The sequence below is a fragment of the Papio anubis genome, chromosome 11 (assembly GCF_008728515.1).
Source record: "Papio anubis isolate 15944 chromosome 11, Panubis1.0, whole genome shotgun sequence".
Classification (NCBI taxonomy): Eukaryota; Metazoa; Chordata; class Mammalia; order Primates; family Cercopithecidae; genus Papio; species Papio anubis.
This window is the reverse complement of record NC_044986.1, coordinates 8480266-8767012: the sequence shown is the minus strand read 5'-3', so window position 1 is coordinate 8767012 and position 286747 is coordinate 8480266. Positions and strand designations below refer to the sequence as shown.

At 49.4% G+C, this 286747-nt stretch overlaps 4 protein-coding genes across 16 annotated transcripts in view; 2 read left to right on the top strand and 2 right to left on the bottom strand.

The window, feature by feature from the left end:
• Positions 1 to 53819, top strand: part of LHPP (phospholysine phosphohistidine inorganic pyrophosphate phosphatase) — a 150105-nt gene extending 96286 nt beyond the window's left edge. For 2 of the 3 annotated variants that reach the window (XM_003904380.1, XM_009215576.3), the window contains one exon: positions 53024 to 53819. In XM_003904380.1, the coding sequence (XP_003904429.1) occupies positions 53024 to 53120 (97 nt within the window). In that variant the 3' untranslated portion in view covers positions 53121 to 53819. Of the gene's footprint in view, positions 1 to 35962; positions 36085 to 53023 lie in introns of all 3 variants that reach the window. The other variant, XM_031652005.1, reaches the window with a different exon arrangement.
• Positions 53820 to 58335: 4516 nt separating this feature from the next.
• FAM53B (family with sequence similarity 53 member B) lies at positions 58336 to 183201 on the bottom strand. 6 transcript variants are annotated; one of them, XM_009215585.4, is made up of 5 exons: positions 182844 to 183195; positions 145342 to 145593; positions 134563 to 134617; positions 120068 to 120840; positions 58336 to 62690 (listed from the first exon to the last, which is right to left on the bottom strand). In XM_009215585.4, exons 2-5 carry the CDS (start codon positions 145417 to 145419, stop codon positions 62328 to 62330), a joined length of 1269 nt encoding a protein of 422 aa, XP_009213849.1. In that variant the 5' UTR covers positions 145420 to 145593; positions 182844 to 183195; the 3' UTR covers positions 58336 to 62327. The 6 variants fall into 6 exon arrangements, with proteins under 6 accessions (XP_009213849.1, XP_021799512.1, XP_009213847.1 ...); XM_021943820.2 differs by lacking the exon at positions 58336 to 62690 and adding an exon at positions 144733 to 144954 and having other exon boundaries at positions 116501 to 120840; positions 182844 to 183201; XM_009215583.4 differs by lacking the exon at positions 58336 to 62690 and having other exon boundaries at positions 116501 to 120840; positions 182844 to 183199.
• A 16175-nt stretch (positions 183202 to 199376) lies between these two features.
• EEF1AKMT2 (EEF1A lysine methyltransferase 2) lies at positions 199377 to 234355 on the bottom strand. 6 transcript variants are annotated; one of them, XM_021943825.1, is made up of 6 exons: positions 234143 to 234355; positions 232692 to 232757; positions 231766 to 231884; positions 214710 to 214817; positions 205623 to 205839; positions 199377 to 199919 (listed from the first exon to the last, which is right to left on the bottom strand). In XM_021943825.1, the coding sequence occupies exons 3-6, from the start codon at positions 231820 to 231822 to the stop codon at positions 199825 to 199827; spliced, it is 477 nt and encodes a 158-aa protein (XP_021799517.1). In that variant the 5' UTR covers positions 231823 to 231884; positions 232692 to 232757; positions 234143 to 234355; the 3' UTR covers positions 199377 to 199824. The 6 variants fall into 6 exon arrangements, with proteins under 6 accessions (XP_021799517.1, XP_021799515.1, XP_021799514.1 ...); XM_021943823.1 differs by having other exon boundaries at positions 205623 to 205809; positions 231770 to 231884; positions 234143 to 234315; XM_021943822.1 differs by having other exon boundaries at positions 231770 to 231884; positions 234143 to 234312.
• An 8235-nt stretch (positions 234356 to 242590) lies between these two features.
• ABRAXAS2 (abraxas 2, BRISC complex subunit) lies at positions 242591 to 271280 on the top strand. The gene is made up of 9 exons (XM_003904383.4): positions 242591 to 242714; positions 247037 to 247127; positions 252893 to 252929; positions 255689 to 255755; positions 260195 to 260385; positions 262532 to 262651; positions 263163 to 263247; positions 265121 to 265235; positions 269127 to 271280. Exons 1-9 carry the CDS (start codon positions 242616 to 242618, stop codon positions 269594 to 269596), a joined length of 1275 nt encoding a protein of 424 aa, XP_003904432.1. The 5' UTR covers positions 242591 to 242615; the 3' UTR covers positions 269597 to 271280.
• The last annotated feature ends 15467 nt before the right edge of the window (positions 271281 to 286747 follow it).

Genomic DNA, 286747 nt, shown 5'->3' with positions numbered 1-286747 from the left:
GTCCAGCTTGTGGTACAAAATCACCTGTCATGCTAAGAACTAAGGAAACCTCAACATGAATGAGAAGAGAAGACCAACAGACACCAGCACTGAGATGACCCAGATGTCAGGGCAAAGACTTTAAAACAGCTACTGGAAAAATGCTTCTATCAGCAATTGCAAATATGCTTGAAACAAATGACAGAGTAGAAAGTCTCAGCAAAGAAATAGAAAATATAGGGCCAGGTACGGTGGCTCACACCTGGGATCCCAGCACTTTGGGAGGCTGAGGTTGGTGGATCGTTTGAGCCCAGGAGGTTGAGACCAGACCTGGGCAATACAGAGAGACCCTGTCTCTACAAAAATTTAAAAATTAGCTGAGCATGGTGGCGCACACCTGTAGTCTCAGCTACTTAGGAGGCTGAGGTGGGAGGATCACCTGAGCCTGAAAGGTCAAGGTTGTAGTGAGCTGAGATCGTGCCACTGCACTCCAGTCTGGCAACAGGGTGAGACCCTGTCTCAAACAAACAAACAAATAAATAGAAGATACAATGAAGAGCCGAATGAAAATTTTAGAACTGAAAAATACAGTAGCCAAAATAGAAAACTCCATGGGTGGGTTTGACAGCAGAATCCAGAGGACAGAGGAAAGAGTCTGTGAACTTGAAGGCAGGAAAATAGAGATGACCCAATCAGAACAGAGAAAAAATAGACTGAAAAGAATGAACAGACATGTCACCAAAGATGATATCCAAATAGCAAATAAGCACATAAAAAGATGTCACGAGTCACTAGGGTAACGCAATTTAAAGCTGCAATGAGATATCACTACACACCTATCAGAATGGCTAAAATAGGCCATTTTGGAAGGCTAAGGTGGGTGGATCACTTGAGGCCAGGAGTTCGAGACCAGCCTGGCCAACATGGCAAAACCCTGTCTCTACTAAAAATACAAAAATTACCTAGGCATGATGGTGCCTACCTGTAATTCCAGCTACTTGGGAGGCTGAGGTGGGAAGATCACTTGAACCGGGGAGGCAGAGATTGTAGTGAGCCAAGATCATGCCACTGCACCCCAGCCTGGGTGACAAAGCAAGAAAGACTCCATCTCAGAAAAAAAAAAAAAGAAAAAAAGAAAAAAGAAAGAATGACAAATTTTAAAAGCCAATGAGAACAATGAGAATCTGAATCACTCAGACATTGCTGGTGAGAAGGTAAAATGATACAAACACTCTGGAAAATAACTTGGCAGTGTCTTAAAACTCTAAATGTAAAACTGTCACATGACTCAGCCATGGTACTCCTGGGCAGTTATCAGAGAAGTGAACAATCATAATTTACACAAAAACCTAGGCCAGACGCGGTGGCTCACGCCTATAATCCCAGCACTCTGGGAGGCCGAGGCAGGCGGATCACTAGGTCAGGAGATCGAGACCATCCTGGCTAAGCCCCATCTCTACTAAAAATACAAAAAATTAACCGGGCATGGTGGCGGGCGCCTGTAGTCCCAGCTACTCCGGAGGCTGAGGCAGGAGAATGGCGGGAACCCGGGAGGTGGAGGTTACAGTGAGCCAAGATCGTGCCACTGCACTCCAGCCTGGGCGACAGAGCAAGACTCCATCTCAAAAAAAAAAAAAAACAAAAAGCAAAAAACAAAAAACCTATACACAAATGTTCACTGCAGTTTTCTTGATAATAGCCCCAAACTAGAAGCAACCCAGGTGCCCTTCAGTGGGTGACGAGAGGACCTGCATCCATGCCATGGAATAGTACTCAGCAATAAAAAGAAGCAAACTCTTTTTTTTTTTTTTTTGCATAAAATCCAGATCCTGCACAAAAAAGAAACAAACTTGATACCCACAATGACTTGGATGGACTCCCAGTGGAAAAAGCTTATCCCAAAAGGTTATGTACTTTCTAATTCCATGTATAGAACATTCTCAAAATGACAAAATTCGATCAAGCAAAACAGATACTGTTGGATGGGCGGGGCCGGAGGGCAGTGGGTGTGGCTATAAAGAGCAGCCTGAGGGGTCCTGGTGGTGATGGAAAGCTTCTTTATTTCACTGGATCAATGTCAATATGTTGACTTTGATATTGTTCTATAGTTTTGCAATATATTACTCTTGGGAGAAACTGAGTCACTTAGTGTCGTTCTTACAACTGCATGTGAATCTCCAATTATCCCCAAATTAAAAGTTTACTAAAACAACAATGGAACAAGAAAAAGAAAAGCCTTTGTACGTAGCAACCCAAAATGCGTATGGTAAGTGGCAGGAGCTGATGACAGGCGTTCTTGGTTCAGAGCAGTGACAACTCTGGGACAAGCATGCCGCTGGGAGAAAGAGACCAGGAGCTGCACACCCAGGCAGATGCTTTTGCAGTGGGATGGTGGTGGGGGGTTGGAGTGGATCGTCATTTACTTTTTATATTTAACACTTTTTTTTTTTTTTTTAAAGAGATGGAACGCTCTGTCACCCAGGCTGGAGTGCAGTGGTACAATCATGGCTCACTGCAACTTTGAACTCCTGGCCTCAAGCGATCCTCCCACCTCAGCCTCCTGAGTAGCTGGAACTACAGGTGCATATCGTAGCACCCAGCTGATTTTTAAAAAAATTTTTTCTTTTTTTCTTTTGAGACAGAGTCTCGCTCTGTTGCCGAGGCTGGAGTGCAGTGGCATGATCTTGGCTCACTGCAACCTCCACCTCCCAGGTTCAAGCGATTCTCCTGCTTCAGCTTCCCAAGTAGCTGGGACTACAGGCGCACACCACCATGCCCAGCTAATTTTTTGTATTTTTAATAGAGACGGTGTTTCACCGTGTTACCCAGGATGGTCTCAATCTCCTGACTTCATGATCCACCCATCTCGGCCTCCCAAAGTGCTGGGATTACAGGTGTGAGCCACCGCATCCAGCCAATTTTTAAATTTTTTTATAGAGACGAGTCTCACTGTGGTGCCCAGGCTGGTCTTGAACTCCTGGACTCAAGTGATCCTTCCACTTCAGCCTCTCAAAGTGCTGGGATTACAGGTGTGCCCCACTGTTCCCAGCCTTGGATTGTCATTTAGCAGTCTGTCTATCTGTTGGAACATCAGTCTCCTACAAATATGAACAGAGCCCCTGTTAGGCATGAGTACTCGGAGCATAAGCTCCTGGTTCCCCAGTGGGAGACGGATGTGAAGGAGGCAGTCTCAGGGAAGGATGTTGAGTCTGGGCTGGGGACAGTGCACTGTGCTGTGGAATTATGGAAAGTTTTTCCTCATATCTCTATGTTCCAATGTGTGGCATGGTTATATTACATTTTTATGATGGAAAAGTTATACCGTATATTTAAATGAATTAACAGCATTTACAATGACCTGGATGAGATTGGAGACTATTATTCTAAGTGAAGTAACTCAGGAACAGAAAAACCAAACATCGTATGTTCTCACTGATACATAGGAGGTAAGCTATGAGGACACAAATCCGTAAGAATGATACAATGGACTTTGGGTATTTGGGGGAAGAGTGGGAGGGAGTGAGGGATAAAAGACTACAAATAGGGTGCAGGGTATATACTGCTTGGGTGATGGGTGCGGCAAGATCTCACAAATCACCGCTAAAGAACTGACTCATGTAACCAAATACCACCTGTACCCTAATAGCTTATAGAAAAATAAAATAAAAGTTATAGCATATATTTAAAAAGGAAATCACATAAGCGAAGTCAGGCTCCTCAGCTAGCCATTCCCAAGGAGCTCATAGGGTACACCGAGTTTCTAGAAAGTCACTTGACAGCCGCTCTGGGTTCTGGGGTCTGACTTGCTAGGGTGGAAGGAAACTGTTTCTGGCCACTTTGTGCTAGGGCTCTGCCCTGCGCTTCTCTGACACCTGCATCCTCAGCTGGGCCAGACCCACCTGTTCTAGCCTGTCCTCCCACCAGGCAATAAACCAGGAGGCTGTGTCCATGCGGGAGTGAGGGGGAGGCTGTCACAGGAGCCCGTGTGTCCGTCCAGCAGTGGTGTCCTTGTCCAGCAGGCGCTCCGTGTGAGCCTCCATGCGTCTTTATGCACTCTGCTCTGATGTCTGCAAACACAATGCCCGGCAATAAGTGAGGCCCCCATGAGATACTCAAGGGGTTCCATTCGCCGAAGCTCCCCTCCCCACAGCAACCTGAGCTGCTGCGAAAGCTGAGAAACACGCGTGAGAAGGGCACTTCCTCTGCTTGGAAATAATTGTTTTGGTTGCAATAGGGGGTTTTGTTTATTGGTTGTTTCTTGCTAGCTTGTTCTGGCAGAAGGAAGAGCTGGTCTCCTTTGCCGTCCCTTACTGAGGGTCGAGAAATACAGGCAGGTGTGTTCGGGCTCTCTGTGCAGGCCACAGTCCCCAAGAATTCACTTGTGAGCCTCTGCGGCACTTTATGTTGAGGATTAGGTTTAGTTTAGGGGGAGGAGGATCCATGGAGCTGAGGTTCCAGATTTGATGTCTAATTTTAGAAAGGACACTATTTTTAAATCAATAGCTGTGCAGCCTAGGGTATCAGTCTGACCCTGTGCCCTTCAGGGACACAATGGGGAGGACATTGTTCAGGACACAGCCTGACAAGGAAGGAATGCTATCCCACGCCCTGCGCCCCAGGCGGCCACTGTCGTCCAAGAATTTCCAGGTCTTTTCTGGTATCACTTCTTGGCACGGGCGGAAGAAGCCTCGTTCCCATCGTCCCAACATGCAGCTGGGGACCTAGAGAGCATTTTGGCCTCGCTGAAGGTCACAGGAAGGCAGGGGGAAGGCTGGCGAGGGCCCTGTGGATCCGCCCTGCTCCAGCCCAGCGTCAGGTTACAGCAGCGGGGCTGGGAGGGGAGGGGTGTCACTGCAGGAGCTAAGGAGAAATCGGGGGTTGACACCCTCAGAAACTGGAGAAGACCAAGGAAGCAGAGCAGAGGTTGCCCCCTGCAGTCCGAGGAGGGCCTGTGCCGAGATGGGCCTGGAGCCGTCTCCCTGCCCCTGGGTGGCCCGCAGAGCCAGTCTTGGCCGCCTGGCAGTGTTTGTTGTGGGCAGTTGCCATGCCACTCCGGCGGCAGCAAGAGCAGGGACAGGTGTGGCAGAGCCCGGTGGTTCCAGCCGAGCCTGGCCTCCCAGCCGCACCTTCTCCAGTTACTCGAAGCAGGCCAGGTCCTGGAGACCAGGCGTGTGGTTATGTGCTCTCCAGATTCTCGGCGCCTTCCCGATTGCAGGAGTCTGGTTAGCATCATGGGACCCCTGGGAGACCCACTGTCAGGAGGGGTTGTCCTTCCCCCCTGGGGGACACACTGCTTACTTGTCCCCTGGGAGCGCTGGGCAGGGAGACTGCAGGTGCCAGCCACTCCTGCAGCTTCTGTCCAGCCTCCTCTGGTGCCCCCTGCACTGTCACCAAGCCGTGGCCTCGAGCAACTTGTGGGTGCCTGTGATTTAGGCCTTGGGGTATTGAAGCCTGCTTGGACCAGCTGGCAGGAGTCAGTTATGACGTCTTTTGCCAACTCTGTTCTGTAGCTTGAAATTGGCCACGGTGGAAGTATTTATACCATGAAAGTTGGCAAATGCACAGACCAGGGTTCCCCCAGCCCCCACTGGAGAGCCAGTTACCAGCCTTTTGTGCAGGGCTGATGGATGGAGCCCCAGCAGACACTTGGCCTGGCCACTGACAGGCTGTGCAGTTGGAGGTCAGGGGCACCTGAGACAGAGGGAGGAGGCTGAGAGTCTGAGCGGGCAGCCAGGCCTGGAAGGCCGTTTGGGGTTCCGTTGGATTTCCCTGCACTTTGTCCAGGGGCAGGAGCCTCCCTCCCAAGGTCAGACCCCATTTCTAGCCGTGCTGGTCACACACCCCTGTGAGCAGGGGTGCCGAGGAGAAGTGGTCCCTCAGGAGCCCCACACCCATTCCCATCCAGCTCTCCTCCAGATGGCACCTCCAGGCACCGGGACCCCACAGAGGCAGGCCCTGTTCAGCCTGCAGATATCCTGGTGGAGAGGGAGGGCGGGGTCCAAGTGGCCTGAGGAGAGGGGTGCAGGCCAGCTGAGGGGCTCCCGGAACTCCAGGAGCTCAGAGATGGGCTCTCACCCTTGCAGCCCATCCTTAGGATGTCCCAGCCCTTCGTCCAGACCTCTGCTGTGATTGTGTCGGGACCTGTCCCTGCAGTGGACTGGAAGCTCCAGGTGGGCAGTCCTTGCCGTGATCACCTGTGTCCACAGGCCTGGGCAGAGCAAACTGATGAGCGTTTACTAAATCAGAGAGAAGACCCAACCAGGGAGCAAGTGCACGCCCAGGCCAACCAGGGCTGTGGGCATCACATCCCACTCAGCTGCTGCCTGCCCTCCACGTGCCCCTGGCTGCCCCTGTCAGCCTCGGCCCCCTCCACTCATGAGTGGGAATAAATAAGAGAGTAGAAAACATAAGTGAGGTTCTTGGCTGACCGCCCAGCTCATAGCAATGCTTAATTGATAGTAACTGGTGTTATGAGTGAAGACGTCCTTTGTGGGCTGTTGGAGTTCTTAATATCCCCGAGTAACCACACAGCAATGCTCTGGCTTGACAAGGGACGGCACTGCTGGTCAGTGGCCCAGCCAGCCTAAGCGGCTACTTGTGTTCCCAGCTGTGGCTTGTGATCTGTGGTTGACTGAGCTGTTACTCTCCTCGGTTAGACACGCATGTGCACACACGCACACTCACGTACTTACACATGTGCACGTGCGTGCAGTGCACAAGCAAGCACATGGACATGCACATGCACGCACACACTGTACACACGTGCACACACATGAGTGCACAGACACGGGGGCGCACTGTGATCTGCTCTAATGCATGGTCTTTTTTTTTTTTTTTTTTCCATGGTTCTTTTTTATTTCTTTCCTTTTTAAGACGGAGTCTCGCTGTCGCCAGGCTGGAGTGCAGTAACGTGATCTCGCCTCACTGCAACCTCTGCCTCCTGGGTTCAAGCGATTCTCCTGCCTCAGCCAACTTGGTAGCTGGGACTACAGGCGCGTGCCACCACGCCCGGCTAATTTTTTGTATTTTTTAGTAGAGACAGGGTTTCACCATGCTGGCCAGGATGGTCTCCATCTCTCGACCTCATGATCCACCCACCTCAGCCTCCCAAAGTGCTGGGATGACAGGTGTGAGCCACCGTGCCCGGCTGGTTATTTCTTTAATTTTATTAAAGAATAACATACCTACAGAGGCGTGTGCATATCATAAGGGTACAATTTGATGTATTTTCAGAGGGAAGTACATGCCTGAAACCAGCTCCGGATCGAGAAGCAGGACATTTCCCACCCCCTTGCCCTTTTCCTGCAACCCCCACCCGGGGGGAACCATTCCCCGGCCTCTGCCCCTGGGACAGTTTTGTTCGCTCCTTTGCTTTGCGCGCGATGAGGACCCTTTCGAGTCTGGTTGCTTTTGCTCGGCCCTGCGCTTGTGAGATCCCTCCGCGGTGCTGTGGGAGGTGTGGCTTCTTCCCGCTCCCTGGCGAGTCGTGTTCTGCCATTTCTCTGTATACCGATAGCAGTTTACAGTGCTGGACCGCGGCTTACAGTGCCGGACCGTGAAATGGGGTCTGGAATGTTCTCATACAGGTCTCGTGGGGCAATGGGCGTGTGCTGGCACTGGGATTCTGTGTCTGACGCTCTTCATCCTAGACCCGTGAGAGGAGACTGTTGTCCCCAGGGCAGTGAGGAGGCGGCCAGCTTTGGAGTCGTCACCCTCACCTCGCCTTTACATACCTCACTTCATTTATTTTTTAAACAGCAGTCCTGCTGCCGGTGGCCTTTTCTGTGTTCTATAGAAGTGAAAGCAGGTGCCTGGGGACACCGGGAGGCCCCCCTAGGTTTGTCTGTAAGAGTTTGTGCTGGAGACCGGCATGTTCTGTTCCCCCCACGGCTCCCAGCGCCCTCCCACAGCTTCGGGCAGTTAAGACACGGGCTTGGAGTGGCCAGCGCAGGACCTGCTGGTAATGGGGGTGAGGGGTAAGCCTTGTTTCCAAGGCAGGTCTGTGCCTTGGGGTCTTGTCCCCCTCCACATGCACACTGCCTGGCTGGGGCTCATTCCTGCGGGCAAGGCCCGGGATCAGGAATGGCTGTCTTTCTTCTGCCCAGAGGGAGCTGCTTGTGGCTTGACGTGGCCCTGAGACTGTGAGACAGGCCACTGGGAAGCCCAGGCTTTTGCAAAAGTGGGGATTTTTTTTCTCTCCCTAGTTTTGGTTCGGGTTTTTGAGGTTGTGCAAACGTAGGAATGAGGCCTTTCACCCCGTCAGTTGTCTGTGACAGCACAGTGGCCCCTCGGGACAGCTTACAGAGCAGCTGTCTCTTGCAGGCATTGCTGCAGGGCCTGCTGTCTCTGCTGTCCTGGGCCGAGCGTGAGTTCTGTGGCGGAAAGTCTGAGGGCAGAGCTGGGAGGGCAGCGTTTCCAAAGCAAACAGAAAAGGCGACCGGGAACGTGGCGGACAGGGTGAGCAGGGCAGCCTGGACACACACCCTTTGTCCCATGCAACTCATTCACTCGACCGGGATTTGCTGAGTGGCTTGCTGCACTTTGCGGCCCTGAACCAGGGCTGGGGGATCTCGGGGACATGTGTGTCCACAGAGCACACAGCCTGGAGGGGAGACAGGCACCTGCCACCTCCACCATCACAGATGCCGTGAAGGCTGTGAAGGGAAACAGACCTGGCAGGCAGCGGAGCCAAGATGGGGTTGATGAGTGTCGCTAGTCACAAGCAAGGTGTGCCGTTCTTTCTTCTTCACGTTTATCGAGGTAGAACACCCAGGAAAGGACATCAAGTGTACAGTTTGAATTTTTGCACACACGTACACCCATGTAACCCCCACACAGATCAAGATGTGGAACATTCCAGCACCCGGAAGTTTCCCCGTACCCCTTCCCAGTCAGATCCCCCAACCCCAGGTCACTCCTGCCCTGACTCGCAGGGTAGAGCTCACCGGCCACTTCCTCTTTTGCTCACAGCAGGTAGGAGGGCCTTTTAGCGGGAAAAACTGTGACTATTACTTTAGGTTTAAAATGTATTGGTAACAGGCAGGTCTGGCTAGTGCCTCCCTGGCTTCAATCTCTTTGGTGGCTTCCAGGATTAATCTTAGGAGGGACTGGAGGAAAAGCCCCTCTGTGTCCCCATGGCACCCACGGTGACCGTCACAGCCCTCCTCTGGGATCTCACTGCTACCACTGGACTCACTGTCTCCACCCACCCTGTGCACAGCTCCTTAATTTGGGTCCCTCTGGTTTAGCTCAGTGCAGCCAGAATTCACCCAGTGCCTAGGGGAGTTGGGCACTGGGCTGGCCCAGGGGCCTCTGGGATGAAGGGGACAGTCGTTGAGCTGGGGTTATCCCCAAATCAGACGTGTGACCCTAAGAGCAGCCAGGTTTTTAATTTTGTAATTGAGATATTCACATGCCATAAAATTCCTCTTCAAATACACAATTGAGTGGTCTTTAGGTTTTTAATATATTCACAATGCTGTGCAACTATCACCTCTAATTCCAGAACATTCTGTCACTCCAAAGAGAAACCCTGTACCCATTAGCAGTGACTTCCCACTCCCCACACCCCCAGCCCCCAGCAGCCTCTAGCCTCTTTCAATCTCTGTGGATTCACCTGCTCTGGGCATTTCATATAAATGGAATCAGACGATACGTGGCCTTTTGTGTCTGGCTCCATTCACTTTGCTTAATGTCTTGACCGTTCATCTGTTCTGGTGTGTGTCAGAGTTTCACTTCTTTTTGTGGCTGAGTACTATTCCACTGTGTGGACAGGCCACATTTTGTTGATCTGTTATCAGCTGATGGACATCTGGGTTGCTTCCTGATATGGTCTGGCTGCATCCCCACACAAATCTCATCTTGAATTCCCACGTGTTGTGGGAGGTCATTGAATCTTGGGGGCAGGTCTTTCCCATGCTGTGCTGTTCTGGTGATAGTGAATGAGTCTCACAAGATCTGATGGTTTTAAAAAGGGGCGTTTCCCTGCACAAACTCTCTTCTCTTGTCTGCCGCCATGTGAGACATGCCTTTCACCTTCTGCCATGATGCTGAGGCCTCCCCAGCCACATGGAACTGTAAGTCCATTAAACCTCTTGCTTTTGTAAACTGCCCAGTCTCTCTGGTATGTCTTTATCAGCAGCATGAAAACGGACTAATACACTTCTACTTTTTGGCTGTTGGGAATAGTGGTGCCGTGAATGCTAATGTACAGGTTTTTGTGTGGACACGTTTCCAGTTGTCTTGGATATATACCTAGTTGTGGAATTCCTGGCTCATGTGGTAATTCATGATTAACTTTTTGAGGAATGAGTGGCCATTTTTAAAGACTGGATAAGAATATGTAAGGAAGAAAGTAAATTTATGGGAACCTTTAGGGGCTTGGCTGAATGGCCCTGCACAAGGCGTGCAGGATGCACTGCCTGAAAGCTGTGGACCCTGTGCCTGGGAGGAGGACCAGCGAAAGGCAGAGGCCCCCATGTTTCAGACGGAAAGGTTAAGTAATATGACTCTGGTAATGCAGTCCAGTTCATTTATGAGATCATGGGCCTCTTATACCACAGATGTTTTTGTGTTTTTTGCTGAGTCTTTTGCTCCTTAACCACGTTCCCTGGGTGGCCACCCTGCCAGCTGGCCCTCAGGAAGCATCGTCAGCCAGAGACACAGGCCTTTGCTGGGGCCTCACATGCCAGCAGAGGAAGACAGGCAACATGGCGGTGGATGAGGAAGTCGGGTTGTCTGTAAGAGGATGAGAAGGGCTGTCATTAAACAGGTGGGTTCAGGTGGGTCTCATTGAACCGTGAGATTTGAACCAAGACCTGGGGGAGTGAGTGAGGGGTTGGGGAAGGGAGATTAATGCGAGTTCTGGGGAAGGAATATTCCAGGTGAGGAAACAGCCGCTGCACAGCCCCTCGGGTGTTGGAGAAAGACACTCAGGTGGATGGAGGGGTGGAGAAAGCATCGGGCAGGGAGAGGGCTGCCAAAAGCTTTGCTTCTCTTCTGCCAGGCCGGCCATCACGAGCCTTGCACAGAGGAGAGCAATGACCTGCCTTTGGGTTTCAAAAGGTCCCTCTGGCCGCTGTTTGAGAGAAGGTCACAGTGGGATGAGGGCAGAGCAGGGGGACTGCTCAGGAGGCTTTCGCAGTAACCCATGGCGTGGTGGCGGTCACTGGCACCGAGTAGTGTATGTGCTGCAAAGAAAATACTCTGTTCAGGAGGCCGGGCATGGTGGCTCACGCCTGTAATCCCAGCACTTTGGGAGGCCGAGGTGGGCGGATCACTTGAGGGCAGGAATTCGAGACCAGCCTGGCCAATATGGTGAAACCCTGTCAATACTAAAAATACAAAAATTAGCTGGGCGTGGTGGTGGGTGCCTGTAATCCCAGCTACTCGGGAGGCTGAGGCAGGAGAATCGCCTGAACCCAGGAGGCAGAGGTTGCAGTGAGCCAGATCGTGCCATTGCACTCCAGCCTGGGTGACGGAGCAAGACTCCATCTCAAAAAAAAAAAAAAAAAAAAAAGAAGGAGGGAGGGAGGTTGGGAGGAAGGAAGGAAGGAGAAAATGCTCTGTTCACATAAAAAAGAAATGCAGACGTTTGACCACAGGTGTCATCTCATCGCTGCACTCGGCAGAGGTCATTGCTGCTGCTCCCGTCTGGCTCAGTCCTGTCGTCGGTCCCTGTTGTGTGTAGAAACACATACTCTGTACTTTGCCGGGATCGTAGCAGAATATCAGCTCCACCAATCGTGGTTCCCCGATGGCGACACCCACGCACTCAGGGCGTGTGTCCGTGAGCGTGGAGTTGCCTCGCGCTCGCCTGCGTGGTGTGTGTAACGCAGCTGTGCCATTGTGTGCCTCACAATTCCCACATGGGTCAACATTGTTGCTTCTAGTTTTTTGCAACTTAAGCAGTGTCACAGTGAATATTCTTATATAAACGTGTGTGTTTTTAAAATAAGCTTATTTTGGAATAATTTCATATGTACTGGAAAGTTATGGAGTTAGCATGTTTTCATCCACTCCTCATCCAGTTTCATCCGTGAACACCTCACACATCCATGGTACATTTGTCACAACCAAGAAATTGACATTGGTACCCACACTATTCATGAGACATCAGACTTTATTTGGATTTTTTTCTTTTTGAGATGGGGTCTCACTGTGTCACCCAGGCTGGAGTGCAGTGCCACAGATCATAGCTCACTACAGTCTCCACCTCAAGTGATCCTCCCACTTCAGCCTCCCAAGTAGCTGGGACTACAGGGGCACGCCCCCACGCCCAGCTCAATTTTTATTTTTTGTAGAGACAGGGTCTCACTGTTTTGCTCAGGCTGGTCTTGAACTCCTCACCTCAAAGGATCCTCCTACCTAAGCCTCCCAAAGTGCTGGGATTACAGGCGTGAACCACTATGTCCAGTCTTTATTTGGATTTTACTACAAACATACGCTTCTGTATACTTGTGTGACTATTTGTTTAAGGCGCAGTCCCTGAAGTGGGATTGCCCTGCCTGATCCTTGCTGCCACATCGTCATCCCACAGGGGACAGGGCCCCACTGTCCCCCATCACTGAGCAATGTGCCCAGGTGAGATCATGGACTTGGGCCCCCTAGGCCAGCCCAGTCTCTTTGTAGCCGAGAAAAGTGAGGCTTAGCTGTCGGGGGCTGTGGGGGGATGCAGCTTGCCACGCCTGACACCCAGACGCTGATTTTGTTTACATGAGACTCCGGTCCGAGCTCATGTCTGAGACCTGGGAATCAAAAAGCGGCCCCTGCAGCCTCCAGGGACACGGCTCCCCTGGAGCCACCGTGCTGCCCTGCGGTTGTCGCCCATGGAGGCTGTAGGAGCGCCTGGCGTGGCACAGGGGACGCAAAGCCCCGGCACTGGCTCCTCCCAACGCCCCTGTGAGTTCTGCCTCCCGTAGACCACGTGTGTCATCTGCGTGCACATGTGTGAAACCCGAAAGACAAGCAGATGAGACCCGCCTGCCAAAATATTTGCTGCCGCGCAAAACAGTAAGTCGTTTTTGACATATGGATCTCAGCGCGCAGCCACAGCAAACAGGCAGCGCGGCGCTGAGGGGCACAGGTTTGCTGGGGGATGTGAGCCGGGAGCGTCGCCAGCAGCAGGCTCACCCCCTTGCGAGGGCGCGCACGGATTCGCTTGCCACTGAGAGCAGGGCCCCGAGGGGGGTCCTCGGCATAGTCCCCTCAAGTCCCCAGAACTTCACAGGCAGAGAGCCTGGCTCGAGAGTGGGCGGGAGCTGGGCCGGCTTTGATCTGCAGGAGGTGTTGTGTGCAGAAGCCGTGGGTACCGGGGGTTACAGAGCTTCAGACCTGGAGCTGCTCCCGGGACCGACCCAAACCCAGCACCTGTGCTGACCCAAGGGTCAACCAAGTCCTGAGTTTGGTCGCGCCGAGGGAGGGGAGTGGTCACATCCCACCGGGCGTCTGGAATGGCTGGAGGAGGCAGTGTCTGATTTGGGCCCTGTAGGGCCAGAGAGGGGATTTGTAGGGACAGAGCAGGAGGGAGTGGAGCTGAGGCTGGGGGAGGGCATGGTCGGAGGTCCAGAGGTGGGAGAGGGGCCGCCATCCTGAAGCACACCCCTCCTGGTCTTCCTGCAGCCTCCATCCCTTCCTGATCTTCCATGTCATGGGCTCCAGAGGGGCTTGGTTGGGGCCCACAATGTCCTTCTCCACTGTCTCCCCAGGGGACCCACCTGGGTTGTGGCCTTAAACCCAGCCAGATGATGCTTCTCCAGCCTCTGCCTCTAGCCAGGCCCTCCCCTGAGCTCAGGAGCTGCCATCAGTAGCTGTGCGACCTCCCCCTTGCCATCATGAACTATCTCAAACTTGGCAGCTTCAAAACAGGGCCCTTTGGGAGTTTAAGCAGAAACAGAATATTTATGTATCATCTTAAAGTAATTCCCCCGACCTCCAAATATTTAGCAATTACAAAGGGCAAAATAGGGAGTTTACGGTGAAGAATCCTGGTAGACACAGCCTTGGCCAAGTGATCAAGGTTCATGTCACCAGTCATGAAGCGGCGTGTGCTCCTGGTGCGCTGAGACGGGCAGCTCACCTCCTGCGGGTGCCCTTCCCCCAACACACCACTCAGCCTAACCACGGGGAGCATCAGACAAAACCAAGCTGTCCGCATCTCCAAGGACAGGCACACTGGGGGTTAGGGTTTCAGCGGGGATGAGGGTAAAGTTTACTCCCTAATTTGCCCTTTACTTGGAGAAGCCCTTGCCAGCTGCCTGAGGCAGAAGCACCCGGTTCTGTCTCTGCAGGACCCCTGCTTTGTTCTTCCTGGGATGCATCAGCCCCTGATTTTCTGTGACAGTCCCCTGAGCCCACGTCCTACCGCCTCTCCTGGGGGCGGGAGTTACAGGGTTTCTTGACTCCTACCTCAGCCCTGGGTCCAAGCTCTGAGCAGAGACCTCTGTCTGCGTCTGCAGGACTGGCAGGCCGTTGTGTCTGTCTCTCCCCTCGTCCTGGCCCTGTTTGTCCACTCCTGCACCAGCTTCCCTGGACCGACCGCCACTGCGTCACCTGGTCGGATCTGTGTCCTCTGCACTCTCACCACCTCAAACTTGCATCCTGGTCCCCCACACCCTGGCCCCCAAAGGCATTGTGCACGTGGATGAGTGAGTGAAGGAAAGGCTGGCATGTTGGGTGTGCGAGCTCACAGGGGCGTGAGGTGCCTGGACGGCAGAGAGCCAGGGCAGGGTGAGGACCTGGGTGCCAGGTGGGGGGGTCCGGGCAGCCTGGTGACCCCTTGAAAGGTTCACACCCCTTGGGGTCTGCCGTGATACATACTAATCTGTGCTTCATGAGAAATGTATGAGCCAAAAGAAATGGGGGTTCCCATTGGATTGGTCGTTTCTGCATTGTCCGGAGCTCTTAGACCTGGTTTCTTAACCGCTGTGTTCACTGAACACCCCAGGTTTGATGATCAGCTGCTGAGGGCAACGTCACGTGAGATTGTAATCGTACCGCCTGATGAAGTGCTCACACATGTTAACAACCACCTGGCAGGCAGGAGTGAGAATACAGCTTTCCCAGAAACATGTTCAAAGAAAAACCCATCACCAACCTGGCAGAACATACAGCACTAGTGTGGGGTGTGAGGCAGCAAGTGGGGGCGCTGGGGCGGCAGCAGGACCCCCTTGTGGCACCCCCATACCCCACCCCCAGACTCCTTTACATGAGCTGCCCCCAGACCCCCTCATATCCATCCTGCCTCCAGAACCCCTATATCTTGCTCCCACCCCCTCCCATATGCTTCTCCCAGACCCCCCTCCATGGCCTCCCCCCAGATCCCCCTTAGCTACCCCCCCGTATCTTACCCCTAGACCCCCCCATATCTTGCCCCCAGACCCTCCTCCATGGCTTGCCTCCAGGCCGGCTGGTAATGTGGGATACAGAGGTCTCCTTGCTGCACACACAAAACTCCTTCCCTCAGCAAGGGATAAGCAGAGGTGAGAGCGGGGGGACTGGGGGCTGGGGTGGGGGGTTCTTTAGGGCAGGAGTTACCTGCCCTGTAGATGGGGAGACCACGTTAGTGTTTGTGCAAAGCCCTGCCCTCGTGCACCTGTCCTTCCATACCCCACGATACCCCATCCAGCCCGGGCCCTGGGTAGGCTGCTGGGCACCCGACCACAGCCAGGCCTCCACGTGCCACTGTCAAGGGGACTTGGCCAGCCATGATCCTGCGCACACAGGCACATTGCTCCACCCACCCAACAGCCACGACCCAGAAATAAAGCAGGCCCTGTCATTTGCATTTTGAGGATAAGGAAACTGAATAATAGAGTCTACTGAGCACATACTCAGTCTTTCCAGACCCTAGTGAGTAGGTACCACTGTCATCCCCATTTCAGAGCTAGGAGAGCAGAGGCCAGACAGGTTCCATAGCCTGCCCAAGTGGGTCCGTGCTGGACCAGGAGAAGAGCCAGGCGGGCTGATGGGTCCCGAGCTCGTGCTCCTGACCACCAGGCTGTGTGTCCTGATGGCCAAGGCCAGGGTGGCTCTGCCAAGCCCAGCCAGCCCAAGACTGGACCATCCCCAGAGTCCACTCCAGCCTCCTGGGCACAGGGGTCACCTCCCACCCCTACCCACCCATACAGCCTTTTCCCATCTAACCTTTTCTTTAAAGCAAGACATCCCTTGGAATGGGCCCACCCTGAGATTTTATGGATCCAAAGAAAAAACTTAATTAGCTTCATAAACTCACTTGAGACTCTCCAGGGGACACACCTCAGCTTTCAGGTTCCCCAGGGAGTCTGAGGCTCTGAGGCGGGTGCACAGTCAGGTCCCTCTTCACCCAGCACCAGGTGACCTGAGAGGCCTGGCCCTGCCTTCCTCATTTTGAAATGTCATCCTGTGGTCACCTCTCCTTCCCTGATGTGAAGCAGTGACCAGCTCTGCCCCATCCTACGCATGTGTGCACACACATACACGCACACACGTGTGTATACATGCACACACATGTAAATACACATACACGCACATGCATATGTTTGCACACATGCACATACCTTCACCTCCCTATCCCTCCTCAGGGAAGGCCTTCCTCGGGGCCGCCCCTCCTCCACTCTGGCAGCATTGGGGCTTGAGTCTTGTGGCCCCATCACAACTGTGCTTAGCTACTCCAGCTCCTCATGTGACCTCTCAGACCCCAGGCTCTGAGCTACCTGAGGTGAGGTGGGGCCACACTGGTCCCCGCCTCCGTGCAGCACACGCAGCCCCATCCTGGGAGTGCCACCCAGGTTCCCTCTAACTGTGCTTTCTAGGGGCTGGGAGGACCTCTTCCTCTGTGCCAGGTGTGGTGCCAGAGTGGCCCCAGCTGAGAACCTGGCTGGGACCAAGCCCCAGGAGAGTGGTCCGGCACATACCTGAGTCGCTCTTCCTTCCATAGACACATTTGGAGTTCCCACTGCCTTCCTAGGCCCCACCAGATGCTGTCACCTCCAGGAAGCCTTCACAGATTCCTCCCTGCTGATAGCCTCGACCTGGTTCCCAGGGCATTTGCAAGGGAGTAGAACAAATACCAAGTTCGTGCAGGGCCTGCTGGCTGTGTGCTGAGCATGAACCCCGTGACCACCTCAGGGGCAGCTCTGCAAGTCCCCACCTGGCAGGTGAGCCACAGGGCCACGGGCATGGCTGGGGGTACTCTGCAGAGCCTGATGTGTCACTGGCCCTCATGTGTCCTTCTCCGATCTGCTCATTCATTCATTCATTCATTTATTCAGCAGGGGTTCTTGAGTGCCTCTGAGGGGGAGCGTCTGCTGTAAAGGACTGGCGGGTGTGACGGGCTCTGATCAGGAGGCACAGGGTATCGGGGAGCTCAGAGGGTGACATCTCACCCTGCCTTGGCAGATGTGGGGAGGGAGAGGGGTCAGGAAGGACGTAACTGTGTGTGTGGCAGGCGCTGTGGTGGCAGAGCTGAGGGGACATAGACACAGTTGCTGGATGCAGGGCTCACACCGTGCCATACATCAGAAGCTGGCAGGGACTGAGCAGCATCTTTGCCCTCCCCCTTGCACCCTCACCACCCAGTGCAGCCCAGCACCTGGGGGGCATGGGTCAGTGCCTGGCACATTTTGTCCTGACTGTGGAAAACTCTTCACAGCCCTGAGTGCTGCTTTAGCTTTGGCCCCACCCATCTCAGGCTGCTTGGAGGCCTGAGGCCTCTCTGGAGGGCCAGAAGGGATTCCCAGTGGCAGGATAGCGTGGACAGGGGGATCTGCTGTGTAAGCCTGGGAAATGCTGGCTGCTTGAGGCTGGCACACTCCCCTGAGGCTGTTTAGGCACAATCACTGGGTCTCCCCGTTAAAGTGGCTCTAAGGCAGGTCTTCCCGGTTACCAGCAAGCAGATACATGTTGCAATGGGCTGAGAGTGGGTGTGTATCTCATATTGCCCAGAGGAGCTTAATGGCAGCCCCTCTTTAAGGAACATCTCCCGGACCCAGCGTTCTGAGCGCCCTCTGAGCAGGCAGCCCGCCACCGGGGAGCCGGCCAGTCTGAGTCAGTCCTGCCTGGGAGGCAGTCAACTCTGGGGAAGGCAGAAGAATCACAGCACTGAGCGCCGTCCAGTTTCCCCTCAACTACATTCGCGGACACGGCGCCAACAGGGGAAAACTTACATAGCACCTATTCATTCTGAGGCCTGGCCGGCCTCTGGAAATCAGCATTTCAGTGTTGGCCAGGAAGGAGGCCAGAACTGTGCTGTAGCATTTCAATGTATGGCTGTCCCACATTTTATATTCCAGTCCCCTGTTGATGGACACATAGGCCGTTTCCAGTTTTTTTCATGATCATAGATCATGCTACTGTGAACAGCTCTGGACGTGTCTCCTTGTGCAACTATGGTGCTAGGTGGTTTTCAGAGCATTTTTCTCCAAACTTGCCAGGTAATATGGTCACCTTGGGGAGCTTGTTAAATATACATATTTCCAGGTCTGCTCTGGTGGGTCTGATATTTGGAGCCAGGAATCTTTTCTTTCTTTTAACAGATACTTAAGTGATTCCTGTAGTCCAGGAAGTTTTGCAAGCCCTGATGCGGAAGAGCTCACTGGAGCAAACATGCATGTTCTGTTTTACTAATTAGATATACACTAGTGATGACGCCAAAGTGGACGTGCCGTTTCTATCCCCTCCAGCAGTAGGAAAGAATCCCATTATCCCACATCCTGGCCAATTCTTGGTATTGTGAGATTTTTTTAAACTTCTTCTCTGAAGACTGTGATGGTATTTTGTTGTAATATAATCCACATTTTCTATATTATTACTGTGCTTGAGCACTTCTTCAAATGTTTGATGACCTTGACCATTGAAACTTCCTTTTTGTGAATTACCTATTCATATCCTTTGTAGCTTCACTGTGGAATGCTTGTTAATGATTTGTAGCCATTCTTTATACATTTCACTCCCATTCCTTTGTCAGTTATGTGTGATGCACACGTCTGCTCCCAGTCTGTGGTTTGTCTTTCCACTTTGTTTATGGCCTCTTGTTGGGACACAGTTTTAAATTAAAATATAATCAGATGTATTAATCATGTTGTTGTAGTTTGTGCATTTTCTATCTTGTCTAAGAAATTCATCCCTCTCCTTGTTATACTTAGAAAGAAAGATATTTTACATTCTCCTTCAGGAATTCTAAAGATTTGCTTTGCACATTCAGGTTCCAAATCTACTTGAATTTGACTTGTGTATATGGTGTGAGGTAGGGATTTGATTTTATTTTCTACATGGATAACAGTTGTTCCATTATCACTTTTGAATAGTCCACCCTTTCTCTCACTGACTTATAATGCCACCTCTGTCATATGTCAACTTTTCATATTTGCTTTATCAGTTCCTGTTAAATGTGTTTTTAAAACTTTATTGAGACATAATTCACCTATGATACAATTTACCCATCTAAAGTGTATAATTAATGTTTTTCTTATAGTCATACAGCATTGCCATCAGTCAATTTTATAACATTTTCTTTTTCTTTTTTGTTTTTGTTTTTTTTGAGATGGAGTCTTGCTCTTGTCACCGAGGCTGGAGTGCCATGGCACCATCTTGGCTCACTGCAACCTCTGCCTCCCAGGTTTAAGTGATTCTCCTGCCTCACCCTCCTGAGTAGCTGGGATTACAGGTGCCTGCCACCACACCTGGCTAATTTTTGTATTTTTAGTAGAGACGGGGTTTCGCTGTGTTGACCAGGCTGGTCTTGAACTCCTGATCTCAGGATCCACCCTCCTTGGCCTCCCAAAGTGCTGGGATTACAGGTGTGAGCCACCACACTTGGCTATTTTCATTACCCCCAAATAAACCTTGTACCCTTTAGTTACCTCCTCATCTCCATAGCCCTAAGCAATCACTTACCTGCTTTCTGCCTCTGTGGGTTTCCCTATTCTGAACATTTTTTATGAATGGAATCGTATAGTATGTGGCCTTTTCTGTCTGTCTTCTTTTACTCTGCATGTTTTCAAGGTTCATCCATGTTGTAGCATGTATCAGGACTTCATTTCTTTTTATGGCTGAATAATACTCCACTGTATGGATGGACCAGTTATTTATTCATTCCTGTGTTGGTGTATATTTGGGTTGTTTCTGCCTTTGGCAGTAACATATAGTAATGCTGCTGTAAGGATTCATGGGCAAGTTTTCATGTGGACATAGGTCTTCATTTCTCTTGGATATATGCCTAAGGAGTGGAATTGCTGGGTCACGTGGTATCTATTTTTAATCACTTGAGGAATTGCCAGACTATTCAAAAGCAGCTGCACCATTTTACACCATTTTACATTCCCACCAGTAGTGTATGATGGCTGATTTATCCATGTCCTTACCAACGCTTCTTATCCGACTGTTTAATTCTAGCCATTCTAGTGGCTGGTGAAGTACTATCTCATTCAGATTTTGGTTTGCAGTTCTCTACAATGATGACTAGTGATGTCAGGCATCTTTTCTTGTACTTATTAGCCATCTGTATATCTTCCTTGGAGAAATGTCTATTCAGATTCTTTGCACATTTTAATTTCATTTATATGTATATATATATTTTAAAGTCAGCATCTCTGTCACCCAGGCTGGAGTGCAGTGGCACAGTTACAGCTCACTGCAACCTTGAACTCCTGGGCTCAAACCATCCTTCTGCCTCAGTCTCTCAAGTAGCTAGGACTACAGGTATGTACCACCATTCCTGGTGAATTTTTATTTTTATTTTTGTAGACATGGGATCTTGCTATGTTGCTCAAGCTGGTCTCAAACTCTTAGCTTCAAGCAATCATCCTGGCTAGGCCCCTCAAAGTATTGGGATTACAGGTGTGAGCCACCACATCTAGCCTCCTTTGCACATTTTAAAAGTGGATTAGTTGCCTTTTTATCATTGAGTTGTAAGAGTTATTTGCATATTCTGGATATAAGGCCTTTATCAAATATATGATTTACAGATACAGTTGACCCTTGAATAACATGGGGGTTAAGGGTGCTTGCTTCCTGTGCAGTAGAAAATCCGTATATAACCTTTGACTTCCCCAAAATTTAACTACAAATAGCCTGCTGTTGACCGGAAGATTTACTGAAAACATAAACTGTTGGTTAACACATATTTTGTATTTGCATTATACCCTATATTCTTACAATAAAGGAAGCCAGATAAAAGAAAATTTAAGAAAAGCATAAGGGGCTGGGTGTGGTGGCTCACACCTGTAATCCCAGCACTTTAGGAGGCCGAGGCAGGTGGATCGCTTGAGCTCAGGAGTTCGAGACCAGCCTGGGCAACATGGTGAAACCTTGTCTCTATTTAAAAAAAGAAAATATATTTACTGTTCATGAAGCAGAAGCGAATTATCACGAAGGTCTTTATCTTCATTGCCTTCACATTGAGTAGGATGTGAGTAGGCTGAGGAGGTGGAGGAAGAGGAGGGTTGGTCTTGCTGTCTCGGGGTGGCAGAGGTGAAAGAAAAACTGCATATAAGTGGGCCCATGCAGTTCAAACATGCAGTTAAGGGTCAACTGTATTTTCTCACATTTTGTGGGTTGTCTGTTCATTTTCTTGATGTTGTTTTTTAAAGCACACAAGTTTTTAAAGTTTTGATGAAGTCCATTTTACCTTTTCTTTTGTTGCTTATGGTTTTGGTGGCATATCTAAGAATCCTTTGATAAATCTGAAGCCATGAAGATTTACCCCTGTGTTTTCTCCTAAGAATTGTGTATTTTTAGCTGTAATAGATAGGTTTTTGATACATTGTTAATTCACTTTTGCATATGGTGTGAGGTAAGGGTACAACTTCTATTCTTTTGCATGCGGCTATCCAGTTTTCCCAGCAACATTTGTTGAAGGCTATTCTTTCCCCTTTGAATGGTTATGGCACACTTGTCAAAAATCAGTTGACCATTGTAGTAGGCTGTTCTTGCACTGCTATAAAGAAATGGCCTGGGTAATTTATAAGAAAAGAAACTTAATTGGCTTATAGTTCTGTAGGTTGCACAGGACGTATAGCAGCATCTGCTTCTGGGAGGCCTCAGGATGCTTCCAACCATAGTGGAAGGCAAAGCAGGAGTAGGCATCTCACATGGTGAAAATGGGAGCAAGGGTGGTGGGGGTGCCATATACTTTAAATGACCAGATCTCATGGTAACTCACTCACTATTGCAAATATGGCACCAAGCCCTGAGAGATCTGCCCCGTGACCAAAACACCTCCCACCATGCTGCACCTCCAGCATGGAAGATTACAATTTGACATGAGATTTGGGTGAGGACAAATATTCAAACTAAATCAACCATATACACAAAGTTTTATTTCTAGACTTTCAGTTCTATTCCGTTGATCACTGACATGATTACTGTTGCTTTGTAGTAAGTTTTGAAATTAGGAAGTATGAATCTTCCTACTTTGTACTTCTTTTTCTAGATTGTTTTGGCTATTCTGGGTCCTTTATAATTCCATATGAATTTTAGATTCAACTTGTCAATTTCAACAAAGAAGTCAGCTGGGATTCTGAAGGGGATTGTATCACATCTGTAGCTCAATTTGGGGAGTGTCTTAGTCCATTTGTTCTGATATAACAAAATACCTGAAACTGGGTAATCTATAAATAAGAGAAATTTAGCTTGGGCAACATAGGGAGACCCCATCTCCAAAAAAAAAAAAAAAAAAAAAATCAGGCATGGTGGCGTGCATCTGTAATCCCAGCTACTCAGGAGGCTGAGGTGGGAGAATCACTTGAGCCCAGGAGGTCACGGCAGCAGTGAGCCATGATCCACTATTGCATTCCAGCCTGGGCAACAGAGCACGACTCTGTCTCAAAAAAAAAAAAAAAAAAGAGAGAGAAAAAGAACAGCAGTTTATTTCCTCACAGTTCTGGAGTTGGGAATTCAAGATCAAGGCACCAGTAGGTTGGTGGCTGGTCAGGGCTACTTTCTGCTTTCAAGATGGTGCCTCTTGGTTTGTCCTCACGTGGTGAAGGAGGGAAAGGAGAAACAGGGACGAACAGTGTTCATAGCAGCTCTTTTATTTATGAATTGCTAATCCCACTCATGAGAGCAGAGCCCTCCTGACTGAATCACCTCCTAAAGGCCCCACTTCTAAATACTATCACGTTGCTGGTTTAGTTTCAACACATGAATTCTGGGGGACGTTCAGACTGTAGCGGGGAGCATTGCCATCTTAACAATATTAAGTCTTTTGCTCCACACACATGGGATGTTTTTCTGTTTATTTAGATCTTCTTTAATTTCTTTAAACAAGTACCATTAATCCAAAAATCTGAAATCTGGTATGTTCCAAAACCTGAAACTTTCTGAACACTAACATGACAGCAACAGTGGAAAATTCCACCCCTGTCCTCATGTGATGGGTCGCAGTCAAAACGCAATCAAACCTTGTTTCATGCACAAAATTATTTAAAATTTTGTATAATTACCCTCAGGCTATGTGTCTAAGCATATATGAAACACATATAAATTTTATGTTTAGACTTGGGTCCCATCCGCAAGACAATCTCATGTATATGCAAATATTCCAGAATCAAAAAATATATATAGAAATAAATTTGAAACACTTTTGGTCCCATGCATTTTGGATAAGGGATTCTTTACTTGTATTTTGTAGTGTTCACAATATAAACTATAATATAATACAAACAATATAAGCTTAAATATAAAATTTGCCCTTCTTTTGTCAGATTTACTACTGAGTATTTTATTCTTTTTGAGCTGCTATAAATGGGGCTGCATTCCTGTTAGATTTTTTTCTTTCTTTCTTTTTTAAGAAATGGAGACTTAGGCCAGGAGCGGTGGCTCACACCTGTAATCCCAACACTTTGGGATGCCGAGGCGGGCAGATTGCCTGAGCTCAGGAGTTTGAGACTAGCCTGGGCAACACAGTGAAACCCCGTCTCTACTAAAATACAAAAAATTAGCCAGACATGGCGGCATGCACCTGTAGTCCAAGCTACTTGGGAGGCTGAGGCAGGAGAATTGCTTGAACCCGGGAGGTGGAAGTTGCAGTGAGCCGAGATCATCATTTTTGGAGATAGAGTCTTGCTCTGTCCAGGCTGGAATGCAGTGACACAATCTTGGCTCACTGCAACCTCTGCCGCCTGGGTTTAAGTGATTCTCCTGCCTCAGCCTCCCGAGTAGCTGGGACTATAGCTGTGTGCCACCACACCCAGCTCATTTTTATATTTTTAGTAGAGGCAGGGTTTTGCCAGGTTGGTCAGGCTGGTCTCAAACTCCTGACCTCAAGTGATCTGCCTGCCTCGGCCTCCCAAAGTGCTGGGATTACAGACGTGAGCCACCGCGCCCAGCCTAGATGTGTTTTTAAAACAACATTGTGTAGTAAATTTTTCTTAGGCTGGTTCAAGGCTAACACGCTGAAGGTCCCAGGTAGTGAAGCAGGTGAGTCCTGAAGGACTGTGCCCCTCCCACACCCACCCTAGCAGCTGTTTCACGTTGTAGATGGGTCCCTGTGTCCCTGCATTGTCACCTTCCTGTCTAAATGAGAGGCGAGGAGAAGGAGGGGTGAAGACCAGTGAGCTTAGTCACCTCGAGGAGTGGGGCCGGTGCAGAGAAAGATGTGAACTGTTCCCCTAGTCCTCTTCCTTCTGGGGTTGGGAGGGGAAATAGCCCTGAGCCAGCATGGACTGTGGTCAGTTACAAATGTGAGGGGGCTGGGCCCCTGCCCTGAAGGATCTCCCAGGTTTGTGGGGAAGACACAAACTCAGCACAGAATGGAAAGGGGCCTGGGGACACATGCTATGCTGAGCTTGGAATTTGCTTCATGAAGGGACAGCTAGTAGTGTCTGTGCAGGTCCAGGGAGGCTCCACAGGGGAAGTGAGATGGGAGCTGAGGCTTGAAAGAAAGGCGGACCGAGAGGAGACGACTTTCCAGGGCAGGAAGTGGCCTGCAGAGAGGCCCCGAGGCGGGAAGGACCACAGCTCTCCTGTGGACCTCCTCTTAGTACTATCCATTTTAATTACTCAAAGAATTATATAATTAAAGGTTTGCTCATTTAAACAGACCTTCCCTGGATTAAGAGTAATTAAGTTTTATTGTCATTATCTTGGAAATTGCCTTGCCATGGACCTGTGAACACCGACTTATTTATGTATATGTGCAGAGAAATCATCTCATGGATTTTCTTTTCAACTGAGATGACCTTGGGCGATTATCAAGGTCAAGTGGTGCCCATTAAAGGTAACAAACAACCCTTCGGGCTGGTGTGGGGGAGCCCTAATTTGCAGTGCTTGCCACTTTCTTTTTGTTTTTTTTCTTTTTTGAGACAGAGTTTCACTCTTGTCACCCAGGCTGGAGTGCAGTGGTGTGATCTTCGCTCACTACAAAACCTCCGCCTCCCAGGTTCAAGTGATTCTCCTGCCTCAGCCTCCCGAGTAGCTGGGATTACAGGTACCCACCACCATGCCAGGCTAATTATTTTTGTATTTTTAGTAGAGATGAGGTTTTGCCATGTTGGCCATTCTGGTCTTGAACTCCTGGCCTGAAGTGAGCCGCCCGCCTCGGCCTCCCAAAGTGCTGGGATTACGAGCATGAGCCACCGTCCCCGGCCTCCACTTTCTATGGTGTAAATATTCCTACCATGGCTGATTTCCTCTGGGGGACCCATGTCCCCTCCACTTCTGCCTCCATGGTCTTTGCTTGTTTATTTTCAAATGTGGCCAAAATCCACCCTGAGGCTGGGTGCAGTGGCTCACGTCTGTAATCCCAGCACTTTGGGAGGCCAAGACAGGCGGATCACCTGAGGTCGAAAGTTTGAGCCAGCCTGACCAACAGGGGGAAACCCTGTCTCTACTAAAAATACAAAAATTAGCCGGGCATGGGGGCACACGCCTGTAATCCCAGCTACTTGGGAGGCTGAGGCAGGAGAATCACTGGAAACCAGGAGGTGGAGATTGCAGTGAGCTGAGATCACGCCACTGCACTCCAGCCTGGGTGATTCCATCAAAACAAACAAACAAACAAACAAAAAACCAAAAAAACCCACCCTGAGTTTAAAAGAAAAAAGCTAAGAAATGCTTGCTGGGCTGTCTCGGGGTGGCCACGGAACTCCCGTGCCTGCCACAGATGAGGACATGGAGGCCCTGGGTGAGTGTGGAATGCAGGTTGTGGGACAGGACTGCTGGCCTCTGTAAGGATGGGGACCCCAGACCCACCCGGTGGAGCTGGGGCTGACGACTGTGATAAACACAGCCTCACCCCGGCATTGCCCACCGCCACTGGCTGCCAGCTTTGACGGACGGCCCCACTGCCACTGCCCCTCTCCAGGCAGGCCACATTCACAGGTGCTCTGTACAGAGAGCAGAAGTTTGAGGAAACATGACCCCTGAACAGGCACTTGCTGAGGCCCAAGGGCTTCATGTGTCAGGCCCAGAGGTGGCCACAGGCACAGCACGCGTCCCTCAGCCTCGCCACCTCCGCTGCCTTCCAAAGTGCCCTGGGTCGAGCTGACTGGAAGCACTGCTTCCTGGAGCAGCCACTTATGCTTGTACTTTTTTCTTTTCTTTTCTTTTTTTAGACTGAGTCTCGCTCTGTTGCCCAGGCTGGAGTGCAGTGGCACGATCTCGGCTCACTGCATTTTCCAGTTCAGGTGATTCTCCTGCCTCAGCCTCCTGAGTAGCTGAGATTACGTGCATCCACCACCATGCCCGGCTAATTTTTGTATTTTTAGTAGAGATGGGATTTTGCCATGTTGACCAGACTAGTCTCGAACTCCTGACCCCAAGTGATCCGCCTGCCCAAAGTGCTGGGATTACAGGCAGGAGCCACAGTGCCCAGCCCTGCTTTTTCATTTTGAAATCAATACAAGTTTTTACAAATGTCTGCAAAAAAATATCCATATTGGTAGGTCCTGGCTCCTCAGAATCTGAGGTGACAGCAGCTTGCAGAGGACACTGCTCCCCCAACACTGCCTTCTAAGGGAGACATGCCCCAACCCAAGGCCTCCCTTGTCCCCTCCCTCCTCTGACAGTCAGGTCCAGGGGGCCCTGGAGAGGGCCCTGGCCCACCCTCCACACATGTTGCACAGTGCCCTGGGAGTGAGGAAGGAAGGGCAAAGGTTAGGGAAAACCAGACGTCAATTTCTTGACCAGCCGCAGCCGAAGCAGCGCGGTTATTTATAGCCCTGTTGGAGGGCCCTTAAATCAAGGCTTTCCCCAGCAGCGCGGCTGTGAGGGCTCCGCGATGATATCATGGTGCCCCTCCCTTGAACCATCCCAGAGAAAGCAGGCCTGTCACCTTCAAGGACCAATGCTTCTGCCGGGACTCGAGCAGAACCTGTTCCTGCTGCTGCAAGGTTTACAGGCAGCCTTGGGGACAGTCCGTGCAGAAACGTCAGGAGTCTTTTCCTGCATAAAGTATCTCAGAGCTTATAGCACCTCCTTGGCGGTGGCCGTGCCTGCAGTCTGATACATGGGACGTCTGACCTCTGTCTCACTTGGAGTGTGCACCGCAGGTCCTAATTCCTTATCTGTTCCAACCGCAAAAGCTTCCACTGCGGGATGGAGCCCTGCTATCATTCAGGCTTCTGAGCTACCTGGAAGGCAAAGGCCTCTCTGTGAAAATGCAAACTTGGCTTTAAAAAGCTGACACGGGGCCGGGCACGGTGGCTCAAGCCTGTAATCCCAGCACTTTGGGAGGCCGAGATGGGCGGATCACGAGGTCAGGAGATCGAGACCATCCTGGCTAACCCGGTGAAACCCCGTCTCTACTAAAAAATACAAAAAACTAGCCGGGCGAGGTGGCGGGCGCCTGTAGTCCCAGCTGCTCCGGAGGCTGAGGCAGGAGAATGGCATGAACCCGGGAGGCGGAGCTTGCAGTGAGCTGAGATCGCGCCACTGCACTCCAGCCTGGGCCACAGAGCGAGACTCCGCCTCAAAAAAAAAAGGAAAAAAAAAAGCTGACACGGGCTCAACCATGGAGTTGCTTAGATGCAGTTCACAATCTCGCAGGCCCACGGCAGGATTCCACCCAGGGGAAGGTCCTGGAGGTGGCCATGTGGCTCAGCAGAATGAGCTGGGAGGAGTGGGACTGTTGGCACAAGAGCAGGGGCCAGGCTCAGTGCACGGGTCCCAGTGTGCAGAGCTCACCGGCCCCAGCTTTCATCACCCATCTGAGATCGGCCTCCTTCACCCCCATTCTCTGGGACTTCCTTGCTGTGTTAGAGACTCGAGCAAGACCTTTCCTTGGCCATCCCCGGACGGACCTGCCTTTCCTGCATCTCTGGGGGTGAGGTCGGCTCTCGTTCAGGCCTGCAGGGTCCCTGGTGCCGCAGCCCCTCTGGTTGGAAGGCCCCCTGCGTGCAGCCCTGTTCTCCAGCCCTGCTCAGCTCTGAATGAGTTCATTATTTCTCAGCTCGCCCTGGCCGCCAGGCTGGCAGTTCTTCGGGCTGGCGGGGTTCGGGAGCTGTCAGCCTGCCAAATGCAGTTGTTTGACTTCATGTTTCAAGGCCAAGTCCTTTCAGGAAAGTTCTCTCCATCCCACCACTCCACCATCCCCCGCCCTTAGAAAAATAAATGCGTGACTGACTGGCTTTGCAGGTTTTTCATCCACGGTTCTTTCCAAAGAATAGTGTGAAGAGCTCATTTGGCTCGTTCATGTGACGTCCTCTCCCAGTCCCTGTCTCTCTCTCCTTCCACAGCCACATGAAACCGAAGTGGGAGAACAAGGTGTGGCGCATTGTTGGGGGTGGGGTGCGGAGCAGGCATCGGCTTTGGTCGAGGTCTGCAAAGGAAAGCACCACTGCTGCCAGGCTGCTCAGGAGTGGCTCCCACCCTCGACCTCGGGGAAGTGCTGGAACCCTCCGCACGAGGGCAACCTTCCTTGGGCTCTGAAGGCGCCTCTCATCCTCTGAGCCCAGAAGACTTCTCCTGACCCAGAATTCTGAGTTGAGTTCTGATGCAGGCATGGGCGATGGTGAGCAACTCCAGGCTGCCCCAAGAAAGCCACTGTGTGACCCCATTAGGGGACTTGGCTCCCCTGCCAAGCCCCCACCCAGCACCTGTCCTTTGTGTCATGACTAGACTTGTCACTTCTAGCCCAGGAGCTCCAGGTGAAGGGGACTGCGTTGGTCCTGTCTGCCCAGGGCTCTCCCCAGCCACACAGTGCACCTGTCCCACGGAGGCACCAACAAGGCTCAGCTGAGCCCCTGCCAGAGGAGACACGGTGGGCTGCAGCCCCAGCGCTGCCACCTGCCTGCCTGCTCTGCCACCAAGGGAAGCCACGTCCCCTTCCTGAGCCTGCTTCTCTGTCCACAAAACAAAGACCAGATAATTCGAGTGCACACTTGGAAGGACAGGATGGCTTTGTAACCATCTGGCTGTGCCCTGTAACTCCAGGGATGGGACTGTGTCGTTGGTAAACACTGCAACAGGCCTCCTTCCCAGGAAACAGGATCTCTGTCCCAGACAGAAGCGGTCTCGCCCATCCTGGGGCCTGAGAGCATCATTCCTTTGTGAAGTTTCCACCAGACTCAAACCTGAGGAATTCCTGTTTCCTCAAGTCTCTGTGTGGGGAGTGCAGAGCGGTCCTCTGAGCGGGGTGGAGTGTGCAGGAAATAAGCCAGGGGGAGGGGGCACGGCGGGTGGGTGTTAACTGCTGCTTCGGGGTCAGTCTTGTTAATGAAAGCGGGGGCGAGGCAAGGGGGGAAGACTCCCTGCACCTGACCAGTGGCGTGTGTGTGGCTCCAGCCGGCATGGCCTGAGCTGCCAGTGAGGGAGAGGGCCTCGGAGAAAAGACAAAAGCTGGGGTACCCCTGAAGGTGGGGCAGAGCTGGGGCAGTCGGGCTCTTCCACAAGTGCAGGCCTGGCGCTAGAGGACAGAGTCCATATCACCCCCCACCCCCACCATCTCCCCCACCATGGACAGTGTAGAGCAGGCTCCTGAGGATGAGGCAGCCTGACTCCTACCCCTGGGCTGTCCCCCTGACTTCTGCTTTCTCTGGAAGTCTGGGGTTCCAGGCCACGCAGGTAGAGAACATCAGGTTTAGGACAAAGTCATTGTGGGCACTGAGGCCCAGAAAAGGGACTTGCCCAAGGCCACATAGCAGGTGGCTGGCACTGTGCCCGTGTCTCTGTTATTCCTTCCTCTGCTTGCTTTGGGTTTATTTTGCTCCTCTTCTACTTCCTTAAGATGGGAGCTTCAATGATCAGTTTCAGACCTTTCCTCTCTTCTAACAAGCATTTGGTACTATGAATTTCCCTCTGAATCCTGCTTTAGCTGCATCCCAACTTCTGATACCAGGTAGGAGTAATTGTTCTAAGCTCCACAGCTCACTCCAGAGAGCGGCCACATTTGAGAAACGTTCTCATCTTCTCTCTGATCTTGGGTCTCTGACAATGGAACTAGCAACACTTCCTGGTTCTGAGGGCTCCGAGGAGCAAATTAGACTCTGTCTGGTGGTGAAGAACTTTGTTTAGGAACAATTTAAGACGTCAACAGGTTGATCTGCTCTCCTCCCTCCTTTTCCCCACCTTGTAACACACCCTAGACAAGTCAGCGCTCAAGTTTATATGAACAAATAAGCAAGTAAAATTAGTTAGGGAATCAAATCTTGGGCTTGGGGAACAATAAGAGGAGGCAAGCCCTATGGGACGGTAAACTGCAATGTAAAGCCCCATTTGCTGGCACAGTGTGGTCTGACATGTGACTAGGTGAGGGACAGTGCAGGGTGGCCTCCTGCATATGCCAGGCTCTGTGTACTGCATCTCTCACCAGGAAGGCAAAACCTGGCAGATGGCACCTGGGTCTGATGGATCCTCAACCCTCTCAGCACCCCAAAGAGGGAGGTCCTATTACCCTCGCTCACCCAGCCCCAGGCTGGCCCTGTCAGCTCTTGAATTGCAGCATACCCAAGCCCTTAAAGCACAGTGGACCTAAGGCTCAGGTTTGAGCTTTCATGGTGAGACCCTAAGGTCACCGGTGGGGAAAATGAGTCACTGGTGGGGAAAATGAGTCACTGGGGCATTCCCCGAACTTGGGAAAAGCCCTGGCCCCAGAATCTTGAGCCTACATTGCTGCCAAGTTCCCGATTTCCCTTCCAGTCCTCAGTTTCCCCTTCTCTCTGGCACCCTCCTGAGGACCACTGAGCCTCAACCATCACCATGGCCATGGCTGGTGCCCAGGAGGTGGGAGCTGTGGAGCTGCCTCCAGGCCTTCCCGGAGGCCCCATGGCTGTCTTACTTGGTTTATGGCTTCCCAGTAAATGGTGGGACAGGACCAGGGTCTGAGGAAAAGCAAAGCAGTGTTGACAGAGTGCCCTGGAGGGCGGCTTGTCTCCCTGGCCTGGAGAGGAAAACTGAAGAAAACAAGATTCCGTCTAGGAATCGTCCAGGGCGCGGCGGCCCGCCAGGAGCCTGGGCAACTTGGATGGGGTCCCTGTGGGCACAGTCGGCCCAGTGTGGGGTGCACCGCCCCGGGCAGGCTGGCGTCCCGGCGGCCAGAATGAATGGACCCTCACTGGGCCGCTTTGACAATTTATGAGGTGACGATGTTGCAGCTATGATTAATGAGGTGGCCTCAGTCAGCGTTTCGGGGAACCGGGTGCAAGTTGCTAGGTAACTACAGGGGGAGGGTGCTGCCCTCCACACTGGCCTGCTCCAGGTCCCTGTGCTATGCCTCAGTCTCCCCATCTGTGTGGAGGAACTGATGAAGACGGCACATGCCCCCTGCCCTGTCCCCTGGATTGCAAGTCCAGACAGGAGAGAGCGTCCTGGGAAGCCAGCCGAGAGTGCCTCTTTCTGTTCGGGTCCTGCAGCCCGTGGGTGGCAGGCAGGTAACCCTGTCTGCCCAGAGCCAGGTTGCGCTCTCAGGAGGGACACAGACTCTTATCCTCTTAGGTACAGCCTCCCTGGCCGCCTTGGGTGAGCATCTGCCCCTCCCAGGCCTCAGTTTCCACACCTGAGATGTGAAGGGTTGCACCCTAAAGGCCCTCCAGCTCTCAGGCTGGGGGAGCACTCTTCTTTCCCTGCAGTTGTTTCCAGCATTAGAGTCACACGGGGGTCCGCGTCCCAGCCCCCGCATGCTGGCTGCATGACCCAAACTTTACTCCCATGTCTTCCTCTTGGGGGTGTGACATGAGGTCTTCCCCAAGTGGCCCCGAGTGAGGCACCACCATGGACCTGCTGGGCAGACCCCCAGGGCACTCTATCCAGAGAGTGGCAGATCCAAACGTGACATCCCCAGGGGCCATGGCTGAGGAGAGGGGCTGGGGCGAGGACCAGCCTTGGGCAGTCTCCAGGTCATGTGTGTTTGACGCGGGAGGTTTCACTGGCTCCAGGGGCTCCCTCGGCTGACTGAAGCTGTCCCTTACTCCATAATTTACTGATATGGTCTGTGGAGCAGGTGGCATTTGCCATGCCTGCTCTGCTTGGGTATTTGGCCCCAGGGCCAGGGCTGGCCTGGATTTTCCCTCTCACAGCTATTGAGCACCAGGCCCTTGCTGCGTCTGGCTGCGCTGCAGAATGCCCTTGACCTTTCGGCATCCTCAGTACCTCTGTGGAATGGCACCATGACCAAACTAGAGACTTTGCTCTTGTCATGCACATTATTAAGACAGCATCGCCAGACATGGTGACTCACACCTGTAATCCCAGCACTTTGGGAGGTTGAGGCAGGCGGATCACTTGAGGTCAGGAGTTCGACACCAGCCTGGCCAACCTGGGGAAACCCTGTCTCTACTAAAAAATACAGAAGCTAGCAGGGCGTGGTGGCGTGCGCCTGTAATCCCAGCTACTCAGGAGGCTGAGGCAAGAGAATCGCTTGAACCTAGGAGGCAGAGGTTGTAGTGAGCTGAGATCATGCCATTGCACTCCAGCCTGGGCAACAGAGTGAGACTCCATCAAAAAAAGAAAAGAAAAGAAAAGAAAAAAAGCATCACTGTAGCCAAAGGAACTTAAAAGAAAAAAGTACATGTTTACACAGTTGTTCATTTCCTCCAGTTTCCTGCCAGCCCCCTTCTGTAGCTATGGGCACGTGCACATGTAAGTCTTGTCTTCTCTTTCTCACCCTGCTCATTGTTCATGGCTGCATAATATTTTACAGAGCAGATAAACTCTGCTGGCCTTAACTACTCCCCAGAGTCAAACGTCTCCTTTTCTGTTGTAAATATCTCTGCAATTCCTATAGCTTTTTCCCTTCAATTCAGTAAACTTGTATTTATTTATTTTTTAAATTTGAGACTGAATCTCACTCTGTCACCCAGGCTGGAGTGCAGCGGCGTGATCTCAGCTCACTGCAACCTCTGCCTCCCACATTCAAGCGATTATCCTGCCTCAGCCTCATGAGTAGCTGGGATTACCGGCGACTGCCACCACGCCTGGCTACTGTTTGTATTTTTAGTAGAGATGGGGTTTCACCATGTTGGCCAGGCTGGTCTAGAACTGACCTCAGGTGATCCACCCACATTTGCCTCCCGACGTGCTGAGATTACAGGTGTGAGCCACCGTGCCAGGCCAAATTCAGTAAACTTTTAAGTTAAAAACAAATGTATTTTTAATTGACAAATAATTGTATTAGTGAGACTTTATGGAAAACTTTCCACGTGCCAGGCTGTGGGTGGGGTCTCTTTAGAGCTGAGTCTCTGGGAAAGGCTTCCAGGAGGGGGGTTGAAGAGCAGGATCTCCTTGTGGAGTTAACAGCAACATTCGGATCGCCCCCGGCAGAAGCGCCGCCAGCCGGCACCTCTAGGGAGGGAGATCGCGGTGGAGAGCGGGTGTGCGAGCACATACAAGCCCTGCCGCATCACCAGCCAGGAGCCCATCACCAGCCAGTGCTTCCTACGTGGTGCCTAGTTGGTCCTCACACTGATGCGCCTCCGAAGGGAGCCACCTGTTCAGAGTGGGATTTGGATCTGGAGCATAGTCTGGAGCCTGTGCTGGAAATGCTACAGCCAGGCCCTCTGCACCAGGGTCCCGTGCACCCCAGGGGGCACAGTCACCTCCCTGGGCACATGGGGAGTTCCCGCTGGAGCCCAGTGATGGGTGGGAGCTGATGGAAGCTGACATCCTGAGAGGGTCACCAGTGGGCCGGATGCCGTTTCCTGTTCTCCCCACCCCTGCAGGGCTGGACTCCAGTGATGGTTAGCGTGTGCTGGGCCATCACCCGGGACCCTCACCACAGGGCATATGAGTGTGCAGAACTGGCATTAAAATATTTCATTCCATCAGTGTGGTGGCTCATGCCTGTAATCCCAGCACTTTGGGAGGCCAAGACAGGAGGATCACTTGAGGCCAGGAGTTTGAGACTAGCTTGGGCAACATAGCAAGACCTCATCTCTGCAAAAAAAAAAGAAAAAAAAGAAAAAAAATCAGCTGGGCGTGGAGTCGTGGAGTGGCTGTGGTGCTGTACACCTGTGGTCCCAGCTACTCAGGAGGCTGAGGTGGGAGGACCACTTGAGCCCAGAAATTCAAGGCAGCAGTGAGTTGTGATCACCACTGCACTCTAGCCTGGGTGACAGAGCAAGACCCTGTCTCTAAAATAAATAAACAAAATGTTTTGTTTACCATGCGATATGGTTTGGCTGTGTCCGCACCCAAATCTCATCTTGAATTGTAGCTCCCAGAATTCCCACTTATCATGGGAGGGACCTGGTGGGAGGTAATTGAATCATGGGGGCAGGTCCTGCCTGTGCTGTTCTCGTGATAGTGAGTAAGTCTCATGAGATCTGATAGTTTTATAAATGGGAGTTCCCCTGCACAAGCTCTGTTGCCCGCCACCACGTAAGATGTCCCTTTGCTCTTTTTTTTTGTTTTTTTGCTTTAGACAGAGTCTCACTCTGTTGCCCAGACTGTAGTGCAGTGGCATGATCTCTGCTCACTGCAACCTCTGCCTCCCAGGTTCAAGCATTTCTCCTGCCTCAGCCTCCCAAGTAGCTTGGAATACAGGCGTGCACCACCACACCCAGCTAATTTTTGTATTTTTTAGTAGAGAGGGGGTCTCACCATGTTGTCCAGGCTGGTCTTGAATGCCTGATCTCAAGTGATCCACCTGCCTCAGCTTCCCAAAGTGCTGGGATTACAGGCATGAGCCACTGCACCCAGCCCCTTTGCTTTTCCTTTGTCTTCCACCATGATTGTGAGGCCTCCCCAGCCATGTGGAGTTGTGAGTCCACTAAACCTCTTTCTTTTATGCATTACCCAGTCTCAGGTATGTCTTTTTTAGCAGCATGAAAACAGACTAGTACACCATGTCATTTAATGAGGTGGGCCTGCCTCTCTCTGATGGAATGACTCCTCCCCAGGTGACAGCCTCTGGTCCCCTCTGCCATCACACTGGCCTTTGGAGTGACTTCTTCTGCATGGGGATGCTGGGCGGGGTTGGGGGGTGAGCACTGGAGAGGGAACAGCCCCAGCTCTGTTCTTCCCCACCCGCTGCGACCTGGTTGGGGACACGAGGAGGGCACCCAGCAGGCTGCCAGGGGGAGGAGGAGGGACTGCAGTCTGGCCTCAGAACCTGGCTGTCCCCTGTGGTGCCACACAGCAGGGACCTCAAGAGTTTGCATCCATCGGAGATGGCCAGGGGTCTGCTCATGTGGGAAGCATGGCTTCTGAGCCCCCAGAGAGCCTGTGCTGGAGCCTTGGCTGCCATAGAAGGCCATTCACATCCCTCACGCCCTGGCCTGTGCTGCTGGGAAGGTTGTCACTCCTAAACAGTTATCTGCTTCTGTGTTAACCTACAGGGATTACTTCTTTGCTTTGGCTGCCAGGGAACTCAAAGCTAAGTTTTTTCACTCAAATTCCCAGGCCTCTGGTGTAGATATTTCCCTTCTTTCTTACTGTGGTTTCTGAGCCACCCTGCAAACTTCCTCTGGATCTGTCCCAGTACAAATATAACTGTGCCCTTCTAGGCTACCTGGGACACTTAAAAAGAAAAAGTAAAGATAACTCTTTGAGGCTTAACGTGCATACAGCGAAGTGCGTGAATCTGAAGTGTGTGGCTGATGAATCTGTACACATCACTGTCCCCACACAGCCACCCAGATGAAGACGAGGAGTACCTCCAACACCAAGCCCCCTCCACCCAGTCAACACCCTTCTCCAGAGGGAGCCAGCCCGTGCCTTCACCCGCCTCTTCTGCCTGATGGTAAACTTGAGGTGAATGGGCTCCTACACATGTACACCCACTCGTTCATTTCACGCGTGTTGTTCTGTGCAGCCAGACTCCGTTCTACGGCATCCGTGGGTGATGTTTCATCACGAGGCTGGACCACGATGTATTTGTCGTTTCACTGTTGCTGGATACGGGCTGTTTCTGGCTTGGGGTCCTTATGAACAGAGCTGATCAGAACATGCCTGTCCACGGCTCTTGGTGGACATAGCCTCATTTCACGTATGTGACTCAGGAGCGAGGCTGCCGGGTCCCGCGACATTTATGTGTTTAGTGTGGGAGATTCTCACCAAACATTTCCCCACAGTGTCTGATGCACCATATTGTGCTCCCGCCAGCCTCGCGTGAGTTCCCATAACACCATGTCTTCTGCAGCACACGGTGTGACTGGACCTCTCCACGCTGGCCATTCAGGTAGGCGTGGAGCGGTGTCATTTCCTTCCTGAAGGGCCTGCACGAGTCCCTTTTTTTTTTTTTTTTTGAGACTGAGCCTCGCTCTGTCGCCCAGGCTGGAGTGCTGTGGCCGGATCTCAGCTCACTGCAAGCTCCGCCTCCCGGGTTCCCGCCATTCTCCTGCCTCAGCCTCCCGAGCAGATGGGACTACAGGCGCCCGCCACCTTGCCCGGCTTATTTTTTTATATTTTTAGTAGACACGGGGTTTCACCGTGTTAGCCAGGATGGTTTCGATCTCCTGACCTCGTGATCCGCCCGTCTCGGCCTCCCAAAGTGCTGGGATTACAGGCTTGCGCCACCACGCCCGGCCACGAGTCCCTTTTAGGTGGAACACACGCAGAGTGGGCCGACACGCATAGGAAGTCCCGTGTGAAGCCTTGGAGAGCCATGGAGGTAGCACAGCCGCATCTCTAAGTTGGGGCTGCGCTTTTCTTGGAACAAGAGCCCTACACGTGGGACCCTAAACAACACCCGGGGAGGGGCAGCCTGGCCTGTGAGCAGGGGGGCACCATGAAGTTGGGTGGGCGGGTGGGGAGGCCTGTCCTTAAGGGACCTGCTTCCCAAGCAAACGGACCAGGACAGAGGCTGCAGGTGTGAGGCCTGCCGTGCCACCATGATGGTGAATGTGAGGTGTCAACTTGATTGGATTGAAGGATGTCTGGATGGCTGGTAAAGTATTGTTTCTGGCTGGTAAAGTGTGTCTGTGAGGGTGTTGCCAGAGGAGACTGATGTTTGTGTCGGTGGACCGGGAGAGGGAGACCCACCCTCAGTGTGGTGGGCACCATCTCATCGGCTGCCCACGTGACTGGAACAAAGCAGGTGGAGGAAGGTGGGAAGACTGTTTGCTGGGTCTTCTGGTTTTCCTCTGTCTCCCGTGCTGGGTGCTTCCTGCTCTTGGACATCAGCTTCCAGGTTCTTTGACCTTTGGACTCTGGGACTTGTACCAGTGTTTTAGCTGGAGCTCTCGGGCAGTGTCGGCTTCCCTGCTCTTGAGGATTTTGGACTCGGACTTAGCTGCTACCAGCGTGCGTACGGTCTATCGTGGGACCGCCTTGTGACTGTGTGAGCCAGTTCTCCCTAGTAAACTCCCTTTCATATATCGACATAGATATAGATCCTATGAGATATAGGACATAGATCCTATGAGTCTTGTGCCTTTCGGGGGCCCTGCCTAACACAGTGGCGTAGAGCTCCAGGCAGGCCCCTCGCCTGGCCTTCCGCTTCAGTTTCTTTGCCTACTGGGCCGAATATTGGTGTCACGACCCAGGATAGCAAGTCCCCATCAGTGTCACTGCCACCTGTCAAAAAGATCCCCCAGCGCAGCACTCAGGTCTGTGAGTGGCAGTGGAGATGACACTAGGCTCTGAAATAGTGGGGCTGAGTGGCTCCAGCACCCCTAGGACCCGCAAGGGCACCCTGAGCACTGGGGGAGGACTGGTGCCACCTCTCTGCACCCCTGCTTTCTCCTGGGCCACTGGGTTAGACATGGGGCCTCCCTGCCCCCATGTGGTTTGGCCTGAAAAGGAGGGGAGGTGGGGTGACACTTCTGAGGCGGCCCAGAGTGAGTGCCCTGCCGTGAGCCCAGCGTGGGCCCCGCCTGTGCCCCTGGGTGGGGGGTGCATGCAGACCTGGGGGGGTCTGGCCGTTGGAGTGCACGCTGGGAGGGGTGGAGTCAGGTCTTTTTAATCTAAACACACACCAGGTGCTTAACGTGTTTTTATCAAAATATTATGAACAGCTGCAAGAGGCTGCTCTGCTCTGAGGCCCTTCGCCCAGGCCTGTCCCTCTGCCAAAGCGAGCAGTTTAGGTGAGCCCTGCCGGGCACCTGCTAGCCCAGGCCCCGGCTCCTGGTGGGCCCTGGACCAGGCTGCAAGCATCTCCAAGCACACGGTGGCGAGGCATCCAGGCCTCCCAGCCCCGGCTCTGAGCCTCTGTTTGGTCAGCAGTAAGATGCGGCTGTGGCACCTACCTCCCCAGCTGCTGTGAAAACCAAGTGAGCGGAAGCATGACAGCCCCTCACCAGGTCCCCAGTGGGAGGACTCGGTGACTGGCACTGCCAGGAGTGATGTTATGACAGGAGCGTCCCATCAGCCTGGAGGGGTCACAGGCTGGGTCAGCACCCACAGGGGCTTCCACTTCTCTGTCTTGGGGAGTCCAGGGTGGCCCCTTGCCCTGGTCCCCAGGCACAGTCACACAGGTGCCTCTGCAGGGTCTGGGAGTCAGCTGTCCAGGGCCTGCTTGGTCACTGCGGGGCAGGAGTGCGGCGCCGTGAGCCTGGTGGCCTGGCTGGGCGCGGCCTTGAGGTTCTATTGAGAACCCCATGGGGAAGCCCCCTTGAGGTGTTTGGGCATCGGACCTCCCCGCCGTCTCCTGAGGCGGGGTCTGCTCTCCAGACAGTCACGTCAGCATGAGTTCCCATGAGCCCAGGGCCAGCACGAGGATCTGCTGTGAACGGTCCATCCACCCATCTGTCTGTCCATCCATCCATCCATCCCTGTCCACCTGTCCACCCCGATGCAGTTCCTGCCATCCACCCATCCATCTGTCTACCCATGCACCTGTCCATCCCCATGCATCCATCCCCCTGTCCATCCCTGTCCATTCGTCCACCCTGATGCAGTGCCTGCTGTCCACCCTTCTCTGTCCATCCCCGTCTATCCATCTCTGTCCATCCATCCGTCCACCTGTTGATCCCCATCCATCCATCCCCCGTCCGTCCCTGTCCATTCGTCCACCCATCCATCCTGATGCAGCACCTGCCATCTACCATTCTCTGTCCATCCCCATCCATCCATCTCTGTCCATCCATCTCCGTCCGTCCATCTGTCCATCCACCTGTCCATCCCCATCCATCCATCCCCCATCCATCTACCCTGATGCAGTGCCTGCCGTCCACCCTTCTCTGTCCATTCCCATCCATCCATCCGTCCATCCATCTGTCCATCCATTCATTTGTCATCCATCTGTCCACTCATCCATCCACTCATCCCACCCACCCTCCCATCCACCCATCCGTCCCCAGCCATCCATCCTCCTGTCCATCCCTGTGCATCCATCATCTTTCCAGCCGTCCATTTGTCCATCCCCATCCACCTGTCCACCCATCCACCCAGGTGAGCGCCTGCCATGCCCACCACCTGCACCATCTCGGTGAATCTCCACCATAGCCCCAGGAGGGGCTCTCTTCAGCCCCACTTTCGAGATGAGAGAAGGGAGGCTCTGAGTGGCCATTTGCCCAAGGTCACACAGAGCTCAGGGCCAGCCCTTCCCATGGCCAAAACCTAGGCCCCCTCCGCCAGCCCCGCCTCCGGGCTTGCAGGTGGAGCAGCCAGGGGTTCCGCACTCCCTGCCAGGCAGCCGCCAGCCCTGCCCGCTCCCCTCTCGGTTCCTCAGCCTGGCTGTGGGAGGCCCCAGTCCCTCCTGTTGTTGGGATTAGGGAGGCCTGGCTCTCAAAGCTTTCTATAAACAAGGAGAAAAAGTGAAGCCACTTTTCGTGTGGGGACGTGCTGTGGGCATCCTGGGGAATGTGCTGGCCCCTGCCTGGGGCCTGATTTGGAGTGCCCAGAGCTGTGTCTGCGCCGTCGCCTTGAACTGGGTGTCATGCTCTGTGGACAGAGCTGCCCACGCGGGGTGCTCTTCCCATGGCACCGTCAGCCCCCATTCTGGAAGGTCCCAACTGGGTCCCCCAGACCTGTGTCCCAGAGACCTTCCAGGTCTTCATTCATTGATCATGCATGTATTTGGGGGGTAGGATAGGTCCTGGAGACCACGGGGCAGGGATCTCTGAGTTGGGGCTGGCGCAGTGAGGGAAGTGAGAGGGTGTCCAGGCAGAGGAGGTGGCAGAGAAAGGTGCCAAGTGAGGCAGGGGCAGTTGAGGACATGAGTGCTGGGGAGCGGGGATGGGGGGCAGCTGGTGGGTAAGCAGCGGCCAGCTCCAGGGCCCCCTTGTGGGCCATATCAGGGAGACAGGGTCTGGCCTTGTTGGTAGTGAGGCCCCTTGCGGTGATGGGTCTCCCGTCAGACCTCCGGGATCCCGGGTTACTGGTTTGGCGCAGTCCCGGCTTCAAGAGCTTTCATTTCCATCACTGGCGTCTGCGGCTCTTCCTAGGCCCCTGCCCTGGGGCACTGGTGCCTGCTTCGCCAAAGGCACAGAGGGCTGCAGGTGGCCGGGGCAGGGTGGGGGGCTTGCCCCTTAGGGCTCAGCTTCACTGGCCAGAAACAGGGCTGGCCCGATCTGGGTGCTGGCCTGGGTGGAGTGGCCAGCATGCCCACACCCCTCAGTCTGGATGTGGGGAGAGGGTGTTCCAGCCAGGGCAGTTGGTCTCCAGAAGGAAATTCTCTGTAGCTGGGTGCCCGGGGTCTCACACGGTGGGGCCTCCCCTGAGGAGGTGAAGTGCATGCGGCCCCTCGTGCTGGAGCTGGACTCTAGGGAGGACCAGGAGGGTGAGCTTGGGCCAGGGCGCCAAGGCCCTGAGCCCCAGGGGCCTGCCCGTCTGCCCATCACTCCTCCACTCATGGGGAGGGACTGCCCCCCAGCCCAGATTTCTAGGAGGGCCGGGGCTCACAGGAAGCCAGTGCCGGGCAATCACCTACAGTCCCCAGTGGTCGGGAGGAAGGAGGCTGCCTGCTTGTCCGCTCAGGCAGTTGGCCAACTGCTCCTGTGCTCACTAGGATCCAAGGCCGTGAGGCCACTAACAGAATGTCCCTGATCTCAGGGATCTCAGTGTGGAGGGGGCAGCACACAGGTAACCAAACCACTGTAGCAGATGGATGGGTGCTGTGATGGGGTCCACACAGTTGCCGTGGAGTGCAGAGTGGGCACCTAACTGAGGAGGCGAGGGTTGGAGGGAGGAAGGCTTCAGGGAAGACTTCCTGGAGGAGGTGACTTGTTCTTGGGGAATGATGCCCAGGGAGCTAAAGCTTTAGGGCAGGGCAGCAGATTCAGAGACACCCACAGGGGCAGGGGGAAGTGCACTAGAGTGACGGCTGCCTGGTGTGGGAACAGGGAGACAGAGAATGGCGGGAGTGTGGCAGGCTGGGCCCACCTTGCCCCTTTCAAGGGAGCAGCTGCCATGTCACACCCTGCAGCACTCTCTGCTGCCCATGGTTTGTCAGCCCATATTGTGGGATCGTTCACATTTTCTCAAGAAGCCAGATTTCCAGCTCCTAGTTTTGAAAAGTTCTATGTGCGCTTGACTGGGGGCCCTATGTACGTGAATTGGGTGAGGGCCTGAGACAGGCGGGTGAGCACTTGCCGCACACTCCAGCCAGGGTCCGGAGTTCAAGGGACTGCATTTGCCACGTGAGGGAGTCTCTGGAGACCACCAACCAGCTGGTGGGCAGCCAAGCATCACCACCAGTCCCTCTCAGTGCGTCCCACCTCTGTTCTCAGCCGCTGCGGTGCCTGAAGTCAGTGGGGCAGCGAGAACCACGCAGGAAATAGCTGGCGCCATGGTGTCGGTTCTGGTTGACAAGGTGCCACCTGGCTAAACCCAGCTGTAAATAAGCCCCGTTTCCTCCCTGTGGAGAGAGACTGGTGGGTGCCAAGGTTCACGGCAAAAGCCCTTCTCCGCCAGCCCCACTGCTCTCTGCCTGCCTGGCACATGCCCTTGCCTCAGGCCTGGCCCCCCAGGTCCTGTTGACCACCAGGCTGCAGATCCCAAGGAACACAGGCATCTGGGTGGCCCCACACAGAGCACCGGCCAAGGGGAGGCGGTGGGCTACCAGGCCCCGCGTGCACTCCCAGCACGCACCGTTCCTCTTCTCCAGCTCCCGTCTGCCTCCACATATGCTGTGCCCCGCCCCCCGCTGCACTGCCTCTTCTTAGTGCCCCGGCTCCATCCGGGGGAGCTGGGTGGGAGAGAAGGCCCCTGCTTACAGGCCTCCGGGTCTAGCCAGAGTCAACCAGCCCACCAGAGACGCCCAGATGCAGGCTATGCCCCGTGTGCCCAGGGAGGATTCGCTGACGTGAGCCCAGATTTCGATTGTTGTGGGAGGGAGATGAACCGGGTTTAAACCCCAGCTCTGCTGCTTCTGGCTGTGACTCTGGGCATGGCCCTTCCTCTCTGGGGTCTCTCTCCTCATCTCAGAGAAGCGGATCGTGGTGCGCACCCCACGGTGCGCTGTGCAGAGCACATGGAGATGCCACCCGCAGCTGGCTCACTGCAGAGGCGTGGGCCGACTGTGGTATCGCTGATGTCCTGGAGGCCACACATCTGCTAGCTAGAGGAGCCTCGCCTGCATCCCGGGGCCTGCCCACTGGCTGGTGCAGAGCTCTGGGTTGTGGGCAGCAGGCAGGCCTATTGCCAGTGAGTCTGTGGCTCCTGGGGGTGTGTGAGACCTTGGGCAAGTCCCGTCCTGTGCCTCGGTTTACCCACTAGGGCTCAGAGTCCCAGGGGACTGGCTCAGTGAGTGCCTCCTTCTGCGAGGACAGACTTTGTCCTTACTAGCTAGAGGACAGGTCAGCCGGGGCAGGCTCTGGGCCCTGGGTACCACCCACTGGAAGGAAAGGGGGTTCAGTTAGCCCAGCCCTACCCCCCAATGGAATAAAATTGGGGTTCAGTTAGCCCAGCCCTGCCCCACCTCAGCTCTTCACACATCCAGATGGGGGCCAGACCACCAGGAGACTGTAGGGGTCCAAGGTCGTGCCCCTTTCCTATCTCTGGGTTGCACCCACCCACACATGTGCACACAGGGAAGGTGTCTCTCTTGGTTGGGGGCACAGGACCCCACCTCACTCTTAGCTCTGAGACACCGTTGTCAGGCCTCCTGGACAGGGAGTGACGGAGCAGGGTGGGGTGTGGCCAGCTGCAGTCCCTGGGAGCGGTACTGGGCCTGGGGCCAGGCCGGGGCAGGACAGAGTTGGGGAATGCAGGCTCCTCACCATTGCCCTGGCTGTCTTTGTACACAGTGCCGCCTGGGGGCCGCAGCCTCGCTGGATACCTGCAGTGCCCTCGTGCCCAGCCCTGTGGGTGTCTGGTTCACCCCAGGTGGAAGGCAGGCGGACGTTGGTGGTTTGGGCTGGGCAGGCCCGACCAGGGTGCACAGCTTTCTCATTCACGCACGGATTCCATGTGGAAGGGCTCAGGGGGAGGGGTCACCTCCTCCCTCTCCACCCCTCCTCGTTACAGAAGAGCAGATGGCCAAACGGATGGGGGATCGGCACCTGACCAGGCCGCTGCTCCTGCTCTCAGCTGGGCCAGTGGGAAAGGGAGCTTGGCACCTCCAAGGGAGGTCCCAGCCAGGGGAAGTGTGTCCCCATCCCTGCTCCTGGCCAGAGAGGTGAGGGACCCAGAGAGGCCCAGGATGAGGACTCCTCCAGGCCTGAGTTTTTCTTTGGATTTTATTTTCTGCCAAGTGGCTTTAAAGCAGCCCAAGAAGCTGCTGTATGTGTGAGCGGGTTGGGCAAGGGGAGGGCAGGTCTCCAGGCTGGGAGCCTCCCTGCGGCCCTCGCCTCAGGGCTGGTATGTGGCCCTGGACCCTCCGGTCCCTCCAGGCCACCCTTCCTGCCAGGACCCAGCTAACTTCAATGGTAGGAGGTGCCCTGGGCTGGAGGGTCCCCAGGCTGGGCTCCGGGGCTCCAGCTTGACTCACAGCAGTCCCCAGGCCGGTGGGCAGAGCTGGCCTAAGAGGAGTGAGAACAGGTAGCTGAGGCTGGAGCCTGTGTCCACCAGGCACCTGCTAAGGCCCGGGCCTGGGGCTGGAGTGCTGGGCTCGGGTGCCATGTGAGCTCTTTGCAGGCAGGGACCAGGTCAGAGTCCTCTGTGTGCCTCTTGACCCCCAGGCCCTGGGAGAAGAGGGGCTTGGGAGGCCTTGGCTGGATGCACAGGCTCCGTGGGAAGGAGCTCCTGCTCGGGTTTCTTTGTAAGCAGCAGGACATGGCACCTTCCCAGAGGTACATGGGTCTGGGCATGTCATCCCCCGACCCACTTCCAGAACCCAGGGCACAGAGGGCTCAGGGCCGCCTGCCTGAGATCTGCGGCCATCTCCACCCCACCACCCGACCATCCCATGAGGAGGCCACCGACCCTCGGGCACCTGCCAGGAGCCCAGCTCAGGCCAGGTCATGGTCTGGACTGGATGTGGGATGTTCTGGGCCTCCTGCCCACCTCACTGGGTCCCAGCAAGCTGCTGTCCTGAGGGTGGCCGTGCTGGGCCAGCACGTGAACAGCAGGGAACCCCGTGGCACAGGCCTAGTGTCCGTGACGTGCCAGTGTAGACCATCTGATAATCAGCCTTCAGAGAAGCTATGGGTGTCCAGGCGGAGGCAGGTCTCCCAGCCGCATCCTCCAGGCACTTGCCAGGGCCAGGCTCTGGTGAACACCCTTCTAGAAATAACCCCCCAGGCCTCCGGGGGTCTTGGGCTCCTGGGGTTCTGATGGAAGGATGCCCCTTGCCTGGCCTCACTACTTCCACCTCATGAATCACCCTCCGTCCTTGTCCTGCAAGTCTGTCAGCACAGCCGAACTGGCGTCACCCTCTGATGCTAGTGCCCGGATCCCTGAATTCACGAGGCAGTCGCTCCCAGCACCTGGCTCCCAGCACCTGGCTCCCAGCCACTGCCTTTCCAAAGCAAATGGGGACGGAGATGCCTGCCCCTCCCCAGGGGCAGCTATTGCGGCCTCCAGGCGTGAGAGCCTCTGCCCCACCCTGCCCCTTCCCCTGCCCCTGCAGGGTGAGGAGAAGGTGGAGGTGGGTGGGCCACCCACTGGGAGCCCTGGGCGGCGCAGGTCCCTCAAGAGCCCCTCCGGGAGAGGCCGCACCTGTCTCCCCTTGGTCAGCGTTCCCCAGGAGGCGGTGCTGGCCTGCGTGTGCCCCGGAGGCGGCGGCAGGGAGACTGCCCTCACCGGGCTCTTTTGTTGTGGCCCGGCCACCATTTTCCTTCGACTGGTACAAAGACTGTCCCTGTGAAGCTGGCCGGCGACAGGCACAGAACCGCCTTGTTTTCTGCCTGTCACTCACCCATTCCCTGCATTCGGCTGACAGGGCATGAGCGGGAGGAGTCACTGGGATGACAGGCGCTGGCCTGCCCAGCTGGGGCCTTTGTTCATTCATTTAGTGGGCACTTCCTGGGTGCCTGCTCTGGGTCAGGCCTGTGGGAGGACCACCGAGGGCAGGAAACCTGGCCTCTCCCTCCAGGAAGCGAAGTCAACACTGGCACCTGCAGGTGAAGTGGCAGAGCAGCCCCCAGCTGTGATGGCATGGAGTGGGCGGGGGGCGCATTCTGCATGCTCAGAAGAGACAGCAACTCGCCCTGTGGAAGGAGCTTAGAGTGGGAGATGGGGACAAGTGAGTGGGGTCTTAAAGCATGAGTAGGAGTTTGCAGGTGGAGCAGGTTTCGAGAGCATTCCAGGGCATGGCATGGGCAATGGCAGGGAGAGCTGGGATGTCTGAAGAGCAGCAGCCCAGGCACTGAGTGGCTGGCGTGGGGAGGGAGGTCCGCGGGTGGGGCCCAGTCAGGATGGACTCATGTGCCATGCTGAGGAACCAGGCTATGATGTGGGCAGTAGGGAGCCACAGCAGTTTACACAGGGGAGGCAGGAAGCAGGTGGGTGAGCTTTTGGGGAAGCTACTCTGGCTGCAAGAGAGGAGAGGGGACCAGGCTGGATGGAGGAGCCAGTGGAGGGGAAGGGGGAAAGGGAAGGGAGTAGGCTTTGGCAGAAGACCTCCTGTCCCCAGGGGCCCAGGTCACTCTGTGGGGCCCGGTGGAAGCCATGCTCTCTCCAGGCCGGCCTCCTGGTCCTGCGGCCCACACGCCTCCCAGCCGTATGCCTCCGCTTCCACCTCCAAAACCCGGGCAGCAGGACCCACCCTGCAGGCTGCTGCGCAAGGATGGGGGAGGTGCCTGGAGGGCCACCCCACACCAGAAGCAGGTCCTCAGCCAGAGACACCCAAATGCAGCCCGAGGGAGGCTGTACCCAGGAGAGGAGAGAACCCACGGCGGCCCTGCAGGTGCCTGGGGAAATCTCTCGCTGCGTCCACCTCCCAGCCAGGCCCCGAGGACCAGGCACTCTGGCTTAGCGAGGAAGCCGCCCTGCAAAGGCCTGGTGTCTCCACGCCATTCTCAGGAGGACAGCAGCAAGGACGATGGATGGGAGCAGTGCTTGGCCTTAACGTTCCTGTTTCCGGAAGCGTCCCTGCCCTGTTCCCTCTCCCATCAATGCCCTCAGACTCCAGGCCCTTTTCTTTCTTTCCCAGCAGTGCTGACAACTGAGTGTGGAACTGGACTGTGAACCCTGGAGGGCAGAGGGTGGAGGTGGGAGGGTGCAGGGGCCAGCGCCAGGGTGAGCTGCAGGGTCCCCAGGTGCAGGGGAAACGCCAGCTTTGTGTTCAGTCTTGCCTCGTTTCATCTGTTTCATCTCAGAGTGGCCCCCAGAGCCAGGCCCTATGCCACCTTACAGATGAGGAAACCGAGGCTCAGGCAGGTGAAGAGACCGGCCCTGGGTCATGCAGTTTGTTGGGGACAGAGCAGGGTGCTCAGCTGTCTGGGGGCCTGGGCTGGGCCTGGGGCAGGGGGAGGAGCAGTGCTGTGACCCCCACAGGGAGTCCTCAGCCAGGCCTGTAGGCCAGGGAAGGGCAGAGGGGCTTATGCAGGCCCACGTGGCCAGGACACAGAACCACGGGGGCAGCCCCAGCCCCTCCCTGTCTGTCGCAGGCCCCTTCCCCACACTTGGTGCTCTGTCTCTCTCTGTTCCTGTGTCCCGTGCCTGTCCCCTCCCTCCGTGTGTGGCCGTGTCCCTCTGTCTGTCTCTTCCTCCTCCTCTGGCTCTGTCCCAGCAGGGCCATTCAGGGCAGGATGGTCTGCAGCCCCTTCTGCTTCACCCCCTCCGCTCTGTCCCCACTGCCAAGGACGCACCTTTGCTGGGTTTCTTGGTTCAGCTTTTGTACCGTGACATCTCTGTGGTCCACAGGTCACAGAGCACTGGCCCGCATGGGGCAGGGACCCCTCCTGCCCAGGCCATTGGACAAAGCAGAGGTGCTTCAGGGGCTTGGGGCCACCAGGCCAGGAACAGGTCCCCTCCTGCCTACCCCAGCTCCCCGGGAGACACAGCCCACAGCAGCGTCACGTAATTAAGACATAAAAGTCCACCATTTCCGCTGTGTGTGGGCAAACACCAGCCGGGTGCTAATGCAATCCTTTCTTTTAGTGGATTCTTGAATTTAAATGATATGTAATTAAACATAATTAGCCACGGACGCCATTCGGCTAGGTACGTGTGCGGAGTGGGGCTGGCCGGATTCTCGTTATAAAGCGTCATCTTCTATGGGGAGAACTCTTGTTCCCTCTCGGGGCTGGTTTCTTTTGCCTGGACAGTAAGCGTGGCCCCAGGGCACCTAGGGTAGGTGTCCAAGGAGGGAGGTCCTGGGGGCCGCTCACCCGGGGCTTGGATGGTGACTCATGGGCGGTGTTTGCTGGGAGAATTTTTGTCCCGCTTTGGGCAGCAAGGAGCCCAAACCTCTCACTGTTGCGGGAGAAAAGCTGGGAATCGGACGGGAGAAAAGCTGGGAATCGGACAGGAGAAAAGCTGGGAATCAGATGGGAACAGGCTGCAGGACCAGAGAGGACGGCAGACCTGGGCCGCGGCCTCAGCCCCCGACTCCTCGTAAGTGTGGGCTGGGTGCACACATGGCGGTGGCGAGCAGTGCTTTGGAGCTCATGTCCTCAGACCCTAGTGGGAGCTGAGAGCAGCCCAGCAGCGCTGATCTGGGGCCATGCACACAGGCCAGGCAGAGGTGAGACCAGGGAGTAGCAGCGCCGCAGGTGCAGAGGGCAAGAGGGGGCAGAGCTGCAGCACAGGAGTGAGTCTGCTGGCCCTTCCCGCAGGCACCCTCCCTAGTGCCAGGTCTGCTGGGACTCCAGGCTGTTGGGATGCCCCCTAGGGTGCTGCTTGGAGCCTTCCTGACCCTCCCCCTCCAGTGCCTGTGCTGGGCTTCCTCTCCACTCACCCTGTCCTCCCTGTAGCCCACGTAGCCTACACATCAGCGTATGTCCGTCCGCCTGCCTATCTGCCCCCTCACCGGCCTGTGTGCCCAGGGGAAGGCTCAAGGCCGGTCACGCTCCACCTCCCTGACCAGCCCAGCCCTAGCCTATGGTGCATTTCCTGGACAGGACTGCTGAGTTTTCAGTTTTAGCCACAACAGCACCCACACCCGCACCAACCAACCTGTCCGTGCCACAAGTATCAGTTCCTGCCCTCCTCACGGGAGCCTGTGGCACATGCTATTATGACCTCGGTCTAGAGGCAGGGACACCAAGGCACAGGGGCTTAAGGAAGTTGCCTGAGGCCACGTGGCTGGTAGGGGGTGGAGCCAGGTTTATCCTCATGGCCAGATGAGGAAACTGAGGCAGAGAGCTGTTTTGCCAGGGGGCTAATTTACTGATCCAGCCAGCCGTCTGGTTCTGTCTCTGTCTCGCTCGGAGGGCCCCACCTGCCCAGCTTGCCGTGCCCTTGGCCAGGGCCAGCAGTCTCAGAGGCAGAGCTGCTGAGAGAAGCCTCTTCCCCTCATGACGTCTGTCCTCCAAGAGGGATCTGAGTAAGCAGGGGAGCATCAGCAGCCTCGAGGGGACCTTGGACTCCTGCCCACCCTTCATTCTGTACCAGGACAGGGTGTGTCTGCACAGCCTGGAGCCAGGCGTGGCTGGCAGCCCCAGGAAGACTGGGCCAGCCCTGCTGAGCCCAGAGCAGCCGCGTCTCCTGCAGCAGCAGGGCACTTGAGTGGAAGCACTCGCTTCCCAAGAGCAAGAACTTGCTCCCAGGAGGGCCTGTCCAGAGACCCGGGGGACGGTGGACAGCCCAGCCCAGGGCTCCAGGCCTTTCCTGTAGGGGCGGAACTGTTACCGCTTCAGGCTCTGCCAGCTTCCATTTGGTCCCTGTTGCATATTATTCTCTTCTTTTTACACCCTTTTAAAAATATAAAAACAGGCCGCAGGTAGGATTTGGCCCTCTGGCCTTTACAATAGCATCTGTGAGCATCACATGTGGCTTTTCTTTCTTTCTGAGACAGGGTCTCATCTGTCACCCAGGCTGGAGTGCAGCGGTGTGATCACGGCTCACCACAGCCTCCAGCTCCCAGGCTCAGGCGATCCTCCCACCTCAGCCTCCCAAGTAGCTGGGACTGCAGGCACCCACCACTACGCCTAGCTGATGTTTGTATTTTCTTTCTTTTTGTAGAGATGGGGTTTCACCATGTTGCCCAGGCTGGTCTCCACCTCCTGGGCTCAAGCAATCCTCCTGCCTTAGCCTCCCAAAGTGCTAGGATGACAGGCGTGAGCTACCACGCCTGGCCCATATGCGGCTTTTAAAATTTCTGAGGTATAACACTAGTAAAGTGCTCTAAAAGTGAAGAATAGGATGTTAGCCCCACCCAGGTAAGATCTAGAACATTCCCGGCACTCCTATTCACCTTTCCGTTGGGAAGCCGCCATCCCACCCTCTGTCTCTAGTCTGCCTTTGCCAGCTCTGAAGCTCTCTGTAAGTCAGTCCTGCTGTGTGTGTTCCTCGACCCTGGCCTCGGTTGCTCTTTAGGTCAGGGACTCACCCCCATTGCCGTGGCGGGAGCTCATCCCAGTTTGAGTCATTGTGGAGTATTCCAGTGTGCGATTCTGCCACTGTCTGTTTTCCCATCCTCCCCCGGCGGGCATTTGTCCAGTGTTTGACTTTTGCTATTGCAACTAAAGCTGTGTGGAACATTCTAGAATGTGCCTTTGGTGACTGTGAGGATGCATTTCTGCTGTGTACATACTTAGGAGTGGAACTGCAGGGTCGCAAGTGGATATCCACACGCAGTTTTCCAGCGTGACCCATACCATAGGCCTCATGGTGGTGCCGAGTCCCTACTCCAGCACTGAGGCAGGATCGCGCGGTGCCGAGTCCCTATTCCAGCACTGACAGGATCACGCACGCTTCAAAGCCCCTCTCCTAGATCGTGGACACCCTGTGTGCCATCACAGAATGGCCCACACAAGAGGCCTCTAAAGCCCCGACACTGACATGGGTTGTTCTTGCTGGGGCTGCTAATGGAGCGGGTGCAGGTGAGGGTGCGGTGAGGGCGCTGACGGGCGGGCGCGGGTGATGGAGTGGGTGCGGTGAGGGGCACCTGACGGGCGGGCGCTGGCAGGGCGCCTGGACGGGCGGGCGCGGGTGATGGAGTGGGTGCGGGTGAGGGCACTGACGGGGCGGGCGCGGGTGATGGAGTGGGTGCGGGTGAGGGCACTGACGGGCGGGCGCGGGTGAGGGCGGCCGGATGGGGCGGGCGCGGGTGAGGGCGCTGACGGGGCGGGCGCGGGTGAGGGCGCTGGCGGGGCGGGTGCGGGTGAGGGTGCTGCACACTCGTCCCCTTGCCTGGTCCCCCAGGCTCATACTTTGGTGTGTGCTCATTCAGGAGCAGCAGAGTGGCCACACTTGGGAGGGCCAGCCAAGTGATCCCCACTGGTACTGGCATCTGTGGGTGCCCCTGCTTGGAGCGGGTGCTGTCAACCACCCTTTGCTGGAAGGGGCAGGAATGTCCAGCAGTGGTGGAAGCTCTCGAAAGAACACGGGCTGGGAGTAGAACTCAGATCCCAGCTCTGCTCTCCCTGCTGTGTGACCTTCAGCAAGTCTCTGAACCTTTCTGAGCTGTTTCCTCACCTGTTCAAAATGGGGGTGACCATTTCTTCCTTGGAGGATGGAAGGGAGAGGGATGTGAGGCTCCTGAGTGCTGTGCTTGGAGACTGTGCAGGAGGGGAAGCAGCCGTAGCCCCACACAAGTGGGTGGGCGAGAAAGTGGGGGCACTGGAGGGGCTTGGGGGACAGGGTTCTGTCCTTGGGACCTGGACAAGAGCCAAAAGGTACACCCTCCCAGTCACAGGGGAGCCCACACTGCCATCCCCTCCCAGAGACTGCCCCTGTGGTCCCCGTCCAGGTCTATAGCCTCAGCAGTCCCTGAGGGCCAGGAGGTAGCCTCCAGGCCACTGGGCTGAGAACCCTTAAAAGAAAAAGCGCCCCACCCATGACGGTCATTTTAGGGTAAAGAAAGCCCTTTGCAGAAACCAAACCCTTTGAAAGGGATAACACGGCTTTTAGATGTGAGAACCAACTTCAAGCACTTCCTCTTAGACCAGGGTGGCAGCTTCCAAAGTGGGGGCGCTGCTGCCGGGAGGCTGCGGTTTCCCTGCTTCTCAGGGAGTTTAGGCCAGGCCGTGGGGTGATCCGAGCAACACGTCCCTTGGCAGTGGTAGGTTTGCAGATGGGCTGGTCCCCACTTCCTGCCAAGCTCCAGCAGCGCCTCTGTGGGTGCAAGGCTGTGGGGAGGGGCCTTCTGCTCACAGCCCTCCAGGCTGCCCACAGCCCCTAGGATGAGGTGCCACTTCCTCAGATGACAAGACTCTGGGATGTGGGCCGGGCAAGGTGGCTCACTACTGTAATTCCAGCACTTTGGGAGGCTGAGGCGGGCAAATCACTTGAGGTCAGGAGTTGGAGACCAGCCTGGCCAACATGGCGAAACCCCACCTCTACTAAAAAAATGCAAAAGTTAGCCGGGCATGGTGGCAGGTGCCTGTAGTCTCAGCTACTCACGAGCTGAGGCAGGAGAATCGCTTGAACCCAGGAGACAATGGTTGCAGTGAGCCAAGATCGCACCATTGCACTCCAGCCTGGGCAACAGAGTGACACTTGGTCCCAAAAAAAAAAAAAGACTCTGGGATGTCTGCGCCTGGGGCTCTCCTCTCCCACCCATGTGTCTACCCATAGCCCCTGCCTGCCTTCAGGACTCAGCCCACAGCCCCTTCCAGAAAGTCTCCTGGCAGGGAGGGCCCGGAGGCCTCTGCACTGTCTCATGGCCTCATTCCTGTGTCCTCAGCATCCAGTGAGACCTCGGGAGATGCCTGGGGAATGGTTGAAGGCTTTGGGAGGTTCCTGCCCCCAGAATCCCAGCCAGAAAGCAGCTTATCCAGGAGCCCGGTGCCTCCTCTGTTGGGTGGGCGTGGCCTCAGAGGGCACCAACCAGAAGGCATGTGCTGTCACTGACACGGGGGCCCCCAGCGTTAGGGCAGGCAGGAGCTCCGGGTCTCTACCCCCAGCTGTCCCCACAGTGCACATGTACTAGGCTCCCCCCATGGGCCACTAGGCCAGGCCAGGCGTGTGGGGTGAGCCCCTGGGGAGCCCAGAGCAGGGTACGTTCATGTCCCCACCATCCAAGGTGAGATGCCTGTGCTGGAGGCTCAGAGGGAGCTGGGCTGGCTGTCACTGCACCACAAGGCTGAGCAGGCTCCCAGTAGGAGACAGGTTTGGGGAGGTGTCCAGGTTGAGGGCACAGTGTGCCTGAGTAGGGCACGGGGAGGAGGGGGATGGCCAGTGGCCACGGGCCAGGCTGCCTGGCAGGACCTGGAGGTTTCCTCAAGCTAAGGCCAGGCCCGTGCTAGATGCTGCGAGGGTGGGTGTGGCTGCAGAGTGGTCAACGTGGGGGCACCTACTAACCTCCGGCCATCCTCTCCAGGCCCAGTGACGAGCACCATCCGGAAGTGAAGGCTGATGGGTACGTGGACAACCTCGCAGAGGCGGTGGACCTGCTGCTGCAGCACACGGACAAGTGACAGCCTCCTGGGAGAGCCCTGCTTCCTCCACCCCTGCCTCTCCTCCACCCACCCCAGTGCCCAGACCACCCAAGGCCCTGACAGCCCTGCCCTCTGCCCTCTGCCCTCTGCCCTGCTGCACGGGCAGGCATTTGTTCCCTGCCTGGGTGGCCTGCTCCCCTGCCTGGGCCCTGACTTCAGCTCACTGTAGTGAAGTCCAGGAGGGTGGGACAGAGCTGTCAGGCCTCTGGGAATCTCCCAAAGCCCAGAACTCACTCACCCACCATGCGCACCTGGTCCTTTAAATGCGGGAAACTCCACCTAACCGGATTCAGAGGCACCGGCCCCGCTGCCTCCTCTTCAGACTCTTTGCATTTCAGTGAAGAGCCTGGAAGAAACCCAGGGGCCTCCTATGCACAGATCTTGCAGCCCAGAACCAAGTCAGCCTCCTGCGACTGCCTAGGCACACTGCCCAGCACCCCACCCCCGAAACAATGCCAGCCCGCTGCTTTTCCTGTCCTCCCAGGCACCTTTGCAAAGACCAGGGGCAGCTCCTGAGGGAACTGTGAAGGCTCCCGTGCCACACAGCAAGAACTGCAGCCTCTGCGCCCAAGGCACACAGGGTACTTTCTGGAGCCATTGCTGGACAGACTTAAAGGTGTCATGCCTGGTGTGTGCAGGAGGAAACTAACAGTTCAATAAACTCCGCCTTGACCAGCAGCCTTTGACTGGGGCTTTGACTGCTAGGAAGAACTGTATGGGGGAGGCCACCAGCAGGGTCTGGGCCACTGTCTCTGGTCCTGCCTTATGCTTGAGCCACTGAATATCAGAGGTACGAGGGACAAGGGCCCTGAAACACCTCACCTGCTCCAGCCCCTTCACTTAGCAGATGGGGAAACTGAGGCCCAGGGGGCCAGTGAGCTGCTGTTGGCCCCATCTGGAACAAGGCAGTCCAGGGCAAACTTTGGCACTGCCTTTCCTAATGGAGCAGCCTGTGGCCTGGTAGTAGTGAGCGTTGCTTTCCCGACCAACGACATGGCGGCCTTCCCACAGGGCCCCTGGGAGCAAATCACCCATAACTCAAGTTTCAAGTTTCAGAATCAGTCAGCTCAACAGATGACTTGATTGCTCCATTTCTCCCCAGATCAGTTCAGAAGCTACTGATAACCCTTGAGAGACTGCTTCTTTATTTTATTTATTTAAGATGGAGTTTTGCTCTCATTGCCCAGGCTGGAGTGCAGTGATCTCAGCTCACCGCAACCTCTGCCTCCCAAGTTCAAGTGATTCTCCTGCCTCAGCCTCCTGAGTAGCTGGGACTACAGGCGCCCACCACCACGCCTGGCTAACTTTTTGTATTTTTACTAGAGACAGGGTTTCACCATGTTGGTCAGGCTGATCTCGAACTCCCGACCTCAGGCTATCCGCCCACCTCGGCCTCCCAAAGTGCTGGGATTACAGGCATGAGCCACCGCACCGGGCCTGGAGACCGCTTCTTATGAGAGAAGCCATGGGTCCCCGGAACAGGATTTCCATCATATGAAGGTGGATGATGAAAAAGTGTGGGACCCACGTGAGGGAGGGGCAAGTGCAGCTCCCGCAAGGCCGGCCACCATTAAATCAGGATTGGGGAAAACGGTGATAGTCTTTTCAGTAAGGTGAGAGGCCACCAGCCAGGCCAGTGTCACTGGATTTGAGGGAGGCCATTTGGCCCCTTCGTTGGAAAATACGCAGATGACTGGCCCCTTGACGGAGTCCCCTGATGGCAGCTCCTTAGGAGACAACACAGGATGTTCAGGCGGCGGCTACAGTTCAGTGGCAGCCTGGAGGGGCTGTGCGTGATGCTGGGTTTGTCTGTGGGTCTTTAGTTTTTTCTCCTTTCTTTTGTGTTTAATGGGGAAGCTTCCAGCCAAGACAGCGACCCCTCTGGGGGAAGGAGTTCAAGCTGAGACCTCCTCTTTCCAGCTGCTGCCCAGGACAGGGGTGCCCAGAGGGATAGCCCCTGGAGGTGCAGACCCCTGCTTTGTTGGTGCCGGGAGCATGCCGCCCTCTGAGCCTTGGTGGGCTCAGTGAAGTGGGCGTTGTCATCCTTCCCATTGCACAGGACTAGAGTCGGGTGCAGCGAGCTACAGTGGCTTGCTGAGGGCAAACAGTTAGTGAGGGGTGGAGCTGCAACTTGCAGGAAGGTCCAGCCCTGCCTCCCAGGCCCTTTCCAGCCCCTTCCACTTCCCACTCCTGCCTGGAATCCTCCCGTGGGGGAGGCATGTGGTGGCCCCTGTGGCTGACTGTCCGGCTGAGCTGGGGAACCGGTGTCCTCGCTCTAGAGATGAGCTCTTCTGAGGGGTGAGGTCCAGCCACACCTGTGGTGGGGTGGTGTAATCCCTGAGCCTGTTACCCCATCTATAAAATGGGGGGATTCACTTCTTTAACAGGCACTTCCTGGCCCTGCGGGGTGCCCTGTCCCCTGGCTGGAGCTGATGAGTTGTGATGCTTGCCTGGGGATCGGTGCTGCCCAGAAGTGAGGAATGACGTCCTTCCCCCCGGGTCCTTCTGGCAGCCTGGCCATTTCCAGCATGCTGAGGGGGGCCCGGGCCCTGGCAGGGACGGTGTGGAGCCACCGGCCACATGTGGGGCTGGAGTTCGGGGCTGGCAATGGGCTAAGGCCCTGTGTTCAGCACATGTCATGGAACAGCCATGAAAAAAGACTCAACACCCAGGGCCACAGCTCCGGGGCGCTCCCAGGCGTCTTTCCCCCCAAGGCCCGGAGTGAGCAGCAGCCTGGGCCCAGCCACACCTCCCAGGCTCCGGAGCTGCCAGGTCAGGCAACCGTGAGTAGCAGCAGGGTAGGGGGCGGAGGGGAGGGCAGGGAGAGCAGGTCTCTCACCCATCCTTGCACCTTCCAGCTCTAGGGCCCACACAGTACCAAGCCCTGGGCTCAATGTACCACCTATGAAAACTCAATTCAAATTGGCTTAGTCCAACAAGAGATTTGGTAGCCTCACAAGACTTCAAAGTCCAGGCCTAGCTGGGTCTGGGGTCCCAATCGCTGTCACAGGAACCCCATCTCTTCCCATCGCAGCTACTTGGCAGGTGGCAGGATGCCCCCCAGCCACCGACTTCCCCCTGCCTGCTCAGCAACCCCAGGGCCTGCCGAAAAGGCCCAGGAGATTCAGACTGGCAAAGAGACCAGGGCAGACCAGGAACAGGGGCGCAGTCTCCGTCCCACCCAAACCCTAACCAGAGAGAAGACGGCATGTTGTGTCGGACGGAGGACAGAGGCCAGCCAGTGTCCATGCCCTCATCGCTGACGAGGCTGGGAACTGGGCCAAGTGAGGCAGAGGCCTTCACGTCAGATGTGAGCACCACTGGCCCAGGTGACTGCAGTTCTTCCCTCCTTCCGTTCAGCTTGAGCCCTCTGGAGGATCGGAAAAGGCTGAGGCCTGACTTGGTGCCGCTGTCCTGGGTGGGCCTGTCCTGCTGGGCGGTTCCTGCCCCTCTCGGGGAGGCTGGCTGGCAGCTGGCAGGTGGAAAGACTCCTGTGTTCACCTCAGGGCAGAGGTGGGGACACAGGGCGGGATGGGCGAGGGTGGCGCACCTCTGGGGTGGGCGCTCTTGGGTCCGCCTTCCGTCCCAGAGTGCGTGTCAACAGTTCCATCTGCCCCTCTCAGAACTGTCCTGGTTTAGGTGGTAAACACACTGGGCAGCCTACATTCTACATGGCTTTTTTTTTTTTAACATTATAAAAGCAGTATGTGTTATTACGGGAAATTTAACAGAAGAGTATATAAAAAGAAACCAGAAGTCACTCGGGAGTCTGAGCACTGTGCTCTCTGGGGCCTTTCCTTCCGGCCTTCTTCCTTCCAGCCCTTTCCCTGCACACTGGACAGAGTGACTGTCCAGGGTGGCCGTGGGGTTTGCACTGATTCTCTCTCGTAAGCCCACAGGGTTATGATCGCTGTGCAGATAAGGAGACTACATGCGTATCTCATGTCAGAAGCACCTGCGCCTGGCCTGGAGTGAGGCCTGAGGCCAGGCCCCATGTGGGGGCAGAATGGAGCTGCTACCCAGCCAGGGACCTCATCTAGGGATTGGGGACGGCAAGGGGCTGGTAAGGGCCAGAGGTTCTTCCAGGGCCACTCTGTGCCCTACCCTCAGGTGGGAAACAACGGTGGGGGCACTGCGCTTGGTAGAAGCCCCCGGCTGGCCTCTGGCCTGCCAGTCATCCGTCAGATATGGAGGCAGGGGTGAGGTGTGCTGGGGAAGTCAATGCGCCCAGCCTCGCATCAGTGAGTCCCTGGGCCTTGGGTAAGGCAGGGCTGCAGAGATGGCAGTGAGGACGAGGGCCTCACCTCCCAGCAGCAGCCCTGTTTCACCTGTTTCTTAAGTTCAGTGTTCATAGACTAAAAAAAAAAAAAAAATCTTGCTAAAAGGAAAAACAAACCAAAAGAGAAGTGGGGGCTGCAGAGCCTCATTCCCAGAGGGCTGCTCTGGCCCTAACAAGCGTTCTAGGCCAGACTTCCATGGGCAGGTCATGTGGGCAAGTGCTGAGCTATGGAAATCAAGCAAACCTCTCCACGCCTGTCCTCCAGGCCACAAACACCCCCATCTCCTGAGTCCGGGTAAGCAGAGGGCCACGCACGGAGACGGTGGCCCACGCTGGGCTGGGCTCCGTGCTTCTGGGGCCCCGCAACTCACGCAGCAGAAGTCTGCACTGTGCTGCCTGCAGCGGGGGCAGAAGCCCGGAGCTGGTGAACCTGTCTATGCCACCTCAACCACCCTGGTGGGTGGGTGGCGGGGGCCATCCCAGGCCCCTCAGGGCTCCGGGCCAGGCTGGGCCCCTCTCCGCACACTGCCGTACGGCCTTACCTCCCAGCGCTGTCGAAGCCTGAGCTGATGTGCTCAGAAGGGCCGACTCCTCCATGGCTTCTAACTCAAGTGACACAAGGAGTGTCTCCCCACTGCTGTCCTGGGGCTCCTGGCCAGAGCCAGGAGAGCCCAGCCCTAGAAGGGCTCCCCATGATGCAGCTGTGACCACGGGCAGGCCTTCTCCCATCCCCCAGCCTCTCCATAGCTCTGTGATGTCTGTTAGCCCCATTTTATCGATTCAGACCCCGAAGCTTGGAGGGGACAGAAGGGTCCAATCTATGTCCCTCTCAGCCCAGAGCTAATGCTCCTGTGAGCAGGAGGGACCTGCCGGTTCACCACACCCCACAGAAACCACACAGCTGACGCTAGGCACTTGGGTATTGAACCAGGAAGCTTTATTTACACAGTAAAAGTAACAAGCAAATTCCTGAGAGACTAGAGCGGCTGGAGCGCAAGCCACGGCCTGTGCGGGGAGGCCAGGCTGCAGGGGCAGGCAGGCCCTGGGCCCCGGGTCTACGCTTTCTGGTCGCCACACTTCCTGAAGCTCTGCAACACCCACAACATCCAGCCCAGGGAAGGTCCTGCAACCCCAGAAACAGCCTATGTGCTATCTGTCACCCAAGCCCCCAGGACAGCTTCCCCACGCACTGAAAACACAAATCATTTGCCAAAGAGACTACGCTAGGTCAGACTATCCTATCTAGGCTACAAGATCTCCACTTCGTTCTGCCATTAAAAAACAAAACAAAACAAAACCTTTCTTTTTTCTCTTTAAAGAGGCATGACAGAGGGGTTTGACCAACAGCGTGGACATGACAAGGTGCGGCATCATTGCCAGTGTGGGGCCAGGGTGCCTGATCCCGGTGCGCGGCCAGCCTACTGCATCCCTGCCGGCTGACGTCTGGAATGACCATCATTCAAGTGACCACCCCCCAATAGTCACAGACGGCACGTCAGTGGAAACGGGGGTGCAGCAGGCATGACACCACGGCCGAGCCCGCAGCAGGGGCCCAGGGGTCCCGCAGCTAGGGGAGCTTGCTCAGACAGGCAGCACACCCAGTGCGTGGCCACTCACGCCCCTGCACCAGGAGACCCATTTGGAAGTTGGGGTTTGTTTTCTTTTTAATGTGGACTTCCCCTTTATTTAAATTTTCTTTCAGTGTACAAATTCACAAAACTGGCTACAAAAATTTGGTTGAAAAGTAAGGCTTTCTGAGAATGAAAATCTGTACGTCTGGTCAGAACAAGCTCCCCGTGGGCCTAGATGCACGTCTGTCCGTGCAACTCTGGCCTCCACCGTGAGTAAGGCAAGAGGGTGTGGCAACGAAAATGGCGAGGCTGTGGTCCCGGCCCCCAGGCCCCACAGGTGGACGGCAGCCCCTGGCAGTTTGGTGGCTTTGAAATGAGTGGGATGCACGTGGCGCTAAGCCCCTCCTCCCACTCGGCTTTCCTGTAGGCTTAGCCCGCTCTTCAGGGCCCACGAGCAGGCAGATGGCCTGGCACAGCTTGCTCCTGGCTCTGGCCTTCCTTGGTCTCCCCTCAGAGGCAGGGTTCGCGGGCAAGGCTGTGACAAAAGCGAGGCTCCTGCCGCTGCCCCCAGCTGGGGCCCTCATGCTGGTGGGGGTGAGCTGTCTGCCTGCTGCCCGGGGGGACACCAACGTGGGGGGCACCTCCTGGGCAAGCCTCCCTCCCAGAGGACTGAGATCAGAAGTCCTGGGGCCAGCAGGGTGGAGTGCAGGAACAGGCCGCTCTGGGCTGTGTGGCGGCTTGGATGATGGGGTGGCACCTTATAGACAGGGTCTACTCTCTCCAGTCAAGAGACAAACACGAAACCAGCTGAAGGCCATTTCTTTCTCTAAGCAGAAGGGACAGCCACCATCTTCTCCCGACTGCTGCGTGGTGGGCTCGGGCTAGGAGCAGTGGTGGCCCAGGACAGGCAGCTGGGCTAGGGGCGGCAGTGGCACAGGACAGGCAGGTGGAGTCTGAGGAGGCTGGGCCATTTCTGCCTAAGCGCCCGGAGGCTGGGCTTGCTGGTCAATGGGACCACCTTGCAGGGAGGTGGGGAGGTGGCTGTGACTCGGCCAGCTCCACAGCTTGTCCCTCCCTGCCACCAGGCCTGAGTGGGGAGGTGGCAGGCAGGGTTTGAGGGCAGGTCACCCACACCCCAGTCCCATGACACATACCTGTCACCATGTGCCTCCCACCTCTACCCTAAGCAAAGGTAGCTGGGGGCTGCTGCACGCCTTAGCCTCGGCTGGCACCGCCCGCCTCCCTCACTGCCTCTGCCTTCCACAGGAAGGCCTGCTTTAGAGGCTGTGTGCCCTCGGTGGCCACACCGGCTGTGTGACGCCAGGACCTCTCGTGCCCGGTGATACTCTGGGAGTGAGGCATGGCCATGTGCTCTCCACATTCACCCAGCAACTGCCCCGGTCTCCTCTAAGAAGGATTTGCTCTAAGAAGACATGGTCTCCATGACCCCCAGGTAGGGACAGGCCAAGATGTCTCTGCTCAGAGCCACCAGCTCTTGGGTTTGGCTGTCCAGGATCACAAGGAGATGTGCCTCTGGCAGGAGCTACAGTGACCAGAGGCGAGCTGGTTCCCCCGCTCTGGGACCTGCCCAGTGCCCGGCATACCCCCATGTGCCACCCACCCTGGGATGGCAACAGCCTCTCTCAGGGCCGTGGAGCTGGGGGCTTTCTGCCAGCTTCTTATAGCTGATTTGTAAGAAGTGCCACCCACATATTGGGAACCACCATCCTTTTGATGTAGTGAAAAAAAAAAGAAGGTTTAAACAAGGTTTCCCAAAAAGCAGCTTTCTTGAGGAGAAAGGCGAAAAGCATCTGGACTCGACCTGCAGAAGCAAGGCGTTCACTCGTCCATGGAAGACGAGTAAAAGCAAAATGACTACAAAAGTGCTTTTAACGCATGTCAGCTAACGCGAGGGAGCACACCAGTTATTTTTAGCCTTATGGGAAAATGAGCCACTTACTCCTAAGCCAGCCCAATTGCTATTGTCTGCAGAAGACGCCAAATTCACTAAAAGCCAGATTCCCATAGAGCAGAGCCCATGTGGTGGTATCTGCAAGGTGGCGGGAGAGCAGCTACAAACCCGGAGAGGACAGCAAACCCTCAGGGGGCTAGGCTCCTTGGATGCCCCAGGGTGAGAAGCCAGGGCGGGGTAGGGGCGGGGAGTATCAGTCCAGCTTTGGGCCCATGGCTGGGCCTACGACAGAGATGCAGCCCTCAGGACTGGGCTCCCCCTAAGCTGACAAGGGCGGGGGTTTGTCTTGAGGTGGGTGGTGTGCCCTGGTTACAGCCAGCAGTCCTCAAGGACACATGGGAGGTGTGTGGAATCCTGTAGGGGCCTCTGCAGATTGGTCAGCGGACGCCCTTCACCCCTGAATGGGCACAGGGCCTGCAGCTGTCCACCTGCCCCCAGCTCCTGTCTCCCAAGGCCATTTTCAAGAGGCTGCCCTGGTATCGTGCCATCCCTACACTCACCAGAACCAACCACACTTATCACTCAGTGACCAGTCAACCACAGAGAAGGGCTGCCATCTGCTAACCCTGCCCCAGCGGTGGCAGAGCGATGGGGTCAGGCTCTCCATGCTGCAGGAGAGGCAAGAGAGTCTGTTCAGAAAACAGACCCACCAAATTTCTGCCCAACATGGAAGGCCCTAACATGCACCCCTCCAAACTGTTCCTTGGGCCCGAGACTCCGGACATGGGCTTACCCTCTGGGGGGCCAGTCTAGCACCCCAGGGATTCTGTCTCTCACATTGGAATTAAGGCCAAATGGTTCTGGTGTTACAGAAGGAAACATCTCCCGAACCTTCCCAAGCCTGAAGCAGGGAGACCTGGGAGAGAAGGCACGGAGTAAAACTGAGTGAAAGAAGCTGCGGGACCGGCTCTCCAAAAGTGAACCTGAGCGAGGCCAAGAAGGGCCCTGACACAGCAGATGGCCCCTGGCCCCCACCCCAGGCCCTCCCTGACAGCCCCCATCAGGGGGATACAGAGCGGTGCCCAGCTCTGCCGGGGACAACAGAGACTGCCCAACATCCCAGGGGGAAAGAGGCAGAAAAGACGCAAACTCCAAAGCTGTCCTCTGGGCTGCAGTAGTTCTGTGGACCTGGTGGCTGCCACACTCGGGGAGCCGGTGAGAGGCTGACACACCCACTGGTGACGCGGCTAGGCCAGGCTCTCCCCAAGGCAGCGGGTGAGCTCCCTCTCTGGGACCCGACACCCCACTCAGGAAACTTTCATCAGGCCCACGAGCTGGGCTCCCCTTCCAGGGCCCACCTAGTGCCCAAAGGGAGGGCTGTCGATGCCAGCACACCCCAGCCCTGCCTGGGCCCACACGTCCCCTCAGTTCTTCTCTATCTGCTCGATGTCCAACTCGCCATCCAGGGAGCAGAGGCTGTTCCCGGGGACCCCGCGGTCCCGCCAGGCTGCGGCTGGCTCTGCTCTCCTGCCACAATCCTCATCCAGGGCACAGCCGTCTGACTCCTCACAGGACAGGTCCTCCTGGCAGGCGAGGTGGTCGTCGAAGGAAGAGGGAAGAGGTTCAGGGACCGGGGTCCCAGCGGGGGTCCTGCCCCCTGGGCCGGAGGCTGAGAGCAGGGCGGTCCAGGCCCTGGTGTTGCTGACGTGGCGGGCGAAGGGGCTCTGGGGACCGCAGTCCTCTGTCCCTGCGCTCAGGCAGCTGAGGCTGCTGAAGGTCTGACAGTTCTGTGGAGGGGCAGACACACAGGTTACTAAGGGTTACTCCCCTCCCGGAGCCCCAGGACTGCACACCCCACAAAGCGACTGGACCACCAGGCTGTGGCAAGACCAATCGAGTCCCGGGTTCCTCCCATCCAGGCAAGGACAGGGGCCATGAGCAACGCACTCATGAAGATGCACCTCCGGCCAATGAGCGCTCTGTGCTCATAAAGACACGCTCAATTCCATTCTTCACCTACTAACTCGGCAAAGCACACAAATTTGATGCAGGCCCAGTTCTGGGGAGCTGCAGTGAAACAGAAATGCTCCTAACACTTTGTCCACAGCCTTTCTGAAGCGCAACCTGGGAAAAATGTATCCAATTCCTTGATCAGGTAATTTCACTACTCGGATTTTTGTGTTAAGAAAACATTCTAAGATGTGTGTAAAACTTCGGCAACATACTGTTAAACAGAAAAGAAGACAGCAACCCAAACGCCCTACAATGGTGGTGAAATCAATGATGTTTTTCAGGCAGGACCTCTATGCAAACATAACTGATGCACCGCGATGCTCCCCTTGAGAAGAGATCTGACTCGGAGGAAACGCCAGGCTGTACTGCCAGACAGGGTGACACGACGCCCACTCTACCGCACTCTCCACAACCAGAGTGGGAGACACAGGCTAGAAGGGGCCGAGCTGAAGTCCTGAGCCTCGTGTGTAATAGAGTCATGCAGGGAGCTGGGGAAACATGAGTTCTCGGCCTCACCTGGAGACGCGGAGCCTCTAGAAAGAAGTGGCCCCATGCCCTCCACAGGTGCTGGGGCCTGGGGGGTCTGAGCTGCTGAGGAGAGGCCAAGCTCCAGGTTCTAGTGCTCACCAGCTCCCTGCCTGCCTTGCTGGGCCCCTTGAGGCCCCAGAGAGAGAGTAGGCTGCACAAAAGCTTCTCCGCCCACCAAGTGCTCCCTCCATGTGGGGCCTGGCCTGGGGCAGGAGGCAGCCTGGGGCCTTCTCCAGTGGCAGGTATAGCTTGAACAGGATGGATTTCAAGGGTATGCAAGCCGGTTCTGCCTGGCATCAGCTGCCAGCGATGGGGGCAGGGCTGACACTGTGCACAAGTGTGTGCAGTTCAACACCTGCTCCCAGGACAGAGCACAAAATCCAGCCTTCTCCTCAGAATGATGCACACTCCACGGTCCAGCCACAGACAGGACGGAGGCTGGGACAGTGAGGGGCACTCCCGGCCCAGTCCTGGATATCCCTAACAGGACTGCAGCAACAAGGTCACATACCAGAGGGGAGCGAGGGAAGAACTGCACACAGAGGGCAGGGGGGAATTCCAGCCTTTGGTCTTTTCCCGGCAGACGGGTGGACTGTGGGAGCAAAGCAGGGCTTGGAGCACCCGCCGCCTCCCTCGCTGCACGCCTGCCGACGCCAAGACCACAGACCTGTCCCGAGGGCCTGATCCTTTCAAAGGCTGCAGTGTTTGTGTGTCTCTTTGAAATACAGGTGACCACCGGCTGTCACAGCCAACAAGCTGTTGAACCAGCCTCAGCCAACGGGAAATCAAAGGTGCTCTCTCTGGAGGAAGGTGTATGTGCCTGCCATGGGCACGCTCATTGTTCCTGAACACTCCGTGGAGGAAGCCGTTCTGATGGGTTTGCTTTTCTTGACATCTTTTGATTAGCTGAGAAAGGTGAAGGCTGAGGTGCTGCAGGGAGCTCTGCACGGGGACTCAGGAGAGGGGCAGGGGCACCCATTAGACTGAAGATGCTGGCCCAGGCCGCTGAGGGAGCCCCGTCCCTGCAGCTGGCCCCCCACGGAGCCACAGGTCCACCCTCTGGGCCATGGTGGGATTTGACACAGCCCAGTGGTGTGCACACAGCACACTCCCCCAACCATAACAGAGGGCTAGAGACGGCAACCCCTGCACAACAGCCCCAGGATCATCGCCTGCCCCTGGTCAGGCCTTGGCGATGGACCAAGCACCCAGGATCCTCGCCTGTCCCCAGCCAGGCCTGGATGATGGACCAGCACCCAGGATCCTCACCTGCCCCCGGCCAGGCCTGGACAATGGACCAGCACCCAGGATCCTTGCCTGCCCCAGGCCAGGCCTGGGCGATGGACCAGCAGCTCCCAAGGCAAATCTGCCGCTTGTAAGGTGGAGGCCCCAGTGCTTTCGAGGGGGAGGGTCTCTGAGGCTCCTCCTGCTTCTCAGCCACCCTCTTGACTGGCCTAGACCTGAGCCAGGACAGAAGGAAAACTGAGTAGGGGGCACAAAACAGGGGCAAGAAGGCCCACCCTGGGTGACCTCAGCCATGTGTCCCAGGCTCTGCTGAGCCAGGCTGCCCCGACAGAGGAGGCCTAGGATGAGACCAGGATGCATCAGAGCCTGAGGTCCCCAGGGAGCCAGACCCACCCTCTCCCGACCCTGAGCAGTCTGTTTCTTGGCCTGTATAGAAGCCGTGGTATGTAAGAATAAATAATCACGTCCAGTCAAGGCCACAGCAGCCTGGATGATGTGCTGTGAACAGGTTCTAGGTGGGTGACGGGTACTGAGGCTGACTGCCTTGGGTGTCAGCCACATCTGTTGAGACCAGTGTGCTTGACACCCGAACGCGTGCTCGCGTTTTCTGCGAGCTGTCATGTGAAGGGCCTGGGACGCGGTCTGCTGCGAGTGTTTTCTGTGGCCTCTCACGTGAACAGAGCAGGAGCGCAGCCTGCGCACTCGGACAGAAGCCGCACAGCGCTTGTCTGTGCTCACCTTCTCGGTCCTGCTCGGAGCTTCCCACTGACCGCCTCTGGCATAAGGTGCAAGTGGCAGGGGTGTCTAACTTATGGCCACCATGACTGTGTGGGTCTGGGCACTAATCGTGGTGCTACGGTCTAAATGTGTGCCCCCCACCCCCGCCCCCCGCCCATTCCTATGTTGAAATCTAAGCCTCTGTGCAAAAGTATAAAGAGGTGGGGCCTCTGGGAGGTGATGAGGTCATGTAGGGGCCTTCACAGATGAGATGAGGGCTCATAACAGAGGGAGTGCAGGTGCCTCTCTCGCCAGGTAAGGATGTGAGAAAGTGCCAACTATGAAGAGCAAGCCCTCACAAGACCCCAAGCCTGCTGGCACCTGGATCTTGGACTTCCCAGCTTCTAAGTAAGAGAAACACATTTCTGTGGTTTGTAAGTTCCCCAGTCTAAGGCATCTTTGTCACAGCGGCCCAAACAAAGTAAGACATGTTATGCGTTAGCCACAGCCAGGCGCGGGCGCTGGGGACCCATTAGCTGGACCCGTCACAGACGTGTGGCTTTGGCCTCACTGTGCTCTGCAAGGGGCTAAGGTTAGACAGGCAACACGGAGGCAGACTCCGTCCGCATGGGCATCACGGCGCCAGGCAACTCTTCCACCTCTGGGCGGCGGCCGGCCTGCCTGCCAAGTCAGGGTGTTCAGGGCTCTCTGGACCAATTGGGCCCTTTCTGCTGTGATGCAGGGGGAGTCTACAAGGAAGGGCTGGTGAACCTCATCACAAGCAAACCCCAAAATGCCACTCAGCCCCTAATATCTTCAAATATAGCAGCTCCTTGGCCACAAAGCCAGCGAAACCTTGAGAACTCTGTTGACTCAAAACAGCCATTTCAGCCACAGTGAGAGAAAGCCAAGAACCACCCACTGTTTGCCCCAGCTGGTGGCGAGCCCCACCTGTCAGGAAGGAATGTGACTGCCACAATGGGGCGGTGTGTGTTCTGCCCAGAGCCCCACCCCTCGTGAACAACCCCCAGGCAGACACCCAGGGTGTCTGTGCCCTGTGCCCTCCGCACCCCGGGGACAAGGTCCCGCCGAGCATCTCCTAGCAGCTCCAGCTACCCCATGGAAGAACACTGCATAGGCAAGTTGGAAGCCTGGAGGCCTGCGTGCCCTCAAAAATGTCTGCAAAAAGCTGCAAAATGGCTAAGTTCAAAGTGCCGTATGAACACATTATTCCAAGGTGAAACTGCTGCTCCAGGACCAACTGTCCCCCAGCCCGCCGACTTCTGCTCTCTTGACACCCAGCCCCAGCTCTGGGCTGGGCCACCTACTCTGGCACAGGCCTGCCCAGGTAAAAAAGCTCAGTGGAAACTGTCCACATGGCCTCAGGCTAGTGGCCAGGGACATGCATCAAGACCTACTCCTAGAGTCTGCAAAAGGCAGACCACAGCAGCCTGCCAGAGAGGCAACTTTGGGATGGAGGCCCTGCCTTTTCCATCAGACCCCCCTAGACCTCAGCTCTAGACACGACAGAGGCCCTGGCCATTCCTTGGCCATTCCCACCGGCCCCAGCCGGGGTTTCCTGCTCAGCCCGCCCCAGCCGGCCTCCCCAGGGCTTCCCAGCTAGGAGCAATGACCCTTCTTCTGCAGGGCTCTTCTGTGCAGATATTTATTCCTATACTTTCTCCTGAGTGGGAGGTCCCTGGCTGGGCACGGGGATACAGACGAAGGTGGCCTGATCCTTGCCTTCTAGGTACAAGCTGAAATCCAGTTCCGCCTCAGCAAACTCATTGACTCAACATATCAGCTCTGTACTGCTGCCAGGCAGACCACCACTCACTCTGTCCAGCCTCAGCCCAACAAGTTCATTCCCTCTGCCAGGTGCTGCTGTTCCTGGGCCAGCAGGGTGAACACGTAGTAGAGACTCTAGAAACATCTCCTGAGCAGAACTAAACCACATGTTTTATCAGTAGTGACCGAGAACCCACTCTGGGCTGCGAAGGGCAAGGTCTGGGGAGTAGAGGGGAAACAGCCCCAGGATTTCTCCAGGGACTGCTGCCTGGGGCCTGGGAGTCCCCAGAACTCATGAACTACACCCCCACATGCAGGAGTGGGCATCCGGTGACAAAGACAAAGCTGGCTGGTCAGGTGATGTGTCTGGGAGCAGACAGTGACCACTCCCCTTTGTCCTGGTTGTCTCCTCCAAAGGAGGCCGGGGCATTCTCATCCCCTGGGCCCTGGCTCTCCCCAGAACCTGGAGGGTTCCGGAGAGGAGAGTGGGGAACTAGATTCTGCAGTTGGAGGCACTGAGTTCCTCCACTGACCAAGTGGCCTCACTTCCCGTTTCCTCTCCTGGGAAGCAGAACTGCTGTCTCTGGCCAGGCAAGGGCCACTGCAAGGATCCTAAGAGGAAAGCCAGGCTACTGGTGTCCCGCCTGGAGTCCCAAACCCACGGCAGTGCCCACTCTCCACTGCTGAGTGTTGGCTCTGACAGTTCATGGCTGCCCCTTCCAGAACTATTCTGGGCTGGGAGACCTAGGACAGGAAGGAGGTTACCCTTTCCCTTTAGGGTCACCTCCAGCCAACGACTGACAGGTGCAGGGACAGGAGCTGCCCCTCGCCTTGGGCAGGATCAAGTCCCACGTGCTAGTCACACTTCGCAGCTCCCGAAGCACCAGGCTGAGAAGCGACTTCAGCTGAGCCTACCTCTTTGCTGGGCCTCTGTTGGTCCAGGGGCTTCCCTCGCCTCCCTGAAGGTTCCTGCTGGGAGCATCCCTCTCGGTGTTACTGGCACAAGAATCTCCAGCTCAGGCCCTGCTTCTAGGGACCCAATCTAAAGCCACAGGTCAAAGCACCCTGGGTGTTAATGTAGTTAGAGGTTATGCACCTGCTTCTTAGTACTACTGTTCTTTCTAGAACAGGAATGTCAAGCCATGGTCAGAGACTGGCCACGGGGCCCTGTGGGGAGTCCAGTTCCTGGCCCCAGTCCGCCTGAGACGTGCTGGGGAGCAGCGGGTGCCGGGGACGCCTCTCCTGGGTTAGTCGGTGTCTTAAGCGTAGTGCCCACGAGGCTTCCTCTGGGCCCCTGCCTGCGCCAAGCCCGTCTCCCGGAGGTGCTCGAGTGCCTCTCTTTGGGCGAATGATGACCACTTCCCTCCTGTGTCACCGCTCCTCATGGCGGGCCCAGCTGTGTTTCCTCCTTCCCTTGCTCTCTCCCTCTTTTTAGTCCAGTTTTATGGCGCTCTGTGTTAGAGGTCTTCATGGAGCTACCTCAAGTCCCTCTAAGAAAGGGCCATCAACAAGCCCAGCTCACACGCCAGGAGCAGAGCCTGGCCTGGCAGCTGCCCTGCTAAAAGCTGCAAGGGCCCCGGCTCCGGCTGAGCGGACGCATTTCCTCCCCAAACATGCTTGCATGAGAACAGAATTCTCCAAGTATCAAGAAAACACCAGGCTATGAGAACGGATGGCCAACAGCCTGGAAATTTTCTAAGTCCCATTTGTGCTGGAAGCTGGCACAGAAACAACCAAGACGGCAAGGCATGTGGTTTCCTAGGCTCTTTAAAAAACTATTTCAGAAAAGAAAAAAAGGCACAAGCATATTTCTGGCCCATCTTTAATCCATCTTTGGTAAATCTGGATTTTGCATGAAGGCTGTACTCTTTCTCACAGGAAGCTGCTGCCCCTGCCCCTGGGGCCAGAGGGGTCAGGTGGCGGCGGCTTCTTTTCCTCAGAGGTGGCAGGTGCTAGAGATGCCTCGAAGGTCGTGGGCGTGGCCAACCTTTCCCTAGGGGCTGACTGCCCATGCTCTGCAGGGCCCTTCCCCCTGGGCATCTGGTCTGCTGCTGCTTCACAGCCACCTCCTGTGTAGGCCAGGCCAGCTGCTCGCCCAGGACCGTGTTGGTGCCCAGTCTTAAAAAGGGATAGCATCAGCCAGGTGGGGTGGGTCACACCTGTAATCCCACAACTTTGGGAGGCCAAGGCAGGTGGATTGCTTGAGCCCAGGAGTTCAAGATCAGCCTGGGCAACATGGCAAAACCCCATCTCTACCAAAAAAAACTAAAATTAGCCTGACACAGTGGTGCATGCCTGTGGTCCCCGCTACTCAGGAGGCTGAGGTGGGAGGATCACTTAAGCCCAGGTGGCAGAGGTCACAGTGAGCCGAGATCGCACCACTGCACTCTAGCCTGGGCGACAGAGCAAGACCCTGTCTCTCCAAAAAAAAAAAAAAAAAAGCGGGGGACAGCATCATGTCCAGCCCATTTTTGTGAAATGCTTACCACCTTTGGACCCCAAAAGAGGCAGCCCTTCTGAGTCTGGACTGCCCTCAGGAACCAGGGCAATACTGGCAGCAAAACCCAGATGGGGAAGCCAGGTTGCCAGGGCCTGAAAATAGGGAAATCAAGTTGCCAGGAGCGGGAAGGTCCTCCAGGGTCCTTGGAGCTCCACGGATTCGGCAATGGATATTCAAGGCTCTTCCCAGACCACAGGTTCTAGAAGCAAATGGCCCAGTGGGGGTGGTAAATATCTACGGGGTGGAAGGCTGGCCCTGGTCAGTTACTAGGGAAGTGCCCGCCTTCCTGTGACAGTTTCCTCAGCTCATTTCTGCAGAGGCCAAAAAACGTGTACTGAGCGCCTGCCACATGCCAGACAGATTGTGGTCACGCCGTTGCAGGAGCCAGTACCTCAGGGGACAGACTTTGGAGGCACTGACTCAGATTGGTCAGGTCCACAGGGCAGGCACCATTTTCCCTTTTCTGTGGACAAGGTATCTTGCCCCAAATCTGACATCCCCTCCAGGTCTGGGAGGCCCAGGTGGTGCCAGAGCCAGGTGTGCTGTGTGGCAGCCAGTCCAGGCCACCCTGAGTCACTTCGGGAAGGGTGGCACCAGTTTGGGGCTCTCTCCATGGTCTCCACACTCCCAGCCATCCCTGGGCCTTGCTGTCCCTGCTCTGGTGGCTCTCTTGGGGCCCCCATGCTGCGCATCGGGGGCACCCCTCCCACTGGATTCTTTACGCAGCGTGGCCTTGCCTCTGGTAACTTGAGGCCTAGGGCCCAGCTGGGGACGAGGACTATAAGGAAAATGACCTATGGCCTCCAGAGGCTGAAGGAATCGGGGAAGGAGGAATTAATCTTCGGGACAGCCCAACCCCAGCCCAGACACCTAAAAACCCGGGCCTCTGCAGACAGACCTAGGGCCAGCAGGCCCAGCCTACTATCTCCCCTGCCAGACCCGAGGAAGGCAAGCGCGGGCTCCAGCAGGTCCCCTGTGGACTCCAGCAACAGAAGGTTCCTCATAACGGAGCCCTGGAAAGTCACTCCATTGGTCTAGGGAGTTGTAAAGTTCACCGGAGTGGTGCTCATTGGGCTAAACCCGCCAAGCAGGCCAGAGCCTGGCCACCACTCTCGAATGGCCTTCCCCAAGTCCCCTCTTCCTCAGGCTCTGCTGCCTGGGCCCCTCCGCCCTTGCTGTTCCCACTCATGCTCTGGCTCCTTCTACAGCAAACCTCTTTCAGCCACATAAACACCCTCTACACCAGCCCTGGGTCAGCACCATCCTGACGGCCCCGCCCTATCTCCCTCTTCACTGGCAGATACCTTCTCTCCCACCAAAACCCACCTCTGCAGCAGCCAATCCGGAAGCAGGCCCAAGCTCCTGTGTGTACCCCGTTTCCTGCCAAGCGTGCAGGGAACCCTGACCCCACATGCCACGGCCTGGTTCACAGTGGGTGCGTCGTGCAGCCTGGGGGCAGAGGGTAGGTGGGAAGGAAGGGTCCACCCCGGTTGGCCCTCCCGGCTAGGCCTCTGTTTGCACAGCCCTGGGGTCCTGCGGCCTACACCCCAGGGTGCTGTGGGTAAGAACAGGCCTTGGAGGCCCAGAGCCACGCGTGTCCTCTGAATGGTGGCCAACCCAGTGGCCTCTCTGAGGGCACCCCACAGGCCACACGGTGGCGACGTTGTTTCTGCACCAGGCCCCAGATGGCAGATGGCCTGCCCGAACACAGAAGGTGTGGGAGCTGACGCCAAAGGGCCTCCCGGCGCTCTCACAATTGGAAAACAAACATTTTGTTTCTGTGGTGTACATTCCAGCCAGCACACACTCAGGACAGGACTTGTGAAACCACCTCGCTCGCAGCTTGGCGTGAAGAGAATTCTTTGCCTAACAAAAGTCGAGGAACCTTTCCAAAGCACACAGGGTCCTGGCGGGGGCTGAGGCCAGCACACTGCCTGCACCCACAGACCTTCAACAGAGCCGACCAGCAGGGCGCAGAGTGTCGGGGGTGGCTTCTGAGCAGGACTAGCGATGCAGAAGGTATGTCTGAGGCTCTCAGAGGGGCTGCTGGGCACTCGTTCGCATTCAGCTGCCTGGGGCCACGTCGGGGTGCTGAAGACAGGACTGCAGGGTACGGGGGCCTCTGGGCTCCACCCCAGCAGCTCACAGCTCTGTTGCAGATTATCGCCTTCCATGGAGGGCACACTGGGGAAAGGGGATCCTTCTTGGAGAAGTGAGCAAATCACCAACCGGTTTCGCCACTCTTGCAGATGAGCAGACAGAGGCTGAACGAGGAGAAGGGATGTGCCCCAGACTGCACAGCTGTGTGACGTGCAATCAGACCTCATCACTCCTGGGCTATGCTCAGGAAAGCATGCGGTCCTCCGGCAGGACGGTGGGGTAGTACAGGCTGGACAGGCCTGGGCTGGAATATCCCAGCTCGGGTGTGCCCTGAGGGACCTTGGCAAATCATTAAACTTCTGTGCCTCGGTTTCTCATGTGTACGAGGCTAATAAGAGCCTCAAAGCCTCAGAAGTGTTTGGAGGGATAAATAGAGACCACCAAGGAGGCCACGGAGAGTGCGATCCCCCCTTCCCACACTCCACCCCACAACTGTGCCTGTGACTCTCTCTGGACACAGCGAAGCCACAGCAAAGGGGTCTGGGAGCTCTGCTTATATCCAACTGCTCTTGCTAAAAAAAAACCTGCTTTCAAGAGCAAGAAGACACGCCAGCAACACAAAAGATAAAATACCTAGGAATGAACTTGTAAGAACTGGTAAAACTGATAGAAAACAAAAAAATACTTTAAAGAACAGAAAAGTAAGACTGAACAAATAGAAATAAATCTTGTGTCAAGTTAGATTCAACCTCAAGTAGGTGTAAAATCTCCCTGAATTAATTCATAAGTCTAATATGATCCCAATCTAAAATATCAACAGCACTCCCAATCCCCATGGTCTTAGGACAAACTAATTTTCAAGTTTTTAATGAAAAAATAAACAAGTGAGATTAGTCAGGAAACTCTGTAAAGAACAGTGGGGAAGCTAACCCTCCTAGACTAGTCCGTATCATATAATATGCCAAACACATTGCTAAGCCTCCAAAACTACAACAGCATATTAGTATGAACGTACATGCATACCTACAGAGACCAATGAAACAGAATGTTCTGAAACAGACCCAGTTTAGTATATGATAAAGGTAGAATCTCAAAGCAGAGAAGAAAAGATGGCATTCTCCACAGACAATACTGAAACAGACGGGCAGCTACATTAAAGAAAAGGTTGGCTCCATATTCACACCACATACAAGATAAACTCAACACAGACCAAAGAGTGTAATATAACCCATAAAAGTACTAGAAGAAAACAGGAGACTTCCTTTATCATCTTGAGAGAAAAAAAGGCCTTTCCAAAACTCAAAATCCAGAGCCATAAAACAAATAAGTAATAAATTTGGTAAAAACATTTTTTTTTTAACATGTCAAAAAACGCCAAATGCACTGGTAGGAATGTAAGATGGTGCAGTCACTGTGGAGAACAGTTTGGCAGCTTCTCAAAATGTTCAACACAGAGTTACCATCAGACCCAGCAATTCCACGTCTAAGAAATGAAAACATGTCTATGCAGAAACTTGCACACAAACATTTACAACAGCATTATTCATAATATCCAAAAAGTAGAAACAGCCCAAATGTCTATCAACTGGTGAATGGATACATAAAATGTGGTCTGGCCGTACAACAGAATATTATTTGGCCATAAAAAGAAAGGAGATACTGATACATGCTACGGTGTGGAAGACCCTTGAAAGCGTGATGCTAAGTGACAGAAGCCAGACGCAAAAGGCCACATATTGTGTGGATCCATTGATATGAAATGTCCAGAATAGGGAAACCCACTGATTCGGTTTGGCTGTGTCCCCACCCAAATCTCACCTTGAATTGTAGTTCCCATAATCCCCACGTGCCGTAGGAGGGATGCAGTGGAAGGCAACTGAATCATGGTGGCAGTTACCTTCATACTATTCTCGTGATAGTGAGTTAGTTCTCACGAGATCTGATGGTTTACTTTGTAAGAGGCTTTCCCTGCTTTGTTCAGCACTTCTCTCTCCTGCCACCATGTGAAGAAGGATGTGTTTGCTTCCCCTTCTGCCATGATTGTAAGTTTCCTGAGGCCTCCCCAGCCATGAGGAACTGTGAGTCAATTAAACCTCTTTCCTTTAAAATTACCCAGTCTCAAGTATTTCCTTATGGCAATGTAAGAACGCACTAATACACCCATCAAGACAGAATGAAGTTTTGTGGTTGCCTGTGGCTGGGAGTGGGGGTGGCTGAAGGGGATGGAGAGTGACTGCTAAGGGGTATGGACTTTCTTTTGAGGTGATAAAAATGTTCTAAAATTGATTGTGATGATGGCTGTGGAACTCTCTGAATATATTCAAGACCGCTAAGTTGTACACCTTAAATGGGTGAACTGTGTGGTATGTGAATTATATCTCAGTAAAGCTCAAGAATGTCAAAAGCAAAGTCAGAAAACAAAGAACAAATTAGTAATAAGTATTTGTAACTCATATCACAGGCAAAAATTAATCTCCCTAATATACAATTGAGAAGAAGAAGACCAAAGATACAATTATCTTGTATTTTTATTGTTTTTGGAGATGGAGTCTCACTCTGTTGCCCAGGCTGGAATGCAGTGGCATGATCTCGGCTCACTGAAACCTCCACCTCTTGGGTTCAAGTGCTTCTCCTGCCTCAGCCTCCCGAGTAGCTGGGACTACAGGCGCCCGCCACCACGCCCCGCTAACTTTTTATATTTTCAGTAGAGACGGGGTTTCACCACATTGGCCAGGCTGGTCTCAAACTCCTGACCTTGTGATCTGCCCGCCTCGGCCTCTCAAAGTGCTGGGATTACAGGTATGAGCCACCGCGCCTGACCGACACAATTATTTTAAAAGGGCAAATGAAAAGAACACAGAAAAGGACACAAGAATAGCCTTTACATATACAAAAAGATGTTCAACTGATCAGAAAACTGCAAACCAAAATGACAGAGAAACTGTTTTTTACCTATCTGGTTGTGAAAATGTCAAATGTTGGACGAGCCTCTGGGCAGTGGGGAAACTGAGATGCAGGGAGGAAGGGCTCCAATAATGTTAACCTGACAACATCCTCCAAGAGGCCAAAGGCACACGACGTGTGACCAAGCGATCCTGATGGGAATTAACCCAGCAGAAGACGGCTCTCCCATGTCCAAAGGGACTCATGCACTCGAAACTCACAGCTGAAGAAGCCCAGAAGAGTCAGCAGGGGACCCCGCAAAGTGGGCACATCCGAGCAGTGGAACACCACGCAGCCAAAAAAAGGGCATGAAAACACCTCCAGGGTTTACTGTTCAAGAAAACAAGGTACAGCAAGGTATGTATTGCATGCTGTTATCTGCTTTGTTATAAGAACAACTGAAATTCCTATTTGCTTGTATTTGTAAAAATGAGCACAGGAAACTAGCAGTCTGTCTGAGGGCATGGGGGATGGGAGAGATGGGGCAAGAGTTTACTCCATGTTGTTTTAATTTTCGAACACATGAAGGTACTATCCAAACATGAAATGCAATGTCTATCTCTATGTGTGTTTATTTACCTTAAGAGCAAAGGACACACTAAGTTAGAAAAGGCCAAAATCCTATTCACATGATCACTTGTATTTCCCAAAGGGGAATCCCCACCCCATCTCCATATTAAAATTTCCCAGTGTTTCTCTACCAAAGTTCTTTTCTTTCCTTTTCTCTTTATTGGTAGCAATAAAGCGTATGCATTTTTTTTTAACAGCACTTTGCAAAATTTGTGGACAAAAGAACTCTACCAGCCCCAGGTTCCTGCACTTAATAATCATGAAATTAAATGTGAGTTTCACACAAGGGGGACATGCAAACATCAGGAGGGGCCGACCCCTGAACGGCCAGTGTGCCACCCTGTGCCAGACACCTGCATGTGGGTGGTTAGCCAGGAGGCTTGTCACATGGCTGGTAGGTGCTTTCACAGAACAACAGGAAGAGGGAGATCCCAGGAAAACACTCACTGTTTTGCTGTTACAGAGGTTCAGGTGGCCTCCTGCCCGCCCACCCTGGGGCAGTTTTGCACCTGCAGCCTCAGCTGCACCTGCCTTGTCCACAGAGGCCCACGTTGGCCATTCAGGGCAGCTGCTGGGCTGGGCCCCATCCTGCGGAGGTTAGAGGAGAAGGCTGCCTGTTGGTCACCAATGGTTATGGGGGGGAATGGTCTCTCGTGTCTGTGAGCAGCCTCAATAGCCACAGGAGCATCAGGAGCATTCTGACACACACAGAACACGGACGCCTGGGCCAGGTGCCTGCAGTTCTGATGCTTGTGAAGCCGGCCGGAGCCCCGCTTCCACCGGCCGTATTTTTACACCCACTGAGCAGATGAGATGCAGAGGTGGAGTTCACAGAGTCAGATGCAGCTAGATTTCCTTTTGATTTGCTGGGAGTGAGACTTCTTTCCTCCCAACAATGAAACAGAAGTCACAAGGAGAAGGCAGGCAAGCGCTGCAGAAACACAACGGATTGATCTGCCCAAACAGGCCTCAGCACAGAAACCTCCAGAAGCAAGCAGTCACCACGACCCTCCAGAGGCTGCCCTTTCTGATAAAATGCTCCCTGCTCCCACTCGAGAGGGCCCCCTTGGAAATGGGGTCTAAATGCATCTCTGGGGACCTCCATCTGTCCTCCATTCTGACCAGGAGCTGGGTCACCCTTTCTGGTGCTGGGCCTCACAGGGTCCGCAGGTGGCAGGAGACAATGAGACGTGCCACGAGGCAGCGTGGGTCCAGGACGTACCTGGCAGGACCCGGGTGCCTGACTTTGGCTCCAGCCGCCTTGTGCTGGCCATGCCCTGGGAAAGTCTTGCTTGCTCTGGGCCCATCTGCACAATGAGGGTCTTCAGCTTGAGCCCCAGGTGTCCCTGCCCTACCCTGCAAGGCCACTGCACTGAGACTAGCTTCGATGCAACTTGAGACCGGGCACCAAATCCAACTCAGACCTGTACTGCTGACCACAGCGGCCCTAATGGCCACCTAAGGCCAGATCCCATCTCGAGCTCCAGACCCAATGAGCATGTCCCTGCTGATGTCCCACGGTCCTCTCAGCCCAACGTGTCTCAAACCTGATCCAGCACCTTCCTCCCCAAGCTCTCAGAATAAAAAGCAAATGCCTCACTCCAGGGCTAAAGGCCTGGTAACTCCAGTCCCATCTCACTCACACCCTCCCTGCCTACTCAGGCTCTCCTGGACACACAGAGTCCCTCCCACGGAGTGCCCTCCATAGGCCAAGATCACCCCCTTCCTAAACCTCTCTCTCCCTGAAAGACTCTTCCTCCGCACAGCCCAGCTGAAACAGCCACCCCAGTCCCATTAAAGCCTCTGTGGAGCCTCTCTGTCCAGGCAGAGGGAACTGCGCTCTCCATCCTGGAGCCTCCCACACCCATGAGCTGGTGGGCCCTTCCTGCCTGAGTACCTCTGTGGGCTGCATCCCTGATACCTGGAAAAGCAGGGCCAGGTGGCTGAATGAAGCAGTGAAATGACGATCCATTTGGGGTGGGATCCTGCCTCTCAACACTAGGAGCGGCCGGGCGCGGTGGCTCAAGCCTGTAATCCTGGCCCTGTGGGAGGCCGAGCTGGGCGGATCACGAGGTCAGGAGATCGAGACCATCCTGGCTAACACGGTGAAACCCCATCTCTACTAAAAATACAAAAAAATTAGCCAGGTGCGGTGGCTCACGCCTGTAATCCCAGCACTGGGGCGGGGTCAAGGCGGGCGGATCATGAGGTCAGGAGATCGAGACAATCCTGGCTAACACGGTGAAACCAACCCCGTCTCTACTAAAAATACAAAAAAATTAGCTGGGTGCCTGTAGTCCCAGCTACTCGGGATGCCAAGGCAAAAGAATGGCGAGAACCCGGGAGGCGGAGCTTGCAGTGAGCTGAGATCGCGTCACTGCACTCCAGCCTGGGCGACAGAGCAAGACTCCACTCAAAAACAAAACAAAACAAAACAAAACAAAACAAAACACTAGGACCGGTGTTTCCTTGGGCATGTTACGCAATCTGAGTTTCTCTTTTCCCATCTGTAAAATAGGGAAATAAAACTGCCCTAGAGGGGCCGCCTGGAGTTAAAATGAGATCATGAGCAGCACCAGGCTCAGAGGGGTTTGAACAGCAGCTGATGGTGCCAGCTGCACCGCGACAGAGGGAGGGGCCCACGTTGCCCACGAGCAGCCCCAGGCAGATGCAGCACAAGGAGAACCTCTGACCACCTCACCCCACCCACAAGCAGTCCGTGAAAGCAAAGATCCCAGGCATGCTGGGGACGGGAGAGGCCATGCTGGCCCTCACTGACTACTGGAGCCCTTCAGGGCCGAGGACAAGTGGCAGACCAGCAAGACTTGGCCAGCACGTCCCAGCACGTCCAGCAGGGCAGCTGGCCATGGACATGCCCGCTGGTGGTGGGTGTGGCAGGACATTCCTGGGCACATTCTGCCCCCACTTGCAGTGCCAGAAGTGAGTAGTGGGAACAAAATGTGTGGGGCCCTGGCGTTCCCTGAGCCCCAGAGGACCTGCTGGAAGACTACATTTGCTAAGGCTTTTCCCACCTGGAGGCAAACCAAACACTTGCTTAGCTATTGGGTGGAGATGTGGGGAGACTCACCCCAGACTTACCCACCAGGGACCCTTCCTGGGGTGGCTCAGCCTCTTGCCCATATAAGTCCCATCGCTCTAACCCAATGTGACGCCCTGACAGGGAGACCCTAGTTCAGGGCTTCTGGACCACAGGGATTCAGGGGTGGGCCATGGGGAGTGGGGTTCTGTATTCTCTACCAGACCTGGCCAGACCCACCCCAGCAGGAAGTCAGGATTCTGTGCCAGGTTCAGGCACTCAGGAAATGTTTCCTTAAAGGGCACTGGAAGTGTCAGGAGATCCCCAAGAGGGCTGACGACAGGGCCCATCCTCAGCAGTGGGCACGCAGCGCAGGGCATGCTGTTTGCCACCAAACAGACACAGAAATAGAGAATCTGCCCTGTCTAGCTGAGTGGCCTTGGGCAGGTCATGGTGGGCATCATGAGGCAGACCCCTCCAGGTGGCTGTGCAGGCTGGATCAGGAGGGATCCGGGGAAGGCCCAGCTCAAGGCCCAGGGTGCCTGGCAGGTGGCGCTCCCACTCAGAAGCCCAACTCAGGCTCCAGAAGTGTTGGCCGGGGTGGGTCTCTGTTCTTTTTACTTCCCCGGGGACACACCTCAACATAACTATGAATTTCCTGATAGGCTCCCCCTGCTTTCTATATTTTCCCCTTTTGTTCATTACTGTTTAAATGCTTGGCAGAATATACAAACACAGCACCCGCATCCCACAGCGCCTAGTTGCAGTCTGAGTGAAGGTGCTGGAGACAGATGCCTGGGGCGGGCATGGGGGGACCTCTCACCTCCATCAGCACATCATCCAGGCACGAGGAACAGGTTCTGCCAGCCTCCTGTTTATACCCGGAGAGACAGAGGTTGGTTTGGGCAAACTCCCACCAAGGGGCAGTGGCAGGGCCAGGTTCAAATCCGGATCTGTCTGTCAAAGCCTGCACCCACCCTTAACCACCACGCTTCACCTCACTGCTACCATAAACTCCAGAATTCAGGACGGCAGAAAATCACTTTCTACCCCTAGGTACCCCCAGCAATCCTTGCCTGCTGCTTGGGAAAAATTCCCAACTACAAGGCTGACGGCCCTTGGGCAGAGCCACCCCACCAACTGGAGCAGCAAAGAAGGAAATTCAGGGAGCCCTGACGGCTGCACCTTGCTACAGGTGCGTTCTCGGGTGCACCCCCTGGGCTTGTCTGTGAGTGTGAGGAGCAGCACAACCTCGGGCCCTCCACGCCTCTCTGGACAGCACCCTCAGCCTGCACAGCTCTGCATGGTGGGGAGGGATCATGTTCCTGAGCAGCCAAGCCTTGATCCCAGAAAATGGCAGGCAGGGGCTGGGATAACAAGGGGAGTAGGGGGGCGCACCAAGATGGCCCCTGAAGAATGTGCCGCCTTGGAGCACATTAGGCCTTGGAGCCGCCCTAAATCATTCTTAAATCCACGTTTCTTCCTGTGCAGAAAACCAACCCAAAGGTGGAGATGCCATAAATCCCATCAGTCTGTCATCCCCTAGAATCTTGTCTTGTCCTGGGAACAAAGGCAGGGCATTTCTGGAGGTCCATTCTGGTGTCCTAGCAGCTGCAGAGCCCCGAATGATGGCAGAGCTAATGTTTACTAAGAATTTACCCTGAGCTCCATGGGATCGTCCCACTAAACCTTCACCTCAACCTTGGGAGGGGGCGCTACTGTCATCAGAGGTTTGGAATCTTGCTGAGGCCACACGGGGAGTGAGTGGGGAGGATCTGAGCACCAGCAGTCCAAATCCGGGATCAAGTGCTGACCACCATGCAATACGGCCCCCAGCGCAGGATGAGAGGAGGAAAAAGACAGGCCTCCCTGCGGCAGAGCAGAGTGAGGCAACAGCCCGGCAAAGGCCGCAGAGGGCACGCCCCGCTGACCCCACACTAGGTAGAGCCCTCAGCCAGATGGGAGGAAGGGACAAAGGCTGTGGGTATTTTACTTTTCTCTGGAGCATACCCCGCCTAGGTGACAAATGATGTGTGGGGGAGAGGCTGAAAGCACCCAGAAGACAAAACCAGTAAGACAAAACAGGCAAGAAACCAGCACAGTGCCCAGAGCAGGCAGCCTCCGGGGGACCCCGATTGGCTCTCATCCAGTTCCTTCCCTTAAAGGTAAATGCTCACAGGTCATACACACACCTCTCGCTATGCTGGATTCACTTCAAGATGTTGCAGTTTCTACAGTGACCAATAATGCTGGGGCCAGTTTAACTCTGAGCCCCCAGTGACCCTTCCAGTGCAGATGTGAAGTGTGAGCTGTGGTATAGCAGTGAGAAGACGGGTGCCTACCACACTACCCCAAGACCAGCTTCAGGGCAGGGCCCCAGCCTCTGGCTAAGACCATCACTGAGCCCATCACTGGCTCAGCCCAAGTGGGGAGATGAGCCGACTCTGTCCTGGCACCAACATCTGGTGCTTCAGAGAAAGCACAGAACCCACTGGGAAGGTGCCTCTCCTTCTATCGGCAAGTGGCTACCACAAAAAGGAGCTGCCAGACACCACGTGTCATCACTGAGGCCCATGTTCACTAGAAAAGGGGAGTCAAGAGTCACAGGGAACTCAGAGAACTCAGAGGTAAGATTCTAAAATCCTCGAGGGAGCCACCACCATGGCCTAGCGGAAAAGCACCCCCCAGCAACACACTGGATCCCCTGTGCCTGCAAGAGGCCCCTTCTTGGGAGCCAGAGAGGAGCGCCTTCTTGACCCTCTGTCCGAGGTGTCAACAGGTGGGTGCTCAGGCTGGCTTGCAGGCATACCACTCAGCCACAGCAGCCAAACTGGTTAACATCCTTCGGCAGCAATGTCCCTGACTGAACACAGAACTTGAAATCCCTGTGAGCATCCCCAAGAAAAATGGGCACATGCAGCTGCCGATCACAGAAGCTTTATGACAGTGACTCCAGGCAGAAAGGGTGACCTTCTCTTCTTATACAGTTGGAATTTGTCCTCATTGTAAAATTAAATAGGAGCCAAGAAATGTCCCCGTAACTGTCCCTGCAGGGTGGAGGTTGGTCTAGGAGAAACCTCTTGAAGTCACAGCACACGGCTCTCTGGCGGTCCGGCGAGACTGTCTTTTTCCTTTCCATACTATGTGCACTCCCCTCCTTCCTTCATCTCCACTACTGTCTCCTCTAAGTGAGACCTCACAGTGTTTTCATGAAAGCAAGAAAAACGGACATTCCTGATGTATTGTGGGACCTGTCGAGGCGGAATCGCTCACATATGCCTTTTTTCTCACTGTTAGCTTGAGATGATCTTAAAGAAAGAAAAGAAAGAGCACAAAAAGGACACACAAAACACAAACAAAAAAGTCCCTTCCTCGATGGCCGACAGGAAATAAAGCCAGCTCTCTGTCTCTAGAGAGAAACATCAATTGTTGGAACACTCAGGTTAAGGGAGAATCACAGAATCAAGGATCCCACTCACCCAGCTGAAAGCAAGAAAGCAACTTCCAGTGGATTGAGGGAAAAAAATTAATTGCAGCTTTAGAAAAACCTCTTCTGCGAGGCTGGGCTGTGGGGCCATTGAAGCCCAGGCGGCTCGGCAGGGCCCTCAGCAGTTCTCCCTATTCACGACGCGCAGGTGGCTGATAAATTTCCCAGGGTTTCTCGGCGCGGTGATTGCGCCTGGCTCTTTCAGCGCGGCTGCAGGAATCTATACAGGTCCACTTAAATCAGTCTGAAGCTGTGAAAGGCTCCATCACTCGCCGCCCGGGCCCGGCCGCCCAAACAGAGCCCCGGGAGGGCCGGCGGGCGGGTGCAGGGCTGGGAGGACAGTGCCAATTAAAAATCTGAGCCTGTGGGCCTTTCTCTTTCTCGTTTTCATTCCTACAGCTACATTGTGTCCACTGGCAGCGGATTCCAAAGGCGAAGAGGCTGCATTCACAGCCTGGAGCTTTAGAGCCGCCATCCCGAACCAGGCTAATTAAAAACGTGATTTCCCTCACAGGGCTGCCCCGGGGAGCAGTGGGGATGGAAGGCTCAGAAGATGAGGCGCAACTGTGCATGCTGGGCAGCTCCTGGAGTGGCTGGCAGGCTAGGAATACAGGGCCCTTTCTGACCACCGCCCCATCCTCAGAGAGACACAGGGCATCTGGAGGTTGGAGTGGCCCATCTGCACATGGCATCTGTCCTCAGAAAAGGCTGGTCCCTTGGGTCTCTGGAACATTCTAGTGTTTCCTGCTAATGCCAGTGGCCTCCACACCTGCTCAGGAAGAAAGGGCAAAACTGGCAGGGTGGGGGAGAGCCATCTCACATAGCCTTGCTCCAACAAGGATATGACTCACCTGCTCCCAGGGCACCTGGTGGGCCACAAGGCACCAGGCCATTACTATTGAGCTGCTTACAGTTGGGGGAAGAGGGTACCCAGGCCTGGCCACTTTGCAGCTATTTGTCTACCACCTGGTCACTTGGCCCCTCCGAGCCTGCCTCCTCAATTGGAAAATGCCGATAAGGAGAGCTAGCTCACACGAGTCAGCTGGGCTAGCACAGTCACGGAACACAGCCCTTACCCAGTGACAGCTAAGACCGCAACCCATAGCACTACCAGTGGCTACAGCCCCTTCACGTCCTCTGCCAGCAAACCAAGGAGCTTTGGCTCTGCAAAGGCCAATTAAAACCCCCAGAGACACAGGACTGGCGCTACTCACTGCCCGCCCTCCTACCTTCCTTCCTTTTAGAATTCCAGGACAGCTCCTAGCCTAGAAATGGATGAAGATGTGGGTGGCAATTCTGTTCTTTCAGTGAAATGCACATCACTTCTGGCTGACCTGCCTGGCATTCAGCAACCCTTCTCCAAATTACCAGGGTTTCCTCCTGGCAGAAACCGCTCAGAAATGCACCACTCAAAGGGTTTTGCCACTGAGGGAGGCCTGAGAGGTGACCTTCCTGGGGTGCTCAGAGAAGCTTGGGATGTCAGTTTCCCAGATGGCTGTGGATAGGGGACCTGAGAGGGCAGATGGGTCCTGGGGATGGCAGCAGGTATGGGCATGGGGGAGGGAGGCAGACGAGGGCCATTTGGGCTGGCTTTTCCAGCCAGAGCCTGCTCTGACAGGTAGACTGGGAGACGGAAGGGGACAGCGCATCAGTCCCTCTGCTGCAGGACTTGGTGCTGCAAGAACATCTGTTCCTAAGTGGGTGATGGTGGCCCCTCCACATTCAAAATTCTGAGGAGCCTGCCTCTTGTTCTCCCCTTGAATGCCAGGAGGAGGAGCCACGTGACTGTCACCTGCAGGGCTGAAGCCAGGCCACAAGGCAAGGGCACCCAGCAGGGGTCACCTTGGGGACCGCAACAGAGTCATGACCAGGTTCAGCCTCAAGCAAGGGCCCAGAGTACCTGTGCCCACAAGGAGCTGGCCGGAGCCCTCAGCATAGGATGGGGTAGCCAGGGCAACTCAGGCTCTCTCTGGAGGCCTCAGGTGCAGAGTGGGCCCTGCCATCACCGCCATTCTGTGGTAAGACCACCTATCTGCTCTCTCAGCCTCTTCCTCAAGAGAGTAACTGGGAAATCCCTTCTTCTCTTTAATTAAAATTGAAAATGGAGAACAGTAACAATTGAGAGCAATAATAAAAATAACACTAATTTTGAGTGCCCCCTCAGGCCCTGCTGAGAGATGCAAAATCTTAGCCCCTGAGACAGGCTCTAGGGGCCCAAGAGGGGCCCACGCCAGCAGCGTTCCCCACCCCACCCCCATTCCACCAACAGCCTTCCCAGCCTCTGCTGAAGGCAGACAGGTGAGGGTAAATTGAGTAGGGATTTTGCCAGGCAGTTGCTAAGGTCACTCCAAGAATCCTGAAATCCTGATTAATGGGCAAGATGGCTCTGTGCTTTGGCAGTCGGTCTCAGGCGCCTTTTCTTATGGAAAGCAGCAACGCACACTGTTGGCGGCTGTCTGGCATAACGCCTGCTTGCCTGGCCTCATTCGAGGGGCTCAGGAGACCCCAGCATCACCCGGGAGCTGGCAGAAGTGCGCCAGGAAACCATCATGTGACCAACCTTCCCAGCTCCTGGGGACTTGGACTCAGGGATAGGGAGGATGGAAAACGTGGGGCCAATAAAGGTAAACAGCCTGTCCCAGGGGGCAGCAGGCCTCTGTGTCTACAGGTAACAGGATGCCCTGCCGCCCAGCTCCACCCCACACTGCATGGCATTTGAGCCGAGTGGGCATCAAGAAGGTGCGTCTCCTTTGCCACTGCCCAATTCAGAAGGATCAGCTTTCCTGTCTGAGGCCAAACAGGTAACAGGGACTCAGGACTGCAGCTACCAGAGAGGTCAAGGTCTTTCACTCCAGCCAGTGGTTCTCCACCACAGCAATGTTGCTCCCAGCTGATGATCACCTGTCATGACTGGGGGAGGGGGAACAATGAGCATCTAGTGGATGGAGTCAGGGATCCTCCCATGAAGAACAGCTCTCCAAAGACCCACAAGCCCCGTGTCCCTCTTCACATCACAGCGTCTCTCCCTCTGATCGCCTGTGCGAGTGCAGCTCGCTTTCTTTAGGCATTTGCTATGTGCCTTCAAGAATGTTGCCACTGTGGCTTCAATACAGATGGGCTATATCTGCTCTGGCCCTGCAATGGGCTCAAACGTCTTCTCCAGGTCTCTAATGCCTGACAGGCGAGGGAGGAGAAACATGCCATTCTCCAGCCAAGTGTGTACGGAATCCCAGAACAAACGGAACCGTTTTGTTACCATCTCCCCCAGGCCAAGCCCTCCCATTGCTGCACCGGTACCTTCTGTTTCCTCCCTGGTCTTTCTGCTCCCAGCCGGGAGCCTCTGGAATACATGACACGAGGTTCCCAATAGATGCAGGGCTTTACGGCTCCCTCGGTATCCCTGCCCTCCAGCTCAGATGGCCACCCTGTGACACTCTTTCGCCCAGTCTCCTCCTGCTGCTGGGAGACCTGGCCTCCACCCAACCCCCTTTTGTGAACTCTGACTTCCCTTCTTATCTAACTCCTGAGCCTGCAATACTGGGGTGATTCATTCCATTAAGGGGAGGCTGGAAGCAGCCATGATGGATGCCAGGGAATCTGGGAAAACTGCTGGCATCTCTTGCCCACTGCAGAAGCACCCAAGGCAAGCAAAGAGGCAAATGTGGCTATATGGGTGTCGACCTCTCCAGGTTCTAAGTGAGGCCCTATCCATGGAATCTCACACAGCCAGCCTCCTGGCTGGGCCATTCCTGGGCACCAAGCCCTCCCTTGGCAGACCCTGCACCAGGTGATGGGAACTGGGAGCAGAAGGAGAACAGCCTCCACCTCAGAGGAGCCCACACTCAGCGAAGAGGCGGGACTGGGAGCAGCACACACTGGGAAGGGGTGTGGAGCGAGGCATCAGGGCCACATGTGCTGATGGTCAGGCTGTGCTGGGCGCTCTGCCAAGCACATGGGAAATACCATCTCATTTAATGTGTATCACTGCCCTGCAGCACTCAGGTTTATTACTAGACCCATTTCATAAATGGGGACTCTAAGCCTAAGTGACTTGAATGAATGGTGCAGAAAGTCACTGCAAATCTCCCTGAGAAGTCTCCAGGCCTCAGGTGTTTCTCTTGCTCATAAACCCCACGCCCCAAGCAGTGACAATCAGGCTTTTCAGGGTCTCAAGCAGAGTGCTGATCTGTACATTGTGAAGTTCCTAAGGAACTGGAAGCTCCCTGTAGACAGGCAGGCAAGAGAAGAAAGGGAAAGCTGCTCACCGAGACCCCACCACATGCAGGAGCTTTACATTAGCAGGACTGTTCTCAGAACAAGTGTGGCAGAGATGCATGTCACAATGCACGCGTGTGGCAGCTGAGGCTCGGGGAGGAAGGTATGTGTCCAGTGTCACAGCTAGGAAGCAGCAGACGGCAGGGAAGGCCTGTACCCTTCCCATGTCACCCCACGGGGTTGGGGGGCTATGTGTCCCTTGGGGTCACCCCCTCCCCCAGGGCACCTCACTGAAGTGTTGAAGGCAGACCCAAGACGGCTGCTTGAGATGAGCCAAGGAAAATGTCTTTGGCTTCACCAGACACAGTAGGAGCTTTATAGCTCAAGGGATGACCCTGGCCTGTGGTCACTGTTTCCTACAAAGCCCAGAACAGCCCAGCGTACATGAAGCAGGTCAGTAGCCACATGGAGCTATCAGCCAGCAGAGGGCTCAGGGTGGAGCCAGGGATGGGAAAGGAAGTGGGTGTGGGCACGGGGAGAGTCAACAGGAAATGCACTGGGGATGCCATGGGGCTGGCTGAGGCCTCACCACCCCCAGACTTCTGCATTCTTGGTTCTTCCTAGGATGCTGAAAATCTGCTTGGCCCCGCAGGGCACAATGGCGCGCCCTGCCTCCTCCAAAAAACCCTGTCTCTGGGAACACTGCAGCAGCCAAGCTTCTGGGAGGAAACCAAGACACACCGAGGCTCCACGGCTCTGGGAGCATCTGCTGGAAAACCCCAAGCTCAAGACCACAGGCCTGGGCACAGCAGACGGCCAAGCCTTGGGCAGAACCTCCAGGATGGAGAGGGACAGATGGGCAGTGGCTGCCTCCAGCCCAGCGTGCCAGTGCCCACGAGCCTGCAGTCTCCATGGAGGGGAAGGTCTGGGACGCTGGGGGAGGATAGGCTGCGGCCTGCTGTCTCCTGGCCTGGCTCTCCACCACCTGCCATAAGGTCATCATACATCTCCCCTCCCTGGGAGCCTCCCCCATCTGTAAAATGGCAATAATGACCTCTGTCCTTCCTGCCTCACAGGAATGCCAGGAGACGGACCTCAAGAATCACTGCCGTGGGGCTTCACAAGGGAGAACCCACTAGAAATGCAATAGCAGAGCCCTCCACCGTGTCCTCACAATGGGCCAGGCACTGTGCGTGCACCAACGACAAGCCCCCAAAGGTGCTCTTTTTTTGCTTTGCAGATGAGCAAACAGGCTCAGAAAGATTAAGTAACTTGCCCAAGGTCCTACAGATGAAACAGAACTCAGACCTTGTCCACCTGTCCCGCCTGTTCGGGGCTCCTCTTGCTGCTAAGAGGCCTGGCCAGGATTAGCAATTGTGGGAAGCCGCCCTGAGAGGAGAAAGCACCGTCCCAGCCCTTAAGGAATGTGCAGTGTCACTGGAGAGACTGGTGGTGGAAAGTGCTTGCCACAACAAGCGAGCCACTTATGGGAGACAGGATGGAACTGGTAGAGGATGAGTGACAGCTGTCCTACTGACTTGCAGAAGCAGCTGCAGGCCTGCTGGGCAGACTGCAAAAGGCAGGCAACAGCAGCAGTGGAAGGCCAGGTCTGGTCACTGCCCCATCATCAGCTAACTTTTTAAGTGACCCAGGGCAAAGGACTGCAGCTCTCTAGGCCTCAGTTTCACCAGGTACATGACAGGTCCCTTCCAGCTCTGAAACTTATGGGCTCCAGCTAGAACCTTCTGCACCTACCTCTTCAACCTCTAACCTGGGAGTAAGGAAACGAGCCTGGATTATTTCAGTTTCCATGTCTTCCAAGAGAAAATATTGTTGTCTCAGTAGATGGCAGCAAACTAATCCTAGCAGAGGCCTTCCTGCTGTTGTTGGACCAGCTTGGCACCCTCTGACCACCCACTTGACCAAGTAGAATGGAGGATGGGGTAGAGAGGGTGCTACAGGGCAGGCTGCCCCAGGCATCAAAGCCATGGTGGGAAAGAGAAACAGCAGGCCTGGCTGGCCCCACCTCCAGGCAAGTCAGCAGCTGTTTCCCCCAACATGTCTGCCCTCCGTCGAATAACACAAGGTATTGCCAAAATCCCAACCACTGCAAGGATTTGGACAATGCCAGTTCTAAAAAAGCTTCCAGATCAAGCCTCAGTCTGCTTTCTCACAACTGGATAAAGGCCGCCTACCATGAAGAGCGTACCCCTGTAAGACGGAGGGCTTACTGCCAGCGAGCTGCCCTACCTAGAACTCAGGCTGGCAGTGTTCCTGGCCTCCCTCACACACTGGGAAGTGTGCACTTGATTCTTTGTACTCCTTCAGACCCCAAAAGCAACCAAATATACGTAAGTCCCCATAAGCAACCAAATATACATAAGTCCCAGGAAACGTGCCATTCATTTTAAGTCTCCATGGTGCCTTTAGGAAGGCACTACTGTTCCCATTTCTCAGATAAGAACTCTGAGGCCCAGGGCAGTCATTTGCCCAGGCCCTCTCCTCACAGGCTCAGTCCCTCTGCACTTTGCCTGCAGATTTCCGGCCATCCACTAGATACTTCTAGCAGTAAAAGCTAACATCATAACAAGATGAGCTGGCGACAGGTACAAATGGCATAATTATCTATCAGATGACTTTCTTCCTAATGGAGCCAGGATATTCTTAGTAATATTATTAAGTATAGGATAATTTTACAATACTGTAGGCTCTGCCCTGCTCCCGGAGTAAGCACTAAGGAGGCAGACCTCTCCCTCCAAGGAAGGACTCTACCAGTTGGAGGAGGCCAAAGGTAAAAGAGGCCCAGGTCATTGTGGGACAGGCGTCGTCTACCCTGAATCTGAGAACCAGGCATGAGCCTGGGTCTTCTAAGTGTTCCAGCTGGACCCTCCACACTGGAAAATGACAACGATGGTGGTTTTGGTAGTGGGGCTTGTGATGCTGAAAGTAACGGTGGTTATGGTGATGACAGCAGGTGCCATCTGCCAGGCACTCACAGTGTGGCCAGATGTGCTAGGTGCTCTACACCCTTTGGCCTATGTGATCTTCACACCAACCCTGTGAGTCAAGTTATTCTTCTCATCTCCTCTTTACAAATGAGGACGCTGCGGCTCAGAGCTTACCTAGCCAGAGCACAGCAAGGCCAAGAGCTGAACCCTAACCCCAGGACTCCAGAGGTGCTGTTTTCTTCCACCTAATGCCTCCCCAAGTGAGGCATTCCTCCTCCAGAAGGAAAACCACTTCTACAGATGACCAATTTCCAGACTATTTCCCCAGTACAAATGTCCCCAGCCCTGCTAGGAGGCCAACATTCCTCTGCCATCAGCCATTTGTTTTGAGAGAGAGATGTATTTGAAAAGAAATGGTTCATCCTAAGGTGGATTTTCTGTGCCCTAAACTCTGAACCCCCCTCTTGCCTTCAACAATGAGAATGAAAACAAACCTAAGACAAAAAAGGAAAAAGAAATGCGGGGACTCATGGGTGCCGGGTCACACCAAGGGGCTCCATGCATGTGAATTAGCCATGCCGGACACTGGGAGCCCCTAACCTCCCTTCAGAGGCCACTTCCTGCCCAAACCACCCCAAAGCCAAAGCCACTGCAGCAAAGGTGGTAGCAAGGCGGTGGTGGAGCAGGGCCAGCTGCACTCAGCATGGGGGCAAAGCCAAGCCTTCTGTCCTTGCTAGCCTCGGTTTCTCCCTTTGTGCCACAGGGAGACAGAGCCAGGTGGCCACCACCTTGCTCTCAGAGCCTCCGTTGTGGCCTTGCTGCCAGCCTTTTCCAGGAGCTGAGGCCACAGGGCCCTCACTCAGTTCCCTCGTGTTCCATTTCCCTCTGCACCTTCCCAAAGGTGCAGAAGGAGGCTGGAGGGGTGGAGCTGCGCAGAGGGTGCTGCCTGGCATCCTCCTGGGCCTGCTCTGTCCTCCCAGCTACACGGGACAGGCAGGGACGAAGCTGAGAGGGCTGCCAAGGGAGGCAGTATAAAGGCATGCTGTGGCCCCTCACTGCTGAACTGCAGGCACTGTAGCAGGAAGCCCGGCCGCTGGACAGAATCGCAAGCCCACACACGGGCACCAGGGACCTGGACTACGCACCCCACTCCTCCTGCTGCTCTCCCCTGCCGCCCCCACTCCCGTGACAGCAAGGCCCAGCGGCCTCATTTCCTCCTCAGGGGAGTACTGTGGAGACTGTCAGCTGACTTCTGGCCCTGGGCCCGGCCTGCTCTGGAGGGTCAAGGTCAGCGAAGCTCCACAGATGTCTAGCCCCTGCCTCAGGTCGGCAGTGACTAGGCACTGGCACATGGCAGGAACACGCCACCCCTGCTGTCTACTATGACTGGGCCTGGAATGTTCACGCCAGCCCCAGCATCAGGACAACTGCGACTGAGGGTGGTTCTCAACCCAGACAGCCTTTGCTTGCTGGTTCCTTTATTTGTCCCCCATCTGTGAAGCATCTGTGGTCCACCAGGTGCTATCCTGAGCAACGTGAACTCAGGGGCCAGGAAGCGAGGCCCCTGCCCTCCAGAAGCCCTTCCCAAAAGCATGCCTGGAGAATTTCAAAGCCAACATCAAAGTGTGATAAGAACGAGCATCCTTTTGACGCTGGAATTATCCCCTCTAGTTTTTCATTCACAGTCCTCTCTTCCGCTTGGGTCCCAAGACTTTCCCAAGTTTGTCCCTGCCGGTGTCCAGCGATGGTTATGAAAACCCGCAGAGGGAAAAGCTATCAATTCCCAACTGTTTGTACTCAGTAGGTGTGAACCATAACGCCAGGGCTTAGGACTAGCCAGGGTCTGTTTCTACTCAGTAGGTGTGAACGATACACCAGCGCTTAGGACTAGCCAGGGTCTTACCATGTGCACAATACGTCCACATCCAGCCCTGCCCAGGGGTGAACTGAGCAAGCAACTCATGCCCGATTCACAGATTGGAAACTGAGGCCCCGGGCAGCACCGTGATGGGCTGAGTTCATGCTGTTGTCAGGTGTCGGAGGAGGCTGTGGTCACAGCCTTGGGGAGAAGAAGGGGCCCGGCCCACAGGTGCACTCAGATCTGGTCCCAGCCTTTCACCCACAGTGATAACCCTGGGTGACCATGGCCAGCCACTTCCCTCCTCTGGGCCTCGGTGGCTTTACCCGCAGAGGCAAGGGGTCCAAGGAGGTGAGTGACATTCAGTGTTTCCTGGTGCTCACATTCCAGGGCTGTAACAAACACCAGTCCCAGAGGTCGTGGGAAAGGACAGTATGTATTTTAATGACACAAGGAAGCCTTGTGGTGGAGGGCCTGAAGCAGCAGCATTCTCCATCTGTCCTATCTGGCTCCAGTTTGGGGTCCCACTTCCTTCAATACGGAAGGTAGCAAGAGTACCCAGGGACTGGCCGAGCAAACCACAGAAAGGCAAAAATCTCCTCCTAGCTGGAACCCTCAGGCTTGTCCCCAGGACAGAGGAGCCTCTTGCCTCTCCAGCCCACACAGGCAGACGACACCTTGTGTTGGTGTGTGCTCGACCAATCAAAGGAGCTGTAGACAAAATGGCCCTACCTTCCCTTGGGAACTCAGACGCCTTGGCCAGGAGGAAACTGTGCTGTCAGGCCCTAAGAGGTAGGACCCATGTGCCCTTGAGGCCCGCACAGCATTTTTCAACCAGGTCCCCAAGGGCTCTGCAGATAACTAAGCTAAACGGAGCCTTCAGGGCTGCCTGCCTCACCTTACGTGCCCCAATGACACTGGTAGGGTCTTGCTCTTCAAAAACCATTTTGATACGACTTCTATCCCTGCTCAGTGAATGGGGAGAAGCCCATAGGCTTTGATATGTTTCTCTGATGAAGCCCCAAGCTCAAGGCCAGCCAGGAGGTAATGTCCTCCAGATTTCCGGAAGAGCTGTGCCTCAGGCTGGGACAACCAGCTTCCTTTATGCCAGGAGGGTTGGAGTAAAGCAGAGGCTTGCCAGAAGGGCTCTGGCTTGGGAACCCTGATGCTGACTCAATAGGGGCATCTCACAGAGCTGAAAATACCCAGGCACTGCCAGGGTTCTGGATGGCCAGGCCTCACTCTCCATGTTACACTTTCAAGAGGTCTTACAAGAGCAAGATGGGCTGCCAGCCCCTGCCAGGGCACTGGCCCAGCTGATGGCACTCGTCTGTAGGGCAAAGAGGCCCAGCTGGGTCTCGCTGGCACAGTGGGGTCAGACTCATGAGCCAGACAGACTTGGGTCAAAGCCCTCTCTTAACCACTTCTTCTCAGGGTAACCTTGGCCAGGACCCTCCCAGTCTGAGCTTGCTTTCCTCATCCACATGGCGCAAGCAGAGCCTATCTCAGAGGGATCTTGCAAGAAAGAAATGAACAGGGTGCAAGAACACACTTTGGGACCTCCAAGGTGCTGGGCAGATGGGGGGGTCCACATATGGCCACGTCTGGAACACGTGCTGCCCAGTTCAGGGTTGATGCCAGCTGGATTCTCCAGCTTCTTTATACTGACCAGTGCTGTGCAGAAACTCAATTGGAAAGCCCCAGGAGCCCGGTCCCACCTGGCAGCGTTCTGCAAGCCGATCAGGCAGCTCCCATCAGTACTCTTCCTGGGCCGAAGTCTGCCAGGTTGCTGAGGGCGCAGGAAGGACGGGCATTTAGAGCCATTAAGGGACCTGCTGGACACTAGCCACAAGCCTCCTTATTTTGAAAAACTGTGGCTCTGGGAACTCAGGTGCTATCCTAAAGAAAGAGGCTCCTATCGTTAGCAAAGGAAATAATTAGGAAGCATTAAATGAGAAAAATGCACATTGAGTGAAACGCTGCGCCCAGCCATGTCAAGTGCGACTGTCATCGTCATGCAACGCTATGGTGCTCAGAAAAAAAATCTTCAAACAAAGGACCTGGAGCCTGGGGCCTGGCCCTCCCAACCCCTGGCTCTGAGCGGACTTCCTCTCTCCACACCAGGACTAAAACTGGACCACCCTGGAACATCAGCTCTGGGAAGGGCCACTTCCGGTCTGTGACCAGGCTGGCAAGGATGGGAAGGAAGGGCGCTCCCAGGGAGGGGGTGTTTGGCTCCCCAAAGGTCTGCAGGCATGGGGATGGCAGCAGGGATGGTGAGGGCTGACTTTCCAGCAGAACACAGAAGGAGTTACTGGAAGGCAGAATACACCTCTGATTCATCTCCCAAGCCATCTCACCTTGGCTCCCCTGTACATCGCCAGGGTACAAAGCCCGACTCCAGGCATGTGCCGGGGTCCCCAGCCCCAGCTCAGGTGGTAGCAGAACCCATTCCCTTCCATTACAAAGGAAGGGACAGCTCTGTGGACATGAGTGGCATTGTGGGTAGGGCTGTAGGTGTTTGGCCTCCCTGAGGCCTGGGACCTTCTCCTCCCCTAGCTCCGAGTCCCTGGGTTTGTGAGTAGGCCCCTTTCAGAAGGAGGTAAGGAGGCCCTGGCGTGCCTCTGCTCGCCCTGCCCGTATCTGTCTGAGGAGCTCCACAGGGGAAGTCACACCAGGCTCCTCTGGCTCCTTTTGAAAGCAAGACAGGCAGGAAATGCACAATGATTGCTTTGCCAACAGGCAAGACTGCAGTGAGCCACAGGTCCCAAAGTAGTACCCAGGTTACAGAAGCCCCAGGTGCACACAGGTCATTGGCCTTGGACAATCCTGTTTTAGATGATGGCAACACTTGAGCTCCAGGGCCCGGGGCTGCCTCCTCAGGCCCATTTATAACTTCACTCCACACTGGACACTCTTGGCTGGAGAGGGTGGACTGACCACAGTGTCCTGTCACATTCAGGTGACAAGGCTAGCTTCAGGACACTGTCATCTCCCATCTTCCCACCCACACCCTGGGACTGCCTCTTTGACACCACCCAGTCTCACACAGCAGGAGGCCATTCAGAGGCTCAGCATTTCCACATGAATTCCGGTCAGTGTCAGGACCTGCCGGCCTAGGGAGGGGCCTGAAAGCCACACCCTCCTGGATGTCAATAGGAAGACTAGGGGCTCCTTGAGCTTGCTACCTCCTTGGCTTTCCCCACCAAGACATCTCATCCCATGAACGTTCTCAGGCCGATACCAGCAGGAAACACAGGATGCTGAGGAATAAGGAAGAGCTGCCCAGCACTGGGGCTCTGGAGATGGCCTCTCCTTGGGGTAAGCATGGCCACTCCAGGCAATGTCCACTGTCGTCCAGGGAGTGCTTAGTGGCAGAGCTGGGGTTCCTGACTGTGGCAGGAGTTCAGCAGGCACAGATGAATATCCAGCAGCCTGTTCTCTGCTGCGGTCCCTCTGCACCAGCCACAGCCAGCTCCTCCCACACACGTCAGCCTTGGAGGTCACTCATGTCATCCTTTCAGGTGGAAGAGCCTTCTACTTCTCTGCTCGTCGCCTCTGTCCCATTACCCATGCTCCTTGTCTTTGCAGCACTTACTTTGTCCAACATAATCTGCTTTGCTCCTAATATTGTCTGCCTGTCTATACTAGACGGAAGCTGCCAGAGAGAAGGGTCGATGGCCATCCTGCTCCACATAGTCCTCAGTGCCAAGAGCAGTGTGTGCACACAATAGGTACGTCGTACCAAACAGAACTGGCCCCAGAACAGGATCCATCCAGCAGCAGGCAATGGGGCATTGCTTCTGTTTTTCCTGCTCGACGGCACCAGTACAGTACCCGGCACACAGTAGGTCCCAGAAAGACACGCTGGACTGAACAGGTAGCAAAGAGAAACCTGAACATGGGTCCTTTATGAGTACAAAGGAAATGAGGAGGAGGCCGGGATTCTGCCCACTGGAACAGGGCAAGGCCCAAGATGTGGGAGGCTGACACACAACCAAGAGGCGTCTGGGTCTGCTCACTTAGAGCAGGCGCTCCCGCTGTGGAGGCGGTCTGGAGGCACACCAGGCCCCACGGTGAGCATGCTCTGAATGATCGAGAGGGCCAAAGGCTCCCGGGAGCCCTGCTGGAGTGGGAGCACAGGTGTTCCCAGGCGCCATGGCCCTAATGGAGGACCGGTTTGGGTACAATGCCACAGTGAACACAGACTCCCTGAATTCACGTATAGACTATTCGTTTAGAGCAAACCCAAATGAATCACAGGGCACTGCCCCATCAGCACCCCTGCTCTAGTGTTCATGGCACAGACCAATATTGGAAACGGCTCTTGTTCACGGACAGGCTGGAAACAGTTGGTCAAACTGTGCTTGGTGCAGCCAGGCCAGCCCAGCCCCTAAGGCCAGACAACACGACCCTCCCGAAGGGACAGCGGGATTGATTAACTCATAGGTGATGCACTGCCCTCCCGCTGATGGGAGTGTGTTCTGTGGTGTTAAAAAGGAAATAGCATTATTACAAACTAAGGCTACAAGAGCATCAACATTCACAGTCTTTGAAACTGAACAGCCTAAAATAATTCAATTCTATGTTGCACGAGCCAGGAGTGTTTTTAAACTGTGTCTGCTTTTCCTATCGGATAGAGTAAGAAAGCAGTGCTAAGCTCATATATTTTGTTTTAATTCGTGTTTCTTTCCCCCTTTTAAAGCAACAAATTCATATTTCTTGTCATTGTTCCACACATTGGTAGATGCTGATGATTTAAAATCTGTATTGCACCTGTGGAATCCATGAACTCCTGGGGCTAGAGTGTCAAGAGTCACTACTCAGCATTATAACTGCTTAGAAAATGGACTGCAAGGAACTACACCAATTATTTAAAAATCATTATCTCTGTAGGTGGATTTCAGAGGAATTTAAATTTCTGTGCTTTTACATTTCCAAACTGTACTTTTTGTCATCTGAACTTTAGACTTCTTTACATGTATGCATTAAGTTTTTAGCCAGTAGAAACAGAAATGTCAGTGAATCTGAAACTGACATAGTCCTGAGCTGATATACAAGTGTTTGTACCCTCTACCGACAAGAATATTACTATTTACCATTAATTGAGCATTTGTTGTGTGCCATTAGCCCTGAGCATGTGACAGACATTATTTCACTTAACTCCCTCTTTTCATGCCCATTTTACAAATGAGGAAACAGGCTCAGGGAAATACAATGACTTGCTCAAGGTCCCACAGCTAGAGCTGCAACCAGCTCCATCTGCTCCAAAGGCCTTGCTCGCAGCCAGCCTATTCCACAGCTTCTCCACAGCCACGAAGGTTCCTTTCTACTTGCTCGCTTTTCTACTCGGCCACTGAAAGCAGCTGTGATGATATGTAGGTCACACTAACCACAAATATTACTGAGACCATGGAACTGGGTGGGCACTTTGGCAGGATCTTGGTTGTGACTGGTGACTTTTCTCCCACAGTCAAAGAACCAGGTCAGTTCCCAGGCTCACCAAGCAGACAGTCTGGGACAGGGCCAGGGCAGCGAGCAAGAGCCCAGGGGAGGGGCTTTGCTATGCAACAAACTAAGGAAAACTCTGGTGTGCTGGGGGATAGGGATCCTGCCTGGCAAATGTGGAGGCCTCTAACCATATTCCGTGCTGCCATACACGATGCCACCCAAGGAGGTTTCGGGACCAGAAGCACCCCAGGTCACCTCAGCAGGAGTCCCAGGCTACGGACCTCTGAATAGATGTCAAGGGGGACCCTCTTGCCCACTGCCACATCCCTACCCCGGTAACATGTTACTGGTGTTTCCCATTCATACATGCAAAATGGGCTAAGAGAGGTATTCCTCACCCCTTCTAGGAGACACAAGCATATTCAGACCTGGAGAAGCGTCACCTTAGTTGAGATCTATTTAATTTTGCTGGACCTTTGAGAACCATCCATACAAGTCCTGGAGAACAACAAACTACTGTGGGAGACAGGGAGGAAGGTGCACACGGCATGTGGAGGAAGCCGAGATCCTAGAAGCAGGCCAGGTGCCTCCAGCAACATCCCTGTACTTCACCCCGGCAACCCAGGCGCAGCTGCAGTGCAGTGAGCTAAAGGGCCACAGCCTGGGGATGGGACACCAAGGCCATGTTCCCTGCCTCCACCCATGCGACCCGTGTCCACCTATCAAAGCTTCTCCAGCCTGCTGGTCCTCAAACCCTGCTCCCTGTGCCCCCTCTGAGGCTGCACTGCATGAGCTCAGCACACAGACTGCCTGTCACACCACCCAAGTTCGAATCCCACACTTGCCTAGAGCCGGCACCATGGCCCTAGGTGAGTTATTTAATTAGGTCTGTGCTTCTGTGTCTGTGGTGGTAACCTGGCATGACAATAACAGTAGCTGTGTCCCAGATACTGGGATGTCAATGGTGGGGATGGGCAGGTATGGTGGCTGACGTGCACCCACCCCTTCTGCCAGCATCTTGCACATAGTGGGAGCTTGGTGTACACTGACAGGACTTGCAGGACACATACAGTCTTTGAAGCTAAACTACCCTTTGGAAAATCGTGACTCTCTCCACCTCTAGCCTTCCTGCTTTCAGCCATGATAGGCCTAAAGTCTGAGCAGAGCTCCTCACCACGGAGGGACTAAGAGGAGCTACAAGGAGCAGCTTTATTTAAAAGGAGAGACACAACTGATCAGCAGCTTTTCCTCCTTGCCCCTCATGCTCTCATTGTCAGTCTCCAAACAGGCCAGTGCCAACAGCAGTGGTGGAAGTGTTCTTGGTTACAGTAAGAACTTTCTAACACATTTCTGGGTCCCCAAAGATGCTCCAGCCCACGGAACAGCCTCCTGGCTCCAGCCTGGCTGCTACAGGTTTCTCAGACAACGGCAGCATCTGCCCTCAGACAGCCTCCACTGCCTAACTTTCAGGTGGGGCATAGGATAAAACCATGGCCGGCTGAGGCTTTTAAATCTGAGCCAACCCTCCCCACCCTTACTTTCACAGAGTGGCTGCAAAACCACCTTGCCGGGCCAAGCTCTGTTACCACAAGCTCATCTCCTCTAGCAATTTCTGAGCTGGCTGTCCACCTAAGGGGCCAGAAGATATCTGGCTGAGAGAGAGATTTCTGGGTCCCAGGCCAGAGTCAACCTTGGTTTGGTTTTGTTTTTTGAGATGGAGTCTCACTCTTTCACCCAGGCTGGAGTGTCATGGCACAATCTCAGCTCACTGCAACCTCTGCCTCTCGGGTTCAAGTGATTCTCCTGCCTCAGCCTCCTGAGTAGCTAGGATTACAGGTGTGTGCCACCACACCCAGCTAATTTTTGTATTTTTAGTATAGACAGGGTTTCACCATGTTGGCCAGGCTGGTCTCAAACTCTTGACCTCAAGTGACCCACCCACCTTGGCCTCCCAAAGTGCTGGAATTACAGGCGTGAGCCACTGTGCCTAGCCCAGAGTGAACTTCCTAGGGGTTTGTCTTCAGTGGCGAGAAGCCCAGCGCTGCCCTTGCAGTTCACGTCTGGGTTTTGTTCCACCATATGGAGTGTAACAACCCCACCAAAATGCTTCAGGAGACAGAGGAAGTTGAGGCAGCAAATGAAAGCAGAGGAAACGATCCATCCTCGCTGTGGCCTACAGTGTCTCAAGCATGAGGGCAACACAAGACAGCGTGGAAAAGACCAGACAAACCACCCAGCCGGTGCTTCCAGAGGAATGCCCCAGGAGAATGCAGTTTTCATTTTAAAAATTACACTTTTGTGCACCGAGATCAGCTGAATACACAACTCACTCTGATACCAAGGCTCCAGTTAGCCAAGCTTCATGAGCACTAAGTGCCCCTTTCCCACAGCCCCCTCACCAGCATGCCTGCCTACCACCTGCGGGGCACAGGAAGGGCCCACACCAGGCCAACGGTGAGCACGGCAGAGCCTGAGACAGCAGAGCCACTGCCTTGTAGCCCTGCCACATTCCTGGGCCCTATCAAGGGCCAGCTTTAGCTTTTGGTGAGAAATTGCCAAGCAAATCCAGTGACTTTCCAAACGGGGAAACCGAGATGTAAGGTCATCTAGATCAGGTGCCAGCAAACTTTTCTTAGAGAGCCAGAGAGTAAATATTTATGTTCTGTAAGCTATCGGGCTCTGTCATAATGACCCAGCCCTGCCACTACACAACCCTGCCGTTATAGCGTGAAAGCAGCTGGAGACAACATGTACGTACACAGGCAGAGCTGTGTACCAATAAAACTTTATTTATAAAAATAAAATTTTATTTATAAAAACAGGCAATCACTACATATTGGGTACAATGTACACTCCCTTAAGTGACAGGTGCACTAAAATCTCAGACTTTACCACTATACAATTCATCCATGAAACCAAAGGCCACCCGTACCCCAAAAGCCACTGAAATTAAAAAAAAAAAAAAACAGGCAATGGAAGGATCTGACCTGTGGGCTATGGTGTGCTGACCCCTTCTCTGAGGTGACAGCTGTCACCACTCCTGGAAGACATGGCCATAACTGGAGTCATGAGTACAGTGAATGTCCCCCTAATCAGGAGGTTCCAGGGGTCTGTCCACTCAGCAGATCTATAGTTAGCATATTAAACGGAGGTTATGTCGCATCCCACACAGAACCCAACAGACACTGGGACCTCTGTCCTCTGTGAGTGTTCCCCAGGTCATGCTGTGATAAGAATGGTCCCCAGAAGGTTGAGAGAGGCCCAGGAGGAGAAGGGCCCATGGCTCCCCTCTAACCCACCTCAGCTGCAGAGGAAAAAGGCAGAGTCTAGCTCTCCTTGTAAGCCAGGCCTCCTGAAAGGACCCAAACAGGATCTGACACCCGGAATAAAGGCTGCGCCTGTCCCGTGCTTTTCCTTCTCCCAGCTGGTGGGCTCTGAGACAATTTCACAGCCACCGTCCCGCACTGCGAGGTCTCTCTAGGCCTCAAGGCCAGGGCAGTGGGGAGGAGGGAAGGGGCCTTTTAGGTCCTCTGCCCCCACCACCCCAACACCTCTGGTGCCCGTCAAAAGCACGAGGGGGTTCCTTAAACAGGCTCCTGGGCTTTACCAAGGCCACCATTACTGCCCCCGTTTGGGCACTGCGTGTTGTCACCACTTAAATTCAAGTTTCAGATTTCAGTAATGATCCAATCTTAGCCTACTTCATCCAGAACAGTGACAACTGTCACCTTAGACTGTCTTAGATGGCTCTGATGGCTGGCCTAGCAGGGGCCAGAGCAAGCTCCCTAGATGACGTCATGTGAGATCCCCGCTGCCATCCCAGGTCTGGGTTCCGATCGGTGAGCCGGGCTGCTTGGCTGTCTCACACCAGGGATCCTCATGTGTCCACCACAGCAAGGCAGGAAGTCCTAGCCAACCCTCAGTTCCATGACTCCAGCCCTCACTGGACCGGAATGCTTTGTGGACAACACCTGAGATGGGAGGGGCCTGGCACCCAGAGCCCTGCCCAGACCCCTTCCTGGGGAGTGGAACAAGCATGGGCCTCACGGCCACAGCTGGTCCTGTGTCCATGGCTGCTACTCTGAACCTCAGCCTATTCCGTAAAACAAGCACAACAATACCCACTTTCCAGGGCTGTATTAAAGATAATCCACAACTACACGAACACTTAGCACAGTGCCTGCCACACTGTCCCCAATAAACAATGGTGTCATCCTTGCTTACTGAGTTTCATCAATGTAGGAGCTGATGTGCCCACTAGGGAAGAATCCAGGCCTCCTGCCTCCATTCGTTAGTCCATCCATCCATCCATCCATCCATCCATGTATTCAATAAATTAATTTTAGAGGGTGGGCATAGTGGCTCACATCTGTAATCCCAGTGCTTTGGGAGGCTCAGGCAGGAGGATCGCTTGAGGCCAGGAGTTCAAGACTAGCGTATGCAACATAGCAAGACCCTGTCTCTACAAAAAATTAAAAGATTTAAAAATCAGCCTGGCATACTGGCATGCGTCTGTAGTCCCAGCTGAGGTGGGAGGATCACTTGAGCCCAGGAGTTCAAGGTTACAGTGAGCTACGATCACACCACAGTACTCCAGCCTGGGTGACAGAGCAAGTTCCTGTCAATTCATTGATTTTTTGGGAAACCACTGACACCTTGGTAGGTGCTAGAGGTCTAGTTAAAGAACCACACAGGTACAGGCCCTGGCCTCAAGGACCAGCTGTCACCACTGCTTGGTTACCGTGCCTCAAGCCTGGACTGCCCACCTGTCTACAAGCCTAGACCAGGTGAAAGGGGGTCTCACACAGAGCAGGAACAAGAAGTGGTCACTGAGTCCTTTGCACACTGAGGGGCAAGTCTCAAATCTAAGCCTGTTTCTTCTTGTCCTTGTCTTTCAATGTCATGTGAGTGTGGACCCCAGAAGACCACAAGGCAGGCTGCATCTCCTCCCAGAGCCTCATCCCTGCCTCTCAGAGCTGCAGTGGTAGATGGGACACACACACAAAGTGCAAGCCTGTGCATGACCAAAGCCATCAGTGCTGTCATTTGTGTGTTGTCCAAAGTTCCAAGGAGTGGAGCCTAGGCCAAAGGAGGTACAGAGCTCTGGCTAAGGTTCCTGACATGAACCATACTGCCCCCGTTCCTGGGAAAAGAGACAATGTGAGCAGGCGACCAACAACAGAGGCTAGAGAAAGGCTAGCACTGGAGTGGCTGCCAAGTAAGGCTCTGGCCCCCACTCTGCAGAACAGGCCCAACCTGTCCCCAGCTGCAAGAGGAGCCAGAGGGCTGCCCAAACCAAAGACAAACCAGAGATGGCCTTCCACAGAGGGCCCGTCTCCCATATCCAGCACTTTCCATATTGAAGGAGCTCACGATGCACCTGGTGGTCTTGTTAAAACAGAGACTCTGATCCGGCAGGTCTGGGTTGGGGACCGAGCTTCTGAAGTCCCATCGTGCTGCCAGGTGATGTCTTCGTGCCGGATGGTGAACTGCACTCTGGGAGCTGGAAGCTTTCCATGGTGATTTTTGGGCCTTTAACAAGGGTTCGTCGTGTGCCTTCATTTACCCCAGGGCGCCGACCAGCAGCCTGTATTCCCTGTACTTCTACCCTTGGGAGTCTCCAGAGACCGATGCTACTGCTCTTCACCTCCTCCCACCCACCCAGGAGGCTCTGGGCCAAATCTCTCAGGTCTCCCGAGCCAGGCACGGGACACCTCTATGCCCAGCCTCCCTGTTCGTCAGCGTACTCCATGAACACTGCGAGGTTTAAGTGAGCTAACACCGTGCCAGGCCCTGCGGTCAGTGCTGCCTGGATGCCTCCATGCTTTCCAGGGAGCTTGGGCACCAGATTCACACAGCACCAGGCACTGAGGAGCTTATGAGGCTCAGGCCTCACCTGGCCAAGACACACCTGTGGTGAGCAGGTGCTGGTCTCCACTTGAGAAGGGATGGAACTTGCACACACTGGCACCTCTTCTCGGGCTGGGCCCCAGGGCTGCCTGACACCAGCAGATCGAGCACAAGACTTGCCAGAGAGCAGCCTCCAGCACCTTCACAGAGCCCCTGAAGGGAGGTTCAGAACTGGGGCTCACTTACCCCGGGCAGCCTTCAAAAGCAATCCAGCACACGTGACAATATTTGGCTTGCCTCCCAGGTGCTGGGTGCCTGGTGTTCATGGGAAGCGGGCAAAACCCCAGCCAAAGCAGGCCTCCAGGACCAAAAGTCAATGGTGGCTGGTGCACCCTGGCATGCTGCTCGCCTCTAGGAAACTGGTCAGATTGGGGAGCTTGAACACTGGGCCGGGAAGGCAGCGACCTGGGCTCCAAGCCCAGCTCCGCCATCACAATCTGCCTTTCTACCAGGGGCTACAAGGCCCCACAGTCTTCAAAACCCGCAGGGCTACAGCTCTGAGGGTAGAAAATTCCACGCAGATGGCACAAAGTTAGCCAACTCTCCGGCCCTCAGCAAGTCACCTAAGGACGGCAAAAGACAGGACCTGGCTGTGCCCAAGGCCAGGCCCTCAGTACTCATGCTCAGTGGCTACCCCAACCATCCACAGAAATGGGATAGTCCCGTATTCCAAAACAATGATTTATTAGGCACTTGCTGTATGCAGGCACTGCTTTTACCCAATTTTCAGACCAAGAAACTGAGGCACAGAGAGGTTAAGTAGCCTGCCCAGGGCAGAAGTCCCCATCATCTCACTGCGTGGGGCCACAGGGAAGTCCCAAAGCTTCTTTCTGCTGCGGCTTGATACAGGAGTGCTGCCTCTGGCTTTCTTGGCTCCTGATTTCTGGCTCAGGTTGGCTCCCCTAGGACAAAGTTGACAAAGCTCCTTTTTCCCTAATGAACTTTCCCTTCCTGGTAAGGCAGAAGGAGAACCCACCTGACTGGCCCTACAGAGGTCAACCCCAGCCAGTGGCCCTTGCTTGTGTGCACCAGGCCCTTGGACCCTCATTGAGAACCAGGCAAGAAATTCCCAAGGGCTCCAGGCCCAACCAGTTGACAGCCTCCAGTGCTCTGCACAGCTCCACAGCCCCCTTCTCCACTGAAGGGTACCAAATGTATGGGCACAGCCTTCTCTTACTGCCGCAAACTTGTCTACCGCCTGAGTGAGGTTCAAGTCTCTGGACACCTGCCCAGGGCTACCCTTGGCTGCCCAATGCCCACAGAATAAAGCCCCAACTCTCCAGGTGGCTCTCAGGGCTGTGGTCTCCACTCCAACCCCAGTTCCAGCCCGACTGTCTGTTCCTGGTCTTAGGAACATCTATGTGCCTGTGTCTCCTCTCCACTCCAACTGAGGGGCAGCCTGAGCCTGTTCCCCTGACTAGAGAGCTTCTCAGCTCCCCTGCAAAGAAGCCAATGCTAGGCCCTGCCCATGACAGGCAGAACCCAAAACATGCCCCTCACTTCCTAGAACAATCCCATATGCATACTAAGTGAGAAATGAAGGCCCTATGTCCATCATCTTATTTCATCCTGGCAACTGCTATTACGGATCCTGCTAGATGGGTGAGAAAACCAAGGCTCAGAGGCAAAGCTGGGCGTTGGTCACATGGACAGGTGATATGGCCTTTTCCACATTTCTAGATGATGACTTGTTGGTCCGGCGACCTCCAGGAGGCCAGGGCTAACTATCCTCTCTATTGTTGCATCCCTGGTGCCTACAAGGGCCTGACTCACAGCAAATACTAGGTAAATAAATAGTGGCTGAACAAAGAGATCAATCTAGAACTGAATCTTGATCCTCAGAGGACGAGACTGGCTCATCTTACTGTGACTTGGCTTATAGTCGGCTACGCAGACACAGCTATCTCCACCCCAGCCCTGTAGCCTGCACCTACCTTACAGGTAAGGATGGGGTCTTGCACATGCTAGTCTTCCCTGAGCCCTGGCCCAGGCACTTGTTTACAGCTGGTGTTCAATCAATGCATGCTGATTTGAACCAACTTACAAGCTTGTTGGCTGCCTAGACTCTGAGGGCCCAGAAAGTTCCCCTGGTGGGCAGGGCCACATTTCTGAAGCTCCCGGGCTGATAAGCTAGAGGCCCTGACATTCCTGTGAATCCCTCCCAGAAGGGCGGGGCAAACCAGAGCCACAAATGCAATTTTCCAGGAAAACTATGGTTAAGAGGCTGCCAAGCCCCAGAGACAGGATAGCTCTGGAACCTTCGGCTTGGTCCAAAGCCATCTCTGCCGTATTTCCTTCCACTCTGGGGCCTTCCCTCCACCTGCCACTGCAACCTTCCAGGCTGACACTCACTGCTGGAGTGCTGGTAGGTGGGGGCTCACCCCAAGGAGCTCCTTGCTGATGGGGCTTGCAGCTGGCCAGCTGTGTAGAACCTGACACGAGTGGCTCGAGCAGGGGACGTGTGGGGACAAAGGCACAGCCCAGTCATGAAATGCAGGACTACGACCGTGGAAAAATGGCCCAGGGTTTGTCACGCTGCAAAGCTGTCTTCTCAGCACCCCTTGATGAGAAGCCCCTGTCTTCCTGTACCACCCCGTCTCCTGCCACCTCCCATCTCCCCCAGCCCTGCCCTGGCCACACACCAGGAACAGTAGGCTGAGCGGGGCTGCATGGGTACAGTAGAAAAGCATGCCTCAGAGACCAGGGCAGGATGCTCAGGGAAACAGTGAACTCCCCGGGCCTCCCGGACCAGCCCCATGAGGAAGGTGGAGCAGATGAGCCTAGGAACCTCTAGTTCCACCATGGACAGCCTGTGGGCACCAGACGCTCTGGTCCTCAGGTCTCCTGAGGCCTGCTATACCCGAGGCAGAGAGCACAGCCCAGAGCACCCAGCACCTCAGGCAGGAGCCTCTTGCCCAGCTCCTCCTTTATCAGCTCACATTGGGGTCTTCCAGAGGAAAAGGGTCTATGGCAGCACCAAGTGGGAACCAAGGCTGACCCCCAATTCCCACTCTTACACCAGTACCCCAAAGCCCCACTCGGCAAAGCTACGTGTGGCTGCTAAATGCTGGAGCAGTGGCCAGGCCAAACTGAGACCTGCTGTCACCTGACACACCAGTGGATCTCTGAAACTGGTACTAAAAAAGAACATAAAATAATGCATTAATTATTTACTTACATCGATGACACGTGGAAATGACAGTATTTTAGAAATACTGGGTTAAATATATTATTTAAAGTCATTTCACTTTCTTCTCTTAATAACTGGCTACTAGGAATTTTAAATTATATACATGGCTTAAGTTCTGGTTTCACTGGACTGCTTCCTCTAAGACTCAGCCACGGCCTCTAAAATGGGTAACGACGTGCTTTCTTCACGGGGCTATCCGGAGGAGAAAATACAACAGGTGAGTTTCTTCTGCAAATCTTCCCCCACCTCACCTGCCAACAGTCAGCAGCCCACAGCTCTGGCCCGGCACTCCACCTGCACGGTCAGATGCTGCCCTCTGAACCTCCACATCTGCAGGGCTGAGGAGGACTGGGCAGGGCTGGGAGAGGCTCCTGTTCCTGGTGCCTGGGATGCGAGGCACCCAACTCTCTCCATTCTTGAACTACAGCCTCCCAGCCCCCGCCAGGGTCACAGGGCAGAGGGCTGCTGCCTCCCTCATTGGACTGCCCCTCAAGCTAACGAGAATAATGCCTCCAGAGATGCCTCAAATGGAAGATTTCATAAGAAGCAGAGACCCAGCACTTTGGGAGGCCAAGACGGGCGGATCACGAGGTCAGGAGATCGAGACCATCCTGGCGAACACGGTGAAACCCCGTCTCTACTAAAAAAAATACAAAAAACTAGCCGGGCGAGGTGGTGGGCGCCTGTGGTCCCAGCTACTCGGGAGGCTGAGGCAGGAGAATGGTGTAAGCCCGGGAGGCGGAGCTTGCAGTGAGCCGAGATCGCGCCACTGCACTCCAGCCCGGGCGACAGAGCGAGACTCCGTCTCAAAAAAAAAAAAAAAAAGAAGCAGAGACCCTACTGGAAGATCACAAGCAGCAACAAAGTAAGATCAAGAACTCCGAGCCGGTGCTGAGCCTCTCCAGGCAGTACTGCACAGCTGCCAGCTCTAGAAGCTCTCCCTCATCAGGCTGCTTAACTCCCACGGCATGAGGAAGAGGACACTGAGGCCCAGGGAGGGGCAGCAACTTGCTCAGGGCTACTCGGCTGGTGAGGGGCACACCAAACCCCACACCAGGCCCACCTATCTCTGGAGCCCAGATTCCTCCCGGCAGGGGAGCCCAAGCCAGACACTGACTTCCATTTCCTGCTGTCCTGGGTTTGCAGCCGAGGCCGGCATGCATATTTGCTCATAGTTTTCCCTGTGTGAATCAAGCTGAAGATCTGGTGTCTCTGCTGAGGGACAATTAACCTCACACCATTTCAGATGAGATATTTTTTCTTGCCATACAGTTAATGCTGCATAATCAGCCAACATCTGCTGAAATGCTCTCCCCAAACACACAGCCATTTCGCCCCTTCACCTAAACTGTGTCTGAGCAGGACTGCACCCCTCAAAGCAGGGTCTTTCTAGCCACTGGCTCCCCTGCCGCCAGGTATTTGTTCCCATGTTTATTTGCCATCAATTCTCAGAAAATTTTGTTGCCCGAGACTGTTGTAGATTACAGTGAGATGGAAACTCTCTAGGTGAATCAGGCTTGTTTAAAGCTGGCTACCAACTAGCAAGGGGATACAGGCACATGCACTTGTTGTTAGAATTGCCTGGCAGACAAGAGCACAGCATTGAGTCCATCCCAGGCAGGACCTGTCCTTCCACAGGGGACACATGGTACGGAGCCAGAAAGGTACGACAAGGCCCAGGCAGCCCACAAGGGTGCTCTCCTTGTCTCATCTTCCTAAGGAGGCACAAGAGCAAAGAGGCAGATGAGAAGTGGGGCCAGGGGCCATGAGGCAAGAGGGGACCTCATGGAGGCTGAGCGGGCCCAGCAAGTGTGCACAGACCAGGCCTGGCGGGGTATGGTGCGGCACAGCCGCCGTTACAGTGAGCCCTCAAACCACCTTCCCCTTGTGTGCCAAGTTTCAAGTGTGGGCACTGATAGGCCTTTTCCTTCTGGGACACAGAATGCCAGGTTCTTCTGCCACTCCCTCCCGAGGCCTGATGCGCCAGTCACTCCAAAGGTGCCCCTCGAGAGGGAAGTGAGTGGAGGGCATCCGGTGCTGCCTCTGGAGCAGCTGCCAAGAGGTCCAAGAGAGGAGGCCAGCCAGGCCCCTGGCCTGGGAAAGTGCAGGGCTGGCTTGGACTTCCTCCCCAACATTCAAGACAAGCCATTTTGGGGGTTGTGGGGGGTAGAAGGCAGTGGCCAAGGGCTCAGAAGTCTTCAGCAAAGTCACCAAAAAAATGGTTCAAAGGTTCTGCTTTGGGCAGTAAGAGGATTATTTCAAATTCTGGATGTGTCCACTTGAAGGATGTAACCCGCACTGTCCACATGCCTCCACTCAGTGTGGCAGAGCACCAGATCACTGGGCCCTTCTCCCTCATGTCCTGGACTTGTACAACCGGACAGCTGAACCGCAGTGCCAGGCAGAACTAAAGCGCTCTTCCAAAGAGGCCATGGTGCTGACCACAGAGCCTCTCTATCACCCCCATGCCCGGCTTTACCAACCTGCTCATAGCTCAAGAAATGCAGAGTCTGCTCAACGGTTGGGAGGAGAAGTCAGGGCCACTGGGGTTTCAATGATCCGTCTGTTTATGGGCCCAAGGGATGTGATAAGTAAAAGCCATACATTCTGAGCACGGCCTGAGTACCAGGCCCTGGGCCAAAGGCTGGGAACAGCCCCACGTGAGGATGTCACCATCCCCACCTGACCATCAGGGAACCCAAAGCCTAGGGCAAATCCCAGACTTCCCTGAGCCCTGTGCTTCACAAGTGGTGGGGGAGCTCACCTCAGGAAGGCAGCCCTATGGAGACACGGGGGCCCACGGGCTGTCGAGGCCAACGACTGAGTGGGCCCCACTCACCGCTCTGCCACGCAGCCAGTGACACATGGCCTCAGCACTCCATTTTCTTCCCTGAAGAGCAGAACAGGAGGAGCCGCTCACAGGGTGGGTGAGGCCCACACGCCTGAGGGAGGATGCCCTGCAAACAGTGGCCCGCGGATTAGGAGTTAGTGACCCACTTCCCAAAGCCAGGGCCAGGCTGATGTGTGTGCAGATATGGCAGGGGAGAACTCAGACCCGCCGTGAGCCTAGGGTGGGAGGTGACACTCATCACCATGAGAGGCACTTGCAGAGGTGCCTGATTAACTTCCTCTGAGCCTGTGCCCGACACTGGGGCCTAAGCATCTCTCTGGTATGCTTTCACCCTCATGTGCCTTCTTGCCATGACCTCCTTGCACCGGTTTCCCTGGGGCCGTCTGCGGTCAAACCCCCAAGGTGGAAAATAAGCATAGCAGTCAGGTAAGGCAGGTGACTGAGCATCCCATCAGATCCTGGCCCCAGAGGCCCCGATGGCATTCCAACCCTGGGCTCCAGGCAAAAAGCCCGCTCCTCACCCCAGCCTGCAAGGACGACCGTGATGGCCCTGCCGACCTCTCAAGCATCCTTTGCACCCCCGACTCAGGAACCTCAGCTTCGCTGTACCCTGCACTCAACCACGCCCGCTCCGACCCCAGTCACCCCAGCTTCACTGTGCCCTACAATCACCATGCCCACTCCCACCTCTGGGGCTTGCCTTCCCTCTACTTGGGACGTTCTCCCTAATTATCTTTGCAAAGCTGAACACATCTCATCATCTGTGATTTGTGCCAGTGTCATCTCCTCAACAAGGCCTCCCTGTTCCTTCAATCTAAAGCTGGCCACGTCCCACTTCCATCTTCTCTCATCCTGCCTGGTGATCCAAACCACGCTGGCCTGCTGGATTCTCATTAGCGCAAATATCGCCATCTGAAATGGCCCTGCCTGCCTGTTGTTGGCCTGCATGACATCCATCCCCCTTTCTGCATTGCAGAAACATCCCCCGGGCCTAGCTGAATGCCAGGTGGCCAGCACACTCCAGGCAAGGATCTGCTGAGTGAAGAACAAACTAGGACGGAGCTGCGACGTGCGCTAGAAGAGATCTCCAGCCCCGCTGGAGAACGTCAGACAGCATTCAACAGAAGGATGCTGAGCAGAGCGAGGCTGGGGGACAGAGACGGCCGTGCATCTCCCGTCTGCTTCCTGTGCCGTTACCATCATCCAGCCATGCTGCGTGACCTGCAGGAGCAATCTGCTCCGTTCGCAGCAGTTGCTTCCCGTTTGCTGCATTTCCAACATTCACAGAACCAATTTCATCACCTTCCCTTTCTGTGGGACCAGCTGGCCGGCGCCCCCGCCTCTCAGGTCTTGCCCTAGCCCAGTGGGGCCAATGGACCCCATGCTGCCAAGCTTTCAGAAGTGCAGTCTCTGCCCGGGGGTCCCCTAGCCCAAAGTGGGGAGTGGCTTCCTGTAGCTGCTTCTGCGTGATACTAATACTTCTTTTTCTCTTCTTGGCTTTTCAGTTTTTCAGAAACCTAGCTAACCATTGCTCACAGTGAATTCACCTCATCTAATGGGCTGGTTTCTGCCTCTGACAGGCCCTGGCTGATCCAGGAGGCCTGCCTCACCCACTCCACCCACAGAGCTCCAGCAGTGAAACAGCGGGGGCCTCCATACCGCCACCACTACTCCATGAGGAGTAAATGCAGTCTGTGGCCCTTCAGGGAAAGGGGGGGTGCCTGATGACCTCTAGTGACACATTACTGATGTGAACTCGCGTTACTGCTCACAAATTAAGCTTCTGGTGGTTGCATTATATTTTGCAACCAATTGTTGCTTTTGTTTTCCAAGAGATTTTTTTTTTAAGCCACTCCTCCCCCTCCCAAAAAGGAATTATCCAAGAGCTCTACTATGTCTAACTTTCAAAGGAGGCATTGTTAATCTTTTGGCCATAAATTGGCAATTAACACCCACTCTGAGTCTAGTCAAACCAAGTTCCCGCCAGCATGGGGACTGCAGCAAAGGGTTTGTTCTTCGTGTGGCATTTGCTTTCTGATTTCTTGACTGTGGCCTGAAGTTGCAAGAAAGAGTGGTAATTCCGGATGGCTGATACCACAAAAATGGTAGATAAATGGGCTCCTGTCAGCAGGAGAAATTCTCTACTGGTGCAGTGCTTGGGGCGACAGAGGGCCATGCTGCAAAAGGCGAAGTGGGCTAAAGTAAAGGCTTCACACTAATGGACCCACAAAGGTCAGCAGCCTGCATGGTGTCGGGAAAAGGCCCGGTCAGGCACCAGCCGTGCTGGGCTCTGGGCACAGCTCTGTCTCCATCCCACACCCATCTCGGTGATGCACCTCTTTGTGCTTCCTGCTCTGGCCCTCACCGGGCTCAACAGCCCGCAGGCACCATGCTAACCTCGGGCTGGGAGGGGCTTCCCACCAGGCGTTCTCCTGATGTCCCAGATAAGGAAGCAGGAATAAGGCAGACCTCCCTTTTGCTGCATCCTCTGAGGCCCAGCTGGGGATTACTCGGCTTCATTAGGAGAATTGAGGAGGCCATCACAGGCCCCTTGTTTCCGGGAGCTGCTGTCCCAGCTGTTGTAAACTGACCAGATGTGGCAGAGCTGAGACAAGATCCAGCATGACAAGCGTTAGAAACCATGAAAGAATCCTCCTGTGGCCCTAAGCTGCCCCCAGCCCCTCTCCAGCCCAGAGTTCAGAATGGGCAGCCACTTTCAAGTGGACAAGAACAGAGAAGCTTGGGCAAAGCAGTCAGAAGTTTGCAAACTGAGGGCTGACAGGAAAGGGTAAGGAATGGGGCCTCCCCAGTGGCAAGCAGCAGCTGGGCTAGCAAATCACAGATGTGCAAGGACAGGAGGTAAGAGAGTCCCATAGATACTTTCATACAGAGACAAAATAGGTCATGGTGATCCACTGGATTTCAGTTCTACTGAGAACAGATCAAGAAGAAATACAGTCAAAGTGAGGACTGCAGGTTAGATAACAAGAGGGACTTACGATGAACAAACACTAAACAGGGTAGTTTAAAGAAAGTTGCCACCTTTGGGGATTAAGATGATTGAATCTCTGCCCAGTGAAGCCTATGACTAGGGTGAGTTGGAAGTCAGCCCTGCTGCTTTTATCTTGAGAACATTTCTTGAGCCCCTTATGCCTATCAGCACTTCCACTGCCCCCACCATCGTCTAGCCCACCTTCATGTTTGCCAATAGCCTCCTGCCTGGCCTCCCCACCTCCCCCAGAACCTACAGTCCATGCTGCTCACTGTCGTGCCAGAGGAGCTTTTTACGGGGTGCTTTTGCTCCCCTGCTTAAAACCTACTAATGTTTCTACCCTGCACTCAGAGTTCCTGTCATTCATTCACTCTGCCGTTGCACACAAGGCAGGATATCAAACAGGGTGTGGAACTTGTCCTTAACAACCCACCCATGAGAACTTGCCTCGGAAACGTTCAACACCATATACTAGAACAGGCTTTCCAGACATTTCTGAAGCAGCGCCTTGTACTCAACTCAGCGTAAGTCAACCCCGAGCCCTCCTGCATGGGCAGTTTCATTGGCAGGCGGGGAAACCATTGCTCTGCTTGGTACAGCAGCTCAGTGGGCACTCACCCTAGGACCTGGATCCTCCTCCAGGTCAGACCCTTCCTAATCCAGGCTGAGCTGGTACCTCCTGACTGAGGGACCTGAACTCTCAATGCCATCTCCATATGACACAAACTAGTCCCTGGGCATCTGTGGAGTCACTGGGCTAGGAATATGCCCATCTCTGGGACCCCGAGGTACTAGGGTTCTGCCCCAGACCTGCTAATTCAGACTCTCTCAGACAAGGTCTAGGAACCTGCAGTGTGTTGGCTTCCAGGTAACCTGACACTCATGGCTACACCTGGGCAGATGCACGCACGGTCAGAAACCCGAGGCTCAGAGAAGCAGGGCAACCGGCTCACAGTCACCACACAGCCAGGTGGCAGAGTGCCTCTCAAACCCAGCTCTTCTGACTCCAACCGCAGCTCTAGTCCAACAACAGCGTACCTCTGTTTCCCTTCGGATATGAGAGGCCTCTACCACGTGGCAATAAGGCAAATCCCTGCCCTCAGAGTTACAGAGCCCGGGACTCATACCCCTGCAGCACCGCTCAACAACTCAGTTGTGACCTCAGGTGAGGCCTTCTTCTGGGGAGCAGGGATGCGGCAGAGCACGTCAGCGCTGCAGAGACAAGGAATTCCTGAGGGGAGGATAGTTCACACTTGAAGAACAGCAGGTCCCTCCTTTTGCCAAATTTCTCCCCTTACTCCTAAAGTGCGACTCCCAATATGGCAGCCAACTCTTACTGAGCACATGTCCTGGGCACACAGTACTAAGCTCCGAGCACTTCATACAAATGAACTCATTTAATGAGACATTTAACACAGTGAGAGAGGGCGTCGCCACCCTTCCTTGAAGATGGGGAAACTGAACCATGGAGAGATTCCGTAAGTTGCCCAGGATGAGGATGGGGCTCAGTTCGTGGGCAGGGCTCCAGCCTGAGGCTCCGCTCTCCCACCAGCCCTCTGTCTCCTCGTCTCAGCCCATGCTCTCTGCTTCTCCTTCAGCAGCCTGGGAAAAACATGAGGGTTTCCCTAAACCTTCCACTGGGGGCCCTTGGAGTTGAACCAGCCAAAGGGGCAAGAGCCAGCTGACCCACAGGCTGTTCTTACTCTGGCTTCCATGAAGCAAGACTGGCGATATCCTCTGATGTGGCGAGGCCTCAGCTGGTAAGGCCTCGTTCTCCCTCCGGCCCATAAGCCTTCCAAGGGCAGAGTCTGCTAGGGTCTCTGAAGCCTCTTTGCCAGCACCAGAGCAGGGCCTGGCAAGCCAAGAGCACTCCCAGCACACCCGGGGCTCTCATCTGAGCAGCTGGCTTAGGAAAGGGCCCCTACTTCAGAGAGCCGGGGCCTCCCAGAGCCTCATAGCTTCTCAAACATTCTCTGCTCAGGATGGCTCTCAATTGAAGCATGGAAATCAGTAAGTGGCACTAAAAGCTGCCTCCCTAGCAGTCCCCAGATGAACTCCCATTTTCCTCTTCCCCAGGAGAGCAAAGCTATTGTGTCAACACTCGGCCTCGATCCCAGTGACCTTAAGCAGATTGCTTGTGCAACCTGAGGGCTGTGACTAGAGACAGAAAGGAGGGATCTGGGCGGAGGCTGCAGTGAGTCAAGATCTCACCGCTGCACGCCAACCTGGGCAACAGAGCAACACTCCGTCAAAAGAAAGGGAAGAAAGGGAGGGAAAGGATGGGAAGCAGGGAAGACGAGGACTAGAGCTGAAACTAGTCTCCTGGAAGCCTGACGCCAGCATGCGCCACGGCTGGCAGGATCCCAGCCCACCAAGAGTGGAGAGCCCAGGACACTGCCCAGAGCAGCAGAGGGTACGAGGGGAGCTACCATGGGAGAAAGGCTGCAGCAGGCCCGGGCTTTCTTTGTTCATCAAAGCTGGCATTTGCTGAGTGCCAACCATGTGCCAGATCCATGCCACATGATTCCTCCCACACTCGTGAGCAACAGGCACTGCCATTCCCATTTTACAGACACAGACATGAGGCCTGGGGCACACAGTTCAAAAGTGGCAGAATGGGGACACAGCCCCAGTTATCTGACTCTGAAGCTCCTACTTCTCACTGCCACACTCTCTATGCCCCATGCACATCAGTTCTCTGGAAGGGCCAGCTGAGTGGTCCTCACCCAGGACCAAGCACAGCAGCGGGAGCACTGAGCCTGGGGTCAAGAGGTCAGGGTTCCCACCTTCCGGGGTGCCTCACCATGTGACTTTGGGCAAGGCCCCAACTCTTCCTGGACTCTAGAGGCCTCATCCTCAAGTGAGGGGATGGGTTAGAACAGAGATGGCAGATAACGTTCAGTTACCCATCAATTAGCAATGGCTGCCAAGACTGCCAAGGGGAGGATTCTAAGACCTCCACTAAGTTCACCTGAAAAGGCTGCCATGATTGATTAGCAATGTCTGTCAAGAGCACGGAAGGAGGCGTGCTAGTTCAGCACCCAAAGCTGCCCCCTTGACATCCCTAAACTCTGACAGCCCAGGTCTTACAGGCTCTCTTCCTTTGTTCAAGTCTATCCTAACTATCTCTAAGTCAGAAGCAACTACTCCCATGTGCCTGCCCACAAAAGTTTTTGCCTTTACTTGTATTTAGCATTTCTTTCATTCCAATGGGCTTTCTAGGGCTTTCCAAGCCTACCTCTCTCACCAGATCTTCACATTGTCTGCAGTCCGTGTTATAAGGGGTGCTCCACCTCTGAATTCCTCTACTTGCCATCGGCACAGCTTCCCACCCTGAGAGGAAGGGTGCTGAGGGTGCAGGGCGGCGGGAACCGTAAGCAACTGAAGGGGAACAGCCACTGGCAGGGTGGACAGGAGAAAGTCACAAAGGTGCAGGCAAGCTGGGTCTGCCACACAGAAACTTGGCCAAGGAAAGGCACAGCTGGCCTGCAGCTGCTGGGAGTGCCTGAGCAAGAAGTCATGTAGCCAACCCCATGGCGACCAAGAAGGGCCACTGTCCCTCAAAGGTGGCCCCACCGGCACAAAAGATGGAAAGTGGAAGCTGGCTGGGGGGCTTCACTTGGAGAGGACCTGTCCAGCAAAGAGCTGCGAGTCACTGATGAGCATCTGCACAAGCTCTCACGACTTCCTGCAGCAACCCCTCATCCTGCACAGCCCCTGTAGCCCCGCCCACCCAGCTCTCCCAGACTCACCCCCAGGAATACTGCTTTCAGCGGCTTCCCAAAGCCATGCTGGCATGCTGGTTTCTACCTCATGCTTCTTTTCTACCCCAAACTGCCCCTGGCCAGCTTTCACGGTCTCTCAAACATCTGCTAACACAACAGTTGCTGCCTGTTCTGAGGCCTGCTCAGGGAGGTTTGGGGACTCAGTGTGTGGGCAGCTGCAATCAATCAAACCTCTGTTTCGGCATCCTGACCCCTCCCCACAAACATCTTGCTTCTGTTGTTGCTCTTTCAAGATGACCAGCTTGGAGTTAAAAATACAGCAGGGACTATGACACCCAGGGGGGACTGCATTCAATGGGTGATCTTTTTAATTGTTGCTTTTTTCTGAAATCTTTGCTCACACACATGTGATCTATGTCTAAATGGCCTCATATAGCTCAAGTCTTGCTGGGAGCCAACCAATGCTGGGTGGTCAAACCAGGTCTCAAAAAAGCAGTAAGGAAAATGTCAGCAAAAGTCCTGCTAATAAACGAGTCACACCCTCAGGCTGGGCCCTGCCCTCAATGGCACACATTGTCATTCTGCAAAAGGAAGGCTGCAGCCTCACAGAGAACACCAACCAGGAGGGCCAAAAACACCATGTGAGGAGGAAAGCTGTGCAGGAGGCCCACGGGGCCAGGCTTGCGCAGGGATAGCAGCACAGCCAGTCCTCTGAGCTGCCTTTGGGCAACTTGCTCTGTGGAACCAAGTGGTTGTAATTACAAGTACAGGGAGGGCAGCCACTGCGGGACTAGGTCCCTGCGTCATTTCCCCCATTAGCGCTTTCCTCACTACAGTCAGTCTCCCCGACTCAGGATCCAGATGGCCACCTCACCTGCAGCCTCATTCAGCATCTCTGCCTGCTCTCTTGGCATTGGGGTTTTAAGAAGACATGAGCAAAGACAATCTGAAAGCAATGTCGACACCCCACCCTGTGTGTCTCATCCCCAACAGACAAGAGTTAACTGGGACAGCTGTCCCCCAGGGATGCGGCTAGGAAGGGGTAGGGTGGCCAGCGCGCCCCCGGGATATTTCCACCCTCGTTTCAAGGGTGACAGATAGGAGAATGCTCACACACGGCCAACTTCCTCTGGCAAGAGGGGGGGCGAATCCAATTCTGTCACCATTTCATAACCCTGGGCTCTGAACACAGAGTTGACTGCAGGCTGAGCTGAGCTGCAGGGCAGGCCTCCTTCCCATTTACAAAAGAAAAGCGATGAGGCAAGAAGACGAACAAACAAGACACAGAAAGTGGCATGAACAGAAAAGGGAGGATGGAAACACAGGGAAAACGGTGGACAAACAAAGAAAAATAGGCATAGGCATTCTTTTTTTTTGAGACGGAGTCTCGCTCTGTCACCCAGGCTGGAGTGCGGTGGCGCGATCTCAGTGCACTGCAAGCTCTGCCTCCCGGGTTCACGCCATTCTCCTGCCTCAGCCTCCTGAGTAGCTGGGACTACAGGCGCCCGCCACCACACCCGGCTAGTTTTTTGTATTTTTAGTAGAGACGGGGTTTCACTGTGTGAGCCGGGATGGGATGGTCTCGATCTCCTGACCTTGTGATCCGTCCACCTCAGCCTCCCGAAAAATAGGCATTCTCATAGCAGACCGAGGGCACCTCCCAGGAACGTCCACCCTCTGCTCCTACCTCTGCCTCTGGAGGCATCCAGAAGCAGCCCACACCTTCCCTCCAAGTCCCGTGACTGTGACGATGATCATGAGTATCTGTCAGCACCCAGCCTGTGCCAGCCAAAGCACTGGGTGGGGGGGGGGTGTGTGTACATATAGACACAGACACACACACACACATATCAACAGATGTGGACACACACACATATATAAACACACACCCATACGGATAGTGCATTATCCACATACGTTGTTTCTCTTGCTCCTCCCACAGTCCTGTGGCAGTGGTGGCATTTGCTGCACAGACATGTCAAGCAATTTGCCTAGGGCTTCCAGTCTCCGGCCCTACCTCTGGAGGCCTTCTAGTGTGTCAATGTCGCCTTCTAAATGCAGATCCAAAAGTGAACACCATGCCCAAAAGAGCCCTGGCAAGCATAGGGACCAAGAGAGCTTCAGTTTCCTCAAGAGGGACTGGAATGGACAAGCTCTGAGGTCACATCTCCTGACATCCTCTGCTTCTAGCACAGAGTCTACACCCCAGGGCACTTGCTCCTGCTGAACTCAACTGTGGATACAGATGAGGACAGGGCCTTGGACCTCGGAGCTTCCTGCCCTCTTACTCTCTTGGGTTCTCTCCCTGGACCCTTTCCTGCAGGCAGGCTGGAGGGGCTCCAACTACCACAGTCCACCTGGCCATACCGAATCATGGCCAGAGGGAAGACCCCATGTACTCACGCACACCCTCAAGATCTGCTCTGGGCCCCAGTCGGGGCCTCTAGGGGAGCTGGGGCTCTTCAGAATGGCCAGCTGCTCCAAAGGTCTAACTGAAAAGGCCTTCTGCAGACTCACACACACCTGGCCTCAGAACCCACATACGAAGGGCGCCTTTACAAGAATGCACAAGTGGAGCTCTCACCCCCAAAGGCAATGTGTAAACCAAGATCAAAAGGCCCACGAAAGAGAAGCCAGAGCCCAGCGGAAGGAAGCGTGGGCCACACCTGGGTACAAGCCTACCCTTCCAAAGATATGGAAAGCCCAACTCCAAGTCTTGCCTCCATGGGCATGCAGAGCAGACCCCAGCCCCTTCTCAGTGGTCCCAAATGTTGAGTGAAGCCACAGCATGTAGAAACTGGGGTCTGTGGCTAGTGGTCTAACCTCAGTGGCCATCTAGCAACATGTTAGTCCTTGTACACCAGCAACATGCCCAGCTCATCAGGTTACCATGCACGAGGCCCTGCACTGTCCAGGGCTCTTGATAAATACATAGTATGGATACCCTAGGCCTCGTTCTCAGGGCCCCACAGAAAAGCAAGGCCCACCTCCCCAGGCTAGAAATCAACTGATGATGGAGCCAAAGCAGGCCGAGCCCCATGAAAAGAGGGCTGACTAGGGTCTAGACTCTTGGTGGGGGCATGGCTCAGCGTTCACGGGCCCAGCCTCAGGGCTCTGGCCATAGGCCTTGGGCACACACACTTTCCAGAGGCCCCTCTCTACTTTCCCTGTGCTCAAGACCCGCTGCCAAGAAGGCGGCCAAGGACAGACAGGCTGAGCCAGAGCAGCCTCCTCAGGTTCCACGCACCTTCCCAGATCTGGGAGGCCTGCCTGGGGCCAATGAAGCCATCTATACAACTGGGCGCAGCCCCACTGAGCATTGTATTTTTAAATAGTATCTAACCAAACGAGGTCAAGAAATGTCTCCAATGATGCCAGTGGTGTTATTCCAGCTGTGGCTAGTAACATATAATAACATGTATGTTGTTTTTATTATCTATCTACTCATTAGGTAATAAAATATGCTCAGCATTAAAAATGTAACTGAAGCATTATCATACCCAGAACTCTGGGCTCTGGGTTTTCCTCAGAAGTCACCCAAATCTGTCACCTTTCCAGACTTTTTACCTATTTACATTTTTCTGGAGAAGGGAAATTCCTCTTGGTGTCCAATAAATGCGTTCAATCCCTGTCCAGCTAGTAAAGTCAAGAACGTTCCACTACACTGCAAAAAGAACGGCACACGCCTGGAGCCACGATGGAAGAAGTGGAAACTAGCTGAGGAGGGGCAGGAGCGCTGACCCACACCCCTTCAGGCTCTCCCCCAGGCGGATCCCACTGACACAGGGGAGGAACGAGCACACCACCATCTTGCGCTCCCACTGCCCCAGCCAGTGCCCAGGCTCTTGAACAAAGGTAGCCAGAAAGTCTGGACTCTGGGGCCAGATATGCTTTAGACTTAAGACACCTGCACCTCTTCTTTTCTGGGTAGACCTCTATGTTGGGAGTAGGAACTAAAGGAGAGAATAACAAAACCCCATGAAGAGAAACTGCACATTCTTTGTAAAAGGAAAGAAGATCCAATTGAGAAAACAACATTGGGCTTGGAAGGAAGTCAGCTATGCCCGCCCAAAACACAGTGAGCACGATGAGCCCGCCTGCCCTGGATGTGGCCATAGTGCTGAGTGACCAAGGCCAACCCCTCTGAAACCATCCTCACCAACAAGAAGATCTTCACCCCTTGAAACCCAGTGAGACCAATGTTTACATAAATAAGTCCAGAAAAGATGATGGTCAGACTGCGGCATTAAGCAACTGACAGCTCCTAGATGAACACAGAGCCAATAGTGTTGTGGCCCATCACATCCACCCATCCTTGAGTCAGAGGTCACAAGGGCCAGCACCACTTCCTCATCCCCAGCCAGAACCAGATGCAGCCAACTCTCAGGCTCAGAGACGCTCCTGATGACAGAGTATGAACTCCAAGTTCATCTCATTCAAATCAATATCCAAGATCAGTGTTAGCACAAGGCAGAGCTCCAAGACAAAGAGGATAAAGTCCAAGTGACAGGGGCGTGTGGCCAGATACTTCTACAGCAAAGGGCAAGGATGACTGCAGAGGCAGCTCAGAGAATGTTGGTCACAGCATCTTGAGGGCCTCACATTTCAACAGTTTAATCAAAGGAATAAGCTCTCCACAATCACTAGCTCTCGGAAACCATTACCCACACCCCTGATCTCAGGACCAGCAAAATCCAAGGGACACTGAATCCCAGTGTGTGTAAACGTTTCTTGCAGCAGCTGCAGGGGCGGCTTCCTGGGAGAGATGGCTTCAGTGAAGGGCCGGAGGGGAACACCAGTGTTTGGTCCAGTGAGTCTGCCCACCAACAGCCCACCTCTCCCCATCCACCTGCCCTTGTACCCCTAGCACTGCACTCACAGTGAAAGGGAATATTTGGTTGTAAATAGAAAGAAATAAACGCTTTTAAAAAACCAACTGGAAATAATCTTTCTTTGAAAAGGATTTTTAAAAACAAGGAAACTAACCCACTCCTGGGTATTTCTGAAACTGGTGTTCTATGCTTGTCTAGGACGGCCCAGACCCAGCAGAGGCTCCAGTGAGCACCAAGGTGACTCCAGGATGCTGGGGCTCTTACCTGTGCCATCTTGGCAAGGTCTAGAGAAGGCCTCTGCTCTTGCACTTCTTCAGGACGCCGCCTTTTAACACCGACCTTCTTATCGTTAAGGACACACGGCTGGGAGCGGCTGCGGGAAAGGCCGCTGGAGCGTCTTGCCAGCTCTGGCGTGGAGGCAGGTGTGCTGTTGGCTGAGGGAGGACAGTATTCCACAAAGGAAAACTGCTCATGTGAGCAAGAGAGGGACCGTTGCAGGTCCAGCCGGCCCCCTCCCATGGGGTGCGGGTCAGGGTTCCAGGTGTCACCTGCCTGTCCACACGGGGCTGAGCCTGGCACCCCTTGGCAGGGCTGCCCTCCAAATCGATGGTGGAGTCCTGCCTGGTCGCAGGGTGAGGACAGCACGTTGGCCCGGGAAGGGAGGCTGAAGCTGGAGCTCCTCTGCATGGTGCTGAAGCCGTTGGAATAGCGCTGGACGCTGCCCCCACTGTAGCAGCGTCTCTTTTCCACAGGAGTCCAGACTTTGGAGCCCAGGGGCCTCCATGATGTCCGGCAGCTGGACATCTCATCAGAGAAGGACAGTGAGCGGCACTGACGCTTGCTAGGGGGTGCTGAGGGGTTCCCGTTGTGGTCGCTGATGCTGAGGTCTTTGATCAGACTGGTCACAGCACAGGCGGTCACTGCCTCCCGGTGCCATAGTGAGTTGTCCTTTTCAGGCAGGCATTCCCAGATGCTGGTGCTCGGTTGGTCAATCTGAAGAGGGCATTTCCTGTCCAGGTCTCGCCATCTGTCATTTTCTGGTTCATAAATGACAAGGAGAAAACAGGATTTGAGAAGGCCTTCACTCCAGCCCTTTAATATCTCCACACCAACAGCCCGTTTCAAACACAGTATCTTAGAGCCAAAAGGCCCTTAGAAACCATCCAGTCCAACCTCATTTTACAGATGAGAAACTGAGGCTCAGAGAGGAGAAGTGAATCTCAAGGCTTTGAGTTGGAAGTTGGAAGCAGAGCAGGGCCTAGAATCCAGATACACCCCTGGGACTCCTGATATGGTTTTCTTTCCAGTGTACCATACTGTCTCCCAGGAGAATCCAAAGCAATATTTTTCATCCAAAATGCTTTCTCATCTTATGGGTGGGAAACCAACTTGCCCTGAGCCCTGCCCTGGCCAGTAAGACAGTCAGGACAAGACATACGTTAAGTGCCACTGGGTTCTCTGCAGTTCTCAGGACGGGGACTCGATGCCCTGGCAGAAGACCACAACCAAAGATGTCTCAACATCTCAGATGGCCAAGGCCAAAAGATGGCTGGGGCACTGCCAGGTTAGTTCACCCCAATTCCACCTTGAAAGCCTTTGCTAATAGAAGCTGGAGCTGGTACTGATTTAGATCACCTCCATCAAAATGCTCAACATCGATGTCACCAATGGCTGCCAATCACAGCATTTTCTCTGTGTTCACTCGATTTTTCACTTAAAGCAATTAAAATCTATAAGAACAAGTCTTGGGCTTCACAGACTTAAGGGCACCACTTAAACTTATGTATTCAGGTCTTTACTTGAATACACAAATAAATAACCTATCCTGCTATGAAATGCTACATTTGCACTTGACCCTTTATTTTGTGAAATATTCAAGAACTATTTACTGTTTTTCTACTATGAAATCAGGCACCATGTGGGGAATTTTAGGAGATGCAAAGATAAATTTGACATAGTTCTTGTATTCAAGTCTACAGTATAAAAGCAAAGTTAAGAAATATGCCATGCTGTCAGGGAACAACCTGTTAGTACTATTTTCTCGAACCTATATATATTTATAAATCATGCACATGTGAATGGCTTGAGTCAGTCAAGAGAAGAATACAAGTGAAACCTGAAATGATATTTGGTAGGTATTTAAATGCACGCAGGGTCTCACAGCAATGCAGATCACTTACTGAGCATTCACCCGGGCTGTGTAATCCACACAGCACCCTGAGTGCAGGTACCATCATGGACCAGATCAGGAGATCAAGGTTTGGGGGACATTGAGCAACTAGCCCAAGGCCACAGAGCTAGCACCAGACAGGATGTAAACCCAGCTTAGTCAGGCCCCAGAGCACAGGCCCTTTTCACTACACTGCAGCGCTGAGGCAGACTGCAGGGGAGCCTGACTCTGGCCCTGGCCTTAAGGAGTTTATGGGTCAGGCAAGATGGGCTCAGGTGCAGAAAACTGAGACTTAACCCATGAGTGCTCGAGGCAGCAAGGACTACAAACCTATCTCCTCTACCAGTGGCCACTCCTCAAAGGGCACCAAGAGACACAGCCAGCTGAGCGTCACAAGCAGCAGCTTCTTGACTGACTCAACGGGAATGACCTGTGCAGCCCAAAGGGAGGGCCAGGAGCCCAGAGGAAAAGCTAAGGCACAGCTAACAGTGGTACTCCTTCCTCTTGGGCATCCTGCCAAGGTCATGAGATACAGATTGAGGGGCTGGGACCCTGGCAGGGGACACTGCTAGAAATTATCCAGAGGCTGTATTCATGGAGGGCCTCAGAAGCTGGAGATGCAGGAGAGAAACCTTCCAAAAGCCCAGGCAAGCCAGCTGCAACAAAGCAAGACTGTCGCTAAACATCCAATTCCTTCATCATACATCGTCCATCTCATCTCTGAAATTTCCCAGGGCCTGACCACAGCAGGTCTCAATATCTGCTCCTCCAACTAGACTGGATCAATTACTTCCAAAAACCATCCAACGTACCCCTTCCTGCAAGTTATATTAGGTTGTTCAGACAGGCTTCACCACCAAGGAAACCATTCCCTTTGGGTATTCACCATTCTATTAAATCAGCTTCAACTTGACACTGGTCAGCAGCTGAAAGTCCAATAAACTAATATAAAGTAAAAAAAAAAATTTTTTTCAGACAGGACCTGGCTCTGTGGCCCAGGCTGGAGTGCAGTGGCATAATCCCAGCTCACTGCAACCTCCACCTCCCAGATTCAAGCTATTCTGGTGCCTCAGTCTCCTAAGTAGCTGGGATTATGGACGTGTACCACAAGCCCAGCTAATTTTTGTATTTTTTGTAGACATGGAGTTTCACCATGTTGGCCAGGCTGGTCTCAAACTCCTGGCCTCAAGTGATCCACCCACCTTGGCCTCCCAAAGTGCTAGGATTACAGGCATGAGCCACCGTGACCGGCTATAAAGTAAAATTAAAGGAAATATAAACTCTTGTTGACAGAGTCACAAATATCCCAGTTATCTAATTTAAAAGAAAACAGAAAGTTATCCTAAGAAAAAAGTGAAGATTTATGTATGATGATGTTCATCAAAATGATGAGCGATAGCAAAATGGTAAACATAATTAAAACATCTTACAGCAGGGGCTGGTTAAATAAATTATCAAGGAATAACATGGAGCATGAAGAAGTAGAGTTTCAAAGAACATTAAATGATGTGGGGAAATGCTAATAATATAAAGTTGAGCATAAAGAAATAGGATGTAAAACTGTATAGAGGGTGTGATTTCTACTTAGCAAAATATGTCTGTTGTATGTGAAGGTAAGAAGGAAATAAACCAAAATGTTAAAGTGGATTGGCAGACAGCTGGTTGGTTAATTTATTTTTTCTCTTTTGTTTTTCTATAGTCTCCAAATGTTCTGAGAAAAAATGTCTTACCGAATATGTGGGGGATGTGACCACCAAGCCCACTGGTGCTGTGCCCTTGCTGAACTCAGGAAGTGAGCCAGGGTCAGGGTGGGGGCCCACAGCCCGCCCTCTGCTGAGTTGGCTCCTCTGGGTTTTCAGGAAGTTGCTGTACCAAACGCTGGCCACTAACTTCTCTTTTGAGACAAGGCACTGAGGCACCAGATGGGCCAGGAATGTGGCCGACTGAGGAAAAAACCAACGGGTTTGGCATAGAGCAGCAAGGGTGGCCGGTGCTCACGGAGCCTGAGACATACTACAGACTGTGTCTCCGCCAGGCCTCGGGGAAACCCGTGAGACGAAAAGGAGTTGATCCCACTCTCAGAGGATGCCATTTTCTATTCCATTTTTGCGCCACTGGCCTGGAATTTTTCCCATCTCTAGGGAAATCATAGAAGAAAGGGAAATCGGGAGGCAGCTAAACCATCCCTCCCATCTGCCCTTCCTTTCCCATGGCCAGCCTGCGATCTTGGTGCTTCTTGAAGGGATCCCACAGGGCCTCCCTACTCCAGGCCTACCTCTTCACTGCCTCTAGATAACTTCCTGAAGCCCCCACCTATTGTGGCCTATTCGCTTCAGTTGTCATCCGCTGCTTCTGGGAAAGAAGACAAGCATTTCAGACTGGCACCCGGGCCTATCTCCTCATCATTTCCCCCAACAAACCCTACACTCCAGGTAGCAAACCTCCTATGACAGTGGAGGTCAGAAAATAATCACATAGAGTCAAAACCATCCTTGAAGAATTCCTGAACCAGCCCACAAAGTACACCTCCTCCACCCAGCTTTGTGTAGACAACCCAAAAGGGTAATTCTTATGCACCAGCGATTCTTTATAAAACTAAAGTTTAAGTAACTAGACTGCAGGAGCAAGCACAGGTAAGACCTATATGCAGAAAGGCTGGAAGTCCAACTTGCTGGGCCTTGAGGTAACCACCAAAACCCAGGGACATCAGGGCTGGGTGATGAATTCCTACAGGACCTACTCCTTCTATGTTACAGAGTACGCTTCTATGGCCTATAAGATTTGTTGTAGGGAAGATTCGAAGAGTCAGTTTTTAACTGTGAAACGACGTTGTAGCTTCCCCCAACATCAGCTCTTTCACTCATTCACACCCTTGCAAAGGCCTGGAATGTTCTTTTCCTGCCTTTATCCTCATTTCACCAAGAGTCTCCTCATTTAAAAAGCCAACTCAAAGATCCTCTGAAGATACGCCTTCTCCTAGCTCTGTGATTGTACAGCACAGAGGTACCTGAACTTTATGGATCTGCTTACACATCTACTTCTCCTCCTAAAGCCACAGACTCTCAAGCACAGCCCCAGTGTGGCTCCCCAGTGCCTAGCACAGAGCAAGGCACACAGCAGACCTTAGTGGTGCATGAATGAGGGAGTGGATTGCAAACTGCAGATAAAAGCTACAAGAGGATGTGGTGTCCCCTTGGACACACCTGTCTTTTGTCCTTGGCAAAGGTGAGTCTTCCTTGGCCAGGTAAGTCCAACCTGGGCTGTGCCCTGAACTGTCTGCCCCACCTGGGCCATGTGGCCATGTGTGACTCAGCCAGGAGACGGGTTGGCAGAGTCATGTCTAAGACACTCAGAAAATGCAAAGCACTGTTATTGTGTATCAACACCAGCCAGGTGGCCACTTGTTCAGTCTGCAGGCAGATAATATTGTAATTGTTTCTATCTTTATCACTTTGAGAAGTACAATATGAGAAAAGTAAAAACAATCAAGGCTATGTTTAGCCCTGTGTTTTCCCCATTCGCTCAGGGAACAGAAAGCGATTTGTTGGGTCAGATCACCAGACAAAAGAAACAGGAATAGAAGCTAATTTTTAATGGCAAACTGCCCTAAGCGCTAGGCCCTCACGTCACACCGTACAAAGGGCCTCGGTAGGCCTCCAAGAAGAGGATTCGGGGTGCCCCTGCCCCCTCCATTCAGTATCACTTCTGCACAAACAACTATAACTCTTTCAAGTCACAATGGCCATGATGTAGGAGTCTACTGAGCAACAGTCACTTGGTGTAGCGGAAAGGGCAAGGACCTGGGTTCAAACCTCAGCTGTGTTAAGTTACTCAGTTCCTCATAGCTATTATGAGAATTAAATAGGCATCTCATACAGGGTATAGAGTAGGCTCTCAAAAGCAGCAGTCATCATAAGGATAATTAACGGTACTGGAAAACGCTCTCCTAGCTGAGGCTTGACTCAACCAGAGCTGCAACTGGGTGCCAGCCTCTGTAGAATCTGGCTGGAATGGAAACCTGGCTTCTCTGACTAAGATTTCTCAAAGTGTGGCTTCTGGGCCACCTACAGGAGCATCCTTTGGGGGTGTTTGTTAAAATGCAGGTTTCTAGACCCCGTCTCTGACTTGGTAAATCAGAATCTCTCTGGGTAGGCATTTGCATCTTAACAAGCTCCCCAGGTTATTTCAATGCAAAAATGTTGAGAAATGCTGTTCTGGAAAGCGGATGACATGGAGAACTGAGTTCTCAAACATCTGTCAGAACGGCAGCCCATCCAGACCACCCAGCCCCACTGCCCCGAAGCTTCAGGAGGATTGACAATTCTGGTCTCTACAAATTTGAATTCATAACATCACTGAAAGTTGGTGTTTTATGTTTCGGTTTGGGCCAATTCCAGGAAGAAGAATGGAGAAGGATCACTTCACCCTTCAAGTACTTAGAAGTTTCACAGGACAGGATGAGGATCCTTAGGGCCTCCTTCTCAAGCTACACAACATGCTTTCGATGGAGAGCCACTAGCAAAGGCCTTAGAAGCTAATTTACTCCTGTGAACAAGATGAGTGTGAAGCCTCCCACTTTCTCCCTGAGAACACGCAATGGCCCATCAGCTGTGTCCTAAAGATACACAGAAGGGCCCCCATCCACCTGCAGCCTGACACCAAGCCGCTGGCAGACCTGAGCAGGGCGCGACAGCCCACAGCCTGAGAGCACAGCACCAGCCCATTCAGTTCTATGCTGCGCCTGTTGCTTTAGCCTTTAGGGCATGTAAAGCTTCTCCGTGTCCCCAGTGAGCATTATCTTCACAAGTCTGAAATTATACATACGTGAGAGCATGTGCATTTGTGTGTAGCGCAAACACACATGAGCCTTTGCCTGCAGATGGGAGGGTGAGCCACACAAGCATCCTCGGGCCCAGTTCTCTCACAGTCTTGGACAGACTAGGCTCTTCCAAAGCTGAGGCTTGATGACTGAGCTTGCAGTTTCTGACTTTTGATTATGCCACAAAGAACAGGAGAATGAGATGCCTACATATGCAGAGACAAGGACCCAAATCCCCAAATTTGCACTCATAAGGCTCTGGTCCTGTCACTGTTTGACTAAGAAGGGCAGAAGACTGCTGTGTGCACAGATCCTAGAGCTTGAAGCAAGAAAAACACTCAGAGGAACACGAATGGTATTTGACCTCAAATGTTCTTATTTCCATTTCTACCCTTAAATTTGAAGGAAAATTCCCAGGGCCCCAGATTCTTGGGGGACTATAAGCCTTCATATATTCAAAAGATAGAGGAGCTTTATAGCCCTGGAGAGCTTGTACTATGTTTTCAATGGTGCCTTATGGTCACATAAGTACAGCAGAATGTGGTTTCCAGAAAAGGTTAAGCACCTCAAGTACAGACCAAGATACAAAATGCCCCAATTAGCAAGCCTGCTGTCAGATCAGGACCAGCTGACTCATTCTTACATTTCACACCTATCTACTTGTGCTGACAATGAGTATCTCTCCCCTGCCCTGTGGGTTGGGTTGTGTGAACTTGGCCTCAGGGCCACAAAGATTCTATGCTTGGTTTGGGGAGAAGCTCATCAAATCACCAATGGGAAACTCAAGAGAGCCAAGGTGTCTTTCTGAAGGTGGTTTTGCTAAACTGATCTTACGAAAAGAACGTGGGGGTGCGGGGGACACAAGCAGGGCAATGACATGAGCTCCCCCATGATTGTCTCATCTGTTTTTAAATGGACTTGAGAGCCTCTGGCTCCCTGGAGGGTCTCTTTGCTTATATGACCAGAAGGAGACTCAATTCAGAGCAGTGTCAGGAATGAAAGGTCCTCGGGCTTTGCCTGCCAGGCCTTAGCTTCAGGTCCTGCCCACGCACCTGAGATGGACTGTAAAATGGCAGCTGTGTCTTGGGTTGGGGGACAGCAACACAGGACACCAAGTTCCTCACACAAGGCACAAGGAATTCGAATGGCTAGAGATAGCGCTCCATCAGGACCCACATCCAAGGAAGAAGGAAGGCGGGTCTGCAGGGCTCTGGGAGGTGACAGAGGCTACTAAGGACAAAGTTCGGGGTTCAGAGCCATTACCAGGGCCCTGCCCTTACCAGCAGAGTTGTGGTGGCCCATGGCAGCTGCCGCTGCTTCTGGGAAGTCTTGGCTCTGACAAAAAGATGCCCGGTGGGATCCTCAAGGTTAAAAACCATATCAGATGGGGCACTGGGAACAGGGGCCTCAATCTCACTATCTGCACAAGGTGGAGTAGACTAGGGTCTCATGACAGCCCTTTCGGTTCTGACCGGGACTTCCTACTCCACCCCCTAGGCATTCATAAATGTAAGGGAACAGCTAGTATTTGCAATGGCAACAAGAACTCTGAAGGGACAACAAGGTCAGTTTGGTCCATCTCCTCTGGATTTCCATCCTGATTGTGGGTGTGCACAGAGCATGGGAAACGGGCAGCTGCTGGTGATGCATCTCTCAACTGATGTGCACAACAAAGCTGGGTGCCATTAAACAGATGAGGGAACTGGCGACAGGCAGAGCTTTTCACGAAACTGTCAACAAATGCGTATTTACTGTTCATCAGCTAACACTCTAATAGGGTCCTTGCTGAAGCTGAGGAAGAGCATGAATGTGCATCCCAAGCACGTGATTCATCTCATGGGCTGTCACAGCAGTCCCCATCTGACTGATGGGGAGACTGGGCTTCAGAACGATGTCACATCTCCCCCATGGACACACGTCCAGCAAATGACAGAGCCCGGATGTCAAAAGAGTCTGCAGTCCCAAGGTCATGCTCTTGCAGTTGGGCCAGGCTGCCTAACTTGACCATCTCTTCATGTGGAAGGCATGGCACCTAGATAGGCTGGCAGTGGCCATTTCCTGTCCTCTGGCACTATTGTGGTCCCCTCCCCATCAAGTCAGCCCAACCTGGGTAAGAAGGCAGCCCTGGGAAGCTCTGTTTTTCACTTGTCACTGGCAACACTTGTCATGCGCCAACCACATTTTACATCTACTTCCATTCTGTGCTTTATTATTCCTGAAACACTGCCTGAAACCAATGAATGGTACAAGGAAGAATTTAAATACCCTACATGGACAAACTATTTTAGAGATTTTTAAAAATCACACATATGACCATAATAAAAATAAAAATAATAAAGCAAACCTTAAAAAATCCTATATACATATACATATATATACACACACACACACACTTATATATGGATATAATTTTTTTTCAATGAAAACAAATCTCATTCTACCCTATACTGGTTAACACGCAGTCTCTTATTGGAGGACCTGGCCCAATGACCACATTCAAAATGGTTGTCTCTGCAAAACAGAAAAAGTGGCAGAGACCAAAAATTGGGCCTGAGAAGCTCTGATTTTGTTATTGCTGTCATTCATTTTGATTCATTCATTTGTTTATTTGTTCTGAGAATCAAAAACACTCAAGCTCTGACGGCCACCCTTTTCCTACAACGTGCAATCACTTTCCACTTTCCATGACAAACAGTGGCTGAGTTTAAAGACCAAAGCTACCAAATCTCAAAGCAAAATCTTTTAGTCCTCCCCAGCTCAACACAGCCAACTGGTTTACCCTGTAGAAATTAATACAGAGAGTGCCCCAGGGAACAACCCTTTTATGTACAGAGTAGACTTTAACAGCCAAGTAATTAAACCGTGAAAGTAAGAGCTTATAATTAAAATGCGGACAAACCTGAACTGGGGCGGCACAAGGAGGGCTGCTATAATATTTTTACAATTCCTTTTTATACATAATGTATGATCCTTCTGCTCAAGTTTCCTCTATGTTCTTTGCCTGTGAAATAATTTACATTAATAAATAATTTATTACCATAACTCCTAAAGTAATTATGGGTTTCCATCCAATTTTTTTTTAGCACATGAATTGTTTTGTTCTCTGTCCACTGACTTGTATTTACAAGACTTTTCCTAGTAGCCTTTTAAAAATAATTGGTATTGCCTTCGCTTTCTTACATATGAGTGATTTCCAGGTCTCCTCCTCGCCTGAGTGCTGAGGAAAATGGAATGTGTGGTGCCTATTGTCCCTACAATACAAATGCACTGAATGGCTGCAATTAGCCAAGGGTGGTGAATGGAGACTGCGTTCACTCCACTTGCCTGTTTCACCAAAAAAGATTAAACTAATACACGTGTGACCCTGGGTCCCCCACTGCAAATGGCAGAAGATGTGGAGGGAGCCTGGACTGAGAGTCCACATGTGGCCCTGCTTCTCCCCACACAGGATGACTCTCAGCCACAGCCCGGGCCCCTCTTTGTACCCACTAGAAATCAGAGTCAGGAGCAAGGGCTGGCTCCCTCGCCCAGTCGGCTGTCCAGTGGGTGGGCCGCACCACGGAGCTGCCACCTGACCTATGTTTCCTGTGTCGAGAGCACAAGAACCAGTCATATAAATGGCTCTTTCCCAGAGCAGCTTTGTAGAGGAAATTCCATTTCAGCAAAGAAGGTGAGCTGGGGATGCTCTGGGAGATGAGAAAGGAAGCCAAGAGTCAAAACAGCCTCTGCTAGCAGGAGCCCTGTGGTGGGGACTGAGCTGGCACCCTAATAAAGGGCACTCAATCCTGGTGCAGGGCTGGCTGGGCAGTGCTCAGCTCTACCCTCTCTGCTTCTCCCATCCACACTCCATGCTGGCTTTGTTCTCTCTTCCACACTGAGAAGCACAAAACCACTTCTCTGTATCAAGTTCCTAAACTGGGGTAGGGGATAAGAGTGGGGAGGGGCCTGGTATCCAGCTTGCAATTATAGGGCGTGAAGTGCTTTTAATTAAAAAAATAAATAAAAAGCATAGGCCAGGCGCCGTGGCTCACACCTGTAATCCCAGTACTTTGGGAGGCTGAGGCAGGTGGATAACCTGAGGTCAAGAGTTCAAGACCACCCTGACCAATTTGGTGAAACCCCATCTCTACTAGAAATACAAAAATTAGCCAGGCATGGTGGCAGACGCCTGTAATTCCAGCCACTTGGGAGGCTGAGGCAGAAGAATTGCTTGAACCTAGGAGGTGGAGGTTGCCCTGAGCTAAGACTGCACCAGTGCACTCCAGCCTAGGAGAAAGAGTGAGACTCCATCTCAAAAAAAAACAAACAAAAAAAAACAAAAATAAAATTAAAAAGGCATTGTTGTGAGTATTCGATTTATATTAGTTACGTGTTTTATCTAAGTGGGTGCAGAGGAGGCTGAGCTACTTGAAACGGTGGCATTTTAGGAAGTGACCAGGGTGCTGTGCTCCTTGCTCTACTGCACTTGCCCAGATTTTCTGCAGAACATTCGGGAAACTTGAACTCATACTGGCTTCCAGCAAGGACCCTGGCATGGGGGCTCAGGAGGAAAAACTCCTGAGTCACAGGACTAACTGTCCCCAGCTCTCATGGGAGAATTCCACTGATCAGCACCAGAACATGAATCTTTTATCTTCAGGAGACAGGCTGGGGGTTGGTGATTATGATAATTTGGTGTTTTATCTTTGCACAGCATTGTCAAGAGCTAGAAGGGCCCAAAACCCTCTTGAAAAGTCCAGCCAGCCCCTCAGAGTATTCTCTTCCCCACTGTTGAAAAGCAGGCATGCCAGGCGCGGTGGCTCACGCCTGTAATCCTAGCACTTTGTGAGGCTGAGGCAGGCAGATCACGAGGTCAGGAGATCAAGACCATCCTGGCCAACATGATGAAACCCCGTCTCTATTAAAAATACAAAAATAAGCTGGGCGTGGTGGCACATGCTTGTAATCCCAGCTACTTAGGAGGCTGAAGCAGGAGAACTGCTTGAACCCAGGAGGTGGAGGTTGCAGTGGGCCAAGATCATGCCACTGTACTCCAGCCTGGCGACAGTGAGACTGTCTCAAAAAAAAAAAAGAAAGAAAGAAAAGAAAAGAAAAGAAAAGCAGGTACACCTCTGATGAAATCTTGCTGCCTGGGGTGCACTCCCAGTTCACGGAGCACCAGAAGGGCTGGAGAGGTAACCTGAGCTTCCACTAGACAGAGTGCACAGGGTAAGGCTCCTGACTGCTGACCCCTCTCTCCCAGCAAGTGCAGGAAAGGGACAGAGGCGGGAGGGAGGATGTGCACTAGTGTGTGGCCGTCACCTTAAATCCCCACAATTTGCAAGGTGAGGAAACCTAGCCAGGAAGACGGGGTGGTATCCCCATAGTTCAAGGGCCTCCACATCTCATGGAAGTTGGCCTAAGCAGCGCGGAATTCACTGTTCATTGATCTTTCTCCTCCACCAGACAGAAACCTCCCTGAGGGAAGGGGCAGGGTCTGATCCACTCTATCCCTCACCAGGTGCCTGACACACAGCAGGTGCTCAAGTCCTATCTATGACAGCACGTCACTGCAAACGAAACGAAATGCAGTCAGTGAAACACCTCAGTGATGCACAGCCATGCAGGTCCGGGTTTTCCTGAATCAGGGAGGGGCTGAGCAACAGAAAGATGAGGCCCATAGACAGAGAGCAGCAGAGGAGAACGAGGGGACTCCAAAGATCTCCCACCAGTACAACGGCTCCCCGCTTCTCCCTCTGCTGCCTCGTAGTGCCCTGGCACTGTCCCACAGAGCAGAAGGAAGACAGGACCATGCTGAAGAGGAGAAGAGCCTGGGACGGAGGCACTGGGACCCCGCCAGCACTTCCTAAAGAGTCACTCTGTAAACAGGAGTCTGGAGACACAGTGTAGTCCCTCCTGGAAACCACGGCCTCCCCGGTAGAAAGCAGGTTGCTGGGCTCCGCAGCCTCCGATAGATTCTCCTGGGCCATCTGGGCTTTTCCCCATAGACCTCCTCTCCCCAGGGCCTCTGCCTTGGTCCCTGGGCCTCAAGACCTGCCCCTACAAGGGTGAGTCTCTCTGCCATCACAAACCCACCACACATTCACCTTATTGTAACTTACATAGTGCAAAGACTAGAAATCCTTGAAATAAAGACCAACATCTCCACAACCCAGTTTACTGGTCTGGCCCGGTTGACAGCTAAAGTTTAGGCAGGGTTGAAGGTTTGGGCATGCCAGGGCCTCTCTCTCTTTCCCAGCATGACACAGGAAGGAAGCTCAAAGGTGAGGCTGTCCCAGGAAGCAGGCAATGAGGCAGGCTTCTGAGCTATGTGTCTGGGGCACTGAGGGTTTGCTGAAAGCCGTAAACCATGGGGGAGGTATTCAGTCCTGTGGGGACGGGCCTCCGAAGTATGTCATACGGAAAACCAGGGCCAGCTGATCTCCCTGTCTCCATCTTCTTCAACGGCAGCATCAAGAGCACCGCCACATGTCCCAGAGCCATGGCATATGGTTGAGAAGAAAACAATCTCCCTTCATCGCCCACCTGAGTCCAACTCTGCCTACTGAGGGAGCTTGCAGAGGGCCACCTCACTAGACCTCAGTTCTCTCGTATGTGCATGAAGCCGCTGGCAGAGCCAGCGGGGCCCGGCATGTACGAAGCCTGGCACAGGGCTCAATCTAACATATCGCCTCATCTACAGCAACTGTATCTGAAGAAGAAAAACAAAACACCTCACGTGCAGGAAGGACCGAGAAGGAAACGCAAGGGAAACTCTGAGGTCTGACCAAAGTAACCTTCGAATCTGAAAGCCCACAGTCGTCATCCATCATCCAAGAGTGGTTTCTGAGTCCACATAGACGTTACAGAAACTCATCCGGCAAGACGTCCCCAAAGGTGGGCAAGGAGAGCCACAGAGGGACACTGAGAGGTCAAACAATGCCCAATCACCTGAGGCATCAAGAAATCAACATAATCAATGGCCATCTTTTTTGCCCCCTATAAAAAACAGTAATTCACACTTGCACAGAAACAGAAGATCAAGGCAATCTTCTCTGGAAGGCATGTCAGCAAAATGAATCAAGAGCCTTAAAAATGCCCCTGCCCTCCAGCCTGTCTATTCCACTCCTGTAAACTATCCTAGCAAATCATCTCAAAGGCAGACAAGGAGTTAGGCACTTACACAGTCACTGTTCATCACAACAGCAAATAAAACAGCCCCTTGACCCACCAGCCTAGATGTAATTACATCACTAAAGACATCCTGACACACTTACCACACAATGCGGCACTGTAAACCATTAACATGCATGGAATGAACAATTTTAATGCTGTGGGAAGATGATGGTAACTACTCCAAGTGAAAACAGCAAACGAATATAGTTTTACATAATTATATGTTCATCGTGCAGTGGGCTATATAAAAAATGCTAAGAACATAAACATACACAAAAACATCAACAGTAACTCTCCCTGGGCATTGGGGCTATGAGAGATTTTTACTGCATACTTTACACTATTGTGCATTTTCTGAATGAAAAAAAATCAACATGAATTACTTTAATCATCAGACAGAAATTCTCAGTGTTGGAGTTGTAAACCACACATTAGTGCCCGTCCCTTCACTCAGGCACCATAGGGGACCAAAATAGTTAAAACACACAGAAGAGTCCCGGGGCTGCTCTTTTTGAACTTGTGTCCAGAAAGTGCTTTGAGCGTCTCACCTGGAGGACTCAGACCCTGGCTGGAAGGACTAGGAGGACAGCTTCCAGGACGGCCTTGAGTACTTACCCATAATTCCACAAGAGAAAAGTGTAGGTCCTTGACTCATCTTCTTTGGCGTGTGCTGAAAACAACCAGAAAAGCTATTCACTCTTCAAATCATAGGAAGCATGTTTTGCACTGACTCTCTACTGATCCCTTCTAAAGTCACAATAAAAGGGTGACTGTCCTTTGCCAATGTCAGATCAGGGAAAGGAGGAAAAGGTATTCAAAGAGAAAACATCTGCACAGAATTAGGCCCAGACTTTTTTGTCCCAAGTCTCTAGTGAGTTATGGAGTCCATTGAGTTAATGGGCTTTGAAAACACACAGAAAGCCCCATCACTTCTGACATGAGGGGATTTTTCCACATAAGAGATGTGGAGGCGGCCCAGGGGCAGGATGGATGGTAAACAGTGGAACAAGCTTCCTTGAGCTGGGCTGAGAAGAGACCAAAAGAGGAGGGGACCTCCCTGGGGACACGAAGAACCTCAAGTAGGGAGCAGAGGGCCCCAGGTCCAACTCCGAGACCCCTCCCTTCCAGATCCAGGGAGAACAGCTCTCCCGCTCTGGTGAGAAGCATGGGGAGAGCTCAGAAGGGCTGGCCTCTGCTCTGCAGACTGTTTTGTGGCTACACTGAGGCCCCCTGAGGCATTTTCTCTGAACTGAAACAGAAACTCAAGGGTTATACTTGGTCTCAACATAACAGCGATGGCTTTTGAACTCCTTGGCACTGTATTTCCACAATAGTTTCCTTTCCACTGTAAACATTCTACATCTTTCCTGATGCCCCCCGCCTACCCTCAACTGAACGCTATGGCCACTGGGCAAAAAATAGGCCAACGAGGCCTAGAAGAACCCCAAATCCAGGGCACTTGCTCCACGGCTACACAGTAAGCTGGGTGTAGAATATTCTGGGGGTTCCTCATGCTAGGTGATACCCAGGTCAAGAGGCTTGCCTGGTCCTCTCATGAGCAGAGACTACCCAGCCAGAGCCCCAGGAAGCAGCTCTGCCTCAAGTGCTCCGAGGCTCCCTCACTCACTCGCCCACTCGCTCAGTGGGCACGGGGTGGTGATTCTTTCTGGGCGGGCTGTGCTGGGGGTTGATCGTACAATGGTGAAAGGAGCTCTCAGGCCCAGAGAAATGAGCTTGTCACAGAAGGCTCTAACTTCTGAAAGGAACCCCCAACACTCCCCATCAAAATGACACAAACAGACAAGGCTTCCAGGCTGGTAAGTGGACGAGGGCCCAGGTTCTGGCTCTTGAAGGCCTGGCAGGACGGTGGGGCTGACTGGGAACACCTGGCCCATCCAGGTAAGAGGGTGGCAAGCACCTGGCACCAGCTCCCTCACCTCATCCCCATCTACCCAATCCAGGGACCTCTGCACGAGGTCAACACTGCGTTCATCCCACAGGGTTACTAAGGGTCCATCCTGACCAGCCTGGGGACACAGAGGTGAAGGAGGACTCACACTTCATGGAAGACAGTCACAGACAAACCACGGGGAGATCGGGGCTGGAGGGGATGTCCAGGGCAAGTGTGCTGGGATGGGGGTGGACACCGGGGCGGCCTCCTGGGAGGGATGCCTAGACTGGCATTGAGGACCACAGGAGCTTCTAGGGCTGAAGGGGAACGGGGCAGTCCTCCTACAGGTCGCCCTCCTCAGTTTAAAATGATCCTAACAGTATCATCACACTTGGTCACCCTCCTGGATTCCACAGTGATGTAACCATCCCCTCTACCACCATCTGTGGAAATATCTGGGAAGAATTCAAAACGGCTGCACCTGCTTCCTCCCATCCCCCGTCACACAATCCCAGCTGAGAGGTGCAGCTGAGACCACACCAAAGTCATGCAATGGAAAGTGGGTGACAAGCGCATGAGAGCCCTGCTGCTGGGGCTGCGCTGCCTGCACAGCCGAGAGCTCAGCCTGTGGATGCCAGGCAGGCCCCCAGTTCCCAGGTTCAGAGAGGGAAGTCGGGCCAGGGTCTGGCTTGCCAAGGGAGGTGGCTCCCAGCACTAAGGGAACACCTGGGCATAAGGAAAACACCCCCTGGGGAAACTCGGCCCCCAGTCCATGCCTGCCAGGTGGGAGAAGGCAACCCAGGCTGGGAGGCCACAGAGGCCACACCAGGATGGGGGCTGGGGAGAGCAGAGAGAGCAGGAACACTGGAGCACCCTGTGTGCTTCACTGGCACGCATGCAGGAGGGGCTGGGGCTTTCCACACCGAAGCAGGAAGCCACATAGCGAGCCGCCCTCTGCCTGGCCAGCAGAACAGTGCTTGCTGGCCGCCTCTCACCAAGCCGGCATGTTCTAGACCACGGGGGACCTCAGGGCCCTTCTGACCCAGGCCATCACAAGGAACACTGCCAGAGATGCCGGGGTCTGTCTGCCCACAGAAACAGCACTGGGCCAACACACACGCACCCCAGGCACTCGTTCATACATTCACTCGACTTGCTCATTCATTCATTCAGTGAGGACTTACCAGCATCTGCAGCAGGTTCCCAGAGTGGCCTGCCATTTCCAACCTGGAAAACAGACTCCTCGCCACCCCACCATTGGCCCTGATCCCAGCCACTGCCAGCCCCAGTGAACGCCCCTCCTAACCGCTCTTACAGCCTGTACCCTGGGCCCCCATTTCCCACCCTCCACCCAGAACCCAGAGCCATCTTCTTTTTTTTTTTTTTTTTTTTGAGACGGAGTCTCGCTGTGCTCCCAGGCTGGAGTGCAGTGGCCTGATCTCGGCTCACTGCAAGCTCCGCCTCCCGGGTTCACGCCATTCTCCCGCCTCAGCCTCCCAAGTAGCTGAGACTACAGGCGCCCGCCACCACGCCCGGCTAGTTTTTTGTATTTTCAGTAGAGACGGGGTTTCACCATGTTAGCCAGGATAGTCTCGATCTCCTGACCTCGTGATCCACCCGCCTCGGCCTCCCAAAGTGCTGGGATTACAGGCTTGAGCCACCGCGCCCGGCCGGAGCCATCTTCTTAAAGCAGAGATTGGACCACGTCATCCTGTTCCAACAACTTCCCACCACAACCAGAATCAAATCCCGGCCACTACCTCTCCTCCACAGTGCACAGTGCTCCACATGAGCCAACCTGAGTACCCACAATCTTGCTCTGGTCCTCCCCTCCTCACTCACACCACCCAGTGGCGCCAGGCCAGTCACTACCATCTCAGGGGCTTTGTGCCGGGATCTTCACACAGCACGCTCTGCGCTGTTCCTGCCCCGTGGCCTCCTCAGTGGCCTTGCTGGACCATCCTGGCTAAAGCGGTGCCTCCCACCCACTTTTCTCTCTCCCATCGCCTCATTTAATGAACATGGCAGGTATTGGAACATCTGTTCCTGTACTGACTCTCTGCTCCATGGGAACGGAAGCTTCTTGAGAAAGGAGGGCTGTCTTGGTTTCAACTTCACAGCCAACAGCAGGCACCACAGCTACAGGCACCTGTCAGCGCCAGCCTGTCCCACTCCTGAGGCCACACACCCAGTGGATGTCAGGCAACAGAAATGGATTTTCACTGGGCAGAAGTTACTGTCTCCCAAAATCGCTGGCCTCACGCAAAGTCAAACCTCAGTGGGGAAGGGCTGAGAGGCCAGCCTGAGAGTCAGAGCCACCTCGCAGGCTGGCCTGGCCTCCTCATGCCGGTCTCCAGCCCTCTACCTAAGGGTTCCCACGAACCAGCAATGGTGCACACTATGATTTTCCAACTCGAAGGAACGACTTCTCCATTTCCCCATCCCAGGCAAGCCACTGCTTGCTCCTCACTGAAGAGATGAAACTGCGCAGCCCAGTGGTGCGGCCCCCTTCTTCTGTCAGCAGCACCCCAAATTTTGAATTGGGATACCTTCACCCTCACTGGATCATGTCTTAGTGGGACTGTCAAACAAGGTGCCTCCACCTCCCTGGCCCCGGGCTAGGCCCAGATCTCAGGCCTAGACACTGGTTCCATGGCTGACTCCTGAACCACAGAGCTGGGCCTGATCCACCCAGCAGGGAGGCCCTCAGTCTGCCCGTGGGCACCTGCTTCTGAAGTCCTCCCAGCTGCTCCAGTCATGCCCTTTCTGGGGCCCGACTGGCCCCCTCCTCTCCAGCCCTGAGAGCTCTCCCCGTGCTCCAGGGAGTTCTCTCTTGGGGTGAGTTAGCTGGGGACGGCCTCTGGCGCTGACAAAGGAGGAACCCTGACTAATTTCGTGCTTTACCTTGAGACCAGATCAGGGCCCATCTTGCTTTCTGAGCCCCATCTGTGAAGCTAAGCCAGTGGCGGCCAGGCCAGAACGTCATGTACTGACAGCTTTCCAGGGTGCCAGGCCCCAGTACACCCTGACCGCTGGCAGGTTTCCCTGGTCCAACTCCACATGGGCAAACCAGCAGAGTTCCTGCTTGGCTCTAGGTTGGCCAGGGCCTTTTATTCCCCAGGCTACCCGGTATATGCTAACATTCCCACTGGTATGTACCATTCCTACACACACAGCCTTTCCAACACTTTGAACCTCCTGCACCCACAGTGGGAAGAATGAGCCAATCATGGTGTGGAGGCCCCACCAGGCCCTGAGGGAACCCCTCGGCCCTCTGAGGTTTCACAAGACACTCAGTGTCTGCACTCAGCGAGCATCCGAGCCCTGCAGTGCTGAGGTCTGCAGTGAAATAAGACCAGAGCACATTTCCCCTTTGTGTTTCTCCCCTGTGAAGCCTCTGTTCCCAAGCCCACCCTGGGGCAGGGCCTCATCTCTGTGAGACTCCTCAGATCACGAGAAAAGGTTTTTGGAATTAGATCCTCGTAGGAAAGGCAAAAGCTGGAAATCAAATGGAGGCTTCAGGGCCATCTGTCTGACTAAAGAAAGCAGCCCTGGCTTAAATAAAGACACAATTAAGGCTCCAAATGAGGAACTGGCCCTGCAGAAAATGCCAGGCCACAACCACGGTTCTTCGTAACTTTCCTCTGTACATTATCGACTAAAGCAACTAAGTCACATCTTCCATCTCCTGACACGATGTTACAGGGAGCCACAGAGCACCTGGGGGAGGCTCACACTCATGCCCTACGGGGGAACGAGTGGAGCACCCACACTCCCAAAATGTAACCCCGCGAGACTGTGGCAGTCGAAAGCAAAAAGGAGATCCAGGCCTGAGACAAGAAAGAGAAGCTGAGGAGGGAACAATGCCTTTGGATGAAGATTCTCAAAGATGCTGATAGAGATACGGTGGCCCTGACTCCTGAGGCTCCGGGGTTAGCCAAAGCATGGGCGGGCCCCTTGGTATCTCTGCCTGCCCAGGGTGAAAGGCATCACGCTGCCCTGGACCCTATGCACTCCTGCGTTCTAACTTCAGGCCAGCCTGGGGCCTGCCAGAGATCCTGGCTGGGGCTACTGAGCTCAAAGTGCCAACTTAGCATGGCCCAAAGTATGAAGAACCCCAGTGCCCAGGCAACTGTGTATAAGGCCTGACATGGCCACTAACTCCTCAAATAAGAAAAGTCATTTAGCCTTTGGCATCCTAATCAGACAAGTGCAGAAGGAAGTGCTTGTCTATCTACCAGATCAGCCCCTCCAAAAGACTAGTATTGGTTGTTATAGGGAAAGTCAGGCAGTCTGGAGCCACACACTGCCCTCTGCCCAGGAGCAGCCAGTCATCAGCTCCCTTTGGTCTTCAGCCTTAAGGGAGGATGGGCTGCAGAGAGAAGAGTGGGCCTGGCCAAGGGAGGTGGTCACTCTGGAAACAAGAGAACAGACTCTTGGCCTGAGCGTGGGCATGCGGGAAGGAGCTGAGGGAGCACAGTGCTCCAAGGTCAAATGTCTGGGCTGCCTTCCAGGGGAGCAGCTAATGTTAGAACACTGGAAGGAAGAGCCCACTCGACAGAGGAAGGCACCAGGCAGAGTCGGGGAAAGGGGAACTGGACCCAGCCATGGCTGCTGGCCGTGCAAGCGAAGTCAGGGCCATGGGCACAGCTGAGCCTCAGGGCCATCTCTCCCCAGGCAGGTGGGCCCTGTGCTGGGAAAGGCAAAATGCTGAGCACTGGTCAGTCCTTTTTTTCCTTACACCTTTCTTTGAGGGAAAGGCAGTTGTTTCACCAGCATTTAGTTTTTTAAAACAGGGGAACCAGAGAACCATGGCATGAACCCCAAAGAAGGCTGGGAGGGAGACCAAGTCCTCACACCCCTCAACAGGCCTCAGAGTTGGCCACGAGCTCCTCCTCCAGTGCCACATGACACCCAGGGTTGCGAGGACCCTGGGGACTTTCCCCTGCACGTTGAGACTTTCCCGCCTCTGTGACTGAGGCCTGACTCTGGGGACCCAGGGTGAGCTGTGCCTCTGGGGTCTGCTCCCATAATTCCAAAGTGGCCTGTGCTGATACCAGTCCCGGCCTCCCCCCCAGTCATGCTTTCCTTTTAAATCTTAAACCTCTACTTGTCATCTTCTTAGTCTGATTAGAAAACAAAAGAAAATTTATTTTCCATCGTTCCTGTTGTTATCTTGATGGTATTTACACGGGGATGATGTTACCAGTTTAGGAAGCTAAAGCAAAACCCCGTCAACTTCCTCTGAACCTCTGCTGGCTGTTCAGAGCAAATGCTAGCATCAGCGTATCTCACATTCTGTCCTGTGGATGTCATCACTAGACTAAGATTATTTTCGGTATTTCTTCAGTTATTTACATCGTGTGTCTCTCCCCAAAGCCTGGAGGGGCTCCAAGGTGATCACAGCCTCTGGAATAGGGCCCATGCGAGAAGGTGCTGGGGGAAGCAGACAAGGGCCTGGGCTTGAAATCTGTGCCTGGGGCAGCCCCTCCCTGGGCTCTCTGAGCCACAGCTTCCTGTCTGTAAATGGGGTAGAAATGGGTGCACCCCTGCCCCTCAGCAGGTAGCGTGAGGCTCAAGGACAGGGAGGAGGTACATGGACCTCTGGGCATACAGTTTGGGTGTCTGTCCCCTCCAAATTTCATGCTGAAATGTAACCCCCAATGCTGGAGGCAGGGCCTGGGCGGGGGTGTTTGGGTCATGGGAGTGGATCCCTCATGAATGGCTTGGTGGCCTCCCCATGGTAATCAGGGAGTCCTCGCTCTTCTAGTTCATGTGAGGGCTGGTAGTTTAACAGGTCTGGCACCTCCTCCCTTCCCTCTCACTCCCTCTCTCACCTCGTGATACACCTATTCTCCCCTCACCTTCTGCCGTGACTGGAAGCTTCCCTAGGCCTCACTAGAAACAGATGCAGATGCAATACTTTTCCATGCTTCTTTTTTTTCTTTTTTGAGACTGAGTCTCGCTCTGTCACCCAGGCTGGAGTGCAGTGGCGCAATCTCGGCTCACTGCAAGCTCCACCTTCCGGGTTCACACCATTCTCCTGCCTCAGGCTCCTGAGTAGGTGGGACTACTACTCAGGCACCCGCCACCACACTCGGCTAATTTTTTGTATTTTCAGTAGAGACGGGGTTTCACCGTGTTAGCCAGGACGGTCTCAATCTCCTGACCTCATGATACGCCTGCCTCAGCCTCCCAAAGTGCTGGGATTACAGGCTTGAGCCACCGCGCCTGGCCGGTGCCATACTTCTTATACAGCCTGCAGAACCATGAGCCAAGTAAACCTCTTTTCTTTATAAATTACCCAACCTCAGGTATTCCTTACAGCAACATGATATGAACTAACACACTTCCCAAGACCCTCAGCATAGCCGCACCCCCAACATCTTCCTGCTGGCCCACGCTATAGGGCAGGCAGCACTGAGCTGGGCCGGGCCAAGCACTGGCACCCAGTCACTGTGTTCTGGGCGCATCAGCAAACTGAGCAATGAGAAAGCCCTTCTCCAACAGGGCTGTTCCCCACAACAGAGCTCTCATCTGGAGCCAAGGGGAAAGAAGAGGAGGAGGAAGACAGATGGGCCCAACACTGGGTGGTTCTGGGCCTGGACAGGTCAGTAACAAAAAGCAGCAGAAAGAAGGATCCTTTCCAACAAAGCAAGGGAGAGTTCAGGAAGAAAACACAGATTCTAATCTGTGAGGCCACAAGAGAACACGTGGTAGAATCCCTTCCAGCAAAGCTGCCTGCTCTCCCTGCCTGCTTTCCCTTTCTGAGTTTTCCTTCCCTGGCTAGGGCTGGGAGGCCATGCTCCTCCTGGCAGGGGCTCAGGCCACACCTCTTGGAAGAGCAGCTCAGCTGACGTTGGGCCCACATGTCCTGGAAACAACTCTGAAGCCAACACCAGGCAGTCCCACCCTGAGAAGGGACCAAGCACAGAGGCGGCCACTGCAGCCAACAGCACAGCTGGACCCGGGAAGGGCTCCTCCCTCGGGACCTCCAGATGGCTCCTCACCCTTGAGGTCTCTTCTTTTTGGTCAGAGCTACTCTAGTCACACCCACTCAGTCGTGAACTGGAGCAGTAGCCAGAGAGAGAGTAAGACAATGGTGAATGAGAAGAGGCCAGGCGACAGGAACCTGCAAGCTCATCCATCCACAAACATCCACTGAGCACCTGCTAGGCGCTGGGCCCCGTGCATTCAGCAACAAGAAAGAGAGACATCCCCTCCCTTCACAAAGCTCCCATTCTAGTATAAGGACTCGGTCAAGATCCATAAGGACATGTTTAAAAGTGCCAAGTACCTAAGAGGGAAAAAGATAGGAAAAGAGGAGAGAAAGTGTGGTGGGGGTAAGGGGTGGGAGCTGGTGCTGGGACTGAACTGTAGGTTGAGTGGCCAGAGAATGAAGGAGAGAGGGAGCATGTCCTACTGTGGGGAGAGAGCTCCAGGCCAAGGAAAAAGTGCAAAGGCCTGAGACAGGCTCACACTTAGCGTGTTGGAACAGGGAGGCCAGTGGGGACCGAGCAGAGGGGGCAGAGTGGCAGAGATGAGGTCAGAGCAGTCACATGGACAAGAATACATGGGGCCACATACATCCTAGTAAGGGCTGGGTGTTTGCTAAGCATTCAGTGTAAAGCCAGTGGAAGCTTCTACACAGTGGAGGACAGCTCTGACTAGGATTCTCTCTGGCTGCTGGGTGGAGAACAGGTTAAAAAGAGCCAGAGGCAGGGGACCAGTTACCACAAGAATCCATGTGAGAGAAGAGCAAGTGGAACCAGAGTGGTGGCAGTGGGGCTGGTAAGAAGTAATCACATTACATAGCAAATGTGAACTGGAAAGAACGGGGTAGTGGCAGAAGAGCTGAATGGTCACAGCAGCTCTACTCCTTGCTGCAGTGACCAAGGCTGCCATTGAGCAAACACACCTCAGGTGCCTGCTGTCTGCCCTGCCCCAGTAGTGCTGGGGACATGGGGAGAAGCAAAGCTGAGTCCCTACCCTTGCAGCTGGGGGTGACACCCCATGGAGACCTCACAGGCTGAGGCCCACGAGCAGAGTAGCACCAGTGTCATGCCTGGTAAGGGCTGGAGAGACCTGACTGAGGGAGGGCCGCCAACACTGGTGTCCAGACACCAGGCAGTGGGCAGAGGCCTGAACGCAGGCTCAGGAAGTGGGGCTGGAGGGGTTGGAGGGAAAGGGGAGGTGCAGCTAGTGAGGCAGTTACTGCCTGCTCCAGGCTGCAGCTGCCTCATTTGTAAAACGAGGAGGCTAGACCCAGTGGTTTCTAAGCCACTTCTTCTCACCCTTCAAGGCTAAATCAAGTATCCCTGCTCTGCAAGGCTTTCCCTGGTGTGCTACAGCCAGGCTGGCCCTGCTCCTCTACACGCCCTGGGCTTCCCATGGGCTTCGGCTGCGAGTTCTTGTTCATGGGATCCTCAAGTTGTCACTGTATTCACAGCTCTCCAGACACCCTCTCTCTAGACCCAGAGCTTCTCAAGGGTGAGAAGTACAGGGCCTGGCTCTGGCTCATACTGTTCCCCAAACTTCTCCAGCCTAGTGCCCAACACACGGAAGGCGCTCTGTGAGGCCTGCGAAAAGAATACAGACCTCGGTGGCTTTCCCAAGCTCCTGACACAGGCAGAGACCTAGGTCTCATCTGCTCAAGGTCTGGTTTCACTGGCATGAGATAGGGGAAGGTGGCCCACCAAGGAGGCTTAGCGTGGGTCCTCACGAGGGGCTGTGAAGGGCGCCAGGAGGGGTCCTGGGTGAGGCGACCCTGGGCAGTTGGGCCTTCCTGACCACGGAAGCTGCAGAGAGTTCCGAAGACTCGCCCATCTCCACAAGACTGCTTATGACTGAGCATGGCTTCCCGCTCCCTCCACAGGCGAGCAGCCCCCACTCACATCTGAGAACTGGGCTTCGAAGGACAGGTCTGCTGACAGCGTTCAGCTATTGAAGGTTGGTTTGCTTGCAGTCTAAGAAGGCCGAGTGAGCTGCCTCTCTGCACTAGTCCACCACATGGTCCAGGGTGAACCACCTTTGGCAGAGGGTAGCTGTTGCCATAGCTCACCACACCGTCTTTCCCCATCGTCTCCCACTCTTGACGTTCCTGAGGCAGCACCACCCTTCAGAGGGATAGGCTTATCTTAGCCCCCATTCAGGGCACCACCCCTCTCTGGAAACCACCTCCCCTTAACGGGTAGAGACAGAAGGAATGTCAGTCCTGGCCTGGCAGGCTACAGAACCACACTTGCTGTTATTTACCAGGGGATAGCCTCCCCTCCTCATTCACCAGATGACCTCAAATCTGAGCTGACTTCCTTCTTTCCAGCGAGTTGTCAGTCAAGCTCTGCTCCTGTGCCCTGTCGCCCCAGCCCAGGACGCCTCACAGAGCTTTGCTCTTGGGGGCTCTGGACTCAATTTGCTAAGCCTGGGTGCTCAGTCCACAGCCCTATCTGTACATCAGGCCTCAGAAATGGTCAGGGAAAGCAGGAAGCCTGCCAGGTCCTCACCAGTTCAGGGCTGAAGGTCCCGCATGCGATGGAGTCAGCTCCCCGGGTGCTGAGGCTTTCACTTAGGACCATCACCATGATAAGGGCCTCAGGCGCTGGGCTCCATCCCAGGGTGGGTATCAGCCATCTTCACTTGGGCAGACTTGGGCTGGGTATCTCCTGGGGAATTGATGTCAGCAGAAACAGCTCCTCATTGGCCGCTCACCCTTGGGGTGGGGCCGTTCTGGGAAATGGCCAAGTGTGGTCAACTCCCTGGAAAGACAAAAGAAAAGCAAAAGGATTCAGGACTAAGAAAGACCAAGGCCCTGAGAGTCACCCCTCCCACAGTACTGGAAACCCCAGGGGATTGGAACCACCTCTCTGCTAAAGGAGATGTACTCAGGGAGAGTCACCAAGGCCCAGAGTTACCTTCTCAGAGCTCCCCACACCCCTGCCATGCCAGCCTTGGGCTGCCTCACTTGTAAAATGGCCTGGTGGGTAGAACAACAGATTGGGGTCCAGCCACGTGATACCTTTAAGAGCTATCTCAGGGTCTGGGTGGCTAACAATCTGCTGTCCCTGCAGCATACTCAAGTCACGTGACATCTTACCACTGAGCTGGCTTTACAGGCAGCTTTAGCACACACCAGGATGCATTAAAGTAGGCCAAGGGTCAGAACATGCCTCATCCCCACATCCAACACCAAACGGGTCGGCCCTCAGGCAGCCAACTGGCAGCAGGGGACCAGCAGTCAGCATGCTGGCTCCCTTCTTCACCCAGTTATGAACAGAAGCTACTGGAACAATAAGGAGGGTCCATTTAAAAAGGCATATATTTGGCCAGGCATGGTGACTCATGCCTGTAATCCCAGCACTTTGGGAGGTTGAGGCAGGTGGATCATCAGAGGTCAGGAGGTCGAGACCAGCCTGGTCAACATGGTGAAACCCCATCTCTACTAAAAATACAAAAAATTAGCTGGGTGTGGTGGCATGCACTGTAATTGCAGCTACTTGGGAGGCTGAGGCAGGAGAATCGCTTGAACCTGGGAGGCAGAGGTTGCAGTGAGCCAAGATCGCACCACTGTGCTCCAGGTTGGGCAACAAGAGTGAAACTCCGTCCCCCCACCAAAAAAAAGGCATACATTTCTGGTCCTTGGAAGTGCCACATTTCAACATCAACATCTTTGCAACACTGGGGGCCTTCACAGCTTTGTCATCTTCCCCAGAAAGAACTAAACTAAGTGAGCTTCCAGTAGTGATGGGACCCACTCAGCACTGCCATTCTGCACAGCCTATCCGCAGCCCCTCTCCGATTAACCCACCACCATTTCCCACCAAGCAAATGAAGAAAGAGTGCAGCCTTCAGTTCAGGTTTGAAAAATCCCTCCTTACAAACTCACGTCTCTATTTCCCCATGCAGCTAAACCTTCAAAGAAAGTCACACAGACACAAGGAACCTGAGGATCACCACCAAAAAGTAAAAAAGAATGATGATAATAGTATTAAATAGAAAAGCAGCTCCTAATCTGTAATCAGAAACAAACTGCTCAACACAGGAAAACGTTTTAGAATCTGCTGCTCTGTGTAAAAATTAATTGCACCCTGGTATTTACTTGCTGTCCAGATTGTAAATCATATTTTCCTGTTTACTTCAATTAGACTTTACAGTGGGTGTTATTGAAATTGCTCAATTACAGGCCAGCTGGCAAGCACAGGAAAATTACCTTCTACTGTTCTTCGAAAACAAGGTTCATCCAAAGTGCAAAAGCAGAGAAGGGGAGGAGGGAAATCAATACATGTTCCAAAGCTTGACTGTTCAGGAAGAGAGCCCAGGGGAGGCTGAAGATTCCCAGGTCTCATTGAGAGATCTGGTGCACAGGTTCAACACCACATCAATCTAGAAGTGACACGTTCTGACCAACTGTGGTCTGTTCAAGGAAAGAGTTTCAGACCACTCCTGCAAGTTCTGGCCAGGCAGCTGGGTTCAGGAACAGGCCAGAGAGGTGCTCCTGGATTTGCCTTTCAAAGCAGCCTTTTGTGTCTCCTCAGTGGAGGAGGCCTAATGGCAGCCATCATCTTTCTGTGTGTGAGCCCCAATTCAGCTCTCAGGCAGCCAGCCTTAGGCACAAGGCCTGGGAGGTGAGCTGCCCGTTCCCTCCTCCCCCATTTCCATCCTCTCTAGGAAGCCAGGTGAGTTCAGTAGCTACAGAGGCTCAGATCCTGAGTCAAGCACAACTGAGTTGGAATCCCAGCTCTTGAAATACATTGTTTGAGTGGCCTTTGCCAAGTTACTCTTAGAGCCTCAGTTTCTCTCTCTGTACAACAGGGAAAACAGTGCTTGCCTCACAAGGTTACTGTATCTGATGAAAACAGAGCCCAAGTCCTTTGCACGCTGCCTTGCTCATCCAGGTGAGTGCTCAATCAACAGCAGCTACTGCTAGCAGTTTCATGGGGGAGGCTGGGAATCCAGATCCTCTTCTCGGCAATGGACGCCCAAGCGGCCATCCTCTCAAACGTGTTTAAAGAGAAACGAGCTAAATTCTGTCAATAAGGGCCTGGCTATATGATGGCCCATCCCTCTGGTGAAGTAGGAGGAGGCCGGTAAGAATGAAACTGTGGAAGTCTGTCGCCATGGGAACACATCAGCCCATCCAGACACAGCTCTGCACAAAGCAGGAAGCCAGAACGAGGCAAAGATGGGGCGGCCCAGCTCTCTCCAGCTCCATCCCCAGCAGAGTCCCGACAAGGGGCCAGGGCTCGGAGAGGCAGCAGAAGCACCAAAAGCGCGTGGGCAACTGGGTGGTCAGCACATGTGACAGGCATGGAAAGGAGAAGGCAGGTGTAGCACAATCCCTACCCTGGGGGGGTCTCACAGAGAGTGCAGTGACCCAGCCAATACATTTCAGAGGCAGGCAGAAAGGGGGACGTGACGTCAGAGGTAGGCTTTAAAGAGACTCCTTTGCACTGTAAGAGCCCAAGAGTGGGGACAACCTCGATGCCTGCAAACAAGGCGAACTGGTTAAATAAATTACGGTGTTGTTACATAAGGGAATACCATGTGGCCTTCAAAAATACTATAATAAGCCAGTTCAAACTGTACAGATATGAAACAATCTCCAAGAAATGCTATAAAGTGACAAAGACAAAAAGAGCCGAGTCCACTAGCCTGAGCGACAGAGTGAGTCTCCGCCTCAAAAACAAACAAACAAGGAGTCCAGCATGGTCCCACACAGTGGTTGCCTGGAGAAGGGAATGATGGTTCTGGAGAGGAACCATGTCCAACCCTATGTGAGGTTTGAATATTCCATCCCACGTCCGCCCATGGTACTTTTAGTTCTTAAGAAACAGGCAAGATTTCATCAGGAAGGGCAGGGCACCCAGGCAGAGGGAAGGGTGTAAGCAAGGCGTGGCCGCCGGGCCAGCCTCGGAGTATGGGAATGGTGAGAACGCTGGTGGCTGGCACACAGGGCACGCAGAGGGCATAGCAGCAGGATGGCAGCTAGAGAGAGACTCAAACCAGACCCAGGGGTCCGAATGTCACACTCAGGGGAGACCTTATCATTGCGGCTGTGGGGGCTCCCAAAGGAAATTAGAAGCTGGAGTTGGCTGCTTTGATCTGTTAGGAGAGCAATTTTTTCTGAACCCTTTGCAACACCTACCACAATCCCTCACATACCCTAACAGCTCAAAACACATTTCCGGAATCGAGCTAAATTGTAGCAACATCTGAAATGATCTGGGCAGGTTCTCAGAATTTGTGAGGCGAATCCAGACCAGCAGAGCCCAGCACGATCTAGAATTTCCTGGGATTCCTATGACCCGTGGGCCTGGCCTGGCCAACTTCACTGGGGAATGCCAGGACCAGGCCGGAGACTTCAAGCCCAGTCTGCAAACACGGTCAGGGTCTTCTCAAAGAGAAGCCGGGGGCACGGCCAGGAAAAAGACAATAACTGGGTGATCCCACAGGGGGCAAGGTGGAAGCCTCGCAAAGCCCTCCCACAGGCCACCTCTGGGGCACAGACCCTGCCATGGTCTAGTGGGTTTTCTCTTAACCTATATCAAGAATCACTTCTATCTATTGAGCACCTACTAGCTACCAGGCACTTTACACACATTAGCCACAAGCCAGGTTGAATTATCCCCATTTTACAGCCATATACAGCAACTCACTCAGGGTCCGGGTTCAAAGCTGGGATGTGAACCCTGGTGAGCCAGCACCCAGGTCTGCACTTCCCACCAGTGCCTTGCCCCTCCATCCCCTAAAAAACCCCTTCAAATGCCCATTCAAACAACTACCAGCAAGAGTTCTCCTTTGCATTTATTCCAGAGAGATTAAGATTTACGTTCACACACAAATGTTTGTAACAGCTCTTTATTCATAACAGCCCAAACCAGGAAATACTCTAGAGACCCTTCGCTCAATGAATAATTAAACAAAATGTGGCAGGGCACAGCCACACTGTGGAATACTACTCGGCAATAAAAAGGAATCAACCAGAGACACACGCCACAACCTGGATGAGCCTCCAGAGACTCATGCAGAGTGAAAGAGCCAGTCCCCAAAGGCTCACTATTCTAGGAGTCCATTTATATCCCTTTCTTAAAATGACAAAATTATAGAATTAGTGCAGAGATGAATGGCTGTCAGGGGTTGGGGATGGGGCGTGGGAGCAGGAGGGAAATGGGCATGGCTGGGAAAAGGCAGCGGGAGGGATCCTTGGAGATGGAGATACTCTGTGTCTCAACTGTATCTGTGACAATTTTCTGCTTGTGATACTGCATTAGTTTGGTAGGATGTTACCATTAGGGGACAGTGAGTAAGGGGTATGTGAGATTTCTCTGTATTATTTCCTGTAACTGCATGAGTGTACATGATCTCCAAAAAAAAAAAAAAAATTTTTTTTAAATAAATTCCAGCCGGGCGCGGTGGCTCACGCCTGTAATCCCAGCACTTTGGGAGGCCGAGGCGGGCGGATCACGAGGTCAGCAGACCGAGACCATCTTGGCTAACACGGTGAAACTCCGTCTCCACTAAAAATACAAAAAAATTAGCTGGACATGGTGGCGGGTGCCTGTAGTCCCAGCTACTTGGCAGGCTGAGGCAGGAGAATGGTGTGAACCCAGGAGGCGGAGCTTGCAGTGAGCCAAGATCGCGCCACTGAACTCCAGCCTGGGAGACAGAGCAAGACTCCGTCTCAAAAAAATTAAAAAATTAAAAAAAAATCCCAATCTATGCATTTATCAAAATTCATAGAACTAACCACCAAAAGACTGTATTAGGCTACATATAAATTTTTAAAACTTTTTTTAAAGCCCACTGATTATACCAGGGAGACCATGTGCAAGGGGAGATGGGGGAACGTGTGTGTGCTGTGGAATTTGGCAGCCCCGGCCTTTGCCATAAAATCACTTGACTTCAGTTTCCTCATCTTTAAAACGGGGGTGAGGCTCGTCACAGTGGCTCACACCAGTGATCTCAGCATTTGAGAGGTTGAAGCAAAAGGACTGCTTGAGACCAGGAGTTCAAGACCAGCCTAGGCAACACGGCAAGACTCCATCTCTACAAAAAATAAAAACTAAAACAAAAATAGCCAGGCGTGGGAGTGTACGCCTGTAGTCCCAGCTACTCAGAAGTCTGAGGCAAAATCGCTTGAGCCCAGGAGTTTGAGGTTACAAATGAGCTATGATCATGCTACTGCACTCCAGCCTGGTGATAGAGGGAGATCTTGTATCAAAAGAAATAATTAAGCTGGGTGCAGTGGGTCATGCCTGTAATCCCAGCACTACGGGAGGCTGACGTTGGTGGATCACTCGAAGTCAGGAGTTCAAGACCAGCTTGGCCAACATGGTGAAACCCCAACTGTACTAAAAATATAAAAATTAGCTGGGCATGGTGGTGCATGCCTGTAATCCCAGCTACTCAGGAGGCTGAAGCACAGGAAACACTTGAATCTGGGAGGCAGAGGCTGCAGTGAGCCAAGATTACACCACTATACTCTAGCCTGGGCCACAGAGCAATACTCTGTCTCAAAAAATAATAGTAACTACTATTATTATTATTATTATTAATTAAATAAACACAGTGAGGATAATACCTTTGCCCTGGGGCTGCTGGGAGATTTAAATAAGAAAACACATATAAAAGAGCTCGGCACAGAGAAGGCCAGACATTGGTGTCCATTCCCCTTTGCACAAGTAGCAATCATGGGCCGCACTCTCATCGGGCACCATCCTTGCATCTCGACTGCAGTTTTCCTTGCCCTGTATTTAAGTCTTGTATTGTCACTTCCCAGTCCCCGCATTCACCTCCCACCTCTCTCCCGTGACTCCCTGGGCAGTGCTCATGATAGGGGGCCTCCAGCCTGCCTCCATACACAGCTAGGGCTACCCAGTATCCGCCAAAGGAGGGCTGGGTGAGGATCTCCCCTTGGTTGGCACCCCAACCTGATCACGGGGACACAGTGCTCTCTGACTCAACCCCAGGAGCCCCTACTCAATGACTCATCTTCACCAGGATTTCCACTGAAAAGAGCAAAAAGCAAGGTCAGACTTTCCATTGATCCATGTGTATGCTCCCTGGGTGCAGACAAGGTGGCAGAGGGCCCCTGCCCACCTCCCAAGTCCTCACCTCTAAAGTGCATCTGCCCAAGAACAGCCCCAAACTTGCCAGCATTGTGCCCAAAGCAAGGCCTATGGGTAGGAGGGCACACACACAGGTGGCTGCTGCCGTGGTCAGCAAGACGCCCCAGGCCCAGAGCCTACCTCCACCTCCATGTGCCCCACACAGCCACACTTCTAGCCACAGCCCTCCACCCTCACCTCCATTCCCCTCTCCCTGGGCATCCACCAGAGGCTGGGTTCTTCTCAGCTAATCCTCTCACGTTCCTATGAACAGGCATTATGGTTGGCAGCATGCACATTTTCCAGATGGGAAGATTGAGGCTCCAAGAAAAGAAATCAAGTCATTTGCCCAATATCCTACAGCTAGCAGGGGCAAGACCAGGATTCAAATCCCCAGGCCACTCTGTCTCTGACACCACAGAAACAGGGGAGAAAGCTTTGCTCTCACACAAGTTCTTGCTAACATGAAATTTTCTTGCTTTTGTTCTACAGTCTTCAATGTGTCTTCATTTGTTTGCCACCACTGAACACAGCTGTCTGCTATCACTGTAGCCTGGGACTCTGAGCTTCCAGCAAGTGGGAGCCCCACCTGGCTCATCCACTTCAAAAGAGGATTGCACGCTAATGAATTAATACATACAAGAAAGTGTTGCAAACTCTACAATCCTATATAAATCTTAAGAAGATTGGAGGAGTTTACCAAATGCTCTGTAATGCATTTTGAAGGGCTATCCCTTAAAAGAAACTGACCATACTAGAAATCATCAAGACAAGTTTTTCCTTCTTTTAGTGTCTTTATTTAGTCTGTACTTACTACTCGCACACGTTAGTTTCACAGTTAATTTTACCACCTTAAAAACAGGACTCAGATCAAAACCCAAACATGAACTTAGCCACTGACAGTGATTTTCCTGGTGGCTCACGGAAGCCATTGCTCTCAGAGCTTCCATTTCCCCCTCCCATTCAGCAAAGGAAATGGGAGGGAAAGACAGCAATTCCGCAAGGTCTTTGTGCACTTTGAAACTTTTGTAGCTTCAGTTGTTGGTGTGACAAAAACCATCTGTAGACAGAATCTAGAAGCAAGTATATGAACATTTGGGGAAGGGTGTTGCTTAGTGGGTCATGTTGTCTCCTGCCAAATTCTGTGACAACCCAAAAGTGCAAGAAGGGTTCCGAGAAGAGCCGAATGCTGCAGTCAAGCTTCATATCCACCAAGACAAAGGGATTTAATCTGCTTGGGGACGATTCCGCTCGCTGATTTTATATACTAACTAAGTCATCTGAGTCTAAAGGATAAAAGTTAAAAGCTGCCTAAGAACTTTATCCAGGGCCTCTACTTTCCCAGACTAAGTTGATACCGGAAAGACAGTCTGGTGTTTCAACCAGAGGACAGAGCCCACGAATGTGCAGCTTCCATACTATAGTGAACATTTCAATGACCCCGCAGCCGGGGTTCCCATATCTTCAGGTCCTACTGAGAAACAACAGACAGACAGACCTGCCGGCACCACCCTCAACGCACAGAAAAAAAGAGGCAAAGAAAACCCCTTTCATCAGTACTTTGCTAGTGCAGAAGTAACAGGTGACACAGAGCTTACCTTTTAACGCAGCACGAGGAAAATACTAGCCATAGCAACAGGGCCAGGCCCTGTGCTTACTGCAACCTCAGAGTATCCCTGTCAGAGGGCGCTACTGTTATCCCATTTTACAGAGGGGGAAACTGAAGCCCAGGCTCAAGGTCACCCAGTTGTGAACAAGGCACAAAGATTCAACCCACATCTACTGAACTCCAAAGTCTTTGTCTTAACACCTGGACCCCACTATTCCAGGATCTTTAAGTTTCATTGTTAATCATCCCTTCAGTACTTGATTTGTCAGCTAAATGATCAAATGCCAAAGCAGGCACCAATTTTGCAATATACACACTCTCTAATACAGCCCATCCTAAGGTGTCCCAGCCAAACATCAACCTTCTGGAACTGATGTTGAAACATGGTATTAGGGGTTCCACTGCAGGCAGGAAAAATGGGCAGATGACGAGTATCTTGGAGAGGGTAGAAGTGGGACAGGAAGTCATCACTTTCCATTTTTAACTGCATGGATGTACAGACGTGCTGGATAACTTGCAAAGGGTGAAGTGTCTCCCAGGAAGCTCAGGGTGCTTCTGGGCCTGCAGGGAGTCACAATGGCTTCTTGCAACCCCAGCTGGAACCTGTATCCATCTGTCCCTATCTCCCCTGGTCCTGTGCCTCCTGCCTCTGCCTCCACCACAGCCACCCTGCCCTTCTCTCAAAGTTCATTTCCAGGTTGTTTGTGGGGAGCCCTCCCCTCCACATGTGCAGCCTAGGTGTGGCCCTCCGTCAGTCATCCTGTGGCCTCAGCACACAGCCTGCCCACAGCAGCAACCTGACTGATGCCTATCTGCTAAGTCAGTATCACAGCAAGAGCACTGAACTTGAGTCCACGCTCAGCCTAGCTCAGTCCCAGAGGAGCTGCAGGGCCCTGGCTGAGCTCTGTAACTTTGCTCAGCTTTCTGCCTTTGTAACAGGTAAGAAGTCACCCTTGTTCTGCCCGCCTCAGCTATAAGTTAAGGAGGTAACGCCCTGTAGGTGGGGGCACTACAAAAATATCCCTAAAAACACTGAAATCCTTAGGCAGGCACAATTCCTAGCAGGGCACAGACCCTTATTAAATGCTTATAAATTGGATAAAAGCATCTCGTCTTCACAGCTACAGCATTAGCTTCTAGGGGCCAAGAATATGCTTTTGAATCCTCCAAGCACCTTGCTCCTGCAAGTGGGCTGGTGGACATTCAGCAGGGCGAGTGAGAGTGGCTGGCTGCAGGCATGAAGCACCTGCTGACCCTAGACAGAGAGGGCATACTCACCCCTCCCTCACCCCTCCCTCCACAGGAAGGTGTGTCCTTGGAGGTGCTTTCTTCAGTAACTGGGGTTAAAACATATTCCCTGATCTAGTCCTTCAGGTAATCAAAGGCTGCCAAAGGCCACACTTGGGGAAGGACTGGGAGTCGCACTACACAGCTTGAAAGAGACTTGACCTGTGTCCCTGGCTGAACAAAGTGGCCCAAGCTCCCCTATGTGTCTCCTTAATGGAAGGGGGGAAAGCAAAACAAGACAAAACAGTAAACTGAGCTGCTGAACCAAATCGGAACTCTGCTCTCCTGGACTTTTCAATGTTGTAGGGATTTTCTTTTTAAAGCAAATAACATTTCAAGAGGAGGGGGAGGAATGACATTATTCAGGGACATAAAAGTGCTGAGATCCAAAAAGCCAAAACAAATCTGAACATGGGAATGAGACAGCCCATGTAGTTTCTTGAAACTGAAGCCAACTGCATGCATGACTTGTCAAGAGTTCATTTATCAGTGAAAAATAACTGACAGACGAGGTTCCTATACGCACTCCCGTAATTCTCACGACCACTCATGTACTTTTAACCCACAAACACTATGAAAGAAGAGCTTGCTCTAGACTGGACGTTGCATGATACACTCAAAAGGAAGAAGACAGGGACAAGAGGCACGGAGAGAGGAGAACTCACACTTACCGAGTGGCCACAGAGCTAGATGCCGCCTTCTGCTCCAAACCAGAGGAAGGGAAAGAATGGGAAGAGAATCAGAGGACAACGAGGAGACTGCAGCAGGCCCCAAAGATAATCTACCATCATGTTAAGCCACTTAGCCTAAGACAACCATGACCTGTTCTTCAGTCGGACCTATTTACAAGTATACTGAATTTACTCAAACCATGACTAAAAACCCACAGAAGAGGGGTGAAAAAAAAAAAGATTTAAAAACAAAAATGGAAAGACCCAAACAAAAGGCTGTGTGGCCTAGGTGGATCAAGCAGGACTTAGGGGATGGGGGCTCTGGGCCTGACAGTGCCACTTACTGGCTCTGGCTCTGCCCAATTTGCCAAGTTACTTCCCTCCTCGGAGCCTCAGTTCCCTCACGTGTCAAAAGGGATGCTGGGCCAGATAAGTTGTTTCTGACTAGTGAGACTGCAACTGCAGTCACATATCAGGTACGTGGCTTTCACCAGGTCTTTATGCCTCTCTGGGCCTCAGTTTCCTCACGTGTCATAGGCAAATGGCAGCTCTGGAGAGAGCATGAAAATCAATAGATTTGAAGGTGCTGAATGAACTATGAGAAAGGACAGTAAGTTGATGATGCCCGTCTTGGATCAACTGCTATGCTGGCCTTTCCAGTCCCACTCAGACCTGATATGCAGTTCAAGGTCCAGGAAACTGGACAAAGGCAAAGGCCAAATCCTTACTTGCTGCCATCAAGTGCCCTGGCTATGACCTTCCATAAAGCAGAGTCAGAAGCAGGCCACAGTGACATTCTTGCAATGGGTGGGACAGAGGTAGGGAGGAGGTGGTGTTGCAGAACCAGCCCCCTCTCTTACATATCCATGGGGTGAGGATGGGGCTGTATGCAGGATTGCATATTCCGAGTTTAATCTTTATGCATACAGGGGCATCTTGGTGTCGTTCAATGACAACCTGATTTACAGGAGTTTCTTAGAGAGCCAGGAAGTTAGCCAGTGACCAGTTTTGACATCTTCATCTTCTACCTCTCAGGACAAGAATCTCCTTTTCCTTTACAAAATGTTTATGGGCTCTCGGACTCTCCCTCTCCTGCAGGACACTCCACCCCCAGCCCAGGCTACACACACAGCTTTCCTACCGGTGCAGCTCCAGTCGCTCAGCAGGCAAGGAGAAGCATTCCCGTTGGTGTCTACAGCTCTCACAGAACCCCCAGAGCCACTGCACAGAGGGAAGGTAATCTCTCAGCAGCTGGGCCTTGGAACACAGCTGCGAGGGCAGTGATCTCTTTATCTAGGAGGCCTGCAGTCTGGGGCCCCAACACACTGGTTGAAGACAGTATCACACTGGGACGTGACAGGTGATGCAAGAAGATCCCAACAAGCTCTGTAAGAGCTGCTATAGGCACGAGAGGCACCAGGTTGCCCATTTGCCACCCACTCATCAGAGGTCACATCCTAACCTCAGCTCACACTTCAGGACTTCCCTCTTCCTGATCTGACTGAGTCATATCTACCAACCTACAGGGTCTGTTGTAGAAATTAATCAGACAGGCTCATCAATCACATGGTAAGCCTTCCGCCTTCTCCCCTCTACCCCCACATCACGCTGCAAGCTCTACCACACATTCGAGAATGCCATCATCTGCCAAAACAAAACTGGAGGGACTCTAAGCTGACAGGCAGGTCTGTCAGATGACAAGTATACCCGAGCTCTGTGGCACCTCTCAGGTCAAACAGCCAAAGCTATCTACCTGCAGGGGAGGGTTCTGGAGGGCAGGATAAACTCTAGTAAGACTACTCCCACCAGCAGCCACAGCACAATGGCGGGGGAGCTGCTGCATGTGTAACAACAGCCATCTGTCTATACACAGATCAAAATAGCACCAGATTCTTGCCTCTTAAGGCAGAGAAAAAGATTCCTGCAAAGAAGGGCTTCACCGCCAGGCGCAGTGGCTCACGCCTACAATCCCTGCACTTTGGCAGGCTGAAGCAGGTGAACTGCTTGAGCCCAAGAGTTCAAGACCAGCTGGGCAAAATGAAGAAATCCCCATCTCTATAAAAAATTTTAAAAATAGTCCGGCATGGTGGCACACACCTGTGGTCCCAGCTACACAGGAGGCTGAGTAGGGAGGATCACTTGAGCCAGGAAGGTCGAGGCTGCAGTGAGCTATGATAGTACCACTTCACTACAGCTTAAGTGACAGAGAGAGATCCTGTCTCGCAAAAAAATAAAAAAAGAAGAAGAAAGCCTTCATGGAGTCCTAAGTCAAAGCTAAGTCCAGGCATGTGGCTTTAAATTACTTAGAACCGGCCAGGGAATTAATCTAAGAAGTCTAGGGGAACAGCTGCTCAACGGGTCTTGAGCTCCTTATTTTTTGGCATGCCATGGGGGTGGGGGAACAGGAGAAGAAAGGGGCACCTCATTTGTAAACACTTGCCCCACTTCCTTCTAAGCACTCTGGATATGACAATCAGGCCTCCTGACTTAGGGCAAAGACCTGGGTGGAGGAGTGTTAAAGAGGAAATTACACGGCCAACCAGAGTCACCCGGCTTAAAAGCAAACACCTTGGGACGCCAAGGTGAACTCTTCTAGGCTTTTCGTTACAAATCTAAGCAAGACTCAAAAGACTGTGGAAGAGTTAACCCAACTTCCAAAAATGAGTAATCATCTTCCTCATTAGAAATGGCCCAGGCTCCAGAAACAAAGATTCATTCTATTGTTTGTCCGCAGCACACCCCAAAGTGCTTGACGGACTGCCAAGTACACCAGCTGCAGCTGTAGCTGTCACTGTCCCCCTAGTGGAGCCATCTGAACCAGGCCTGGGTGTACTTCCTTGCTCTCAGGAAGCTCATTCACTAAGTCAGCAGCAAAACTCTAAAGCCAGGACTCTGAGCACTCCTCCACGCACCTCCCAAACCAAACGTGGACTGGCCTTCACCTCGCTGTGGAAAAGGGTTCTTGCCCAGTGTCATCTGGATGGAGGAGTTCAAAAATGTGCAGGAGAAGGAAAGGTTACACATCAAACCACCAACACAGCCAGGCACAGTGGCTCACGCCTATAATCCCAGCACTTTGGGAGGCCAAGGCTGGCGGATCGCCTGAGGTCAGGAGTTCGAGACCAGCCTGGCCAACATGGTGAAACCCTGTATCTACTAAAAATACAAAAATAGCCAGGCATGGTGGTGGGCGCCTGTAATCCCAGCTACTAAGGAGGCTGAGGCAGAACTGCTTGAACCTGGGAGGTGGAGGTTGCAGTGAGCCGAGATCACGCCATTGTACTCCAGGCTGGGTGACAAGAGCGAGACTTCATCTAAAAAAAAAAATAAAAACCACCAACACTAGCCACCTCGATCAGGAGCAGATCCAAGGGAGGTGGCACAGATGATGTTCTCAGACTTAAAAATAACAATAATACCAGCCTAGGCAATATAGTGAGACCTCATCTTGACAAAAATTAAATTAGCCAGGCATGGTGGCATGTGCCTGCAGCCCCAGATACTCAGGAGGTGGAAGCAAGAGAATCACTTAGGTAAGCCAAGGCTGCAGTGAGCCCTGATCACACCACTGCACTCCAGCCTGGGCAACCAAGTGAGTTCCTATCTCAGAAAATAATAATTTTTTTAAAGTCATAAAATATAAAAACAAAAAAAGAAACCCTATCAGACTGAATAGCTGGATGGGATCAGAATGGATGAAATTTAACTAGTACTGGTCAGAGGCTGGCATTGAAGCACCAAAACCCAGTTTCCAGTGTGCTGATGAATAGTTAACAGCATGCCACAAGCCCTGACAAAAGCCTGCGTGGCAGGCAATTGTGCCCATTCATTCAACAAACCCTTACTGAGTGACTACTTTGTGACTGCTGGGATGATGGTAGGGGCTGAAGACACGAACATACATAAGTCACAGTCTCCACTCCCACGGAAGTTAAAACTATTAACAACTGATGGATGAGTGAAATAAAAACTAAATAAAAATGCACTAAAAGGCAGAGAATATTTTTAAAATAGCATGATAAAAATAGCATGATAAAATAACGGGGACCGCTAAAGTTCAGAAATCTGGACCGGCCGCGGTGGCTCACACCTGTAATCCCAGCACTTTGGGAGGCCAAGGCGGGTGGATAGCTTGAGCTCAGGAGTTCGAGACCAGCCTGGGAAACATGGTGAAACGCATCTCTACCAAAAATAAAAAAAAATTAGCTGGGCATGGTGGTGCATGCCTGTGGACCCAGCTACTCGGGAGGTTGGGGTGGGAAGACTGCTTGAGCCCGAGAAGCAGAGGTTGCGGTGAGTCTGGATCATGCCGCAGCAGTCCAGCCTCGGGGACAGAGTAAGAACCTATCTCAAAAGATAAAGTTCATAAACTTGCATCACAACCTTCAGGGGATGGTACAAAGTCACCCTGCAGTCTCTCCCTCCCATACCCTGGCAGGTCCTCTGCCTGGACACTCTTATTCAGTTCAATTGTTAATAAATCAACAAACTATTGACTAGAACTGTGATGTTCACGAGGCCCAAGTCTAGCAAGTGCCAGAGGTGGCATCCACATCCACAAGGCCCCAGCATACAACGCTGGCAGAGTCGCACTGCAGGCCTCGGTTCTGGCTGGCCTTGTCCTGCAGGGCATGGCCTGAAGGTCAGAGTCTGTAAGGCAGTCTCCCCAGCAACACCAACCACACCCCTGGGCGAACTTTGCTTCCAGAGACCACACTGGGCCAGGTCTCCTTTCGCAGAGGTTACTTATGGGAGACAGTAAAGGAGTAAGACAGCGTCCCCAAAACTCAGCAGAATCCAACTTAAAAGTCACTTGCCTTTCACAAGGAAAAATAGTCAACCTCTAGAGAAATGAGCGTAAAACACAACCTGCCCGTGTCCTCGTGCAGTTCTATCCTCCTTACTCACTGTCCCTGTGAACACACGTGCCTCAAGTGCCAAATCAGCCTGCCCTGCAGACTGTCCTACTCATGAGCAAAATAAGACATATCATCTCGTGAGGCACAGCCAAGGTGGGAAGTGACCTAACTGCCTAACAGGAAGGACAGGATAAAAACACACTGCAACACCATGCAAAGGACAAAACGCAGCTTTCTAAGAGGCTATGAGAATATGTGGAAGCTTAAAAAATTTTGATCTCATAGAAGTAAAAAGCAGAACAGAGGAGACTAGAGGCTGGGAAGGGTAGGGGGAAGGCGGGGAATAGGAAGAGATTTGTTAAAGGATACAAAAATACAGCCAGATAGAAGGAGTAAGTTCTAGTGTTCTATAGCACTGTAGGATGACTAGAGTTACCAATATTATGTAGTTTCAAATAGTTACAAGAAAGATATTGAACATTCCTGACACAAAGAAATGATAACCGTTTGAGATATGGATATGCTAATCACCCAGAGCCCATCATCATACATTATATGTGTCGCAACATCACTATGCACCCCATAAATAGGTACAATTATGTGTCAATTTAAATTTTAATTTTAAAAATTAAAAAAAAAAAAAGGCTTCAGGAGCCCAACACGTCCAAAGAGGAAACCATCTTCAGGTATAGTGCTAAGCAGAAAACCAAAGATCAGAACCATGGGTATATTAAGCTCCCATTTGGGTGAAACTAAATAAAGAATTGTGCCAGTAATACAGAAGTCCTGGAAGGATACAAAGGAAACGTAACATAAAAGCTGTCTTCCGGGAGGGGAAATGGGTAGCTGGGAACAGAGATGAGAGAAGACTCCTCAAGAAATGGATTTTTGTATGTTTTGAATTTTGAACCAAACGAGGTATTGACTTTCACAAGAAATAGGTAATATTTTCTAAAATCAAAAATATAAAAAACACTGTATTTTTATATACATATTTGTGCATGTATATATCTGTATATTCTTGCACATGCATATGGAATATCTCTGGGAGGACAAAAAAGAAAATGGCATTAGGAGCTCCCCCCAGGAAGGAGGGAGACGTGTAGCTGGGGACAGGGATGAGGAAACTGCTTTTCACTGCTGAGTTTGTACACATCCACGTACTGCCTATTCTTAAAACATTCTGGAGTTCTCCAAATACCACATGCAGTTTCCTGCCTCCAGGCCTCTGCTCATGCTGGTCTCTGGGGCTAGACCTTGCCGCCTGCTTCCGCTGCTCCCTGCTGCCCTCTCAGCCTCCAGACTCTCTAATCTCATCTTTTAAACTCAGTTCAGGTGTCACCACCTCCAGGAAGACCTCCACACCCCACACTGAGTCAGGTCACGCGCTCTGCCTCTGTGCAGAATGCAGAGCTTGAATCACAGGGCCATGAAACGAACCAGTGAGCTGCCGCCCCAACAGACTGTGCTTCTGGAGGGCATGAGCCCAGCCTCAGTCCCCTGAGTCCCCAGAACCTGGCACAAAGAGCTGCTCAGGAAATGTCTGCTGAAACAAAGAACACAATCACCACGTTAAGTCAAGTCTCAACGTTCTTGGTGCCAAAGATACTGAAATCTCTCTTGCTTGCAGGGGGTTTCCGATAGCTATCAAAATGTTGTTAACACTAATCCCAAGCACTGCACCTCCTGATCCACGGAGGGGCTGAGCTTAAAGTTTTCTGGGTTCCACAGCAGCACAGCATAACAGAAAAACACAGTGACCAGCACAAAAACCCCAGTATCTGATCATGCTCACACCTCCTCAGGAACCTGCAAACACTCATCAGAGTTTCTGTGGGCGGGAGGATGGCCAGCAGCCCTCTCACACCCAACCATGGGAAAACCGAGAGCCCAGGGCCCTGCCCTAACAGCCTTGTTTTCTATGTTCTTCTTTTAGGAGCAAGAATCTTGCTGCAGTCAGGGCCTGATGTGAGGGAGGCAGCACTTGCAGGGCCGGCCCTGGGCCAGGCAGAGCCTGGACAGACCAGGCCTCTGCAGGAACCCCAGTGGGACAGGGAGGGCCAAGGTCTTGGGAGCCTCCACAGAGAGCCAAAAGGGTCAAGGGGAAGATTATATACACATGTGATGCTGCACTCCTTAGAACAGACTTTTACTCAGAAACAAAAAGTATTTCTAGGTGACTGTAGTTAAACTGGTAACTCTTATGCACGCCCTGTGTCGTGCTTCTCTCTGGACAGTATTTCCTCCCGGTATCAGTCTCGTCCCAAGTCCGACACACACCAGGCTGGCTGTGCTAGGGACTGAGGGATGATGGCAGGTAATACATAAATAAGTTCATGTAAACAGCAAGTGTTCAATTAGGTTTCCCACAAGGCATGGCATGTCATATGATAATAAATCCACACGGACAGAGGAGTGAGCCTGGAATTCCAAGTGGGGTGGTAAAGATCTGGGGAGATTTCCTAGAGGAAGCAGCAGGAGTGTTGGGCAGGAGTTCAATGCCAGAGATGGGGTGAGGGTATTCTATTAGGATGCTGCTAAATGACACGTCTGACACTCCAGCAAGCTAGGGGGATGGGGCTGGGGGTGGAGGGCCCCTTCCCAGCTTTTGATGGAAGGGGCCTCAGGATGCCCAGACAGGTCAGCCGCCACAATATCAGCCAGTGCCAGCCCTCTCACAAGGCCCAGGCAGGGGAAGCTCCGCACACCAGACAGCCACAAGCCGCCACCCTGCTCCCTGCCTCCCATCACTCTGTTTCTCTCCACCTCTCAGCGGTCTGCCCTCCCAGAGCTCTCCTGCCTGAATAGCAGGCAAACAAGCTGAGCTGGGGGCACGGGGAGGTACACAGGCTGGTGGTTTACTCAGCTGAACAAAGCCAGGTGACCCAGGGGATTCTAAGAGGTCATCCCAAACGTCTTTCTTTTGTAAATGGCAGCATAAAGGTAGGAAGCTGCAAAACAGTTATTTCCATCCCCCAGTATACCAACAGTCCAGCCCTGACCCAAGCAGCTCGCCCAGAATGCCGACAGACAATACAGTAATTGTGTTCTCCCTTGGGGAATGGGAGTGGCCATACACAGCCCCATACGAGAATGTCACGATCATCTCAGACTCCCGAGTTACAAATATGTGATCAAGGCATGTGCTGGGCACGCGCTTCCCACGTGTTTTCGTGGATATGAAAGCACAAGGGCCAACGTGCCCAGCTGCTGGGGACTGGGAGCTGCAGAAGGCAGAGTACTGGGGCAAGGAGAAAACCACACAGAAACGCTCCATTCAAAGCCATGACTGAGTCAGTGTCCCCTTGTTTCTGAGGAGCGAGAGTAGCAGGGGGAACACTCCTTGACAAAACAATACTGTGAGCAAAACTGCAAGGCCAGGCAAAGCCAGTGGCTGCCCGCCACCTCCCAGTGACTACATCTGGAGCTAAAGACACAAGACCAGCAGTTCACTCTGGACAACTAAAATCCTCAAATGAGAGGAAACCACCACTAACCACTTAGATGTGCCCACTGGCTGAATGTAAGGACTCCAACACTCCACATCCTGGCTCTGGGCCTGCTTCCCCAGATGGGTCCCAGGGTCTCTCACCTCCAGCAGCCCTGGCTAGGCTCAGGTGTCATCAGGTAAGGGAAAGAAAGGGTACAGCAGTTGATTCTGGACATGGTTAAGCACTCTATTTCCCATCACTGCACAGAGACACTGATTTCAGGGCACCTGAAACAAAGGGCGCCCAGCCTTGGACCGACGGCAGTGAGTGGGAAGCCTCGTGAAGCATTCTCGAGTACAGGGTAACCTGCTGTGTCCATGACAGCTCTGTCAGTTCGACCCAAATGCAGCCTGTCTTTGGTGAGAACGGGCAAAATCAACCTATCTGGGAAACCAAAAGCTCAAAACTCAAACTCACCAAGGCTGCCTCCATTAGTATCTGGGTTCCAGGTGGAGGGTGGAAACCGAGATGGACAGTGGATGGTGTGTGTTAGTGACAGAATTACCTAAAGGTAGGAAATCAATGTGTCTCCAGCTATCACAGTGCAGAGTCTGAAGACAGCTTCCACGAAGATGGCTGAATGGAAAACAAAACATCTCTGGGAATCTAGTTTCAAGTTTCCCAGAAAATAAGACACGGCAGCCGAGACCCACATAGGCCAACCCACATCCTTGCTGGGGGGAACACTGGGGTATCTGGCACCTGCTTCAGCAATGTGCACTGGTTCTCCAAGCGTGGACCCCGGATCAGTAGAGAATTGCCTGGGAACTCATTAGAAAGGCAAAGTTTCAGTCCCCAACCCCAGACAAACTGAATGAGGGGTGGGACCCAGCAACTGTGCTTAGTTAAGCCCTCCAGGTTGAGTCCGGTAGTCCCTAAAGTTTGAAAAACACATTTTTACTGGATTTGGTACCTAAAACCCTAGTAACTGGGAGGACAATTTGCAGATGAGAAAATTGGGATCCATAAAAATTGACTTTCTTGCAAAAGTGATGAGGTCAGAATTGGACAGGTGACCTACTATCCACCCCCAGCACGTCCTCTGGCCAGGCCCTGGAAATCTACATCTAGATCAAGATGATCCTTGGCCTTCAGGAGTTCCAACAGTCCCTAGAATGCACTGAAGGAGAACAGTGGCATTGTCAGAGCCTTGGGGCCCCTTCTCAAGGCTCTTGGCCCAGCAGAATCAGAGGCTGAACCAATCACCCAGGTGCACAATGCCCTGACCAGTAGGTGAGAAGGAGGCAGATGAGGATGCCGTGTTTCTGCTGCAAATAAAAGGGGTGGGAAGGGCTTTCAGGCAATGGATTGACAGGCTACATTTTTCAAATTCAGCAAACCATTTGGAATGACACCAAGAATCCCAAAGGTTGACTAGGCGGTGAAATATGTGTGAGAATCAGAAGGAAACAAAAAGTCACAGAATAGTTGCCACAAGAAGAGGTAAAAACAGGGTTGAGTGAAAAAGATAAATGACAGGAGGGATTGCTACTAGATACTTGAAGAAATATGAAGAGAACACCTCAATTCTTTGAAAAATATTAATTACCATCTGGCGAATCTTTGCTTTACTTCCACTTGCTGTATTGGGTCTCTGTCAAAAGAATGAGCTAGAAGAATGAGCTGAGATGCATGTTTCATCTACCCTAAGAAATGTGTCTAACACCTGAAGTTATCTACTTGGTACATAGCAGCTAGGCTGCCTATCATGAGAATTTAAAAATTAAATCTTTATTTGTAAAAAATCCCTTGCAGTATCTATTAAAATCCAGAAGGCACTTTTTATTTATTTAGTTACTTATATATTTTTGGAGACAGGGTCTCACTCTGTCACCCAGGCTAGAGTGCAGTGGCACGATCTTGGCTCACTGCAACCTCCGCCTCCCAGGCTCAAGCAATCCTCCCGCCTCAGCCTCCCAGTAGCTGGGACCACAGGTGCCTGCCATAACATGCGGCTAATTTTCGTATTTTTAGTAGATGGGTTTTCTCTATGTTGACCAGGCTGGTCTCGAACTCCTGGGCTCAAGTAATCCACCTGCCTCGGCCTCAGGAAGGCACTTTCAGATAAGAAGATTAAACTAGGTGAAGCACCTGAGTGATTGGCAGGGGGCGGGGGGGTGCGGGGGTACAAAATGAATCCCCAGGTCACCCAGCATCACAGGGCCATTCAGGGGGTAGAAGGGCCCCTGGGCTGAGACTGGCTCCTGAGACTTAAGGGACATTATTTGTACTTTCAGAGTTTCTATTAGTGCCCTGAGTACTGGCTTATCTTTGCAAGTTTACTAGCAGGTGGAACACGAGGTAGCAGGATTATGATGGCGATGACCTTGAGCACTGCGAACAGCCTGGGCATTTCTACTAGTCACTGCCATTCACCATGGTTCGCCCTGTGCTAATAACCTGGAGAGCCAGAAAATCTGAATCTGTCTTCTGAATGTCTTATCCACTCCCGGGATCTCAAACTCAAATGCCTTCCAGGGCCAAGTAGGAAACATAAATGAGAGAAGCATGCTGCACAGGAACCGAGATGATATATGCCTGGTCCACCATGGACGGCTCTGGCTACAGCTAACTGTGGTGGGCTGTTTGGGAAAGAAGACCCAGGCTACTATTCTTCTGGCTTGTTAAGAGAAACTGAAAGTAAAGACTTCTTTGCACAATCTCCTTTTTATGTTCTCAAGAAATTTAAAAATTTGTAAAGCATCATATGAGCCAAACAAATCATGTGTGAGGACCACATCTGGCCACCAGACCACAAACTCCGGTCTAAATGATGCTGACGATTCAGACCCCCTGAAAACACCCAAACAGCTAAGTTTCATCTCGGTTTGAAGACCTCAATGGACTCGCTTGGCCTTAGCGATTCAGTCACGCATTCTCATTGGCACCACTCCCTTGCTCATTCGGTGAGTTAGCTAGAGGCCTGAAAATGACTAGACAGCTCAGACTGTGTGAAATTCCATGCACAACAAAGTAGACCCATAAAACTCCCAATCACAGCCAGCAGAGGCCTGCCTTCCCACCCATGGACCTGGAGAGACAGTTGATCCAGTTTGTTCACTTGGCCTGATCCCATGGGAGGCTGTGGCACCCATTCCATGGAGCAAACCATGGCATTATCTGAAGTAGAGTCTGGGGTCTGCCCTGCCCCCACCAGAGAGCTCCCTTCTGGCCTCGCCCACGAGGTGGGGTAGGGAAACAGTTTCCATGCCAAATACTTCTAACACATGCACGTAAACCCAGCAGATGGAACAGACAATTCTGGATCCCTGACGCCTCCAGACTGCTGGCTTTGGTTGGGTCATCATGAAGAGAACAGCTGCTTCCTCAATCATGACTACTGCACAGAACAGAGGATGCTGTTTTGATGACTTCTATGCAAGATATAGAAACAAGAGGGGAGTTTCCTGCCTTTTATTTCAAAATAGCCCAGGACAAATGAAGACTTCTTGTACCATAACAACACATTCAAAGGGAAAGCTTGATGGAGTTGGTTTTCTTAAATGTCACCCCACAGTGAGCAACCTACTTCTCTGCCCACAGGCCGTGATAAAAATGTCATCAGGGACCCATGCAGAGGAGCAAGAGACTTCTCTTTGAAACAGCAGCATGTGCACGACTGGGGACAAAACTAGGTGGTAAGGAGAAACCGGCTTTGGAGCAGAGGGACCTGGATTTCAAGCCAGGCTCTAGCCCATCACAAGTCACACTCTCTCAGGGACATGGCAGAAGCTCAGTTCCTGCCCAGTGAAGTGGGGCTAGTCACCCCCAGCTGGCTGTGCGATGAGCAGATGGAGAGAGAATGTATGCGGAGTGCTTGGCACACAGTAGGTGCTCAGAAAACGGCAGCACTCTAAAAACAGATAATTTCCATTATAAATGTATTTGTGCCTGGGTTCTTTTGGGCACATGGAATTAGTCTCCCTAATTCAACTACTAGGACAGCAGTGAGAAATTAAGGGCAGAGCCCAATCTCGAATGATCTCACCCTCCACTGGCTGAAGAAGGAAGACGCAGACCATTTCCAGGAGTGGCTGGCTAGAGGCAAGCACAGTGTCAAAGGTGGCAGCGGGACAGGAGGGGGACACGTAATCAAGGCTGGCCTTCCAAGGCTATTCTTTTCCCTTTTAAACCATGTGGGGAAAAAATCTTCCATGTATGACGTCTTAAACACAACTTCCTCCCTACTAGGCACTTCCTTCATGCAACTGTTCTAGAGCTAAGTTCACCAGGCTTTTACTTATCTGATTTTCTACTTCTTTTCACTCTTGCCCAAGGTCCTGAAAAGTCCTCCTGGTATCTTATTCTTGCATGTTATAAAGGTTTCCATCCTGATTACAGAGGGAGTGGGCATTGTTTAAAGTGTGAAGATTCATGTAGACTGTACCCATGTAAACCAAACATGGAAAAGCCAGCAATTCCCAACAGGAGCGCTGGACCGGACTTCTGACTGTACAATGCATTTCAGAGACTCCAATGTAGACGGCCTGGACTACAACCAGCCCTCTGGTTGCAGTCACACAGCTCCTCTCCACACTCAGAGTCCATCAGCATGCACGGATGTGGGGTAGATGGGGCCAGCACCGATGTGTTTATGCCTGGGTCTGATGAACTGGAGATCTATGCCCTCCATATTTGCCTTCACCCCTCAAAATGACTCTGCCCCCAGTTAGCTTCCAAAGAGATTCCTATTTAGAGCATTTATGGACCAAGCAAGACAAGAGCTACAGTTCAGCCCAGCTCTAAGCTACTCAACACACGGCATCAGTGTTAGCAGTGGACAGCATTTTAAGAAGTAAGTCACATGATACTAGCCAGCTGAGGGACCTGGAACTCACCTTCCTTTCTCATGCCACACAATAGCCATCATTTTGAATGAATGAAGTAGAAGCAGTTCTTTATCTGATGCCCATGGAAAACATAGTCATTTCATCAGACCACGTATTTCCCATTCCAGCACAGTAGGAACAATGGTATAACCCATCAGGCCCAAATGGCCCAGAGCAGAACAGATCTGAATACATGAAAATGGGATTTCTGCAGGACCCAGCATGCAAACACACATGGGACAGTGGACATGGCAGAGCTGATGAGGCCAGTGGCCCTAGTGAACAAGGAGCTGGGGTTACAGGCTGCAAAGGGGCATGGCAGGGGCCTGCCAACCGTCATAAGATCTAGGGATAGCCTCTTCACTCCAGGCCCAGGTTCCCTCTGCCACAGCAGACATTCCTCCATCAGCTTAGAGTCAACAAACTAATTTTCAATTTTGTGTTTTGGGAGCAGGAAGGTCCACTGTCTTGTCTTTCACTAGAATGTCTCCTCTGCACTTTTGGTTCCCTCAGATTTGGATTCTCCCCACACTGGGACACAGTCTCGTGTGCTCCTACCTGCAATGACAGCAACGTTCTGGGTCTGTGCTGTCCAATGTGAGAGGTGACCAGCACATGCGACTACTGAGCATGTGACATGTGGCTAGTGCAACCAAAGAATGAAGTCTTCATTTCATTTAGTTTTAGTTAATTTAAATCGCCACATGTGGCTACACCTAACATACTCAATAGCCCAGGTCTGGAGTGCAGAGTATTCATGTGGAGAAGAGGTCAGCACATTTTTTTCCTGTAAAGGGCCAAGCAATAAATATATTAGGCTTTGTAGACACCGTGATCTGTAAATTCTACTGCTCTGGTGTGAAGGCACCCACAGATGTTACCTACACAAATGGGTGTGGCTGCGTCCCAGTAAAACTTTACTAACAAATGTAGGCAGTGGGCCAGGTTTAGTTATCAGGCTATAGCTTGCCAATCCTAAAGTTGGGAGTTCAAACCCCAGAACTACTGCCCATGAGCTAAACGATCTTGGGCACTTTACCTTACAGAACCCTACATTCTTCATCTACAAAAGCACTCACTTCTCAGGGTGGTTATATGAATTAACTGCGAAGCCTAACACACAGTGGCATTCAAAAAGTACTTGCTGGGCCAATGAAAATGGGAAAGAACTGGGTGCTTGGACTTGCACTATCCTATTTATTCCTCCTCCTCTGTTAAGTAGGCACTATTATTCCCAATCCACAGATGAGAAAATCACAGCTCAGAGAAGTGAAGTGGCTGAACCAAAGTCAAAAGCCATCAAGTGGCAGCACTAGAACCTGGGGATTCTTTTTACTGGTTCTGTGCCCTACTCTCTCTTCTCTCAGGCTTTTCTAACTGACATCAGCCCTACCCAACATTCTGTCCAACTGTCTGGGCTCATCTGTACTGCCTCGTACTATAAGAGGCTCCATTTATAAAGGAAATCATTAAGAAACACAAAATCAACCTTTTTTTCTTTTTTTTAAAGCAATCTAAGACGTTGAACTCTACTAGTTCCTGTTACAGACACTGTTCTGGAGCCCACGTCACCAGCAGTAACTCACTGGAACACCTCTCACAAGGCGGCTCCCCTCTATCGTGCAGGGACCCAATGAGGTGCAGCATGCTAGACCATCACATGAAGTTCCGGCTGTGGCCCTTCCCCACATCACCTCCAAAACTATAAAATGCTTCCTCTACCTTGGAGATGGGAGGTCAGAGAGATGCTCCCTGCAGTTCTTTCCAGAGGTGCAGGGGCCTTCACATGGGCTGATGCAGCTCAAACATGAACTGAATGATGGCTTGTTTCTTCCCGCATTTGGCATGAAGACCCAGATCCCTCCCAAGTCTTCTCCTTATCTCCTCCTGCCTATCTCCTCCTCCATGTCTGCCAGGATCAGCCCTGAGCAGAGGAGAGGGCAACCTGGGATTGCTGTCTTCTCCTCCAGGGCCATAAGCCACCAGTGGCTGTGACCACCATGCTGGCTCCAGTAGCAACCAGGGGGTAGGACAAAAATTGAGCCAAAGCTAAATCAGAGACGAGCAGTCAGCCACTCAGGGAACAAGTGCCTGGGTTCCAGCTCCCGCCTGTGCCTACACTCGGGGCTAGAAATCAGCCCTGTCTCCAACAGCGCCCAAAGCCTGGCCAGGCCAATGGCTGCCTCCCATAAGAGACTCCACCCTCGTTCCCCCAGGTTCCACTGATCCACCCAGAAACGGGCAGGATCAGCCATGCTCAGTCGTCGTCTTACAAGCGCAGGGGAAGGGGTTGGCCAGGCAGGAAGCTGGCAGACCCAGTAGTTCGGTGAGCAGAGGAGCATGCCACCACGTCATGTCTCAGAACAACGACTTCCTGAAGTCATGTGTAACATATAAGGACTTACCTGAACTTCACCTGAACTTCACACATGCTTTTAAAAATCATTTTTTGGCCAGGTGCAGTGGCTCACACCTGTAATCCCAGCACTTTGGGAGGCCCAGGCGGGTGGAGTACCTGAGGTCGGGAGTTCAAGACCAGTCTGGCCAACATGGTGAAACCCCGTCTCTACTAAAAATACAAAAATTAGCTGGGCGTAGTGGCACACGCCTGTAGTCCCAGCTACTTGGGAGGCTGAGGCAAGAGAATCACTTGAACCCAGGAGGTGGAGGTTACAGTGAGCCGAGATCACGCCACTGCACTCCAGCCTGGGTGACAGAGCGAAACTCCGTCTCAAAAAAAAAAAAAAAAATCTTTTTTTTCCCCAAAGCAAGTTAGAACTCATTTTCCTGTGGTCTATCACATACTCTCCTGAGCCTAAGTGTCTGATCCCCTCTCTGCTCCAACTTCTGGCCATACAGCTCTTTCACTCCAGTTTGCTGCTCAACTTTTGGCCTATGTGGACGCAGCCAGGCCAGATCCTCTTTTACTTTCTTTTCTAACAGGTGAAGGCATGTGCTAACCTCCCCAGGAATGAGTTGAATAGAGAGGTTTACTGTTAAAATCAAAACCATCTGTGGCTAACTTACTCACTTTCTTCTTCCCTCAGGAGTAAATGCAGATGAGCAAAACCCTACCAGCCCTGGAAAAGACACCCCACAAAGCCAAGATGGGCTGCTAACTGCAGTTTTGCCTCTGCCTCTGCACAGGTTCAGTATTTTTCTTAATTCTCCTCTTCTGGGCCCAGGTCACATGCCACACAGTCAACGGGGCCTGGAATCTGGGCTGGCATCTGAGGGCAGCGGAGGCCTCAGGCGCACTGGCCTCCAGGAGTCAGGTGACTCAGGCCCGCCATTCTCGAGTGTCTGTGTCAGCAGCTTCCCCCTGCCTTTGAGAACACCGGTGAGAACAGGCTATGACAGAGCCCAAGAGGCACGGAAGCTCCTTCTTCCATCGCACCAACATGGTTAGGGGCCTGTTTTTCCCTTTAAAGAAAAAATAGTCTTACACTGAATCGGACTGTTTCAACTCACACGCCAGAACTTTGACTTCTTTAGTTCCAGTGCAGCACAGGCAAGAGGTTCTAGAAGCTCTTGGGAATCCCAAGTGCCCCCGCTAAATGCGAGAGTTTTGCCTAAAAATAAACAAAGACCACATCACTCTGGCCAAGGCGGCACTTGATGAAAATTCTCAGAGGCTAGTCCCATGCTTCTCCAGGAAGGTCACTCCAAGGTCAAAAAGCTGGGCCCCTGGGCAGTGGCGCCCCGAAGGTGGGCCTTCTCCCAGCACTTCGTCCTTCCCTTTACTGCCATTCTGACCTAGATCAGCTCCGCTCCCCTCTGAAATCTACACTCTTCTCACCCAGGCTCCAGGTCTCCCAGATTCCCTGACGCAGTCTCATGCCGCTCTCCTGGTCTGGAATATCTCCTCCTCCCCATTCTTCATCTGTCTAAATTCCTACTCATTCCTCAAGGCTCAGGTCAGCTGTCACCCCCTCCAGGAAGCCTTCCCTGCCCTCCTCTCTTCAGCTCAGTTAGAGAGACCTTCTATGACTTCCAGAGGACAGTGTGACTCACCAGTACCTTGCGTAAACATATCTTCATTCATTTATTACACTGTGTCTGGCACATAGTAGAACCTCAATAAACACCTGCAGTCTGACTGTCCATAACATGAGCTATGAACTCCCTAAAATCAGGGATTCAGTAGATGCATCTCTGAATTCCTCGGGGCCTGACGACGTGCCTGACACACAGAGTAGATGTTACTCCATACTGATTGAATTGCACTGAGCCTGGGGGCCACCGCCATGGCAGGTATGTTCTGTGCTTATCACAGGAACAGTGACACACCCAAGGAGGACACAGTGGGCGAGGATGACACACTCCACCTGGCAGATGAGTTATATCACATCCATGAGACCAGAGGCAGCCGAGACACCTCGGAGACCTCCCTTACGTAGCCCTCGCTCACAAAGCTTCAGGATCTCATCGTCCTAGCAGAAGGTCTGCTTCAAGGCCACCCATGCCCAGCCACCTTGGTGGTTCCTCTGAGAGGATGCTCTAGGACCAGCCCCAGAGGGGAGGGGCTGCCACAGTCTGGAGTCAGGGCCCCCTCCCAGAACAGCATGAGTCTTCACACCCCACACAAAAGGGTCTCCCTCAAAGCTACCCAAAGTGCAGCAGGAAATCTCATGAGTCAAGACTGTCCATCCTGTTCACCCCACAGGATGCCAGCCAGCCCTAGACTCATGAAGAGTGATGCTCACCAGACCCAGGGAATAGACGCATCAGGAGTCAGAGGCCTGCACCAACAGAAGCCCAGGTGGCGCAGCCTGGACCCTTCCCTCTGTCCTCCAAGCCAAGGGCTCCTTTCAAAGCTTCAGCAAGCTTAGATGAGCTCTTGCTCCTGCAGACACTGAGGTCAGGTTCAGGTGGCAAAGGGATCTAGAAGCAGCCAAAATCACACCGCAGGCTGAGCGGGGGGCAGGCGCCCCAGCTGCAACCACATAACCCGCACCCAGAAGACGCTGACTCCAGGTGTCCAAGGCAGCTCCCCCAACATGAGAGGAATAGCAAAAAACAAAGGTGCCCACTGCAAAGCATCTAAACAGAATCCAAAAGGTGGTAAGTGGGCCCCTCACTCTCAGTCTAGGTAGGGGTGCAGCCATTAATTCCTTGGTTTCCAAAGAATTCATTTACAGAAGTGTGGGTCGCAGCAGAGCCAAGACGGTGAGGCCACATCACGACCCATACATGCATTTAACTTTCTATGCTTAGGACCAAAACTAAATCACTTTTGGTAAACAAAGATTTAGTTTCCTAAAGAGAAAACTTAAAAGATTTCACCAGTCTCAACTCTTGGTAACAGATACACTGCAAACTAAACTGTAATGCATACTTTCAACTTTTCCTCCCAAGAAAACCCTGCGCTACCTGAGAGAGGAGGATGCTGGAGGAGAAAAGGCTCTATCTGCCCCAACGTGACCTGTCCAGCCAAGCCCAACTCCAGCTGAAGTCCCCTCTGCTCTGTCCTGTATCTTGTCACCACTGACTGACCTCCTCAGGACAACCTGCCTGACTCCCGTCCTTCCGGCCCTCCTTCAGTCCTCACAACAGCACACGATTGCCACAGGCTGTGTGAGATATTCACTAATGTTTGGGGAGCTCTAAGTGTCCCCACGTGTGGTCTCATTCAGGGCCCTGAACCTATGGGTTGGGGTTGCTGTCAGCACTGCCATACTCCAGATGAGGGAATGGGGGCCAGAGACAGTCGCCTGCTCAAAGGCACAAGGTATGGCCAACAAAGGGCAGACCTGGGATTTGAACCCAGGCTTCTGATTCCAAAGCTGAATGCTACTTTTGCCCTCAATGATACAGAACTGGGTTTCACCTAGATTCTGTCCAAAGTTCCTCTGTGATGCCAAAGAGTCCCCATTCTTCCTGCAACCACAAGAAGCACCTGGTTGGCATGCAGCTGACCACGAGCTTTGCAGCAGAAACCCTGCTTGCCCAGTCACACTCATCTCCTACCTGGCATCGCTCTGCAAGGCACTACGCCTGTTGCAAGGGGCTTCTCAAACAAGCTCTAAACTGATCTTCCTAAAAATGTTGGGTGGCAGGACCAGCAAGGTGAGAAATCGGAGGCCCAGAGAGGGTTACAGGGCAAATTAGGTCCAGCAAGTAGGCAGTCTGTGCCCACTACCTTCCAGCCAGGAAATTCAATCGTGTGACCGCCAAAGGGATTCTGTGGGAGAACGGTTCCTACGGCCCGGTCCTCACGATCATGCCACAGAGGGGCTTCCCTGCATCCCGCTCTCCTTCTGGAGACTCAAAATCACAGACACCTCTTTGCCCCCGGGGCTCAGGAGCCAGGCTCCCTCTCCTCACCCAGATCATGGAGAGAGTCAGCTGCAGAGAACTTCTTTCCACCTCCAAACATGCAGAGAAGCTGCTCCCAGCCAGCGGACTGAAACTCCCTCCGCTCCCAGGCCCATGGCCAAGACCAATGCCAGAGCAAGGGGAATTCCAGGCAGGGCCGGAGGCCTCTCCCAGCTGGGCTTTGTCTGTCAGGGTGCTTCAGGCTTCAGCCAGAGGGCAGCCTGGGAGGGAGGGTGGCCTCCACGAGGTGGGGGCAGGCAGCAGCAACTGGAACCTGCATAAGCCACCTCTCCTGCACAAGGCACAGTCCAGCTGCCAGGACACACAATGGCCCCAGACAGGACCTGTACAAACCCAGCTATCCAGGAGCTCGAGGGCCCACCCACGCCCCCTCCTAGAAGTTGCAGCATGGCACCCGGACAGGAGCTGCCAGGGAACGCCCACTGGGCAATGCACATGTCTTACAGCAGGAACTCTCCTCCCCTGGTGAGCACTGGATGGAAAAGCAGCAGGGTGTGGTAGAAAGAATACAGGACTGAGGTCAGCTGGGCCAAGTTCAAATCCCAACCTCCCCTCTCAACCTGGGGTGAGTGATTTCTCCAGGCAGCATGTCTTCAGCAAGGAAATTAGGCTAGTCCCTGAGCCATAGGTTGTGCCGAGGATTAAATGAACTAATGAAGTAAAGTGCCCGGCTCCACACCGGACATCCAGCAGATGTCCAATCAATGTCTGCTGAATGAACATGGACATTGCAGCCCTGAGGAAATACCAATTCTCTTCTCCCTTCACTCAGCCCAAACCCAACTCCCCACAGCGGGGGGAAGAGCCCTTATTCACTACTCACCACCACCACGACACAGCCAGGCAGACTGACACTTTTGGCATAGAGGCCAAAACCTTTTTCATCAAACTCACCTTTACAAGGTTTCAGCACCTTCCATTGGGGCTGGTGGGTGGGGACGGGGATGGATAGCATGTTTCACTTGGCTAATGAACTCTCTGAGCAATGATCAAGTTCACCTGCTGGTCTATGCTAAAGCAGGCTGTCCTGCAAGCAAGAATAAGGTTCCACATCATGAGAGCACAGCAGTAGGGCAGGGACTCAGGAGACAGAGGCTGCACCTTTGAGAACTGGCTACAGGACCCTGGGAGATTCACCTCACCTCTTAAGGATCAGACCTCTCTTCCAGAAGTTTACATCAGCAGGCCCAAGAAGCTCTCGCTCTCCAAGCACCCTGGCCATTCTAAACACAATTCTATGAAATGTAATCCTGAGTATGTTCACAGGAAGACAGGCTCTGAGCTGTCAGGGACAACCAAGTGCCTGATAGAGTGACATTCACTGCAAACCTGGGTGAAAAAGACTCACCACTCACTGAGAGTTGCCAGGATATGCCCTGGAACCTAACTGCATCTTTCCTCCCCTGAGCCCCAGGGGCACAAACCCCCAAAAGGAACAAGACCACTAGGACCGTGGGGAGGAAGGGCCTGCATGAGAACTACCCTGACACCACAACCTGAGTAAAATCTGCCCCCTTCAATCTGGAAAGAAGGTGGTTCAGAGGGACTGTGCTGAATCTTGGCCCAGCAGAAACAGAAATGACCTCGAGGATGCCCACAGCAGACACTTCACCTAGGGATGGTGCCTTTCAGATGCCACTTCACCAAGACATAGCAGCAGTAGCAGCAGAATATGCCAATAGGTTTGCTCCACTCCTGAATATGAAAGCCCCCAATCTCCTGCTAAGGAATAGGGAAACTAAGGAACAGACCCCTAGGTATATTACAGCCCTCACTCCTCAGTCTTGGATGCACAAGAGAATCGACTCAGGAACTTTAAAGATACCAGTGCGGGGTTGTTGCCCTCCCTCCCCAAGATTGTGATGTAATTGGGCCTGAATGCAGCCTGGGCATCTAGATTTTTTTTTTTTCCAACCTTCCCGGGTGACTTTAATGTGCAGCCAAGGTTCAGAACCACTACGCTAGCTTCTAGAAGTTCCAGCACTCTCCTACAAACTCTTCAGGGGCAGAAAGGACAGCATGCCCAGCCAGGCAGGCCTTGCTAGAGATGGGTCTCCTTATTCTTCCTTCAAAACACACGCACACTCACACACCCTCGCCCCCAGAACCAACCTGCAAAGAGCCATCTGTCTGAGACAGAATGCAGGGCCGCTGCCCAGCCCTGGCTGGGGCGTACCGAGTTCAGCCACACTGGAGGATATACAATTGTGTTCAGTGACTTGATTACTTTAGGCACATAAACAAAATATGATATTGTACAGACCTGGAGTGGCAAACACCACATCATAATTTACTCTGAGACATCTGAATTACAAACGCAAAAAGAAAAAAAGTTGGAAACGCTTTTAAGAATCTCTTTGAATGGAAAACGGAATCTGAATAAATGGCAGTGCTTCCAGTGGGCTGCCAGGTTTACTTCCTGTTTCCCCCAGAAGGTCACCGGAAATGTTTTCTTGTGAATCTGCCTTTTCTGAGATTGAAGGAAAACATCTCAGCCTCCCAAACTATGGCACTACCTTTGCTCCTATAGTACATACAGATTGCAATCACTCCAAAAAAAAAAAAAAACACACACACAGCCATAGGAAAGGAGAGTGGAGGGGAAAAGGCAGTTAAAAGTTCTAGGTTTCCCTGTGGTGTTAACAAGACTAAATAAAATTTCTGCTTTGAAATAAAACAGAACCCAGTGCCTCTATCGTATGAATACACAGCACAGCGTATAGAAAGCAAGCAGGCTCTGAAGGGATAGAGCTCCTTCCTGGCTTTCTGCCTTCCGGCTATGTGGCCTTGGGCCAGTTACTTGGCCTCTCTGAGCCTCGGCTATAACTGCAGGTTTGCTTTGAGAATTAGAAAGTGTATACAAAGCCCAGGGCCCTGGGTGGGCCTTCAACAACCAGTGGGTGCTGCTATTATTCTTTGAACAATCTGCACCCATTTCAGCTAAATCCTTGGGAATCACATTATACCAGCGCAGGGGAAGAATCTGTTTCTTTGTTTAATGAGAGAACAAAAAGAGTGAGTGGAGAAGTCAGGAGTTAGCCTGCCACCGCATTCTGGGGTCAAATGGGCTGTTTACCAACATGATTTGCTTTCACCCTCATGAGAGTGGCACCATGGAAAAAGTCCTTCCCGAGACTTACAGATGCCCAAGAGGCAATGTGGTTTCCATGATATTCCAGCATGGTCTGGCCAAGCTGTCCCCCATCCCCCATGCAAAAGCCAGCTTCCCCGTGCAGCCCCCACAGCAGGAGAGAGGGAGAACCATTAAAGAAGCGGGGGTGCCTGTCACACTTCTCTGTAACCCCTGACGTGATGTGAAATTCTACAAGGTAGACCCTTTGAAATGCAAAATCTTCCAGAGTCCTTCAAATGTGTTTTTATTTTCTCGGGTTCCTAAGGCTGCTTTCAGATCCACCCATCAGTATTTCCCCCTCTCAATCAACCCACGTTTAACCAAAAAAAAAAAAAAAAGAAAGAAAAGAAAAAACAAGAAAAACCCAAGGACGTCTCTATTTTTCAGAAAAGCTCAAGTATCTCCAATCACTGTGAGGAGAAAGAAAATAAAATCTTCAGCTCCAGCCTCCTTGCATCACTCCAAGACACCCAGAAGCCAAGTTTCCTCTGGAAGATTCCCTCCCATCCTAGCCAGCACAGCAGTCTGTTGCTCAGATCTCAGAGAACTTTCTGAGATAAGAATTCGAGTTCCCCCAACCCAAGTTCGGTAAGGTTAAGACAGGCACCACCAAAACCACAACCCGCAATACACCAAGCCCAAATCTTGCCCCAAAACCCGGTGCACAGGAGGTTTGGATTAAGCATCAAAGAAGTTACCTTAAAGTTGTTTGGCAAAGAAAAATACTTCACTGTAAGAAGAACCCTAGGGAATGGTAAATTGCTTTTGAATATGGACTTTTCAGTGGCGCAGTCATTAATCATGTTAATGTAAACTGCGCTACAACAAAAATTTTCTAAGCAAGTCTCAGGGCACATCAGCATATCTAAGCCTCTGGGTTTGTTTCCAAAGTTCACATCCCGGCAGGCAATGAAACTTCTGTTAATGGGGTCAGCTATTACAGTGCCGTCCCCAACCTTGGGCCATAATAAAGGTGACTCAGCCATCCAGAAAAAACTCTCAAAGTTACGCAGGAAACAAACAAATTAATCAGAGAAAGAGAGTCAATGATTTTTGGAAGGTGTATTCATTGGACAAGTTTAAACAGAAACTCTCCCTGGATGATCGGACTGACACTTCAGGAAGGAGATGAGGGACAACAATCAACACTCCTCCCAGCACCCAAGTCCCCTGGCCAGACCCTTTGTGGAGTGGAGGGGAGGGCAGCAGCCAGATGAGGCGAGGAGGAGAGTCCAGCAGAACTAAGCTTCACTGAGCCCCGCCAGCTCCAGCCATGTGCTTCGTGTTGGCAACAAACCGGTTCTTTCAAGAGAAGAAGAGTCTGACAAAAAGGACAGCTGCAGCAAAGCAGAAGCTAAGGGTAAAAACCTCTCCAAAGCCCTATAGGGATTCTCCCCTAAAGTTAAACAAACAAAACACCATTGGGGTTTGCAAGGACTAGTTAATCTATTAGTCTTCCCCTTGCTGGATCAATTAAAGAGAGTCCCTCCACATCTGGTTTCCATAGAAAACCGAAACTTGTATTATCAGCACATTACATAACAAATTATGCCTGCAGGTTTCTTTTATTACACATCAGAGAGGTGTGCGTGGTGGTGGTAATGATGGGGGTTGTGCCGATCTGAGTATTTGCTTATTTTAGTCTTTTTATTTAAGGGTAAGAACAGAAAGTTTTCCATACAATGCGCAATTTAACTGCAGAAAGTCACGCCACCCAAATAAAACATCAACTGAACAATCCGAAGGTGGGCCCAGAGCTCAGTCTTCAGGGCCCAAGGCAAGGAGTGAGAAGGCTGTGCTTTTTAAAAGAGCTCCGCAGCGTCCCCTGCTGCCAGCTCCTAATATTTAAACACGGCTCGCTCTCTGGCCTCCAGAAGGGGAGGAGAGCAGGCTGGCCCTTCCTGAGCTTCAATCAAGGGTCAGGCGCCTGCTCACTGGACCCGCTTAAAGGAACCCAAGCCCGCTAGGCTTCTATAGGGAGGATGGGGAAGCTAGTGGGGCAGTAAGGGAATCAACAAGGGGAAAGAGAAAGACTAAGACATGGAGACGGAAAGGGCCCAGGAAATAAGACCAGGACTTCCCATAAAATGTCAATTAAGCGTAACCACCACAATGACAAAAAGGTATCATAAAGTTCTTTCCAAGGCCGGGCGCGGTGGCTCAAGCCTGTAATCCCAGCACTTTGGGAGGCCGAGACGGGTGGATCACGAGGTCAGGAGATCGAGACCATCCTGGCTAACATGGTGAAACCCCGTCTCTACTAAAAAATAACAAAAAAAAAACTAGCCAGGCGATGTGGCGGACGCCTGTAGTCCCAGCTACTCGGGAGGCTGAGGCAGGAGAATGGCGTGAACCTGATGGAGCTTGTGAAAGAGCCGAGATCCGCCACTGCACTCCAGCCTGGGCGACAGAGCAAGACCCGTCTCAAAAAAAAAAAAAAAAAAAAAAAAAGCTCTTTTCAAAAAACTTTTATGAACTTCCAAAACAAGCATGCAGCAACATACCCCAAGTTGAAAAGAGAAGGTGTGTTCGATTGAAAACATTATGAACCAAGACAGTGGAATGCTCTACTTTGTCCTGAGAATAATGTAACATTCAAGTCCACTTCTGCAGCAATGAGGTTGCTAGTTTCTATTTAAAAACTTGTCTTTGATATCAAAATGACTGCACATGAATCTCACCTTCCCAAAAGAAAATAGGAAGTAGTTGGGCAACATCATTTGAATTCAAATAGCTTCGTTCTCTGAAGGAACGTTTGGAAGAAAAAAATACAGGCCTTCCCCACGCCTCTCCTTAGCTTTCTAACCTGAAAAAGCGCCTGGAAGCTGGATCGGCACACTCCCAGGTCGCATGATGGGTGACAGCCAAGTGCAGACACAGAGTCAAGGGCTACCAATCCTGATCCAAACCTTCTCCCACTGAATGGGACGATCAATTGGGACAAGTAGCTGTTTATGTAGTCCACAGCTAAAGGTGGGGTGGGGGACCCTGTAGACCTGCAATTCAGTATCAAAACTGTAACTGACACACGTTACTCTTAAATAGCTAAATTAAAATGAAACCAAAATCTGGCCTAATAAGGAACAGTCAGTTTCACCTGGTCGGCTAACTCCATTCCTTCCCAATTCCTCAAACCAGGTGGCATCTTTTAAACGAGTCCAGGATCTGGAGCAAGGAGGAATCTCCCTGCCAGCCGGTGGGGACTGCTGGGAACACATATGCTAGCATGTCATTTGGAAGTCTGCTAATATGTTGTAAGCAGCACAAGACGCCTGCCTGGCTTCCCAGGCCAATAAACAATGCCATTCCAACTCCTGCAGCAGTCAATAGGAAACAGTCTCTTTTCTCCACCATCCAACAATTCAACAAACATTTGTTCCTGTTGAACCACCGTCAGCCTGGCTCCATCTGCACCCGCTCCAGCAAGGCGAGCGCAGCGGCACAAATGCCCACCCCAGGATCCCAGACCCGGAATGCAAGCCATTCCGGGGGCCACTTTCCTAACACCACCGAGTCCAGAGATTGTACCGTATGGAAGACTCGGAGTGTGGCCTATAGGAGGCAGAATCCCATTCATCAAACGCTGCAAAGAGCTTTTCTTTGTTCACCATCGTCCTAAGTACAGTACGTGTTAATGAGCCTGGGCGGTCAGATGGAAGGAGCTCGGCTTCAGGGGGCGTCCGAACGCGAGGGACCCGGGCAAACCTGTCCGTGCGGTTCGTCGCTGCTGCGGCGCCCCGGCCCGAACCACGAGCATTGTTCCCCAAGTCCGAAGACGGGGGTGGAGAGCTGGGGGCTGGGGGACACGGGGGGGGGCGGGGGAGCGAGAACACACTTGGGACAACACAAACCGCAAACCCTCCCCGGATTCTGGGTGTCCTCGATTCTTTCGTCTCTGCCCCACCAAGAGAAACCCTGAGCGCGTAACCTGCCTCCCACGGGCTTGCAAAATCCAAGACAGGCAAAAATGTGACTTGACCAGTGTGCCTGTGCCGGACGGCCCTTCTCGCCATGTGCAAAAGCCACGCCGACGCGGACGCCCCCACTCACAAGCCCCAGCCGTGGCCTCCCTGCGGGCTTCCCCCGCCCGGGACAGAATGCCCCCTTCACCACCATCCTGACCGCCCCGGACAGTCCAGCAGCAGCGGAGCCCGCCGCCTCGCGCCCGCATCCCGGGGGTGACGGGTGCAAACTTCCGCGAACAAAAGAGTTGTCTGCAAACGATGCGGGAACTTAGGGGCGAATGGGGACACCCGGCTCCCGAGACTCCGCGCCTCCTCCGCAGAGGCTAGTCAAGGCTCAAGTCGAGACGCGGAGACGACACCCCCGGACGCAGCAGTCCCCGCGCCCGCCCGCCCGCCCGTCCTGGCCTGGGGAGCGCAGACTTTTCCGCCGCAGCCAGGCTTGTTCGTCCCCATGCCTGTGCTCTGACAAGTCTCACGCCTGCATCACGGGCGAGACCGAGCGCCCGGAGAAACCGCCCGACCCAATCCAAACGCGAAACAAGGCAGAAAAAAAGACAACCAGCAACACTAGTAAAAAAGAAAAAAAAAAAACCAGGCAAGCCCATTGCACACGCGAGCCAGGCTCCCTCCAGCCGGCAGCCGGGACGCACACGGCCCGGACCTCGCTCGGGGCCAGCCCCCCGGCCACCGCCGCCGCCGCCCGGCCCCGGGTCGCTTACTGTGCGCGGCGGGGCGCTCCGGGCGCGGACCCCGCGCCGTCACCGCCAGCGCTCGCCAAGTCGTTCGGGCTGCCCGCCGCGCGTCAGCCGCGCGCACGCTCGCCTGCCGGCGCCGAGCGCTTTGTACGAGCGGCTCCCGGGGAGGAGGAAATCGACTTGTCACTTCCTGAAGTATTTGCAACTCGTCCCTTTAACCGGCACCGGCCAGGCCGCCCGCGCCCGCCGCCGCCGCGGAGCCGCCCGACAGCGGCTGCGTGAACTCGGCCCGGCGCTCAGCGGGCTGCGTCGCGGGCCCGGGCGGTAGGCGCGGCGGCGGCGTGCAGGAGGCAGGCGGCGTGCGGCGGCGGCGGCGGGCGAGTGTGCAGTGCGCGCAGCCGCCGATGGGCGGGGAGTGGGGGCTCGCGGCGCGCCGCGGGCGGGGCTAGAGGGCGTCCTGCGGGCTCCGCCGCGCGCCGCTCGCCGCGCTCGCGCCTGCGAGGCCCCGGGACGCGGGAAGTGGCCCCGGGCCTGCTCCGCGCCACCGCGGCTGCCCGGGCCCCGCGCCAGGGGCCCTACGGGCTTCTCTCCCCGCCCCCCGCACGAGCCGGGATGAAAACGCTGGGCCACATAGGCTTCAGGCGTGCAGCTTCCGGGTTGTTAGGTGCCGAGGTTTAAAAGAAACGGTCACTTCAGTGGCGTGCAGGACAGCGGGCGGATGGGGTCGCGGCGCGGGGGGGACCTTGAAGTGTTGTCACACTTTGGGAAAATAAAACGCAAGTTTCCTAACTCGGGGCGCTGATCAAAATGAAGGAATGTGTACTTCAGAAGCCACATCCAAAATACATGCAACTGGCGAAGGAAGGATTTGTGGTTGCTAAGCAGAGGCAGAGCATGTTTAGTTCTGTAACTTAGGATGTTGACTTAAGTTCAGGAATGTAACCCTGATAGAATAAGCAGAGTATTTTCATTGTGCTGCTCACCTGGGGGAGGGGGATTGTTTTCCTTGTGAAGTGAAGCCCTAGATTTCCCATTACTCCTTCCTACCGGTGTATGTTATTTTATTGACCTTGTATCCAAAAAGCAATTTTTAAAGAGAAGGTTTTTTAAAACCCCCATGCCTGTTTTGTGTTCTCCTTTGCCAAAAAAACAAAACACCTCATTACTTTACATGGATTGTGTCTGCGCCATTTGAATGGTTCTATTCATAAATAGGGAAACTTTTTCTGTTGCTTCTAGGAACATTTAATTGGTTTTAATCCAATGTTTCAATCCCAGTATCAAACATAAATGAACAATTAACTTCTTGAGTTTTGTGCGCTTGGGAAACTATTACATTTCATGGCTATTGCTGAAATATTTCAGAATATCATCACACTGGACCCATTCTTTTCAGAAAAGCATGAACTGACATCTCCTTTCACACTACAGCTCACTCCACTGAGTTCTGCTGCATGATTAGAATGGACAGCAATCACTGGAAAGGATATGAGTCTATTCATTTCAAGTTACATGATGTGGGATAGAGTCAATTCATCCTAAGAAAGCCAAAATGAACAAACATACAGAATACAGAATACTAAGATACTGATACCCTTACCCATATACGTTGCTTTTTAAAAATGCATTAAGGACCAATCTCGAAAGGAACAAGATCCAAGAACCGATGGTGAACAAAAGAAGGCCCAAGGAATAATTTTAAGAATGCTGCTATGCTTAACCAAAAGAGTCAGTGTTTCCCTAAAGCTATCTGATATCACACAATCACCTCAGCGTTTGAGGGCTTTAAGGACAAGAGTTTAATTTACTAACTTTTTATTAGGAAGCCTAGAGTGACTCCTGCTGGCAAACATTCAGTTTATTCCTACAATTACTAGTTCATCAGGTCAACTTAAAAAACAAGATGCAGGGTCCCAAGCGTGGAAACAATTATTACAACCATTATTCTTGTTGCTTTCAGGATGATTTGCATTTCACATTCCAAGGATGGTGGTCATGGCCAGTTCCTCTGCTGTAACACCTCCTTTCCAACCGAAAGCAGCCTGTTTTTCTGGTTCTGAGGCTTTCTTGAGGCTGTCTAGAACTAATATACTTGCTTAAGAAGTTATGCTATTAACCAATAAATAGTTACTTCTGATTTTCTAGATTTGTGTCTCCAAAGACTAAAAAGATACATAAAGACCTGTGTCACACTTAACCTTCCATACTATAGGCTCTTCCCACATGATGTAATAATCCTACAGCTATATTATAAAACACCCTCACTTCTTAGTGCTCAGCTCCATAGTTCTTTACTATGAAAAAATTCTACCCAAAAAATTGTTATATTAGAGTTCTGCTCAATTCAGAAGAGTAGCTAAAAACGTAGAACTCTGGATTTAAAGCTATGTAAAAGCTGCAATGGGGCAGGGACATGGAGCTAAACTCTCTTTGTTCAATCTGAAATGGTCAAACCAAATCAAAACCAGATTTTGAACACAACCAGACACCTAAATGCAAATTCATAGGCCAGTTTAGGAATAAATCCATAAATAATCTAAAAACTATTACTTGTAACTTTTCCGTTATCATCAACCAATGCTAACCTGATTAAGCCAGAGAACACCCTGGGAAATATAAAATGCAGGGATTACTTGCAGTCTTTTACTTCAAGACCAATATATGATGGCCCCGCACAGTGGCTCACGCCTGTAATCCCAGCACTTTGGGAGGCCAAGGTGGGCGGATCACTTGAGGTGAGGAGTTTGAGACTAGCCTGGCCAACATGGTGAAACCCTGTCTCTATTAAAAATACAAAAATTAGCCAGACATGGTAGCAGGCACCTGTAATCCCAGTTACTCAGGAAGCTGAGGCAGGAGAATCGCTTGAACCTGAGAGGCAGAGGTTGCAGTGAGCCAAGATCGCACCACTGCACTCCAGCCTGGGTGACAGGAAAAGACTCCATCTCAAAAAAAAAAAAAAAAAAAGAAAAGAAAAAAGGGGGGAAAAAAAAAAGAAAAACAAACAAACAAAATATATGAAAACCAGTGATAAAACACAGCAATCCTAGTTCCCCCAAAGGAGGACTACCAAATACAGGCACACTTGTGTGTAAACTATGAAACACATTTCCACTCAAAACTGCTTGGGAGATAGAAACTGAGTATCATTCTATATTAGAGAGCTCCCCTATTATAAGTTTAAAGCTCTTAAGCAACAGGAGACAATAAGGGTGTGTTTTATTAAGGGTGTAACCTACTAAAACTTGTATCAACAAGCTAATAAAAGTATTCACCTAAGCACATTTGTGCAGAGGAGGGTAAAGGTTGGGTTTTGATATGCACTAAGGAGTGTCCTAGGTAGTTAGTGGGTGTTTTATTTTTATGCCTTTAGAACCAGATAAATGTGACATTCAAACAAAGAGCTGAGCTTTGAGGCTGGAACAAGTACCAGCAAATGTTCAGTTTTTCCCATCGAATCTATCTGTATGTATGGTTGTAAAAAGAGCTCACCACGAAAAAATTATCAACTGGTTTGAGAGAATAACATACTATCCTTTTCAGAATAACAAGTGAAGTAAGCAAACGCCAAAAGTTATACACTGGACCCAACAGCAGTATGCAGATGCACGTGTATTCACTCACCCCTTTATTTGGCTTCCAAAAGCCACTGCCTCTTTGTCACAACCCTTGTATTAAAAGCCAGTCATTCACATTTCACACTGTTCTTTCTACATTTGAAAACATCTTTTTTAAAGCAGAACCTTTTAAAATTACTTATAATAAATTATGAGAAGACAGACATCACCAAGTCCACCTTAAGTATTTTCAAAAAGATTGGTGACTAGAAATATGTTAGCAAAATATACTTCTTTGGAAAATATAAGAAGTTTCTGATTATAGATGGAAATAAAAAATCTGAGCCTATCATGGGGGCAATTTTCATGTCTTACTCAGAAAAAAAAGTTCTGTAAATTTTCCCACATCTTTGTGCAGCTACAACTAATAACCCTACCTACATTAGCATGTAGGGATCACATGATACATTAATCCTTCTGTTCTTTCCTGTCTGTTCTTTTTATCCACTGATGAAAATAAGAAATGAATTATAGCTCTAGCTGGAATCATGCGTGTATGTATATACATACATACACACATGATATATATACACACACCTTTTTAAAGCGGTATTTGGTTCCTGAGGACAAAATTACTCTTTGATCCAAGAACTAAACAATTTATTTTCATTGAAAAATAACCTCAGCAATGAGTTTAATAATACCAATCCCACTCCTTTGATACAAAGTAAGAGTTGAAAGCAGCTTGAGAGGAGTGACTATTGAGATCAGCGCATGTGAAGCCACACAGCTTTGTAACTGACTGTCTAGCACCATTGAGGTACGAAAGCATGCCAGCTGGGCCAGCATTGTGCACCACAAAGTATGGGTTGTGAGCCTAAGTCCTGAGCACAAACCCTGCTTTCCAAGTTGGCAGGTGCTGAAAACACAGCAAATGTCACGCTTGCAACTCACTGGATGGAAGAGTTCTGGTAAGTAAGCTAAAAAGAACCAAGCAACAGTTAAAACTTATTTCAACTTCGTTTTTTTTTTTTTTTTTTTTTCAAAATTAATAGTAGCTACTGGTATTATGTGCTACAAGAAAACACAAGCATGAATAACAAACATTTAAAAGTTTATGTATGGTAAATAAAAAGCTTTAAAAAAGTGTAAGAAAGGCTTTTCACTACATTCAAAGTAAATGGCATATGTAAAACTTATTAAACCTATTTTATTATTCTAATACTAAGGTTCAAAAGCATCTGTTTATGATCTTACATGAAGTAGACTCTAATTATTATCATTATAACATGGTGAGTTCCCTAGTTTGCTTCAGTTACCCCACCAAAAAACATATCTAAAAACAAATTACAATATTTTCATATTGCTATATTATAAATTACATTTAATCTAGAAAATATTTCAACTGTAGACCAGGCTAAATGTTTATGTTAACATCTTTAAATGAAACCATTTCAACTTTTTTTCTTAAACATTCTTTAGGCCGGGCGCGGTGGCTCAAGCCTGTAATCCCAGCACTTTGGGAGGCCGAGACGGGCGGATCACGAGGTCAGGAGATCAAGACCATCCTGGCTAACACGGTGAAACCCCGTCTCTACTAAAAAATACAAAAAACTAGCCGGGCGAGGTGGCAGGTGCCTATAGTCCCAGCTACTCGGGAGGCTGAGGCAGGAGAATGGCGTGAACCCGGGAGGCGGAGCTTGCAGTGAGGGGAGATCCAGCCACTGCACTCCAGCCTGAGCGGGGAGGTTAGTCCATAGCAATGTCCTCTCACTATTTTGTTTAACAGTATAAAACTGTTTACAGGTCGGGCGCGGTGGCTCAAGCCTGTAATCCCAGCTCTTTGGGAGGCCGAGACGGGCGGATCACAAGGTCAGGAGATCGAGACCATCCTGGCTAACACGGTGAAACCCCGTCTCTACTAAAAAATACAAAAAACTAGCCGGGCGAGGTGGCAGGTACCTATAGTCCCAGCTACTCGGGAGGCTGAGGCAGGAGAATGGCGTGAACCCGGGAGGCGGAGCTTGCAGTGAGCTGAGATCCGGCCACTGCACTCCAGCCTGGGCGACAGAGCCAGACTCAGTCTCAAAAAAAAAAAAAACATTCTTTAGAGGAATTCACATTCAGTATTTGAGATATAAGCTCAAAACTTAATTTTTCTCTTGTCAACTATCTGCCATAAGTCATTGTCTCAAGAAAAATCAATTTTTAATTCCTCCCTAGTGATACGCTCAAAGCTACCGCTCTCCTGCCTTTCCCCCTAAAAATGAAACTGAGTAAATTTCATTTTCATTAGGTAGAAAGGAAACTAAAACTAGATACAGTTGGTGATTTCACAGAGCTTAAAAACCCAATCTAAAGGCTGAATCCTTTGGATTTAAAATGTCAAGAAAAGAAATCAGCCTCTAGAGTTCTAAAGGGTAGAACATTCCTGGGAGCAGTATGAAAAGAACATTTAGCCTACATAGTAGCCTGTGAATTTCTTAACTCTCCTCAGCAGTTTGTCAATCTATTATATTAACCAAAAGCAAAGATCTTTTGTTTGAATTCATACCCATGACTGTTCTAAGAGAGACTAGCCTTGCTGATTTTGTATGTGCGTAACCTGCAGCTATAGGTTGAACTGTACCTACAATATAAAAGAATTGACATGAATGAGAAGTTGGCTTACTATTTCAATTACTAGTTTACAGCTTCTCTTAACTTTTACAAGGGACAAAAACCAAAAAAAACACCTTGATCAAAACCAGGTTAGTCAACCACTGTACTGTTAAACTACCTAACATAAATAACTGGAGCTTTGATTCTGTTCTGTTGTAAAGAGGTACATCATATCATATTGACCTCAACTCTGTAGAACTCTCTCAGAATGGTTAAAAGACTAATGTCCTCTAGGATGAACTAGAGAAAGCAATATGGCTCTGGCCAACATGTCTATAGTCATACTACGCAATCTAGACATTGAGATAGTCATATAACCACCAATAAAAAGGCTAAAGAAATAAACAAACCCAAAAAACCAAATGTTTTCTTTTTTTTTTGGATACGGAGTCTCACTCTGTCGCCCAGGCTGGAGTGCAGTGGCACGATCTTGGCTCACTGCAACCTCCGCCTCCTGGCTTCAAGAGCAATTCTCCTGCCTTGGTCTCCTGAGTAGCTGGGACTACAGGTGCACGCCACCACACCTGGCTAATTTTTTGTATTTTAGTAGAGAAGGGGTTTCACCGTGTTGCCGAGGCTGGTCTTGAACTCCTGAGCTCAGGTAATCTGCCCGCCTTGGCCTCCCAAAGTGCTATGATTACATAGGTGTGAGCCACCGAACCTGGCCAAACCAAATGTTTCCTAGAGTAGCATAAACAACTGATTCACCATGCCTTCTACACTACACTGTCAATTCTAGTATAAACTAAGGACAAATCAGATAAAGTATTTAAAGTATTACTCAACATCAAACTTGAAAATGTCACTGCGAATGGCACTGTTAGCTTACAGCAAAGGAAATAAACCTGAATCACTGATTAAGGATATCAAATCTGGATGATGCAAAGTAGCAATCAATTATAAAATCTCAGGCCACTGCTTCCTAAATGGCCAATACAAGACCCAAATCCAATTCAACACTTTCATTAAATCCAATGCCACCAGCTTCCTAATGCATGATCCTACAGGGACTTGCTCTTGGTTCTTTTGTCTGATGTCACTTGGAATAATGCTTTGGCACTCGGACCTAATGAAGGAAGGTATATCATATCCTTGTCCATTTGGTTTCAATTCAAATGCACCCACATTAACATTTTCCCCCATCATACCTACATTTCTTAGTGAATTATTACTAGGGCTGGATGCAGTGGCTCACACCTATAATCCCAGAACTTTGGGAGGCCAAGGTGGGAGGACTGCTTGAGGCCAGGAGTTCGAGACCAGCCTGGGTAACATGGCAAAACCCTGTCTCTACAAAAATTACAAAAAATAGCTGGGCATGGTGGCACATGCCTGTAGTCCAACCTACTATGGAGGCTGAGGTTGGAGGATCACTTGAGCCCAGGAGGTTGAGGTTACAATGAGCCATGATTGCACCACTGCACTCCAACCTGGGTGACACAGTGAGACTGTCTCAAAAAAAAGAAAAAAAAAAATTACCACTTAAAACAGATAACGATCTAAATCCAAGGGGTATTCTTAGTCTCTGCTGACACATCACAAAGGACATTTCATGAAAATCTGGCATTATAATATCTGGTCCTGATTTCTTAAATGACTGAAAAAAAAAAAAAAAAAAAAAAAGGTACTTCAAGTCCAGCACAGTGGACTGCTGAGGAGTCCCAGCTACTTAAGAGGTGGAGGCAGAAGGACTGCTCGAGGCCAGGAGTTTGAATCCAGCTGAGCAATACAGTGAGACTTGGTCTGTCAAAAAAATAAATAAGTGCTTCAGCACCAGCGCTAGAGACTAAGGAAGAAGAAGCTATACAGTATTATTTCTAAGAAGTTCTGAAAGGCCTACCTAAACTTTCCCTCTCACTTATCTAGCACTCCTCCTCTCTTCACTCATTTAATCACTCCTGGAACACAAATGCCTACAATGGAACTGAATACACTAAAACTGTGGCACTGAGGGGTAAAATCTCAAACAATTAAACATATCAGCTTCATGGGAAGAAGGGTCCTTGGAGGAAAGAACACTGATTTGGCCTTGGTGTGTGGCAGCAATCCCGCTAAGCTGCTTTACATTTCTCACTTAATATTCACATTCCTAATATGCAGGGTCTAAAGCACTGCTTCTCTCTCCAAGCTGTTTCAAAGAAATGTATGGAACAGAAACCAACCTTAAATGCCTACTATACAGAAGGTACTTTGCTAGCACCTTTAACATACTTCAATTTCACTGGGGAAGTAAGCAGTTACAGAGACAAACTGACAGTAGCCTGGAGAGACACAGGGCATAAGGGCAGACCCATATACTATACTCAATATACTATATATACTGTAGTATATACAGCATACTATATATAAGAAGGGCAGACCCATATACTATACTCATATACTACATATACTATAGTATATACAGCACACTATATATAAGAAGGGCAGACCCATATACTATACCCATATTCTATACTCGTCTTAGAGTGGCAAATTAGATCATCTGTGTGTAGTTTGTGCCTTGTGTCAAAAAAGAAACATATTGGGGAGATTCCTCAAATTATCACAATTTTTCTAAGGCCCAGTCTCGATCTCAATCTTTCTATATATAAAAATGGAACTGGACTAAACAATAAGATGCAAATTCCTAAGTTTCCTGGATATCTCTAGGCCAGGTGCGGTGGCTCACGTTAGTAATCTCAGCACTTTGAGAGGCTGAGGCAGGAGGATCACTTGAGCTCAGGAGTTCAAGGCTAGCCTAGGCAACATAGTGAGACCCCATCTCTACAAAAAATAGGAAAATTAGCCCGACATGGTGGCATGCATCTGTAGCCCCAGCTGCTAGGGAGGCTGAGGCAGGAGGATCACTTAACCCTGGGAGGTCAAGGCTACAGTGAGTCATAATCACACCACTGTACTCCAGCCTGGGTGACTGGGTGACTGGGTGACAGAGTGAGACCCTATCTTAAAGAAAAATTAAAAAATAAAAAAACCTCTGGTCAAATGCATACAAACTTATCAAATAGAAGATATCAGTGACAATACTCAAATACAAAGTTTAAGAAAACATGGACAAATATTTTTTTAGACTGAATATTCATCTGACTGCTTCGAATATTTTACGTACATATGTATATATGAGTACAGATACCTTGGTTAAAAAGAACCATCAAGTTACCTAACAACTGACAGTTAGCAAATGGAGTATTTAATCTCCCCACATATACAGTCGACCCTTGAACAACATGAGTTTGAACTATGTGGTCCACTTATACTTGGCTTTTTTCAACCAAACTCAGATTGATAATACAATATTCTTGGGATGGAAAACTCACCTATGTATAGATTTGGTTATAAGCAGGTGGTCCCAGTATCCCTCGTGCATACCAACGGACAGCTATTCTAGAAGCCTATTTCATAGGGCTTTTTCTAAGCCTCAATTGATTTCAGGAGTATTATGGACTGAATGTTGGTTTCCCCCTACAATCTACATGTTGAAGCCCTGACCCTTTACCCCCAACGCAATGGTATTTGGAAATAGGGCCTTTATGAAATAATTAGGGTTAGATGAGGACATGAGAGTGAAGCGCTCAGGATGGGGTTAGTGCTCTTTATTTTGTTTTTGGTTGTTTTTTTTTTTTTTGAGATAGAGTCTCGCTCTGTCACCCAGGCTGGAGTGCAGTGGTGTGATCTTGGCTCACTGCAACCTCCACCTCCCAGGTTTAAGTAATTCTCCCGCCTCAGCCTCCGGTGTAGCTGGGACTACAGGTGTGCACCACTAATTTTTGTATTTTTAGTAGAGACGGGGTTTCACCATGTTGGCCAGGCTGGTTTCAAGCTACTGACCTCAGGTAATCTGCCCTCCTCAGTCTCCCAAAGTGCTGGGATTACAGACGTGAGCCACCATGCCTGCCTGGAGTTAGTGCTCTTTATAAGAAGAGACACCGGAGAGCTTATGCGCTCCCTCTCCTCCAACCCCAATGCACATAAAGAAGTCATGCAGACACACATAGATGGCAGCCACTTATAAGCCTAGAGAATAGGCCTTAAAATAAAATATACCTTGCCAGCACAATGATCTTGGAATTCCAGCGTCCAGAACTACCTTTCTAGAAATAAATTTCTGTTGTTTAAGCCACCAAGTTTACGGTATTTTATTATGGCAACGTGAGCTAACAAGGATACAGAATGTCAAATACCACCTAAATGCCCTTGTTTTATGGAGAGAAAAACTGAAGACCAGAAAAGGAAAGTGACTTGGCTAGGTCTAATCATTTTTCTCCAAAATTAAATATTTTTTAAAATCATTTGTTTGACATCTATTCTATTGCTTAATAGATTTTAACAAATTACCTGCTGTTATAAAATGAAAGGAACCAAAATAAATTCAACTGAATTTCAAGTTCAGAAAATAATCTCCTTAATTCATTGCAAATAATGAAATGATCTTACTTCTGCTACATAATGTCTTCGTCATACAAATTCCAATAGGAAACCTAGGCTCACTAACTGAATACTGGGGGAAGACAGCTTATTTCTTAGGGAGCTCCAGTATTCAGAATTGCTTTTAGTTTAATCCAGTTAATTACTTTTTTTTTTTTTTTTTTTGAGACGGAGTCTGCTCTGTCGCCCAGGCTGGAGTGCAGTGGCACGATCTCTGCTCACTGCAAGCTCTGCCGCCTCCTGGGTTCACACCATCCTACTGCCTCAGCCTCCCGAGAAGCTGGGACTACAGGCGCCCGCCACCACGCCCAGCTAATTTTTTTTTTTTTTTTTTGTATTTTCAGTAGAGACGGGGTTTCACCGTGTTTGCCAGGATGGTCTCGATCTCCTGACCTCATGATCCGCCCGCCTCGGCCTCCCAAAGTGCTGGGATGACAGGCGTGAGCCACCATGCCCGGCCCAGTTAATTACTTTTAAATTAAATAACAACTACAACAATTGATACTTCCAACTACAAAGCAAAGAATTCTGTCCTATCTCTTGAACAAACTATATTATCAATTGCTTGATTCAACTGGCTCTCTCACTGAATCTGGGCTTTCCCTCTAGGCCTGTCGGAGTTTACAAAGGGGATAAACAGCTCATTCTTGTATGCCTTGCTTATGACCGCTTCTCAAAAATCAAAATATTACTCTCATTCAAAATAACAGTATAAAAGCAGCTTCCCTGAAACACAAATGCATCTCAAAGGTTCTATTTATACATAGCACCACATGTAGTTTTCACTCACAATTTCAGGTCTTTCTTCCAAAGCTTGCCTACAGCTCTTGAATTTCACCAGGTATGTTTTATTAAATACCATATTATGACTGTCCCCATTCAGAAACCAACTAGGCTTCTTACTGAGAACATAGAAGGAAAACCTAATTATCAGTGCTTCAATGCATCTAAATTTATTTCATTACCAAAATCAACAGAGTAGGGGCTAGCTGCTGTTGCAGAGAGGCAGACGGATATGGAGTATAAACCGCTCTTTCCTCCACTCTTCCTTCCCCTACCCCACCCCTCAAAGTTCCATGGTTGGAAATCATCCTAACATTTTTTCATCCCAACATTTTTTTAGCCAGGATGTACTAAAATTAGATGGGAACAAAGGCCTGACATTTTCCTATTAGAGAAGGGTTAGGAGGAAAATGTGAACTGACAGCACCCACACTCTTCTACATTTAGCCTCTTCCTCCCAACGGTTCTCTCCTCTTTGCAGCAGTAAGGCAGGCTTAAAAGCTGGGGAACTACAGCCATCCCAACACCATTTCAATTCTGCTATCATCATTGATGATAAGCTGCCTGATCTGTAATATATTAATGAAAAATGAGAAATACAGTTCACAGTCCCCTTATTCAACCAGAGTATTTTCATATTTTTTCCTAAGCTACTCGGATAATATACACGATATGCTAATTGCTGGATCATGTGTAAATTTTTACATATTTGGGAAAACAGATGTATTAGATTTGCTTTTCTTAAGATGCTTCCAGATACTATGAACAATAAAGATCACTCAAATACTTATCATTTGCTGATACGGTACAGTAATAAAAATACGTACATAAAAATATAACATGGAAGAATTTATCATTTCTCATCTCTTCAGGAAACAAAGAAATCATTTCTTTTGAAAACAAAAATGTAGATTTTGGCTTTTTATTTCTTCTTCTAACAAGCTAGGCAAGTAATTTGCAAATACTTTAGGGCTCAATTGATCTCCTAGTTTAAGTCTTTTTTACAATGGTATCAGCATGACAAAAGTACATTCTGCCAGCCTATACATCTCAGTTTTTGAAGTCCTACTCCAGAAAAGCAGGATAGGATATTGATACATTCATGTCTTAGGAATTATTCCTATCTTTTTAAGTTTATTTCCCTAGGCCTAAACTATAGTGACAGCTCAAAATTCATCTAGAGAAGCCCTTTTAATGCTCAGTCTAATACACTGTGTTGCAAAAGATTTTTAAAACTCAGTAAGTACTGACTCAAGCTCTCTTTTTTTCCTGGTTACTAGAGCCCATCTTGACATCTAAGCTGGAAATGAATGATCTTTCAACAACACTCCAGGGATTTTGCTAAGGTCATATTCAATCATTCATTAGGCTTCTTACCCGTTGCTTTTCACAGTTCCATTGTAGAGCTGGTTTTATTCAGCATTTATGTAGCCTGTGGGCTTGGGTATTTGTCTGCTTGATGTTGAGTTTCATTTCTATGCCCTGAACATAGGAATCCATCAATTGACCAAAGAATTTCAAACTATTCTTTTACCTTTCTAACAAATTGCATGGTGTATATGAAGAATAAATTAGCATTAATTTTCTTCCATTAACTGTTAATAAAACATGCTGATGAGCTCCCCCTTCTTCTATGGACATCTCTGTTTCCTGCCTAACCAAGAGAAATATAAGGATTTCCTAATTTTTTTCCCCACTATGCAATTGTCTTTCAGCCATATATGCTCCTCACCTCCCACAATCAAGCTCTAGGTCATGGGCAGCCTTCATTCAGTGAAGTGTATGAGACAAGACTTCTTTCAGAGCCCATCAACACCCCCTCACACACACACACACACACACACGCCCACACGCCATTAGCTAAAGAGGTTACTACTGTGGAACACAAGACACTTGGTCTCATACTATCAAAGCAGAGGGCTGTCCAGGAGCACATACATGTTAGCTTACAGAGCCCAAAACAGGAACTCAAACCCCAGGACTCTCCCCTGGAGACGAACTGTTCACATCTGTACAGATTTTCATTGTAGGCCACTAGACAGAGAGAGACACACACACACACACACACACACAAACACACACACAATGCATAAAATAAAATTATTTAAAAGAACATAAACGAAAGTCATTAACACAGGCAGGAAAACGCTATTTCTTTGTATACCAATTTGAAGAAAATTATTTCAAGGCCATATGAAACTTAACTAATAATGTAGGTTCCTTAAAAATTGAGGTTTCTATTATACTCTGGATAAATGTGAATTGAGGTCAACATACAGTACCGTATTATAGTATCATAGAAATTTTAAAATAAGTAAGTCCACTGAAGCACATGATTCATAAAAAGACTAAAAGTCTTTTGTATATACTTAGCTCCCTTATTTCTTCAAAAAAAGAAAACCCAGAAGATTGCATGCATACCACAGATGAAGAAAAAAGGAAAACTCAGTGCTACTACAATGGGAAAAAAAAATCATTCAAGGACAGTTTGTACTTATTTTTAAATGGCTTTAGTCAGGCTGCCAAGAGTGATATCAGGTTTGATTCTCACATACATAAATGCCAGTCCCAAAAAGCAACTCTAACTTGTGCACCTGGCTTAAAACAAAATGTACTGAAAACTTTGTATTTGTTAATTGGTGTAACCCACCCATTCAGGCCTCAATTCCCTTTGGATTTGCACACGCACTTCCTATACACAGAAGTGGCCTGTTATGCAGCAGTAACATCATAGTGAAAAGCAGCAATTCCATGCAGGCTGCACCGAGAAATTGCGTTTGCATTTCAAACAAGTTTCTTCAAAATAAGCGTCTTTCGATTAAATGAAATTACAATTCCAAATTCTTATCCACAGAAAATAGCATTCACTACGTAACTTACTGCTCCTTTTTATAACTGCATAATTTGTCACAGTTACCCACATATTTATACAATTTAACAATACTAAGTTAAATAATGTATTTATGGTTTGTTTCAGGAACCTGAGGACATTTGCTGGCCTTGTTTTTAACAGTTTGGTATTATGTGAAAATACTAATTTCTTATTAGCATTTTTGGACCTTCCATTTGTTCTGGTTTTAGTCCCCAGGAAGCTAGCTTCCAGCAGGATTAGAGTAATAAGAAGAGATGACAACTTCCTTTTCCTAACCTTATCAAAAAGCTCTATCGTTAAAAAAATAAATAAATAAAAAACTTCACCTTTGCAAATGGCACAAACATGCTCCAAATAGTGACTCGAAAAGCTTTTCAACAAAGAACCATTCCAAGCTTTTTGTGAATCAGACTCAACATCTCAGTCTAGTCACACAGAAAGCCTAGTTTGTAGGATTAGTGCATTAAAATACCATATACTTAACTCAAAATTCTAAAAGAGTACTTATCTATGTTATATTTGAAATCAAAGAATATTAATATGAAAAAAAAACAAAGACCAGATCTCAAAAACTATAAAACTATCTACAGTTTAAGATCTCCTGTCTTACGGTGAAACCCCATCTCTACTAAAAAATACAAAAAAAAACTAGCCGGGCGAGGTGGCGGGCGCCTGTAGTCCCAGCTACTCGGGAGGCTGAGGCAGGAGAATGGCGTAAACCCGGGAGGCGGAGCTTGCAGTGAGCTGAGATCCGGCCACTGCACTCCGGCCTGGGCGACAGAGCGACACTCCGTCTCAAAAAAACAAACAAACAAAAAAAAATCTCCTGTCTTGTAAAATCAACACAATTTTGTAAAAAATTTAAATTGCATAATTTTGAAGTAATTTCTCAGTTTTTACATGTTGAAAATAAAAGCTTTTCAAAAATATTATTTTTGTTGAAAGTCCACATATTGCCGGGCGCGGTGGCTCAAGCCTGTAATCCTAGCACTTTGGGAGGCCGAGACGGGCGGATCACGAGGTCAGGAGATCGAGACCATCCTGGCTAACACGGTGAAACCCCGTCTCTACTAAAAAAAATACAAAAAATTAGCCAGGCGAGGGGGCTGGCAACCTGTAGTCCCAGCTACACACCCGGCGGGGGCAGGAGAATGAGCGGGACTCCCCGTAAAAAAAAAAAAAAAAAAAAAAAAAGAAAGTCCACATATATGTCTTCAACTATCTTGTCTTAATGGTTGATCAATGTTTATCTAAATGAAAAACTCACTCCCCCGTCTACCCCTCCCCAAAAAGAAAAGGGACATAATGTTAGATTTACTCAATACAGGAGTAACATTTGCCAAATAAACAAAAAGTCTGTTAGTTATGTAACCCAACCGGCACACAAAGCTGAAAATCTTCAAAAAATTATGCAAAAATGTGTATTATAAAAAAAATTATGTATTATGCAAAAATGGTAACAATATTAAAATGTTACCATAAATACAAAATGGTATTAAGTATGAATATGCCTTATCTTTTCAAAAACATTACTAAACTGTTTCTCTTGCTAAATTAACTCCTAACTAGAATATCTTTGTGCATGTATCGCTGAAGGCTTACATAACTTACACTACTCTTTCACAGAAGAATGACAAAATTCTTAATAGAGGCAAGTCTTTGAGTACGGAGATGGGGAAAATTAATGAAGGATGATATGAGACAGAGTTGACTGGCTGCTATTCTGATACTGCACAGATGAACACTAACAAAATAACTACCCATCTTTTGTAACTAAACTTTATATGTAATCATCATAGGTCTCCAGCTGTACTGTAAATGCTATAAAGGCAGAGACTTAGCACTTGTGAGGCAGAATGTGCTAGAAGAGAATGTGTTTTAAAGTCAGACAGACCCAGATAAAAATCCTGGCTCCATCCTGTACTGCTGGACCTCATAAAAGTGACTTCACTTCTCTCAGTTTCATTTTCCTTGTAAGTAGAAACAAGAACAAGCAATACATACCTCAAGAAGATATTGAAAGGATTCAATTACTTAATAAGACAACTCAACATAGCACTAGCAAATAATATTCCTTAGTTCTCTTTCCTTCTACTACCTGTTTATCCCTTACAGTGTATAGAAGACCATAGCTGCAAAATGCAGGCTTGATAACTTTTGAGCAACTGATGTATTTCTCTGATTTTGTTTAATCACATACATAAAGGTAAGAGGCCTTTTCACAGGTATTAAGTTTAAAAATAACCACCATCCAACACAAAATAGTATTTCTTGTTATATTTCATAAATAGTCTAACAAAACACTAACAAAGTTGTTTTGCTTATTATTCTGATGCTGGAATAATTTGGTCAAATTTTCATAAATAGTTTTCAACTTTACCAAGGCGCAAAAATCAAGAATACATGCTTTCTATAAACTCATTTACTACTTTAAAGTTTTTAACTGTTTAGCAGTTACAGGAAATCTTTTTAATCAAAAACTATTTACATTTCAAATACAAAAGAAAATTAAAAATTATTGATTGATCTCTAAAACCCAACCACTTAGATGCTCATTATTATTATTTTCTTTTACCAATCCAGTATATTCTATTCAACATGTGCATCCTGTGTACTCACTAAGCATTTATTTGCACAAGGATTTTCTGTGTCAGGTTAACTTTGCTGTGTAGATTCTGTGTAGCTACCTGAATTTGTCCAAGAAAAAGTCTCACATTTTTTGGAAAACCAATGCTGCTACACTGTTTCCAGATCTGCCTCCAAAGCTGAACTTGGGTGTTGGCAGCTCTTCGAAAAGTTCAAATCCTGTCAGATAAAATTTAAATACTTTTATTAAGGATTGAGTCTCATAGTTACATTTATTTATATGCATGCATTAACACTATACCTTTCAACCCTTTGTAAAACTGTAAGTCCAAACTCTAAATTGTGCTGAATTTCACTTCATGGTTTTTCAGTTCTACTTTGTATGTACAGTATATGTATGCTCACCCAAAATCACTTGGAATTTAACAAGGAAAAGACAAGACCAAAAACAAATTGCAAAAAAACAGGCTTTCCACCCACCTCCCATTTCCTGAACTTCCTGTTTGTCACCCCCGCAAAGCTGTATCTCTGTTAGCCTCTATCACCTCGTTTGTAGGAAGCAGCTAGCATGTGTCGAATTTTTTTGTTTGTTTATTTGTTTGTTTTTTGAGACAGAGTCTCACTCCATCACCCACACTGGAGTGCAGTGGCACAAGCTCAGCTCATTGCAACCTCTGCCTCCAGAGTTCAAGCAATTCTCACCTCAGCCTCCCAAATAGCTAGAATTACAGTTACACGCCACCACACCCAGCTAATTTTTCGTATTTTAGTAGAGATGGGGTTTCTCCACGTTGGCCAGGCTAGTCTGGAACTCCTGACCTCAAGTGATCCACCCACCTCAGCCTCCCAAAGTGCTGGGATTACAGGTATGAGCCACATCACCTGGCCCTGTGTTGAGTTCTTACTATGTGCCAGGCATTATTTTGAGTGCTTTATATGTAGCAATCTAATTAATTCACACCACACACATAAAAGCACTTAATACAGAAAGGCAAAATAACTTGGAAATGTAAGTGAATTTGTAGAAGATGAAAAAGTTCTGGAGAAGGATGGTGATGACAATTGCACAAAAAATGTAAATGTACTTAATACCACAGAAGTGTACATTTAAAAATAGTTATAAAGTGGTATGTTATGTGTATTTCAGCAGAATTAAAAACAATAATTTATAACAAAGATGAAGACTCAAACTAAACTAACTAATAAAGGTCCTAGGAAGATAAAGAACTAGTAACTTTCAAAGCATCACAGTATGGTTTTAAAAAAATTAACTTTGAATCAAAAATCCTAGGTTCAAGTCTCAGCTTCACCACTTACTAAATGAGATAGGCTATCAAGTTACCTCTACCATGATCCTGATTTCTATGCAAAGAGGCTAATACCAATGCGTTCCCCCACCCCACCAAATTCACTGTGATTTTGTAAAGATCCAAATAAGATGATGTAGTGTTTCCCTAAACTATGAAATAAAATGTTTTATTATTTTGCTTTTAAAAAATAGAACAAATAAAGCTGGAAAGTCACTTACTAAAATGCCAACCAGGGCCTGGCATGGTGTAATCCCAGCACTTTGGGAGGCCGAGGTGGGCAGATCACTTGAGGCCAGGTATTCAAGACCAGCCTGGGCAACATGGCGAAACCCCCTCTCTACAAAAAATACAAAAATAAGCCATTGTGGTGGCCTGCGCCTCTGCGCCTGTAGTCCCAGCTACTTGGGAGGCTGAAGTGGGAGATGCCTGGGTGATGGAAGCTGTGGTAAACCAAGATTATGCCACTGCATTCCAGCCTGGGCAACAGAGCCAGACTCTGTCTCAAAATAAATTTTAAAATTAAAGTAAAATAAAACGACAATCAAGCTTTTCCCTTATTGATGGAACTATCAGTTTTGGAATTTTTTTTTTCTTGAGGCAGGGGTGGGGTTCCGTATTTTCTAAATTTCCATGCTTTGAGCTCAAATAACTCTTGTAAACCAAAAAAAAGTGTTTTAAATGATGTATATTGACTGGGTGGAGTGGCTCAGGCCTCTAATCCCAGCCTGAGGCTACTAATACTAATGCGCTCCCCTACCCCATCAAATTCACTGTGATTTTGTAAAGATCCAAATAAGGTAATGTAGTGTTTTCCTAAACTATGAAATAAAATGTTTTATTATTTTGCTTTTAAAAAAAATAAAACAAAGCTGGAAGGTCACTTACTAAAATGCCAACCAGGGCCTGGCATGGTGTAATCCCAGCACTTTGGGAGGTCTAGGTGGGAGAATCACTTGAGCCCAGGAGTTCGAGACCAGCCTGGACAGCATGACAAAACCCCGTCTCTACTAAAAATATAAAAATTATCCAGGCATGATGATGTGTGCCTGTAGTTCCAGCTACTCAGGAGGCTGAAGTGAAAGGATCTCTTGAGCCCAGGAAGTCAAGGTGGCAGTGAGCCAAAATCCTGCCACTGTACTCCAATCTGGGCAACACAGAGAGAGAGACCTTGTTTCAAAAATAAAAATAAAAATTATATTATGGCATCAATTGGTCTATCATACTATTTCATTATACATCCTAATTCATGTTATCTAATTTCACCAAATCATAATAACTCAATATTATAATGCTTATTAAAAGCTTATCACAAGAAAACTTTTCCGGCCGGGCGCGGTGGCTCAAGCCTGTAATCCCAGCACTTTGGGAGGCCGAGACGGGCGGATCACGAGGTCAGGAGATCGAGACCATCCTGGCTAACACGGTGAAACACCGTCTCTACTAAAAATACAAAAAACTAGCCGGGCGAGGTGTCAGGCGCCTGTAGTCCCAGCTACTCGGGAGGCTGAGGCAGGAGAATGGCATAAACCTGGGAGGCGGAGCTTGCAGTGAGCTGAGATTCGGCCACTGCACTCCAGCCTGGGCGACAGAGCGAGACTCCGTCTCAAAAAAAAAAAAAAAAGAAAGAAAACTTTTCCAAATTAGGACATTTCTTTTAATAAAATAATATGATGTATCTTAATGCTGGAAAATGCATTGTGCTAGGTACATACATAGTTATATACCCATATTTGTTTTCAAAAATTTTACAAATACTTTGGATATTTAATAATAAAAATTTTCTGTCTGTATAAATTTGCCAGGACTAACTTTTTAACTCTGTGAACTAACCCTACAGAACTGGAATTATTATATTTCAAAATAGAATACACCAAAATATTAATAGTGGTTGTACTCCACTGATGATAAATGAATTGTCTTAATTATTTTAATCTGTATGCTTATGTGTTGACGTTATTGATATTTTTCAATTATTTAGATAATAAATTTGAATTACTTTTTCTTTTAAACGATAGCTCCCCAGCCAGGCGCAGTGGCTCACGCCTGTAATCCTAGCACTTTGGGAAGCCGAGACAGGCGGATTACAAAATCAGGAGATTGAGACCATTCTGGCTAACACAGTGAAACTCCGTTTCTACTAAAAATACAAAAAAGTAGCTGGGCGTGGTGGTGGGCGCCTGTAGTCCCAGCTACTCGGGAGGCTGAGGCAGGAGAATGGCGTGAACCCGGGAGGCGGAGCTTGCAGTAAGCCGAGATCGTGCCACTGCACTCCAACCTGGGGGGCAGAGCAAGACTCTGTCTCAAAAAATAAATAAATAAATAAAATAAAGGATAGCTCCCCAAACCCGAATAGATTCAGAAAGACTCCCTTAAATTACTTCTGAAGTAAGATGGGTGGTTATTGTTTTCGTTCATTGTCATGAAGTCAAGTCCCTTGGACATCAAATTAGAACATGGGCAACTGGTTCCAGGTAACCCTCACCAAAAAAACTATAACATAAAGTATTTGTATAATCAGGGGTATCATGGAAAAAGTGCAACATCTGTTTCAACAGTTTTATGAACATTTATAGTTCAAATAAGAAAAGAACCTTAAAAGATTGGTGAAACAAGCTTTATTTTGTGCAAAGAGAATGTGGCAGCCAGTATGAGTAGTCAGGAACAAGACCTTTGGCAGTGACGCAGGGCAGTGTATTCTGTTACTGTCCCGTATCTAACTTCAAATACCATTTTCTAAGGGACTCATGCCTAAAAAATGTTTTCAATTGTATATAATTATTTATGTAACATTTCCCATGATAACACTTCACTTAAATTCTGTATTTCGTTCTAAAATTGAACATAGTTTACTCAATAGTTTTCAGACAAAGACACATTTTTAAGTACTCTAACCAGGCTAAAGTCTGTTCCTCATTATCAAAGACAGACAAATATGTTTTTGTCTGCTGGTTCTAGGAGTAAAAAAGAACACCTGTATTTAAAAACCAGGAAAGAAACTTGCCCTACACAGTGTAACTTTGAGCATTTATTAAAACTGTCAAAGTTCAGGAAGAGGAAAGGCTTATTGATACAGGGCCTCACCAGTTCTAAAGGAAACAAATTTAACATGGAAGATAATAAAATAAATGACATGTAATAAAAGACAATAAATCACATATAATTCTTGTTTTCCAGAGGCAATAGTAATGAAGCCATAAGCTCATATTTCAAGCCTCAAACACTTCAGGTTTTATATTATATAATCTGTCAAAGCCACTGAACACACACAAAAGGACATGTGTTAAGTGTTCTCTCAGCCTATTCCCTTAATACTAAAAAGAAAACAAACTCTAAAATAAGGTATATGCAGTACAGTTATAAATAATGGTACACAGTAAACTATTCTCTTGAGGTAATTCACTTCCCATTAGCTTGTGACAGTTGAGGTTCAAAATTTAACCAAATATTGAGTACCATTTTACCCAAGACTCCATCCTGAAAATTTATCCTATCCTTAAAAAAAAAAAAAAAGTGCAGGATTTGGAATAAAAAGGGGGGGGGGAAACTAATCTGAAAAGGATTCTAAGAAAAAACAAGCAAATATCCGTAGATTCTCAAGATACTTTCCCAGAAATGCCTGTGCACTACATGAAAAACTGGCAGATAAAATATTTCTTAAAAAATGCAAGGAACAGTCTGCCAGAGAACTCAAAATATTTTGTGTCTAGATTACAGATTCTCAGTTCTCATAAGATCTCCACTAAGCAGATACTGCACTAACTACACTTTGCTAACTAGGCAAAAAAGGATCCTGCCTCAGGCACCAGAATCTTCTATCAATTCCCTACATTTTAATTCTGTGCAATCTTAAAAATAATTGTTCTATATCCTCTGAAAACAAGAATTGTTCTATAATCTCTGAAGACCTAAATGACCACTAGGGCAAGACCAGCTAAAGTATCTATAATATTAAAACTCTCATCATGTTAAGACAAAAGTACTTCTTCCATCTGCATTATTATGGATTTGCCGGTAAATCAGTGCACTGAAGTCAGAAGCACAATATATGTTTTGTTTGATTCTATAAATAATAGATTATATATCTTAAATAAAAGATTGTACAATTCAAATAGAGAACTAAATTTTTTTTTGTTGTTTTTTTATTTGGGTCTCACTCTGTCACCCAGGCTGGAGTTCAGTGGCACAATCTTGGCTCCCTGCAACCTCCACCTCCTAGACTTATGCAATCCTCTCACCTCAGCCTCCTGAGTAGCTGGGACTACAGGCACGTGCCACCAATCCCAGCTAATTTTTTGTATTTTTAGCAGACACAGGGTTTCACCACATTGCCCAGGCTGAGAACTTAATTTTTACAGGCTCATAAATGTTAGTACTTAACTGCCAGGATTTCTCAGAAAATTTTTTAGAAGACCTCTGGATCTCAACCAATGTTATTTCTCTGTGCTTTGCATATACAGTCAAAAGTTATTGTCAAGGTCATTAACAGAGAAAAAAGCAGGCAATTCCCACAAATAGAAAAGTAAACCACTATTAACACAAAACAGGGAGAAAACCTGTTTAAGTACATGAAACCTGAGGTAAGCACACATTTAAATGCCATATAGTCATTTACCTTCACTGAATTCATTTAGCAACTCTTCCTTGGTCCAATTACATGACGTTATCAGAAAAAAGCCTTTTACTTTCAACACCCTGGAGAGAGATTTCACATATTGCTTCCTCTTCTCAATTGCATTGTCAGGATTAAGGCTTATGGCATCAAAAGTCCCTTTGTCAATACAAATATGAAATCCAGACAGCTGTGTGGAGAGATTCAAAAAGTCTTCTACCTATATTAAAAGTCAATGTCTATGTGAGAACAATTAAAACAAAATCCTTACAGAATGTGACAACCTGTAAAAGGTTATTAATAAAAGGACCCATTAGTTATAATGGCATTTTACATATAATAAACATATTTTCAACTTTATACCTTTTATGAGCTTCATTCCAAGATCATTAAAGCCAAGATTAATAAGAGAGACTGATATTTCCTGAACATTCCAAATCTCTACAAATTTGGAAACAAATCAAAGACAGCCATATTCCCTAATAATACCAGCACATTATGGAGCTCACAAGCCTAGTTTATGAAAAAACTGTTTCTGTCAAAAAGTAGAATATTTGACATATTCTTAAAAATGACAATTTATTTGGAACTAAAGTCACTGGAAATAAGATTTTTGGAGACAGGAGTCTTGCTATGTTGCCCGGGATAGACTTGAAAACCTGAGCTAAGCAATCCTCCCATCTCAGCCTCCTAAGTAGATGTGGCCACAGCACTCAGCTATGGGAATAAGATTTTTAGCTTATATTCCTAGTGTGTAACCTAAAATAAACACGGTAAATCAAAAGTTCTTGGGCCTTGGCTGGTCCGAGTGCAGTCGTGTTTACAACTAATAGATCACAACCAGTTACAAAGTTCTTCCTTCCTTCTCTATTACCACTGCTTCACTTGACCTGCCTTTAAAAAAAAAAAAAAAAAGAATTTCTTGGGTCTTGACTCAGCAACTCACGAAATTACTAATGGAAATAACGAATGGCATAAGGCTTAAGAAATTAAATAACTTTTAAACTGCAATTACTTAAGTTGGTAGATTTCATGCACTTTAGATGTGTAAAGTCATACATCACCATCTCATCCACTGTCAATAACTTGATGGCATAATAAGCATCGGAAATAGCAATCTGCCTCAATTTTATAAAATATTCACAATTTACCACTGAAAATTCTGAAAACTCATTTTGAAAAAAACAATTAGGCAACTAGCTCACAATTATTCATACAAATTTAATACAGTAATTATAAACCATGTTTAATCTAAAACACTTATTGACTTAAAAATGTATATATTATGTTGATGTATATTGGAAGGTGGGTCTTCTCCCTTCCTTCATGTCCAAAGTATTCATGATACCTGAAGCAAAATAATGACTATCACTCTGAAGAGCTAACTTTGAAGAGGCTTCCTCATCCTAAATGCCTATATAAAAATATTCATCTGGCCAGGCACGGTGGCTCACGCCTGTAATCCCAGCACTTTGGGAGGCCGAGGTGGGCGGATCACCAGGTCAGGAAATCGAGACCATCCTGGCTAACACGGTGAAACCCCATCTCTACTAAATACACAAAAAATTAGCTGGGCAAGGTGGCGGGCGCCTGTAGTCCCAGCTACTCGGGAGGCTGAGGCAGGAGAATGGTGTGAACCCAGGAGGTGGAGCTTGCAGTGAGCCGAGATCACACCACTGCACTCCAGCCTGGGCGACAGAGCGAGACTCCGTTTCAAAAAAAAAAAAACAGAAAAAAAATACTCATCTATTCAACAAATATTTTGTGGACATCTATTGTCAGGTACTTTTCAGCTGGATATAACAGTAAACAAAATAGAAAAGGTCCCTGTATGAAAATATACATTGGCTAAGCACAGTGGCTCATGCCTGTAATCCCAGCACTTAGGGAGGCCAAGGCAGACGGATCATGAGGTCAGGAGATCGAGACCATCCTAACATGGTGAAACCCCGTCTCTACTAAAAATATAAAAAATTAGCCGGGCGTGGTGGCATTTGCCTGTAGTCCCAGCTACTCGGGAGGCTGAGGCAGGAGAATCGCTTGAACTGGGAAGCAGAGGTTGCAGTGAGCAGAGATCACACCACTGCACTCCTGCCTAGGTGACAGAGTGAGACTCTGCCTCAAAAAAAAAAAAGAAAAGAAGAAAATATACCTTATATTCTACAAAGAGAAAGATAAAAGATAAATAAGCTAAATAAATAACTTCAGATAAAGTGCCATGAAGAAAATAAAAACCGGCCGGGCGCGGTGGCTCAAGCCTGTAATCCCAGCACTTTGGGAGGCCGAGACGGGCGGATCACGAGGTCAGGAGATCGAGACCATCCTGGCTAACACGGTGAAACCCCATCTCTACTAAAAAATACGAAAAACTAGCCGGGCGAGGTGGCGGGCGCCTGTAGTCCCAGCTACTCCGGAGACTGAGGCAGGAGAATGGCGTAAACCCGGGAGGCGGAGCTTGCAGTGAGCCGAGATCGCGCCACTGCACTCCAGCCTGGGCAACAGAGCAAGACTCCGTCTCAAAAAAAAAAAAAAGAAAAAAAGAAAAACCAGAGAAATAAGACACTAATTGACTTGGAAGAGAAATAGTTTGGAAAATAGAGTAGAATGTTTTCTCGGCCAGGTGCAGTGGCTCACGCCTGTAATCCCAACACTTTGGGAGGCCAAGATGGGCAGATCACCTAAGGTCAGGAGTTCGAGACCAGCCTGACCAACATGGAGAAACCCCGCCTCTACTAAAAGTACAAAAATTAGCCGGGCATGGTGGTGCATGCCTGTAATCCAGCTACTCAGGAGGCTAAGGCAGGAGAATCGTTTGAACCCAGGAGACGGAGGTTGCAGTGAGCCAAGATCGCACCATTGCACTCCGGCCTGGGCAACAAGAGCGAAACTCCATCTCAAAATATAAAAATAAAGAAAGTTTTCTCTAAAGTGTTATTTGAGCAAAGATCTGAATTATGAGAATGAACCAAACATGCTAAGATCTGAGGCAAGAATACTAGGCAGAGGGCAGCAAGTATACAGATTCAAAACAAACTTGACATGTTTCAGGAACAGAGGAAAAGCCAGTGTGACAGGAGTGTTGATGATAAAAGAGGAAGAAGGTAAGAAATGAAGGAGTTTGTAAGGCTGGATGAGGTTCAGAATCCATTTACAATGCAATGGGGAAGTCAATTCAGGATTGTGGGCAAGGAAGTGACATGAACAGATTTACATTTTTAAAAATCTGGCCAGGGCTGGACACAGTGGCTCATGCCCGTAATCCCAGCACTCTGGGAGGCCAAGGTGGGAGGATCACTTGAGGTCAGGATTTTGAGACCAGCCTGGCTAACAAGGTGAAACCCGGTCTCTACTAAAAATACAAAAATTAGGCTGCGCACAGTGGCTCACTCTTGTAATCCCAACACTTTGGGAGGCTGAGGCAGGCAGATCACCCGAGGTCAGGAGTTCAAGGCCAGCCTGACCAACATGCTGAAACCCCATCTCTACTAAAAAAATATAAAGAAAATTAGCTGGGTGTGGTGGCTCACGCCTGTAGTCCCAGCTACTTGGGAGGCTGAGGAATGAGAATAGATTGAACTCAGGAGGCCGAGGTTGCAGTGAGCCAGGATGGTGCCACTGCATTCCAGCCTGAGCAATAGAAAAAGACTCCGTCTCAAAAAATAACAAATAAAAAATCACTCTGGCTGCCCTGTGGTAAAAGAACATCAGAGCAGCATGAATGGAAATGGAGAGGCAAAAATCAAAGGCTACTGTAGTAGTTTAAACAAGAAGTAATAGTGGTTCGGACTTCACAGGGAGCAATTGAGATAACAAGGAATGATCACATTCTTGATATATTTTGAAGATAAAACTGGCCAGAAGCAGTGGCTCATACCTGTAATCCTAGCACTTTGGAAAGCAGAGGCAGGCAGATTGCTTGAGGCCAGGAATTCAAGACTAGCCTGGGCAACATGGCAAAACCCCATTTCTACAAAAAAATTAGGTGTGGTAAAGCAGGCCTGTAGTCCCAGCTACTCTGGAAGCTATGGTGGAACAATCACTTGAGCCCAGGAGATTGAGGCTGCAATGAGCTGTGATAACACCACTGCACTCCAGCCTGGGCTACAGGGCAAGACACTGTCTCTACAAAAAAAAAAAAAAATATATATATATATATATACACACACATATGACTAACAGAATTGGATATAGGACTTTAAGGAAAAAGAAGAACCAAGGATGACTCCTTGGGTTTTGGGTAAATGCAACAGGGTGAATGAGAGTGCTATTAATAGAGATGGGAAAGACTGGAGAAATCAGGTCTGAGGAGGAAATCATGAGTTTCATTTTGGACTAATTAAGTTGACAGACTATTAGCTTTCCAAATGGAAATTTTGAATAGGCAGATTTTACAGGCATCCCTCAGAGATACTGCAAGTTCTGTTCTAGACCCACACAACAAAGCAAACAACACAATGAAGCAAGTCACACAAAATTTTTGGTTTCCCAGTGCATATAAAAGTTATGTTTACACTGTATTATAGTCTATTAAGTGTGCAATAGCATTATGTCTTTTTTAAAAATGCGTGCCTTAAAAAATACTTTATTGTAGGCCAGGAGTGGTGGCTCATGCCTGTAATCCCAACACTTTGGGAGGCCAAGGTGGATGGATCACCTGAGGTCAAGAGTTCGACACCAGCCTGGCCAGCATGATGAAATCCCGTCTCTACTAAAAAAATACAAAAATGGCCAGGCGTGGTAGCTCACACCTATAATCCCAGCACTTTGAGAGGCCAAGGCGGGTGGATCACAAGGTCAGGAGTTTGAAACCAGCCTGGCCAATATGGTGAAACTTCATCTCTACCAAAAATACACAAATTAGCCAGGTGTGGTGGCAGGTGCCTATAATCCCAGCTACTCAGGAGGCTGAGGCAGGAGAATCACTTGAACCCAGGAGGCAGAGGTTGCAGTGAGCCAAGATCCCACCACTGCACTCCAGCATGGGCGACAGAGCGAGACTCCATCCCCCAAAAAAATACTTTATTGTTAAAAAACACTAACAAGCCATCATCGAAACCATGAGTAAGTCATAATCTTTTCTCTGGCTGGAGGGCCTTGCCTCGATGAGGATGCCTGCTGACTGATCAAGGTGGTGGTTGCTGAAGGCTGGGATGGCTGTGACAATTTCTTAAAATAAGACAGTAATGAAGTTTGCTATATCGACTGACTCTTTTATGAAAGATTTCTCTGGGGCACATGATATTGTTTGATAGCACTTTACACACAGTAGAACTTCCTTTGATACTGGAGTCAATGCTCTCAAACCTTGCTACTGCTTTATTAACTAAGTTTATGGAATATTCAAAATCCTTTTTCAACAATGTTCACAGTAGATTCCATCTCAAGAAATCACTTTCTTTGCTCATCCACCATAAGAAGCAACTCCTTATCTGATCAAGTTTTATCATGAGACTGCAGCAACTCAGTTACACCTTCAGGCTCCACTTCTAATTCTAGTTTGCTACTATCACTACATTTGCAGTTAACTCCTCCACTGAAATCTTGAACCTCTCTCCAAGTCATTCATTAGGGTTGGAATCAGCTTCTTCCAAACTCCTGTTAATGTTGATATTCTGACCTCCCATGAATTATAAAATTACAAAATAAATGTTCTTAATGACATGTAGAATGGTGAATCATTTCCAGAAGGCTTTCTCTTTTTTTTTTTTTGAGACGGAGTCTCACTGTGTCGCCCAGGCTGGAGTGCAGTGGCTCGATCTCAGCTCACTGCAAGCTCTGCCTCCTGGGTTCACGCCATTCTACTGCCTCAGCCTCCCAAGTGGCTGAGACTACAGGCGCCTGCCAGCACACCCGGCTAATTTTTTGTATTTTTAGTACAGTCGAGGTTTCACCGGGTTAGCCAGGATGGTCTTGCTCTCCTGACCTCGAGATCCACCCGCCTCGGCCTCCCAAAATGCTGGGATTACAGGCGTGAGCAACCACACCAGCCCATCAGGGGTGTTTTTGTTTATGTTTTCATTTTGCTTAATTCTTTAAAACCTTAAAACAGGACAGGCACAGTGGCTCACACCTGTAATCCCAGCACTTTGGGAGGCTGAGGCAGGCAGATCACGAGGTCAGGAGATCGAGACCATCCCGGCTAACTCGGTGAAACCCCATCTCTACTAAAAATACAAAAAATTAGCCAGGCGTGGTGGCAGGTGCCTGTAGTCCCAGCTACTTGGGAGGCTGAGGCAAGAGAATGGCATGAACCTGGGAGGCAGAGCTTGCAATGAGCTGATATTGCGCCCCTACACTCCAGCCTGGGTGATAGGGCGAGACTCCATCTCAAAAAAAAAAAAAAACAAGATTAATCGTCATATATATCTCCATCAGAGTTCTTGGGTGAATTCATGCATTGTCAATGAACGGTAATACTTTGAGTCTTTTTCTTTTGGGACAGTAGGTCTCAAAAATGGGCTTAAAATATTCAGTAAACCATACTGTAAACAGATGTGCCGTTATACAGGCTTTGTTGTTCCATTTATACAGCTCATGCAAAGAATATTTAGCATAATTCTTATGGGCCCTAGGATTTTCAGAATGGGAAATGGGCTTTGGCTTCAACTTAAAGTCATCAGCTGCATTAGCCCCTTCTAACAATAATGTCGGCCTCTCCTTTGAAGCTTTAAAGACAGGCACTGACTTCTCCTCTCTAGCTATGGAATTCCTACATGGCATCTTCTTCCAATATTAGGCTATTTCATCTCCATTGAAAATCTGTGTGCTGTTTAGCCAGCTTCATTGGTTATTTGCTAGCTAACTTGCTACACCTTCTACATCAGTACTTAGTGCTTTATCTTGCACTTTTATGTCATAGAGATGGCTTTTCTCTTTTTTTTTTTTTTTTTTTTTGAGATGGAAACCCGCTCTGTTGCCCCGGCTGGAGTGCAGTGGCACGATCTTGGCTCACTGCAACCTCCGCTTCCCAGGTTCAAGCAATTCTCCTACCTCAGCCTCCCAAGTAGCTGGGATTACAGGCACCCACCACCATGCCCGGTTAACTTTCTGTATTTTTAGTAGAGACAATGTTTCAGTATGTCAGCCAGGCTGGTCTTAAACTCCTGGCTTCAGGTGATCCTCTCGCCTCGGCTTCCCAAAGTGCTGGGATTACAGGCATGAGCCACCATGCCCAGTCAAGATGGCTTCTTTTCTTAAATCTCATGAACTAACTACTGCTAGCTTCAAACTTTTCTTCTGCAGCTTCTTCACCTCTCTCAGCCTTCACAGAATTGAAAAGAGTCAAGGCCTTGCTCTGGATTAGGCGTTGGCTTGAGAGAATGCTGTGGCTGGTTTGATGTTCTATCTGGACCACTAAAACTTTCTCCGTATCAGCAATAAGGCTGTTTGACTTTCTCATCATTCATGTGTTCACTGGAATACCACTTTTAACTTCCTTAAAGAAATTTTATTTTGCATTCACAACTTGACTAAATTTTGTCACAAGAGGCCTAGCTTTTGGCCTATCTCAGCTTTCAACACGTCTTCCTCACTAAGCTTAATCATTTCTAGCTTTTGATTTAAAGTGAGAGATGTGTGACTCTACCTTTCAATTAAACACTTACAGGCCACGGTGTTGAGGTGGGGGTTGTTTATTTTTTGTATTTGTTTTTTTCTTTTTCTTTTTTGAGATGCAGTCTCCCTCTGTCACCCAGGGTAGAATGCAGTGGCACAATGTTAACTCACTGCAACCTCCACCTCCCAGTTCAGGCGATCCTTCTGCCTCTGTTTTATTTTTAAAAACAGAGTCTCCCTCTGCTGTCCAGGCTGGAGTGCAGGTGGGACTACAGGCACCCACCACCACGCCTGGCTATTTTTTGTATTTTTGGTGGAGACACAGTTTCACCATGTTGGCCGGGCTAGTCCCAAACTCCTGACCTCAAAGTGATCCGCCCACCTCAGCCTCCTAAAGTGTTGGGATTACAGTCGTTAGCCACCGCCGCCCATTCCACTATAGGGTTTTTAATTGGCCTAATTTCAATATTGCTGTGTTCCAAGAAAGAAGGAGGCTTGAGGGGAAGGGAGGGAAGGAGAGACAGCGGGAGACCAGCCAGTAGGTAGAGCAATCAGAACATACAACATTCATCAATTAAGTTCACCATCTTACATGGGCACAGTTCACAACACGCCAAAACAATTACAATAGTAATATCAAAGATCATTGATCATGAATCACCATAACAGACAAAATAATAATGAAAAGCTCTGAAATATTACAACAATTACCAAAATGTGACACAGAGATACAAAGTGAGAACATGCTGTTGGAAAAACGATGTCAACAGATGGGCTCAATGGGCTTGCCACAAACCTTTGATTTGTCAAAAAACATACCATTTGGGAAGCCAAAAACATGGGGCATGCCTGTCTATAACTCTAGAGCTCAGAAGAGAGGCCTGGACTAGAAATATAAATTTAGGAATCATCATCTCACAGATTATAGGACACAAAAATAAAGTAAATGATGTTTGGTGACGTTACTACTTGACGCATTTAAAACCTTTTGATCAGCCAGGCGTGGAGGCTCACGCCTATAAATCCCAGCACTTTGGGAGGCCGAGGCAGGCGGATTACGAGGTCAGGAGATTGAGACCATCCTGGCTAACACGGTGAAACCCTGTCTCTACTAAAAATATAGCCGGGCGTGGTGGCAGGCGCTTATAATCCCAGCTACTCAGGAGGCTGAGGCAGGAGAATGGCGTGAACCCAGGAGGTGGAGCTTGCAGTGAGCCGAGATGGCCCCACTGCACTCTAGCCTAGGCGACAAAGCGAGACTCAGTCTCAAAAAAAACCCTTTTGATCTGGTTAATCCATAGTTAAGTATTATGTGTATTTGCAAATATCAGGAGCAGTAGTTTATGAACAAACATACAAAAGAAAAAATAATTTCCCCAAACCAACTAAATTTTTAATATAGCTATTTAAAAATGTTTCAATTTGTATTATTTATGATTGATCCCTAATTTACGTGAGTTTAAAACTTGTCAATTAATATGTTCTAGAAACATTTAACCTCTATTATAAATAGGATAGTAATATAAATAATATTACCTTTAACTTAATGTTAGATAAACCTTCTTTTTCTATAACACTTCCAGAAAGCTGAATTGCAGAAGGAGAGTAATCAATTCCAGTAATATCAGAGAAACCAAATTTTGCCTAGACAGAGAGAAATAATTTTATACTTTAGTATAAAATTTTAATATAATGTTTTATGAATTATAATATTCCTTTAGGACTGGGGTTGTCTTATTTTTGTTGTAGAGAAAATGACATATAATCCAATAATTCATAATGCTTAAATTTTATTGTAGACTCTAAATAAAAACTGTAAGTTCATATACTATGACAACGCCTTTGTTTTCATAATATTTTATCTTTTTCAAAAGGAAATTCATGTTCTCAAAAATAATGAAAATATATGTATAAGCCCTCAGTCAAAAAAAGGTAACATTAACTTTTGATACTGATAATTTCCAATTCACACATAAATTTGTCATAAATTTTACTTAACCCAATTAAATTATATGAATAAAATCAATGCAAATGTAATAAGCTATCAATTTTTAAATTTTCCCTTCAGTGTAATTATACAGTGATTTTTAACCACCCTACATTTGTGTATTACTTTTTCATCTTTAAAAGTATTTCATACATCCCACTAGATCTTTACAAAAAACCTGCGAGGTGGCCAGGCGCAGTGGCTCACGCCTGTAATCCCAGCACTTTGGGAGGCCGAGGCAGGCAGATCACGAGGTAAGGAGATGGAGACCATCCTGACTTAACAGGGTTGGGCATGGTGGTGGGCGCCTGTAGTCCCAGCTACTCGGGAGGCTGAGGCAGGAGAATGGTGTGTGAACCCGGGAGGCGGAGCTTGAAGTGAGCCGAGATCGTGCCACTGCACTCCAGCTGGGCAACGAGCGAGACTCGGTCTCCAAAAAAAAAACAAAAAACTATGTGGTAGGGTGGGCAGGTATCAGTATCCCCAAGAAGTTTCTTTAACTCATTGGACTTGAGAGTTTTGGTGTTTACTAGCCATTAATCCATCTAGGCTGTGTAGTGTCTGTGGCAAAAGCATGGAAGCTTCTGGTTTTTACACACCCCCTAACAATGATGAACATTTTTAGACCAATGAGACTAAAAATAATTTCAAAAGAAACATGAAAAACTTTCTGTCAGTTGTTTATTCTTCTAGTACAACTTATAAAAATCACAAATAGATGTTTTAGGTTTCTAGAGATATCACTCAGGGCCTCAAACTATCTCCAGCGTCTTTCACATTCAATTTCTGGCACCCAAAAATGAGCAGACATTCAAGGAAACAACCAAACCCAAGGGGAGAAATTGACTTTAGAAACAGACCCGACAGGAGACCCAAATAAATGAATTATCAGAAAAAGATTTTAAAGTAAGTTACAAAGTACAGTGTAGCCTGAAATTCCCTTCCTCCTCTTCACCATTTACTAAATGATTACTTCATTTAAAACTTAACTTACTGGCTGGGCGCAGTGGCTCACGCCTGTAATCCCAGTACTTTGGGAGGCTGAAGCAGGTGGATCACCTGAGGTCAGGAGTTCAAGACCAGCCTGACCAACATGAAGAAACCCCATCTCTACTAAATATATAAAAATTAGCCAGATGTGGTGGCACACGCCTGTATTCCCAGCTACTTGGGAGGCTGAGACAGGAGAATCGCTTGAACCTGGGAGGTGGAGGTTGCGGTGAGCCAAGATTGCGCCATTGCACTCCAGCCTGGGTGATAAGAGCGAAACTCAAAAAAAAAAAAAAACTTAACCCACTGCCACATCAAATCCATGAAGACCTACCAAGTCTTTTTAACCCTAAGTAACTGATTCCTAATCTAAACTCAAGAAACAAGTATACCAATTATTTTCTACAGGTAGATTGCTCCCTTTATTTTTGTTTTTAATCTAAAGGTCTAATATTCTCTTTTTTGATGCCAACCTTCTACCCTTTTAGCTGTATCCCTCCTTATTCCTTCAGATCTTATTTTCTCTCTATTTCCTTTAACTCCTTCTCTGGGAGACCTAGAATCCAGGATGAGTCTATTAACTGATTCTTACTGGTTCTTTCTTTTTTTTTTTTTTTTTTTTTGAGACAGAGTCTTGCTCTGTCGCCCAGGCTGGAGTGCGGTAGCATGATCTCGGCTCACTGAAAGCTCTGCCTCCCGGGTTCACACCATTCTCCCTCCTCAGCCTCCCCCTTAGCTGGGACTACAGGCACCCACCACCACGCCCAGCTAATTTTGTTTTTGTATTTTCAGTAGAGACGGGGTTTCACCATGTTAGCCAGGATGGTCTTGACCCCCTGACCTTGTAATCCGCCCACCTCGGCCTACCGGTTCCTTCTTCTCCCATGCCTGTTTAATCTTCTAGTACAACTTATAAAAATCACAAATAGATGTTTTAGGTTTCTAGAGATATCACTCAGGGCCTCAAACTATCTCCAATGTCTTTCACATTCAATTTCCGGCACCCAAAAATGAGCAGACATTCAAGGAAACAACCAAACCCAAGGGGAGAAATTGACTTTAGAAACAGACCCGACAGGAGACCCAAATAAATGAATTATCAGAAAAAAATTTTAAAACAACTGACAGAAATGACAATGACAAGTGAGAGAATTCTAGCAGAGAACTGAAAACTACAACAGAGAAACAAACAAGGCCAGACGCGGTGGCTCACGACTGTAATCCTAGCACTTTGGGAGGCTGAGGCAGGCGTAGCACCTGAGGTCAGGAGTTCAAGACCAGCCTGGCCAACATGGTGAAACCCCATCTCTACTAAAAACACAAGAATTAGCCAGGCGTGGTAGCAGCTGCCTGTAATCCCAGCTACTCGGGAGGCTGAGGCAGGAGAATCACTTGAACCCAGGAGGCGGAGTTTGCAGTGAGCCAAGATCATGCCACTGCACTCCAGCCTGGGCAACAGAGCAAGACTTTTGTCTCAAAAATAATAATAATAATAAAAAATAAAAAATAAAAAATAAAACAAAGAAACACTAAATAACATAATTGAAAAACACAATAATTAGGAAATTCACGGGTGGGCTTGATAGCAGATGAGACATAGCAAAAAATTTTTTAAAAATTAGCAAAGAACAGTCAGAGAAAATATCCCTGTCATACACAGAATGACGCAAGAATGGAAAATTAAAAACAGGAAAGAATATCAAAGACACAATATGGGCTGAGCGTGGTGGCTCACGCTTGTAATCCTATCACTTTGGGAGGCCAAGGCAGGTGGATCACCTGAGGTCAGGAGTTCGAGACCAGCCTGGCCAACATGGTGAAACCCCGTCTTCCTAAAAATACAAAAATTAGCCAGGCATGGTGGTGGGCACCTGTAATTCCAGCTACTCACGAGGATGAGGCAGGAGAATCGCTTGAACTCAGGAGGTGGAGGTTATAGTGAGTCAAGATCATGCCATTGCACTCTAACCTGGGCAACAACAGTGAAACTCTGACTCAAAAAAAAAAAAAAGACAGAATATAGCACAGAATATAAGATGTAACATGTACACACACACAGTTATGTGTCATCATGGAGTGTACTTACACAAACGTAAATGGTGGAGCCTACTGCACACTTAGGCTACATGGTATGGCTTATTACTCCTAGGCTACACACCTGTATAGTATTTTCCTGTACCGAATACTGGAGGCAACTGCAGCATAATGGTATTTGTGTATCTAAAGATTTTTTTTTTTTTCTGAGACAGGGTCTCAGTCTTGTTAACTCAGGCTGGAGTGCAGCAGGATAATCATGGCTTACTGCAGCCTTGCCCCCTGGCTCAATCAATCCTCCCACCTCAGCCTCTCAAGTAGTTGGATAGGCTCATGCCACCACCACGCCTGGTTAATTTTTGGTTTCTTGTTTTTGTTTTTGTTTTTTTTGTAGAGACAGGGTTTCACCATGTTGCCCAAGATGGTCTTGAACTTCTGGGCTCAAGTTATCCACCTGCCTTGGACTCCCAAAGTGCTGGGATTACAGGTGTGAGCCACTGTGCCCAGCCCTAAAGATATCTATACATAGAAAAGGTAAAAACACGATATTATAACCTTATGGGACCACCATTGTATATCTGGTACACTGTCAACTGAAACATTGTTATGTGGTGTATGACTATACATACATATACACACACACAACCCTCTATATCCACTGGGGTTCAAGACCAGCCTGGCCAACATGGTAAAACCCCATCTCTACTAAAAACACAAAATTAGCTGGGCGTGGTGGCGGGTGCCTGTAATCTCAGCTACTCGGGAAGCTGAGGCAGGAACCCGGGAGGTGGAGGTTATAGTGAGCTCCTACAATTTTAATACACAGTCCATACACAAACACATACACACACAAATATATATATATATACAATCCATATGCGGAATCTGAGAGGAAAGGAAATGAGAACAGGGCAGAAGAAAAAATGGCATATGGCTAAGAATATTTCAATAGTGACAAAGGACCCAAGCCTCAGATTCAAGAAACACTATAAATTCAAGGCAGATGAAAGCAAAGAAAACTCCACCTAGGCACATTACAGTGTATCTGATGAAAAGAACAGAAAAATCAGCCGGGCGTGGTGGCTCATGCCTGTAATCCCAGCACTTTGGGAGGCCAAGGCTGGCGGATCACCTAAGCTCAGGAGTTCGAGACCAGCCTGGCCAACATGGTGAAACCCTGTCTCTACTAAAAAGACAAAAATTAACCAGGTATGGTGGCACATGCCTATAATCCCAGCTACTCAAGGAGAATCACTTGAACCTCGGAGGCAGAGGCTGCAGTGAGCAGAGATGGTGCATGGCGCTCCAGGCCAGGCAATGGCGCAAGACTCCGTCCCAAAAAGAAAAACAAGAAAAACAAAAAAAATCTCAAAAACATACAGGGAGTAGGGATGCGGGATACAAGGAGACAGATGACCTTTAAAAGGACAACAATAAGGCTCACGGCTAACAATAAGTGATAAAGAATGGAAGCCAAAAGATAGTAAAAGAAAAATAGTAACCTAAAAGGATATAGCAAAAACATTCATCAAAAATGTAGGAAAAGTAGCCATCAAAAATGTAGCTGATCAATGAAAAAGTAGTACTTATAAGAAACGGTCTTCAATGGCTGTTAATATAACAAAAAGATAACCAAATGTTCTACGCCACATATGCAAATATACACCAACACCTAATAAGTTTACTTGCCAAAAAAATAAATCTAATAAAAAATCTCTCGGCCGGGCACAGTGGCTCAAGCCTGTAATCCCAGCACTTTGGAAGGCCGAGACGGGTGGATCACGAGGTCAGGAGACGGAGACCATCCTGGCTAAACACGGTGAAACCCTGTCTCTACTAAAAAATGCAAAAAAAAAACTAGCCGGGCAAGGTGGTGGGCGCCTGTAGTCCCAGCTACTCGGGAGGCTGAGGCCGGAGAATGGCATGAACCCGGGAGGTGGAGCTTGCAGTGAGCTGAGATCCGGCCACTGCACTCCAGCCTGGGCGACAGAGCGAGACTCCGTCTCAAAAAAAAAAAAAAAAATCTCTCAGTCCAGGGTCAGCAATCTTTTCTTTTATGGAAACAGGGTTTCCTTCTGTCACCCAAACTGGAATGCAATGGCGTGATCATGGCTCACTGCTCCCCAGGCTCAAGCGATTCTCCCACCTCAGCCTCCTGAGTAACTGGAACTACCAGCACACATCTCCACACCTGGCTATTTTTCTGTGTCTTTAGTAGACACAGGGTTTCACCATGTTGCCCAGGCTGGTCTCAAACTCTTGAGCTCAAGCAAACCTTCCACCTTGGCCTCCCAAAGTGCTGGGATTACAGGTGTGAGCCACCACGCCCAGCCAGCAACCGTTTTCTATAAAGAAACAGAATAAATATTTTAGGCTTTGCCAGCCATACAGTCTCTGTTATAACCAGTCAACTCTACCAATGCATCACTTAAGCTGCCATAGACAATATGCTAATGAATAAATGTGGTTTTATTCCAACAAATATTTATAAAAACAAGGGAAGTCCAGATCTGACCCACAGACTGTGGTTTGCTGACCCTTAATTTAGATCTAATGTCCAACCTAGAGACAAGACAAGGGGCAGAACACATGTTAAATACTACAGAGATGCAATTAGAAAATTCATTGTGAAAAACCATTTGGACAAATGAACTACCTTCTACAAAAAATAAATCATAATGGTAAATAAAGAAATAAAGCAGAAAAAAATTAAAACATACCAACCAATTGCAATGTGTGGACTTAATAGCAAAATGAAGGTGACAGAGAAAAAAGTCAGTGAACCTGAAGACAGATCAATAAAAATATAACACTTGGCCGATAAAGACAAAAATGACTTTTAAAAAATTGAACAGAGGCCAGGCGCGGTGGCTCAAGCCTGTAATCCCAGCACTTTGGGAGGCCGAGATGGGCGGATCACGAGGTCAGGAGATCGAGACTATCCTGGCTAACACGGTGAAACCCCGTATCTACTAAAAAAAATACAAAAAACTAGCCGGGAGGTGGCGGGCGCCTGTAGTCCCAGCTACTCGGGAGGCTGAGGCAGGAGAATGGCGTGAACCCGGGAGGCGGAGCTTGCAGTGAGCTGAGATCCGGCCACTGCATTCCAGCCTAGGCAACAGAGCGAGACTCTGTCTCAACAAAAAAAAAAAAAAAAAAAAAAATTGAACAGAGATTCAGGGACCTGTGGAGCAATAGAAAAATTGACATTTCATGTGTACAGACTCCCAAAAGGAAAGGAGAAAAACAGCAATACAGGAAAAAAAACAGAAAAAACAAAAGCTAGAAATATCGCAAATCTGGCAAAAGGCATAAGCTTACAGATGCAAAAAGTTCAGTGAACAAATGGGATAAGCCAAAGAAACCCAAGCGGCAGCACATATCATAAGCAAACTGCAAAAAACAAAAGACAAAGAAAAAAAAAATCTTAAAAGTATTCAGAAAAAGGACGCATTCATAGGAAAACAAAAATTCAAATGACTGCAGATTCCTCATGAGAAAACATGGAAGTCAGAAACAAGTGACATAACTTATTTTTTGAGACAGAATCTTGCTCTGTCGCCAAGCTGGAATGCAGTGGCGCGATCTTGGCTCACTGCAACCCCCGCCTCCCAGGTTCAAGCTATTCCCCTGCCTCAGCCTCCTGAGTAGCTGGGACTACAGGCATGTGCCACCACACCCGGCTAATTTTTTGTATTTTAGTTGAGATGGGGTTCCACCATGTTGGCCAGGATGGTCTCGATCTCCCGACCTCATGATCTGCCCGCCTCGGCCTCCCAAAGTGCTGGGATTACAGGCGTGAGCCACTGCACCCGGCCCATAACATTTTTAAAGTACTGAAATAAACGGCTAGCTCAGAATTCTATATTCAGGCTGGCTGTGGTGGCTCACGCTTGTTATTCCAGCACTTTGGAAGGCCAAGGCAGGCAGATCATCTGAGATCAGGAATTCAAGACCAACCTGGCCAACATGGTGAAACCCCATCTCTACTAAAAACACAAAAATTTGCTGGGCGTGGTGGTAGACACCTATAATCCCAGCTACTCAGGAGGCTGAGGCAGAAAAATCGCTTGAACCCAGGAGGTGAAGGTTGCAGTGAGCTGAGATTGTGCCACTGCACTCCAGCCTGGGTGACAGAGTGAGACTGTGTCTCAAAAAAAGAAAAGAAAAGAAAAGAAAAGATTCTATATTCAGGAAAAAAAAAAAAAAAAAAAAACTCCTTAGGAATGAAGGAGAAATAAAGCTATTCTCAGGTAAAGGAAAACTAAAAAAATTTATTGCGAGAAAACTCTCTCTAAAATAATTTCCAGGAAGAGTTTCTCAGACAGAAAGAAAACAAAAAAGCTCAGAAGATCCAGAATACAAAGGTGAAATAAGTATCTAGGTGAGGCCGGGCGCGGTGGCTCACGCCTGTAATCCCAGCACTTTGGGAGGCCGAGGCGGGTGGATCACAAGGTCAGGAGATCGAGACCATGGTGAAACCCCGTCTCTACTAAAAATAGAAAAAATTAGCCGGGCGCAGCGGCGGGCGCCTGTAGTCCCAGCTACTCGGGAGGCTGAGGCAAGAGAATGGCGTGAACCCGGGAGGCGGAGCTTGCAGTGAGCCGAGATTGCGCCACTGCACTCCAGCCTGGGCAACAGAGCAAGACTCCGTCTCAAAAAAAAAAAAAAAAGTATCTAGGTGAATATAATTAAATATTTTTAGCCTAGTGCATTCCTTAAAATGCTTGAAAAACATCATAATATTATCTAAGGGAATTTTCAACATAAATGTAATATTAAAGGCAACTACAACATAAAGGGGAAAGATCAAGAACCCAACATAATAAGGTTTTCACATTCCACTTATAGTGGTAAAATACTGATTCCAAGGAGATTTTGACAACTATATATATTGTAATCCACACAGGAAACACTAGAAAAGCCGTATCAAAAGACACAGTCAACTGCTTAAAGCAACCACTAAAACAGGCATATGCAAAGATATACATTCAAGAAGACACACATAAATTAAATTGAAATATTCACAAATGTTCAAATAAGCCAATACCAGCAGGAAAGGAAAAAGAGAAGAATAAAAAACAGAGGTTAGGCCGGGCGCAGTGGCTCAAGCCTATAATCCTAGCACAAAGGGAGGCCAAGGGGAGGGCGCATCACCTGAGGTCAAGAGTTCAAGACCAGCCTGGACAACAGGGCGAAACCCCATCTCTACTAAAAATACAAAAATTAGCTGTGCATGGTTGTGGGTACCTGTAATCCCAGCTACTCAGGAGGCTGAGGCAGGAGAATCGCTTGAACCCTGGAGGTGGAGGTTGCAGTGAGCCGAGATCCCCCCACTGCACTCCAGCCTCGGCAACAAGAGTGAAACTCTGTCTCAAAAAAAAAAAGAAAAACAGGTAAAAAAGAGAAAACAATAAAATGCAGACCTAAATCCAAACACACCAATAATCACATTAAACATAAATGTTCTAAATACACCAGTTAAAGGTTAGAGATTGTTAGGATAAAAATAAGTACCAACTATATGCTGGCTACAAGAAACTCACTTCAAATATAATAAGTTGTCCGGGCGCGGTGGCTCAAGCCTGTAATCCCAGCACTTTGGGAGGCCGAGACGGGCGGATCACGAGGTCAGGAAATCAAGACCATCCTGGCTAACACAGTGAAACCCCGTCTCTACTAAAAAATACAAAAAAACTAGCCGGGCGAGGTGGCGGGCGCCTGTAGTCCCAGCTACTCGGGAGGCTGAGGCAGGAGAATGGCGTGAACCCAGGAGGCGGAGCTTGCAGTGAGCTGAGATCCGGCCACTGCACTCCACCCTGGGCGACAGAGCAAGACTCCGTCTCAAAAAAAAAAAAAAAAAAAGTAATAAGTTAAAAGTATAACAATGGAAAATGATATAACATGTAAAAACTAAACAAAAAGGGGTTGAACATCAAGTCCACTAGGATGGCTATAATTTAAAAGATAGATAATAAAAAGTATTGGTGAGAATATAGAGAAAAAAAAATTTTTTTTTTTTTTGAGACAGAGTCTCACTCTGTCTCCCAGGCTGGAGTGCAGTGGTGCCATCTCGGCTCGCTGCAACCTCCACCTTCCAGGTTCAAGCAATTCTCCCACCTCAGCCTCCTGAGTAGCTGTGACTACTCAGGCACACACCACCACATCTGGCTAATTTTTCTACTTTTTGGTAGAGACAGGGTTTCACCATGATGGCCAGGCTGTTCTCGAACTGCTGACCTCAAGTGATTCACTGGCCTTGGCCTCCCAAAGTGCTGGGATTGCAGGCATAAGCCATTGTGCCCGGCCAAGAATATGGAGGAATTTAAACTCTAATGTATTGCTGATGGAAATTTAAAATTGTGCAGCCACTGTGGAAAATGGTCTAGCAGTTCCTTAAAAGGTTAAACTTAGAGTATGCTTAACTGGCGTATGACCCAACAATTTCCCTCTTAAGTGAAATTTCACCCAAGAGAAGTGAAAACATATGTACACACAAAAACTTACACATGAATTTTCCTTTTTTGTTTTTGGAGACAAGGTCTGTCACCTAGGCTGGAGTGCAGTGGCATAATCATTGCTCACTGCAGCCTCGACCTCCCCAGGCTCAGATGATCCTCCCACTCCAGTCTCCTAAGTAGCCAGGACTACGGATGCACTTGCCACCAACCAAACCTGGCTAAATTTTTTTACTTTTTTTTTTTTTTTTTTTTAGACAGAGTTTCACTCTAGTTGCCCAAGCTGGAGTGCAATGGCGCAATCTCGGCTCACTACAACCTCTGCCTCCCAGGTTCAAGTGATTCTCCTGCTTCAGCCTCCTGAGTAGCTGGGATTACAGGCATGCACCAACACGCCCAGCTAATTTTGTATTTTTAGCAGAGACGTGGTTTCTCCATGTTGGTCAGGCTGGTCTTGAACTCCCGACCTCAGGATCTGCCCACCTCGTTCTCCCAAAATGCTGGGATTACAGGCATGAGCCACCATACCTGGCGATACATACATTTTTCAAGCTCACATGAAGCATTCACCAAGACACACTGTATCTTAGGTCATAAAACAAACCTTAACAAATTTGAAAGGATTGAAATCATACAAATCATACAAGGCATGTTATCTGACTATAACCGAATTAGACTATAAATCTGTACCAAAAACGTAACAGAAAAATCCCCAAAACATGGAAATTAAACAAATTTCTAAATAACTCATGAATAAAAGAAAACAAAATTAGAAAAATTAGAAAACATTTTGGAATGAATAAAAATACAACAAATCAACAATTTAAAAAACAATCCAGGTGAGGTATAGAACAATTTTTTTTAAATACAATATATCAAAATTTGTGGGATGCAGCAGTGCTTACTGATAAATTCATAGCATTCATAGCATTAAATAATTTCATTAGAAAAGTCTCAAATCAATAACCTAAGCTTCCACCTTAACAAGGTAAAAAAAGGAACAAAGTAAATTCAAGAAGAAAAAAAAAGAACAGAACTCAATGAAATTAAAAACATAAAAATAGGCCAGGTAGGGACAACACGGTGAAACACTGTCTCTACTAAAAATATAAAAATTAGCAAGGCATGGTGGCACATACCTATAATCTCAGCTACTCAGGAGGCTGAGGCAGGAGAATTCCTTGAACCCCAAAGGCCACTGCTCTCCAGCCTGGGAGACAGAGCAAGATTGCATCTTAAAAAAAAAAAAAAGGTCTAAATGTAAAAGGTAGGCTGGGCACGGTGGCTCACCCCTGTACTCCCAGCACTTTGGGAGGCCGAGGTGGGTAGATCACGAGATTAGGAGTTTTAGACCATCCTGGCCATCGTGGTGAAACCCTATCTCTACTAAAAATACAAAAATTAGATGGGCATGGTGGTGTGCTCCTGTAGTCCCAGCTACTCTGGAGGCTGAGGCAGAAGAATCGCTTGAACCAAGGAGGTGGAGGTTGCAGTGAGCCGAGGTCATGCCACTGTACTCGAGCCTGGGTGACACAGCAAGTCTCCATCTCAAAAAAAAAAAGAATGTAAAAAGTAAAATGTTAAAACTTTAAACAAAAACACAGGAGTTCTAAGTGACTCTGGGTTAGGCAGAGTCCTTAAATATGACAACAAAAGCAGGATCCAAAAAAGGAAAAAATTAATTGGACTTCATCAAAATTAAGAACTTCTGCTCTTTAGAAGATACTGTTAAGCGAAAGAAAAGATAAGCCAAAGAATAGAAGAAAACACATGCAAATCCTGTACCTGGTGAAGAACTTATATCCAGAACACATTAAAAATTGTCAAAACGGCCGGGCGCGGTGGCTCAAGCCTGTAATCCCAGCACTTTGGGAGGCCGAGACGGGCGGATCACGAGGTCAGGAGATCGAGACTATCCTGGCTAACATGGTGAAACCCCGTCTCTACTAAAAATACAAAAAACTAGCCGGGCGTGGTGGCGGGCGCCTGTAGTCTCAGCTACTTGGGAGGCTGAGGCGGGAGAATGGCGTGAACCCGGGAGGCGGAGCTTGCAGTGAGCCGAGATCCCGCCACTGCACTCCAGCCTGGACGACAGAGCAAGACTCCGTTTCAAAAAAAAAAAAAAAAAAAAAGAAGATAAACAGGCCGGGCATAGTGGCTTACACTTGTAATCCCAGCATTTTGAGAGGCCAAGGTGGGTAGATCACCTGAGGTCAGGAGTTCGAGACCAGCCTAGCCAACATGGTAAAACCTGTGTCTACTAAAAATACAAAAAAATTAGCCGAACGTGCTGGCGTACGTAATCCCAGCTACTTAGGAGGCTAAAGCACGAGAATCACTTGAACCCGGGAGGTGGAGGTTGCAGTGAGCCAAGATCATCCCACTGCACTCCAACCTGGGCAATGGAGCGAGACTCTGTCTCAAAAAAAAAAAAAAAGATATACAGGTGGCAAATAAGCACATGAAAAGGTGCTCAACATCATTACTCATTAGAGAAATGCAAATTAAAACCGTAAGAAGCTACTACAGTTAATACCAAAAACAGCCTATCTGATGATAGAAGTGACAGCAGTGGTCACCTTTAGAAGGGAAGGAGTGGGAGGGGCCACAAGGAGGCTTCTATGGTACTAGAAATGTCTTATTTTTTTTTAGTAGCATTGGTGAATAACCCAAGGGGTTCATTTTGTACCACTTATGCTCACCTTTCTACATAAACTACACTTAAATTAAGAAGTTCAGGCCAGGCAGAGTGGCTCATACCTGTAATACTAGCACTCCAGGAGGCCAAGGCAGGCAGATGGATCACCTGAGGTCAGGAGTTTGAGAACAGCTGGCCAACATGGCAGAACCCCATCTCTACTAAAAATACAAAAATTAGCCAGGCATGGTATATGCCTGCAATCCCAGCTACTCAGGAGGCTAAGGCAGGAAAATCGCTTGAACCCAGAAGGCAGAGGCTGTAGTCAGCCAAGATGGCACCACTGCACTCCAGCCTGGGTGACAGAGCAAGATTCTGTCTCAAAAAAGAAAAAGAAAAGGAAAAGAAAAATTCACCTCAAAAAAGAAAAAGACTTCCCAAAAACGACCCTTCATCTAGGTGGTTTCACCAGTGAATTCCAACAAACATTGAAGGAAGAAGTAACACTTTTTTTTTTTTTTTTTTGAGACGGAGTCTCGCTCTGTCGCCCAGGCTGGAGTGCAGTGGTACGATCTCGGCTCACTGCAAGCTCGGCCTCCCGGCTTCAAGCCATTCTCCTGCCTCAGTCTCCGGAGTAGCTGGGACTACAGGCGCCTGCCACCACGCCCGGCTAATTTTATGTATTTTTAGTAGAGACAGGGTTTCACTGTGCTAGCCAGGATGGTCTTGATCTCCTGATCTCATGATCCACCCACCTCAGCCTCCCAAAGTGCTGAGATTACAGGCGTGAGCCACCGCGCCCAGCGAGTAACACCATTCTTAAAATTTCAAAAAATAGAATTTCAACTAATGATACCAGCATAACCTGACAACAGAACTTGACAATAGCATCAGAAGAAAATTACAGGACAATCTCCATCAGGAGAGAGCTGCAAAAATCCTAAACAAAATATTAAACTGAATCTAGTGGCATATATAAGTTTGGTTTATTCCAGAAATACACTTAACATTTGAAAATGGGCCAACATAATTTATCAACATTAATAGACTATAAGAGAAAAATTACTTGATTATCTTGATAACAGGAAAAACATTTGACAAACAATAAGATTCATAAGAAACACACACACAGCCAAGTGTGGTGTTGGGTGCCTGTAATCCCACCTACTTGGGAAGCCAAGGCAGGATAATTGCTTGAGCCTAAGTGTTCAAGGCTGCAGGGAGTTATGATCACACCACAGCACTCCAGCCCAGGAGACAGAGTGAGGTTCCGTCTCCAAATTAAAAAAAAAAAAAAAAAAAAAAAGAAACCAGCCAGGTGTGGTGGCTCACACCTGTAATCCTAGCACTTTGGGAGGCCAAGGCGGGCAGATCACCTGAGCTCAGGAGTTCGAGACCAGCCTAGGTAACATGACGAAATCCCATTTCAACTAAAAATACAAAAAATTAGCTGGGTGTGGTGGTGCACACCTGTAATCCCAGCTACTGGGGAGGCTGAGGCACGAGAATCACTTGAACCTGGGAGGTGGAACTTGCAGTGAGCCAAGACTGTACCACTGCACTCCAGCCTGGGTGACAGAGTGAGACTCTGTCTCAAAAAAAAAAAAAACAAGAAACACACATACATACATACACATACACACACACACACACACACACACACACACCCCTCTCTTAGCAAAGCAGGAATAGCTTCTTTAATCTGATATGGAGTTATCTACAAAACAAACAGCTAACATCACACCTAAGACTGAAATATTGAAAGCATTTTCTGAAAAGGGAAAAGAACGATGTCTTCTATCACCACTTCTTTTCAACATTCTACTGCAGGTCCTAGACAATGTAATAAGAGGAAAATTTATAAAGGATTGGGAAGAAAAAAATAAAATTGCCACTATTCATAGTGTACATAAGTGAAGAAAGCCTAAAAGAATCTACAAACTGGCCAGGCACAGTGGCTCATACCTGTAATCCTAGCACTCTGGGAGGCCAGGGCGGGTAGATCACTTGAGGTCAGGAGTTCAAGACCAGCCTAACAGGGTGAAACCCTGTCTCTACTAAAAATACAAAAAAATTAGCCGGACATGGTGGTATGAGCCTGTAGTCCCAGCTACTTGGGAGGCTGAGAGGCAGGAGAATTGCTTGAACCCAGGAGGCAGAGGTGGCAGTGAGTCAAGATGGCACCACTGCACTCCAGCCTGGGCTACAGAGTGAAACTCCATCTCAAAAAAAAAAAGAAAGAAAACAATCTATAGGCTATTAATCTTGAAGGATAAATCATTAGCCTCTACCAGTAAACTTTTAAAACTCAAAAGAACCTATATAAGTAAACAAAGAATAAATGAAACTGATATCATTGTACAAAGGAATCTTTTTTTTTTTTTTTGAGATGGAGTCTCACTCTGTTGCCCAGGCTGATCTCTGCTCACTGCAAACTCTGCCCCCCGGGTTCACACCATTCTCCTGTCTCAGCCTGCCGAGTAGCTGGGAAAACAGGTGCCCGCCACCACTCCCAGTTAATTTTTTGTATTTTTAGTAGATACGGGGTTTCACCGTGTTAGCCAGGATGGTCTCAATCTCCTGACCTCGTGATCCACCTGCCTCAGCCTCCCAAAGTGCTTGCATAACAGGCATGAGCCACCGTGCCTGGACACAAAGGAATCTTATACAGCAATAAAAATGAACTACATAGCCAGACATAATGGCGTGTGCCTGTAATCCAAGGTACTCAGGAGGCTGAGGCATAAGAACTGCTTGAACCCAGGTGGTGAAGGTTGCCGTGAGCCAAGATCGTGCCGCTGCACTCCAGCCTGGGTGATAACAGCCAAAACTCCGTCTCAAAAAAAAAAAAAAAAAACCTGAAAGACACCAGAAATAGCACATCCTAAAGAGTTTCATTTATACCTTCAAATGTATAAATGAAAACAGGTAAATTAATCTGATGTTAAAACTCATCTTTGGTTCATGACTGGTAGATAGTGGTTACTTTTAAAAAGGAAGGAGGGCCAGCCTGGGCAACAGAGTGAGACCTTGTCTCTACAAAAAAAATCAAAAAATGAGGAGACAGGATCACTTGAGCCTGAGGGGTTAAGGCTACAATGCGCCATGATCACACCAGTGCACTCCTACCTGGGTGACAAAGTGAGACCCTTCCTGGAAAAAAAAAAAAAAGGAAGGACAGAGCAACAATTGGTAGGCAGTTCAAGGGGAATTTCTAGAGTTCTGTAATATTTTACATCTTGACCAGGTGATTGTTAACGTGGATATATTCACTTTTTGATAATTCACTTAGCTGTACACTTCTGATTTGTGCATTTTAATGTACACATACTATATCTCAATGTTTCAAAAAGGGTTATTTCAAGTATTTCTAATCATATTCCACTACTAAAAACACTTTAACAATTCCCCATAGCCTAAATGCAAAATTGAAGCTCTTAAGCATGGCAAAGCATAATATGGTTCCTATCTTTAACTTAATCCTCATGTCTGTCCATCCCCACAGATACTTTGTATTTCAATTTGTCAAATTATTTACAGGCCCAGAACATAAAATACTGCTTCAGCCTTCATGCCTTTAGATAATATTTCCATTAGTTGATATTTTCTCCCTCTTTACACTCCACTAAGTCACCATACTGTCCTTGAAATTTCCACCCAACTTGGATATTAACTCCTCCAAGATGCTTCCCTATCCTTCCACTCCAAAATTAATCACCCTCTTTTCTATATTCAGTGTATTACTGCATGCATCAAGTGATAGCACAATTGTCTGTGTCAGTCCATACTCTATTGTAATGTAAACAATTCAAGCACAAAGTCTAAATTTTCATGTTGCCAATGACAAACATGAGGCTTGGCATGTGGTGGTTACTCAACAAATTTCACTCTTATGTTTATTTCTGTACTAATTAAGACTGTAAAACTATCTAGGATGAAACCTAAGTCTTATAATTCCTCCATAGCACACAGCATAGCAAGAGCACACTACAGGCATACAACAGTGATGGTTTAGCTAGCAGTGGAATGTTTACCAAAACACAGTTCCATGGACAAAATGCGCTTTTCAAACCATATGCTCACCTAAGATATGTATGTCCTACTGGAATGCCAGAAGGTCATATTTATATATATGTGTGTGTGTGTATGTATATATGTATGTGTGTGTATATATATATATTTCCAGAGTTTTGAGCTACAAGAAACCAATAGCAATCACCTAGTTACAACCCTTAGGGAAGAACTGAAGCCTAGAAAAATTAAGTGGCTTGCTCAAGAATAAGGCTATAGCCAGAAGGGTCAAGACTAGGACTGAGATTGCCTAGGTTCTCTCACAATCCATGTAGCCTCCCTTTTGTACTATGTGACTTCTCAAAGTATGACTGCTTTACTGTTTTATATTTACATGGTTAATATCCACAATTGCAGGGCTTTTAAAAATTTTCATTTTAAAATTTGTCTCTAACGAACAAATACTAAAAGTACCAACAAGTTCAACCAGGAAAACACCATTTCCAGTTCCAATATCAAGCACTGAAGCATCCAATGGAATCTTGTGTTTCTGCATCCACCTTATTAGTCGGTTCATACTCTCTTCTCCAAACCTGTTAGAGAGAATCAGTCAAATAACTGAGGGGTACAGAGCAAAAGTCACCACTACATTCCATTTAAGCTATTTATACCATATGCTCAAACTCTTATTTGAAAGTGAAAACATCTGTGACTGCTTAAGCTTTGTCTCTACTGTAATTTAGAAGAAACCACCTCCAGGAATACAACAGAATAGACAAGGTCAGTATGTTACTAACATTTCTCTGTATCAACATTAACACTTGTATGTGTTGGTGGCTCAAAATTTTATTGTTTATTGAAAAAGGACAATTACAGGGTGAAATGTTGTCATCAAATGTAAATGTGAGATTTTAAAAGAGGACTCACACCCATTCTCCCAACATTTTGGAAGGCCACAGTGGGAGGACTGCTTGAGGCCAGGAGTCTGAGACAGCCTGGGTAACACAGTGAGACCCTGTCTCTACAAAAAAAAAAATTTGCTGAGCATGGTGGCACACAGTTATAGTCCCAGCTACCCAGGAGGCTGTGGCGGGAAGATCACTTGGGCCCAGGAGGTGCAGGTTGTAGTGAGCTATGATGATCATGCCACTGTACTCCAGCCTGGATGACAGAATGATACCCCACCTCTCTTAAAAAAAAAAAAAAAAAAGGAAAAAATAAAAAATAATAAAAGAAGAGACATACTTTAAACCTATCCACTAAAGCCAGACTTAATCCAGGGGTCCCAGGATTTTTAGGCTTTCTTTGGGTATAAGCACTTGAATATATACATATTTGTTTAAACACACACATATACATACAATCTTCTAGATTATAACTTGATTCTTTTCCTAACTCACCAGATTTCACCTGTATCTCCAAATTCTCGGAAAGTTTGCAGTTCTCTCTCATAGACAGCATCCCAACTATGTAAACAATGAAATGCAAAGCGAAACTTTAGAATTAAACTGTATTATGAATTAAATGTGTGTTTCTAATACATTACAGAGCTATTTATGACAGAGGTTTAAAACATCACTAGTGTTATTAATAAGTACACATAGTTCAATCTTTTTACACCCTTGAGTTAAAAGAATGAAATACCTGGGCAAGCAGAATACATTTATACTGTACATGTAAAACATTTAGGACAGTATCTGACGCACAACAATAAGTTTTAGCCTAAAAAAACACAGACATTTGTCCACGTATCCCTAAGTCCCTGACCCAAGTTCAAAACTTGATGAAACAAGCACATCTGGTCTCAAGCGTGCAGGCACACAGTCTCTTTCCCGTGCTATTTGTCTCTGCCTATTCCAGTCTTCTAGCCCTCCGTTTAAATTTTCTCTGAACGCTTTTCTTTCTTTTTTGGGACGGAGTCTCGCTCTGTCGCCAGGCTGGAGCGCAGTGGCGCGATCTCCGCTCACTGCAACCTCCGCCTCCCGTGTTCAAGCGATTCTCCTGCCTCAGCCTCCCGAGTAGCTGGGACTACAGGCGTGCGCCACCACCCCGGCTTATTTTTGTATTTTTAGTAGAGACGGGGTTTCACCATGTTGGTCATGGCTAGTCTCGATCTCCTGACCTCGTGATCCGCCCGCCTCGCCTCTCAAAGTGCTAGGACTACAGGCGTGAGCCACCGCACCCGGTCCTCCGGATCCTTTTCATTTGCCTTGTCTTTTCCTACAATGATTCTCTAGAATCCCTGCTCCCTCTCATCCCGCCAATTTACCTCTCCCCAGCCGTTCCCTGCAGTCGTTGATCCACCCACATTAATTCATTTAATAATTCCTGAGCGTCTGTTTTACGTCAGATCGTTTTCTCTCACCCCATGATCCCCCACTCTCTTCCTCGCTCCCGCCTCGGGCCATCCGCTATTCCCACCCCACTTCTAGCTCCCACATCCCTCCCCTCCTACCCTTAGCCTTTTCAGCTCCCAGGCCCAGCACTTCTCCCTCGGTCTCTCACTCTCGCCGACCAGCTCTATTCGCCAGCCTCGCCCTCTGCCCCTTTCCCCCAAGCCTGGGCCTCGGTTCGAGACTCTCAGAAGGCCTCCCAGGAGCTTCAAAGCCTGTCCCGCACCCACAAGCCCCTTGGGCTCCCATCACTTGAAACGTCGGTTAACCGCGCAGGGCGACCCCTAGAGATTCCAGTCTTTCAAATCCCCCTGAGACCCCCGCCAGGTGGCCCTGCTGCCGTCACGCTCCCGAGGGTCTCCCTGTCCCCGAGCCCTGGGTCTCTACCCCGCCGTCCCCTTCTCGGGGCCCAGGCAGGGCGGCACGGCTCATCCTCCCCTGCCCAGCGTCACACTCACTGCTCGCGGGTCCCCAGCGCCGACGGGACGAAACCGTCCTCCCCGGGACTGTCCTTGTCCGACAGCGCAGCCACCTCAGCGCCACTGCCGCCGTCAGCATCCGAGCTCATCTCGCTCCACGTCCTGGACGGCCGTTGGGTCCGCCATAGAGACGGGGCACAGGCAGAGCGGACAAGCGGGCCGGCGCCTCTAGGCGGCGGGAGGCCGCCCTCTCGACTGCTCCATCCCCCGCGCTGGGGCTGGGCTGGGGACGCGAAGCCCTCCGCGCTGTACCGGCCTCCAGGCGCCAGCGCGGACCGTGGGCTCTCCCCAAAGCGTTAGTGGTACCCCCCCTTCGTCGAGGTCCAAGCGCGGCTGTATTTGGGGACTGCTGTTTGTGAGGGACCATTAGAGATACTGCATTTTGGTAAAAGGCTAGCTTCGGTACTGTGGACACCTAAAGCCGACGCCGCTCTACCCAAACGCAGAAATCACCTCACCTCCGCACCGTGTGCGCTCGTCTGCGAAGCGGATGAGAGCGTCCATCCAGTTATTTGGCTCCTCGACAAGAGGCCAACTTCGTTTCTGGCTGAGATTCTGACTTCAAAATTGCGTTGTGGCCTCTTGTGATTTGATGTCACCAGTAAACGATGGAAATTTATGTCCAGGGAAAGGAATGCCCTGCAACTCCCCACAATATGCCAAACACGGGAATCAGTGTGTTGTGAAAGAAAGACTGCTAAGTGAGAGGATGCCTGGCCTCGACCCAGGCACCTGGCCTTGTCTAAGTGTTTTGGGGTTTTTTTGTGTTTTGTTTGTTTGTTTTGTTTTGTTTTTTGAGACAAAGTTTCGCTCTTGTCGCCCGGGCTGGAGTGCAATGCAATGGCGCCATCTCGGCTCACCACAACCTCCGCCTCCCGAGTTCAAGCGATTCTCCTGCCTCAGCTTCCCGAGTAGCTAGGATTACAGGCGTGCGCCACCACACCTGGCTAATTTTGTATTTTTAGTAGAGATGGGGTTTCTCCATATTGGTCAGGCTGGTCTCTCCAAGTCCCGACCTCAAGTGATCCGCCCACCTCGGCCATCTCGGCCGTCCCAAAGTGCAGGGATTACAAGTGAGCCACGGCGCTTGGCCTCTTGCCTAAATCTTAACCTCTGTGTGTTTCCTCCCTGTACCATGTCAGAAGTAGGCGGTGACTTTGTTCCACAAGACTCGTCCCAACCCGCGAACCGGAGATTGCATCTGCCTCTAGGTCTGACTGCCATTGGTAGATCTGCAGTATAATACGCGAGATCTTATGGGCCAAAGTCTGGGGTATTTTCTGTAGTAGCTATGAAATGCTGTTGGTCCAATGTCCTAGGAAAGGCCCCCAAAGACCCCTAGCAAGACTGCCTTCCAACCAAAAAGCATTGTTTCTAAGCCACGTTTCTGTTGGCTTGGCAGACAGAAGCGCAGTAGCAAGTCCCTAAAGATAAAACAGCATTAGAAATCCTTCCTAGAATCGGAAGCGCATCTCCTATACATGGTGTTCTGAGATCATCAGGCAGCCACTAGTAATAGGGTAAGGTAAAAGGCACATGGGAGGCCAGACGCGGTGGCTCACACCTGTAATCCCAGCACTTTGGGAGGCCGAGGCGGGCAGATCACGAGATCAGGAGATAGAGACCATCCTGGCCAACATGGTGGAACCCTGTCTCTACTAAAATACAAAAAATTAGCCAGGCATGGTGGCGGGTGCCTGTAGTCCCAGCTACTCGGGAGGCTGAGGCAAGGGGAATCACTTGAACCCGGGAGACGGAGATTACAGTGAGCGGAGATTGCACCACTGCACTCTAGTCTGGCGACAGAGTGAGACTCTGTATTTTAAAAAAAAAAAAAAATGGCAGATGGAAATCCATGTGCATAGTGGTTAAACAAAAGGCCGGGCGCAGTGACTCAAGCCTGTAATCCCAGAACTTTGGGAAGCTGAGGCAGGCAGATTACTTGAGATCAGGATTTTGAGACCATCCTGGCCAACATGGCGAAACCCCATTTCTACTAAAAAGACAAAAATTAGCCAGGCATGGTGGCAGTTGCCTGTAATCCCAGCTACTCAGAAGGCTGAGGCAAGAGAATTGTTTGAACCAAGGAGAGGATGGTTGCAGTGAGCAGAGACTGCACCACTGCACTCCAGCATGGGCAACAGTGTGAAACTTTGTCTAAAAAAAAATTTCAAGAAAGAGCTTTAGTAACCTTATTACAGAGCAATAAAACCACCTGATGCCACAGCCAATTAGTGCTGGGCAAGTGGTTGTTTTGATCTTTTCTAGGTTCTAGATGCTAGAGAAAGCAAGCTTGATTGGGGCTGAGTGAGCCTTTAAGAGTTTTAGGTCAGCCAGGCGCAGTGGCTCATGCCTGTAATCCCAGCACTTTGGGAGGCTGAGGCGGGCAGATCACAAGGTCAGGAGATGGAGACCATCCTGGCTAACATAGTGAAACCCCGTCTCTACTAAAAATACAAAAAAAAATTAGCTGGGCGTGGTGGCTTGCGCCTGTAGTCCCAGCTACTCGGGAGGCTGAGGCAGGAGAATGGCATGAACCTGGGAGGTGGAGCTTGCAGTGAGTCGAGATCGCACCACTGCACTCCAGCCTGGGCGACAGAGTGAGACTCTGTCTCAAAATAAATAAATAAATAAAAATAAATAAAAAATAATAATTTTTGTGAGTACGTAGGTGTATATATTTATGGGGTACATGAGATGTTTTGATACAGGCATGCAATATGAAATAAGCACATTGGAGAAAGGGGTATCCATCCCCTCAGGCATTTATCCTTTCAGTTACAAACAATACAATTACATTCTTTAAGTTATTGTAAACAATTAAGTTATTATTGACTATAGGCACCCTATTGTGCTATCGAATAGTAGGTCTTATTCTTTTTTTTTTTTTAACCCATTAACCATCCCCACTCCCCACCAACTTCCCACTATCCTTCCCAGCCTCTGGTAACCATCCTTCTACTTTGTATGTCCATGAGTTCAATGGATTTGAACTCAAGTAAATGAGGACATGTGATGTTTGTCTCTGTGCCTGGCTTATTTCACTTAAGGTAATGATCTGCAGTTCTATCCATGTTGTTGCAAATGATCACGTTTCTGTTGTCTTGGCAGACAGACAACTTTGGCCCTCATTCTTTTTTGTGTATTCCCTTGTGTCTATGTGCTACATTTGCTTTATTCATTCATCTGTTTTTGGACACTCAGGTTGCTTCCAAACCTTAGCTATTGTAAACACTGCTGCAACAAACATGGGTGTGCAGTTATCTCTTTGATACACTGATTTCCTTTCTTTGGGGTACATACTCAGGAATGGGATTACTGGATCATATGGTAGTTCAATTTTTAGTCTTTTGAGGAAACTCCAAACTGTTCTCCACTATGATTTGACTAATTTCCATTCCTACCAACAGTATACAAGGGTTCCCTTTTTTCCATGTCCTCGCCAGCATTTATTATTGCCTGTCTCTTGGATAGAAGCCATTTTTTTTTTTTTTTTTTTTTTTGAGACAGAGTCTCACTCTGTCACCCAGGCTGGAGTGCAGTGGCACGATCTCCGCTCACTGCAAGCTCTGCCTCCGGGTTCACGCCATTCTCCTGCCTCAGCCTCCCGAGTAGCTGGGACTACGGGCGCCTGCCACCACGCCCGGCTATTTTTGTATTTTTAGTAGAGACGGGGTTTCACCGTGTTAGCCAGGATGGTCTCGATCTCCTGACCTCGTAATCCGCCCACCTTGGCCTCCCAAAGTGCTGGGATTACAGGCGTGAGCCACTGTGCCCAGCCGATAGAAGCCATTTTAACTGGAGTGAGATGATATCTCATTATAGTTTTGATTTGCATTCCTCTTATGATCGGTGATGTTGAGCACCTTTTCATATGCCTGTGTTAGTGACTTCTGATTCCAGCCTCTTGCTCCCTCCAGATTTGTATTTTCTCTTATTTTATTGTATTGCAGCTGCCTGGATGTCCCTTGCTGCATTAAACTCAATGTGTTCAAAATTGAACTCACTTGCATTACCATCCCCACACCGTGCCTCCCCTCCAAACCCTTTCTCCTCTGTGTTTGCAGGTGGTCCCTGACCATCTACACTGTCACCCAAAGCGGAGCATCATCCTCCTCCTTTCCTCCCTGCACAGCTCCTCTTGGTCTCTTCCTGGTCCCTGGGCTCACTTCCTTCTGGCCACTCAGGCCATTGCAGCAGCTTCTGAGTAAACCTTCCGCGAGCCATTTGGCACTTGGCCCTTCCTCAGGCCCCAGCTATGCTTTGTTTCCCATTCCCTCTTGAAAGGCCTCCAAGACTTGCCCAGTTTTCCTCTCCTTCAGTGCCTGACATCACTCACTCTTTTCCTTTGCATTTTCCCAACTGATCATGGACTGTAGAGGCAAACCGACTTGAACTTGAATCACAACTTAGTCCATACAAGGTATGACCTTGAGTGAGTTACTTAATTTAAACATCTTAAGTCGCAGTTTCCTCAAATGGGCATAATCCAAATGAAGCTGGACTTTCTCGTTCCCACTTTCAGGCCCATCATAGCCAAGTGTGGCATTCTCATGCAATGCTTTGCATTGTATTGATACATATAAATGGAATCTTACTATTTGCATGTTTGCATTTTACATCTTCATTTAACAATATTCCAGTGATATACTGTATTTGGAAATCTTTTTTTGTCAATGCCTATGGATCTCTTACCTTTTAAACTAATTCATGATAATAGAAATGATGGCTAGCAATCCTACAGCTGTCACTGTGTGCCAAGAACTGTGTTCAGTGCATCCAATGTATTATTTCAGTTACTCCTAAAGATAGCTACATTCCCAGCACTTTGGGAGGCCAAGGCAGGCAGATCACGAGGTCAGGAGTTTGAGACCGGCCTGGCCAACACAGTGAAACCCCATCTCTACTAAAAATACAACAAATTAGCCAGGCGTGGTGGTGGATGCCTGAAATCCCAGTTACTTGTGAGGCTAAGGCAAAAGAATCGCTTGAACTCAGGAGGTGGAGGTTGCAGTAAGCCGAGATCACACCAGTGCAGTCCAACCTGGGTGACAGAGCGAGACTCCATTAAAAAAAAAAAAAAATAGCCACATGAGGTAGATACTAGTATTAGCCTCATTTTACAGATGAGCTAACTAGGGCACATAGAAGTAAGTTCTGGAGCTGAGATTGGGACCCAAGCAATCTTTCATAAAGTTTTCAAGCATAACCACTACATGAGTGTGCTCTATCACTATGGGTGTTTTGCTGAAGATTTTCTTTTGTTTGTTTGTTTGAGACAGGGTCTCACTCTATCCCCCAGGCTGGAGTACAGTGGCATGATCTACATGATCTACTTTTTTTTTTTTTTGAAACAGAGTCTCACTCTGTCACCCAGGCTGGAGTGCAGTGGCATGATCTCGGCTCACTGCAACCTCTGCCTCCTGGGTTCAAGCAATTCTCCCACCTTAGCCTCCCGACAAGCTGGGATTTCAGCCACATGCCACCACATCTGGCTCATTTTTTTGTCTTTTTAGTAGAGATAGGATTTCACCATGCTGGCAGGCTGGTCTTGAACTCCTGACCTCAAATGATCTGCCTGCCTCTGCCTCCCAAAGTGCTGGGATTACAGGCATGAGCCACTGTACCCGGCCCAGTGGCATGATCACTAACTCACTGCAGCCCTCCTGGCCTCAAGGATCCCTCCCAACTCCCAAGTAGCTGGGATTACAGGTGCTCACCACCATGCCTCAGCTAATTTTAAATTTTTGTAGAGACAGGGTCTCACTATGTTGCCCAGGCTGGTCTCGAACTCCTGGGCTCAAGCGATCCACCTGCCTCGACCTCCCAAATTGCTGGGATTACAGGTGTGAGCCACCAAGCCTGGTCAGAGCCTAAAAATTCTTTATCCTCATCTCCCTGTCACCAAAGTCCAGAACCTCACTGTAGCCACTCATCTCCTCTTCTCATCCTCTTTCTCCTTCACCCCCTAAATTTTCCCAGTTCATCTGCCTCTCTTTCCTCTCTCATTTCCTACATCCCAAATTGTTTCTTCAGTGAGCAAACCTAGGCACCTCCTTATTAGCAAGCCTACACCTTTTATCAGCTACTTTTGTCTCCATCCCCCTCCAGCACCCTGCTGATCAAACACAACTATCTCCCCTAAAACCCTCTCACTTTTTCATGCAGCATTCATTCTACAGTCCTGTATTGGGCAACATTTACATGCCAGCCATTATTCCAGATGATGGACATGCAACAGTAAATAAGCAGGAATCCCTGTCTTTGCTAGATGTGGTGTCTCACGTTTATAATCCCAACTACTGAGGAGGCTGAGGCAAGACGATCACTGGAGTCTAGGAGTTTGAGGTGCGGTGAGCTATTGAGTGACAGAGCGAGACCCTATATCTAAAAATAAAAATAAAAATAAAAGAATCCCTGTCTTCATGAAGTTCAGAACGTGCTCCGAGAGGGAGAAAGACAATGGACAGGAAAGATGAATAACACAGAGATGCTGCTAGATGATAAGTGGTAAAGGGAAAAGTAAACAGGGAAGTACTACTGAGAACATAGGGTGAAGGTTGCAATCCTTGATAGTGTACCAGGGAAGGACTGTCTGAGGGGGTGGCAGCACTAAGTGAAAACCTAAAAGAGGTTGTCATAGGTTTTGTTCCCAGGGAGCAAAGTGTGACACTGAGATGAACAGGGAGGAAGTTGATTAGGGAGTATTCTGAGAGTCATCATCTGTTGGAGAAGAAAAAGAAGCAGGATTGGCTGAATGAAGTAGTTGGACCAAGGTACCACTACAACAGAACTTCAGCAAATCCTCCTGGCCCTCCCCTGTATTCATCTCCCTCAACCAGGCATTGAATGCTGGATGCCCACAAAGGGGAGGACTGGCCTTAGGCAATGAAGCTCTCTTCAACTACGCATACTTACAGGAGACAGCTGACCTGCAGCAATCAATCAATCCTGCAAGGTAGACTGGAGGTCTCAGTGGCACATCAAAGCGTCTAGGGCGGAAATAGTAAACCATGCAGCTGCCTGGGAGAAAAGCATCCCAGGCAAAGAAAACAGCAAGCGCAAAGGCCCTAAAGTGGAATGAGCTAGGGATGTCCAGGAAGCAGAAAGAAGACCAATGTAGCTGAAGCTCCGTAAATAAAGGGGGCAGTAGCAAGTAATGAAGTCAGACAAGTAATAGGGGCCAGGTCTTGGCAAGACTTGTGTGTCTGGCCAGGAAGCAACATGGTTTAATTTTTACATTTTAAATGTCGACCATTTTGCTATGTTGAGCATAGATTTGGCAAGGAGGAGATTAAAAGCTGCAGCAGAACACCGGGTTTCTCAGCCTTGTCACCACTGATGATAATTATTTGTTGTGGACCTGTCGTTGTGCACTGTAAGATTTTTAGCCACTTCTCTGGCCTCTACCCACCCACCAGATGCCAGTGGCACCTGACTCTGCATTATGATATCTGATAATGTTTCCAAACATTGCCACAAGCCATTTTGGGAGGCAAAACTGCCACCAATTCAGACTCGGTGAGTAAGAGGATACAAAATTCCGAGAGAGAGAGAGATGATGGTGCCTTGAACCACCATTTCACTTCCCTCCCACCCCATGACGCTACAGTCTCAACTCTGCAGCCAAAGCAGTCGTATTATCTGTCATCACATTATGTCACTACTATACCAAACTGTTTATTTGCCTGAATTACCTCTGTCCTTTTATCCTTGAGCTTGGTAAATGTTGGCCTTTTTTATTTTTCTTTTTCTTTTTTTTTGAGACAGAGCCAGAGTGCACTGGCACAATCTCGGCTCACTGCAATCTCTGTCTCCCGGGCTCAATTATCCACCTGCCTTGGCCTCCCAAAGTGCTGGGATTACAGGCGTGAGCCACCGCCCTCAGCCTAAATGTTGGCCTTTTTTTTTGAGACAAAGCTTCGCTCTTGTTGCCCAGCCTGGAGTGCAATGGCACGATCTCGGCTCACCGCAACCTCCGCCTCCCGGGTTCAAGCGATTCTCCTCCCTCAGCCTCCCGAGTAGCTGGGATTACAGGAATGTGCCACCACGCCCGGCTAATTTTTGTATTTTCAATAGAGACGGGGGTTTCTCCATGTTGGTCAGGCTGGTCTGGAACTCCTGACCTCAGGTGATCCGCCCACCTCGGCCTCCCAAAGTGCTGGGATTACAGGCGTGAGCCACTGCGCCCGGCTAGAATGTTGACTTTTATTACTAAGAGTTTCACTTGCAAAGGGAAAGAACTGTTTGCGGAATTATCAATCGCTGTCTGAGGTGTGTCGCAAGCGACACCGCTGCGGAGGATACGGTGCCGGGGTCCTTCCGAACAGGCGTTCCTCAGCCTTCAGGACTGGGCGGGCTCAGGGCCCTCGGCCGCTGCCCGCGGCAGACTCCACTTCCCATGATGCCAAGGGGTCGGGCCGGCCGGAAGGCCGTGTGCCCTCCGCGGGGCATGATGGGGGAGCTAGAGATTTCCATCATGGCGGCGTCCATTTCGGGCTACACCTTCAGTGCTGTGTGTTTCCACAGCGCCAACAGCAACGCGGACCACGTAGGTGCCGGGCCCCCTGCCGCAGCCGCTGGGGGCTTTCAGCCTCTGTCTCGGGCCGGCGCTCGCGGCTAAGCCGGAACCTCATGCGGCTCGCCCCCTGGGCACCAGGGCCGGCCGGAGGAGCTGGTGACCCGGGCGGCTCCCGCCCCCGGTGAGCTCTTGCCTCTGGGGGCTCCTTCCCCCCTGGGACGGGCCCGGTAGCTTCGCGCTCTCAGCCGCTCGGCCGTCCCGGCACAGCCGCCTCCCATGCAGCAAAGCTGTCCCACCTGGCTTCCTGCAGTGTCAGGAGTCGCTCGGTGGAAACCTAGCGCCTGCCCCTCCCTGAAAATCAGGCTTGTAGACTTATGAGGGGCGCACGGGGTCGGGAAGGAATCTAGAGGCCGGGCGTTTAGTCCAGAAGGCGAGGTACTCAGCCCCACCCGCCGGTCTTACAGGTTGTCTTGGGGGTGCTACGAGTGAAACCATGGCTGTCACTATTGATACTTGTTAGACACGGTTGTGTTTTCTTCGCCCTGATGCAAAATGGAGAATGTAAACAGGAGCGTTAGGTGCAGGTTCTATTTTGTATTTCCTTGAAGTTGCGTGTTTAGTTCTTTGGCCGGAGTTCTAAGACCACGGGACTAGTCACAGTGAAATAGGGAAGTGACAGGCCCACTAGTGAGTGATCGGAAATGCATAGGCTTTGGAGCCCACAAGAGGATCAGATCCTCTCTGTTTTAGTGCCTTTATTTTACGAATTGTCTTTTAACGTCATTGACCTCTGATTGGAAATGCTTTGTGAAACTAGATCACTTCTCTCTTAAAGGGTGTATATAATTTGGGCACCAAATTAGGGGATTATTTTAAGTTATGCTAACAGTGAATGATTCAAACTCATTAAACCTATATGTGGGGTTTTTGGTTGTCATTACAAAGCAAAATGGTACACTGCAGAAGGAGGAACTGCATTTGGTTTGATGTCAGCAATCTTAGCTTCTATTAATAAAAACTGATTTCACAGAGAGGTGATTCCATTAGTAAACTGAATGCAATTAAGTTATTGTACCTTTCATCCCTTCAGTGTTGATGGTAGAACTTAATGATAGGAATAGGAATATATACATCATGGGTTTTTCCAGAGGCAGCTTTGAACACTATGGCCTACGGTACTACAACCAGCTATTTAATAATGTAATATAGTTCCATATGTAAGGGTTTGTGATACCCTAGTGTCCATGGACTATTAAAAATGGGTCCTTTATTTCTTGAATGCCTAGTAATATCACAGTTTATGTATATGGCAAGATTACTGTAAGAACAAGCAGCTACCTGTTGAAAAAAATTAATTCAAGAGATATCCTTTAATATCTACTCTGTGCAGGGCGTGGTACTAGACTTCATAGAAATTTTCACCAATGCCAATAGTTTGCAACTGTGTTTTATATGACCATGCCTCTTTATATTAACTTTCCCACAATTATAGATGTAGAGTCCTTAAAAATAAGTTCAATTTTAAGGTTGAAGAACCAACAGTTTACTTTTGTAGTACATACTTACTTTGTACAGGCAAGAAATTAATTTAAAACCACTCATCTGTAGACCTGGGGCTAGCATACTTTTCTGTACAGGGCCAGATAGTAAACTTGTAGGCTTTGTAAGCCATATGGTCTCTGTAGCACCTATTCAACTCTGCTATTATTGGGAGAAAGCAGCTATAGACAGTAAAACATTCAAGTGACTGTTATTAGCTGGGCGCAGTGGCTCATGCCTGTAAACCCAGCAGTTTGGGAGGCCGAGGCGGGCAGATCACCTTAGGTCTAGAGTTCGAGACCAGCCTGACCAACATGGAGAAACCCCGTCTCTACTGAAAATACAAAAGTAGCCGGGTGTGGTGGCGCATGCCTGTAATCCCAGCTACTAGGGAGGCTGAGGTAGGAAAATCGCTTCAACCTGGGAGGCAGAGGTTGTGGTGAGTCGAGATCACGCCATTGCACTCCAGCCTGGGCAACGAGAGCAAAACTGCGTCTCAATAATAATATTTAAATAAAATAAAAACATATAAACCATTCTTAGCTTACAGGCCATACATTAATAAGCATTAGGCTGGAATTAGTCCCCATGCCATAGTTTGCCAACTCCTACTATAAAGTAACAGTGGCTCAGATAATCCAGACCAGTAGATGTATAAACAGTCCTCTTATCCTTGGCTTTAGAATGTCCTTTTAAAAAAGAAATTACAGACAAGTCTTGCTATGTTGCCCAGGCTGATCTCAAACTCCTGGCCTCAATCGATCTTCCCTCTTTGGTCTCTTGAAGTGTTGAGATTACAGGCGTGATCCACCGCATCTGACCTAGAATTTCTTGATGTCACTGTTGAGTTATATCGTTATTCCACAAACGGAAGACTGTTGTAGGGTTACCAGATGAAATACAGCACACTGAGTTAATCTGAATTTTAGATAAATAGCAATTTATTTATAGTATAAGTATATCCCAAAACTTACAGAAGAAATTATTTGTTATCTGAAATTAAAATTTTATTGTGTGTCTTGTATCTTTTTTGCTAAATCCAGCAACCCAATAGTGTAGAACACTAGGAATATAGCTAAGTTCTTAAGGTCTAAAGTTCTGTGTGAATATGAAATTATTTTTTCCCTTTGATTTTTTGAAAGTGGGTTTTGGTTTGGTTTTGTCTTTTGCTTGTGACAAGACAAAACTGCTTTTGTGGTGAGAATTCATAACTGAAAGATTTTCATAGGGTCAAACAAGCTTATTTAGGCAGTGTTTCTCAAATTAGTAGTCATGGACACTCCTTTGGGTCTCAGAGGTTTTTTTTTTAAAGGGAATATATATATATATATATTCCCTTTAAAAAAGTGTCTTTCCCCACTCCCATAGATTCTCACTTTAAACTGGAAATGTTTTTAAACTAGGAAACTTCATTAATTGATTTGAAGGATCAACTTAGAATAGAAGGATATATTGTACAAGGGCATTGTTTCAACAAATTTATTCTACGAGTGTTAGTGAGGCACCTAGTAAGTATTAGGCATTGTGCTGGGTGATGAGATAGAGCAGTGAACAAGCACAAAGTCCCTGCTCTCATGGAGTTTACGTTCTGGCAAGGGATAATAAATGTATTTATTTATAAATATGTAATGTGATGGATAATGAGAAGACTAAGAAGAAAGAGAATGTAAGATAAAAGGGGCAGAGTGCCTGGCAGATGCTATTTCCATTAAGTTGATCAGGCAAGACCTCTCTGATAGGGTGCCATTTGACTAGAGACCTGAATGAAGGAAAGGAGTAAGCCATGTGGTATCTGGGGAGAGAGATTCCAGGACAGCTTCTCAGTTCAACCCTCTGTATAGGAAAGTTACTTTAAGATTTAGAGTATGTTTCCTCCCAGCTGTGCTTGTGCAGAACATGGCAGCAAGTACACAAAGAGTAGGTAATAAGCCAAGTAATCTAGAATCAACTGTGATGGTTAATACCCTCCAAAAGTGTAAATAAATTAACCTCTGCATTTATTAAAGAAAAAGATTCATGTGAATGATAGGAAATTGTTTTGCTAAAATCCTAATTTTCTAAGCCAGCCCGTATAAAAGCATTTAGTTGTCATTGTGTTAACTTTATCTTTTCATCATCAGCGATGTTTTTCCAACAACGAAATACATTGTATGTGATTTCAAGAAAACAACTATGAAATAGTTCTACTTCCTGAGTTTTTTGGCATTGGTTATGATCCTTAAGATTTAGGTGATGAGGCCAGGCGCGGTGGCTCAAGCCTGTAATCCCAGCACTTTGGGAGGCCGAGATGGACGGATCACGAGGTCAGGAGATCGAGACCATCCTAGCTAACACGGTGAAACACCATCTCTACTAAAAAATACAAAAAACTAGCCGGGCGAGGTGGCGGGCACCTGTAGTCCCAGCTACTCGGGAGGCTGAGGCCAGAGAATGGCCTAAACCCGGGAGGTGGAGCTTGCAGTGAGCTGAGATCTGGCCACTGCACTCCAGCCTGGGCGACAGAGCGGGACTCCGTCTCAAAAAAAAAAAAAAAAAAAGATTTAGGTGATGAAATTCACTCTTCCAAAAACTGTGAAGAATTGAAGGGATTAAAATAATATTTTATCTTGTTATCCTTTTTTGGAACAATCCAATTAATAGATATACCTCAGATTGCTTTAGACTATTTGTTGGTTTATGGAGCAGTGGTTTACATGGGAAGCTTGTTTGGATTATTGTGAAAATTATAAATTTATATGTCCTCAATTCCTCTTAATTTCAGTAAAAGTCATTTTTATTTTTAGTCTGCAACTATTTTCTTTAATTACTTTTAGGAAGGATTTTTACTGGGAGAGGTAAGACAAGAGGAAACATTTAGCATCAGTGACTCACAAATCAGCAACACAGAATTTCTGCAAGTAATTGGTAAGTAAATTTCTCAATGACTTCAGAAATATCTTTTTTGTATGTTTACTTAATGTTTGTTTTGTTGTTTTGCCCTGAACTGATTTTATCCTAAGGAATTCAGAGTATGCCGGGTACAGTGGCTCAAGCCTGTAATCCCAGCACTTTGGAAGGCCTAGGCAGGCGGATCACGAGGTCAGGAGATCGAGACCGTCCTGGCTAACACAGTGAAACCCCGTCTCTACTAAAAATACAAAAAAATTAGCCGGGCATGGTGGCTGGCGCCTGTAGTCCCAGCTACTTGGAAGGCTGAGGCAGGAGAATGGTGTGAACCAGGGAGGCAGAGGTTGCAGTGAGCCGAGATCGTGCCACTGTACTCCAGCCTGGGGGACAGAGCAAGACTCCATCTCAAAAAAAAAAAAAAAAAAAAAATTTCAAAGAGTATGTAGAAAAGAAACTAAAAGGCTGGCCATGGTGGCTGATGCCTGTAATCCCAGCACTTTGGGAGGCTGAGGCGGGTGGATCACCTGAGGTCAGGAGTTTGAGACCAGCCTGGCCAACATGGTGAAACTCTGTCTCTACTAAAAATACAAAAATGAGCCGGGCTTGGTGGCAGGTGCCTGTAATCCCAGCTACTCAGGAGGCTGAGGCAGGAGAATCGCTTGAACCCAGGAGGTGGAGGTTGCAGTGAGCCAAGATCTTGTCTCAAAATAGAAAGAAAGAAAAAAACTAAGATTATTTGCACTAATAAATGATACGAGATGTTTTTATGTCACTATAAAGTCAGAGAAAACAGAATATCTAACTATAAGTATGGGTCTTCTCTAAAGTATTCCTTTCCCACCGATGGGGGTGACTTTCACTGAATTTCTGTGTGACCACTTGATCGATAGTCTCTTCAAAACCACCATGAACCTCAAGTTTGCAAATTAGGCTCTCCCCATACTATCCTATACCTCATACTATAACAAATGCATCTGTTGTGCTGGTCCTTCCTAAAGGGATCCAGCAAGGATATTTACATTTGTTTACATGGGATATTACTAAACCTATACAGCCTTCTGAGGGATAAGCCAGATACCACTTTGGAGGAGATATCTGGGGAAGATGAAGGAGTCTTTGTAGATATAGATGCACCCACTCTCTGTGGATCAGCCTCCTTTTGGTGAATAGAGGTCATAGTCCTTTCAGGTACACTTCAGGCAGATCACCAAACCGCATATCCTAATACTCTGAACAAAGCAAGGAACTTTTCATTTATTTATGCGGCAAACATTTATTGAAGAACTTTCATATGTGAGATGTGTGCTGGGCAGTGAAGGAAATACCCAGAATCATCCCTGCCTTCCAGAGCTGCGGGGAGGATTAGACAGGCAGGAAGAAATACCAGACAGTATGAGAAGAATGCTGTAAGAAAGTAATAAAGAAAATCCCCGAAGTGCCCGAAGTTGAGAGGAAAACTGCTAGTGGGGAAATCAGTTAAGATGTGTGTCAGGAGGTAAACTAAATGGGCAGTACATTCAGGGGAGCACAGAACAAGGTCTGCATAAAACACACAGGGAATCTGGCCTGTTCATATGACTAAAATACAGAATATGTGGAGATGAGTGGTTTATGGTTTGAAACACTGTTGGCTAGCCGGGTACAGTGGCTCACGCCTATAATCCCAGCACTTTGGGAGGCCGAGGCGGGCGGATCGCCCAAGGCTGGGAGTTCAATACCAACCTGACCAACATGGATAAACCCCGTCTCTACTAAAAATACAAAAATTAGCCGGATGTGGTGGCACATGCCTGTAATCCCAGCTACTCGGGAGGCTGAGGCAGGAGAATCGCTTGAACCTGGGAGGCAGAGGTTGCGATGAGCTGAGATCGTGCCATTCTACTCCAACCCGGGCAACAAGAGCAAAACTCTGTCTCAAAAGAAAAGAAAAGAAAAAGAAGGAAATACTGTTGGCAAATGGCAAGTTTGGTCATGTTGGGAGCAAATAATTAATTTTAAGCCTGTTCTGATAGGCTTCTAGTATGTGGGGTAGGGGACAAGGGTGTTTTATTTATTTATTTATGTTTGAGACAGAGTCTGGCTCTGTCACCCAGGCTGGAGTGCAGTGGTGTGATCTCGGCTCACTGCAACCTCCACCTCCTGGGTTCAAGCAATTCTCCTGCCTCAGTCTCCCGAGTAGCCGGGATTACAGGTGCATGCCATCACGCCTGGCTAATTTTTGTATTTTTAGTAGAGACGGGGTTTCTCCGTGTTGGTCAGGCTGGTCTCGAACTTCTGACCTCAAGTGATCCACCTGCCTCGGCCTCCCAAAGTGCTGGGATTACAGGTGTGAGCCACCACGTCTGGCCCCAAGGGTGTGTATTGAAGTTAGGTCAGGATTAGGGGGAATCAAGAGACTGAACTACCTACTAATGCAGGCTTGTCCAACCCACGGCCTGTAGGCTGCATGTGGCCCACGACAGCTTTGAATGCAGCCCAACACAAATTTGTAAACTTTCCTCAAACATTATGAGGTTTTTAAAAAAAAATTTTTTTAAGACCAAGTTTCGCTCTTGTTGCCCAGGCTGGATTGCAATGGTGCGATCTTGGCTCACTGCAACCTCCGCCTCCCAGGTTCAAGCGATTCTCCTACCTCAGCCTCCTGAGTTGCTGATATTACAGGCATGCACCACCACGCCCAGCTAATTTTTTTGTATTTTTAGTAGAGACGAGGTTTCTCCATGTTGGTCAGGCTGGTCTCGAACTCCCAACCTCAGGTGATCTGCCTGCCTCGGCCTCCCAAAGTGCTGGGATTACAGGTGTGAGCCATCGTGCCCGGCCATTGTGAGATTTTTTTGCAATTTTTTTTAAAGCTCATCAGCTATTGTTAGTATATTTAATGTGTGACCTAAGACAATTCTTCTTCTTCCAGTATGGCCCAGGGAAGCCAAAAGACTGGATACCCCTGCCCTAGTGGATCAAAAGTATAAAACTCACTCACCACATTATTGACTTATTTACTAAGTAAAGGCTTGAGGCTGGGTGCAGTGGCTCATACCTGCAATCCCAACACTTTGGGAGGCCGAGGCAGGAGGATGGCTTGAGGCCAGGAGTTCAAGACCAGCCTGGGCAAGGTGGCAAGACCCTGTCTCTACAAGAAATTTTTATAATTAGCCAGGCGTAGTGTTGTGCTACTGTAGTCCCAGCTACTCAGAAGCCTGAGGTGGGAGGTTTGCTTGAGCCCGAAAGTTTGAGGCTGCAGTGAACTGTGATCATACCAATTCACTCCAGCCTGAGCAACAGAGCAAGATCTCATCTCAAAAAAGAAAAGACTTGTGATGTGTAAGACAGTAGAGCTAGTCTTTCATCACAGGTGTTTTTGTTTTGTTTTGTTGAGACAGAGTCTCGCTCTGTCACCAGGCTGGAGAGCAGTGGCACAATCTCGGCTCACTGCAACCTCCACCTCCTGGGTTCAAGCGATTCTCCTGCTTCAGCCTCCCTAGTAGCTGGAACTACAGGTGCGCACCACCACTCCCAGCTAATTTTTGTATTTTTAGTAGAGATGGGGTTTCACCATGTTGGCCAGGATGGTCTTGCTCTCTTGACCTTGTGATCTGTCCGCCTTGGCCTCCCAAAGTGCTGGGATTACAGGTGTGAGCTACTGCACTGGCCCATCAAGGGTGTTTTTGTTTTTATTTTCATTTTGCTTAATTCTTTAAAACCCTAAAACAGCCGGGCACGGTGGCTCAGAGATTGTGCCACTACACTCTAACCTGGGCAACAGAAAAAAAAAATTAAAAAGGAAATGAAGCAAGAGAATCGCTTGAACGTGGGAGGCGGAGGTTGCAGTGAGACGAGATTGTGCCACTGCACTCCAGCCTGGGTGACAAAGTGGGACTCTGTCTCAACAGCAACAAAAAAGAATATCACCTTTTGAACATGAAATGTCTGCATCTTGTTTTGAATATGTATGAATTGAAAAAGCTGTGCTAACTCACTTGAAGCAGAGCTGTCCACCCTTAGTTCTAGGAGTGGCAGGGAGAAGGCAGCAACAGAAGTGTCCCTAGTTAATGAGGTGATGCAGTAACAATTATTGGAAAGAATGAAGGAGGAAGGAGAAGAAATGTTCAACTCACCCAACAGAAAGAAAAGCAAGAACAATGGTGCCACACAGCAGGGATTTGTAAAGAATTGTGTGCTGCGAGGCGACGTGTACATGAACAGGTGTCTACTGTGTTGTTGAGGCACAGAAACTCTGGAAATTCCAGGTGAGGCTGCCCAGCCCTTGCCTGCTTCCAGAGGTTTACCTGTCTATTAAGGTGTCCTCCAACTTCATTTCGATCTGCAGTTTTTCATGTTTGAGATAATCACCCTGTTTTTCCATGAGTGCTTAGTATTGCAAAACATCTTAGAAAGCTTTAACTTCAAAAAATACCACACAATCTCCATAGAATGTCTTTAGCATGCTTCTAATCCAGTTTGTAAAGTTGAAAGAAACTGCTTTGGTAACAGTGTGCATTCAGAGTTCAGAACTTACTCCAGGAATTTCATTAAATGACAGTTCTTTAAGGTAGAAGATGATTTTTTTTTGTATTTTTAGTAGAGACGGGTTTTCACTGTGTTAGCCAGGATGGTCTCGATCTCCTGACCTTGTGATCCACCACCTCGGCCTCCCAAAGTGCTGGGACTACAGGCTTGAGCCACCATGCCCGGCCTATGGTTTCCTTTTAATTGAGTTAAGATTACAGCCTAGAACTCTGAGGCTGTGGTTTTTTAAACAGCAGGTAATGAGCTGCTCTCTAGGAGAATGTGATTAATATAACTGAATGGTCAATTAGTTTCACGGTCTTATAAAGAAACCCAGACCCTAAGCCCCCTGATGAGCTCGAAGAAATTGTTCACTCTGCTTAATCACAGCAACTTTTCAGAAGCTGTTACAATCTACCCTGCAGTGATTGTTTCCCTCGGTACTGACCATCTTTGAAAGGATTAATAGACTTCCAGAGTTCCTTCCACTTCAAAACACCTGGCTCAAGTTGTCATGAGTTATTATTGGTTATTAATGGTAGGGCGAGGGTGGTTAAGGCCCTCTGTCCCCAGGCTGTCCTCACAGTTTTTTTTTTTTTTTTTTTAATGAGACAGAAACTCACTCTGTCGCCCAGGCTGGAGTGCAGCGGTACGATCTCTGCTCACTGCAGCCTCAGCCTCCTGGGTTCGAGCGATTCTCCTGCCTCAGCCTCCCGAGTAGCTGGGATTACAGGCGCCCACCACCACGCCCTGCTAATTTTTGTATTTTTAGTAGAGGCGGGGTTTCACCACTTTGGCCAGACTGGTCTTGAACTCCTGACCTAGTGATCCGTCCGCCTCGGCTTCCCAAAGTGCTGGGATTACAGGCGTGAGCCACCGCACCCAGTCACCTCACAGCTTTTATCCCACTTGATTAAATGCTTCCAGTCAGTGGTTGCTTTTTCCTGTGATGCTTTTTTAAATAGATAAGATTGAATAAGGCACATAATAGCTGCATATTCCTGAATAATATCTTTCAGACGTGTGCTCATCATACATGGGCAAATAGAAATAGAACTTTCATTCTGTAGTCTCCTTTATTCTGAGAGTGTGTCACTGAGGGTGAGTGTTCAGAGGTCGTGCTGCCTTCACTGGTATACACGTAGCAACTGTTTGGCAGAGGAAAAAGCTGTCTTTGTTGTCAGAGATTTTGGTTTAAAAAAAAAATCCTGAGCTATTTTATAGTTGCCTATGTCTTATATGATTAACTAAGATGTATTTCCTCTTTCTAATTACAGAAATCCATAACCATCAGCCTTGTTCAAAACTTTTTAGGTAAGCCACGTGTAAGCTTTTAGTCCTTATTGAAAGGATTGATTGATGAAAAGCTAGTGAATTTTGGCCTGTAGCTGATTGTGGCTGTAAAGTCACGAGGGTACCCAAATCCATGGATTTATTGAGTGCTATGTACACGGCATTGTGTTAGGTTAGGAAAAGGGAAGGGGAGAGTGTCAGTTGTGGCCATAGTGATTTAGAATGGAAGTATTTCCTCTCAGCCTATTAAGGGCTCTTCAGTTATAGAGAAAAAAGTTAATCAACATAAAATAATTCAATGGATGTTCTTAAGAGGAATAAAAAATGTTTAGTGTTCAACTTTAAAAATGTAAGAAAGGCCGGGCGCGGTGGCTCATGCCTGTAATCCTAGCACTTTGGGAGGCCGAGGTGGGTGGATCACGAGGTCAGGAGATTGAGACCATCCTGGCTAACACGGTGAAACCCTGTCTCTACTAAAAATACCAAAAATTAGCCAGGCGTGATGGCGGGTGCCTGTAGTCCCAGCTACTCGGGAGGCTGAGGCAGGAGAAAGGCGTGAACCCGGGAGGTGGAGCTTGTAGTGAGCCGAGATCGCGCCACTGCACTTCCAGCCTGGGTGACAGAGCAAGACTCCGTCTCAAAAAAAAAAAAAAAAAGTAAGAAAAGGGAATATAAAATGTTCTTTTTGTGTTCATTGAAGTGAATACGGTAGTCCCTGCTTGTCCTCGGGCGATATGTGGCAAGACTCCAGAAATTGTGGATAGTACTGAACCGTATCTATATGTACTATGGTTTTTCTTATATGTACATACCTATCATGAAGTTTCACTTATGAATGAGGCACAGTAAGAGATGATTGAAGTTATGTGAATGTGTCCACTCACTCTCAAACATATTTGAGAGATTGACCAAGGGTAACTGAAACTGGAAAGTGAAACCACAGGTAAGAGGGGGACTACTGTATTCACTAATGCCATATTATGACCAACTAAAGGACAAAATGAAAAAGAAATAAGGGGAGAAACGTTCGGAAAGGAGAAAGCATACAACAGAGAGACATCTGGAGGGAAAGGAGTGAGGAAGAGTAAGTCCAGGGTCTCTTACTCACTGGACTTCCCCCCAAACCACCACCAGGCCTATGCCTTCTTTCTCAGCCCTAAATCCTTCCACCGAATGGCTGGGATCATGATTTCAACTCTGTGTTTCATAAAACTCCCCCAAGACCCAACTTCTTACCCCTTTCCAAAAGCCAGGCCAACACTTTCCTTCTAGCATTGCCCACATGAATACTGTCACCATTCTTGATCAGCACTTCCTTCCGTAACACCAGCCAGCCCTTTCGCTTGCCTCTTCCTGCTGTTCCCTGCAGCTTTCACCCTGACCACTCTCCCACTGTCAGGTGGCCCAAACACCTAGCCCCCTTGCCCACAAACCCCTGGAGACTTGTGTCACATTCACCCTCGCACATCCACCCACACCTATTGATTGCTTCAGAGAATTGTCACCATGCAAGATGGCTACCTATAAATGAAGCCATCAGTTGCTGAGAACCTCACCTCTTTGAGATTTACACATAACCGAAAGAGGAATGGGGAAGCAAGATGAGCAGTCAGCAGTTCGTTTGAGAGGAATCTCAGAGCAAGTGAAATTGTTTAGACTCTGGTTCACACATTGCCTCTGGTCTACGAAGGTGTCTGATTTAGTTTTGACTGTCCAAAGCTTCACTAGGTGTACCCTGCCTCAGCCTTCTGAGGAATTCATTAAAATACTGTCAGCAAAGCAGTACTAGAACAAGGATTTGAGTTTAAAGAATAGACTCAGTTATTAGAGCCAAAAGAAACCTTAGATAATATCTGTCTATTCCAAACTCCTTATTTTGCAAAAAATGGAATGGAAACCAGGTGAAGTGACTTGCCCCAGATCATACAGTGAGAAACAGAACAGGAGCTGGAGCTTGTGTCACTTGCCTTTCAAGTCAGTGGTTTTGTTTGTTTGTTTGCTTGTTTGTTTTTAACCATATCTTGAATTCCTTTCTGTCTTACAAGGCCCGAGCTTATGGTGGTAGGGAAAGAGGTAGAAGTGTGGCTTTCCCAAGCCCACATCCAGTGATAGAGGAGGCCCATGCATCATTATACCTGGATGTATACCACGGGATCCTGGTCATGTTGGTCTATTTTGGAGGTGATTGTATTAGGTTTGAAGCTAGCCAGACCTGGCTTCAAATTCCAGCCCTTCTGTCTGCCAGCCATGTGATTTGGAGGAAGTCACTTGGCCTTGGTGCGTTTATCTATGAAACTGGGAATAAAACTTGTGGAATTGTTGGGTCAAACTAATACCTCCCAGCACTGAGGCAAGAATGGAATGAAACAACCTGAAAAAGTATGCAGCCCAGTGTCGTCTTCCACATCCCACAAATGTTTATTTCCCTTCTTCATTTCTCAGAAAATGAGCTGCTATGTTATCTTTTTTTCATAAGTAATTGATACCTAGAAACAAAGAAAAGATGTCATAGCCATTTGAAACCCCATATTTTATAATTACTTGCTATCAGCACCTCCCACATGTGGAAGTAATATCTCTTGAATGTACCAATCTCTTGAGTATTCTTCGATGCAAAAGGTACTTCATTTCAGAAAAGCATTTAGACTGATTTCTCTTTATGTGCCTATGTAAGGTGAGAAATTAGGTCTTCATTAGGGTTACCACAGACACGTGTAGCTCAGCACGTCTATGTCACAAAACTATGTGGTTTTAGTAAAAGATTTTTTTCTCTTAAACAGTTTTTATGACTACGCAAGCAAAGTGAATGAGGAGAGTTTGGACAGGATTCTTAAAGATCGGAGAAAGGTATGTTCTGTTTGTTGCCCAGTGTGATTCTGAAATCGTTCCTTATCTCCCAAAGCTAAAACCAGACAGGAATGTAAAATGGAACAATAAGATTTGATGTTAATATGTAAGAGTTTTGTTAACCTACATAGATTTTTTGATATATTAATAGAAAAAAATTTAGATATTTATAGCCTGATACCATTATTATTATACGCCTGTAATCCCAGCTACTCGGGAGGCTGAGGCACAAGAATTGCTTGAACTCGGGCGGCAGAGGTTGCAGTGAGCTGAGATCGCACCACTGCACTCCAGCCTGGGAGACAGAGCGAGACTCCATCTCAATTTAAAAAAAAAAAAAGGTGAACACAGATGTTTCTCCAAAAGGTCATGTGTTTATTATTTCTATCAACATTTGCATATGATGTTCTAGTTATTTATAGACTAGGTAAGCAAGTCTGAATACAACTGAAAATAAACCAAAGTTTTCTTGTTGCAGTAGTGACTAATAATGCCATTTGTAATTTACTGTGTTGTACTATGTATGGGTTTTACTTTTTACCTTGGGATATTAATTCTATAAAAACAGATCCATTACTAACCATTTCTTAAGAAAGAAAGTACCAATAAAAGTTTTCAACTTGTCACCGGGCACAGCGGCTCATGCCTGTAATCTCAGCACTTTGGGAGGACGAGACAGAAGGATCGTGAGGTCAGGAGATCGAGACCATCCTGGCTAACATGGTGAAATCCCGTCTCTACTAAAAATACAAAAAATTAGCCAGGCGTGGTGGCAGGCGCCTGTAATCCCAGCTACTTGGGAGGCTGAGGCAGGAGAATGGTGTGAACCCAGGAGGTGAAGCTTGCAGTGAGCCGAGATGGCGCCAGTGCACTCCAGCCTGGGTGACAGAGTGAGACTCCGTCTCAAAAAAAAAAGGTTTTCAACTTGTCAGGCGGGAAACAAAATGACTTTGTTTAACAGTGTTAGGAGTAAGTGCAGTTAGATTAAAACAACAGCCTTTCTAATGTACAGGAGGAGGTAAGGATAAAAGGAAGAATAGGAAGTGTGGAAGGATAGGTCAGAAGAAAGGCAAATGGCTTTATACATGATAGTAAGCTGAAGAGGTGCTCCATTCTAGTAGTCTAACCAAGCTGCCTGCCCAACCAGGAAGGGGTGTTAAAGCAGCCACAGGCATCACATGGTCCAGCACTCTCATATTAGTGATTTGCCTGCGAGCAGACATTCTGGAATCTCTTAGCCCATCCCTCACCTCTCAGATGCTACCTTACACCCTCATTTTTCATATTTTAAATTATGAATCTTTATTATACTTTTTAAAAAAACTTTTTATTTATTTTTTTGAGATGGAGTCTCACTCTGTCACCCAGGCTGCAGTGCAGTGGCGCGATCTCGGCTCACTGCAAACTCCACCTCCCAGGTTCAAGCAATTCTGCCTCAGCCTCCTGAGGAGCTGGAACTATAGGGGTGCACCACCACACCCAGCTAATTCTTACATTTTTGGTAGAGACGGGGTTTCACCATATTGCCCAGGCTGGTCTCAAACTCAAGTGATCCACCTGCCTCAGCCTCCCAAATTGTTGGGATTACAGGCATGAGCCACCGCACCCAGCCATGAATCTTAATTATACTTTCTAAAACTAAAATTTGTTCTATACAGATTCTTTTTGGAGCACAATTTTCTAGAGCATTCACTACATATTAGAAGTACCAGGAAGTATTTTTTTTTAAACAGATTTCAAATTTTTATTTGATTTGATTTGTATTTGTTTATTTTGAGATGGGGGTCTCACGCTGTCACCCATGCTGGAGTGCAGTGGCATGATCATGGCTCACTGTAGCCTCGACCTCCCAGGCTCAGGTGATCCTCCCACCTCAGCCCCCCAAGTAGCTGGGACTACAGGCATGCGCCATAACACCTGGCTAATTTTTTTTTTTTTTAGTAGAAACGGGGTTTTGCCATGTTGCTCAGGCTAGTCTCAAAGCCCTGGGCTCAAGCGATCTATTCATCTTGGCCTCCCCAAGTGCTGGGTTTACAGGTGTGAGTCACTGCACCTGGCAGATTTCAAAATTTTAAGTGAGAAAGATGAGTAACGACCTTGAACAGGAAATTCACAAAAGAAGAAATCGACTGGGCACGGTGCTCATGCCTGTAATCCCAGCATTTGGGGAGGCTGAGGCTGGTGGGTCATGAGGTCAGAAGATCAAGACCATCCTGGCTAACATGGTGAAACGCCATCTTTACGAAAAATACAAAAAATTAGCCAGCCGTGGTGGCATACGTCTGTTGTCCCAGGTACGTGGGAGGCTGAGGCATGAGAATTGCTTGAACCTAGGAGGTGGAGTTTGCTGTCAGCCAAGATCATGCCACTGCTCTCCAGCCTGGGCAACAGAGCAAGACTCTATCTCAAAAACCAAAAAAAAAAAAAAAGGCAGCTAGGAAAAACAATGAAATAAAATAGTTCAAATTGGCATAACTGAAAAGCACTGTTATTCATCCAATAGCCACTTGAAAGATTCTATTAGTCAATGAGTATTTCATGAAAACAGCCAGTGTGCTGAGCACCGTTCAGGTCTTTGCAGGAAGGCAGGGGAAGTGTGGGGCATGCCTGAGGTCTACTGAGTAGGTAATTCCAACATTCCAAATAGGAGTTGGGTACAGAGTATTGAATCTTAGAATGAAATGTGCCGTGTTCACATACATCAATAGCTCTATCTAATTGTATCCACATTTTCTTGAAATGAAAACTACTTTTACCTTTTTTATGGCCACCATCATGTCTAATGTAGAATGTGAAAGTTAGTGTTGCCCAGTGGAAAGAGGCAGGCACCTTGATTCCACATCTTGGCTGTCACTCATGAGCTCTGTAACTTTGGACAAAACATCTCTTCTATAAGATTATATACTGAGGCCAGGCACAGTGGCTCATGCCTGTTATCCCAGCACTGTAGGAGGCTGAGGCGGATGGACCACTTGAGGTCAGGAGTTCAAGACCCACCTGGCCAACATGGCAAAACCTCATCTCTACTAAAAATAAAAAAATTAGCTGGGCATGGTGGCGCATGCCTGTGGAGATGGCCTCAGCTGCTCGAGGCTGAAGCAGGAGAATCACTCTTCTGAACCCGTGGAGGTGGGAGGTTGCTGTGAGCCGCAGATCGCGCTTACATCACTGCCCTCCAGCCTGGGCAACAGAGCAAGACTCTGTCTCCAAAAAAAAAAAAAAAAAAAAAGATTATACCCTGAAAGAAAGCTTGCCTTTGCTTAAGGAATATCAGAATTAATTGCTTTAATCTATGGGAAGATTTGTTTTAGGTTCAGTAGTACTCCTTGAGTCGGGAACTTATTTCTTTGTTCTCTGTAGTTCTTTGCATGTGATATGAACTCAATGGAGAAAACATTATTCACTTAGAGTGGTATAATTAGTGAAAATATTTGTGACATAGCTAGCCTCAGCAAAAGTTGGCTTACTTTCTACATGAAAGTGTCAAAACAATCTCAATTTACTGTTAATTTTAATTTTAATATGACACTAATAGATTTAAACTACCTTTACTTCTTAAAACAAGATTTTAGCCCAGAGTTGGTTTCAAAGAAGGAAGCTGTATGAAGACTGATCTTCTAATAAATAATTAAATGTTTTGACAACAGATGTTTTTAAATTTCAGTGTGCAAAAGAAAAATTCAGAAACTTACTTAAATTCAGATTCCTGGCTCTGTCTTGGGAGGTTCTGATTCTGCAGATTTGGGTGGGGCCCAGGAATCTGCACTTCAGCAGTCTTTCGGATATCCCTAAAGTCATCTGTCTTCCTGATGACCAACAAATCTCATTATGAGAAGTATTCTTCTAGAGAGCATAACAGTTTCATCAGCTAGTTTAGTTACGCTGTAGTTAGAGCTGACAAAGCCACACTTTTAAAATAGTTTTATTGAGGTAAAATTGACATATCATAGATATTTCAAATGTATACTCTTAGAAGGTTGATGTATGTGTAAACTTGTGAAACCATCACCATACTAAGATAACGAGCATCTCTATCACCTACAAAAGCTTCCTTATGCCTTTCCAGTCCTGCCTTCTCCCCTGATTCCTGTTAACCACTGATCTGCTTTATGTCACTGTAGATTAGTTTTCATTTTCTAGCATTTTGTATAAATAGAACCCTATAACCTATACTTGTTTTAGTGAGGAGGTGTCTAGCTTCTTTCACTCAGCATAGTTATTTTGGGACTCATTCGTGTTCTTTTTCTTACTAAGCAGGATCCAGTGTATGCCGGAACCAGTCTGTTTATCCATGCTCCTGCTGATGGACACTTGGGTTGTTTCAGTGTGGGGCTTTTGCACATAAAGCTTCTGTGAACATTTGTGCACTTGTGTTTGTATGGATACATTCAGAATTAAATTTGTAAGATTTCATGCAACTCTTCACACTTTTCTTTCAGAAAGTCATTGGGTGGTACAGATTCCGGCGCAACACACAGCAGCAGATGTCCTACAGAGAGCAGGTTCTTCACAAGCAGCTCACCCGCATCCTCGGTGTGCCCGACCTCGTCTTTCTCCTCTTCAGCTTCATCTCCACTGCCAACAATTCCACTCACGCTTTAGAATACGTACTCTTTAGACCAAATAGAAGGTAAAGCTTTCTTTTCCATCTGTCTCACATATAAGAAGGATGTTGGGACCAGGCGTAGTGGCTCACACCTGTAATCCCAGCACTTTGGGAGGCCGAGGTGGGCAGATCATGAGGTCAAGAGATCGAGACCATCCTGGCCAACATGGTGAAACCCCGTCTCTGCTAAAAATTCAAAAATTAGGCCGGGTGCGGTGGCTCACGCCTGTAATCCCAGCTTTCAGGGAGGCAGAGGCGGGAGGATAGCTTGAGCCCAGGAGTTCGAGACCTGCCTGGGTAATATAGCGAGACCCCGTTCTCCACAAAAAGGAAAAAAAAAAAGACAAAAAAAAAAATTCAAAAATTAGCTGGGTGTGGTGGCATGTGCCTGTATTCCCAGCTACTCAGGAGGCTGAGGCAGAAGAATCGCTTGAACCTGGAGGCGGAGGTTGCAGTGAGCTGAGATCGTGCCTGGCAACAGAGCAAGAATCCATCTCAAAAAAAAAAAAAGGACGGACGTTGGTACAAGTCATTGAGATTCATGACTTTGAAAATGTGCATTATAGTGCATTTTATGCTTTTTTTTTTTTTGAGACGGAGTCCAGCTCTGTCACTCAGGCTGGAGTGCAGTGGCACGATCTCAGCTCACTGCAACCTCTGCTTCCCGGGTTCAAGCGATTCTCTTGCCTCAGCCTCTCCAGTAGCTGGGATTACAGGCACACACCACCATGCTGGCTAATTTTTTTGTATTTTTAGTAGAGACAGGGTTTTGACATGTTGGCCAGGCTGGTTTCGAACTCCTGACCTCAGGTGATTCACCTGCCTCGGCCTCCCAAAATTTTATGCATCTTTAAATAAAAATTTGTATTATTCTCTTTAGCTCTTTTTGTGGTTACAGAAGGTATTTTTCTTGTCAGTTATTTACATAAAATTGTTTTTGGATCAAGAAGCATTAATAAGATGTGTTTATTATGCATAAATCCTTATAAGGAATAAATAGCTGGAAATCATCATTTGCTTCTCCATAATCCACTGTGTGGAAATGCAGTTTTATTGCTGCGGAAGTCTGACTATAATTTTGAAACATAAATTTCATATACAAAATTGTGAAATTGATCCACCTGCTGGTTAATAAGGGTTTTGCATTGTGAACTTGTTAAAGCAAAAAAAAAAAAAAAAACACCCATATGATTATACGATCATGTTGTCTGTAAACAGCAGAATGGTTTCCCTCTGGAAGTTTATTTGTTGTAGAATAAATTAAATTGACATCAGTGAAAATAATTGTTAATTGTTAAAAAGGTTTTTATAAGATTTCATTACATAATCTGTAGGTATTTCTTGAGCGCTTACAATAGGCTCAGCATTGTGTCAGTCACTGTGGGTATATGAAAGATGTGTAAGGCATGACCTCTGCTCTCAAGGAGTTGATAAGCAAGGTTCTACTTTATAGGAGGGAAAACATTACTAACTCATGTATCCTTGGGTTTTCTGTAGAAGGAGGTGCTCCATGAGACCTTCCTGTTAGTTTACCAATGTCAGCAACTAAGACTCCTATCACCAAGCCCCATTCTTTTCTTAGTTAATTAATTTTATTTATTTTAACTTTATTATTATTATTATTTAGAGATAGGGTCTTGCTCTGTCACCCAGGCTGGAGTACAGTGGCACTATCGTAGTTCACTGTAACCTTGAACTCCTGATCCTGTCACCTCAGCCTCTTAAGTAGCTGGGACTGTAGGCACATGCCACCACACATGCCCTTTTTAAAGAATTATTCATTTATTTATTTATTTAGAGAGAGTCTCGCTCTGTCGCCCAGGCTGGAGTGCAGTGGCACAATCTTGGCTCATTGCATCCTCTGCCTCCTGAGTTCAAGTGATTCTCCTGCCTCTGCCTCCTGAGTAGCTGGGACTACAGGTGTGCACCACCATGCCCAGCTAATTTTTTTTTCATTTTTAGTAGAGACAAGGTTTCACCATGTCGGCCAGGCTGGTCTTGGTCTCGAACTCCTGACCTCAGGTGATCTGCCCACCTCGGCCTCCCAAAGTGCTGAGATTACAGGTGTGAGCCACCACACCTAGCCCTTTTTTTTTTCAAACTGTCAATCTCACTTGAATATGATAGAATGATACATTTAACATGATCTCTTTCTGAATTTTTCCCATAGGTATAATCAAAGGATATCACTTGCTATTCCCAATCTAGGAAATACTAGCCAGCAAGAGTACAAAGTGTCTTCAGTGCCAAATACTTCTCAGAGTTATGCCAAAGTGATTAAAGAACATGGGTAAGTTGAAAGGTAAAGTGCCAGTTTTTTCTTTTGTCAGCAATATTTCTTTTGTTAGTAACATTTAAAAGGTGTATGGAAAAATGTAAAACCAAGTTTGATATGATTAAAACTGAAGAATACAGTAAGATAATTGTCTAGATACCACCAGCATGTATCAAAATTTTGTTCTTATTGAAAAGAGAATTTACTTTCATGAATTTTTAAAATCATTTACCACAATATTTTTTGTAATTGATACAAAAGTTTTGGATAGAGTATTATTTCTGAGGTTCTAAAACCTAAACATAGTCACTGAAAAATACATAGCTTTTTATTATTTTTTAAATGATCTTGGTAACATGGGTTTTTTAAATTTCTGTAATTCTTGTGGTATGAGCATTATTCCTTAAACACTGTCACCTTGGAGTCACAGCATTTAAACAATAAAGTGGAAGAGATAGGAAAAATGCCTTTCCATTTCACAGCGGTTATGGTAACCTTGTGACATCTTTTTCTGTTTGCCTTCTAGTACTGACTTTTTTGACAAGGATGGAGTAATGAAAGATATCAGGGCGATTTATCAGGTTTACAATGCACTTCAGGAGAAAGTTCAGGTAACTGATTTATTTATTAGTTTTCATCTTATTTGTCTTGCCCAAAAGTTTTTAATTCTACTTTAATTTTTAATTATCTTCCAACTGACAAATAGAGTTAGGATCCGAAAGTCAGAATCTGCTTTCCCAGAACAGAGTCAAGCTGTGGAATAATGATTCGTGCTGTCTTGCAGAAGCCCGCCTCACTCACTCTGTGCCTGAAGTAGATTGTTAATGCTACTGTTTCAAATACTTACGGCCCCATTTGTGATAGTAGTTTTTCTAGGAAAATGTAGAAAGTCTTGCTAAGAACACAGCTATCTCCATCAGTTATATTCTAAGTCGAGACAATATCAAAAGGCACCCATAACTGGTTGCAGCTCTGCTTCTTCATCCTATTTCACTCATTTTGCCCCCAGCTGCCTCCCTGAAGTGAAAGGATCTCGGCAGAGCCTGTTAATTCCTAGTCATTTATGCAATAGGCATCGATGGAAACATCTGTGAGCCAACTACTGAGCTAGATGCTAACGATACGTTCCCACATCCTTTTCATCATCCCCGCTGTCTTCTTAGGAGTAGTTTGCTCTAAAATCTAAGAACAGAAGAGCCTTTGAACTTGCCTTTGAGTACAGCAAAGAAAGTGGTAAAGATGAAGCGCTCGAGATCCAGAGAAAGGCCTGACTTTAAGGAAAAAGGCTTTGGCCAGGCATGGTGGCTCACACCTGTTATCCCAGCACTTTGGGAGGCCTAGGCAAGAGGATCTCTCGAGCCAAGGGGTTCGAAATCAGCCTGGGCAACATAATGAGACCCCATTTCTACAAAATAGTTAAAAATTAGCCAGGTGTGGCAGCATGCACCTGTAGTCCTCTGCTACTTGGGAAGCTGAGGAAGGAGGATTGCTCGAGCCCAGGAGGTCAAGGCTGCAGTGAGCTACGATTGTGCTGCCACTGCCACTGCACTGCAGCCCAGGTGACAGAGTGAGACCCCAACTCTAAAATATAAAAATAAAAAGGATGAAGGCCTCAATGAGTAGAAAGAGGAATGAAGGCAGATACTGAAAAAGAGGAAAACAGGCTGAGTTCAGCCCGGGGCAAAAGGAGAAGCATACAAGAGCCATTTCCAGTCTAGTGCTCCAAACTAGGGTCACTGTGCACCTACCAGTATAGGGAGCTTTATACAGACTCACTGATAACCAGCCTACTTTCTGGAAGCTTCTGGTATTTCTGCTATGGAAGGAACGTGCAGTGGAAAATAGCTTTTTGTCCTGAATTCATGACCATGCCCTTTTCAGAATATCAGCACTGGCCAAAAGTGGCTGTTATATTTCATTGTTGATTGAATAAGGCCTGCTTTGAAAATACCAAATCACATAGTTTTCTCAGGGTTATAAATAGCTACATTACACAGATGCAGTCTCAAAAACTACCATTTATTAAACCTTGACTTTGAAACTTTTTTTCAACTTTTCTTTATAAATATTTTCTGTTAAATTGTCTTATCTGATTTTTTGAATGTTGGTGATAAATAAAAGTTGAAAGCATCTTATTCCTGTCTTATCTTTTGTTCTTCCTTTGTATGCTAAACTGGTACCAACAGTTCCCTTTTCATTTCAATAAAAATGATTAATCAAAGGAAAGAGTAAATCTTTCCTATCTTACCCTTATTGGTCAAGAATTTGTAAGCTAAATAGCGTAATCATCTTAAAATTAAAGCAAATCAGTGAATAATAACAATTCTAGTCTTTTGGGCTTTCTTGATTTTGTTCTACCTTATGTGGCTGCTTTTTAACTCAATAAACCATCTGGACTTTTCCTGGAGTTGTAATCAGCGCTGAATTTATGGAATGCCTTGTGCTTGAACTTGAAGCTAACCTTGTTGTCGTTTTTTTCCTCAGGCAGTGTGTGCAGATGTTGAAAAGAGTGAGCGAGTTGTTGAATCTTGTCAGGCGGAAGTGAACAAATTAAGAAGACAAATCACTCAGAGGAAAAATGAAAAGGAACAAGAAAGAAGTAAGTTTCTTACTAATTTTACGATTCAGTATCAGGGAAATGTTGTTTTAAACATCAGATTATATTATACAATAAATGATATGCTTCTTTCTATGCTCATCAAGTCTCAGATTAGCCTGGCTGCGGCAGAGTAGTCTCTTGTTCAGTTTCTCTGGAGGGCAAGTGCTGTTTTTCATAGTAGCCCCCTCAATTCTCTGACACTTGAAGAAAAAGAAGACCAAAGGTAGAAAAGCTGAAGTGGAAATTAGAATAAATCCCAATAAGTTATTGATATAGATTTGTGTATATATTGACAATCGGATCTAGTTACAGTGAATGTGGTGGTTGCTACTTAGTTAACCCTGGCATACCCAGCAGAACACTGTGTCCTGTATTTTTTTTTTTTTTTTTTTTTAGACAGAGTCTCCCTCTGTCACCCAGGTTGGAATCAGTGGCGTGATCTTGGCTCACTGCAACCTCCACCTTCTGGTTTCAAGTGATTCTCCTGTCTTAGTCTCCCGAGTAGCTGGGACTATAGGTGCCCACCACCATGCCCAGCTAATTGTTTTTTTTGTTTGCTTTTTCAGTAGAGACGAGGTTTCACCATGTTGGCCAGGCTGGTCTCAGCCTCAGGTGATCCATCCGCCTCGGCCTCCCAAAGTGCTGGGATTACAGGCGTGAGGCACTGCACCCAGCCTGTGTCCTGTCTTAATATAGCCTCATAGAGGAGCTACCAAATATTCTTTTAGCTTTATGTTCGGTCATAGTAAAGGTTTTAAATGTCTAATTTTCGTAACCATGGATGAATAGACACCATTAGGCTAAGGAACAAACTGAATGAGAATTAGGCCCATGAACCTAGTAATTCCAGCATAACAGCCATGTTTGCTGTAACACCACCAGAATTATTATCTGTATGTAAAATTTATAAACATATGGCAGATAATATCAAGTGTAAAAGATAAGGTTAGGGCTAAACTTTTCTAATTTAATAAGAATATATATAATCCAGTTAAAATGTAATTCATGTTTCCAGGCAAATATAACAGTCTGATTTACTGTTACATTTTTCTAGAAATAATCAGAAATACAGATAGGGCCGGGCGCAGTGGCTCACACCTGTAATCCCAGCACTTTGAGAGGCTGAGGCGGGCAGATCACCTGAGGTCAGGAGTTCGATTAGCCTAGCCAATGTGGTGATACCTCATCTCTACTAAAAATACAAAAATTAGCTGGTCATGGTGGCGTGCACTTGGCAGAAGAATTGCTTGAACCTGGGAGGTGGAGGTAGCAGTGAGCCAAGATCACACCACTGCACTCCAGCCTGGGCAACACAGTGAGACTGTCTCAAAAAAAAAAAAAACAAAATAGAGGCTGGGCATGCTGGCTCATGCCTGTAATCCCAGCACTTTGGGAGACCAAAGCGGGCGGATCACGAACTCAGGAGTTTGAGACCAGCCTAGCCAACATGGTGAAATCCCATCTCTACTAAAAATACAAAAATTAGCTGGGCATGGTGGCAGGCACCTGTAATCCCAGCTACTTGGGAGGCTGAAGCAGGAGAATCGTTTGAACCCGGGAGGCAGAGGTTGCAGTGAGCCAAGATCACGCCACTGCACTCCAGCCTGGGCCACGGGGCGAGACTCTATCTCAGAAAAAAGAAAGAAATACAGATAGGAATTTTTATTTTCATTTTTTAGAGATGAAGTCTCACTCTATTGCCCAGGCTGGTCTCAAACTCCTGAGCTTTAAACAATCTTCTTGCCTCAGCCTCCCAAAGTGCTGGGATTACAGGTGTGAGCCACTATGCCTGGCCAAAATAGGAATTTAAAGTAGTTAAGTCAACAAAAGTAAAATAATTGAATAAATTACAGTATGTTATAAATATGTATAGCTATAATTTGTCAATTTACAGTTATAAATTTTATTTAAATTATAGTATATATATGTATGATGGAATATTATACAGCCATTGAAGTGAATTTGAGTTAATGCCCAATATATTATTTTATTTTTTTTTTTCTTTTTGAGACAGAGTCTTACTCTGTCAGCCAGGCTGGAGTGCAGTGGCTCAGCTCACTGCAAGCTCTGCCTCCTGGGTTCATGCCATTCTCCTGCCTCAACCTCCTGAGTAGCTGGGACTATCGGCACCCACCACTACGCCTGGCTTAATTTTTCTGTATTTTTAGTAAAGAGAGGTTTTCACCGCGTGAGCCAGGATGGTCTCGATCTCCTGACCTCATGACCCACCTGCCTTGGCCTCCCAAAGTGCCAGGATTACAGGCATGAGCCACCGCGCCTGGCCCCAATATATAATTTTAAGTAAAAAAACTAGACCGGGCACGGTGGCTCACACCTGTAATCCTAGCACTTTGGGATGCCGAGATGGGCAGATCACGAGGTCAGGAGATCGAGACCATCCTGGCTAACGCTGTGAAACCTCGTCTCTACTAAAAGTACAAAAAATTAGCCGGGTGTGGTGGCGTGGTGGCGTGGTGGCAGGCGCCTGTAGTCCCAGGTACTCGGGAGGCTGAAGCAGGAGAATGGTGTAAACACGGGAGGCGGAGCTTGCAGTGAGCCAAGATAGCGCCAGTGTACTCCAGCCTCGGCGACAGAGTGAGACTCCGTCTCAAAAAACAAACAAACAAACAAAAACTAGGCCAACCATGGTGGCTCACACCTGTAATCCTAGCCCTTTGGGAGGCCGAGGCAGGTGGATCACTTGCACCCAGGAGTTCAAGACCAGCGTGGGCAACATGGCAAACCCTGTCTCTACTTAAAAAAAAAAAGAAAAGAAAAAAAGCCAGGTGTGGTGGCATGCACCTCTAGTCCGAGCTCCTTGGGAGGCTGAGGTGGGAGAATCACCTGAGCCCGAGAGGTCAAGGCTACAGTGAGCCATGATTGTGTCACTATACTCCAGCCTGGGTGACAGAGTGAGACCCTGTCTCAACAAACAAAAACTAGGATATAAAACAGTATAAACTAGGTGATGTCAGCCATGTTTTATACACATGTGTACAGACAAACACTCAAAGCTGGATAATAAAACCGAGTTCAGCAAGGATTAGTGACTTCTGTAACACAGCAAGGAAGTGAGGGCCTGATACTTACAATTTAGGTCTCTCTGCTTGAAATCCTGTGTCCTTTTCATCCTGACAGTGTTATTGGGATGATGGAATTGTGGGCAGCTTTTATTTTCTTTCATCCTTTCTAAATAATCTAAATATTGTACGAGTGTGTATCAGTTTTATAATACTTTTAAAAAATTTAAATGTTACCTACAAAAACTTTCAAGACTATGTGGACTATGTGGGTTCTTTCACAGCATTAATAAAAATAGAGTAAAGCTGTGGTTCAGTACCTACTTAACATAGGGCTTTTAAAGTTTTAAGGTGTATAAGTGTATTATGACAGGTAGCTATAAAGAAATCGGTTTTTTGATAGGAGGCTGCCAAAGAAAGAATCTCACATTTCCATTCCGTGGACAGGACGTTTCCATTTCAACCTTTGGGCCCCACAGCGTGACACAGCAAGCCCCACGCCAGGGAACCAGCACAGGATGTGGAGCGGCAGAGCCTGCATTCTGAGTCTCAGGCCCACTTCCAGCTGTCCCCTTAGCCACATCACCTCACCTTTCAGAACTCTGGTTTCTTTGCATCTATAATGGAAACAGTAGTCATAACGATAATGATAACACTTCAGAAATTTGTCATGGCCTTAAATGAATTAATGTGTAGGCAAATATCTTGTAAATTATCAAGTACTATGCAATTGTAAAATAATTAATAGTAACAGTCAGCTTCATTGCCTCACTGCTGTTTTCCGGAACATTCGGGTTGACCATGTTATACATTGAGATGAAAAGCTGTGAGAATCTAGAAAGTGTTAGAATATTCTTTTTTTTTCATCCAGGATTGCAGCAGGCAGTGTTAAGCAGACAGATGCCGTCTGAAAGTTTGGACCCGGCATTCAGTCCTCGGATGCCCTCTTCTGGGTTTGCAGCTGAAGGTAGAAGTACACTTGGAGATGCAGAGGCCTCTGATCCTCCTCCCCCCTATTCTGATTTTCACCCAAACAATCAAGAAAGTACTTTGAGCCACTCTCGCATGGAAAGGAGTGTCTTTATGCCTCGACCTCAAGCTGTGGGCTCCTCCAATTATGCTTCCACCAGTGCCGGACTGAAGTATCCTGGAAGTGGGGCTGACCTTCCTCCTCCCCAAAGAGCAGCTGGAGACAGTGGCGAGGATTCAGACGACAGTGATTATGAAAATTTGATTGACCCTACAGAGCCTTCTAATAGTGAATACTCACATTCGAAAGATTCTCGACCTGTGACACATCCCGACGAGGACCCCAGGAACACTCAGACCTCCCAGATTTAACTAAACAAAAGGAACTCTCCACCTAGCACTGGTTTTCTTCATTGCTTACTGAGAGGGTTTTTGAGAACTTAATCTGGGGGGAACTGCTTTCTCAGATACCTTGACTCCCAAAAAGAGAGTCCTTGTGCACAGAACCTGTGGGAGGCTCCATCCGTGGGTCTTTTCCTTTGGATACAGTGTGCAAGCTTCATGGCAGAATCATTAAGATAATCAAATTGTCCTAATTCTGGTGCGATTCATGGATGTACTGGTAAATTTAGGCAAAGTGAAACTTATCAGCATAGTTTCTGTTCTTTAAAATAAATTGGAAATTAGAGACTAAGCACAATTAGTCTATAAATGTTCTATAAATCAAAAACTTACCTCTTGCACTATCATGCCTTGAAATTTACTTTTTCAAAGGGAAACAAGTTTAGCAGCAGCCTTCAAAGAACTCCTTTCTATGATGAGCCAAATTCATCTTTGCCAGAAAAGAAATTTTGATAATTCCAAGAAACCTGATTGGAACAAATCAGATATACCTTCTCTTGTCTGCATGACTTTGTGAGATAAAAGAGAGGGCTTTCAACTTTTTTCTACTAGCTTGATATGTATTATCACTTAAAATGGTTGCCTTTAAAAAAAAAAGTAGAGATACTAATTACCAGTAAGTAATCATCCAAATAAATATGTCATAAAATAAATTAATTATTTTTTTCTTGGTGGATTACAGTGACTACTGTGTTGCACTGGCACCTGTATGGAATCTTAGAGGACACACAGCAGTGGAGAATAGAAGGAGTGAGTTTTATAATGAACAGATTCCAGACACGGTAGGTTTAGCTGAGTTCATACAGAGGAGATATAACTCATTTAGATCTTCTGACAAATCCTAGTGTTAGTTTTATTTGTGGAGGAAAGACATTTAATAATAAACTGTTTGGGAATCTTGGTGAATAAAGATTCATTTTCAAGCTGAATAACCATACTTATTTTATTTTAAGTTGCCCTTTAGGGAATAATTGCGGTATGTGTAGAGACTCTCTTGGGATGCACTTATATTTTTATTTAATGACTACTTGTTTTCTAGTTTTGCCCACAACGTGTGAAACCACTAAGACATTCAGGAGCATGTTGGGCTTCTGGTTTGGAAACTGCAAGACCCGCCATTTATGACAAGGACAGCCAAGAGGTTAATACTTGGAGTTTTAACTGCCTTTCCTTTGAACTAGTTAAAACCTGTAAGAATAAGGAAGTTGTTGGAGAGGCTTAAAATCTGGGTTCTGAAAAAGTAGTTTCAGTTTATAGGATAGACATTTACTCACTGAGCTCCAGTTCCAGTACTAAATTAGACAGTATCATATAGACCGAAAATGAAACGCTAGAACTGCCGTTCTTTGGATCGCCCCTCTATGGGGGTCTGTCTTTTAACTACTCTTCTGGTTTGGTTGGCCTTACACCACTGCCATTTGATTTAAAACGCTGCAGACCACTTTATCTGCAAATGTGTTCCAGTTTTTATCAGCTACCTACTACGCAGCTTCAGCGCCAGTGTGAATTTATTTTTTTTAAGTGCCATTACCATCTCCTCTGTTCAGATTTTGACATTCAGGAAAATATTTTTATTTTGATGCCATACGGAAATCTACAATGTATATCTGACAAAGCAGTTAAATGTGACAATAAAAAACTTATTTAATCATGGTACCATTGTTTTAATGTCTGTCTCAGCACCGGACAAGGCCTTTCCTCAGTGTACTCATTCTGGCAATTAATAATGGACTTAAAAGAGCTTTTTAAAGGGCATTAAAACTCATCTCCATACAAAGTTTTTGTCAGGCTGCTTTCAGGAGACATCCAGGAACACAAGTTGCTAAAATGTTTCTGTGATTTTCAGGAGTTTCTGTTTCCAAAATGTTTCTGTTGATTTCTTGTTACCTACAGAACTAAGTATCAATTGAGTATAAAATTGAGTCTTGGAAAGGTCCCCACAAGGCATCTTCCAAGAGGAACTGATCTTGTTTAAAGTGACCCCTCAGCCTGGATCCCCTAATAATTGAGATACTGTAGAACTTGCTGCCTGAGAGCATCTTAGGAATCGTGAGATCACTTGAGAACAAGGGTCGGCTGGCTGACGAGTGTATTCTGGATTCTGAGGGAGCCATTCCTGTTGAGTGACGTATCTCTTCCAAAATGCAAGGGGAGAGTGTTTTCAGCAGGGTTTTAACGTGTGAATTACAGCCTTTTAGGGTTCTACTTGACATCTCCAAGAATTTGGAGAAAAGGAAACTGGATTCTTTTTACTTACTTCAAAGTCTGGAAATGCCCGGTTACATGTTGTAATTGGTTTTTCTGGAGTAAAATCAAAACAGAAATCTCATCCCCAAATATTCAGGATACATATTTCTTTTAATTGCAGACACAGTGGGGCATTGACCGTAACTGCTTTAACAAAAATATTTAAATTTTCTTGTCAGTCTGTGTTTTAAGGAGATAAAAAGAATCTGGGATGATGTAAAATAAGAATACAGTGGAAATAACTAATGGTTATTAACTGTGTTCTGGGTCTGACTTGCCTTGGCTGTAGGTTTCATTTCAGTTACTGAAAAATCTTCCTTTTTTCATTAGGATCTGCTTCATCCTTTCCCATAGCAAACCTGAATTCCGCCAGACAGGCAGGAAGCCTGAAGGCAAATGGATTCGTAAATGTAGTGCTAATAAATAATGGAAAATGTTTACTTTTCAACTATATAACAAACAGATTTCGGAAAAGTTCTGGGATTTAGCTTAGCTGTCTTCCTTTTATACAGTGATCTTTGTAATGTCCTAAATAAGGCGAGTCCGGACATAGACTACCTCCAAACTGGGTTACTCTAGGGTTCTTCTGATCCCTAGAGATGGGGGGAGGAGTACCTTCCAGCAGTGAGGCTTTGTAACATCTGCAAGCAAATGTCCCTCTGGATGCCAGATGTGACATGTAGTCCAGAATGTAGTGCTTAACAAAAGAAAGCTCATTGCAGCATATTTCTAATAGCAAAAACCTGGAAGTGACATTAATGCTAATGTAGGGGAATGGTGAATTTTGATACACTCCAGAAGAAATAGTCTTTGCAGCCATTAACAATATTTAGGTAGAAATAAAAAAGATGGGTGGGCGCAGTGACTCAGACCTGTAATCCCAGCAGTTTGGGAGGCTGGGGTGGGCGGATCGCTTGAGCTCAGGAGTTCAAAACCAGCCTGGAAAACATGGTGAAACCCTGTCTCTATTCAAACAAAGCAAGGCCACTTGCAGTGGCTCACGCCTGTAATCCCAGCACTTTGGGTGGCCAAGGTGGGTGGATCACCTGAGGTAGGGAGTTCCAGACCAGCTTGGTCAACATGGTGAAACCCCATCTCTACTAAAAATACGAAAATTAGCCAGGTGTGGTTGACGCACACCTGTAATCCCAGCTACTGGGGAGGCTGAGGCACGAGAATTGCTTGAACCCAGGAGTCAGAAGTTGCAGTGAGCTGAGATCACACCACTGCACTCCAGCCTGGTCGACAGAGTGAGATTGTCTCAAAAAAAAAAAAAAAGATTTCTTTACATGGAGATACCAAATGAAGAAACCCAGGTGTCCAAACAGCATGTTTGATCTGATTTTTGTGGGGAAAAAATTAGTATTGTTCTTGATAGAAAACAATCTGGAAGGATATTCACATAAGTGTTAACAGTGTGGTCCTGGGATGTGGCAAGATGGATAATTTTTCTCTCTTTCATTTGTTTGCATTTTATAATTTTTCTGCAGTAAGTGTTTGTATAATAAAAGACTTCAGAAATGGTGGTCACTGACTACATGAGTTATTTCATGCACACCACCTTAGAGGGGATTCTAGAAACATTCTGGATTCTCTGGGTTTATTTACCACGCTTGAATTTTTCAGATCTGTGGCCTGTATAAGATCAACCTTGTTGATGCTCTTCTCTTCCCTTCCGTCTACCTTTATCTCATTTCCAGATAAAAATCATGTTTTGTTTTGCCTTGACACTGATTTTTTTTCTAATAAATCTGGAGCCTGTTCGACTTTACTTAGTTCAGAACCCATTTCCTAAATTTCCAAGAAGCACTTAAGAAATAACTTCAGAGACTGAAGGTAATTCAAAACTGGAGCAATTATTTATATTTTTCTCAAGGCAAAAGTTTCTACAACATGGATGTTTTGAGTCTTAAAATAGCAGGCCAGCTTTCCTTGATCTTGCAGATACTCTCTTTGCAAGATTTTTTCTTTTTCTTTTTTTTTTTTTTTTGAGACTCTTTGCAAGATTCTTTTTTTTTTTTTTTTTTTTTGAGGTGGAGTCTTGCTCCAATGCCCAGGCTGGAGGGTAGTGCTGCCAATGTCAGCTCACTGCAACCTCCACCTCCCAGGTACAAGAGATTCCCCTGCCTCAGCCTCCCAAGTAGCTGGGACTACAGGCGTGTGCCACCACACCTAGCTAATTTTTGTATTTTTAGTAGACACGGTGTTTCACCATGTTGGCCAGGCTGGCCTTGAACTCCTGAGCTCAAGCAATCTGCCCACCTCGGCCTCCCAAAGTGCTAGGATTACGAGCATGAGCCACCACACCCGGCCTGTTTGAAAGATTCTTGTGTCATGCTTGCTGTAATGCTGAACAATGCCTTTCCTGCCAGGTGTTCCCTTAGGTCGTATTAAGTATTAGGAGATGTAGACCCTTGTTAGTCCAGTCCGCACACAAACAAATCTGGGAGGTGTTTTATTGCAGAGTAAATCTATTCTTGTTTGGGACATTTGTTGTGGCCAATCAGTTGTGGGCTCTGCTTGGTAGAGTTGGGGGCCATTCGGTCTCAACTGATTTGAAGCATAATTTATCTATACTAGAATGTGTATCATCCAGAAGACCTTGTCCAGGGCCAGGCAAGGTGGCTCACGCCTGTAATCCTAGCACTTTGGGAGGCTGAGGTGAGTGGATCACCTGAGGTCAGGAGTTCAAGACCAGCCTGGCCAATGGTGAAACCTGTCTCTACTAACAATACAAAAAATTAGCCAAGTGTGGTGGTGCGTGCCTGTAATCCCAGCTACTCAGGAGGCTGAGGCAGGAGAATCACTTGAATCCGGGAGGTGGAGGTTGCAATGAACTGAGATTGTGCCACTGCACTCCAGCCTGGGTGACAGAGCAAGACTCCATCTTAAAAACAAACAAAAAAAGACTTTGTGCATAGTTTCAAGGTATGTGAGTGGAATTGGGGAACAGTAAGTAACTGCTCTCTGGAAATACGAAGCACAGGGTAAATCCCTGGCACACACGTAAGATGGGAAGTTTGGAGATGCATTTTATACATCTTCTTAAAGAGTTCTTCATCGAGACCATCCTGGCTAACACGGTGAAACCCCATCTCTACTAAAAAATACAAAAAAACTAGCGGGCGCCTGTAGTCCCAGCTACTCAGGAGGCTGAGGCAGGAGAATGGCGTGAACCCGGGAGGCGGAGCTTGCAGTGAGCTGAGATCCGGCCTCAAAAAAAAAAAAAAAAAAAAAGAGTTCTTCATCTTCTCAATCTGTCGCGATCCTACCCGTTTTTGTTGTTGTTGTTGTTTTTGTTGTTGTTTTGAGACGGAGTCTCACTCTGTTGCTCAGGCTGGAGTGCAGTGACGTGATCTCAGCTCACTGCAACCTCTGCTGCCCGGGATCAAGCAATTCTCCTCCCTCAGTCTCCCAAGTAGCTGGGATTACAGGCGCCCGCCACCACACCTGGCTAATTTTTGTATTTTCAGTAGAGATGGGGTTTCACCATGTTGGTCAGGCTAGTCTTGAATTCCTGACCTCAGGTGATCCACCCGCCTTGGCCTCCCAAAGTGCTGGGATTACAGGCATGAGCCATCACACCCGGCCACACGGCCATTTTAAAATTTTTTATACGAAAGTTTTAAAAGACATACAAAAGTGAGACAGTAAAAGAACCACAATTTTTTCCTTCCTCACTTTCAAGGATTATCAACTATTTGACACCCTTGTTTAATCAACCCCCTTTCTGTTAAAAAGTTATTGCTATCCTCTTTTATTTTTTTTTTATTTTTTTTTTTTTTGAGACGGAGTCTCGCGCTGTGGCCCAGGCTGGAGTGCAGTGGCGCGATCTCGGCTCACTGCAAGCTCCGCCTCCCGGGTTCACGCCATTCTCCTGCCTCAGCCTCCTGAGTAGCTGGGACTACAGGCGCCCACCACCGCGCCCGGCTAATTTTTTGTATTTTTAGTAGAGACGGGGTTTCACTGTGGTCTCGATCTCCTGACCTTGTGATCCGCCCGCCTCGGCCTCCCAAAGTGCTGGGATTACAGGCGTGAGCCACCGCGCCCGGCCCCTCTTTTAATTTTTAATTTATTTATTTGGTTTTTTTTAATTTTGTTTCTGAGACAGGGTGTTGCTCTGTTACCCAGGCTACAGTGCAGTAGTGCCATCGTAGCCCACTGCAGCCTCAAATTCCTGGGCTCAACCAATCCTTCTGCTTCAGCCTCCTGAGGACCACAGGCATGTGTCACCGTGCCCAGCTACGTTTTTTTTTAGAGATGGGGGTCTCATTATGTTGCCCAGACTGGTCTTGAACTCGAGCCACTGCGCCTGGCCTGCTATCTTCTTTTAAAGCAAGCTTGGGCGGGGCACGGTAGCTTGTGCCTGTAATCCCAGCACTTTGGGAGGCCGAGACGGGTGGATCACTTGAGGTCAGGAGTTCAAGACCAGCCTGGCCAACATGGTGAAACCCCCATCTCTACTAAGAATACAAAAAAAATTTAGCTGGGCATGGTGGCGGGTGCCTGTAATTCCAGCTACTGTGGAGGCTGAGGCAGGAGAATCACTTGAACCCGGACAGCGGAGGTTGCAGTGAGCTGAGATCGCGCCACTGCACTCCAGCCTGGGCAACAAGAGCAAAGCTCCATCTATTTTGTAAATAAAAAGAAAGAAACATAGCGCCCTGGATTGGCCTCAACTTTGAAAAAACTGGAAAAAACATGGGACCTTTGGGGAAATGATTGTGAGTTTTCTTAGGCATAATAATGGTATGGATATGTGAGCGAGTCTCCTCTCACATATCAGTCTCTTTTTTTTTTTTTAAGACAGAGTCTCACTCTGTTGCCAGGCTGGAGTGCAATGGCAGCATCTTGGCTCACTGTAACCTCTGACTCCCTGGTTCAAGCGTTCTCCTGCCTCAGCCTCCTGAGTAGTTGGGATTATAGGCATGCACCACCATGCCCTGCTAATTTTTGTATTATTAGTAGAGACAGGGTTTCACTGTGTTGGCCAGGATGGTCTCAACCTCCTGACCTCGTGATCCACCTGCCTTAGCCTCCCAAAGTGCTGAGATTACAGGTGTGAGCCACCATGCCCGGCCGAGAATCTCCTGATTTTTAAGAAACACAGGCTGTGTGTTTAAGGGTGAAGAGTCATGATGTCTGAAGCTCACATTCAAATGGCTCAAAAAACACACATGTACGGAGAAGGACAATCATGGCACAGGTTAGATTGTTGAATGTAGCTCATGGGGATATGAATGTCTGTGTCCTAGTTTTTCAACCTTTTTGTATGTTTGGAATTTTACATAATAAAAGTTGGGAAAAAGTAAAAGAAGGGCTGATAATTTCTACTCCACCATTCCATAGGCAGAATGATATTAAAAATGTTCAATGACTGGTATGGAACATAAATTATGCTAGAAATAATAAAACTGATATATGTTCTTTTACTTTTGAAATACACTAAAATGTATAAAGAGGCTGGGCACGGTGGCTCACGCCTGTAATCCCAACACTTTGGGAGGTCGAGGCGGGTGGATAATTTGAGACCAGGAGTTTGAGACCAGCAGGGCCAACATTGTAAAACCCCATCTCTACTAAAAGTACAAAATTTAGCCGGGCGTGGTGGCGCATGCCTGTAGTCCCAGCTAGTACAAAAATTACCGGGCATGGTGGCACATGCCTGTAGTCCCAGCTACTTGGGAGGCTGAGGCACAAGAATTGCTCGAACCAGGGAGGTGGAGGTTGGACTGAGCCAAGATCACGCCACTGCACTCCAGCCTGAGTGACAGAGTGAGACTCAGTCTCAAAAAATAAAATAAAATAAAATGTATGAAGATATTTCAAATATGTATATACATCTTGAATGAAAGGGTAGAGTATAAATTATTCACCATATTATTGTAATAATCTCCAAATCAGTTTTTGATGTTACAGATTCTCAGCACGCTGTTTAGTTAGCTATTGCTAGCTAAATGGCGCCCCAGTCTGGACCACGATTTGACATAGGAATTGCATCAAACTCTTTCAATGGCTTTCTTGGTAAGTTTAAGTAGAGGATCATTTCTATCATCAACAATCATGTTCACAATGCTGGATTCCCTCTTAACTTCTGCTGGCCCCAAAGCATCCACATTTAGAATTTCTCTAGCCTTAATCATACTTAGGTTTTAACATAGCCAGTATCTCTGTCATTAACTGTATTGAAAACACTGTTAGAATGGCTGTTTCATTAATTTTTGTTTATTTAAAATCCACAGAACTTTGCAAACGTCAGCTGGCCAAATGTCAGGATTAAGTAAATTAAAAGACCTCAAAGTTTACTATATTTGTTTATGTTTATCATAAAACAGCAAATACATTCTCATGTAGTTTGTTAGACAATTTAATAGTTTTTCTGGGAATTGGCACTTTATTATTTCAAAAGGCTCTTACATTTTTTGTTTTTCTAATGCTTTCTGCCTTTTCAAGCTTTATCAGTTTTATATATCCAATCACTTTTATTATTTTGTCAACTTTAATCATTTATTCCTTATAGACTTAAAGAAAGTACTGACATCTCTGTTAGAATAACATTTACTGCCAGGTGGTGTGGCTCATGCCTATAATCCCAGCACTTTGGGAGGCTGAGGCAGGCGAATCACTTGAGATGGAGTTTGATTCCAACATGGTGAAACCCCATCTTTACCTAGCACTTTGGGACGCCAAGGCTCATGGATCACCTGAGGTCAGGAGTTGGAGACTACCATGACCAACATGGAGAAACCCCGTCTCTACTAAAAACACAAAATTACCCAGGCATGGTGGCACATGCCTGTAATCCCAGCTACTCAGGAGGCTGAGGCAGGAGAATCGCTTGAAACCGGGAAGCGGAGATTGCCGTGAGCCAAGATCGTGCCATTGCACTCCAACCTGGGCAACAAGAGTGAAACTCTGTCTCAAAACAACAAATAAACAAAAAACAAACAAAAATTAGCCCGGCATGGTGGCAGATGCCTGTAATCCCAGCTACTTGGGAAGCTGAGACAGGAGAATTGCATGAACCTGAGAGGCAGAGGTTGCGGTGAGCTGAGATCACACCACTGCACTCCAGCCTGGGCAATAGAGCGAGACTCCATCTCAAAATAAATAAATAAATAAAAGACTATTGTTTACCAAAGCCATTTCTCTTTAAGTGTTTCCATTAGTCAGACATTTGACTACTTCTCTTTTATAAATTCCATTAAAGAGAATATTGAAGACTCAATTTCCAAACTACTTTTGTAGCTCTAGCTCCTCAGATTGCCCACTGAGGTCCAAGTATTCTAATTTTTAATTTTTAGGTTCTCAGCTCTTTTAATATATTATTTAATTTTCTCTCTTTGTTTGATAGAGTTGTAAATATAATTTTTTATAAAAAAGATATAAGGTGATTTAACTGATATATCTTTTATTACACCATTGACAAATAATTGAATATATTCCACTTAGTATCATATGAAAACATCCACGGCTGGGTGCGGTGGCTCACACCTGTAATCCCAGCACTTTGGGAGGCTGATGCGGGTGGATCACCTGAGGTTGTGAGTTTGAGACCAGCCTAGCCAACATGGTGAAACCCTGTCTCTACTAAAAATACAAAAATTAGCCAGGCGCAGTGGCAGGTGCCTGTAATCCCAGCTACTCGGGAGACTGAGGCAGGAGAATCGCTTGAACCCAGGAGGCGGAGGTTGCAGTGAGCCAAGATTACTCCATTGCACTCCAGCCTGGGAGACAAGAGTGAGACTTTGTCTCAAAAAAAAACAAAAAAAGAAAAAGAAAACATCCAGAAAATTTTCTAAACTCTAGCCAAAACTTTAGACTTTCTTTGTAACATTACACTGACACTATCTACATGAAATCAATGTTTACTTGTAAATTCTTCTCAATGGAATCATTTCTTTTGAATAGTCAACAATAAAGCTCAGTATGTTATTATTTTTTTCTTCTTCTTCTTTTTTTTTGAGACAGAGTCTCACTCTGTCACCCAGGCTGGAGTGCAGTGGTGCAATCTCGGTTCACTGCAAGCCCCGCCTCCTGGGTTCACACCATTCTCCTGCCTCAGCCTCCCGAGTAGCTGGGACTGCAGGCGCCCACCACCACGCCCGGCTAATTTTTCGTGTTTTTAGTAGAGGCGAGGTTTCACCGTGTTAGCCAGGATGATCTCGATCTCCTGACCTTGTGATCTGCCCGCCTCAGCTTCCCCAAAGTGCAGGGATTACAGGCGTGAGCCACGGCGTCCAGCCTTAGTATGTTATTTCTAGTATTGTTCATAGGACAACAGAAAGCATTATATATATCTTTAAAATCTTTAATTTTGTGTCCCAGCCTACTCCAGAGGCTGAGGTAGGAGAATGGCGTGAACGCAGAGGCAGAGGTTGCAGTGAGCCGAGATCGCGCCACCGCACTCTAGCCTGGGCGACAGAGCAAGACTCTGTCTCAAAAAAAAAAAAAAAAAAAAAAATCTTACATTTTGGCCAGATATGTTGGTTAATGCCTGTAATCCCAGCACTTTGAGAGGCCAAGGTGGAAGGATCACTTCAGCCCAGGGGTTCAAGACCAGCCTAGACAACAGAGCAAGACCACTGCACCCGGCCAGCCTGGCTAATTAAAAAAAAAAAATTTAGGCCAGGCTCGGTGGCTCATGCCTGTAATCCCAGCACTTTGGGAGGCTGAGACAGTCGGATCACGAGGTCAGGAGATTGAGACCTTCCTGGCTAACATGGTGAAACCCCGTCTCTACTAAAAATACAAAAATTTAGCCGGGCATGGTGACGGGTGCCTGCAGTCCCAGCTACTTGGGAGGCTGAGGCAGGAGAATGGTGTGAACCCGGGAGGCGGAGGTTGCAGTGAGCCAAGGTCACACCACTGCACTCCAGCCTGGGCGACAGAGTGAGATTCTGTCTCAAAAAGAAAAAAAAATTAATTAATTTTTTGTAGAAATGAGGTCTCACTATGTTGCCCAGGCTGGTCTCTAGCTCCTGGGCTCAAGTGATCCGCCCACCTCAGCCTCCCAAAGTGCTGGGATTACGGATGTGAGCCACGGCGCTCAGCCCATACCACGGTTTTCCTCCAGTTTCACAACTGCACGGTGTTGACTGAGGGGTTCCAAGCTCCCAGGTGCATGGACATGTTCGTGTGCATCAATGACCTGGGTGACTCTGTGGTCCTGCCTGGCCGTGTGCAGCATGGATGCAAGGCCTCCGCCCTCATCCTCGTTCTCCAGTTGACATTTCTAAAAATGCCCTCGAGTGCTGAAGTCCATGGGACCAGCAGCATTTTGAAAGTAAGGATGAATTTCTTGGACAGTAGCCACTCATTAGGGTGACAAACTGTTTTGGTTTGCCAGGATCCCCCCGGTTTTAGCATTGACATCTCCAGGTCCTGGAAACTCCTCTAGATGGTTGGTCACCTGACCTTCTGTGTAAACTGAACCCAAGGATCCAAATCAAAAGGTATTTAGGGAATGGTGGTTTTGTAGGACGCCGCCCAGCCTGCAATAATAGCTTGTTTTTCCCCCGGGAGACATTGGCAAAGCCTTGGAGCATCCTGAGCCATCCAGGCCAGTAAAACTCTATGTTGAATGTAATCACTTACAGGCTTCATAGATGAGAAGAAATGAACACTCCTGGATGAACAGCGACTGTGGCTTAAAGAAGAACCACAGGGGAGAAATCCATTGGGAGGGTGTGGCAGGAGGGTGAAGAAACCAGACCTGGCCTCCTCAAAATGCCTTAAGCCAGGGTGTCCTCCAAGTAATGGGGGCCATCCCTCCTGCCATGGAGTGTTCTATAAGAGTGGCCTTCAAATCCTCTCTCCTTTCAGAGTGGAGGGACTATCTCTGCTCCCCATCACTTCCCCAGGCCATCAGCTTTGGTCCAGTTGGAAGGATTGATTCCCTGTCCATTCAGCCCTGGCTTCTCTGCTGAGCCCCCTTTCCCCAAGCACACCTCTGTCCCAGGGAAACACTAAGACTTTCTGTACACACTCACTCGCTGTCCAGTGGTGATGGAGACCTGTATTCTGGTGTGGTGACCTCAGGAGATTCCGGGCCACCCATCCCAGGCCTGGGAAGTAGCTTACAACAGTGGGCTTTGGAGTCAGACTCACCTGACGCTTGAATTCCAGCCCTGCCATTTCCATAACTGTGTGCCCTGGGCAAGTTATTCAACCTTTCTGAGCCTCATCTGTAGGTACAGTAAATATGGATGGATGGTAATACTTTTTTCATAGGGTATTGGAGGATTATGTGAGTTAGAGTATAGAAGCTTTAAAACAAGCCTGGAAGACAATAAACTCTGATAAGTTGTGGCTACTGTTGCCTTGAACTAAGTCTTCTTCCAAGAGGCATCGTTTTATAGACCAGAGGTCAATTGGTGTTGTAAGTGTAGGACTGCTGTACTCAGACCTTCTTTACAGATGGGGCCCCATGGAGGAGCCTGGGGATCACTGTGGGAAACACAGGGGGATCAGGCCACCTCTTCCTCATTTTATCTGTTGATTAGATTGGGCTTTGGGCAAACTTTGCTCAGAAAAATTTTATTTTATTTTTTTGAAACGGAGTTTCGCTCTTTCACCCAGGCTGGAGTGAAGAGGCGTGATCTTGGCTCACTGCAACCTCCGCCCTCTGGGTTAAACTGATTCTCCTGCCTCAGCCTCCTGAGTAGCTGGGATTACAGGCACCCACCACCAAGCCCGGCTAATTTTTGTATTTTTAGTAGAGATGGGGTTTCACCATGTTGGCCAGGCTGGTCTTGAACTCCTGACCTCAGTTGATCCACCCGCCACGGCCTCCCAAAGTGCTAGGACTACAGGCATGAGCCACTGCATCCAGCCCAGAAAAATTTGAAAAGGTCATATAACCACATGGCTGGGTGTGGTGGCTCTTGCCTGTAATCCCAGCACTTTGGGAGGCCAAGGCGGGCGGAACACTTGTGGTCAGGAGTTCGAGACTAACCTGGCCAACATGGTGAAACCCCTCTCTACCAAAAATATAAAAAGATTAGCTGAGCATGATGGCACGTGCCTGTAATCCCAGCTACTCAGGAGGCTGAGGCAGGAGAATCGCTTGAATCTGGGAGACAGAGGTTGCAGTGAGCTGAGATCGAACCATTGCACTCCAGCCTGGGCGACAGAGCATGACTCCGTTTCAGAAAAAAAAAAAAAAGGAAAAAGAAAATCGAAAAGGGGTCTCACTTTGTTGCTCAGGTTGCCCTCGAACTCCTGGCCTCAAGCGATCTACCCTGCTCCAACCCACTGCCACCTCCCAAAATTCTGTCATTACAGGTGTGAGTCACTGCACCTGGCCTGAGTTTTAAATTTCATTAAATTTTAATTCATTTAAATCTAGATTTAAGAAGCTGCATGCCATATGGCTAATGGTTACCATATTGGATGACAAAGGATGCTGACCCCTCATTTCACAGAGGGAACAAGCGAGGCAAGAGTAGCATGGTGATGGGCCCAAGGTCACAAAGCCACTGAAAGACCCAGAGCCCAGGCCTCCTGCCTCCTCCTACAGCTGCATCTGCTCCAGACCATGACAGGCTTGGAGAATGTCAGCCCAGGAAAGGACGGTAGAGATCTTCTCCGGCAACATTTGTCCCAGATTGAAATAAACAAAGAACAGGCTGGAGCATTTGCTCTGGGCCCCACGGGGCTTGGCATCCTGCTCAGGAAGTGTGGCTGTCCCCGGCCCAGCCTGGGATACTCTTCATAGTGTCCTGGCACCTTGGATGCAGGCAGGCCAGAGCGGGAAGCTCGCCTGGGGCAGCTGCAATCTCGGCGACCCTTGTCCTGACAAGCAGACTCCTCCCCATGCTCAGACCGTGACAGGGAAGGCTGCATCAAATAGAAGTCAAGCTCATTTCTGCAGCTCATCCACACCTTCCACCTGCTCAGTCCTCGGCCTGCCTGCTCAGAGGTACCCAGGTGGAGGATCAAATTAATCCCCTTCTTCATCCGGAGGCTGGCATTCAAATCTCCACCCACCCAGGGAGAGTGGGCACAGAGTTACGGGTGAGGCTGAGTGACATCCAAGCCCTCAGGAGAAGGAGGATGGTGAGAGAGAGCCCTGGCACCTTGCTCTAGCCATCTGCTGCCGAACTAGCCTGAATGCGCTGTGCCTGAGCAGACGCTGGGAGAGGGTGCTCCAGGCACCTGGAGACCAGGTGGGACCCATGTGCAGCCCCGTTTTCTTAGCATCTTGTCTCCCTCCTTCACTCTTTCTCTCTGTTATTCTGTTCTCCAATCTTCCCTCTCTCCCCACCCCTTCCCTTCTCTTCTGTTTTGTTTGAGTAAATTTTTATCAAGGTGTAACATATATACAAAAAAGGACACAAACCATAAATGTGTAGCTTGGCAGATTTTCACAAAGTGAACATACCTATGTAACTGGCACGAATATTAAGAAACAAAACATTGGCCAGGCACGGTGGCTCATGCCTGTAAGCCCAACACTTTGGGAGGCCGAGGCGGGTGGATCACCTGAGATCAGGAGTTCGAGACCAGCCTGACCAACATGGCAAAACCCCATCTCTACTAAAAGTACGAAACTTAGCTGGGTGTGGTGGTGCGTGCCTGTAATCCCAGCTGCTTGGGAGGCTGAGGCATAAGAATCGCTTGAACCCAGAGATGGAGGCTGCAGTGAGTTGAGATCGTGCACTTGCACTCCAGCCTGGGAGACAGAGCACCACTCCAACTCTCAAAAATAAAAATAAAAATAAAATGCAGGCCGGGCATGGTGACTCACACCAGTAATCCTAGCACTTTGGGAGGCCAAGGCAGGCAGATCACCTGAGGTCAGGAGATTGAGACCATCCTGGCCAACATGGTGAAACCCCACCTCTATTAAAATACAAAAAAAAAAAAAACCAAAAAACAAAAAACAAAATTAGCCAGGAGTGGTGGTGCATGCCTGTAGTCCCAGCTACTTGGGAGGCTGAAGGAGGGGAAGTGCTTGAACCTGGGAAGCGGAGGTTGGAGTGAGGCCAGATCACACCACTGCACTCTGGTCTGGCGACAGAGCAACTGGGCGGGGTGGAAAGCACCTGTAATCCTAGCTACTCCAGAGGTTGAGATAGGAGAATCGCTTGAACCCGGGAGGCAGAGGTTGCAGTGACCCGAGATGGCACCACTGCACTCCAGCCTGGGCAACAGAATGAGACTCTGTCTCAAACGAAACAGAATAAAACAAAACAAAACAGAACATGCCTGTGCCTTGCAATGCCCCTTCATGTCCCCTCTTGGTTGTTACCATCACTCTGTTAACCTCTCTCAATATAAAATGACTTTGTCTGGGCCAGGCACGGTGTCTTACATCTGTAATCCCAGCACTTTGGGAGGCCGAGGCGGGCAGATCACCCGAGGTTGCGAGCTCAAGACCAGCCTGACCAACATGGAGAAACCCCATCTCTACTAAAAATACAAAATTAGCCAGGCGTGGTGGCGCATACCTGTAATCCCAGCTACTCAGGAGACTGAGGCAGGAGAATCACTTTAACCCGGGAGGCGGAGGTTGTGGTGAGCTGAGATCACGCCATTGCACTCCAGCCTGGGCAACAAGAGTGAGACTACGTCTCAAAAAAAAAAAAAAAAAAAAAATTGATTTTGTCTGGTTATAGACTTTCCTACTTCTTTCACCCAACATGATGCTCGTACGATTCATTCAGGTTGTTGAGTACCCCATGGTCAACTGTTGATGGACATTTGAGATTTTGAAAGGAGGGTGCAAATGATGCAGGTGTGAACATTCTCATCGTGTGTTTTGGTAAATGTATGTCAGATGTCTGCATTTATTTGGGGTATGCATAGCTAAGAGTGAATTGCTGGTCAGAAAGGCTGCAAATGTTCAACTTTAGTAGAAGTCAACAGTTTCCCAAAGTTGTCCCACCAAGTCACACTCCCACAGCAAAGTATGGGCATTCCAGGAACCCCATCTTCAACCACATTTGGTATCGCCAGTTGGAAACATTTTAGCCATTCTGCTTAGCCTGTAGATCATTGTGATTTGCAGTTACATTGCCCCAGAAACTGACAAGCTTATTTGGTCCTGCACCTGTTTGTTTGGTCATGTCGTCTGCCTTTTTCTTACGGATTTGCAGACTTCATATATTCCAGATATGAGGTTTAAGATATATATGCATGTGAATGTATACATATGTGTTGGTATACATACATATGTATATATAACAACTATCTTCTTTCTCCCATTATAATAGCTTATCTTTTAACTGTTTTTCTTTTTCTCTCTTTTTTTGGGGGGGCGGGAAACAGAGGGTCTTGCTCTGTCACCCAGGCTGGAATTCAGTGGCACAATCCTAGCTTACTGCAGCCTCCACCTCTCACGCTCAAGTGATTCTCTCATGCAGCTGGGACTGCAGGCTCACACCACCACTCCCGGCTAATTTTTAAAAAATTTCAGAGAGGCAAGGTTGTGCTATGTTGCCCAGGCTGGACTCGAATTCCTGGACTCAAGCAATCCTTCTACCTTGGCCTCCTGAAGTGTTGAAATTACATGTGTGAACCACCTCTCCAGGCCATTTTACTCTTTTAAAGATGATTTTTGCTGAACAGAAATTCACAATTACAATCCAATCTAATTTACCAATTGTTTTCCTTTATGGCTCTTTTTGTATCTTGTTTAATAAATCTTTACCTATCCAAGGCCATGAAACTTTGAGTTTGTTTTGTGTTTTTTTTAAAGAAGATTTATTGTTTTAACTTTTCACATTTTATTTTATTATGGTAAGAAGGAGTGGTCAAATTTTTTAAATGTTTTGTAATCTAAAGGCCAACATGTACTTTTTCCCTGTGAATATTCAGACAGTCTGGGCAACATGGGGAAACCCCATCTCTACAAATACAAAAAAATTA

Excerpts from the sequence above, each read along its gene's own strand:
- FAM53B (XM_009215583.4), bottom strand. The coding sequence starts at position 145,419 with ATGGTGATGGTCCTAAGTGAAAGCCTCAGCACCCGGGGAGCTGACTCC. Across the intron at positions 134,618-145,341 it reads GGACCTTCAGCCCTGAACTG|CACACGCCAAAGAAGATGAG; the intron begins GTGAGGACCTGG and ends GGTTGTTTTCAG. Across the intron at positions 120,841-134,562 it reads TTTCTCTTGTGGAATTATGG|AAAATGACAGATGGCGAGAC; the intron begins GTAAGTACTCAA and ends TTTATGAACCAG.
- EEF1AKMT2 (XM_021943822.1), bottom strand. The coding sequence starts at position 234,252 with ATGAGCTCGGATGCTGACGGCGGCAGTGGCGCTGAGGTGGCTGCGCTG. Across the intron at positions 232,758-234,142 it reads GCGCTGGGGACCCGCGAGCA|TTGGGATGCTGTCTATGAGA; the intron begins GTGAGTGTGACG and ends TTGTTTACATAG. Across the intron at positions 231,885-232,691 it reads GGAGATACAGGTGAAATCTG|GTTTGGAGAAGAGAGTATGA; the intron begins GTGAGTTAGGAA and ends TCTCTCTAACAG.
- ABRAXAS2 (XM_003904383.4), top strand. The coding sequence starts at position 242,616 with ATGATGGGGGAGCTAGAGATTTCCATCATGGCGGCGTCCATTTCGGGC. Across the intron at positions 255,756-260,194 it reads TTCTTAAAGATCGGAGAAAG|AAAGTCATTGGGTGGTACAG; the intron begins GTATGTTCTGTT and ends CTTTTCTTTCAG. Across the intron at positions 262,652-263,162 it reads AAAGTGATTAAAGAACATGG|TACTGACTTTTTTGACAAGG; the intron begins GTAAGTTGAAAG and ends TTTGCCTTCTAG.